The following is a 288,358-nucleotide window of genomic DNA, read 5'->3' as shown; positions in this document are numbered from 1 at the left end:
TTCTTGCTATGGTTCTGCACACAGTAATACTAAAGAATAATTTAGTTAATTTGATAAAAGCAATGTGAAACTAGTGTGTTCCCAGTAACATGTTCACGTGCAATATTCCTCCGGAAATTACAAATAGTAACCATAAATCAGAGTGGATACACAAAACTGTAGATAGCAATAAGGGAATTGGCTGCCAAATCTGTTCTCTGAAAATAGATCTCCTATTTATATTCATGAATGATGTCAAAAAAATGAACACTGAGTTTTCTTGTGTACCCCAATATTAAAATAGAATGTTATTAATGTTATCCTGCCTTTCAAAAAGCAATGTCTTTCATAAAAATAATGCACTTACATATTTGGTGAGGTTGCCAGAAGTAGAAAGTCTCTTTTCTTGCAGAGGTAGAGCAGGTGATCAGTCACTCTTCCTTTTTTTTTTTCTTTTAATTAGTTTATTTTCTTTTTAAGTACCGTTTTATTCTCTGAAACAATAGAGAATGTGTTCTCCAAACCTGTAGATTAAAAAAAAATTCTCTTAAATTAAGAAGAAGAAAAAGTATGAAAGCACTTTTTCAACACATACATCTTAAAAGTTTCCTACTTAACACGTATGCCCAAATCTCAGAAGCTTAGAAACCGATGATCTTTTTCTTTACTTCAAAGATTTTTGAAGAAGGTCATGTATTTATCATGAGACATTTGTTGGCAAAAGTCTTCAAGAACAGTAGCATTAGTCCTGAATTTCCTATTTCTTGACATTTAAGTTATATCATTTGGACGTTATTCAAAATCTCTTGACACAGCCATACCAGGTCCCATCCATTGAAATGAGATAGTTGAAAATTCAATGGCAGAAGACAAAGGCACTTAAAACTCTTGATTATTGTGATGTGTAGCTGCTTCAGTCATTACAATGTCACAGCAAGGTTATGAGACATTTCCATTTTTAAGAATTTTAATGGGTTCAGGTCCTGAAGTCCTTATTAAATGGCAGTCCAATTGATTGGTCAGTCTTAGACCTAGCCTATATTTCTGAGATGGAGGAATACATGGTGATGCAATCCATCTTAGGAGTTAAACTGGATGCTGCTACTAGTATCAGTACTAATAATATAAGTAGTATAACACATAAATATGTTCTTTATGTGGAGTTTTAAAGTGTAACATTGTCACTGGCTGAAAGTGTCTGAAGCAGTGAAACAGCTGTCAATAGCACTTAACTATCAACCATGATTAAGTGCCCAATTAAAACTTAAATATAGGAATCCAGAAAAATCATTCCATAAGACAGATATTGGTCTTAGTTTAAGGTAATTTTAGAAATAATTTATTTTAGACTGTTACAGAGTTTTCCAAAACCTTACCAGCTCTTACCAGAAACAAAATAATATAGCTAGGATTATCTTTATATGCAGCTACTTTAAGATTTTTGAAGACCAGATTGTATATATGTCCATATCTTTTAATTAGGATTGTTTTCATGCAGGTGCGTGAGCAAACAAATAACCCAATAAAAGTGAGAAGCAGGTGTTAGGGTCACCAGCGGAACTTAGGCATGGCAATAATGGCTGCTGTCACATCGAATCATGGGCATGGAAATGCCCACAGTAACTCACAAACAGGTTTTTTGGCATTTGACCTCCTAATAACGCAGAAGAGCGAAGAGATTCACAAGAGCCGATGTGCTGAAGTGAAAGATATCCTGAGGGAACAGCTGATGAAGAGGAATTTTGGTTTACGTTTCTATGTTTGGAGGACTTACATGTTTAATGCTCCACTGGACACAGATGCTTATTTTAATTTGGGTTTCATGGGCCTTAACTTCTAAATTTAGAACCAAAAATCTTATGGTGACAAATTAATTTTTACCACTCTGCCATTTCTACACTAATTCATAACTCTTACCTGTAGTACAACCTTTCTCATATTAGTTTTTGGAACAAAATTTCTGCTTCAGAAATGATCTGATCGTATGACAACTACAAGCTTCCTAAAGAAAAGAAACTTAGAAAATGCAAAAAAGTAGTGTTCAGTTTTCCCTGTAAGTATCACATGAATTTTATATACTGTTATTGCACACGATGGTTTTCCACTGAATATCTTATAATTACCTTCTTTGTGATCCTAGATTTTATTTTTATTTTCAGAATCTTTATAACTTGTTGCATGGCACCAACATACCAATTATTTACAAGAGGAATATATGAGCGAGGTCAAATGCAGATTTTTAGCTATCGCATGTTTCAGGTCTAAATTTCAGAACATTAACTGGTTTTAGGTAAAAAAAAAAAATAAAAATTGTGCATTTGTCTGAACATTACATAGCTAGCTGTCTCTGATTCTCACTCTATTTTTTTGTTGGTTTATACCTAATTAAATGCCATTTTATTTTAGGAATTTGGGGCAGTTTCCTTGCCAATGAATTACCTGTGATTTAATTTAGTTCCCATATAGCTCTTAGGACTGTGCTGATATGTGGGTATACATAGGTTTCACATATATATGTGGAATATTTGGCTTTAAAAGCTGCACAGTAAACAGAGGTCAAAGTTACATTACTCAGCATTACTGATGAGTAGTTAAAAAAAGCACTAGTTCAGCACCGAGTCACCCTATTTTCATAAAATTTGCAAGGTACACTGCAGAAATGTTTTACTGAAAAGACATTTGGATAACTGACCATTTAAACCTTTGTAGACATTTAAGCCATAATAGTTACGAAAAAAGAATGAGCAGTTGTTTTTTGGTTAATGAATTTAAGACTAAAAAGCCTAAAGGTCCCTGACAGTTGGGCAAATATTCAGTTTGTCTCACTCCTATCTTGTTGTCAGCAACAATTACCCTGCCCATGTAAAATTGCCTAAACTGAGAGGTGACTAATAGTTGACTATATGAAAACCAGAAGATTCCTAGAATTTGGGGATATAGTAAGTAACATCGGTCTCATCATAATAAAAATAGTTTAGAATTAAAGCTTAGAAAAATTTCCATAACTTTATGTTGTATTTCTTTATGCCTCAGGAAACCATTCCTTTCAAAAGAAATATTTCTATTAATATAAAAAGAAATTTATGTGATTTTTCATAATGATAAAGTATACACTTATCAATCTAAGGAAAGCTGTGGGTTTTTAGAAGTATAAACATAATATTAAATGACATAAGGTATTGTAATTATTTTTAATTATTATATCCACAGCAGGTAAATTTGTAGCTGCTACAACATCTGTGTTTTTAAGCTCCTTAAGTTAAAGAAATAAATGAAGTAAAATCCTCACCTGTCAGTTTGAAGTATCACGAGTCTGCTTTCAAATGGAACATTTGAACTGGGAATAATAGAAAAACAAGTGAGGAAAAAAGCCTATTAAAAACAACAATGAAAAACATTCCAAAATACTCTAGTGAGTGGATAAGGATTTTATCTATATGCCCAGGGTACATTTTCACTGTTCACATGCATAAGGTGTAGCACACCATTCTATTCATTTTCTATACCCGACATGCCCTAGCAACACCAAGCACTTAGGCATTGCCTCCTATTACTATACGTATGGTCTGTTTTTTTCTTGCAGAGATGACAATTACAGAAATGATGTTAAAAAGCACACCTTAAAAAAGATGAAGCACAAAATATACCCAGAGTGTTTACAGTCAGACATTGAAAAAAGCAGAAGTGAAGCTTATCTCATTTTCACATGCTGATTCACCTCATATGGATGATGAGAGGCAAATTGTACACTGGAGTGCGGGTACTACCATTTTTCTTTAGAAATGCTGATAAAGGTAACCTTGTATGGTGGCAGTAGTTTCTAGGAGTGGGTATAGCTCAATCTGAATGGCAGATACCTCATATACCATCACAGAGGCTCTAACTGAGATTAGACCTCAGAAATTAAAGAGGCATTCAGCATCTCTTCTTAAGCAACACGCCTGTATATGGGCTCATTCAGAGATGCTGTTTGGTGTGTGTTGGTCTCTCACTACTGCAATGTGATGCTTTTCTTCTTGCTAGAAGCTCTGAATTGTTAGTGCTGTGCTAGTACAGGCCACCAGAATCATCCAGACGTATCTAAATGCTCAAAATTTTACTTCATAAAGGCAACGTTTTATCCTGATGTCAGTTGTTTAATTGCCTTTTAAGAAATGGGAACTTAAAATTTAGAAAAGCCTTCCAGGGGAAAGCCTGCTTCCAGACCTCCCGGCCCTGAACCTAAGGACAGAGAGCGAGTGCTGGGACTTTGATGGTGTCCAGCAGATTCTGCTGGAAGCTTTATAATATTGCCTGCTGGCGTATTCCTGAGTGTGGCAGAATCAAGTCTCTTTCCACTAGATGTGACTGTGTCTGCGCCTGTTTGGCAAGCTATGCCTACAGAAAATTTAAACCTATTTTTTAACATCTCCATACATTTATTGAATTAGCAATGGATAATTTGTCTCCTGATGACCTTCCTGTTAAAGACTATTTTCACTTCAGCATTTTGTTGCTGCTTTTTTTTTTTTTTGAATACCTTTGGCTAAACACTTTGTCACTTCTTGCATCCCAAGACATTAGAAATGTCTGTAAGCATATAGATAGTAAGGACTAAGGGCTGAATGGAATTATCATACCAGGGCCTTCATTTTTCTACTCAGCCATTAACAAGAAAGAATGAAATGTGAAGTTGAAAAATTATAATCCCATTCTTTCAGACACACAACCTTCTTGCATAACATGACCTCTACTACAGTAACAGTTTCAAGCATTTAAGCATTTGGAATTATGGGAATATCTTTATTTCTAGCAAAATAAAAGAAACCAGCAGTACAAAACAAAATTGATGGCTTTTTAAAAAGAACGTTTCAAATGCCTTCTGCAAGGACTAAGCATTTATTTTCATTTACAAATAGCAGGCACTTTCGATTTAATTATTCACAGTTATTATAAAGGCTTTCTAAAATAAGACATAATAGTTTAGACTAGCAGTTTAAGGAGCTGCTTGATACATTGAAATGAAAAGTGAGAGTATGAAAAATACATTTCATTACTTCCTGCTGCCTCAGTGTCTTGGGGCACTATGTTTCCAGGGAGAAATATTGCAAATACAGTAACCCGCAGAGCAATTTTATGGTGGACATTTTCCCTTGGTGAATATAGCAATTTGACAACTTCTTCCACATATATGCATGCTGTACTGCATTACATTTGAATGTCATTTAGTGAAAGAAATGAAGAATTACAAGAAAGGGCTGAGTCTCAGTGGATGTTACAGTATCAGAGTGCAGAAGAGGAAGCAATTATTTACTTGCAATAAGCAGGGAGTGCAATCTGCAATAGACAGATTGGATTCCTGCCTTCATGGGAGACCAATAAGGTATTTCTGAGATGACATTGCCACAATTACAGCTCTGTCTCATTTGAACCATAATAAAGTTGGGAACTGAATAGCATAAAATGTATAAAAACTTCTGGTCCCCCTGGGCCTCTAGCTTTCTCTTGAATGTTGTGGGGGAATAGACCAAAATAAAAAATTGCTGTTTCTGCATTGTTTAGGGACTGCAGTTGCATCCTCAGCTGCAGAGTAACCTATGAGCTTTTAGGACTTAACTCCACACGGAATTGCCGTTTTTTCCCCCAAAACAGCACTGCAACCCTTGCTGCCTATTCCAGAGGGTAATTGTAGCAGTTCTTGGGAGGTGGGAACATTCCTTGCCACATTGTCTTGAATCACAAAGACATCAGTGAATTACAGCATTTTCCTCTGTACATTTCAAGGTGATACCAGTCACCACCAAGTCCCATAGGCAGGAAAAAAAAAAAAAATCTGCTTTAGTGCTGTCATCCCTTTAGTTCTTCTGCTCTGTCATCAAACCCAGCTCCTAGTGACTCCAGGTCATTGTGAGCCGCAGAAAGAGACCATAAGGAAATCAGGTCAACTTTTATTTTCAACCTGCTTTCCAGTATATACATGTTTGGTCTACAGCTTGGTCTCTAGGCATATTTGGTACAGTTCTTCTGTTGCTTAAAGACATCATGAGGCAAATGCTGTTTCATTAACACAAAACTGTTATCTCCAGCTGGCCCAAAATTGTTGCCTTGGTGGAAAAGTGCATGCTTATATAATTAAGGGCCATGTCTGTGACCTCCTCCTCCTTGCTCTCAGATCAATTGCAGACAAGGGGACAGATGCTAATGGAAACACTGGAAGGAAAATAATTGATAAAAATTGTGTTTCTGGCAACGTGGAGTAAACACAGAATGAAAAATTATTTCTGCTGTTGGAGGAGGTCACTTTGGGCTTACAGCTTGAAAGGAATACTTAGAAGAGAGCCTGAGAGTATGATCAAAGTGCCGGGTACCCCTGGAACCATGAGAGTACAGCACAACAAAACATTAAACAGAGTAGATGTAAGAACAACCGTACTAATTTGAAAAGAAACTTGTAGAAACCAACTACACAGCAATAGGAACAATATAAATAATGCCTGTTTCCAAGCCTAATTGATTTTTGAAAGGCAAAACTTTGCACCAGATTTGAGCACAGGAGTTAGAAAGCAACAATTCTAATAGTATTTTACTGCATAAATTTCTGTCCCATAGACTCCTTAACATTTTGTATCTGAATCATGGAAATAATATGTGGATAAAGTGTTTTATCTTCTTCTTTGATAAAGAGAAACAAAGCATAGTTCTTAACATCCACTCTGTCTTTTTTCACTGTTTGTATCATCTAGTGATGTCATAATTTAAATATCTTGTCTTTTTTTTTGCTCAGGAAAATGCTATTTCTTATAGTTTCAGATTTTTCTTGATGATTTTCCTTTCTTCAGAGATAGGGTAAGTCCATTTACACATTGAATGATGTCACTGAAACTACCATTTAAAAGCCTCTTAGAAGTTTTGTCAAAAACTTCATGTCGGAAATGGGTAAAATGACTGATATGAGATAAAAATAGTAAATTTGTGTCCTTGCTTTGCATTTTGCTATTTGTAGATTTTTAAAAGCAATCTTAAGAAGTTTTCATATCTCTTTATGCCCATGAATGAGCAAGCGTGCAATGTAGAAAGTCAACTTTGCATCATTTTTAACATATCTGAACCAGAAATTCATGAGGCTGTCTTTTTGACCTAATTTCAGAATTCCTTAGTTTATGGATTTAAACAGCTTTGGTATATACCTTAAATGAAATGTGACATGGATTCGTGCTGCCAAAGCAAAAAGGGCTGCAGTAATTCCCCATCATTTTTACTTCAGTTTTACTTAAACAAATCAAGTTTTCTGTTATTATTTATTATTTAAGAGTGCAGCAGATACTCTGGAAAAACCTCTTCTCATCTCCATGGGCAAATTTCATACAGTGTTCTATGATTTTGGCAGTTATTCTTTCCATAACTATTTTTGGGTTCTTGGTTATTTTCTTGTGAGAAGAGGTAAAAATTCCAGTGAATTATGACAGTTGTGAATTCACCCTTGTGAGTCTAGCTGAGAAGACTTTTGCTTCAAGCAGTATTAAAACAACCTACATTTTGTTAACTTTTTTTTTTTTTTCTCTCCCCTGAAAGGATATGAAGCTCAGATCTTAGATGTGTGCATAAAGATCTTTTAGGAATAATAGACCTCCTGTAGTGGTAAGAGTTAGTTAAATGATGGGGCACATATTCTAGGTCACCTTACAGACTGAGATGTACTCAAAAGAACCATATCCTGTCTTATATTAAATAAAATATAATTTTATAGTTTAAAGTGAACTGCCCAGAAAGAAATGTATACTATAGAATTTTATGGAAACCAAGCAAAATATTAAAACCTTTGTTAATTTATACCCTACCCTTATGCTTTTATAGTAACTGTTTGGCTTCCTTCCTATTTTGTAACAGGACCTCAGTCTCCTGATCACTTGTATTAAGTGAATGGCTCCCTTCTGCCTTCTTCAAGACCTTTCACTAGGATCTGCTCCAGAGAAACATTATGGATAAGTACAGCGTAAAATTGTTCAGGCTCCTTCTGTCTGGAATAGCCTTCCAGCAGTAAGTTCAACAAACCTCCATATTAACACATCTCCACAGCCTCCCTTACTACTACACACTCGTCTGCAGAAGTGAAGCAGGTACTTGCACGCTCAGGCTATAAAAGCACCAGGGTTCAAGCTGTGGCACAGCCTTCTCAACATTTGGCGACCTTTGAACTGAAAAAGGAAAAACTCCACTCTGAGAAAATGCAGTGTCCAAGAGCCAGAAAGGCCTCACAGATGTCCTAGTCCACGAATTATGAAATCTGGCTGGCAACAGTCTGCTCTCCCTGACCAGTGTGAACACACGCCAGTTGGCCTGAGGACTGCTATTCTCTCTCAAAAGCATTATCAAAGGATAATCACAGCATATTGCAATTCACCTTGAAAATGAATTAGTCACCCAAAGCAGTGTTTATCAGTTTGTGGCCTCTTTGCCAATCATGAATTGTAGATATGCGGCTGCTTAGACTATACTACCACTCCTCTATTCTTACAGATACTAAATCAGATTAAAAAAACGAAGGAAATACATCAAATATTTTTCTAAAGCTACACAAGGGGGCAAGAATTTTGCATGCACTCCCTGTGCACTCAGGCTAGGGAGAAAATTTGTGATCCCCAGTTTAAATGCCAGCACAGTTAAGTCCATAGCTGCTAAATGACCAAGTAGAATTCATCCATCAAATATGCTTGTTGATTGTGGATGGACAAAACGCAGCTTGAAGTACCACTGAATAGTCATTCCCTTAGATGCAGCTCCTGGGAGAGAGATGCACATTCAGACAAAAGCAGTCAAACCCCACTGCCACCCCCCCCAAAAACTGGGACATCTGGACGGAGTGTTTTGTTTTGGAAAAGAAAACACATTGCAGATGACTGGCATTACTTTAAAAAATGCAACTAAGTGAAGAACTATCTGAGTTTTTTTGTTTTTGAGATGAAGAGATGCAGTACAAAAATGAACATGCAATTTCTCTGTTGGTACCAAATAAACAGCCTTCAGATGCAGGGAAGTATTTCTGCAGGAAATTGAAATATATTGGTTCTCTATACATTTTGATAGACGATTTGTATAATTACAACAATTCATTCAGAATGCCAATGTCATTAATGTAGTATTCTCATGCTGAAGAGTGAACAACAGATATATCACATCTTTAGATGACTGAACGCCAGAAGGTGCTGTAAGAAAGGAGTGCGAGTAAAAGATGATGTAACTAGTCAGTAATAATGCAAATAGCAAAAAATTTTAATCTCTTTTAAAGTGTGCATTCCTCACCACAGTTATAAAAGGATACCTATTTAATTTAACATACTGTTATTACAAAGACATTGTATGTAGCCCAAGTATATAGAACTACAAAGATGAAGAAACAGCTGTTTTTCACAGTAGCGCTTTGAACATTTTCAATGTTAAAATAGTGTATTTTTCTGTTTTTCTATAAAAGGAAGCAGTTTACATAAAAGAGGTTCGCTAATGCTTTGCATGGAACCATTTTTAATACATACCTCTGTGTGATCTCTGTGTGTGTGTTGTTCAACTTAAGATGTGAAGAAGTATTTTTCATGTGGGGCAACCTGCTTGTTTTTCTCTGCAGTAGCAGAGCAATGATTGTGGAAAAAATTGATGCAGAGACTCGGGCAGGCTGTTATACAAACACAGTTCATTTATATAATAGCAGAGCTAACTAGAAAAGAAAAAGACAAGAGAAATCTTTGTTGAAGTAACATAGAAAAACAACCAACCAGTCCTTCCACTTATTACACTGATGCAACTCTTCCAAAAATCTGTGGGGTTCTACCAGTTTAATAAAAATGAAAATGTCATTCATTATAAGCAAAATCTGTTTAGATTTTGGCAGATCTTGGGGGGGAGAAAATTCCCTGTGGATTTTTATTATTCTTAGCAAAGATACTACACAGTATTGTCCAAAAAGAATAAAAAATACCCAGCATTTTTTTTTAAATAAAGTTTCACACTTAAATTAACAAAATGAAAATCTCACAAAATAACAGAAATAAAATAACATTACCGCTGCTGTCTATATAAGGCTTTCGATAGGGCATGTTGTGCAATAAGCCTACAATAGGTCATGAATATAGTACATAGCAAATGAAAATACATTATGAAATTAGGCAATTAAATAATTCGCTTGATATTAAGATAGAAATAAAGAAAAAACAAATGAGGTTTTTCTAAACCCAAGAAAAAAAATATCCAGAATATGCATCTACATTTATAAAGATACATATATAGATACAAGATTTATTTTTATTAGGTATCAAGATGTACCGGAAGAAAACATTTGGAATATTTACAGAACACCGAGAAAATGTCTAGCGGCCTAATGATTCCAATTTATTGAAAAGAGAAAGATGTTTTTGTCATATATTTTCTAGAGACTGAACCAAGTAAAATACTTGTACCATCTTGAAAACTGAGACTGCTTACTCCTTCTTAGCAGAATGCAAGGTACTGCCATGGGTGAGAAAGATGCACTTGAACATTTGGGTAACAGGTGGCATGGCAAAACTTCAGGAAGACAAATATCTAGGAGGCATCTAGCAAAAAAAAATTCAGAGCATAGTGTGCATAGTGTGCGTAGTAATTGCTTATACAGCAGGTGCATTTGATTTGTAGACTGGGGAGATGCAGATGCAACTGTGCCTTATCAAGGTTAAATGCTTTAATTCTCCTCTCCCTTACACACATTTTACATTTCCATGGTTCATTTTATTTCTGTGTAGTTTTTCAGTTTATGTTGATATAAAAAAAAAAAAATCAGACCTATTTTTTCTCTATAGTTGGATGTGGAGAAACTCAGTCTATACTTTGTCTTAAGGATACAGATTCTGTCATCAAGCTAAACAGAAAAATGGGCTAAAAATGGTTACTTTGAGCTTCATGTTCAGAGAATTTCAATGGGGGAGCACTTCCTGGGAATTACTTATTAGAGAGATCTGAGACATCATACTTGTCTACACAAACCATCTCATAGCTTCTCAATGTCACCTACCTCCTCAAATACAAAACGCATGGGGCTAGTTGTGAAAAAACTGCTGCAGTAAGGTTTGATCCTACTCCCACTTCAAAAACAGTGTGAAAAATAAGTAGGACTATTTTATTGTACAGTATTATGGTAGCTGGCAACCTGAGTTTGGCTATGATCTAGTGACACTTAATAGCCTTTCATACTCTGCAAGTATAGCTAATCCTGGAAACCACGTGAGATGTGACTACAAGGACTGAACAGCCTGTGCACTTGGCATTGCTTCTACCCTATTTTTTCACACTCTATTTCTCATTGAGAAAACAAACAAGAATTTTCAGTCCATAACATAATAGAAATTCTTGTACAAGCTCAAGCAGCAAGATAAGTTGATTATTTTGTTCAAGTGTCAGCTTGTTTTCAACTGCTATCAAACACTTTGTCACATCAGATGCACATTATATCTGTTACATGGTGAAATGTTTCAGTACATAAAAAACAAGGTGCGTGATTTTCTTTTATCTTTGAAATCACCAACAACCTTTTCATTTTAGCTGTGTTTGCTACACCTCCTGCATTTCGCTTTAAAGTTCCTCTTATAATCTTTTTTCTCATGCTCATGTATGTACTTTTCAAAGTTACCACATCTCTAAGAGTAACAAAAGCCATATTGTTTTCTATGCTCACTTTTTTTCTCCATTTTGCTAAATGAATCTACTCCAATGGCTAAAAAGTTGCAATGTATTTTATGTTGTACACTGATGACGCAAAGAAAACCTACTCCTTGTATTCACTTTTTGTGTATTTCATTACCTCTTAAGATGCCTGTCTCAAGGAGCTTGCTTAAATATAAGTACTGATTGCAAGTGTGCTGGTCACCTCAACAGCAACACTGTTTGCTTTACAAAGGACTCTTTTACTCTAGTTCATGGCAAAATCATTTTCTTCCAGAATCTCCTTCCTTTCCATCCCCTAACCTCCAATTTTTTTCTCCTCGTTTCCTTATGGCAACATGAAATATAACATAATGGCTCATGGCTTTTGCGGTCCATTATTCAGAGGCTGGTTTTAGACCAAGTCACTAAACTAACTCCTAGTTTTACTCTGTGGCACTGTAAATACTGTTGAAAGTCAATAAAATTTTATTTAGGCAAGTATGCAATATCGTGCCTGTACAGATTATCTCTTCCGTCAGCTGTAGAAACTTTTCATAAGCCTGTTTTAATAAAATATATCGTTTATATTGGATTTGAAAGGATTTCCAGATATGCAACTATGCTTTTCAAGCTACAGACTCAATATGGCTTTTTGTTTACCAGTACAAAGAAATGGCATCAAGCTGAGACAATTCCATGCCAGGCGGGAGTGTACATGGCTGAGCGAGCAGTATCATGCCCTCAGCTAGGCTGCTGTGGATGGAGGAGAAAAGAGAAGGTTTAACGCCTTCTGTTCTATCAGTGGAGTTTAATGGAAAATGTATGTCTCAGCCAGGGCCAAGCAAGCAGTCAAACATGATGTTGGCCACAGCCAGGACCAACCCGTTCATTTGGCTGCAGAAGAAAAGCTCTGCAGCGGAGAGCAGCACTTTGAAACAGCTGTGCCATGGCACAGCTTTTGGTGGATTGCTAAACACAGTAAAGGCCCTCACATATAAGAAAACTGAGACAAATCAAATAAATGCATATGCAATTAATATCCTTTGCTGTCCTTTATCTGTTTTCGCTTTGGCAGGTCTAAGCAGCGTGGAAGGGAGTCATCACTTGAAATCCCCTATTACAGACTGGAAAAGTGACTTATTTTTTTTTTCTTACTATGCAATTTAAAAGATATCTGATAGACATAAATATATCCATGAAGGAAGTTCATTCTAACATATGTAGGCAGCGGCATTCAGAAAAAATAAGCTGATATCCAATGAAGCAGCTGTTACTAGATATTGACAAACATGATTCACATGACCATTTTGGTCTGTTTTAACTTAACTAAATGCATATTTTACAGGACAGAAAATAGTATTCTGTTTTCATTTCATTTAGTTTGATCAATTATTTTAATCTGAAAAGAAAGTAAAAATCCTGAAATATAATCTTAAAAGAGTTCACCTGAGGCTTTTTTAGAAAAAAACCCCATATATATAGATATTCCACTTCTGAAGCATGAAGACAGCATAGAGTTTTTTCTCCAAGGTAAGATTAATATAGCGCAGAAGGTCAGAATAAACTCTTAATTCCATTTAAACAGTAGAGAGACCTTTGGCTGACTCTGCCTAGAGGTAAATTTTGTCCTAGGTGCAGACACTATTTACTTCATCGAATAGGGTATTGGGCCATTCTCCGAAGCCCCAAAGGCACGTTTAAACACAGGTAAATTCAGAAGAGAACCTTCATTATGAAAACTAACGGTCCATGGTTTCTTTCAGGCCAAAGGACAAGTCAAATAATTTCATTAAACCTACTTCTACAGATTTTTGCTGGAAGATTCATAAAATAAGAGTATTGGTTTGTGTTTGGTTTGGGTTGGTTTGTTTGTTTGCTTTGTTTTGTGGTTGTTTGTTTTGTTTTGTTTCTTTGGTTTTTTAGTGTTTTAACTTTAAAACAACTGAACTAATTCTTAAGAATTAAAAAAATTTTTACATTTGGTCATCAGTTATTAAAATTCAGAAGTTATCCATTATATGTTTGCATAGCTAAAGTGTTAATTGATGTGTGGTTGAAAAAATCCAACTCGGAAGGCTCTGACTTTCCCTCAGATTCAGACTATATGCTGCTTCAAACAATAAAGTTTATTCCGATCGTAACATGTAAACTGGGTAGAAGCAGGGCTTTTTTTGCAAGTTAAGTTCAGGCTTTCTGAGGGAATAGCATTCATGGGGTTTCTATTTCCTCTTTTGACCTTATACAGGACAATGGGCTCTTTTTATTTGGATGAAGTGTTTCTGAATTCTGAAATTTGAAATACCCACAGAAACGTTAGCTGAACAACTTTAACCTTGGACAGTAAGAAGGCAGAAACACGTCAAATAAATACTAACTGACATAAATATAAGAAGATGGCTGGGTCATAAATTTGACCTGACTGTATACTGTATCCTCTGGAAGAGAAATACAACTTGACTATAATAGAGTATAATATAATTCAGTTGCTATGTATTATAGTGATGAACTAGTTGCAACAATGCTAATTGCATGCAGAAATGTTGCTAATAAATTGAAAGCAGTTTCATTAAAATGTAATATGTGTTTTATTTTTCTTAGCAGGCAAAAATTAAACAGTAAAAAATGCACTTATTTTAATTTGAAGTAAAGAAGGCTTCATACTTCACCTTACTTAAAAATAATCAGTCTCTCTTTTGCTATTTGCTGCTAAAATAAGAAACAAGTATGAGCTAACTCAAATAGGCTTTCACCAAAGAAAATAAAAAGTACTATGTAAGAATTACTGACTTTATCTGTAGTTCCTATTTTACCCTATACTTGCAAAATTGCTCGTAATAATTTTGAAAAGTAAAAACTGAATTTTTCAAAACTCCTTTGTTCCTACAGAAGAAAGAGAAGAAAAAGATTTTTTGATATTTATCTCATGCTCAATCCCAAATCCATTAATTTTCCAAGTGCTCTGCAACATTTGGGCTTACTGGGATATCTACCTAATTACTATCAGTTACTATAAATATAAAGAAAATTCTACACAACTTCAGGGCATAGAGTTACATATTGTTATCCATCTTCCTTTGTACTGTCTTTTCTCCCAAATCTACCTTTAATCCATAGCATATATGAGGGTTCATAAAAAAGGATCAGTCTCTTCAGAGTTCCTTTACATGCCATATTCACAGTTGTTCTTAACTGTTTTCAAGGCTGTTTTGGGAACTGCAAATGGATGTTTCAAATGTCAATAAATGATGCAGTGCAATCGCGTGCAAGTTCTTGAGCTACAGGTAGAAGCAAGTGCCCAGATCCTGTACCCACGCAGCATATGGAGAGGTGGTGACAGCCAGTTTTGTGTGGACAGCACACAGCTGTTGTAACATTCACAGGTTGTGTAATGAGCCTTTTTCAAGCTTTGTTTGGAACACACATACTGAAAATCCATTTGCTCTGGAGATGCAGTTGCGGGATCAGACTGATCCCCAGTTACATCTTCAGCTGACGACCCCCTGAGTAACAGACATCAGGCCTCATGAGCCAACCAACTGCTAGTATTTCCTTTTCACTATCAGCTGGAAAACCAGTCTGCACTAAGCCAAATATAAAGTCTGATTTATTTGGCCAAAGCATACTTAATTCTTTGATATGTGGAATCAAACAGATATGGACATGCATAAACTCTTACCCGTGCTTGCCAGGTCTCTTAAGCTGCTGATAGGACCTCATTTAATACCTTTCCTGGTCTCCTGTGCATCTGACTCTGTGTTACTGAGTATATCCCCTGGGTTTTCTTCTGTCCTGTGGGACAGAAGCATAGCGATGCCTTCACATGCAAATTCTCTCTGTGCTATCTGAAAAAAAAAAAAAGACCAAAACACAAAACACCACCAGCACCAACAACAAAACTCCCCACATGGTTAAAAGTCTGCCTGCTCTGGCAATTTTTTGAGATGATTCTTACTCAGATCAGCTTGTTTCCTTTCAAGAGGGTTTGAAACAAGTAGGCTATAACAAAAAATCATATAGCAGTATGTAAAATGTTCTTAGCAATGAATGAAAACTTTTGCATCTTCCTATGAAGGAAACCTATTACAATTCTCATTACATGCTTAACAGTTTCTTTCACTTATGCAGACTTTCCATGCAGACTTTCTGGTCTTCCAAGTCCTATAGTTTATCCACTGATGGTATCTGATGCAGATACAGAAGGACAGAAAAAAAAAATAGACATTAAGTCTGCTGTGCTCAATAGTTGTATTTTAAACATAGTATCTACATGTTTGTTTGATGTGAGCAAAGGAGTCCAGTACTTGTACCAGGTGAGGTGTAAAGGTGAGGGCTATTCCGCTTTTTTGCCAGATCATCAGGCACTGCCTCTAGAACTTGGAAAGCAAACTTAGTACAACAGTGAGCCAACATAGTCCTCTGGCCCTAAACTGTATTTTAAAAGTCACTACTCCTTTTCCTTGCTTCTGAACAAAGCACAACCTCTGAAGGTTGTGACTGTCCCGGTGTGACCTGATAAATTGACGATGGTGCTGAAGAAATCTTTTAATGTTTGTTCTTACCTGTCTCCTGCAAACCCACAACAAATGATGGTCTTGCCAAGTGTCTTTCATCTTAGATATACCATATACAAGAATGGGGAGGGAAATCAGAAATTAATACTTTTATTTGCAGAGGCTTACTTGTATGAGGTTTGAAAGTTTTCCTTTGTAAAAAACCCCAATTTTTGGACATTTAATTCCAAAATTTGTATAGTTAGTCAAATTGATCTTGATAAGAACCTTCTCGTCTCTAAGAATTGATGCACTAACATTTCTTGTAACACTCAAATTTTGACTTATTCCTGTCAATAGATACAATAAGAGAAATGTACAAAGTGGTCTATAGTTCCCTGATAACAAACTAGTTGTTCTTGAGTTTTGTTTGGTTTTTTTAAAAACTTTTCATCTCAAAATACAGCATATTTTAATATCTGAATCTTTCTTACAGATGCTTGTTATTTGCAGTACTCTTCATTTCAAAAGGATAGGAAAGGACTTGTTTTATTCAAGTACTATATAAATTAAGTGGTTTGAACTACATAATTACTTCATATTCTAAGAATAAACTTCTAATTAATTAAATGTCACTAAAATTTGAAGTGATTTCAGTTGAAGTATGTAGCACTAGTACTGTTCTATGCAGTCCCATTTTTTAAGGTAAAATATTAAAAATATACTTGTCAGCATTATTAAGTTGTAGTGATATCACATTCATTAAGTCATTGAGGGTCACTGTATATTAGAAAAGGAGAATATTCAAAGTTTCAGATTTTGTTTAGAAACAGATAGTAGAGAGAAAAATTTTAAAATTGATGAGAATTATTCCAAGTGTCCAAGAAGTTAATTAGCTTTTTTTTTTTAAGTAAAACCATGTGTACTTTTTGCTATAAATTTTACTAATAGACTTCATGTATCTACCTTTATCACAAAAGTAAACACAAGATTTTAATTTGATCTCGTGTCAAATTTGAATACAGTGTATTATATAGTGGAAATACTCCCTAGAATATTTTTCAGTAACACCACTGTTTCAGAATCTTCAGTTTACAAGAAGATTTACAGGAGCAATAGAAACAAAATTCTCCTCCTTCAGAAACCAATATTTTATAGAACAGAAAAGACTGAATTTCTGTGGATCCATGAAGAACAAAAGCTCTCCTATGGTACTCTGCCGAGCTGTATATCAATAATTACATAGTAATTCAAAGATGAAGAAATGAAACTTGGAGTCAAGCAAGGTGCTCAGTGCTTGAAGTTCACATTATTGCATATTTTGGCTTTTCAGGTGCCTGGCAGTCACAGTCCAGTTTCTCAAACTAAATTACATTCCCTAGATTCCTGTATGGCTCAAAATGAGATCCCCATGGAAGGGATTTATAACTGGACAGAAGCAATTAGGAAATTATAAGCATAGTGATTTACCACAAAGTCTTACCCTGGGGTGTGAGGGAGACATATCCCCCCACGTCTAACATCCCATATCCAAATGTTGCAGATCTAAATTATTTGGAAAAAAACAAAACAAAACAAAACACAAAACAAACAGACAAAAACAAAAAAACAAACAAACAACAACAAAAAACAAAACCAAAAAACCAAAACAAAATAAAAAATAACAACAACAAAAACCTAAGGTATTTTCATTTCTGTCTCTCAAAACACAGTAGGAACATCTCAGTAACAGCTGAGCCTGGGATTTATTATAAATTCCATTGCAATGTATAAAACTTCTATGCAATTCTCACTCCAGCTTGAGTCCATATCTCACAGGTGTGTCCCACACATTATCTCAAAGGTCCAGGTTTGGTGTTTTAAAGCAAAACATTTACCATAAATGACTATATAAACATAAAGTCCTTTCAGGCTCTACAAAGTTTTGTTTATCAGGAAATAGTCACGAAGTTATTCGGTTCAGTCAAGAATGAAGATCTTCCTCAGCTTTCCAAGAAGCAGAATTGTAGGGAGAAGAGAACATTTCATTATGAAAAATCATGAATTGTGATAGACTGGTAAGTCTTGCACATGGCCCTTAATAGCTTCATCCCTAAATCTTATTATCTTCTTCTTCACTAAGCCATTAAATTTCTCACTAATTAGAATCTGTGGCAAAGGAGTCTGACAAGGGATTTGTCAAGAGATAACTACTTCAGAAAAGATCAACATAAAATCAGACAATTGATCTCAATGGCTGTCTCTGCACTGATGATATAATTTTGAAATCCAAAACCAAATTTCTTCTAACAATGCACTTCATGTGCAGTTATTGTTTTGCTCTCTTGCATATAGCAGGTATACATCTTTCATACTAAACACGTTTTGTGGTTTTTTGTTTTGCAGTTGTGCGTTTTTTTGGTTTGCAATTGCGCATTGCAAAGAGATAGTAAGACAATCCATTGGAGACAAGGTGAAAATGAGTGAACTTAAAAAAAAGGCAAGAGCTAAAAAAGTTTATTTGTAGATCCTCAAGTTCCTGTGACATCCTTCTACTGTAATCACAAAATTCACATGGTGATTGAATTATTTGATTGATTTTAGTGACTGATGTTTTCAAGGCTTTGGAATGAGCACTTGCAGCCCAGAAAACCAAACCCTCTCTACTCTGCTCTGGTGAGACACCACCTGGCGTGTCCAGATCTGGAGCCATTGGTACAGGAAAGACATGGACCTGTTGGAGAGGAAGGGCCAGAGGAGGTCACCAAGATGATCAGAGGGATGCAGCACCTCTCCTTTCAGGAATGGCTGAGCAAGTTGGGATTGTTCAGCCTGGAGAAGAGAAGGCTCTGGGGAGACCTTATAGAAGCCTTTCAGCAGCTAAAGGAGACCTACAGGAGAGCTGGAGAGGGACTTTTTACAAGGTCATGTTGTGATAGGACAAGGCGTAATGGCTTTAAACTGAAAGAGGGTAGATTTAGATTAGATATAGGGAAGAAATTCTTCAGCATGAGGGTGGTGAGTCACTGAAACAGGCTGCTCAGAGAAGCTCTGGATGCCTCATCCTTGTATGTGTTCAAGGCCAGGTTGGATGGGGCTTTGAGCAATCTGGTCTAGTGGAAAGTGTTTCTGCCTATGACAGGTAGGTTGGAACTAGATGATCTTTAACATCCCTTTCAATAAAAAGCATTCTACGATTCTGTGAAGGATTCAGTTCTTTCCAGGTAGCTCCTTTGTTCATACTAAAACTTTGTGATTGTGAAATGAGATTTTTACAGTTAGTGCTAGGGTTTTATGGTCACTTTTGCCTCATTTTAAGGTGTAGCTAAAACATCTCTACAATTCTTCAGCTGCTTGCCCTTAAATTACAGAGCCATAGTGATCAGAGACACTGTATTACTGCACCTCAGTAGTAGTGCATAGACTAGATGATGGCAGTATTATTTCTAACAGCTGGTGCAGTTCTCTAACGTAAAGTACAAATTAAAGTGAGGTTGGAAGTGCCATCTCAGTTAGCAAAAGCTGTGAAGTTGTGATATCAGTTTCAGAAGCCAAATAAATACAGTTATGCAGAAGCAACTCTATTTACAGTTTCACTGTTACTCAGCCTAGACCAAGACTAGCTTGGTTACCCGTGCATGTACTGTGTGTACATCATCATTCAAATTAGAGATGCAATCTGTTTCTCTAAATCTTCATGACTTAGATTATATACTAAGGAACTACATGCGTACAAGCCACGGGGACAACCTTGATAATTAGCTGCCTGATCAGGAAGTCATAACGTTGTACTTCTGAAAGGTTTCAGAAGCCATTGAAAGAAATAGTGTATCCAGTTCTGGGGTCTCTAATTTGATGAGGATGTCAGTAAATTTAAAAAGATTCAGAAGATTAGGTTGAGGTCTGCTGGGTGATATGTCCAATAAGTACTAATGGAGTTTCATTTGTTTAATTTACCATAAAACATTTAGGTGATTACTTAGTCACAGTGAACCAGTGCATACAAGGGAAAATAGCTGATGGAAGTTTAGTCTACTTAAACAAAGACACAGAATAGTAATAAATGTATAAATAGATCAAACAGAAGGAAGCTGAAGCTGGCATATTTAGGTTAGAATAAAATACAAACACTTAAACAGTCAACAGCAAAGGCAGTTAATCAATAGAACAACATAAATGGTAGACTGCCCATCAGTCTTAGATGTTAAGTCAAGACTAGCATTTTTTTCTTAGAATCACAGAATCACAGAATGTTAGGGATTGGAAGGGACCTCAAAAGATCATCTAGTCCAATCCCCCTGCCAGAGCAGGAACACCTAGGTGAGGTTACACAGGAAGGCGTCCAGGTGGATTTTGAATGTCTCCAGAGAAGAAGAATCCACAACCTCCCTGGGCAGCCTGTTCCAGTGTTCTGTTACCCTCACTGAGAAGAAGTTTCTTCTCAAATTTAAGTGGAACCTCTTTTGTTCCAGCTTGAACCTATTACCCCTTGTCTTACTGTTGGTTGTCACCGAGAAGAGCCTGGCTCCATCCTCGTGACACTCACCCTTTACATATTTATAAACATTAATGAGGTCACCCCTCAGTCTCCTCTTCTCCAAGCTAAAGAGACCCAGCTCCCTCAGCCTTTCCTCATAAGGGAGATGCTCCACACTCTTAATCATCTTCATTGCCCTACGCTGGACTCTCTCCAGCAGTTCCCTGTCCTTCTTGAACTGAGGGGCCCACAACTGGACACAATATTCCAGATGAGGTCTCATCAGGGCAGAGTAGAGGGGGAGGAGAACCTCTCTCGACCTACTAACCACCCCCCTTCTAATACACCCCAGGATGCCATTGGCCTTCTTGGCCACAAGGGCACAGTGCTGGCTCATGGTCATCCTGCTGTCCACCAGGACCCCCAGGTCCCTTTCCCCTACACTGCTCTCTAATAGGTCATTCCCCAAACTATACTGGAACCTGGGGTTGTTCCTGCCCAGATGCAAGACTCTACATTTTCCCTTGTTATATTTCATTACATTTTTCCCTGCCCAACTCTCCAGCCTGTCCAGATCTCGCTGGATGGCAGCACAGCCTTCTGGCGTGTCAGCCACTCCTCCCAGTTTGGTGTCATCAGCAAACTTGCTGATAGTACACTCAATTCCCTCATCCAAGTCGTTGATGAATATATTAAATAATACTGGTACCAGAACTGACCCTTGAGGCACTCCACTAGATACAGGCCTCTAAACAGACTTCCTCAGAGCATGAAAAAGTTGCAAGGCTGAACAGAGCCACAGTCTGGCCAGCGAAAAGGATGTGCAGCAGGCTTGACGAGAATGTCCACCATTGTGGGCAGACCTAACGGGAAGATGACAGCCTCCCTTTTCTCCATGACATGTTATTTAGGATTGTATCAGTTAAGATGTAGAGCAGAGGAAGCAGCTTCCCAGGCCCTTTTCCTGAGCAGTACAGCATTGAGATGCCTTTTACTAAAGACAAAGTGTTAATTTTAAAAGGTGATTGTATATGCTTAATATAAATGTGTGAGGAAGAGAGTCTAAGTTTCTTATTAGGCAGGTCATACCAACTGGTAGTTTTTGGATAAGCTATTGACAAGTCACCACATTTAGCACTGCTTCCTTGTCCAGTAGTAATTTTAGCTTTCTTGAAGTTATCAGTGTTTTGTAAACATAAGAAATTTTATATCCTAGTGTTCCTGTGCTGACAGAAACTTTCTATTACTCTCCCTTTGGTAACTAGTGTGAACTGCCATCATACCACTGCTAATCCTGATGTGTTAGAAGCAGCACAAAAAAGGGAGGAGGAAGGAGGGGGAAAGAAAGAGACATTTTCAGTCTCCTTTTTACGTGCTCAGGCATAGAGCTAAATATCATTTGCAAAAGCAGATGGCCTCTTCCATGAGACAACTGAATAAGGCATTCTAAAATCTACAAACATTAATAACTTTTTGTTTTCAAATAGCAAAAGAGCGTCACTGTTCTGTTTGAAGTATAAATTTTACCTTTACTGCAAACTAAATATACACTTTATTCTTTCATTCCACCAAACTTGCAGACATCTATTTGGAATTAGTAATATATGTAAATAGTGTACTTGGTTTTAGAGAGTATGAATGTTCCATTTAAAGATGTCACCAATACATATCTATCAAAAATCATGAAATCGAATAATAAACGTATTGCATTATATTTTAGAGCTCTTTCACCTAGATCCTACAGCAGTTCCTGAGTAGTACTGCATTTGCAGTCTTTACAGCTATGAAGACACTAGTTTTGTTTTTACGAGATTATTAACCAACTAATGAAGTAAGGCTTTAAAAAGAATATCCAGTACCACAAGAGTTTTGACAGAATATTGTGAAGGAAGTGCAAAATAAGTTGCGATACCTGTATGCAGTAGACAGGCTACTGCTCTGGGAATATCCTCAGCTGTGCAGTCTGTTACATATAGCCCAGATCACTTAGGACCTGTTTGGCATGAGCATGGGGCAGTGTTGTGACAAATAAGCTGTAGGAATGCAGCTCCTAATCCTTAGAGAAACTAAACACTCTGAGAGCTGAGAGACTTAAAGGCATATTTAGAAAACAAACAAAAAACAACAGCAAAACAAACAACAAAGAACCCCAAACCAGCAAACAAAAAAGCCCCACCACAACAACCTTGCTTGGCTTCAGCATACACAACACTTAAGATTCCTATGTACTAACAAACACATCTAATCAGGAAGTGGATTTTCAACGAGGTACTCGTTATTCTAGTTGTACTAGGTTCTTACGATCACTAAAGAAACCATCGATTTACTGAAAGGAATATACGTAGCTCTCACGCAATCTCTGTAGAGGTTACGAAGTTAATACTTCTAAGGCATTAGCCGCCCTTAGAACTCATGGGCCAGACTTCCAGACAACAGCAGAAGCAGAATCACACCTGGGTATAGGAAATAAGCACAACTTTTTAAATGGATCCTGTGTTTTGCAGATATGGATATGAGGATATCAGACAAGAATCCTAAACTGTTTTTTGACACATACCTTTAGTCCCACAAAGATTCCTGAGCCTTCTCTCATCACCATTTACTTCAACCACACACAAAATGAAGGAAGTCCACTGAGGCACTGGGATTCCTAATTCTGTTAGATGCAGAGGGCAAAGAGCATGTCAGAAACTTCATCTCCATTTAATCCGTTGTTTAGGAAGTCACCTTCTCCTTTCCGACTGCATGCAAAATGAGCAAAACAATGAAAATTACGTCCCCTACTCCTGATGAAGAATGAGAAGTATTTATTGGATTTCATTTCCTATTGCACAGCTGGTGAGGGCAGCCAGCCCTCAGACTGAATTGATTTATCACTGCCCCTTACTTTAGCTGATATCTTCAGTTTAGCTGTGTGCTTAATAATGCTCGTGTACATTTGTGTACATAGTGACATGTCAAATATTCCACGAGTGCTGGACTGTCTATTGAAAGACAACTGACTTGATGCAATAGTTGGCTTGTCTGACTGTGATTTGTGGAGGTACTGGTTATAATGGCTATGTTGTCATTGTTTGCAGGAGATAAGATTTAAGATTGTGTTCTGACCAGCAAGTAAGCAATATAACTCTCCCTAGAACTGAGAAAGTGAAACAATCCTCAACCAGGTGCTTAGCTCCTATTAGGAAAGCCTGGCAGATACTAGCACAACTCTCTGTACACTTCACTGAAGCATCTGTGACATTTATGCTGTCAGTGGCTTTTAGGAGAGAAATTATTCCCTAAAGGCCCCTTTCCACTGATTATTAAGAACCCCCAAACAGATTTCTTAAAAGCTGGGTCAGTTCTCCAGAGGGGGTCATTCCATGGGGCTCTCCAATCATTATGTTTATTATGTTGAAAGAGCCTTGTCAATTATGTGCAGCAAAATGATCATTCAATTAACATTCTGTGTCGTCTGAAAGTATTTAAAGATAACTTCAGGCTTTCTGTATCATGGCCTATTTTTCATACTGTTTCTAAACTGCAACCTTGGTGTTTTAGTCTGATATAGTTTATTTGCAGTTTGAAATGAGATGCTTATTAGCAATTACATTTGATTTTTAAATTCCATTTTAAGGCAATTTAGGATGAAATTCATGAAGAAGGGCTAAATTGAAAGCCAAGGACTCTAACTCTTCCTTTCACTATGAAGTTTTCTGTGACTTCTGACTCAATAACACTCAGCTTCCAGCTGTCCTATTTATAAACAACGTCTCTATTGACAAAACATTCTGTCACTAGCTATTTAATGCATTGTGATGATGATCTGTATGGTATTAAAAACATCAGTGTTCTGTACTCCTCTGGGAAAGTGACTGTTGTGAACTATAGTAAAGTCCTTGTTACGGAGTGGCTTCTCCCATGAAAATAGTGCTGTTGTTGAATAACAAGTACCATGCAGACCTTGCAAATAAGGTGGACTTCCTGTGGTTGGATCCTACCGAAGCAGGTATTTCCCTGTTAGGAAAACTTCAGAATATTTTGATTGTACATTTTTTCATAAACTTTCAGTATAACGTGTAGTGTTTGTTCCCTTGCAAAACAGGGGAAAAAAATGTTTTCACAAGACGGAAGACTCCCTTCTTCAACTGTAATACTAAATAAAGCCAGGGTTTTATAAAAAGGTGATTTTTTTTCCTAATCTCTGACATTTTCAAACAAATCTTTCATATGACTGTTCAATTAGCACATCTTAGAATAAAATCTGCTTTCTGTGCAATAATATTACACTGTTGGATAACGTTATTTATCTGTAAATATCACCATAATTTTCTCCTGCGGTATTACTGCCTCATTAGCTTGTCTTTCTGAGGTTGAGTTACATAATCTAAGCATTTAATTTTGCAAATCTTCCTCAGTCTCATCTTGTTATGAGGTCTAGGACATGATTCTCACAAAAAGATTCCTAATTGCTAAAATAGCTACATATTCTATTTTAGGCAGAGCCACTGGGGTATTGCCCTTGAGGTATCACCGTTCTTTGTCAGGGTGCTCTTGACAACTGATCTTTCAGTATGGTTGCTCAACAGTGTAGTGATTTTATGCCTGTGATTTTCTACTGTCATGGAGGAAAGTATCACAACCTTGTTGGAAGTCAGGGTATTTCACTCTGCTGTGCCTCATTATTCAAATCCCCACAACCCCAGGGAGTATTCTATTAAATGGAAATGTCCAATTCTCAGTCATTTTTTTGTTCTGATCAAATTATTGTCCTTTCTAATTCTTTTCCTACTCTGAGTTGTTTTGGTAAGAGTCATTTGCAGCAATTTAAATATCTAAAAATAATAGATACCTATTAGTGCAAAATATAACCTGTGGCAATCCCATAAAGCTCTCTACATAATACTTATGTTTTTCTGTCAACATACCAGAGATGTGCTGTTATCTATGGAAATCAAGTGTGTTTCAATAGCAGGAGTCTTAATGTGTGCAGAGCTGGAGGTGATGAACAGCCACCTTGTCCAAGCTTATGTAACCTATGTGAGACTGACAACTACTGTGGACCTCCTCTTATTGTGCTCCAAGGGAGGTATTTTTGACTGCTGTGAATATTGAGTATGAATTGCAATGTCCTAAGATAGGTCAGAGTCTAAACATATCCTCCATTTTTTTTTTTAGTCTCAGACTAAATGTTGACAGAAGTCTTACACTCTATCACTGAGAAAATTTAAGAATTCCATTAGTTTAAAAATAAATTAGACCAATACAACTACAAATACCTTTGTTACTCTAATGTTACACAATGGTCAGAGGTTAATTATGCTGGTTTTCTCTGCTAAATTGCTTTATTTGAACACAAGACCTGTGATACCAAATAGAGTCTGGTAGTGAAGAAAATTGTAAGACTATTAGTAGAGATTCTAACATAGACCTTGATGAAAATGGAAATAAATAATAGTTTACACAAAAAGTGGAGCATTAAGGTATGTTGTGAAATCCAGTAAATTTTATATATCACTTATGTGCAATAAAAAAGTATATTAAAAAATATATCTATATCGTCTAAAAAATGCAAATCTTAAGAACAGTAAGAACTCCAGACTTAACATATGTATTATACAAAGAAAAAAACCCAGACACAAAAAAACCCAACAAAACAAACAAAACAAAACAACAACCACCAAACAAACCAACAATGAAAACAAACAAAAACACATCAACTCCACTGTTTAAAGTTCCTTGGTTAAGGCACGGTAGACCAAGGTTTTAGATTCTAAAATGCATCTGATCTGCTGCTGTTATTTGTAATTTATTTGTATTTATAGCTCTGCCATGAGGCCTTTAGGATAAATTTTCCTGTATTTTGTTATATATCTTTATAGTTTTTGAATAGTTTCCTCTTGCAGCTTAAATCCCTTTCTTATTGCTTCCAGGAATGTCAGTAAAGTGTGTCCTCTGTGCAATTGTATGTGCATAAAGAGATGCATGGAATTTTAGTAGTGATTCATTTCTATACCACATTTCTAGTTCACTGCCAGAGAACCAAATCCCTTTTTTTTTTTTTTTCAGCTGCATTGGTTATACTTACAGTATACTTCATATCAAACACAATGCAATTCTAGATCAGCATCTTAACGTTCATACCTATTGAACAACTAAGGGTACGCAAGGTGTTGCCATGAGCCCTCCAAGAGTCGCACACTTGGAATTAGGAGTTAGCTTCAGAATTCCTGCTGTGAACAGACTGTATGTTCTTGAAATAAGCTGATGTAAAACACAACGGGAACACAGTTCTCCCATTTAGGAACTGAACCAGAAACTGGGAGACTTTAAAGTGTGTTTCTATTTCTACAACACATCCTTTTTAGCAAATGCCTTTAGTCCTCGAATGGTAATTCTGTCTGGTAGCTGAGAAAACTCATTAATCACTTCTGAACAGTTGAGATAGAAATGCATATATGAACACGTACATGCAAATGCATAGACACAGGAGAGCCTTAGCAGCCGACCTGCTCTTCAAGTTCTCAAACATTTCTCTCCATTTGCTCCCATGTGCCTTGGAAGGGGTCTAGCAGCTTCAGGTTTAGGACCATGTACTGCATATTTTGCAGGCAGGATGAGGAGGAAAAGTTTGTACGAGGAAAGTGATTCTAATGATTTATTTGAAATAACATCAAATTTCATGAGCTTTCAGGGACAACTAACCACCGTCTGCAGATGAAGTAGATGTTGTCTTCCAGCAGCTGGAACTTCTGAAGTTTCTATCTCATCAAACACAAATATACATACACAGTGCATGCACAGAAGTGATCTGAATTAAGGCTGCAGGGGCATTACAAAGCTTTTAGGTATTTGACACAGTTTTTAGTGTGGCAGAGGGAATGAGCAGAGCTTGTCTCTATTCAGCAAGGCCTCAGTGTGTCTGCTGGCCTAGTTACATTGTCTTCAGGGGAATCTGACTTACAGTGCTGCCTTTGTCTGTTCTCTTCATTAAAAACAACACAGAAAGCTCTCAGGGCAAAACAGCCTGTGATGTAAATACGAAACATTAGATCTGTGTGGCTCAAATGCTCCTGGGAGGTCCCTGAGACTCTCGGAGGCTTTCATTTTAGGAGCCAAAATTCTGAACAGATGCCCTTCTCACACATTTGCATAGATTTCCTCCTCACCACTGCACTATGTTCAATAGCAATAATAGGAGCACTTGGCACAGTAGGAGCTGAAAATGTACAGTGAGTCCTCAATTTCAATATACCACACACTTGTACTTCTTTTCTCTTTTGACCTGCACCCATCTCAACATCTTACTCTTTGCCTAAATGAAGAGACTGGTACCTTCTTTTGTTTCTTTATTGTACTCTAGTGCCACAGCCTTTGCCTGGGAGGCAGCTTTGTTGTAAACATTAATGTCGTTCACTGCTGTGAAACCACTGTCAAAGGTAGTGACCATTTTGCATAGTGTTCCCTATTTGAATGTGGTAATCATGGCAAACATTTTTGTCAGTCCTATTATTTAAGCTATTTTTTAAATAAGTTGAGTTAGCACAGTCAGGTGTTATTATGTATTCACTTGGTGTGGTTTAGATGTGTCTGAACAGGGGTGGGTGTATGCCAGAGCATATCCCAGGTTATTGGTTCACAGATTTGGGCATAAGGTTAAAATGCCCTGGCAATCTCCATTTACAGGACTAGAGGCTTTCTAAGTTTCCTTAAAATTCACTTGTGCCAGATGCAAATTCTGTCATAAATTTCATATTTAGATTACCATGTAGTGAATTTAAGCCTATTAATACGAATACCATATTTCTACCTGAAAAGGAAAGAAAAACCCCAGAAAATTAAATTTTATGAATTACAGGTTTTGTCCTTTAGGTCTAATTAAATCACGAAAACTAATTTTTAGTATGAGGCAGGTGAACTCTTTATAGGGTACTTCTTTCGTTTACATGGATAATTCATGTTTATTTTGATTGTAAACATGATCCTGAATGGATTGTTACAGCCCTATGTGCCTGGCCAGGCTGCTCTCTCTTTCCATGTTTAGCAAGTTCCTACATGAATTCCTGTTTCCTTCCACCATCATAGGATGATCTATAGAATCGCTGTGTCCTTAAACTGGAAACCAGAACTTCAGATGACTGCAAATGGCTTTGTCATTCCCCTTGCCCATTTCAGAGGTGTATTGGCTAAACTGACAACTGAGACCTATCAAGCATTCCCCTCTGTAGTCTTTTACATCAGACTGTTGAGTGTTCGCTCGTTTTAATCCACAAAACATCAAGGGGTCCAAATATGTCAAAGTTGTTTTATCTCACTGACAAATTCAGAGTTGAAACTTTTTGCTGAAGGCTACGGTTTTGTCACGTATATTGAAAGCCTTCTAATTTGAAGTCAGTAAATCACGAGAAAATATCAAGGATGTAAACGACTAGCAAGGTCTTCACTCATTTTCAGTGTGAAGCAACCAATAGGATAAACCAGAAAGTGTCAGCCTGCATGAAGATGTAAACTTGGCTGGTTGCTGAATAGCTGTGAAGAGTTCCAGTAACTTCACTGCTGAACTATACCTAGAGATACATACCACACTTTTCATGCTGAAAAGCACTTTCTTACCTGACAGTGCTTTCTGATGGAGGCTGAAATAGTCTTCATGGTATTTTACAAATGAGAAAAATAACACCAAAAAGTTTTTGTTTCCCTCAACATGCAACAACCAGGCAACTTCCAAGGCAAATCTTTGGGGAGACAGCGGTAGCTTAGGACTTCAGAAGAAAAGGCCTCTTTCACAAAATAGTGATTTTTTAAATTCTGCATCTGTGCCAGATCATAAAACAAAAGTAAAGACTGAGAAAACTGGACAGCTATGGAAGACACCACGAGGTTGAATTAGCACCTCTTTGCTAACTTTTCTTTAACCAGAGGAGTGCTCTTTCACTCTGTTTTGGAAAAATCTTCTGTGGAAACACATTCTTGACCTCACAAGGCATGAATGAATTTATGAGAAAAGAATAAAAGTTATACCAGGGTCAAGTTTTTAAAGTGACTAAAAGGAAAGAACCTAACCGATTAAAATAAAGAACGCTCATTCATTGAAAAGCTGTGAAAGGCCAACAGATGCACAAACCCATTTATAATCGTGTTATGTGATTCTTGTATCAATTACAAGCAAAAAAATAAATAAAGGATTGGATTTTCAAGTGGGCACAATGTTTGTATCTAATCAGCTGTTGTTATGGATTTCTGTCGCTTTAACAGGTTACTTTGTAGAAATGGCGCAACACCTACATAAGAAAGCAGCTTGCTATGTGTTAAGAACAGGTCTATTAAAGCAATAGTTTGCTGCAGATAAACGTTTTCTCTGTTGGAGTCTGAATTTACATAACGGAATAGTCTGGAGTCATTGTTAACCATGATGATCCAGAGTCATGCTTTAAACATTGCACTGAGTTAAAGAGAAAGTATCTAGCAAGGAAGCACACAGACTTCACACAAGGGAAAAATTGCCACTGTAATAGTTTTGAATATACAACAATTAAGCCCACCGATAAATTCTGTGATTGTCACTAAATGGAAAATTTCAAAATAATTATTAGCAATCATAGAAAACCCAAAGGTTTCTTCATTTGGAACTGGAACTAGAGAACTGCAGACAGCAATTCAGACTTAATGCATTCCTTCCTTAAAAGGGGGGTGAGGGAAAGGGTAGGAAAGCAGTGTCCATTTCAATCACAAAGCTGAACTACATTTTTTTAAGAACGCATGTAAAACATCCAGCACTGCGGAAGCAAGAGTTCGAGATCTACGAATATTCAACCAAAGAACAGGGAAAAGGTGCCCATATGTCAGTCATGTGGCATACAGAATCAGAGCATACCTTCAAAATGTACTGCTAGAAAAGTGTATCATGCATATAATGAAAAACTTCATTTGAATGCATTTCTTACTGAGAAACTACTTGCACACCAGGTTATCCAATGTCAAAATGCTTAAGGCAAGTCAGATTTCATATTTGTATTTCAAGCTAGACTCACTACTTGACGTTTTTGTATTTGAGCTATTTAGTACTTGGAATGCATTATAGAATACTGAGATTAAAAGCTTAGGGTTTGTTGTCAAAATTAATTGCTTCTGTGTATCTGCTTCTGCTTAATTGAAAATACGTAAAATTATCTATTCAATAACTTGTGGATACAATTTTATTCTGAAAATAATCTGAAGCTCACACATTTGTTTGGCCTAGGTGACTGTGCTGTTTTAGTGGGCAAGAGAATAGTTTCATGTAGGAAGCAAAGTGGGAGTTTCACATAGTAGTTTCAAAACTGTGATTCTAATTCCCCTGACATTTTAAAAAGTGGTACCTTTAGCACCTAGAATCCTAATGCGATAGTGCCATGTATGGTGAAAAGTAGTTCTCGGTTTATTTAAAAGCATATTCTGTAACACTACTTAAAACGTTTATGGTATTTCATCCATGCATTTAACTGGTTTTTGATGTGTGTTTGGTTTTCAGGTTTGTTTTGGTTTTCAAAAATAAACACATTTAAATAACTACCAGCCTGGTCCAGGCAACTCTACCTAGGTTACAGAACATAATTTTTCTTTGTCTGTCAACAAGGCATTTTGAAAACTTCTACACCATTTTAGCATTCAAAACAAAGCAAACACCTCTTTCAGAACCAGCATTCAAAGGACCCAAACCTAGGAATTATAAATTATTACTTACAGTTTATTTTGCAGAGCTTTTAAAATAGAAGAAAAGAGATATATTTTTTTTTTCCTGGTTTTGTGTTAAAACGTTGATGATTTACTTTGAAGTACGAAGTCTTAAGAAAGAGCTTTTTAAATTTTTTCTCAAAATGTTTGGCTCAACATTTGTTGAATAAATGTAAGAAGATTGCAGCAGTTTAGAGCTGTCTGAACTTGTGTTGTCCAGACAGCAAACTAAAATTCAAAGACAAAAACTGGGAAATGGTTAAACTCCAAATCTGCAAAGATTTACGCACGTGCCCAGTACCACTAATGGACAGTTCCACTGGTCTATTTTCATACACAAAGTTAAATACATGATTATTTCAATGAATTTGCCATAGGTCTATGATATTAGATGGCTATTTTGATTCATATTGTAACACCTCTGTGTGAATAATTTTCTACTGACAAACTAGATACCTTCAGTGCTAAAAAGTGAGATATCCTCAGTTCGTTTTATGAGTTAAAAAATAATATTTTTTCAACCTGATTAAAAATGTGGCAATTAAGTCTCCAACAAAACACGTGAGCTCCAAATTTCTCAGCTCTGTAAAGAACATGGAGAGACACACCAATATTTTAATATGTGCTTTTGGGAAAGGTATTGATAAAACATCAAATGTATTAAAAAGTATGATCTTCTATGATTTCTTCCTATCCTCTCCTCAGAGAGCATTTCAATTGGCCTTTAATACTACTTTCCAAAATGCTAACTGTGTCAAGATGCCAGGCCAGGACTAGAAGATGCTCCCGATTTCAGAGTGTACCTTGTGACTAAACTGTGCAGTGATTTAATTGATCAGTTATGAAATAACTCACGTAGCTGTTGTACAAAATGATAAACACTAGTTAATGTTCTACCAAGCATATTCCTCTAGATAGCACTCTCTGCAGCGAATAATTTCAGCTATTAATTAATTCAAAAACCTTTTAAATGCTGACTAGAAAGGTAACCCTTAAACATTTTTGATTTTCAGTTCATCTTTTTGTATATTTTCTAATTTTTACATCTGCTCAGACTTCCATCTTCATATCTTCTATTTCTTCCTCAGCCACTCCATTACCCATTATTTTTATCGGCTTCTTTTCCAACTCAGTGTTTTCTTTGCTTATATTCTTTGTTTCATATTATCCCTGGTTTAGCTGCTTTTGGAACATAGCGATGACTATGGGGTGGTTAACTTCTAAACTGTCCCTTCCTAATCTTTTTCCAGAGCCTAGAAAACACCAGCTCTGTCCTCCTATAACAAAAGGCAGCATAAAATAAGACACAGTCTTCTCCAACGGCTTTGCCCTCCAGAGCTAACCTGTCACCCTCCTCTTTGGGACCAGTTTGTCTTCATCTGCCTCTGTGATTTAATTTTAAGACACTAAAACTCTGGGGTCTGTCTGTACTTACACTAATTTGGTGTCATATTATCACACAACAACCTCCTGAGCTAAAAATCTAAGGATTTGTCCTAAAGGGCTTCTCGTTCCTCCTTGAAGTTGTGTGCCATCGTGTGGGAATGAGAGTCTCTGCTCCTGGCTAAGGGGTAGGTGAGACATTTCTGTTTGGATGCTTAGTTCAGTCATCAGGTCAACCCTGCATCAACAGTCAGGATCCAAGATAAAATGCCTAAAGAGAGAGATGATGTTTCTTTTGCTTTCAGTAGCTGTGCTTGGGCATGCCCTAGTGGCCCAAAGCCATGCATTACATGTGCTTGTGATTAAATTGGAGAAGCCTTCAGGTCTGTTGGGAGTTCATATACTGAGTCCTTGGCATACATGAACAGAAGGATACTCTCACCCTGGGTATTGTAAACTCATTTGCACTGCACATAGGCCCTCTTAGTTTGCACATAAGCTTCTAAAGTTCCCACCCCATGAAACTTACCCGTGTGACTTACCTTGTATACTTCATTTAAAGGTTTTTACTGGTGTGTTTTGGTGACAACTCCAACAAAACCGACAGATGCATTGCCTGTCGAGACTCATAAGGTAAGTACCCCCATGCCACCATCCATGGTCAAGAAGCAGGGAATCAGTCAAAGCTACAGTTCTTTCAAATGTTATGGTCTAACTTATTCACAATATATTCTGCCTCTCATGACTGGAGAAACAAACCTATGGTCCCCTAGAAGCTCCACATTATTATTCACCCTTTCAGACAACGGTGACTGCAAAACTGTCAGTGCCTTGAATGTACCAACAGAATCTAAATGTTCTGACCAGTTTATAACCTCCTTTGTCTGTAGTCCCCCCCTTAAACCTTTTCTCCCCTCTCCTAGGTGTTCACTACTTGTGTTCATGGTCTGCTTTGATATGACACAGCTGTATAAGTTAAGATCTGAGTGCTGTGAAAACAGTGAAGTTGTGAAATACAGCTGTGGGAAGCTTCATCTGGGACCTCCATGGATGCACCTTCCCTAAGAATTAGTTCAGGAGCTGCAATTACACTCAGGCCTTTGCTTTAGTCTGACATGGGTGTGCCGTGTCGTGCCTGGCGTTGCATTTTTCCTGGCCTTCTTGACTTCCTAGTCTGACCTCAGGCCTTCCTCGTCACTGCAAACTTGTCTGGCCAACACTGGGTTATCAGCTGAACTTGGCTCTTTTTTTTTTTTTTTTTTTTTCTGGCACTGTGGGATGAGCCAGCACTGTGCCCTTGTGGCCAAGAAGGCCAATGGCATCCTGGGGTGTATTAGAAGGGGGGTGGTTAGTAGGTTGAGAGAGGTTCTCCTTCCCCTCTACTCTGCCCTGGTGAGACCGCATCTGGAATATTGTGTCCAGTTCTGGGCCCCTCAGTTCAAGAAGGACAGGGAACTGCTGGAGAGAGTCCAGCGCAGGGCCACAAAGATGATGAAGGGAGTGGAGCATCTCCCTTATGAGGAAAGGCTGAGGGAGCTGGGGCTCTTTAGCTTGGAGAAGAGGAGACTGAGGGGTGACCTCATTAATGTTTATAAATATATAAAGGGTGGGTGTCACAAGGATGGAGCCAGGCTCTTCTCGGTGACAACCAACAGTAAGACAAGGGGTAATGGGTTCAAGCTGGAACACAAGAGGTTCCACTTAAATTTGAGAAGAAACTTCTTCTCAGTGAGGGTAACAGAACACTGGAACAGGCTGCCCGGGGAGGTTGTGGAGTCTCCTTCTCTGGAGACATTCAAAACCCGCCTGGACGCCTTCCTGTGTAACCTCACCTAGGTGTTCCTGCTCTGGCAGGGGGATTGGACTAGATGATCTTTTGAGGTCCCTTCCAATCCCTAACATTCTGTGATTCTGTGTGATTCTGTGATTGCAGCCTGAGGATGAGGGCACTGCCCTGCCAGCCTGGCTGTCACTTCTGGCTTCCAGCTTGGCCTCTGTGATGGAACAGCCCGCTCTGTTTTCTGACAAAATCCTTCAGGGTAAGAGACCCATCTTTGGTGCCCTGAGACTGGCATTATTTTGCCTGTACATGCAGTGGCATCCTACATCCTTCAATGTGTTCTGGCACCCACGTGCTCCATCCACCATTTGAAGCACAAGTGTTGAGCACAAGACAGAGATGGATTTACAAAGCCATCTACCATCCTGCCTGCTGTAACTAGAAGGCATTAGGCAGGTATTCCAGATCTCATATGTGTTCAAGATATCAGATTCTCATATATATCCAACACTTGCCATATGGGCCCCTGGTTGTACGCAGAAATGTTTTTTTCTCTCATATTGCAAGCTCAGACCACAGACTCTCGGTCCTGTTGCACATCCTTCACAGTGTTACCTGGACAGCTGCAGGGTCACTTCAGTCAGACTATGAACTCACTTCAAGTACCGAAATTTGTTGCTGTGTCTGGCCACGGGACGGCATTTTGTACCCCTGAATGACGGCTAACACCCCAGTGGTATCCTCAGCATCATGATCTACTGAAGTCCCTGGAAACCCAGGAGCTGCTGACTCTCTCTGAGGTCAGCAGGGACAGTTTCATCAGGACCAGATGCTGTAGGATGCTACTACATGCAATAACTATTTTTGCTCTGACCAGTACTGTTAGAGGAGGTAGGCCCAGGCCCCATAAGGAAAAAGCAGTCCACCTCTCAGATCATTCATTTTAGAGATGTGACATCAGAGATTCACCAATAATGGAGCTATGTCATATTTTTCAGTTCATACTCTTAAGGAAATTACTGTTTTAAAATTTCCTTCAATTTTGAACTTTATGACGTTGAAATTTGCAAATATATGAAAATACTGTACTTTAAAAGTCCTAAGGAATATTTTTCTACTTTCAGTTGTGCAGATTATTTTTAATACATTCTGATAAATCTTCAGTATTTTAAATTGAACTGGAGGTGAACTAAAAAAAAACCCCTATTACTTAGCTGCTATGATTAGCATATAAACTATTACATCTCAGTACTTCCCATGGATATATAAAATATAATTTCTGATACAGTTGAAACCTTTGATCCCTTGGCAGAGAATAGAACTATTATTTACATAAATACAACACTTCAGAAAGCAGGAGAAAATTGATTTATCTGCAATGTACCATGCACATTAGAACTATGAAGAAATTCAAGGAAAGAAAAGCTTTTTCACACTGTATTTCCACCTAGCAGGTTTGTATACAGATGTACATTTCAGAATTGCCTTACTGTATTCATATAGGAAAGGCAAAGCCTGCTGCTGGAAATAATGAACTCTTAAGAAAAGTACTTTCACTCTGCGCAGTTTTTGCAATTTGCTTTAAGTGAACAAATCTGGAACAAATAGTATTAACTTGGAATTTTTTTTTTTTCCATCTTTATGTTTGAGAGTATCATAATGAACTGAATGAAGAAATACAATCCATTTAAAACCAGTGATTATGAGAACTTGACACTGAATGTGATATTGCACGAGCTGTGATGATCTGCATCCTAGAGCTATATACACTTGACAATGGGGTACAACAGTCTTTAAAAGAGGTGTAAGGAAAGCTGGGTGTAGTGCTAAGAAAAGAAGTTAACAGTTGTGAACTGAGACATGCTCATAAGGACCAACAGCCCAGGAAATACCAAATTATGGACCTATGCCTGAAAATCCAAACACTGAAAATACAGCTGCCATGTATAAAGTATAGGAGCATCTCACTCAGACGTGAACTTCTATTGCAAAGCACATTTCCTTATGTCAAGTATTGGCTTAGATAACTTGCCTGATTAGAAATGTATTTAATTACTTTCTGAAATGGTACCAAAGAGAAATATAAAATTGCAGAGAAACCTTTGAAGAGCTGTAGAAATTAAGAAACTAATCATTTAATAAAGCAAATAGTTTATTCATAAATGTGCCATTTGTAACTGCAAATACATTTTAAAGCTTGTTTCTTTCTTGGGGTATTAGCCTTATTTTTTTTTTTTTCAGGCAACAGGCTTATTGTATCTGCTCTCAGGTATAAAAAAACCTACTTTTGGCTCAAAGCAAGGAGAATAACCTAATTAGCTTTATTTTGTTTTGTTGGTGGTTAAAAATGTAAAATTTGTTCACTTGAGATAGTACTAACTAGTATAAGAGGTTTGTTTATATTTCTTGAGTGATTAATACTTCACATGTAGCTATAAGATTACTTTGAGTGATATTCTGGTGTAGTAATGCATCTAGAGTTGAGAGGACTGGGAAATTATACAGACAGTATTAACTAACTATGTTATTTGCTGTGGGATCCAATGCTATATTTCAGCCAGAGACATCTTGCAGTCACTCTCTTACTCTACGGGTGAAAATTATTTACTTAATTGGAAAGATAAATACTAATTCTAAATTACATATATTTCCCTCATTTACATTCCAAAGTGCAAATCTAAGCATGATCCCCACAGCCCAGACTCCCAGAGTTAATTGTCCATGTCAAGGGAGAAGTAACACAAATCCTCTTTTTCCTTTTAGAAGTGATACTTTGACATTGCAAGGCCTAACTCTTTGAAGGTCCTTTCTTAAACATTCTGAAAACAGCTTCTAGACGAAAAACGTTTCTAGGGAATTTTAAGAGATGTTCAGAAAACTATTTCTTAATAGTATGCATTCATGAATCTTCCTTACGACACCTTGACAGTTCATAGTGGCTTGATTATCTCTGGTGAACTGTGCTGAACAGTATACTACAGATTTCTTCTGTAGATTAGAATCCGAAGTACAAACCTACTGTTGTGCTTGGAGAAGTGGCATTTCTTCCTTTCAAAAAAAAAGTGCTCCTACATTTAGTCCACCAAGGTTCTGAGGCATCTGTATTTTGTGGGTAGACAGGAACTTGATCTGCCAGTGGTCTGAACAGATGCAAACTTTCTTTAGTATACCAAGAAAAGACCAAAACCCTACTGAAAAGTAGGGTATATTGGCACAGGATCAATGTGAAAATATCTGCATTTGCATGGCTCCCTGCTGGCTTGGACTGTGAACAGAGTGACTGCAGCTTGGCTGTAAAATGCCAAGATGTGCTTTTCTGTTTGATTTAAAGAAAAATCCCAACCTCTATGGAAAAAAAAAAAAAAGGAAAAAAAAATTTCTCTCTGAAATATAAAGGCATAAAGCCAAACACCTTCAGCCTATATCAATGAAGTTCATATAGTGCATCAGGTGATTAATACGAGAAAAAGAAAGCTTTGTGTTTTAGAGAGGAAAAGTTCCACCAATATTCTTCCTAGACACCAAAAACATATAGCTTGTCCAAGGACGAATAAGAAATCCATAGCGATACCAGAAAAGTAGTCAAGATTTTATCTCAAGATTCTGGGCTTTAATAGCAGGCAGTCCTCCATGTCTCATTCAATGTGACCAAAGTATTATTTAAGAGCTTTCAAACTGGTATCTTTTGAAACGTTAAAAAAGTTAGTATTTTATTTGCCATAAATGAAGTGTGCTTCATACTGATTTTATTCAAACATCATCAAGAAATTGGTTAAGATGTAGTTTGGATGCAAGTCAGATTATATGGAGAGCAACAATATTCTCACTCATCATCTTTCTCCTCTGCCTAACTACCAAAAAACCAGCACAATGAGAAAAGCAGCATGACAGGAGTGAGTCCTTAACTCTGGCCTATATATAAGGGGTGAAAATGGCCAGAGAAATACTGGCCTGGGGATGAGTACTTTCTTTAGAGTGGGACACAGCAAGGAAGGCAGATTGTAAGTTCTCAATCTTTTCATGCTGTGGTTTTGTCTGGGGCAGCAAAGCAGTTCTTTGCTTGGGGCAGAGCCACAGTTGAGTCCAAAGCCATCAAAGTCCATCTGTCTTATGTACAACAGGCTGGCCAAGTTTGCAGTGCAGATTTACACCATGGGCTACAACTGCAAGGAAACACATAATTATTAGATAATGCTATTCACTGGTTTAAAATTGCAGATTTCTTAAATATAAACACAGCGTGGGAAATATAAATTCAGGTGTAATCAAGAACCATTGGACAACTTGCAAAAGTTGTCATAGATTGGAATATGGTTCACACCTTTAGCTACTTGGCTATAAAATCATGCTGATTCTTACTTTATTTCTGTCCTAGTAAATCTTGCCTTTTTTTTTTTTTCTTTTTCTTGAATAACACAACTTCAAAAGTAGAATAGGGATACTACCAGCTCCTCCTTCAGGACCGGCTTTAGAATAAGCAGTAGCACTCCACAGAGAAGTGCAATGGAGTTAAAATTTATATAAAAGGGCAACTGAAATAGGGCAGCTCACAGCAAGGAATACTTCAACATGGAATCAAAGGAGTTTGACTATTTCTCTTCCATTTCAGTTTCAAAAGGAAAGACGACTCCTGCCTCCCTGAAATAGTGGAGTTCTAGGAAAACCTCAGTGCAGTCTTTGAATCATGCCTCCACCCTAGAAAGTAACAATTTAAAGTCAGGTTCTTGTTGTTAGCAGTTCTTATTGACAAGCCAAAATGCTCTAAAAAAACCCCAAAGTGTGCTAATTTTAAGTAGCTCCTCTCAGTCTAAAGCACCTAACCTTCCTCATCACAAATGGCATCAACAAGAGGATTTTGAAATTAATCTTCATGTTCCAAAATCCGAGTGTGACAAAGTCCCTCTTTGGATCTACTCTAAGGCCTGAATTATGCTGGAATGATGAACATTTTCAACATTCTGCTGTGAAACTATTGAGGACAATATCTTTTATTATAATTATGACCAAATTCTGAAAGTGCTTTCTCCACTGCAATACACTTACATCAATTTATATTATTTATAATACCATATAGTAAAATTACTCTAATATTACTGTATATTAAAAATAATTAAGTCAGTAAATTATATCTCACCATTTTTTTTTTCAAAAGGGGAAAAGTTCATTATTTTATATTACAATTACTTATACCATTTCTGGATATTATTACTTTTTCTGACATCTTCCTCACATTTCTTACAATTTTTCACATCATTTGTGCCTACCTTGACTCAGGAGAAGTATTTCCATAATTGAACTCACTATCTACATGCAGTCCAAATCTCATATCCCACATGTTGTTTATCCCATTAGTCAAAATTCCACAGAGGGCCTTGAGTTATTTTATGTACTTTGATTCGTTCTCTTCTTTTTCAAAAACATACATCCACCTCAGTGCTTACCAGCATTTTTCTTAGCCTAATTTTGCTGTCTATTTTCACAGCACTTGAAATATCTTCCAAACATGTTACATTCCATCCCCAATCCATATAATTTTCAGTCCCCATTCCCCGAGTTCTTCCCCCCGAGTTCAGTCCTTGTGCTGGACAACATGGCTGTGAAATTTTCTGCTTAGGTCAGTTTTTTTCCCTTTTTGAGCAACAGGAACAATTAACCACCCATCAACTATGGTCAGAGATTTTCCTCAGCAACAAGCCCTCTGTCCTATCAGAAAATTCAGACCCTACAAACCCTAACCAAGCTCTGCCATCCTACAGACAGACATTTTACTTCCCTACAGGAAAAATGCAGCTCCATCCACATCTAGGACAAGATACCAAAATACTGTTTTTTTAAAGGTTGTTATTTTCCCCCCTCAAGTCAGACCTTTCACTTTATTCAGGCTATTGACTATCAGATCCCACCGGTCCATGATTAAAGCCAGAAATTCTGTTTACTGTCACATGAACTAGACTGGGCTTGACAGAGACTTTGTCAGAATCTGACAGGCTCTGCAAGGCGAAGTATTACATGCTGCAACCAGAAAAATCTAGCAAAGCACTAGGCAAGCAACGCTGAAAAACATACAAGGCTTTGTCTGAATTATATAAAACAGCCCACACTTACTGTTAGAATGCTTCGACTTTGATTCCAACGTGCATGGGGTTTGTGGGTAGTGCTAGGAGATAACTGTGCAGCTCAGCTCAGGTGACTTCAATCACTAAGCATGCTTCAGCTGATGGTTCATCTGCTGCAGAACGGCTGGCAGGTGAGCTGGCCACTTGAGATTATCTACTGCTGGGCTGAGTGTGTAACTGCTTTTTTTTCCATGTTTATAAATTTAATGTTTGTCAGTGCATGTGGCAGTTTCTGGTCTGAGAGTCCAGGGAGTAAGTGCTCTGTGACTGCAACTCCTCTGTATCTCATGGAAAGAATGGAAACAAAATGAAATCACAAAAACTATGTATTTCAAATTATAAGATTGAAGTTTCGACTTTTAGCTCCATGTCAGATGCTTCAGAGAAAAAAAAACCCTGCTTCCTAAAACTGTTCATACACATTTTCTTGATAGCTAATGCCATTATAAACACTAGTAAAAAGGCAGAAGCAACAAAATGAAGGTGATGTTTTTATTACTCTTAACACACTGTTGTAACAAGTCATTATTTTGTCTGCAAACCCTCAGTCAAGTGCAGGCTGTTAAAACTACTATAGTTCTGAAGAACTTATGTGGCCTCTAGTCTTTGAAATCAGCTGAAGTCATGAACGAGACTGTTGAAAAAGACATTACAATTGAAAATATGGAGTAAATTACATGGGGATACACCGGGTATGGTTCAGTGCATCAGCAGGTTCAGCAGCACTGGTAGGCTCTCTGTCTTACCCAGAGACTGTCTCAAGAACTACCCAACAACATGATGTAGGTTTGCACTGGTATAGCGTTGATGCTCTAAGTTAGGTGAAGTCAGAGCTGTATGTGATTAAAGCTTAGCCTTTCCTTTTATTGCATCTCCTGTAAAGACAGGGAAATGAATTCATGATCTGTGAGTTAGAATTAAGACTACAATTATTTGATTAAAATTACAATTATTTCCTAAGCATACCAATAATAATGCAAATTAACATAATGGAAAGTAGTTTAACACATGAAAATAATAACAAAAATTAAAACTGTACACATAAAGAGACAGATAGTAAAAATTGGTTATAATGAAAGTCAAATGAAAACATAATTGAGTTTCAGGAAGTCTGAATGCAACTTATTACAGGAAGTTGGTTGACATGGCAACATGTGTTTCCATTTAACACTCAGCATCCATAATGCACACAGCCATTTAAGTTCATATGAGTTTAGTTTAGAAAAGAATCACTCTCCTAATTTAAAATTAGCTAACCTATGTAGACAGCCTTCATTTTGCAGTTTTGCCTTCAGAACCAGCTGGGGGAAAAAAAAAAAAAGTTTCATGATTTCTGAAGATGTCTTTAGCTCCAGGGGATGCCTTTGAAAAATGTCAACTACTGAGAATACGGTAAACCTAAGTTAAGGACTTACATTAAGAAAAGGAGGATGTAATATTTGGAGACTGTTGATGGAAAAGTGAACAAGGGATATAGATGAAAAAAATTATATGTATCAGTGGTGAAGGATCTTTTCATTCACAATTATTTTCTTCATTTTTTTTTCTGACAGAAAAAAAATCCATACATATTTGATGGTCAGCAGTTTTTTTGTTTGTTTGTTTGCTTCGTTGGTTTTTTGTTTGGGGGTTTTTTATGTTACAAAGTAATAAAATATTTTTTAAAATATCAGGAATCAAAAAGGTACATTTTCAGTATTTAAAAGAAACATTGCATTCTCCCTTTTCCACAAGTTTTCCTACATCAGCAGTGCACAACTTTAAGATTACATATGTCTTTTCTTGTTCTTCAGGAGAAAATCTGTCAGGAAGAAGACGTGCTGTTGTCCTTCATATATAAAATTGATGCAATTTTGTAACTTACTGACAACACATCTGGCATAACAACCAAAACTACCTTCCCACAGACATCTGACCAGAGAGAGGCATACTAGCAGAGTGTAAAAAAAAAAAAGTGTGCAAAAACTTCCTTGCCAGAAAAGACGAAGAAATTGTATTTCTGCTGTGTGTAATTCAAAGTATGCCAATGTGCGCAGTGCCTTTAGAGGACATAATTCTGGATGCTAAATGTCATCACACATGAAATTAAAAAAAAAAAAAACAAAACAGAATTGCTATTTAAGTAGGTGAGTTAATCTGATATGAAAATGTCTTCTTGAAAAATAAGGTGTGCATGTAAAGATGTCTAAACTGACAGATTTAAGAAAAACAGATGTAATAAACAATGTTTTTTTCCAAGTTTTGTTAAAACATGAGCACTGGTGGAATTGGAATAAAAATGAAATTGGCTAGAAAGACATAAATTTGAGAAACTCAACAACTACAGTAACCTGTCAGCACAGAAATACATGAATATTCCTATCTATATCAAAATAATGAAATATGAGTTTCTTTACTGTAAACATTTCTCACAGGTAGTATTATAGCATTGTTACAGTAATAGCAATATCACCATGGAAGACTGAACTCAACCCAGAGCTATTAGCAATTTGATTTTATGCTACTTGGCAGAATAAAAGAGCGAGTATTACATAACAGATGCCTACCCTAATCTTCTCAGGTGCCAAAATGCAACGATGATGAAACTGAATAAAGAAAGCAGAAGGATGCTACACAGTTAATTTTAAAGCTTTTCTAGTCTGGAAGGTATCAGAACATAGAATTTTAAGAAAAAAAGTAGATTTTGTGATAAAAGTAACTGTCACGTGAACTATCTGAAGTATGGAATCTGACCTGACACAGAATTTCTGAGTAAAGAATGTGTTAGCTCTTGGGTGAAAACCTGCATTATTTTTCCTTTTTCCAGGTCAGGCCTTCATCTAAAAACTATTTAAAATCATGAGAATACAACAAGTCATATCCATAAAAGATATGTGCACAAGCATAATTCTGTTGTTCTCTAGAGACAATGAATACAATTACTTATGCACATTAGTACTTCCAAAATCTGTAATTCTGGATAGTTTGAGGGTATTTCCACCTTTCTGTCCTCTTAAATGATTTTCAAGTCCTGTTTAACCTGGGCCTTGGCTACCCAAATTCAAAACTAAATCTCAAACCCTTCAGGCATTAAACTCTGTGGTAAGGCAGTTTTTGCCACTTCAGATTGTCATACTTAGGCCTGGGCACTGGTCTCAAGTGCTGAGCAGCAAGGTATCTAGTTTTTGCACAAAAGTCAGAAGCCTCAGAGGAACACTACTTGCCTATATCTCTCCATCTGTTAAGAGTTTTCATGCAGCACAAGGAAGACTGGCATTTAGTTCTGTTTTCTGGATGGTAAAGTTCAAACCCATATTACTCATCTCTTGAAAAAGAGATTTAAATACTTCTCTCCAACAGGATATTGAAGCTCACACAGCACTTAGTCTAAATCCCGTTTGCCTCCTGCTATAGTATTTCAATACTTTTAGGTCTCTTCTAATGTATACTGAAGATCAAACTCTTCATTTTCTAATGTAGTGATGCATTGATATAAAGATTTTCATTTATTCCTATGAAGTCAGCTTGATTTCATAGTTGATATCAGTTCCTGATAAATAATATGACTGTCTTTTAAATAGATGCTTATACCTTGGTGCTATGTTTCAAGTTTGACTCACGTAACACAAAACCCCTTAGAGCATCCGCTGTGTAACTGCCACAAATAAGCAACTATTCAATGAGAAGTTCTTTCCAGTCAATAAGTTTGTCTTGAGCACATTTTGATTGCTTGATGAATAAAAGTGGTTCTCAGTGTGAGTAAATATTTTCAGTTTAGCTCTATGGCTTAATTTTGCTGTCCTCAATAGCACTAAGCAGTTCTTCATCCTACAAATATTCTCACTGAATGTTATTCATATCTTCATGTTCTCATCTAAAGGTAAAACTGACTCTACATAAACTCTACATAGGGGCTTATAAACAGAAAATGATCTATTTCCCCCATATCCTGAAAGATATATGAACCAGTTCAAAAATAGCTGCTATTAATCGAAAGTAAGAAGTAGATTGTTTTTTATGATCTTTACAGCCTTGGTGTTTTTAGATTTGAAACGCTTCTTCTACAAACATGTAAAGTAATACAAGTACCTGTCTGTCATTCTGTATTGCCAAGAACTACAGCAAGGTTATGGGAGATGCGATACTGCATCAAAGTTGATGGAAAACAAAATTCCTGAAAGCTTTTAAAAAAATTAAACCTAGAAAGCACATAAAATCTCAGTAGTAGAATCAAACTACCTAAATACATTGAAAACAACCTCATATTAGGATATGATCCAGCTTACTTAGCTAGCTATAATGCATCTATTATTTAATTGAAGATCTTAGTTTTTAATGAGATTGCTTTAGATAAAATAGTAATTCTTTAGGAAATGTTATTTTTATATTGGAACCAGTTTTAAATTATTAACTAAATAAAATAATGTCTTGATAAAAACTACTTTTTAAACTTAAGTCATTTTATATATTTATATATTTTAGAAAATAATTTAAACCCAAGAAATGAAAGTATGCAAAAGCAGTATTGAATGATTAAGTAAACAGGTTAATTTTTTACCAGAATCCAGCTAGATGATTCAAATCCTTGTACATTTGTTATTTTCTCATAATACGCTTCCCAGATTCCAGTCAGTTCCCATATGTATTCATAGAGTTTTGTTGTATTTGATATGCCAGTGATTCCTCCCTCACAGTGAAATGAAAAAAGAACTTTTTAACTTTTTGAATTTCATCATATCCTTCTTGTCAGAATTATATACCTGATACTTTCAAGCCTTTGAAATAATAGTTGTTCAGATTTAGCTCCTAGATACATAGGAAGTGAAACCTTTATCACAGCACTTCATCAACATCAAGATAGTACCTCTTTCAGACTGCCTCACAAAACATCACATTTAGAAGCATGAAAGATTTATAGGTTTGAAACTGGGAATATTTTCTTCCTCTCCTCCAAGGTGCACAGGGTTTTCAGTCAAGATTCAGCCCTTGTTTAAATAACTGTACAGCTATTTATCAGTACTCTATGGCTTCTACTATAGGAAAGACATGCACTTGTTCCTTGTTCCAATAGGGCTGGTAGAAATTTCTGCTCCAAACAAGCCTCATGAAAGCTCTGTTATGAAGCAAATCATGTTACCTCATACATCCTCCACAGCAATGGCAATTATCCACAAATTGGATCTCTGGCTGTGTCTTACAAGACTTTCGGTTTTGTTATACAACTTCTTAATTACATCCTCAGAGATAGGGCGTGTTACACAAAAGCCATATTATCTTCAGTTCCCCTGTCCTGCTCAAAATCAACATTTTCATGTGATACGTGGCTCCTATGCTGTCGAATGCTGATTTTTACACCTGGATTTGATAACCCTGTATTTTTCCCGTTTGCACAGCTCACCTCTTTGTGTAGAACTGTTGTGAAAACCGTGTCTCCTCATAGCAGTCATTACTAGGGGGGAAGGATTTGTCTTGTAACAGCTTTCTTTGCAGAACCTGAAAGCTTGGCTTGGTGGCTGGGACACTTTTCCATGGTATGAACCTGCATTTGACTATCACTGTGTGCTAGTCCCAGCTACTCCGGTCAACCAGGTGAGAGTTCATAATTCAGAAGCAGCAGCTTCTCAAACCACCTTTCAGGCATGATTATTGCTGTACCACCTTCAGCAGTCTGTTCAGATGTTCAGTTCAACATTGGCCCTGAAACACAGCAAAAATTTTGCACAATCAGGCACACACTTCAGTCGAGCACATGAAGCACATGGTCAGTTCCAATACAAATCTCTGATCGCCATCACCTGCACACTGTTTTGAGGCTTAACTTCAGCCTAAATCGGCAAGCATGTTTTCCCTGCAGATGGATAGTGTGCTGAAGTGTTGTTGTAGGCTGCAAACAATTACATGCTTTCAGGAAAAAAACAAAACAAAACCAAAACCACCCCACATAGTTTGCTCTTAGTATTATGAAATCACTTATTAGTTTCCTTAATTTTTGCTTAACTTTTAAATTAAATTGTAAGTTTGCTTTCTATTCATTTAGTTTGACTTGAAAACATTGCATGAAAATGTGCAACCTTCATATCTAGCTCTAAATAAAAATAAAATTTGGAATGTGACAACATCAGTGTCATTCTGATCAGTTAGGCACATCTTCAATAGGTGTCTCATGAGAGCAAACCCCTGCACTCATTCAGAAAATCCATAGATAAAGCATCTGCATGAGGTGAAAAATCCTGTGTTTGTGTTCAAGTCCTCCAGTAGGCACAATAGTGAATGGTAAAACAGCCTCTCAAAAGGCTATTTCATGCTATTAGTACTTTCTATAGTAATTATTTCCATGCATTAAAGAAACAAGACAGAACTACAGCATAGTAGCACTTCCCTTTATATGTTTTCATTAGTTTTGCTTTAGAATAAAAACTTCTTTGCTTGGGTCTCATTTTGGACAGACTCTGGATAAAACCATTTCCTTATCACATAAAAAATTCACTATATGACCATTCATTTACGGTGCAAAAAGGTTATGACTTTTAGTTTTCCAAGAAAAATACTTAAACTAATAGCGTGCTTGTTGTAATCAATGAAGACGGTTTCATTAAAATTAAATCTCTAACTCAGGTGAATGAGATGAAGTGTAATCGACAGAGGACATTCAGAAACGTGCTCTAGTTTAGCTACAGGTAAGTATACCAAAGTTCCTGTCTGCAGTTTGAGTATGAGGAAAAAGAAGTTGTATCATTTTCTTTTAACTAAATGTAGAGGATGGCTGTAATGTAGATTTTCATCCTGAAATCAATACAAATCCAGTTAGAGGTGAAATTATTAACAGCAGTAATGGGAGAGTTGAAGCAATGGAAATGTACCCTCAGCTGTTTTATGAATGTTTATTTTAAAAACAGTCCAGTTCTCTTGTTTGTTGACAGATAAATTATAGATATAACACATAGATGTCAGCTTTCTAAATTTAATCACAAGGGATTAGACTTCTTTTCTTATGTTGCTAAGGCCATAACTGCTTTGATATAATCTTTTTTCCAGTAAAAAATTATTGAAACTTGCATATTTTGTAGAAACACCTTGATGACGCTTGACAAAGACATGGCAGCTGGATAATTTCCTATGTCCATGTTCACACATATATATTGAGAAAAATACTGCACTGTTGCTAGCATCTGTTTTTGAGGTAAATAAATAATTTGAAATGTATTCTATGCCCCCTCTCCATTTGCTTGTCAGTGTATTCTTACTCTGAATGGCCTCTCTTAATGAACCCTATAAATGTTCTTGGCAGCTAACTGGGAAATGTTAATCAAGGGTTTCACTTAACAAGGAGCTGCAAATTATCCAACTTGTTAAGTTTTCTGATAGTCATCTTTCAGATTTAATTATTGGAACTGTTTTTACCCACCACGCAGAGACAATGCTTTGACTATTTTATAAATTTCATTATCAAGGATTTTTAATCACTGTAATAAATAATAATTCTGCTTAATTCCTATAGAACATCACTCTAGTGAGCTATTAACAAGTTCTTAATAGTTATCATTTCAACACATCTGATAAGTATTGTAAGTCTTACTACAGAAAAAATTATGCAAAGAGAGAAAAGGCCCATGGGCCTTGCTTCAGCCATGAGAGGATTATGTTGGTAACGCATGTGGAACCAGAAAATGTCAGATTTAGAGCTCTGGTTGTTGCAGTTCCTGTGCCTGGTTTGCAATCTGGGCTCCTTTAGGTGGCAGTCTCACTGTTTCCTCACTGGACTTCCCACTCTTCTAGTTGTTTAAGAGAGTACTGCCTGTATGATAGGTCATAATTATTATGTAAACACTTGGGATGATAGCATCTATTCTCTTGCTCATTTAAATTATATAAAGCATTTAAATCAGCAGAAAGAAGGGGCAAACCAGGAGGGCTTTCATTTTGACAAGCGCTTGGGACATGTTTTTGTATCCCAGACACAGTGCAATCTGGGATTAGACCTAAATGAAGGTAATTTCACCTATTTTAGCTCCTCTCTTCCTCTCATCAACAAAAGCCAATTTGGTCTTGTGCTGGTAAGACATGTCAATGGGCTTCAGCCATGCCGGCCTGACACTTGTATATCCTTCCCCACCCAGGGCAGAGCCCTTGCCTTCCTCCCAAGCAGCACAGACTGGATTCTGCCAGCTTTCCAAAAGCTTCGGAGACAGCAGGTCAGTCCAGATCCCAGTCCAGACCTCTTCTGGGTGGCTGTGGCCCTCAGAAGTTGTAATTCTTTCTCTTCCTTTGCATTCCCTTTTCTGTGTAATTCAGAACAGAACTGTGTGTTGTAGTTGTATATAGCATGAAATCAAGGGTTTGCTCCATTTAATGCCACAGGCGTGACACAAGGTACTTCTGTGGACATGTGTATGAGCCACAGGCCTGTTGAACTATCTTCAGAGACCTGTGAAGGTCAGAGAGAAAAAGGCCCTGCCACAGGCTGTTTGCCACATCCATCTCCTGTACCGAGAAAGATCTCTCGTGAACTGTCACTAGACCAACACCTGGATTTTTTCCTGAAGGAAACCATTTGCTTCAGTCCAAAAGCGAGCCCAGGAACAAAGTAACACTTGTCAAACAGAACTGAGATCCATCTATGAGCCAAGTTTTTGTAGACCTTCAGATTAACATTTCTTGGCTGTTTGACAGAGTTGGATGATGTTTTCAAAAACAAGATATGACGCTGTTGGTGATGCAGTGCTTTCAAAAATAAGTAGTTGTTGCCTTCAAATCGCTCAGTCTTCTAAAATAAGGATCAACTCTGGCTAACTTTTTTAGATGCTTTTAAAAAAATCCTGATCTAAATTTATTGCATCCGTAGTATTTGCACTAAATTATAATCTTCTATAAGAAAAAGTACTAATTCATATGAATTAAAAGAACACTAAATTCTAGTAGAACTTTTAAAATCTTATTAAAAAATATTTCTTACTGCTTCTATTGACATTCAAATATTCTCCTTCAATCCAAATTTATGGTTATTTTATGTTCCAGACCTGTTTCTATTCAAATTGTAGTACAAAATAGATTTTCTTGAAGAAATATTGCATTACCGAAACAATAGCCAAATTGTTTACCAATTTTGGCTGGAATCTTATTAATGGGGAAAAGGAGACCAAATAATATTTTCTTACAAGAGGTGATCCATTTCTCATGATTTGTTCATTTTTTTCCCCAATGCTGTACAAAGAATAAGTGTACTGAATTATGATCTAAAAATGACAATCCTAGTTATGCTTTTCAAAATCTGAAAGCCTCCATTTAAGGATCTAGTTATGGATTAATCTTTTATATAACAAAAGAAAGAAAATATGGAAAGTATTCATTGTCCATATGCGTGCCTCTATAAATTTTTTTGTGTTAACCAGACATCTGTCAAATTATTCAAATATGATGTTCACAAACCCCTTTAAGATTTAACCTAAGTGATTTTAAGTCAAAAGTTACAAGTGAGTTATAATTCAAAATGTAAATCTTACCTGGATTTTACAAGTGCATCTACAGGATCTAACTACGACAGACTGTACTCAGAACTTTTTTTCCAAACGTCTTTCTATATACATCTATAGACAAAAATAATAATAATAATAATAATAATAATATTGAAAATGTAAAAAAAGAGTCTTCCACTGTAGTTTTAACTCCAGTTGTAAAACACTGGCTTCTAGAAGTCCAGATTTTTGTAAATATTTATGCTAGAAAGGAAAACATGCAAAACACAAGTGAACTCATCTCCTCATTTTATATAGGATACATAACTAAAAATTACATTCCCTGAGTCTTGACATTATTTACACCTTTACTGAGTAGGTGTAAAACTCTACAGAAACAGGACTTTTTTTAAACTCCCATTCTACACAGGTGTAAAATGATTCCCAATGGAAGCTTGGTAGCATGCCGTGGACACTTTGGGCAGAATGAACACAGGAGAAGAATTTTTGAAAATGATTTGTCAAAAATAATTTAACCATCCAGTATGGACCAACTATAGGACCAGAAAGAGCTACCATTTCTTTACTTTTTTCAGTTGAATCACAACATCAGAAGCACTCTTCCATAGTCTCTACAAATGCTTTGAGTCTTGTTGAAATTCCAGTACATACACATTGTTAAGATTGTCTGTAGATGTATTATTCCTTTTGTTGCTAGAATGACAGTTTCAGGGTTTTGTTTGTTTTTTAATACTGGAGAGAGGTCCAAACTTTCAAATTTAGTTTTCAAAGAAAAGGTGTGGTTTGGAATAGATAAACTCCTACAGTACCCAAATCTGAATGCCTGCTCACTTGAAAGATAAGAATAGAATTCCTGGGGTGCAGGTGAGGTAGTGTATGCTGAAGAAAGGGGGATGTGCGGGTGGTACCTATCTCTGTGCCACTAACAGAAGTGAATCCATGGCAATCCCTGGGGAAGAGGCTGTGCATTCAGATCATCTCAGACAGAGGAGGAAAGTGAATCTAGCTCTCGCACAAGCTAGAGGCAGGTGTTGAAATTCTGGTACAAGCTGGGATTTGAGGCACTCTCTTGTCTTTACTGTTTTTCTTTAGCTAGCTTTTCTCCCTGACTGCTGTGATGTTTTCAGCATCATTTCGATGTCCTTTGGTATTACTGCATAGCTAGTGAGGTGTCTAACTTGGACGTTGTGAAATCTTCTGGGACCTGGTTCAAACGCCATGTCACCAGCATTGGGACACCTGATTCCTGTTTATAGATTAGTCTGAAAACTGACTAACCTTATGTTGAGTGTTGGGTGCATAGACAGTGGTTACTTAGGACTTCTCCTTGTCAGTAAAAAAAGACACTCTATATCTTTAGAAATTCCTATGAAACAAAACAAGTTACCCAGGAAAAGCCTGAAGAATCTACTTCTGCCATAGGATAGGGCAGTAATTTAGGGAAAACAGTAGCTTTAGTGAAGCAGAATCTACATACTATTTGAGACAAACACCTACTAAAATTGAACAGCCTTCAATTTTTTTGTTTGCATCTTAATACAGCTGCAATGAATTTAATTTCTTTTTCTTTCTTCCTAATCACTAGGAATATGATTATCCCTCAGAGAAAAGCTTTCAACTGAACCACATAAAAGCACTTCTGCTGCAACACTGGTGTCTATGAACCATTTTTTGAGTGTGTTACTGTGGTGCTGTAGCAATAGATAACAATTGTGTGGTCATAGAGGCCAGAGTTGTTTATAAAGACTCTTTGGGGACTAAGAAACAATCTATTCACTAATATAAATCATGAGCTGTTAAAGTAAAAAATAAAAACTCCTTCACAGGAATGAAGAAATCACCAGACATCAATGGAATTACATTTGGTGCACTTATGTATTATTCAGTAGACAACAGGGAATGTAGTAATTGATTTTGGAGAGGATAACATTTGTCCAGATGAATCTTTTAAAGACAGTTAAAGACTTTTTCACCCTTTTAGTATCCCCAGCAGCAAAACCATGGCCACAGGAAAGAACTGAAATGAAGACTATTTTAAAAACCTCAAACTCAGGGTGGTTTAAGACATTCATAGCAGTGCTAGTATAGTATTTTTAATGTTTTTCTATCAAAAATCAAACTTAATTACTATTTTAAAGTGTCTGTTTAATCACAATTGCCACAATCATTTCAGAAAATCCAATTTGTCTTGCCTTTTCTGGATGTTTAGAAGACACCTCTGCCCACAGATAGTGTCTTTGTAGCTTATTTGCCTTCTTTAGAAAAGCAGGGATTTCCAGAAGAAATCTTGATGTGCCTTTGCTTCTCTATAAAACTACATATTCTCTCTCTTAAAGGGAGTCTCTCTTCAGAAATACTCTGTATCGAAGAGATTAACCCTTGCCCTTGAAGTCCAATTTATCAGATCAAATATTTTTCTGTTGTAATGAAAGCTAATACAAGACTGAAATCCACTTTTAAAAAAAGTATAGAAAAAGAAAAATCTACAAAGAAATAGACACCAAAGCTGATAGATAAGTACTGTAGACTATTAGGGGTGAGCTGGGGCAAATTAATTTCTTAATCCACTACTAAGTCCTAGAGAAGCACTCCTTTTCTCCTATGATTTCTCCTTTTATTACCAAATATTTATTTCTCATTCCAAACATATTTATTGGGAAGAAGCTACCTTCAGGCATGGAAGGACTATGCATAATTGAAGCACTCATTACTCTTTACAGGGAAATATAGGCACTGAAGTCTGGAGTTTGCAAAGGTGTAGAACACTGTAAATGGGATGTTTAAGAAACGCTGAGGATGCTGGTGTTTCCTGTGCCTCATTTGTAAGAGGTATTTGAGAAAACATCTGTTTAGCTCTGCTTCTGATTCATAACCACAACCATATCTCATAATCTACTACTTTCCAAAGTTGTGGACCTCAAATAAGACTACTCTCCAATAATAATAATAATAATAATAATAATAATAATAATAATAATAAAAATTGCTCTTGTCCACTCAATAGGAAAATGGTTAGGAAATTCAACAGAGATACTAAGATTTAAGATATAATCCTTGCTATTTCTGAGGTCTGAACCAGTTTCTGTTGGACTATCTTCAAGCACCTCCATGCTATCTGTCACACACTGAGATTTACAGGAGAATAGCAAATACGCAGATCTTCTCTTTCAGGGAGGGACAAGCAAGCCGTCACTCTGACTTAGTGAATATGGACATATTAAATGTAAGTACAAAAAAATAAGACTCACATCTCAAGTAAACATGAATTAGGGAGTACAGGATGACGATAGTATGGGTTCAAGTCTGTTGTGCTAAAAAAAGGAGGATGTGGGTTGGTATCCCACAGTACAGATGAATTCTCTGAAAATGCCATCTTTATTCTTCTGTTTTGTGAGGTCTGATTAAGTAGGTATTTCCTTTTTACAAGATTGGCTTGAACTGTGAGATGAGCAGAAAAAGTGTGATTCAAACCTGGGATTATACATGAAAATACATTATTCGCCACTGCCAAGGATGATGTGTTGTTGTTTGTTTGTTTGTTTGTTTGTTTTTTAATTTTCATTGCCTTTTTTTCTGTCCTCAAGTCTCCTTCCAGATTTTTCTCCAGCATTCTTGCTCCTCAGAATCCAGCTTTTGAAAGTGCAGGTTTGAGGTTTTTGGCTCTCTTTCTGTGCCAAAAAGATCCACAAGTTTATGACACTTTTGACTTCATTTTCTCTAACTTTGTGAGATGAAAGATTGGCTTTTGTGAGGTTTCTGTGAGGTTAACCCTGTAATCACGAGGGCCAATTATCTTGCCCTCTTTGAGACTACATAACAGATAGTCTTGTGTATAGATGAATGTTTTGTAGATGAAACTGTAAGTCTTACAGGTTACAGCAGGAACAGACTGTTGTACTTTTAACTAAAGAATATTCAGTGCAATATTTGCTGATGGAACTGTATCTTCTGGTACAAGACAGCTCAGTTTCCAAACAAAGCATTACCTTCCTGGCCTTTCTCATGCACTTAGCTTAGTGATAAGGATTGTTTAGCCTTAGGTGATATTATGTAATATATTAATATTAATCAGTACATAAATTTTATAACTGAACTTTTTTTTTTTCACTGTTCTCATCGCATACCATTTGTTTTGTAAGCAATGGTGCACAGAAGATGTTGATCATAAAGCTGTGAGGTCAGATGACAAGGTTCTAGAAGAATCTGAGGAAAAGCAGTTTAAGAAAAAGAAGTTTGCTGTTAGCACTTTGAAAATTATTCTTTCCTGCTTGATGTGTGTTACTGTAAATTCTCTACACTAGAAACAAGACAGCATGGTAGGAAATATGTGATTTCACTGGTAAAAATAAAGATCACTTTGGAATGGAAACTATTAATATGTTAAATAACTCTTCCTATATTAAAACCAAGAATCAAATATCCCTGAATTATAATTCCAGAAGCATTTGGGAAAAAATAGTCAGTTAAATAATGTAGAAATATTGCAATCTGCAATGTAGAAAAAAATTTAAATAATCACACTTACACCTACATCTTTACCCAATGAGTTTGTCCACTGTGATGAAGCAATAGCTGTAGAGTCTTGCTTATTATGAAGTAAGTAGTGTTGTCTGTTGAACACCAACTATAATAAAAGAAGACTTAGCCTCAGGCTGGTACTGCACAATCATTATAGCTTTAACTTACAGTATACATGTACTTCTAATTATGCTAATATATTTATACTCTCCATTGTATGCATATATTAAATTCTGGTGCTTAATGTCATTATCATCTTAAATAAAAACAGACAAAACTATGAGATGAACATGAAGAAGTATAGAAAATAATGTTTTCTTTCCCAAATGTTGACCTGTAAACTGTATTAAAATTACTTTTTTTTTGCTTTTGATGTACAAATATAGCCCAAGCATTATACACATATTTAAATGTTCCAAGTTGTCTTGAATATTTGTAGAAGGACCCAAAATAATTTTCCTGTGAAGTTTCACATCTTAACTTAGAGTGTGTTTTTCTACCCTTTTTCTCTCAACTTCAGGATAACCTAATCTTAGGAGGGTGATGGATAATGCAAATGAAATGCCGTTCCCTGAAATCTCCATGATGTTTGCTACCTTAAACCAACACTCTCTTTGGACTTTATCTTCTGTTTCCCTGGCCTGAAAAAAGCTAGGGAACTCAGTCTGTACCAGTATGGACCTTCTCCTCTCCCCGGCTCCTTTGCAGATGGAGCTCCAGCATTGACTGCACTTGTCCCACAGCCAGACCTCAAGGCATAGAGACCGACACCCCTTCAGTGACCGTACAATTTCTCTGTGCAGCAGCTTGCCCCTATTCTGTTGTAGCATTCTCTTCAGTTCCCAGCAGACCTCCTACCACCCCTATCAATCTCCCTCTACCTTCACTAATTCATGAGGCAGGACCCTGCAATGTGCCAGCCTAGGCACTTGTTTGCTGAGTTCAGAAGCCTCCTAATTGGCTCAGCTCAGGTTTCACCTCTTTTTCATCCTGATGGTCACATCAGACATACTAGAAGTCAAAGCGCTTCCTGAAGTCATCCTCCCTGTTAGTTTTTAACAGTGACCCCTGGAAACTCTTACAAGAGATAAGAGACTTTGGGTGTATAAATATTTATACTATAGTCTGAGATACCTTAAAAATAACTTATTATTCTGTGCTCCTATAAATTACCTTAAACCTTATCTGATTTATAGATAGGAATGTAAACTATACTTTACTTTTGGCTAATAAAAAGTTCCAGCAACTGATTTTTTTTTTCATTACCCACTGTGATTATACAAGTTTGCAGTTTTACTTGAGGGAGAAAGGAAACATTACTAGCGAAAGATGAGATACTGATAAGATTCTTTTATGTGCTTACATATATGTAGTTAATTTGCACAGCAGCATGTACATAACACTTTTCAGACAAAATAACATCAACGAAACCAGAGAGGTTACTTCTACCGTGGGGCTTATAATCGAAGGTGCATATCCTGCATCCTTTAGTTACGTAAATGGTCCTCTTGTCTTAGCAGCACTACAGGGAGCAGTATGGCAGTGTCTGACTCAAAGCCATCAGATCCTCAGTTGACATAAATGACAAAGTTCCATCTGGTTCAAGGCAGGTCCTTCATATCAACTTGCAGCTAGTGAAGATCTGGTCTACAGAGGGTCACAGAGGGCCACTTAAAACTGCCTCAATTAAAGCAGGAAATAACTGTCACAGTTCAGTGAGGTCAATCAGAAAATAAGGACTTGGGCAACCAGAGTAGGAGAATGTAAAGAAACAGCCACAGCATCAGTCCTTTGAGTACTCCGAGTGAATTGTTCCCTGTTACCCTGGCAGATTTGAAGGTCTGATTCTGTCTTGTCACAAATTGTGTCTGCAAAATGATCAATTGCTTAACCAATACTTATTGATTTGCAGTGCTCTGGGACAGGTAAAACAACTCAGCAGGATGCAGGAATCAAAGGCAACGGAAAAGATCTAGGTCACTGGGACATGACAGCACCAGTCAAGTTTATTTGCACGTTCCCTGATTTCAAAAAAATTTATGATGTACAGAAACACATGAATAATGAGCCTGGGCAACCTCCTACCTTGTAACTCATGTGTATGTTCATTGTGCTGGCCCCGGGGCTACAAGCCAACTCCCTATTCTAGCTCTTCCCTATGAACATGACAAAAGAAGTCAGTTTACTCTCTTCATTCAATGTGTTATAATACTTCTGATTCTTTTTGCCTTTTTTCTCCCTTTTTCTTTCCCTGTTTTCCGTCTAGAATGCTGATTTGGCAGAGTTTGTGTCACCAAGCACAACAAAACTTACTGCATTTATTCTAAAGTTATTTCACTACTGTATCCTTTTGTACTGCATCATATACAGTCTACAGATTTTTATATATAGTACTATGCTCATCCAACTCAGGTATTTTTCCCAAGAAATGCTTTTTATTATCTACATAATTGGAAGTTAAAAAAAAAATATTTAAAAAAATCTGATGAAGACCAAAGAGAGAAAAGTAGAAATTATTCTATCCACCAAATGTTTCAATCAATCCAAAAACAAAGGTTTCACATCAGTTCTGAGGTTTGTTTTCATTTGTTAAATTTTTAAAACTGAAAACTGAAGTAAATTTTAAATGAAAAAAATCTCAAATTAAGGAAACAAACTCTAGGTTTTGAGTTTGCTGGATTTTTGGTTTTGTCACAGTAGTTTAGCTAGATATTGTAAATTAGCAAAATGTTTCAGTGAATCTGAATCATCTAAATGATTTTATAGCATTCTTTGACAATAGAATGCAAATGAAAGATTATGCCCTGATCTACAATCAAGCTTTATTTACTTCTTAGTTTTCTAGACACCGAGTTTATGGGTCATATGTTTCTTTCCATAGGCCTCAGATTTGAAAAAAATACATATGGAAAATGAACAAAGAAAACCTCTTTGATTTTCTATGTGCTTGTATTATTTTACTCTTCAAGCACATTTTTGTGAGGCTCATCTGAGCAGTGTAATGCTAGAAGTAAAGCAGAGATGGATCAGAGGGCACAGGGAAAGGGAGGAGGTCAAAACTGGGTGAATGCATGCAGTCACACATTGAGAGCTCCACAAAATAGGTGTTCATGTTGTACATCATGTGTGCGAGACAGTGACATGTACATATATTTTCACATGACTGTGTATATAGTCGTAGAATTGTTAAGGTTGAAAAAGACCTTTAAGGTCATCAAATCCAACCATTAACCTAACACTGCCAAGTGCACCACTAGGCCATGTTCCTAAGCGCCACATCTACATGTGTTTTAATTACTTCCAGGGATGTGTACTTAACCCACTCCCAATATAAGCTATTTTAAAATTGTCTTTACTGATATTTGTAATGGATTTTTCCACTTATACTGTTGTGTTTCAATGAAATACTCATCCATACTAAGTGCTGGGAACAGCTCATTTCTTAGTCTTGTGGTCACTGTGTGCGCGCAGGTGTTTGAATGTGTAAAATTTTACATTAAAGTTTTCATTTATTACTACTGAATAGGAAAACTGAGTCAGGAGTTTGGATATGGTAACGAAAGCCACTTTGGAAGGTTATTTAAATGAAATATAGTCTACTGAAATATTTGACTCTATTTATTTAACTCTGTACGAGGCTCCTCTAAGATCAGTAATGTTTGAGAAAGCTGCTTTCTGTTCTAGGTACTATTTGAATGTAAGTAGATGGCCATGTCAATTTTCTTTAAAACTGGTAGATTACTATTGTAGGAGAGAGAAAAATTTTACAATCTAGTCTTTTGGTACTGGGGGCAAGGAGGCTGCATTTTATTTTTTTGTCCTTCTAGAAACTGCTTTTACCTTCCTACTGTAAACAAGATGCAAGTAATCTACTTTGATAAATGCTTATCTTTCATTATTACAAACATTGACTGACCTTTCTGTACATGTCAGATGACAATAACCAGGCTTTTGCAATAAGCCTGTAAAAATGAAAACAACTTAAACACACCCCTGTCAAGACTAAGATAAGCTTTTATGGGAGTTGGGGAAGAGCTGAATTTCAGTGTATATATCAGTAACTTCAAAGTCATTACTGACCTTTCTGATGGTTAGAAAATCAGAATGATGTTGTACTTCACAGTCTGCAAACAGCGGCTATAGAAGTATTCAAATTTATTTCATTGATAGCAGTCCCAAGTCATGTCCTCTGAATTTTAATGCAGCTCGGGCTCTGGCAACAGGATCTGTAACAGTAATATAATTCTACTAATCAGGCTGTGTTTGGGTTGATAAATCTAAGTTTATAATTTGTCTATAAGCAGTCTGAGCTCTATATGGGGCCATTCAATTTTTCAGCTAAGTCAGGCTATGTGAGGAAAACAGTTGTTTCAAAGGCCAGACTGACAGGGAGTGAACAAGAACAAATAAAGCCTTTGTAGTCTCTTCACAGTTCCACAGAACCCCTCCTCACAACCAGGCTGCAGGAGGTCTGCTGGAGCCCACAGCCATACCTCTTGCTGGTTTGAGCCTTTCTCTGCTCCCAGACCTCTCATTCCCACTGCTGCTTATTTGGGATGGAGCTCCTCAGAAAGCTGAAAGGCATCCCAATATGTATTTTCTTTTCCTACTTTATAATTTTCTTAGGAATAAAGTTTACTTTTATTGTTCTGACCTGAGCCCCATGACTCATATCTGTACCATAGACCACAGATCATATATAGACTTTCCATTTTCAAGACCATAGAATTGGCAGACTGGCATCTAGATAAAGTTACAGATCTCAAGGACACTTCCAAGTTTGAAGATGTGAATCAACACCTAGTAGAAGGCGATAACAGATTATGAGGCAGAAAATCTAAGAATAATCATATTAGGATCCTCCTACACATTGCTTGACTGTTTTTTGTTTTGTCTTTTGCTTTTTCTTTTTTGTTGTTGTTTGGTTGGTTTTTTAAAAAAAACCCTTCAACTTCTACTTGTTTCCTTCCCCTTACTCAGAAACGAAAAGCATGATTTTAAAGCCAAGAAAGCAATTGGAAACTGCTCAAACTGTTAATATTTCATTTCTTGTTAGCGGAATGAGTGCCACAAAAAAGATTGCATTTTCAAATGACAATCTATGGACTTCAATATATTTATAATTAACTCTTATAGAACTCTAAAAGTAGAAAACAGAGTAAAATAATCGTTTTGTATCAGCAAGGATCGTCAGAAGATAACTGTTCTTTTCTGAAATACTTTTTTCTCTGACAAAGTAATGCACAATAGCAAAACAAATACATATCTACAGAAAATTTTGTCGCAGGGATATTGAGCTGAAGCATATTGACTCATAGACTGGTTTTGAGAGAAGCACATTATTCCTTCCTTTTTGGCAAAAAGATGAACGCACAACAGTCTTCACTTCTGATGAGTCTGCCATGAGCTGAATGCTCAGGCTCCTCACTTCCCTGCTGGCCTCACTGCCAGGTTTGGAAATGTCTGTAGAAACAAAGAGTTTCATTCATCAGCTACCCCAAAATCAGACAGCTTCACCCCACACACATCCTTCAGCAGGACTGGGGCTTTCTTCTGTAAGCCTAGAGGCAACCTACCTGCAAAGTTTGTTCAGGCCACCTAGGTTGGGGAACCCTTTACCCCCGAGCTCAGCCAAAGTTCCCACTGCCATTGTAGAAAACACTGATGAGTTGAATTCTGCTCCTACACAAGAAAATATTCTCGCAAGGTATTACAAAAATTTGCTGTCACTTCCTAGAATAAACTTGACAAACTCTATCTAACAGCTGTAAACAACACATACGTGAAAACACTAAGTAAAAAGTAAAAAAAAATCTTGATGTTGCCATGGCCTGTTGAAATAAGTAGCCATTTTGCCTAAACAAATGCAAAGAGTTTATCTGTGGTTATTGTTTCATGACAATTCTGTGATCCTTATCCAAGTGCTAAGTAACCCCAGAAGGAACTTGCCTGAAGTCCCTGTAGCAGCTGCCTCATGCAGAAAGAGGCCAGGACACAGCAGTGACACATCCAGTGTTCAGGCAACAGCGCTGCCTTCTGCACCATTGGACCCAAATTCCTCGTCCATACTCTGCTGCAGCTTTTGAGCATGTCCTGTGGCATCAGAGGAGAAGTTAATGTGGAACATCAAGGGAAAACGTCCTTGGGATTACTTTGCCCTACCCATGGGCTGCAGTCTACACCTCAGTCCTGCTGACTTCCCCCGGTTTCCCCAGCCAGCTAACACAAAGTGCAATTCACTGTCTTTGCACATAGTGCCCGATTTCATAAACTTCTTATTATTCAGGTGTCCACTTTAACATAGAAATAGCTTCTGCCAGCAAGGAGACTGGCTAAAACAGATAAATCCCTTTTAAGACTCCTAGTAGGGAACCATGATGTAAGAAGGTGCATCTAGAGCCAATCTTTGTTTATTCCACACAAGTAAATGTATGGAATAAGGCAAATAAGGAAAAGGTAAAAGCCAACTCACCTCTTGGCTTGTAGGCCTAGCTGCAGCAGATCAGTTCCCTGATTCCTTGGAGCAGTAAGATGCTGAACCAACATTTCTAATAAGGAGCAACTACCAAATATCAGATATTTATTTTCTGTTAAAAAATCCAGGATGTCAAATGAAAACTTACAAACACTAAAATAAAGACTTAGAAATAATAGGCTTTACATATGGCTTTACCTTAATTATTTGTCTTTATTATTGTACTTCAGTATGTGGCTATAATTTTTAACAAGAAGAGAGAATAACCCTGTAGAGAGCAGACAGGCCTCACCACAGTGGATCAAGTGTAGACTTGGGTGGTTAAAAATATAAGAACTGTTGTTTTTCCAGTGATATTCACTTTGAATATTTTTCCTGTGTCTTAACTAATGGGCCGTTTCAAGAAAAGCAAGTATTCTGTCTATGGTGGAAAGAAAGAGAAAAGCAAATGGACACATCAGAAAAAGAAGGTCACCCTTTTTTCTTGCCTGGTCAGCAAGCAGCCTCTTTGCTGTTGCAATCAGGTCAGGAGAAAGCCTGTTGCACAAGGTAGGTAGTCACCAAGCAGCCATTGATTCCCAGCGTTCCATTTGTGTTATCAGAAACTGAAGAAAGAAAATACATCATCATGTAACTTGCAGTGGGCAGGGTCATGCGGGGTTAGATGCGTGCAAGGCATGTAAGTGAATGGTACTTTCTGCAAAAAAATCATGACAAAACGGCTATTTAAAGCTGAGGATTTACTAGTGGTTTTCTTCACTTTGAAAGAATCAATGAACAAAGTGAAAGTTATATTGATTATAGGAAAAGGCATATGTACCTTTTAACAACATGAAGGAAATAAAGGAAGTAACAAAATGTGAGAAGATTTTCACATGGAAGGGCACGGGGATTTTTGACTATATCAAGTGTTTCTCTTACCCCTTAGGTACTTTTCCTTGTTATTTTATTAAATACATAAAGGCAAATGTTTTCTTCATCACCCACCAACTCATTAGTGGCTTATTGGATACATTACAATTAAGAGGTATTTTAAAATAGTTTTTCAGAAAGCAAGCAAGTGGCTTTATATTTTATTATCAAGATGGTCTCCCAGCGACAAAGAACAGCATAGGAGAATAAAAGTTTCTAGAGGGCAAGTAAAATAAGAATGATATTGTTAACTAGCAACTCAGTGAATATTGGGAGGACTGAGATAGAAAGGCAAGGAGAAAAGATGGCATTTGGTGTAGTAAAGGGAATTCAAAGGGAAGGAGTGACAAAATCAGAGGATGAAGCAATAAATTCTTTTGACAACTTCAAAGTGAGCAGAGTTGAGGGGAGGAGATATGTGCATGAGTTTTCATTTTACTGCACTGTATTAATTTTCACAGCCTTTTTCAGTTATGCCCTACTTATTTTCTGTCTGTAAATGTATTACCAGCCTGGAGATTCCAATTACTGTGGGAATTGTGAGGATCCCAATTACTAAGAAAAGTAATTTTAACACGTTGCCTATACACATTATCTATGATGCTGAGACACTTTATTCTCCAAGCAGAGTGGAAGCCTGAGGTTCAAAATAGTGCAGATCACAGTGTTTGCAGGATGCAGACCTTACAGGCACATCTATTATCATGTTTATATTGAATGCCAATTCACTTTACTATGTTGGAGAAACAAAAATACATGCATAAATTCTTCTAAGGTGTGGTGTTTGAGATAGAAAGTCAGTCAGAAAAAGAGATGATAGGTGCTTTTTTAACTCTGCCTTAAATGTGGAAGGAGGGGTTGGAAAAGATAGTGTCCTTGCCTTCCTTTCCCCCTCGGTTTTCCATGAAATTTGGAGAAAACCTATAAAAATATGTTCATATAATATGCTGGTTTCTGTACAGGTATTTACTTATGTTTTAAACAGTAGATGTTAAATGGATGCTTTCCTGGCAAGTATAAGAACAAAGACTATGTTCTACATTATTTAAATGTTGTTGAATAAAGAATGTATGATTTATTCTGAAATAGATAAAGTGATACAGGTCAGACTCCCTCGTGTGATGCTCCATGACTGCACAGGAACCCTTTCTTCCCTGCCTGATGCCTCAGATATATCTGTGCTGCTTCCTAGTTGTCTGGCAGAAATAGCCCAGGGGACGGAACTGGAGGAAGGGATCTGTAAGTCTCCTTTTTCGTATCAAATATTCGTAGATTTGTCTCTAAGAGCAGTAACAAAATAGAGTAGCTTGTTGATTAGCAAAATGGATAATGAAGAAACTGTAATGGGAGAAAACCAGAAACGAGTCATACGTTTGTCTCTAAAATTAATTATATATAGTTATATACATTATGTATACAGATACAGGTGTACATATATATATGCATATATTAAATATATACAATTAACTGGGTAGTTGCTTAGGATAAGATGCAATGAATGGTAGGATTTTAGGGGAGAATTCCTCTGTCGAATTCATGGAGGGACCTTGGATAACAAAAATACAACTAGTGGAACAATTTGCATTACTCTTACATTTTTTAAACCATATACAAGAAGAACACCTAAACATTCAGTATTAAAGGAGCTTGTGTAGTGAGTACAGAACAATAATCTTGGTGTAATTCTTATGATTTTGTTTACCTAGAGGTTATGGCTAACTTACTTTATGTGTCAGTGGTCTTTCCAAGTGAGTTTGGCATTGGGTAAACATGTGACTCAGCCTGAAAATAACAGTCTGACTCCTATGGACCAGGAAAACATGGTCATCCTTGTCTGATGAGATACAGAGAGCACTTTCTAATTTTTATCTTTGCTATGTTGGCAGAAATGTCCAAGTTGGCAAGCATTTGCGTGTAAGTCATACCATCTGATAAACACAACTACGGAGCAATAGGTCTGAACCGTTGTTGCTCTGAAGTTTTAAATCTTTTAAATCTGAAGATTTAATAGGATTTTTATAATGATTTTTTACCATAATAAGACTAAAATTACTTCAAGCTATTTCTCAGTGAAAATTGCAAAAGTAATTTTATTTCTATTCCTACCTTTCAGTGCTGAATCAATTAGGCTGTACTTCTATCTGTGCCATTCAAAGAAATAACTCAAAGAAAAATGGTGGAATTACAGCACATCTGTTTTGTTTTCTCATAGACAATATCATCTACATGAGTGAGTCTAGACTGAAGAGAAATGGGAAGTAGAAAACTTAAGGAATCAGTTTGTCAGTCTTTATGACTGATAGTCATAAAGTCTTTAAGATTCTGTCTGCATGACTGCAACATCTTTGGTTTTTGTCTAACGTGACAGTCTTACAGCAAATTAAGGACAGGCCTAGAAATTTTTCTTAGGACTGTGGATGAGTTAGCAGGGGCCTCATTAGCAACAAATGCATCTGAAAACCAAAAAGTGATCTTCAGTATAATGTTTGGTATCAGATCTTATCTTTTGGGGGAGGCTCATGGGCTCCTTGCTTAACCTTTCAAATATATATAAAGATATATTATCCCTTGTAAGTCAAGAATAAGTTTTGGGGGGGTGGGGTTGGCATAAAAAGAAATGTGGGAAAGTGAAGTTTTATCTTGGAAAAAATATATTGTTTGACAAATTTTACCCAGGATTGTTTCACAGTGTGTCAGTATAATGTAAAACTAAAGAAACACAGAACTGAGAGTCGTACTCTTGGCAGTGAAAGAACATCTAAGTACTGTGCATCAGCAACTGTGACTGTAACTTCCTTTTCTTTTTTTCCTATGCTTTTTTAAAGTTGTTGGTACTGAACATATAATATTAACATAAACTTTCCCAGGGACCCTAGTGAGACATATTATTAAACTTTGGCGTCTTCTAATCTCCTTGGAAAGCTCATATTTCTTACATATTTCACCTACCTAACGCTTTGAAGTGATAACTTAAGTAATGTGAGTTAGATCTCAGCTATGTTCATGAGATTTTCATGACTAGAAAAGAACTGCTTCCATGGCCAACAGGTATGTTTGGCAGCCTCACTTGAAAACCTGAGTTGAATCAGCATTGGAACTGAATTATCCACTGTGACATGGAAAAAAATGGCATTGCCTGTATATTGGCTACAATATATAGAGAAAAATAAATAGAGAAACTTAGTTTGAATACAGAAATTCAATTTTTAGTGTCAGCTGTAATAACATGGTCTATTGCCAGCATGCACTTTCGAACTCTGAGAAACATAACCATATGGAATCGTGCTAACTGAAGTACAAGAATTAAGTAAATAAGGAATCTAGGGACAGTATTGGAAACTTAGAATTCTGAAAATATGTCTGTATTGTAATGAAAGCATAGTTTCTTTTAAATGGACATGTCTCTGTAACTAAACACTGATAATTTATGTCAGTATATAATAATAACCCTGTCAAATCTCTCCTCTTTCATGATATAAATGTGACATATACAAATATCAATATATCAGAGATAGATCCACAAATCCTGTACACCATACCTCATTCTCCAGCTTTTGTGAAATTCTGATCTATCAATGATTAATAATGTTTTAGAACAGTAGCATAATCAAAATTTTCCAATATTGTACTCCAAGCTATTCAAGGGAGACTTGGACGTCCCTAAGAAGTTTAAAGTTTGAATTGTCTCTGTGATGACAGACTTTTTTGGAAAAGTGTAAACCATAGCTGCAAATCTTATTAAGAGTGTACTGTCATTTCTCAAAATGAGTGAAATTCTAAAGTGCCAAACCTGAAATACCTTTATTGCACAAAACTAAATGCAACAAACATACAATAAGGTATATCAGATGAGAGCAAAACATGAGATCTTTACATCTGTAAATCATTCCTAACATTTTTTGTTGTTGTTGCTATGACAGTTATTTTAATGGCTGGACTCCAGGAAAATTTGAAGAGAAGGAAAATAAATGGCAAAACCTTGAATTCTTATTTATGATTGTAATAATTTTTTAGGCAGGTCTGAGTAGAATGAAATACTTAGTTTGCTTAATTTGATTTTTTTGGTCCATAAATATGAATTAAATTTACCCTAATTTTCATGTAAATAATATTTTTAGACTTGTTTTTCCACTGGTGGAAACAGACTACGTATTAAGAAACACAGCTGCCTCATTGGCTTATTTTATGAGACAGCATGGCTAACTTTAATAATCAATTAAATCCAGTGTTACTGCTTTTCATCACAACTTACAAGTATAACAAATATTTCTGCCTCTAAAGCTTTGGTTGTCCTGGTGGAACATAAATTAAATACAACATGAACTTCCAGTCATTAGATTCTGACTTCTTTACTGGGAACAGAATATGCAACTCTTAAGAAACAAAAGCATAATTTAAGGGCAATGCATTCTGACTGGTTAAGAGGCTTGAAAAATATATCATTAATAGGGAAATATGTATGTATATATATATAAAAAATTTGTACTGACTTTATGAACATGACATGATGGATAAAAAGATAGCAGAATGTGATGACACATGAGTGTGTTAAATATGACAGGGCTACCATAAGCCTTTAATTCACTCTGTGAAGAGCTTTCCGTGATCTTACTTGATAAATGGCAATTAAAAAAAAAAATATATATATATATATGTATGTTGTGTAATTGCCAAAATATTTATATTATTTTTATTGGTGTTTCCAGTCAGTACTTCAGATTGCAGTCTGAAAATCACTTTATAAAGAAGGAGGATTAATTTTGAACAGAAGACTACACTACACAGCTAAATGAGACTCTTAAATAAAAACAGAGAAATAAGTTTTGGCAGTAACTATACAAGGGAAATGTACACATGACATCTTTTTTGTATTTTTCTTTTAAAAGCTGTGACAGCATGGCTTTTTCAGGTACACTAAGCAGATGCATTTATCTCTCCCAGATGCTTACAAGAACATAAGCCCATTTTCTTTTACATTTAGAGTGGAAAACATACTGAAATCAGTTTGAAAATCATGTTTAACCCACTGTTCTAATAATCCAATAACCTCATCGCAGACAGTATAAAATATGTTTGATTTGTCAGCCGTCACCAGTGGTAACTTACTGCATGTGGAGCAGCATGAGGATCCATATTCAGATGCTCCGAACTTCCCTTCAGTCTCCAAAGTTCATCTGAGAAGCAAGCTGGATCCTTCTGAAGATCACCAAAGGATGACCTATAAAGAGGCCAGGCACCCTGGTAAGGATTTCTTACCAGCTCTCACAGCTACTGCATTGCAGAAGCTACAATTATAGTGCATAAGTAGCAAAAGATATACAAAATATTTCACCATTATGAAAAAACAATACCAGCGGTTGGACCAAATAATCAAACCGGTCCTTTTCAAAAACTCCACAGGATAGTTTCTCAGATGTCCTTTATTCTTTCTGCAGCAAAATGCCTTTTCTCAGGTCATGTGGAAGTAAAGAGCTATTAGTACACTGCCATTGAGCAGCGATGCTGGGCAGCTGCACAAAGCTGACAGCCAGGCTTAGACTAATGGATCTGTAAATTGTTTCAAGATGAACTTTTATGTGAAATTAGGAATATCATTTAACCATATAAACACTTTTAAGGTGAGCCTGTTCTCTCTACAATATTATAGTACCTCTCTAAAAGGTAAAAAGAAAGCAGAGGTGGACTACAGCATCCCATTTAGGATCAGAGGGGTGTCTGCGTGAACCTCCATGGTGAGCGAACGGCAAGCTGCGTGACTTGCAACAAGCTTTTTCAGTGGCCTTGGTCAAGGTCTGGTCATCAATTTTCCTGCCAGTCAGAGGATACCTACATGGAGAATACACACACAATTTTACTATTGTACAATGGTACTTTGGAACAAATCTAATACAATTCTGTTATAGTTTTTGCTACCCAGAGGGAGAACTCAGTACCTCTGAAGAATTTCTAGAGCACTTAATTTGATGACAGTAGCTTGTTGCACATTTTCTTTCTAAGACTATAACTTCAGCCTTAAGAAGTTTTGGGTAAATGTATGTCTGTGGGAAAAATGCGTACCAAGAAAGCAGAGAGAGATTGATAAGCTGCAATCCGATAGTAGAGTTTTTGCTTATCACACAGAATCACAGAATGTTAGGGATTGGAAGTGACCTTGAAAGATCATCTAGTCCAATTCCCCTGCCGGAGCAGGAACACCCAGGTGAGGTTACACAGGAAGGCATCCAGGCGGGTTTTGAATGTCTCCAGAGAAGGAGAATCCACAACCTCCCTGGGCAGCCTGTTCCAGTGTTCTGTCACCCTCACTGTGAAGAAGTTTCTTCTCATATTTAAGTGGAACCTCCTATGTTCCAGTTTGTACCCCTTGCCCCTTGTCTTATCATTGGTTGTCACCGAGAAGAGCCTGGCTCCACCCTCATGACACTCACCCTTTACATATTTATAAACATTAATGAGGTCACCCCTCAGTCTCCTCTTCTCCAAGCTAAAGAAACTCAGCTCCCTCAGCCTTTCCTCATAAGGGAGATGCTCCACTCCGTTAATCTTCTTCGTGGCCCTGCGCTGGACTCTCTCGAGCAGTTTCTTTGTCCTTCTTGAACTGAACAAATTACAGAAACAGCACATGAAAAAAATGTCTATATAATTGAGGAATGGTATTCTACATTACTTCTATAGCTGTTCCTAATCTTCCTCACATCAATAGGTTTACTAATTCCCCTGTGTTAAAAAGTATCATAACATCCTAAGAAAAAAAAGAAAAAAGTGATGCAACTCTTTTTCTCTAGAAAGCTTGAAAAGAACTTTGCAATTGGTACCTTTGTTACGTTTCTTTTACATTGTGTTGGCTCAACATATTTGTGATCTCAGGTAAGGCACTATTTGAAATCTTCTGTTGGCTGTATGAAAACAACAAGCTGGAATGAGTTTCTGAATGTATCTTATTTGAAGTTAAGAGGGACGTCTGTCTTTCATTAAACAATTTATTCCTTTGGAGATCTGAAAGATGGGCTTGCTCTCTTTCTCTAGTAACACTAAACTTTTTACACTTATGAGTATGTAACTCAAAAGATATAGGAAATTTTTAAAGTAAACATAGAAGTTGCTTCACATTCTCAAAACTGTAAAAGTCCTATACATTCTCCAATGAAGTTGATTACTATTGAAATCTGTAAAAATCAGGTCATAGTGAATGAAGCAATTAACAAGGTCAGATGCTTCACTGAGAGGTGCAAATATCTAACCACAGTGCAAACATGCAGAGCAGTCTGCTGTCATTTAACTGCAAGTATGTTGTTTGATGGAAATTCTCTGTTAAGAAATGAAGCATTAGAACTCATTTCCCCACAGATGTGTGTTGGTTTATGACAAATTCTTTTCAGCATACATTTCTGACTGCTTTTATTCTGTTTAATTTTTATATTATCTTTAATGAAGGGATACACTAATAACTACGATTGCTCTTACAAAATTCTTTGTCAGTGGACAAATGTTTATTAGCTGTAATTGTACCTATTTGTATTAAAATCGACTAATAATTATGGTAAACATATAGGTAATCAAACTGTTATACATGTGTGATTAAATATATAGGTGAAGGGAAGGAAACATTTTCCAAGAGGAAAATCACGAGTATTAGCTCACTTGAAAACTCTTAGATAAATTCTCATTTCAAAAATACCACATTAAAATAAACACAGTACTTATTCTGTGATTATTTTATACCCCAAGTTACACAGCAGCAGGGAATATATTATCTTCCTACTTCAAATTGTGCTTTGGAGAAGGATCGTTTGTTTTCTCTCTCTATATATATCTGCTTATCTCTCTCCCCCATCTAGGAATCCCACAGAGCCCCATGTCTTAATGCAGGGACTCAGTCTGCACAACCATCCCTCTTTTGGCTCCCTCCAGTTAAATTTCACAGCATGTCCCATGCGGGATGCAGAGCCTGCTGGAGGCGGAGGGCCAATTATACCTCCTTCCTATCCTTCCACTTCTAAAATGGTTTGTTTGCATATGCATGTTCTATTTGCCCTAAAACTACCCTCCACTCTCCAGGGAGACGTACACTTATGATAATTATATCTGATTAAAAGGTGAGCAGGACTGTGCGTTACAGGAAATTTATCTAAAGTACACGGCTATTCTAAATAGTCACCACCAAGCAAGCACAAGACAACACCCTTTTGCCAGCTTCTTGACACCGTGAGCAAAAACACTTTCTCAACATAACACCTGCTGCTCTTACACTGTTCTCAGTCTATCTATAATTTATCAGCATGAGCCCCTCAAGCTGTGCACATTCCTCTTGGAGTCTCCAGCAATGTAGGAGAATCTGAGATACAGACTTGAATTCTGGTGAGATGTGTTGTCATGCATTTTTCTCTTATGAATAGTTTGGGAAAGCACTGTGGATTTTTACCCCCTTTTCTTATTTGTTGGTCTTAGTAGAGATAAATGAGCTCCAGGTAATGTCTTTGCTGGGCATACTGCATAAAATTTTAAGTACAGATCTGTAAAAAACTCCTTGTTTTCTAGGACTTCAAAAAGAAAATCTAGAGAATCTCTTGGGTTTAGGGAGTACAATGTGTAAACAACCTGCAGAAAGATATAAAGGAAGTGGACTGAAACAGATTTAAAATATATGCTCCTGAAAATGACTGAATTTCTTCATATAATGTACACAATTCCGCTAGATACAGATTAGCCCATTTAAGAGACTCAACAGCAACAATGAAAAGCATAAATACATAAAGTACAGAGAGAGAGATGGATAACCTCAAAGCTGTCTTCTACAGAAAGTGTATCACAACTGCCTCAATTATTTTGTAAAGACAGAAAACAACTCAAGAAACAGAAGCAGTCATGAAACATTTATCTCTGGAATAACTGAAGAAAGTAGAAATAAAAAATGAACTGAAGATCTTAAAATTGTTTATTTTTATGAAATATGGATGAAAGTTTTTAAAGGCTTAATGGTAAGAATATTCTACAAGAAGTCAAAATTGCTACTCTGTGGATAAAAAAGAAATGGAGGATAGTGGACTGGAGGAGAACAGCCTTTATGAATTAAAAAAAAAAAAAAGTTATTTAAGAAGTGCTCCGTTTGGGGGTGGTTTTGGTCAATAACAAATAGCTCCATATGTCCTGACGTGGTTGTGGATTATTGCCTCCATCTTATATACTCCACAATACTTGCCCCTCTAACAACTTATTTACTTAGTCATTAGTGAGAGCAGGCATTATGACTGACAGTTATTTTTCCCATGTGTTTCCACATTGCTTTCTCCAGTGCTTCCAAAGCCTTATTTTGTAGGAATCCGTGCCCAGATGAAGGTGAAATTTAGAATATTTCATACTTTTTGATGTGCTTAATCATTCAACATAGTAAATAGACACAGGGAAAGCTCTCTTTAAATACTTTTAATTTGTTCTAATGTAATCATATCAAGCCCATTTAGTTGTCTGAATGGGCCTCTGATAAATATGCCATAGGCTATTTAAACAGGTATGCAGAAAGTCACATCGATCTCCCATGAAATGCATTCATACTCCTGCTGTGCCTGTCAGATTACCTGAATTATGGAGAACTGCTATTTGTTTGTACTCTTTTCCTAACATCCTTCTCACATAACACACATCAATTAAGACAGCACGATTTTCCAACATTGCAGATTACTACATTGCATTTCTCCTTTTCCTCTTTCTACAGAACATCAGGTTGTGGTTGTTTTGTGGGGTTTTTTTTGTTTGTTTGGGGTTTTTTTGTTTGTTTGGGGGTTTTTTATTTGTTTGGGGTTAGATTGGTGTTTTTTGTTTTTGTTTGGTTTTTTTTCAAGAAAGGTAACACAGCACAGTCCTTTACACCCCAGTTTCATCCTCAGCTCTGTGTTTTAACTTGAATATTTCTCTTTTCTTTACACCTCAGCCTTGCATTGCAGAATTGTTTTCATACATCTGCTGAAAATGTATGCTGAACTGTACAAGGATGTCCCATTTCAAGAGCTCTGGGAGGTACGTTAGGAACCAAATTGTCCTAACATATCTTAATTGCTTTAGAGCACAGCTCTGCATTTTCCTGTCATTGTTGCAAACCGGCAGACTGTTCCTGGGAGGAAGGTGGAAGCCAAAGCAATGTCTGCCAACTGGTTCACAAAGATGCTGCAGTGTCAGCGCATTAGGGAACCAAAGGGCCAGATGGTGAGAGAGACCAGACCTTTGAGCAGATTCCCATTCTCATCGCTGCAACCACCTACAGCTGTAGTTGGGCCAAGCCAGCTTATTTCTGTCCATCTTTCCAAGTGCAATTGATCAGTGCTTTACTACCACTTGGAAGTATAAGGGAGTGAGAAACTACTCAAATTCATGACATGAAATCTCAGTATTTCTCCTTAGCATTGCTGGATCCAGCAGCCTCATGTATTGATCCCACACGAACAATATTTCAGCTTGTTGTTTATAACACTATTCTGTTTTTTTTCTCCATATCCTTTCCAAAGGAGCTGCATGCAGCCCCACTTCTAATGAGCTTGGTATCCACCTGCTTCTCATTGAAGTTGACAATAAAACCTTGCTCTGCATAAGAGGGTAAGGACAGATGCAATTATAGCCTTTCCCTATGTGAAACTTTTTTCCACACACACAATGGTCTGCATACTTACCATAACAGCAGATATGAATCACATCACCAGCTAGCTCCACCAAGAATAGAACTCTGAAAAGCAGTGTTAATAGAAAAAAAATTGAGACATCAAATATTTGAAATTGCAACCTACATACATGGAAAAACTTAATATTTTCCTTATACTAATATCTTTCCCTACTGCTGAGAACAATCCACAAGAAATATTTTTACTTTAAAACAATTTGCATTTGTTCTCCTGATACTGCAAGATCTCTTTAACTGCAGTGTCTGTTGCATAAGTGTTATTATAATATCCTTCTTTTCAAGGAGCACACAGCAGCCTGGAAAATTATGCAAACTTATTGCAACAGGACCAGAAGGCACCTCACTTGCACTGGGCACAGACAACTTCTGTCACAGGCAAGCACATCACATATTGTGTTTTGTAAGTTTGTTTAACTCCTCCTTAAAAACAAATAGCCTTTTTGGCCTTTGCTTCTCTTATTTGGAACTATAACTTCTCTCCTTCTGATGGTTAGAATCCTTCTGCGGTTTTCAACCTACACATGTTCACATGCGTGTTATGCTTATTTGCTTTAATTTGGTCTTTGTTCCTTACCTTGTATAGTTTTCTCTCCATGATGTATATCCATTAGTAGTAGCTATAGAAGCTGTGATACCTCTCTTAGAATTCTGCAAACTCAGCTCTCTGTCACCTTGAATTTCACTATATAATCCAGGCTGATTTTTTTTTCTTTCTTCTTAAGAAATGAATAGTACAGGGAAATTACAAATTTTCTTTTTAATGGGAGTGGTAGTCCCCAATCTCCAACAGAGATGCTTCGCATGCAATATATCTTATGGTCATATTTGATTTTTGTTAAGCTAGACCAAATTGCTGACTCGCAGTTACATTAGGAAAGTCAAGCTTCTTTCCTTGTTAATGAAGTTCCCCCTCTTAAATAAATTCTCATAGTTTATCTTATATTTAAGCTGTGAAATTTTATCCCATCAACATTCTTTTTCACATAATTCTCCTGCAGTATATTCAGGTACTCCCATATAGATAATATAAGAATACAATTACATACAGTATACATCAAAAAAAAAAAAAGAGAGAAAATAAAGGAGGCTCAAAAACCAAACCAAACAAACAAACAAAACCACAAAGGGAAGTTAAAACAAACAACTACACTGTTAGCGTAACCTATGGCTAACTCCTTAGATGCAGATCTTACACTCATCCCTTCCTCTTCCAAGTGAACTAAGAATTTTCCGAATGGAATGATATGAAATATTGTACTCTTTGAAAAGCCTTGCATCATTTTCTTGTTTGAAAAATTAAGAACTATCAGATAATTCTGGTATATTATTTTTTTCATACATGGGCAGTGCAACAATTTACAACAGGGGTGTCAAACTCATTTTCACCAGGGGCACATCAACCTCGCAGTTGTCTTCAAGGGGCCGAATGGATAAATGTAGGACTAGTTACATTTATACAGTCCTAAAATTAAATTCGGCCCCTTGAAGGCAGCTGTGAGGCTGATGTGGCTCCCAGTGAAATTAGTTTGATACCTCTGGTTTACAACATTTCCAATTTACTACTTCTCAGATTGACGAAGTAATCAGAAACCAATTACTTTAATTGTCAGTCTTTCAGTCTATCCATTAAGTGTCATTGTACGGATTGGACTTCAGTACACATGAGAAACTGGCTAAAAATTTATGTCATACTTTTGCAAAACACCATAGAAAATCTTCATTTATTACTTTCTAAAGCTGTCATACAGATTTTTGTTTTCAGAGATTTCTTAATTCCAAAATGACAACAAAAAGGTTAAAAGACACTGCAGATCTTTGCTGCTTGTTTTCTGTACTTAGGATGTGACATTTCTCCATCTAGTATTATGTACTCTAGTTTTTATCCAGCACACACAGGTGTTCCATTATGTTAGCATAAATTAAATCAGGTTTACTCTAGAGAAATGCAAAAGAGCTAACATTAAAGGAATGGTTTATATTCAGACAAGAATAAAGTCATTTGAAAAACCAACATTTGTTCCTAGAACTGTGTTCAAAACATTTACATTGACCTGTTTCCAGAAGAGAAAGTCCAGTGAAATACCATTTCCAATACCTTTTAAACACAGAAATCAATTTCAAAACACTGCAGACAGAAATAATGAGCCCCTCAAGTTACAGAAGGGCAAAGATCTCAAAACAAAAGGATCCTCACATGCTGATGCAAGAGATCTGGGAGGAGCATAAGGGAAAAACACAGGTTAGGAACATGTTATTGGAAAAAATAACCTGGGAACACTTTCTAAACTCTGCAGCACACCAAGTTTGTCCCAGAGTCCTTTGGCTACTCACTGCCAAGGTAACAGAAATGCAACTCTGAATATTTCTATGTAAGTATTAATGGCTGGAAAAAAGAGCAATTATTTTCTGACCTTTCAGAGTTAAAGCAGTAGCTTTAGATCAGAAATCCACTGATTTAGAACATATCAATTCTGCATGTCAGAGTGTGATCTCTGTTAATCTGACTCTGTTTGAAATACAGCACCCAAATAATTCCAATACATCATGCCAAAGAAAACTGTGGACATGAGGTTCTTCTGTCATGAGAATAATTTCTTACTATTGCTCAAACACAAATTTACCCCCAAGCTACCCAGCTCACTTACACAATATTACAGCACCCGAGTCTGATGTCATGGAAATGATTATTCTGTCAGAAACTCACACATCATGGAGATTTCCCTTCAGAGTTAAATAGCTATTAAGAGTTTAAAGAATTCTGTTACTTTAAAAGCTGCCAAGGATCAAAGGAATGAGTAGAAAAATTTAACCTTAGATGAGTGGATCAAGAATACTTATTTTAGTGTTTAAGGAAGTGTGCTCTGACTGAAAAGTTAAGGCAAAAATCAAGGAGCTGAATCTTTCTCACATAGCAGGAGTTTAGGAATAATTTTTATTAAGCTCTAAGAAATTAACTTACAAAAAACCCAACAGAGCTAAAAGGGTGATGTGATACGCCAGTTGGATGGGTAGGAGGGCAGGCCATCTAATATGCAAAAAATTCCATGCCTGAAAAGTCTGGTTTTAAAAAACAAAAACATAAACAAAAAACAAACCAAACCAGGCCTGGACAAAAGTGCTAATGTGCTAAACAAAAGTAGCAACAATCTCCCAAGGAGGCATGAGCCTGTAAGCATGGATTGAAATTGCTCCCCCAGAAAGTGGGAACTACCTGCCTCAGTGAAGGGACACAGGAGATTCCCATAGGCACCATTGTCCAGAGATGTGCACTTCTCAGGCAAGCTCCATATTTTTCTTCCACAGTCAGATCCGCCCTACACAAAATTTGGAATACCCCCTAATAACTCCTTGACACTGCTATCAAGTGCATCTACTTCGGTGGCATCCATTTACTATTTTGTTAGGTTATCTCTGAGTACATGGTGGCAGGACCATAACATTTCTGGCTTCTTGCCCCTCAAGGTATGCAACATAATTTCCCTTCAAAATTCAAAGTCTCTAAGATGCAGAAAGTGAGAGGTACTATAAATATTTTCTCCTGTTATTTCTTTACTCCTACCTTCCTAGATATGCTTGGAACTGGTATAAATGCATTTGAATCCTTACAATTTTTTTAAAAATGCAGATGTCAAAATTTTATCTATACAAATTTTACACAGAGAAATATTAAATAATCTACCAGTTCAGTTATCTTAAATAAATTATTTTTCTCAGAGGGAAAGAGGAGAGAATTGGCACAGAATCAGTGCCAATAGCCCCATAAAACTTTTCCTTTTCTCTTTTTCCATGGTGGAAATCTGGAACTTTCCTGGTCAAGGGAAGATCACTACAGTGAATTTTTTCTTTCAAGCATCACTAGTACGAATACCTGGGAGAGGGAAATCATGCTGCCTGTAACTTCGTGTTCAAACCATCTGAATTAAAAATTCTACTTGAACAGTAATGTTATCAGTTAAGAATAAGTAGGCTAAACAGTTAATGTAATGCATTGTGAGTTAATGAAAGGTGAGGGGGGAAGGCAAAAAAAGAAGAGAAATAAAATTTGTCCATACTTACTAGATGGTCAAATAATTAATCTATCAATCAACTTATTTAATTACCTAGTTACTACCTAGTTACAAATTTACAACCTGCTGGAAGTACAACACCTTAGAAATTAAAATCATATATCCAATAATAAAATCTGATTAATGTTCATTCATATTAAACCATACTTCTGCAGAACTATACAAAATCATTATTCTTGTGTCTGTGTTCTTTTGCTGTTGTGTACTATCATCTGTAATACCAATTTTACATTACTCTCCTATGGGTCCTGAGCCAAAACTCTTTGAAAGCAAAAATTCTTGAGAGATTTAGAGCTGCCATTTTTACCCCCTCAACATCTCCAACAGAACTGTTTCCATTTACCAAGCAACAACACAACCTATGATTTGCAGAGATGTAAACATGTTTTTAAAAAGCTAGAAGATGTACCTAGGGAGATGAAAAACAAAACAAAAAAACCACAAGGAGAAACAGTGCAAATTTAAAAGTAGAAGGATCAGCTAAACTTACACATCAGGAAAAAAAACCAAAACACAAACAAACAAAAAAACCCAAACCAAGACAAAAAAAATCCCCAAACAAACAAAAACGAACACACAAAGAAGCAAATGAAATGGAGCCAACCACAAACATTGTCCCTTCTGAACAAAGAAGGGAAAAGGCATACATCAAATAACAAGACCTGGGATGTCCTGCTGCAGAACTTCAATAATGTCATTCACGGTTCTTGGGATGAGAAAAGAACTCTAAAGCACTTATCCCAGACTGGTTCTGGATTTTCCATATCTCAGTGTTTCTTAAAAATTAAACTGGTTTGTGGGTATTTAGCAGGTTTTATGAGGCTTGCTTATTTTTCAGAAATTTTGCTACCAACTTATGTGTGTGGCAAATGAAGAGGAGGGGGAAAGAGAGGCAAGGAAATTAGCTGAACCTTTCCAAGCAATTAGTTATGCATCAGATAAGTTGTTTTCTACAGCTGCACAACTGAACTTTTTTTTTTTTTGATTGGGAATTCAATTTGACTCATAAATATTGAAATTACAAGCTTAAGGAAATGGTACTATTTGATGCATGGCTTATTTCTAAGAATTAGTTTAATGGAGAAATCACAGCTAAAGTGTCACCATTTTAGTATGGTGGTACTGCTATTCTACTAACACTTTGCTGAACTCTTAATAAGGCCCATGTCGTAATTGTGGTGCCACTGTGCACTGTTGCCTTCATCCTACACTTCCTAGCAGTTCATTAAGTTGCATTTTCATTCAGAATTGCTTTCCTTACAGTTAACTATCGCAGTACTAAAGCACCTAACATCAGTCTGTTTCATAGACCACTTATACAGAATCTGTAGCACTTGTTTCTACACCAGTTTATAGTATTTTAGGGTTTTTTACTATCCTGGATACGAAACTAGTTGTGTAATTCAGCCTTCCACCTATATTCTACTTTTCTTTTTACCTCTGCAGCTTCTTGGACACCCTTTTTCTGTACACCACAATTAACATTTCTCCGAGAGCAGGCTATCCCCAGGACACACCAAAGAGTTTCAGCAGCCACAGCTCACATCCAAGGCAGTGCAGAGACAAGTGAGATATACAGAAGCGAAACACAACAGACTTCTTCCAGCCCCAGACTAGGAGTTCTGGTGCTTTGGCTCCTCACACGTATGACTGCAGTAAGAAAACTAATCAAAATGATTACTCTATTTCCTGACAACTTGTGAAAATTTGAAATTCAGTTTTGTTTTGTTTCAGAACAAATTAACTTCAATAATTTTAATAAAATCAAAACCATAATTCATTTTTTTCCATTAAAGCAAGCTGGAATGCAGGCTTGACTAGCCTTCTTTAGGACACTGCTATCTAAGGGTCAAATCTCTTCTCCATCTCATTCCATGATACATAAAAAAGAACAAGGACTTGAATTTCCACCTGTCATTCAAAATCCCAAGCCAGCTGTCATGCTGTCAAATCTCTGCATACCCTTACAACTTCCTACCAAAAACTCCATTAACTAGTAATGTCACTGTCAAAATTCAGATAGAAACATTCTAACCTGTTTGTTGGTTGGTTGTTTTGTTGTCATTGTTTTGTTTGTTCTTGTTTGTTTGTTGGGGGGGGTGCGCGTGTGTGTTTTGTTGTCATTGTTTTTTCTAACAAGCAAGCATTCTCCACACTTCTGCTGGGCCTCTTTGCCAACCAGATTCACAGTTTTATGATATTCATATGTACTTCCCTATCTTCTATGCAGAGTCTTATTCAATGTGAATTATTTACACGCTTTTAAGCCACCAAGCTATCTCATAGCTAGTGTTCATATCATCATTACCTGTTGAAGAGCCCTTCACTAACATTTTGTTGAGCCTCTAGCGTTCTACAGCTCTGATCAATACCATACACTGAAGTGTGGGTCAGACTACCATATAGGAGTAGCTGTACTTTTCAATGACCAGCTTTTAAAAACTCTTGATTTTTTACTTCTTCCATGTCACATCATTTCTGCCTCTTGACCCTGAGAATGAAGGACTCTGGTAAGGTTTTTCTAAACAACTTTCTAGCACTGCTTCTATTAGCGGTTTACATATCTGCTTGGTTTGTTTGAGCTCATGAGTTTTTTGCCCACAGCATGCAAGTCTAATTGCCAGTGTTTCCTTCTAATGGACAAAGTGTCTCAGCTATCAAGGTTTTAAAACTCCTACCACTTTTGAGCATCTCATTGCTCTGATGCGACTGATTTTCCTCCCAATGTTAAATGTTATCTATTTCTTTGACTCCCCCTGTTGATTGCATCTGCTCTGTCGCGGTTGAGACGGACAAACGACATGGATCAAGTTCTTCCGGGATGAAAGTAGTATATGTCATTTATTGCTACAAGTGCATTTTTATATAGTTTTACCAGCTCATGTGTTTCTTCACTATTGGTTAAAAGTTACAGCAGTAACATCTCATTGGCTAATTTGCTATCATCAATGTTACTTTTCTACTCCCTTCTCTCTCACGGGTACACTTGAATATCTCCGGATACTCCTTTACTTCCATGTCTCTCACGGGTAAACCTTAACATCTTCAAGGCTGATGTCTGTTCCCATACCTTCGGTCAGGGAATACACGGGCCAGCCGTGGTTTCCCACACTGCTCCTTAGCAAGTGTTTTACTTTACCACTCTTGATAGCTCGTATCAACATTGCATTGCAGCAGTTGCAGGGCTTGTTAAAATACATGCTTCACAATGTTCCTGAAAAAATAACCTCTAGTATATTACAACTTGTAGTAAATATGACTGCTGCAAGAGTTGTAACTCACATAAAACTGCGTACATTCTTTCCCACTCAGAGAATATTAAACACCAACATCCTGTTAATCAACTTTAAAAAAAATTACTTTAATGACTTCTAAAACAGTCTCTGTGCTGGGAACAATACCTCTAGCTGTCATATGAGATCATAAAAGTCAGTTGCATTAAGGTATATAACCAAATGAATGCTTGTTCCCTGCAGTACTTTGTTGCAAGTTTGTTGGGAGTCTAATAATTACTGAGAAACTCTGGACTACCAAGAGTCTGATTATAACACTGAGGCACAGGTAACCAGCCAAGCACTCTAGCTTAAGTTCCTCCCCATGTTCAAATCACTTTCAGCAGTAGCATGTTTTCCTCAGTGATCTATTATATAAATCTAAATTAGGCATAGTCCCAGACTGACTGAATGCTGATGAGACTCAGACCTGCTAGTATTAGGAGGTCGTGTCGCATCACAATCCAACAAGGAAGGAATACGGTTTACATTGATATCAGCTATGTTAAAAGCATTAGTCTTCAGCAATTAATTTCAGTTTTAACTGTGCTGTTTTTTCCCTAATAGCTTGTGATACATTTTGAAAAACCACATTAGATCAGCATAAAGGAGAGAATTTGCAAAGACAAGCAAGAAAAGAGGCATGTCTAAAACCTGTCTTCACACTGCAGGGTCGTATTGTTAGATTTTGTACTCTGGAAGCTGGAACATTTTAGAAATCAATGTATAGTCAATCAGGCATGCATAAAATTCACAAACTAAAATGAACCAATGGGACATAGGAATTAGACACAAGGATACAAACAATTGAATGAAGACACAACTCTACAATCAAATACAGCCTTCTTGCTGAATTCCTCACCTCAGAACAAATTCTTAGTTACTGACTATAGTAAAAGCATTCCTGCTGCTAAAATATTTCCAAGAGATCTTAAGGATGAGAGGATACTTTAAACGAAAATAGTTCATATTTGCTATGGGTCAAAAATAGAGGAGAATTTTAAAGCAAGCTGGGTTCAGAATGACCTAGCAGTACCATTAGGGTTGAGCAAAAATAAAATGCATCTTGAAATGAGAAGATGTGAACATGGATTGAAATACAATTGCTGCACAGGCACAGTTTATATAATTGTAATCAACAAAGAGGAAGTAGGAAGAAAAAAATGCCCAGTACAAAAAATAAGTTGCATTCGAGAACACAAGGATGAATACATATTTTAAAACCTGTTTTTCAAACTTCTGAGGCTGAGGGCCTAAACACCAGAGCAGTTCAAACTAGTCTTCCCACTTCCAAGAAAACATGAACTGGTTTCAGAAAAATTGTCATGTTGTGTCTTACGTTAAGATTAACACTTTTTTTTTACATGTATTAAACGTTGGCTTAGTATTGTAAGAAATTAATCTTAAATATACTCTGATTACAGTTTTAGTCTAGCAATTGTCATGCTGGGTTTTTTTATTGTGAAATACTTCATAATAATGAGAGTGAATATGCACTTCTCTGAAAGACAGGAGGAAACTCTCCAAAACTAACCAGAACGTTTCTCCACAGAAATTATTCAGACTGGACCTATACAAGTTAGCTTATGCAGAGCTTAAAGACCAGATTGGCTGCACAGAATTTTTCTTTTGTTTCAACAGCCTTTTCTCCTGTATCCAAAAAAGATATCTTTGACAAATCTAAACTTAATGCGGCTTCTGTAATTTAGCAAATTCTTCAGAAATTTCATGCAGACTTCAGAGAAAGAAGAAAGCACTGTCTATTCTGGTAACGGTTACAGAAAAAAGTGCATTTAATATGCACTCATCATCCGCAAGCAAAAGGGTGAGGAAATGGCTTCTGCTAAAGTCTTCTGGCTGCCTGACAAATGCTTTATGCCCCAGGAAAAGAAGCAGGATCCTGAAATGGTCCTGCAAAGCCTTCCGAAAAGGATTACCATCCCTTTTCAAATCTGTTAGCAAAACAGGGGCAAGTGGACTCTATTTTCCTGGCCAAAGTGCCAGCTGACTCATGTCTATTCAAGTCTCAAAGCCTTGGAGTAGACATAGACACTGCCTGTGGCAAATTTCTCCATGTTTGGAGCACTTTTGCATCTGGACAGCAACATACATGAATCGGTCTATCTCATTTACCTAACATATAATCTGTGATCTTACCAGCATGTCTTTAGTGAGCTTTATAAGTCTTCAGGCGTAATAAAATTTCCTAAAGAAGGGAAAGGAACAGGGAAGAGTGGGATGCTCCGGAAAGTTTCCCCTATCTCAAGGCACTGGGTTCGGCTTGACTCCTGGCTGTATCAGCTCACATACTATACAGCCAACTTGTCTTTCTGCTTCACCTCCCCTTCTGTCCCTACCAATATGTGTATTCACACTAAGACAGAATCCTTGCAAGTGTTGATCAAAGCAGAGTATACTTTTCTGAGCAAATGTTTGAACTCCATAAGGGCGCATGCAAATGAAATATGTCATATATGAATATAGCATAGTGTGACATCTCTCATAATGAACTGAGAGCTTTGGGTCAGGGAAGAATATGAAAAGCCATGAGACTTTGTGAAATATCATCTGCATTGACTACATGGGCCAGAAAAGCCAGATACAGCATGAACCTTATTTATACTGCAAGCAGGGGTGAGAGCATATGCTTTAGCATTTAGTCCATGCCCAATTGCCCTTGGCTAATGACCTGCTCAGCTCCTCCCAGAAGGCACTCTAGTGTGAATCCATTATGGCTGATCAGGGACCATAGCATCCACCAGGAGATACATCAGCATAATCTTCCCAGTAGTGAGATTTTTGCTTGACATTCATCTTAGAACTGCTCTGGGTTTTTAAGCCAGGATAGATAGACTTTAGGAAAATGGGTGAATGGGTTTCTGTCTAGTTACTATGATGCTCCCACTTCCTTGTAACACGTGGAAAGGGAACAAGCATACAGAACATTAACAACCTCGGGTTAGAAAGAACATGAAATACTTCAGCAATTGTTTTGAAATGTAGGCTGGAAAGGATTAGGGCTTTTCAAAAGGCTGGTAATTCTAAAATATCTGAATATATTAATGTGAATCTGAGTGCTTTCAAGCCTGCATGTCTGCACCATAAACTTCTGAAAATGGTTCATAACAGCAATAATACCAGAGAGATTTACCATTTCTGCAGTTCCTTCTTGCTTTAGAAGAGTGTTTTCTACTCTCAGTTTTCCCTCAGGCCATTAAATAATAAACCAATAATTATCAGAAAATTCCTTAGAAATGGTTGTTTCATTATTAAAGCAGGATATGCCTAAAAAAAAAAAAAAAAGAAAAAAAAGTTGAAATGTTCAGAAATTACTTCACATAAAAAATAAACAAAAGCTGATTTCTTTCCCATGCAAATTTTGTTCTTGCAACTCAATTTGTGTACTACAAAGGTAAAATAACCTAAAACATAATGGGTGATATTAAAGCAAAGTTTGCATCCTCTTCCTGTGTAACCTCCTCTAGGTGTTCTTGCTCCGGCAGGGGGATTGGACTAGACGATCTTTAGAGGTCCCTTCCAATCCCTAACATTCCCTGATTCTGTGAAAGGAAATGTCAGTTGGAACCAGCTTTCTAAAGTCAGGGATTGCAGTAAGGATGATGCATACAGTGGGCAGCCTGCAAATGGAGGTCCACAGTTGCTAGGTTTTAGCTAAATACTGCCTTGCAGAGACTCTTCCATTTAGCTGCTCTTTTACTTGCCTTGCCACTAATCCTCTCTCTGTGCATTTCCCAAAGAGCTGAGGTATGGGATTCAGCTCTCCCCGGATAAGCAAGTGGAGTCACCTGCGGCACTGGGGTGTGCTCTGCTGGGCACTTCCAAAGGCAACTATTCTTCTTCTGCCTACCTGCCCTTGCAGATTTCTTGGCTATCCTGAGCATCCTAAATGGCATCAAATGTCTCTTTTTAGGCCTCTGAAGCCTGCCCAGGGTGTCCGATCCTCAGTTCCTTAGTGAGGCAAGAGGCCTCAGAGCAAATGAGACTGGCAGGTAGCTGAATAGTGGGCTGAACTGTACTGACACCAGGTGATGAAAAACAACACTACTGCTTCGAGATCCCTGTTCCCAATATTACAGGCAATCTCAGGAACACTCCTGAAATGGCTGTTTGACCTTTCCAAGCATAGCACAAGTGTGTGCATTTTTCTAAATTTCTTTTAACCACTCCTAATCAAATATTCTTAATTGTAGAAAACATCCAAAGACCTGGAAGATCAGTCGAAATACAATTTAAAAGCTGTGTGTATGAGCACTTTGACATAAAGAGAAGCCTGTTGTAGATAATAGTCTCAAGTGCAACTTTGCAAATTAGGTAAGCTCTTGAAGTTTAAGATACAAATTATGCACCGACTCTGAGTAAATGGAAAACAGCTAAAGGTAAATAAAGTTGGTTGGCCAAAAGTAGAACAGGAACATTTTCTTTTAAAGGCTGCAAGTGAAAAAAAAGAAAGATGAAAGATAAGATTTTCAACAGTGCTGCATAATGGCCTAGCTCTCTGCTGTCTTGAATTCTGCAAGAGTCTTACTGTTTATTTGGTGTAAACAGTGTGCTCAGAGCTATTAAGTTTTACAGGGATCTCACATTTGCTTCAAACTAAATGTAATGTGAAGCAAAATACTAACGATTTCTAATTGTATTACCGCATTAGGATTGTTCAGTAAAAAACTAAACCATTATTTTATTTCCTTCTCATTAGGTTCATAACTTAAAACACAGCATAAAGTGATGCCAGTATGATATTCTGGACATCACTGAGGATGACTACATTAAATGATCCATGATAGAATTACAAGGGCTAAACACCTACTGACACCATAGTCTATCACATGTTCTGAATGTCTATGCGTATTTATAAAGCAGTAAGGAAGGAAAAATGAAGGTACTAGAATCTTTTCAGTTTACATACAAAACCACCATTGGTCTGCTTCTCATACGTAACATGGTGAAAGTGCTCCTGAAAATATTGTAGCTAAAGAATATTGCCCCTGCATAAAAACTGCCCAGAAATAGCTTTTTACACTAATTACCATATTCAGCTGAGCTGTTTTCCCAGGAATACTCACCCGTGTAAGAAATTGTTCTAACATGTTCTATAATTTGTGAATGAGCTCTCTATATAACATTGCATTACACAATTAAAGCTATTGCTGTAAAATGCAGGAAATTGCATTCATGGTTAATTGCATAATTCATGAACTCAGGCGAAGTGTGAGGTGGTAAATATGTAAAACTTTTCAATCAACTCAAGTAGAATGAAAGAGGAGAGTACATTATTGCAGAAGCTTTATATAGCAAATAAATGTTGAGCGGAGGAATACATTTTGGTTTATGTTCTCATTTAATATCAGAGGAAAAAGTCATGAGTACTATAAAAACAAACTGGAATTACCTTTATATTTTTGTTTTTTTCTTAGAGTGGAGATAGAAAGATTCAAAGATTTCAACTAGTTATTCAACCTAGTCTTGATTATCTTGACTTAGAAAGCACCTAACTGAAAAAGTCGATAGCACTGTACGCTTATTTACATTTTTATTACTTTTGATAGGAGCAAAGAGTGAAATAGGAAGAGATAACTATCTCTGAGGTATGACTATCTTTGAAAGTTTAGTATGGAATATTAAATTTAATGTACAAGTCTGAGCCTCTAAATTGCAACAATCCCTGTTTCTTCTCAATTTAAAACCAGCTTAAATATAAACACAGAAAAAAAAAAACCCACAACTTTATTCAAAAGATCATTAATACATTGCTAAAATTAATTTTTATCTTTTGAATGAAGACTTATTTTAGCAATCTATTAGTGAATTCCTAGCTTGGCCATTCCAGCACTATGGTACAGGCATATGGATATTATTGTAGGACTTTACTGGAACTCTCTCTTTGACCATGCTTAAAATTTGTATCATATACAGTGTTCTCTTTTTTAACTTTCTAGAGGGGAACTGATTAGCACTACCATTCTTTAGAGCAGGCTTCTGAATCCAAGCTAAATGAAAACTTTCAGACTAAGCAAATGTTCTACCCTTATTCACATTTTGTTCACAGTTTTGCTTTACTTTCTCTTTCACATCTGGATTTATCAGGAATATGTTAGTAGCCAGTCAAAATAGAGCATGACCATGACTATTGTAAGGGGCTCACCTCATGCTAGTGCTGGAGATCAGCCAATATAGTACAGGTGTGAATGTCTGGAAATAACAGAACATCTGCAAGACAGCTAGGGGAAAGCTTTAGGGAAAGAGCTAGTGCTCATCCATCACTGTATAGCCACCTCCAATTCCTGTTCGGGGCTTATAGTTGTTGGTTGTTTTGATATGTCTTTATCTAGTCACATGAAATATGAAGAGACATCAAGATCCTAAGAGTAGTATACTAATCTTTGAAACAGAAAGATTTTTGCTTCAGATGAACTTGGAAAGGCTATAGGAATAACCTAAGAACCAAAGAAGTTGCCCTCAGGTTAGATATGTACATCAGCACTATTTCTATAAAAGTTGCTGGTGCCTATTGCCTTGAAATATCAGACTACGGACTGAGGTGATTAAATGTGGAGGCAAGACCTTACCTTGAGAACGGATCCCATAATCTCTGCAGAAAGTCATGATCTGGGAAAGGACATGAAAGCTAAATGCTGTGCAGCTGCTAGGAGATTTCAGCTTTCTCTTAGATGTTTTGAACAAGAGTGTAATTTGGAACATTGTTTTATAAACATTGTCACTAATGAGCATAGCTGTGCTTTGCAGCAGATTGTACTGTCAGTGCATTACACATAAAAGCATCCTACATGGAGTCACTGGTAACGTACAGTTTTAACAGATAAGAATCTGCCTTCTCTTGGTACAGTACGGCTAAGGAATTTACACAGAAAAACATGGACAGCTATGAATTAGTATGCCATAGTTAATAGGCACTTGTAGTACATTTACACAGAATCTGAAATGTTTACAGATTAGGAATCAAGAGTCAAAGACTGGGTTTTCCAGATCCATACATTTATTAGCCCCATGTTTGAAATTTAAAATGCAATTCAAACTCCACAGAAAAACATCGGATATTGTAGTAATCCACTGCTGAGCCACACAATAAATGTGAATTACAAGTCATGTTATCTGTGACAGAGCTGCCACATAAGGAACACAGTAGTGTTTTATACTGCTAATGGTTCCAAGAATGTGTTTTATGGATAGTGCAATATTTTGTAGCAGATATGAAGACTGCAGCACCAAAAAATTGGTCAAAGACTTACTTACCTAACAATTTCATAGTCTAGCAATATCAAATTCTGACTGATATCAGTATAGCACAGCAAATAGGAAATAGTTTGTTTTACCAGCTGTTCTGAACAACTTTTAGATTTCTAATTGCTTTGTAACTCTTAGCAGATCTCTCTCAGGAGCAGAAATCTGAGTACTTAGAATCATAGAATCATTTCAGTTGGAAAAGACCCTCAGGATCATCGAGCCCAACCATAACCTAACCTAACTCTAGCACTAAACCATGTCCCTAAGAACTTCGTCTAAATGCCTTTTAAACACCTCCAGGGATGGTGACTGCACCACTTCCCCGGCCAGCCTGTTCCAACACCTGACAACCCTTCCGTGAAGAACTTTTTCCTAATATCCAATCTAAACCTCCCCTGGCACAACTTGAGGCCATTTCCTCTTGTCCTATCACTTGTTACTGGGGAAAAGAGCCCAATACCCTCCTTGCTACAACCTCCTTTCAGGCAGTTGTAGACAGCAATAAGGTCTCCCCTCAGCCTCCTTTTCTCCAGGCTGAACAGCCCCAGTTCCCTCAACCACTCCTCATCAGACTTGTGGCTCCAGGCCCCTCACCAGCTTCATCACTCTCCTCTGATAAATATAGTAGCAGAATGTCTAGAACAATAAAATATAAATGCAAAATACTGAAAGCAGTAGAACAAGAACAACTTTTGCTATACAAATGACTATTCAGTCCAGGCCTTCCAACAACACCCTGACTCCCCTCATTCCTAGACTAAAGCAGGTTTGGTCATGGTTTATTAAAATGTAGAGCTAAAGAGCTTGCCAGGACATATGCAGAATGATATCAGTGAAAGAACTATTTGGCACACCAACTGATGATGTCACCCTCACGTGCATCAGAATATTCTCCTGTCCTTATGAAGAATCAGGTGATTTTGCTGCTTTGTTTACATCATTGCATAAAAGCAGAGCAAATTTACAGAGAGAGCTTTGAGACTCAAGATGTCTGAAAGAAATCATTCTAGATGTGGAGGTTTCTTACATTAAAAGCTGCTGCACTGAGGAAACAGGAAGAATAGAATCAACAACAGAATGGAGGAGAGGTGTGCATCTATCATGTAGGGCAATGCAGAAGCAGAGCAAAAAGTCACAGTGTGTTACCTTTAAGTCGTTAAGGTGTATGTTCTGTGAAGGAAAAAATTTCACTAAAAATATATGGATGTTACTCTTCTAGTACTCCAGAAAACTCTGTGTTTTCTGTGTCCAGCAAATGGAAAAAATATAAACTGGTTATTACTGATCTTCCAATTAGGAATCTTGCTCATTTAAGGGATTTTTTTTAGAATTAGCTTTCACCATTTTCTTCCCTAGATAAGAATTCCAAGTTAAAGCCCATAATTTCCTTTTGTAGGAACTATCCTTCTACAAAAATACTTTACTAGATTGCTTCTGGTTTTTTGAAATGGATAGAATTTTTTTAAAAATAAAACTCCAAGAAAATATAACAAGATTTTCATGTCTGCCATGAGAGTTATTTTTTTAAAAGCTAAAATATAATAAACAGAATTTTTCAATAATAAAATTAATGACTATGAAAAAGGAGCCTAGTAGTTTTGAATAACATCACAGCATCCATTAATAAATGACACACACTAAGGAATCTGGAAAACTGGGTAGAAAAGAAAAAACTTTAACTTCCAAATAAGTACCCATATAAAATGAATTATCTCAAATTTGCCTACTGACTGGCTCAACATGTTACAGAAATTGGGTCCGTCCTTCCTTCCTTCCTTTCTTCCTTCCATCCATCCATCCATCCCACAATATATTTGGCTGGATAAGAGGGAAAAAAAAAAAAAAAAAAGCAATTTACCCTACCTGGAAAAAACCAAACAAACAAAACCAAAAGCAAACAAACAAAAAACCTCCGCAATCTCACAAGGCAAGCTGAGAAGGACAGTTTTGAGTTTCTTGAAATTTTTTTACCTGGTGTCCTGGTTTTGTTAAAAACAAGACCAGTTTCTGTTTTAGTGAATTTTCTTTTCAGCTAAGTTCTTCTTAGTAACTGCACTTTTCTGAAGTTGGATACATGTTTTGGTAGACATAGCAACAGATTGCAAGGTCGCTGATAAGGATGCACGTCCCGTAAGTGAGAGGGGCAAGGAGGAGCGAACTGAGCAGGTGACTAAAACTGACCAACTAAGTATTCCATCCCATCCACATCATAACACCATATAAAATGGGAGATCACGAGGGTCTCGGCCCTTCTTCGACTATGGCCAGCATATGGGAAGGACCCCGCCTGCCGTACCTGCAAATCTGAGGCCTAATGACAGACCCTGCACCCTTGAATCCAGTTCCAGTTTGCTGCAGAGTCCAACCCAGGACTTCCGGGGGTTTGCCCTGCAGTTACTAGAGCAGTTCTGAGCTTTGCCAGAGAATTCAAGATTGGTTTTGTATATTTGTATTATTTTCTCTATTTTATTAGTAGCATTAGTAAAACATTTTTAACTTTTTCCAACTTGCAAGTCCTCTCTCTCTTTGCCTTTCTTTGCCCTCCTATTGCCTTTTCTTGGGGGATGCGGGAAGTGGAGGGGGTTAACAAAGCATCTGCCATGGTTTATTGTCGCCCTGCAATCAAACCTTGACACCTGGACTTCCACTGCTAAGGTTTAAAGTAATTTTGCTAGTTGATCTTTGACCACTGAAGTGGTTGTTATGTTCTTTTCCTAACAGCCATTGCAGCAGCTGCTCTTCATATGAAAAGATACTCAGCTCAGGTTACAACAAATGTTTTCTGTTTTCTTATGTATCATTATTTACTGAAATGACCACCTGTTCAGTGCTACTGACAACATGAATGAAAACTACCCTAATATAAAACTTTTCCACTCTAAAATTATCAGTGCAGTTCCAATACAGAATTTTTCTGTAAATAATGCAACAGCCTGGCAGGGGCCTCCAGCCATTCAATAAGCCCTAGGTATTCTACAAAAAATGTAATTAATTGTAGGCATTCTAATCAGAAGTTTAGAGTTGACACTGGCCTTTCTGCATAAATGTATTCTTCCAAAGAGAAAGGATTAACAGCCTTGGGCTTCACTGATTTGTAACGACGTAGAATAGAATAAGACACAATAGAAAAGAGATATCAGAAATACCATTTAACGTAAATGGAAGAGATGAGAACTTGGGAGGTGAGAGAGGAAACAGTAATAGCTTAGATGAAAACAACAAAAACTGACAGATGTAGCCAGGAAATTGTTGAACAACTTTTTAAATAATTGTGCTTAGAGAGAAAAGGCTTACAGGACTCTAAATGAAGGAGGACTGAATGAGATCAATAGCTGGAGGTGACTTCAGATTCAAGTATGCAGAATATTTGTTGCATTAAATACGTAGTCTAAAATACAGTCCATAGGTTTATATTGGTTTTAATGTTCCATTGTGTTATCAAACTTAAAAATTATTTTAAATCGTTTTTTATTTTATCATTCTCTCTAATCCGAATAGTGTGGTATAAAACCAACTAAAATCTGTATTTCAAAGCTTAAGGGACTTGGACTGCAGATGTCCTTACCCCACCTCACATAAAACAGAAATGTAAATAATCTAAATACAATCTACAGACAGATTTACATCTGAAACAAAGGTACTTGAAAGAGATCAACAGTTTTGGAACAGAACTGTCTCACCTACCAGGATATCAAATGTTCAGCTTTCAAATGAAATGCAAAGACATTGTTATTTCAAATGCATTTTATACAAAGGAAGCAAAGACTAAAGTTCACAGTGTTAATTGCTCAAATCCAGGAAACAATTGTGAAGCCAAAGTTCATCATATAAATGACAAGTCCTGCAATTTTTCTTTCACACATTTTAAAACTGTATATATTTTGATGTGAAAATTTATTATTCTTTATAGTAATTCTTATCCATTTAGTAAGCTTGAAACTAAATCAAAAGCATCTTTTTTTGTACTTGACATATTAGAAAACTCAGGATTCATGAAAACTTAATCCTTTTATTACGAAAGGATAGTAGAAACAAACAATGTGGGCAATATCCACATGCAGAAATAAACCTAAACAACATTCGAAGGTTTTAAATGAAGGGGCTATATGCAAAAACACGCATAAGATATATACTGAGACACCCCGCATATATACAGGTACAATGTAGTTGGAATATCTAAAAAATTCTGGGCTACAGTCTATCTTGTGAGGTTATTTTGAGACCCACTATGACATTATGGTCAATGATTCTTTATCTTTCAGTGGCATTTATGTGTGTGTATCAAAGACAGGATTTTGTCACTTATGAAAGCAAGGAAAATTCTTATACTGATGAATAATGCAGTCTCATTACAAATCCAATAAGGACTCTTTGTAGAATTCTTGTACAGGTGATTTGGGAAATATTTTTTTTCTTTTTTTGCCATTTATACTTCCACACAGCGTTAAGAATATTCCAAGGCTGCCTTCAGCTCAAAGCAACAGACCAACACCGAGCTGGCTGGTAAAGTACTTTTGAAACCCTGAAGCAAGGTCTTGGGAAAAACACACGAGTGAGAGAATGTGAAGTGTAAAGCATCTTGACAAAGGATTTAGAAAATAAAATACCTTCTTCACAGAGCAAACGTCCGCATTGGAAGTTGTTGCTGTAAGTTATAATAATGGGAACTATGAAATTCAGAATTCAGGCTAAATTAGTTATTGCCACTATTTCTGCGGAAATAGGAGAATACAGAATTGTTTAATTCCATCTAATGTTTAATTTCAGGCAAGACTCCTATAATGTGGAATGATCATGATTTTTTTTTCATTACAAAGTGAAAATTATGACCCTTGCCATCTTTTCGTTGTATTCTACACTATAAGATACTGTTTTTCACAAGTCATATTGTATATTCCAAATCATTAAAGAAATTGGCTTATTATTGTACTAGTGGACATCAGTGCACTTAGACCTATGCCAATGACATTGCTGTTTCCATAGAAACTAATGTAATTTAGATGGAAAACAGCAAAAGAAAACTGGAAAAGAACAAACTGAAAAACGATTAGAGTAAATCAACTTTCTACTGTTACGGTGTATTTCTGCAAAATATTCGTTATCTCCCTGGTTCAGCATAAAGCTGCTTCCCTTACCTGTGTAATTGCCTTGTGCAAAAACATTGTAGAGTGGAAAGCTACTGCAATATGGTCCTGCCTGTTTTCTAGAACATTGGCATGAGCAAAGTTTGCTGTTTAGTGTCTTCATGGCTCCATTTCCATATCAATATTTTGAGATAAGAAGCAGTTCACTACTCTATTGCAAAAGGTTTCATAGCAGACAGTTAAACTAGTTTACCTGGGTGCTGTAGTCCCACAGGAACAAGAAAGGGAAAGGGAAGGAAAGGGAAGGGGGCAGAGAGATGAGCATTGTGACACGCATTTGTATTAGTGCTGTGGACTGCAAAGATAATCTGCAGTAGGGATCACACCGAGTAGCCTGCTGATAGTGCATGTTAGTTTAGAGACACACTGCACTGCCAATAGTTTGTCAATCCTGAGCAGAAATCAATCTGGGGGAATTCAGGGCCAACGGAAAAAATGCCTGTTCAAGCATCTGGGCAAACATAGCACTAGGCTCCTGGATTCCTATCCGAGGTTGAAAAATCAAGGCTTTTAAAACCCTTATTTAATGTAGTCCTACATTCCCAACAGCATGTAGAGCTAAATGTCCCAGGCACATGCAGTGCTTGGCTGGCAGAAGGCAGGTAGGAGTCTACTGACAGAAATTTAAGCACTGAAACAGGATCTGAATATGAAGCCTAGCAGGTTCACAGAGATTATACAACTATCAGAAATAACTGAAAGGTGAAAGCAAACCTGCAGAGATCCAGTTAAAAGCCAAGTCCCCTTTCTAAATTTACCTTCAAAGCTGGTCTTAATTAGAGCTCATCTTAATGAGTTGGGTAGAGATTAACATATTTATGACATCAGAACTACATCCCTGTTAGAAGCTTTACCTCACAGTTTTTAAACCATGCAGTAATGGTGTCACAAAACCTAGGGCAGACCAAGCATTTACAGACTTTGACATTTCACCCAGTAATTTTAGAGACTTTTGATGAGGGCAAGATAATTTAAAGGTGATTAAAGCAATGTGATGAATAAATAAATAAATAAATGAATGAATAAATAAATAAATAAATAAGCAAGCCCAGGGAAGGAACTGGAAAAAGCAAAAAAGAAACTGGCTTAATTCACATAATTCACAGTAGAGAAAAACTTTAGGATCTTATATTTGGAACAGATTCATTCATGCCTAATTTTTAATCCAGAGAACTTTGATTAGATTTCATGCATGTTAAATGAAGACTAGAAGGGGAGCTAGCAAATACAGATGTTACCAAGGAGCTGTACAGATTTTTTTAATTTTTTTTTTACTTTCTCTTAACTAATTTCTATAAATCATGTCAACTTTTCTTAGCTAAAATAAACACTGTAAATATTTCCATTACCGCCATCAGAGTAATAACAATTTTTGTTCCCACACTCCAAGCTCAGACAACAGAGCGCAGTGGATTTACACATTCTTTATTACCTTTTTGTGGTATCCATTCAATAGCAAAATGAAACCCTGTGCTTACTGAGTTAAAAGTGCATGCAAATTACAATACAGATTTAAGGGAAAAGGAAAAAAAGTAGAATTGATACATAGTGTTATCTACTCTCCTGAATCTTGCTGGTACACTTCCAATGAAGATATATCTTTGATGCAAATAATGCTAACACAGTAACATTCTCTTTACCATCAATTTATGGCTTCTCTTATCTACAAGACGATGTTAGCTGAAAACTGTAATTCTATAAATCACACAAACAGCATAACAGTACTTGTATACAAATAATAAATACTAATGTTTAAGGACATATATCCTCAGTCTGCTTGTCCTGTGTGGTGAACACACCCATGTATTTCAAGGTACTTACACAGTGTTCTGTAGAGGTTCTGGTCTGGCTATACGTCATTGAACTTCCTTATCTAGTAGGCTGTTTTCATTTAATATGTTAGGAATGATTACAAAAGGATGACTAATTTCAGAAATATCTGTTTTCTTCTGTGTGATGAAATACATATGCATGGATATTTGTATGGTTTCATGTGCTGATCAGAGCCTGTTAATGTCTTACGCAGTATATACAATGACAGTGATTTCCTCCCATATATTTCTTTTTATGGCAACTCTTTCAAGGCTGGTAAGAAATAGCTTAACAATAACCTCTCTGCATTTTTTAGAGCATATTAACCACATCGAAGTAGCTACTTGGAGTCCAGAAAGATGCACATAAGAAGCCTACCTTGCCTGATGATTGCTACAGGGTTTCACTGAAATAAAATGGTGTTAAAAGCAAGCATCAGAGCTTGTCCAGAATGAGCACTGGGGCTGTTTATTAAATGTCAGTCTGCTATCAAGCAATAATGAGTACAGCTCTACTAAGTTATTTTTATTTTTTCTGCCTAGAACCAGATGAGGTAATCAAATACTGTGCATTGAAAATAATTTTCTAAAGCAGAAGAAATAATCTTTCAGGAAATGAGTATCAAGTGGAATACGGTAGTCGATAGAGACAGCTCATTTCCATGTCCAGTGACTCCAGTGAGTTTTACAAAAATGCTTTGGAGAATTCTGATACATGCATATTTCTCCAGCCATAAGATTATCATGGCTTAAGTCAATATCACTAAAATCAGGATTTGGTCTCTGTCATAGGTATTTTTGAGAAGCGTATTCACTGTTGCACCTAAGCACCAGGGTACCAGAGTATCACTATTAAGAGATGCAGTACTAAATCTTAAATAGGTTTCCTATCAAAGTTCAACTGTTGTATTAGTGTTTTCATTTGTTAGTTTTCTCTGTTTAGAGAACCATCCCTCCAAAAAAGGTTGACTTTCTGAAAGATACGTTACTATAGAAATTAACTTGCTATATATATATAAAGAGACAACGTGAATTATAGTTTCTCAGGTTCTTTCTGAGGGTATAATTAAACTGGTCCTTGATCAATTTATAGCTTTAATGTCAATAATGGAAACCTGCTTCACAGAGTAAAATTGGAAGTGAAAGACTGGCTGGTTCATGGTGAAAATGGTACTGTTACTTTCTGTGCTTCAACAGGTTGATAACTCATGAATGCTCTTCAAAAAAACAGATTAAACTGAGTATTAGCCTCGCCATTACTCCATTGTATACCTTGACTTTCAAGTACTTCCATTTGATCTCATAGGTCAGGACAACTGCTAAAAAACTAGAGAGGATTATATTTTGTCAACTCGTGCTCTAAAAGATTTTTCAAGAGTCAAAGAGAGACCTCATGGTTCAGCAAAATAAAAATTTCACTGAATAAGCATCAAACATAAGCATGCAAACCAGAAAGTCTGTTCCACATCAAGTACATAACTTACACAAGTTGATTCATAAACTTTTCCTTTTGTTTACACTATTGTATATTTTCCAGTATAAATGAAAAGTTCTAAAATATAAAGAACCAGGTTATAGAAAAGCACATTCAGAATGTTGACTGCAACTTCATTCCAGCAGCTAAAAACTGATGCAAATATTATTTTATAAGGTCCATGTGACTGCAAAGAAAAGTCATGAGAAGCAAGTTTCTTAAAGACAGCTCCCAGCTTTTCTGATATTTCTGTTAGGTTTGACTTCTAAATGTGCATATACTGTATAATTTATTCACCATTACTAGTAACTTAAACTTCCTTATCTTAATTATTAACTTGTTTCTTCTCTGAATGACATGTTAGTGTACCACTCCCAATTTACTTGCCCTTTCCTGTAGCAGCATAAATATGCATTTAGCAAATTGCTTCCTCCACCCCAGTACTCTGGATGATGGCCAGCACAAAACAATAAATCAGAAATATTATTGGAGTCCCCCCTCAGTCTTGAGAGGATTAATCTGAAAACCTAGTGTTATTTACAGGAACACAGCAGGGACATGATCCAGTTTGCCAGGAAAGAAAGAAAATACTTTGTTGAAAAATACATGTCCAGCTTTCCAGCTTCACTACAAAGCCAGATACTTTAGAATGAAATGCTAAGTACAACTCTAGCTGTATTTTCTGCATAACATAATGTAGACTTTAAGTCCAATTTGAAATTAAGATGTACTGGTACTTAAGGCTATTATATCTGGATTTAGCTGATTGTGTAACCTACTTCTGAAAGAGTTTTCATTGTTACTTGAATAGTTTGTTTTAGCACTACGCAGAACTCAAAACTTGCTGCATTCAGCACAATTACTGACTACATAGTGTACATTGCTGAGACATTAATCTGAAAAAGGGCATTTAAATATGTTCATTTTTCCCGCTTCTGTATTTCAACAGTAACTATACGATCCGCCAGCTTTTACAGTTTGTCTGTTTTATAGTAAAATGCAACGTTCTGGCACAAATACTGAAATAAATGGTCATCGTTTATTTTCTGTGTTAGGAACTGCACTTTCATTGTTCCTGTAGTTAACTACACAAATGTCAGAATTCAATGCCTCCATGATATTTCAGTTAGAATAATGATGAGTACTATAAGAAACTTAATGGGTCATGTTTTTTTAACCTACCCATGTGCAAGATGAGTAATGGAAAAATGTGCAAAGCAATGTTTCAAATAATAGGATTGCAGACAGAAACAAATATTGATGTGAGTGTGAAATTTCAGATTTATATCTGATCACCGAGGAAAGGCTGAAGTGTACTGCCAGTTAATGGTGGCTGCCATGCAATTTGCTAATGGCTTTGGATGGCAATTTGTGCCAAATATTAATTAAGCTGTACCATAAATTATCATGATTACTATGTGTTTAACATTATAGTAAGATATAACAGACCTTCACTCATTTATTTTACTATGCCAGTTTATTTCATGACTGTAATACTGGATTGTCTTTAACGCAAATGTGTCTGGACTAATTTTTAGAATGCGGCTTGCTAAATGTCTGAGACCTGGTCATATATATTCACTAACAGCAGTGGAGGCAGATTTAGGACCCAAAAGTCCACCAGACATGTAGACAAAACTGGGAACAGAAAATTTTTAAATAGTATCCATATTAAATAGTATCAATATTAAGTATGTGGAACAGCTCAGATGAGTAAGAAGTAGTTGTGCATCTTTGACCATCTCACTCAGATTTGCCTGCTAGAGAAAATCAGGAAAACCAGAGCGCAGTTGGAGCAGTAGGAAGAATCTGATAAAAGAAGCACAGACGACTTCTCTTTTTACAGAACAGCAAATTTTATTTGAGAATAAATTAACCCTTCAACAATCCTTTCTTCATCAAAATATTTCTTCCTTTTCTGTTTTTCATTATCTGCTGACTGGTGTACTGTTATAGACTGAAAACAAAAGTCTTTGTTCTAGAGAGATGAGATGTGATTAAATGCTTAACAAAAATGCCAGAATAATATAGTCTCTAACAAATCTTTGAAACAGTTTTCAGAGAAGTTTTGTCACAGATACATTACTTTTATTTCCAACTATTTTAATATTGTCAATTTATCGGCACAGACACATTACTTTCATTCTGAAAATTGATACAGAAATTATGTTAAGACAGACATATAATTTCTGCCTTAATAATAGAAAATTGGTATCTAATATGCAGAATATTTATGGTAATGATTTCTCACTAAAGATCTGCCTATGTATAGACTAAAACAGTCCATCATGTTTACAGATTATTTCCAGAACACTCATGGGTTGGAAATGCTGTTCTCGGGTGATGTGATTTACCAAGTTTTCCACAGAAATGGAAAGATTAAACCTTCTGAAAATCCTGCTTCCCTTATTTCAGCAAACAATTTATACCCATTAATTGGGACTCACAATAATAACAATATTTTCAATAGGCCTTCATAATAGAATCTGAGTTGGTCACAAATTAACTGCTGTGCCGAGTTTCATTTTGTGAACAATGAATACTTTCACCCCAGCCAATCATTTTTAAAATGCTCTTCCCACACAACTCTTTGCTTACTGAAGAGTAAATGTGGTTAGGATGTACATTCAGTTGTAAGCTGTGGTTACAAGTACATAATAGAGCTGAAAAAGTGTCAGGCTACAGAAGATCACTGGCCAAGGATAAAGAGGAGGAATTGACATTGAAAAGAAAATTAGAGCTGGCCAGATGGTCAAAGTTAGAAAATTATAGACATTATAAAAATATTAATCAATAACTCAATTATTTTCCATGGTTAAGCTTAATCTTATATTCTGTGACTCTAGACGTCTCCCAAAAAGTCATGGCATACGTAAAAAAAAAAAATTTAAAAAAAATTAAAAAATCCTACATCCATTAAAGCTCATGTAACCATTGTCCTGCATGTCAATGATACTGTAGAATAGAAGCCAACTGCATGCTTGCTCTCTGGAACTGGCATAACATGACTGACTAACCAAACATGTAGTATTTCTGTTTTCTCTGAAAAACAAAAAAATCTGCTTCCAGTATTAATATTACTCATACTTAAAACTCGTGACCATTTGTCCGATATTTCAAACAGATAGTTCCATCTACATTTCTAACTCCTGAATACAATTCCATAAACAAATACGCAGCAAGAATAGTGTTTATGCTTCCAGAAAGAAAAAAAATACAGCTTTTAATTTCTAAGGTTCTCTTCATTCAATTAAAAAACAGCAATGCATAGCACATTTTAGCAGTAACCTTTAAAGTTTTACACAGGGAAACAAATATCCTTTTAATATACTCTGCATATCTGCTTTGAAAGTATGGATAAGCACAAGAATAAAGTTTAAGTGTAGCTAAATGCCTACCTGAGATAAATATAAAAGAGGAGAACAGAGAGAGATACCTTTGTTAAGCTGTTCCTATGATTCTTCTTATCCTAGGCATAAAAACAGTTTTCAAAACTATCCGAAAGGAACAGAAAAAGTTAAGAAAACAGATTGCTTACAAAGAAAATATTACTGGGCAAAATGATGACAGGTTGCATAATATAAAGGAACAGTAAAATGCTCTAAGTTTCATTTCACCTTCCTGGGGTAGAAGACATTTGCTTCTTTCCTGACAGAAGAGTGACCAATAAATCAAACTAATCTTCAATATAAAACTGAGCACTGACCCTTTTAATCAATCTCACAGAAGAGCTGGACTGAAGATCAGTTATGGGTGCAGTGATCAAGTGAGATTATCAGAGAAAAGCTTGTCCTCTACTGATATGTCGTGCTGCTTTAGTCTATGTAATTGCCTTCCTAGATGACAGTAAGTACTTATTATTATGTACTTATGTAGACAGTAAGTACTTATTATTATTATTATGCCTGCATTTCAGAAAGGTATCTTTCCTTGGAGAGAATTGTTCTAGGTTGCTCAATGTAAAGATTTTTTTGTTAAAATACAAGACAATCCGTTAATGCAAATATTTGCAAAGATATTCTCAGTATCTTTAATTAGCACCAATGGTGAGTTGCCATTTAATAGATATTTCACCTTTTCTGTCAAAATGCTGGCAACTACAGTATTTTTTTAAATTTCCTTTTCCTGTTGCAGAATGAGACACTTTCTAGATCAAATTTTCCCAGATGGCAATTTCTAGGATGGGGAAGTCCTTAGCTGCAGAAAGGTCAGGTAAGGAGATTGGGGCATACCTTGTTCCACTTATTCAAGGCTGACAGACAGCTCTTTGGAAATATTATCTGTTACCATCTGCTTTAGAGCATGTTATCATCAGCTTTAGAGCAAGCATAAAGTGTATGTCTTTTCCCCCTCAGCCTCTGTACTATTGAGTTCACTTGAGTGCAACAGAAAATCCAGTTTTCAGGACATTTGAAGAAATATTCCAAAATGCCTGAAGTGTTAAAAATATTTTTTTTTTAAAGTGCAGAAAATATCCATTCTGGCATGTTAGTCACTTTTGATCACTACCCACAGGCAAATGCTAATGAAAAAAAGTGCCAGAGCTACTGGTTTCTACTCACATACCCTAAAGGACAATCCTCTTTACAATACACAGCAGACACCTTCATTTCCAAATGCTGAACTTGGACAATTCAACTTTATTGCTCAGGTGGAACCTAGCTGTATTTTTATGTAGGTAGGAGAGAATGAGTCCTGGCTTTTCCACACAGCAATGGCACCAAGGAAGGAAGTTACAGTGTGTTACTATTTGTTCATCCTTAGATTGAGTAAAGTGACAAAGGCTCTGTGTTGCACATTCTTTCTTGTCTCACCCACTGTAGCCCACTGAGGCTTATAGTCTCTGCCAGAGTTTTTGTATAGACATCATGGGTTAGTGATAGTTTTTCTCCTGATGTCAAAAGGAAATATGAACTCTTTGAGGAAGAAAATGCTCATATTTAATTTGATGATAATTGGGAATTCTGGTTGTTGCTCTAAGAGAAGCCATAAGCAATAACAGACAGCACCAAGAAACAAGGGGCTGATTCTAGGTTCAGACAGATGCAAATGATAACTCACTCAAAAATACACTAACATAAAACTGATCTAAGTATATACATTGTGTTCCAAAGGAACCTGCACATATTTTCTGAGAAGGATTTTACGATGATTGTTTGTTTGTTTGTTTGTTTTTTCTTGCCATTTGTACTTTTGCACTGCTCTTGTTCTTTGCACTGTGGCAACCCAGTGCTGCTGCAACCATGAATTTTTTTCCAAAGGCGAACAGATAACAGTCCTTCCAGCCATAATAATTCATGCCAGTTAATGATTTCCTTTTTTCCACCTCCTGAATTTTAAGGAAATTGTTTTAGAGGGAAAAGAGCTCTCAAACGCATTTTATATCTTTCTCTCCCCTTCACACAAACCTACAGAATTGGATACCCTCATACACGGTACAACTCCTTTCTGAAAGCTTGCAGGCCAGAGCCAGCTGCCAAACCATGAAGAGGGCAGAAAATCAGCATCAAGCACTGTTGAACATTTCATTCCTTGCCCCAGAGGCCAGTTGCATCTGAGCTGTGCTACTACATCCAAATACAAACATTATACTGGCCCATCATGAAAGTGTTCCTAAATGCAATAAACAACTCTAAACCACCCAAACTTGCCCCTACAGCCTAAAATATAAAATCAGACTTACACTTCAAAGCTCAGCATTCAAGTCAGACAGGAAAAAAAGAATCTATTACTCCCCGTTCTCAAACTGTTTCAGATCATTGTCCTAGAACAATACCAGACTTCAATTAAATTTAATCTGGTAGCTAACAAAAAACCACTGAAATGCTAAATAAAAGGTAAATGGCTGTTTTCTAAAAGGAGTATAAGGTGTAGGGGGCAGAAGCAGAAAACATACAACAAACCCTGGGAACTTCCCAGTTTGTAATTATAATGTCTCTTATAAGCATATAGGAGACACATTAGCCAAACTGATGCTCTGTATACTCTTTGCAACTGTTGAATAGGAGAATATCTTATGACCTAAATCACCATGGAAAAAAATAGACAAATGATACACTGAAACACTGCTGACTGTGAAACTGAGATATGATATAATGTTCAATTTATCACAGAAAAGGCTTTCAGGAAACCAGAGGTGGTAGGATATACCTTATATGTTGTAACACTACAAGGGAGTATCTCAAAATACTCTGCAGTGCAAAGAAAAGAACTAGATTAACACAAACCAGTGACAGATGTAGCAAAATACAACCACACATAGTTAATATCATACAGCACAAGACATTACAATCAGTTTCATGAGGGTGTCTTGACAATAGTTCAGAAGCTATCTTCTTTTAGTATACCGTAGTTCTCCCTGGACAATAAGCAGGAACAGAAGCAACTGAAGTTTAAGATTGTGACTAGAGATCAATGTTTCTAAAAAGTACAGAGCACATTCTAGCAGACCTTTCTGAAACCTATGTAAATTTGGGTTTCTAAATAAATTATATAGGGTATATGAAATATGAGCCATGTTTAAAGTGAGTTGCTTGCACTTCTTAGTGAATCACAGTCTTCAGTATAATGACTAGTTAATGTATTTGTTTATCACTGCCCCCTGCTAGATGGAATGTCAGATGTTTTCATACATGTTACTGGTAGGCATGGCAGAAGAAAATTTTTTTAATGTATAAAAGTAAAAGCATGCTATCAAAGAAGTAATGAATGACAGCTGGATGCTGAGCTAAAGCTATTCCTTCTCTTCAGCATTCCCTGTCCTTATGCTCCTGATGTCTCACTGCTCAACAGGTTGGTAGTTTGGGAATCATGTCCCAAGAGGCCCTGTACTCAGTGTGCTGTACTGCAACATATCTTCATACCAAACACAAGATTCTTGAAGATACTTCAAGGAGTAGGTGCCCAAGGAATTTTGGCCTAAACCACTCTCTTAAATTACAAATTTTCTCTTTCAAAATCATATTTAAATGAATTTTTAGTGTGCAGAGATGAAATTTCGCAGCACCACTGAAAATGAAGCCATACATATGTAGTACCCTGAAACCAGCAATTCAAATGGAACGTTTTAATCAACACCAGTTCCTGTGCAAAAAGGTGCTTTATGGATTACCAAAATGTAGATGAACTAAAGAAGGATGAAACAGAAGGGGGAACCTGTCACAAGACACAGGCTGAATTTGAAATAATGGTTTCTTATTGTTCCTTTTGCTGTTATGGGAATAGATGGTGTGATCTTTTTTTTCACCCACCTTCTGATGGATCACCCGTACTTCAGTGATCTATGGCATCTTTCTGTCTCACAATTAGCAACTCTATCTAGATTGCCTAAGCTGCTGACATGCCAGCAATATCCACGTCACGTTCATAGGAGTTGTAGCTCATCAGGTTTGGATCTGAAGAGCAAGAGAGATGGTGCTAATGATCTTTTCAGCTATGCACATTTGGGCTCTGGCTGGTGTTATAGATTGAGTGCTCGTTATCTCTCAGAGTGAGCTGGAGTTGCCCTACAAGAACTTCTGGTGTATTTTCCTCTGAAGGCATCTAATTTGTGCAGTTCACCACCTCTCCCTGGTGTGACAGCAATAGATGGGTTGTGGAGATGATCAGCAGACTAGCTTTAAAATCACAGCCCTAATCAAAACAAAACTGCTATAGCAGATACAATTAAGTGTTTCTTCATCGTCATTACAAAGTCAATTAGTCTAATAAGAGAGTAAGCTAAGTCACACCTAAAACTGTGCTTCAGTCAGTACTGTCCTACCAGATGATTAACATGGGGAGAATGAGAAAGCCATAGAAAATATCAACTAAAGCAACAATATCAATAAATCTGAGTAAAATCTTAGATGGGTAATATCAAATTTTCATTGTGGCCTCGCATGAATATGCTTCTTCTCAATAAGAAGTCAAACTGTTATGCAGACAGCAACAATTTCAACAGAAAAATTGCCTATATTTCAGTTAGAAAAAATTATATAAAATGTTTTCACTCGACATAGGAACGATGATTTAAAAAAAAGAAAAGGAACAGCTTTCTAGATGTCAAAGAAGGGACTCATAAGTCTGTATATCTAAAACCTGTTCCTGGAGTTTCTAGTACACAGCTCTATAAGCTTATATAGCCTCCCTTTGAATTGCAATTAATAAGTTCGTAAAATACAGGTCACACTATCCTTTCTATTGCTTAATATTCTAGGTTAATTGAGAAACACCTATACCCTTGAAAGAAACCCCTGTGAATCAAATCTCAAACTCTTTATTCACTCTGGCACTCTTGTAAGAGTTTAGCCTTAGTGAAATTACATAAAATTGAAGAACTTGGTACTTTTGCCTTAAGTAGTCAAATGTTACTGGGTTTGTATGCAGGCAGGTCTCAGAATTTCTTTGTGAAACTTGGAAGACAAGGAAAAGAAAACGTTCAGGATGATTAGGCCGTGATCAGATTGTAGCACCAGGCAAGGTGACGTTCCACGAAGCCTGGAAGTAAAAGAAGTGGGAACAGTATTTCCTCTCTTATTGCTGCAGTAACGAGGAAGCTTCTTCATTGTGTGCAGCACGAGGTGTTTCTACTTAATTTCTTTTAGGGAGGATGTGCAGGTCTCTGATAACCCATGGCATCTGGTTTAAATACATACCACTTGGTACCCAAGTAACTACTGGAAAAGATACTTCCTGTTAACAACTTGGATATCAGATTTCCAGTAAGAAAAGCTGTCAGGACAGGATTCTTAACCATCTAAGTGTACTAAATTAAAGAGTGGAGTAAATCAATATGTCTAAGAAAACAGCTTTTGTTAAAAGCATTTTTAACATAATTCTTTAACCTATCAGCTGTAACTAAACTATAGAGATTAATTCTCCTTAAACACTGGGGATTTTCCCTCTGGGGCACTATACTTTCATTTTCAGTGGGGTCTCTCTCTACTTTGGCATCACTGAGAGAGGCATGTAAGGGGAGAACCATATTTTTTTTCATTCTCAAAATAGAGTGAAGAAGTATACATGAGTGATTGCTATATTTTTCTAAGTAGAAATCCTTTTTATTATGCAATAAGGCAGTGGAACAAAGCGAAGACCTTAGGAGGAAGCTCACTCAAATCCATACTTCAGTTAGCATCAATATTAAATAGGGCTTAATGTGCAGCTGTTTCTTTCAGCTTTAATTTAATTTTATTTTGGTTTGAACAGACACTCCACAGTTGTAACCCCAAAATGCCATCTTTAATTATTCTCTAGTCGTATTTTTTCCATTGTGGATGCCCAATTTCATCTCAGCACCTTTGCATTTTCAGAGCAGCCGTGGCACCCCCCAAATCCCCCTCCCTTTTCTCTGTCTGTTTTCTCCAGTCTCAGAATTCAGGGCAGCTTTGGAATGAGCTGACATGCAAAAGAGTAATTATGTTTCAGGCACAGTCTGCATAAGGAATTAAGACATCCGTTGAAAACTGGAAATCCAGCACTAGCCTAACCATCAATTTGTGCCCAAGCACTTGACCCAGCTGCAGCGCATGAAGATTAGACATGATATCCATTAGTGTTTTAGTTGTGCTGGTTGACAGCCAGATCTTTTGTGCTTGAGTCAGTGTTTGGGTACGCAGATATAGAGAACAATTACTTTGACATTCTTATTAAATGATTTAATGTTACTTAAAATGTTAGTATGTAAAAAATAAAGGAAAGAAAGGAAGAAAAAAGGCAGAAGAGGTGGAAAATTCTCCTGTCTATTGTAAAATCTTTTGTGTGTCATTTGAAGTGACATATGTAGGGTGGTGGTTTTTTGTTTTGTTTTTTTTTTTTACTTTTTCTAATTACTCTATTCTTTCCTGAGTGACTGCATGATTAAACTTCCTTCAAAGAATTAAACCTTTTATTTTACCGTTCTTAAGTCTTTCTGGCTCATGGTTGCTGTTGAGAATTGCCTTGCTTGAGATCTTAGCCCCAAGACATAACAAGATACTGAGTGACACCACAGACAGCAGGAGGAGCACTTACTGCTCTCCAAACGGAAGTTGATTGATGATTGCAGGAAATAGTGCTCAACTATTCTAACAAGGTGCAAATAGCTCTGCTAAAAAAATTGTGCTTCATTTCAACAGCCTCCAACCTTACACAAAAACACAGTATCTTACATAACTATTATAATATATTGTCTGAACTGTTATTAGAATGGTGTACCCAGACTACTTGTGATAAGCCTCAGTGAAGAATTATAATCTGACATAGAAATCAGTCTTATTCAGGAGTTTCTTTTCTTCAACAAAAGAAACTTCAGTAAGACCTTTTTATGCTAAGTACAGACTGCTGTAGATGCTTAAGTACTGAGCGTTATAAAACAAAGGGAATTGTCAAATGAAAAGAAAAGCAAACCTGAGTCCTATCCACCAAAAAAGTGTATTTAACTGATGTCAGTGAAGTGAGGGTTTTATCCTAAATATTTTACCACTGAACAGGTGGACAAAATGTGTGACAGCAAGGACCCTTTCCATAGTAACAGGCATTGAATAAAAGCCATACAGACTACTTGAAACACAAACAATTCAGCCAAGAAATATTTAATTATACATGCTTTAACTAGCTATTCTAATTTAGTTGGTATTCAGTATGAGTAAACAATTTTCCTTGTGTCGAAAAAGCAACTAAAAGTAGCCTAGGCCTTGCAGTAATACTCAAGAGAAGATAGAATTTCATCCTTTCAGTCTGACAGCTGAAGAGGACAGTCACAAATATCTCTGAGTTTTCTGCTTTTTTTATCAGCCAGTATATCTTTATGCTACTTTGCTGGAAACTTCAAGTCTTTATACTTCTTTATACTTCTTGCAGTCTGGAGTTAACTACTTGTGAGAATACTTTTCTGGTTTTTTGAGGTTTTTGGTTGGTTGGTTGGTTTTTTTCTGTTTGATACTTCTGTTGCTTATTATCTTATTGCTGACTTCCTCACACATAAAGCTGCAGATTTTGCAGTTTGCTTGCTCTTTTTCATGTGTAGCATTACCTAAAACTGGGTATTAAAACAGTTTTGTTTGGATTGTTTCCTTTGTTTTAATTTTTCAGATAAGACCTGCTGATGCAGCATCATATTGTTTCACTACCAAATGCATATATTTGCCTTTTAGTTGAAATTTCATGAGCTCCTAAGAAAATTTTTAAAAAAATAAAAAAGAAAAGGGAGTTTCACATTATCTATTCAGCTGTCACACAGATACAGGCAAGCATTAATACATGGCTGTAGCACTCTACATATAGTAAAACCAAAAAAATACAGCAGTACAGATATAAAATACTTGCAGACAAGTTTTTTTCAAGTTTTTGAGGTTTATGCCATACAGTAAAGAAAAAGGCCATAGTAGTGAAAATGAAAGTGCTTACCCTGCAGCAGTCATAGAAAGAAGCAGTGTCTGAAGACACCTAATGCATTTTCAGGTATTTCCTTAGCAGTAGTAGGTAGAGGAAACACAATTATATAAAAGATTCAATACCTATTTGTCAGAAATTCAGCATTCAGCAAATCTGATTCCAAGTAAATCCTATATCTGCAGTCATAGTAAAAGATATGTGGTTTCCTACCGGGGAAATACTTAATCACATAGACGGCATATCATAAATATGGTAACAGTTCACAGCAGTTTCCAGAGAAGACTGAAAAAAACAGGCTTTAATAAATGCATGGCTTTGGTACTGTAGGACAATCAAAAGTCACTGTTCAGCCTAGGCCAGGACTTCTAATGACCTTCTGGTGTGCCGTTTGGCAGCAGAGACTGTTAACGAACTGAAGAGCCTCCGACACACAGAAAACTTCCCTCCCTAGTAATTATGACCTCACTGAGCAGCGTTTTATTCCTTACTGCAAAGTAACTTCTCCAAACTCTTAATGTGCAGAAAATTAATACCTTAAAACACTGTGTATTTGTATGAATGTGTATAAAACACGAGATGCCATAGTGATGTAAAGCATATAGATGGTATATATATTGCTGTATATCCTACATGTCCCAATAGTAAGCAATCCCTGTATTTTTCAAGACACAGAAAGCTCTATTTGCTGGTCACTGTGTGGTTAATGAACACCTATCAGCTAGATGTTTAGCAAATTCTACCTAATTGATGAAATTCCATTTCAACCTAAACTAACCAAAAGATTGGCAATTAAATGTACTACCCAAGTAGATTGATATCATCTAGCAATTGGTTAACACCTGAGGGCTTGGAAAAGACCTTGAAGGGCGCTGTGAGAAGAAAAAGAAAAGCCTAACCTAATATCTAGTTCATGGGCTGACTGGGACTTAAGGAGAGCTTCTCTTCTAAGAGATCCTTTACTATTTCCATGACTTCCTCTCTTTCACAAAGTGTCTTGTTTTCTCTTGTTTCCTAAAGGTTAAAACTAGAGTGTGATAAACAGCATGTAGCAAGAGCTAAAACCAACAGCAGAGCAGAAATGTCAAAGCAGTGGTTTCATCTAACTGAGAATATTAAAGCTTCCTGCTTGAGGGGAAAGGCCTTATTTTGGTGGGTGGGTCACGACTAGTGAACATACCAGACAGCACAGGGATGGCATATGGAGCATTTTAGTTCTGGGTCATTGAGTTCAAATCTGACCTAGCTTTTAGTAGCCAGTAGTAATTACCATCTGTTGACTATTAGTGGCTATATGAATTGGTCCTCTGTTTAAATCCTAGTAAAATTTTTCCCTTTCACAGATAAAGACAGTATCCTAGATTTTGTTAGTTGCCTCTCCAACCTTTTTGTCCCCCTGCAGGATGGGCACCTCTCAGAAAATCATCCTCTTTTCCACAGAACTGAGCCCTACGGGAAGATTCAGGCTTATTAGGGAGGATGTATGCACTGGTGTTTCTCATATGGTACCTGCTGTGCACATAAAGGGAAATGATCATGCTCCAGGGCTGCCAGTCTGGCCACCTTTTATAGAGTCAGAAATGTTAAAGCTAGAGAGGAGTAAGAAAACCATCTCATCAAACCCTCTGCATTTCACATGCTATACAACACAATAATCCAATAAGGTCTACGCTTTTCAATACTGTTTTGAGCTATAGCACTTCTGTTTTATGCTTTTCTACTCTTAGTGACCCAAGATAGTATTGATAAAATAGTCCTTTCCTAAGTAAACCAATAAATAAAATAGTGTTACCGTTAATAACATGCACCTTATTTGGAGTCTGAATTTCTCTAACTGCAGCTTTCAACTAGGTATTTGCTATCAAGAATCAAATATCATGAGAAATCTCTTCTTCAGGTATGAGTGCATACCTTGATCAACTCCACTGAGTTCTTAGCTTTTAAAGGAAAGCGTCTTTCAAATTTCAAATCATTCCTGAATGCTTTGTAAAACATTTTCATGAAACAAATAACATTTTCAACTTTCATTCTGAAGACAGCTGGGATTTATATTGCTATCATCAGAGAAAATGTCGTCTCCTTCCTTTATGTCTCCTGCTTTTCTTTTTAGAGCTATTATGTAAGTATTTTAGTAACATCAGTGCACTGGAAATTCATTTCACATAATTTTTAAAGCCTGCAAGATACTGTAATTCATATTGCAAGGTCATGTTACAGTCTTAATTTCTAGATACAATAATTTGCATTTGGCCTCTTTAATGTTCATCAGGTGAGGTCCCTATATGAAGAAATCCAAATGTATGGACTTTCTCCAGCACTTTTTGCCATTTCTTTGTCACCTGAAATCTTAGTAGGATTACAGTTTTTCAAAATATTCTTCCACTACAATGACTAAATTTCCATCCATGACAATATAGGAATCTTATGTTTCTCATTCTTTATGTTTTACTCTTAACATTTCAGTACCTTACACCATAATTATTTTCTGAGATATATTGTTTAACCAGCTTTTAATCCATTTAATGTGAGTTCCTTTAATTCTATATGGTTCTATCACAACACCTTCTGGGATTATAAGAGCTAACATTAAAAAGTATAATTCTTCTATATACAAGATAATCGTGACACAGTCAGAGTCCTCAATTTACATTGTGTTTCTGAGACTCCTATACTGAAATTTTTTCAGGAGTCATCAATTGTTATCAGAGCAACAATTGACACCTGTCACTTGATACAAGGAATCTGAACAATTCTTGCTCTTACCTACGGTAGTAGAACTGTATAGGAAGATTCTCTTGTGAGAAGGAAGGCATACCTTCTTGTATCAGCAAGTTTTAGTCTCGTTCGGCAGTAGACACATCTTGCTTTTCAATTCTCATGCAAAAGCTTGAAAGGTCCAGAATACACATAATGGTTGCTGCTCCTGAGGTCAGTAAACTGGTGTTTACATGGTTGTTGTTTTGGCCAGTATGGGAGGAGCCCCAGAAAGTAGACACAGCCCTACAGTAGCTGAGACAGGTGCCATGCATGAACCTTGTAGGTTCTTTTCTACCAATCAGTAGTAACTCAAGTAGTAATAGACAATTGGATGATTAGTCCTAGTCTCTTACTTTGCTCATTGTCTGTCTTCCTAGGAAAAAAAAAATATATACCCCTATTATTTAAAAGTGCTTATTTAAAAATACTGGGCATGAGAGTTATCCCACACAGTTTCAGCAAAAAAAGGTCTACAGATTTAGTTTCTGAAAGAAGTGTTTCTCATTCCTCTTATTTCTCCATCTCTAGGACTGGCAACTAAACAGCAGCAGACATTTTTACTATCTCCGTAAGTATTCTAATTCTTTCTGTTCAACCTTGTTATGGGCTACCTACAGGATACCCCACGGACACTCTTTTAAAACTCATATTACTCACACTTCTGGAAAACCTGACAACAGCCCAGAATCTTTTTATGCAGCCCAAAGTCAGACTTTTCCACTGTGATGGCTCTCAACAGAATCATCTGCTTTGTGGAGGCTGTGTTGGTGAAAGGTGTCCTCCAGTATTAGGGGAGTGGAGGAATTGAGGTGACCGGAGCTATCAGCTCTTCAGTGTAGAGAGCTCATACCCATATAGATCTACAACTAGCAGTTCCAGGTCCTTCTGACTGCCCTAGCCCATCCTACAGATGCACACTGAAGCAAGAAATACTTCTGTGTCTGTTCCAGGACCACCATACGATTAAAGTCAGTGCAGCTTGTGCTGGCCTGTCCTCTCCTTCCTGACATTTCATCCTTTACTGACCCTTCACTGAGCAAGTATCTGGGAATCTCTGACCTAGTGCATTGCCCAGAAGACAAGTTCCACCAGAACACACTTTTCTTCATCCCCACCCCTCTATCATCAAAGAGCACAACCATAGCTTTACACGAAATCTTTCTTCCTCTTTCCTAGATTAACATCTGTTTTTCCTACAGGCTTCTGGGACCAGAGACAGTGAGACCCCTGAGATTATCACTAGCATTTTCCTCTTCTTTCTCTCCCTTCTGAAGGCCTTGATGATCTCTGAATCAAGGTAATTTGTGCGAGGGCTTCTAGTCATCAACAAGACTTTCACCCTCCCATTCAGACTCCTATCAGCCCTCTCTGTGATGTATGTTTTCATTGCTTCAGGGAAACACTACACAGACTTTTCGTCCTTTTGCCCTCTGCTGAGTGTTTCATCTGCTGGTTTTTATGTCAGGAATGCTGAATTCATGAAAGAAAAAAAAAAGAAAAAAAATCCTATGCCCTATGAATGCTGTTGCTGAGCATTCCAGAAAAATGCTGATGTGCCCTTCTAACTGATACCTTTTAACTATCGAATATGTCTGTGCTTGCTTTCATGTTAGTTTGGAGACAGAATTGCTTTGAAGTATTTTAAAAGACATGCTTTTGTTTTTCCCAGTATTAAAAATGTCTTACCTTTAAAGGATGAGAACAATTTTCTGAAAACTGTCTGCGGGCCTTGGGGGTATTTGTGTTTATGGCAATTGTTCCTGTCAATGCATAATGACAGCTAAGTATTTTCCACAGTGACTTTCACAACCAGAATCAATCAGGTAGCGGCACGGATACACAGCAGTACATACTCAGCCATAAATTGATTTACAGGGTCATTACTTTTCTCACTAAGTTAAGGGAGCAGCTCCTGTTAGTGACATCAAGAGATGTTTGACATTCAACTGCTCATAAAATAATAAGACACAGAAACAAGACTGAATCTTTCAAACTGATCCTAGCAGCTAGCAGGAAATTACATTTAGAACTAAGCTCATATAACAGTTAAAGATTCCAGGGTCGCCCCGATAAAATAGCAGAAATAATCTCTCTGGAGCCTGTGTTATGGAATTAAACTTTCAATGGCCTGGAATTACCATGGAATTATTTCACATTTATGCATATCGGAAAAAATCTTTAGGAATAAAAAGCAATTTCTTATGGCAAACATCCTTACTAGGCATAGCTTGTATAAACAGCAAATTCCATTAAAGTTTGCAGACAGTTTTATAATAAAAAGACATCATTGTTTAATTGCTGTTTTATTTGTTTATAATTTTCAGGACAGACATCCTTCTGATAAATATAAATAAAGCTATGGATGTTATATCAACTCTGCATTTAAGACTTCTTTTAAGCCAAAATGTTTAAGTGATCTTTCACTGTTCAACAAGTTTCATGCTGCTTAATATCTGTCATTGCCGCCCTCAGACTGCTAGTTTTACATATTCTACCACCAAGTTTATGTTCTATACTTGCACTTGAAAGGTGAGTCTGTCTCCTGAACATCAAAGGCTGACACTTCAGAGCTTTTGTGATACCGCGTGTGCTCCTCCTGGCACAGCTGAATAAAGACATCTCACTCAGAACTTGCCTGAACCAGCTCTAACACTGCAACCCTGCAATAGCAATTTTCCTCTTTTTTGCTGGCCCAACCTCAGTATCTCTTCTCTCATCTTGCTATTGCTTTTAGTGTTCCTCCCTTAACTCCATTCAAGACTCTCCACTGTTAACAGAGTGGTACAATGGGAACTGTAGGGCCACATCAATGTGGCACATTCTCTCGTGCTGGTTTAACTTTTTGCTCGGTAATTTCTCATGGTAGCCTAGTAACTGGCATCATATAGTCTGAATGCTCAGCTGCCCTTCCTGTCAGCTCAGGAATATTTCAAAAATAAATTTTTGGAAAAAAAAAAATGTAGTCCTTTCCTTCTTCAGGAATGAGTTGATTCAGGTCTTGGAATGGATTTTCTGAACATGTTGTCATTTATGGTGCAAGCCATAAACCCTTAGTAAGATAAGGGGTCCTTCAGCTGGCATCTTTCTCACCACTGACACAGCACAAGTATGTTGGGAAAATCAGCAAGACAGTATGGTCTCCCCAATATTTACCTTCTTTAATTTTCTGGATAAGTCCAGGCTCTCTCTTAAAATCCTCATGGTAGTTTCTGTAAAAAAAAAAAAAAAAAAAAAAAGAAAAAGAAAAAAAAAGAAGTACAAAAGGTTGCACAACAGAATTTTTTTCTGTTTAGATTTTCCTCTAAAACGTCAAGTTTAAAGCAGGACCACATATCAAACTCTATATTAGTTCCGTTTCATCTCAATAGATGAGATTACTCAACTGAAGAAGTTGAAGTCTTCATGTTTTTACAGGTTTCTTCCATAGCTACTTTTGTGTCAGGACCATTTTGTTTGCCATTCTCTATCTTCAGCTCCTACCTTGCCCCAGCTCTTTATTCTCCATTTAGATAACATCTTTATAGCTTGTATTTTCTTTTCAAGAACAGGCATCTCCTTTACCTTGGTCACGTTAACTGATAGTTGTTTGTTTTTTTTTTTTATAATTCTGTAGGCATTAAAAATCACTGAGATTTAGCTGCCTGAAAAGTGAAATGAGTCTGTGTGAGCTTGTACTATGCATTTGAATAGCACTATGGTAGAAAGGTTAATGCAAAAAACTAGGAAAGCAGAATTTATGTCCCACATTTGTTATTATTTTGCTGAATATACACATGATTTTTTTCTCCCTGTTAGTCTCTAGTGGTAAAATAGGGGCAAAATATTTTCCAGGTTTTGGGAGTGCTTGAAAGGCACTGTGGAAAGTATTTAAAGACTGTCAAATTGTCTCAGTTAATAAAGAGAAAACAAGAGCTAACAATATAAAGAAACATTATTTCCTAATTCATCCCTTATATTTTCTTTATGAATACAATCCTTTGTGAAGGACCCACTCACTAATGTGCTAGATGCTGTGCAAAAACAAAATAGAAAAACATCTTCTGGCACAAAGACTCCATAACCTACGTACAAGACAAGAGACAGCAGGTGGATATTGACAATGAAAAAGAGTGGACATTTCGAAAAAGTTGAACTTTCAGTTTCCCAGCTAAATGTAGAAATGATTCCTGGATGAAACAGAAATGGAATTATACTGATCAAGATTAACAACAATGGACCTTCTCTATCAGTAATGTATTTTGCTCAAGTTTTTCAGTGAGTAAAACAGTAGAGAGGAATTTTAAAGAAAATAATGAAACAGCTTTGCAGCTATTTATGACACAATTCTCCAGTGTAGAAGGCACATCATAGGTCAAGGTAGAAGGGTACCTTTTGAAAACTTAACAAGTGGGCAGTGAAGGCTTTTGCCACAATGTAGTTGACACTGATGAAAGAGAAATCTCTTGTTTGCACTGAATGCTTCTCCTAAAAGAAAAATATTATTTTCTTTGGGACTCTATTGTATGTCACAAACCAGAAAGTTTCTGCTTGAGAAAAATCTCTCTCCATACTGTGTGTCATTCCTATTTTCACAAATAAACAAGAACATTTCTAACCCACCTAAGCATTCCTGCTACAAGATTACGTGTTCGTAACTGTGTGTGTTTCATGTTACCATTTCTTCAAAAACTACGCCCATCTTCAATGTGAGTCATTTTTAGAAAGCAGAATCTCCATGCAGCCCAAGATTTTACTGTTTTCAAATGTTTAGTTCCCTATTTCTCCTGCCTATTAAGGAAAATGCTGGCTCTCTTCTATGAGTCGACTCCTTCCCCTAACTCCTGCACAAGCTTAACAAGCAGCATATTTCCCCTGAGAATGCATTTTAATAGGCAAAATGTACACGGTGCCACTTTTGAGCCCCCCCACATGGACTGGATTGTGTTTAGACAATATTGCCACTATCAGTTAGCACTTTGACAATTAGCCAAGCACAGGAGCTGGGCCTCCTGCAGCAGGTGATGCAGAACTTTCAATTACATCTTCCTAATTCCCACAGCTCAGCACTGAATTAGTAATACGCTTAAGGAACTCTAGTTGTGGGCTGATTGAAATGAAGATATGGATTAGCGATAGTAATAAAAGAAGTAAGGAAAACTTTAGCCAAACATCAAAGGAGCCTTATAGATAGCTGTATATCCTGTGAGACAACATTACGGTATAGGTAGCCTTCATCAGACTAGAATACACTGGATCTTATTTACACATTTGCCTCACAAATTCTCATAGCTACACTTTCAGAGCTTTCGTGTAGCTTATGAATTCCTCCATGACTAGGTGTTGGTACATGCTCCAAGTAGGCACTAATTTTTCTAATTTAGCACACGGCTGCTTCTCTGAGCTTTCTTTGCCACAACATGATTCTCTGCTACCATGGTAGAGCCAGCCTTGATCCCTGAGCCTTCAAGGCCTTGTGAGCCTTCAAGACTTTTGCAATTTTACCCATAGGAAATATAAACAATTAATTGAGAAAAGGGCATTACTGAATTGTAGGGCTTAGATGTCACCTAGTTTGTGCACTCTATGGGGAATCCACACAACAGTTTTTCTTCTTACATATAAGAGACTGGAGGAGCCCCATGGGAAAAACTACATAGAAATGGCCAGTCTTAGCAGGACTCATCTGAGTTCATTCCTTTTGTCAGGGATCTCTCTTGGCACTGTTGGCAGCCATTGCACTGTAGCTGCACCTAAGAAAGGCAGAACTGCTGGGTGGAGAAACAGCAAGCTCAGGAAAACAATCCTCAAAACTTGTGTCACAATCTGCTTGTTAAAGTGTCATTTAAAGGCAGGTTTTGAAGGCAAGAAGGACGTTTGAGAAGGGACAGATGTGTGTTGTAATGGGCACACCTTCCTAAAGGTACTTGAAGAGACTGACAGGCAAAGGGAGAAAAAGAAAATAAAAAGATATAATTTAGTGTTTTGGATGGGAAAACAGAAAACAACAACTATTAGATATTTTCACTTCATTACCCTCTCCATAACTCAAAACATCTAGGTTTGCTGGGCTTTTATGGTTTTGACAGATGTAAGCACGACAGTGCATTTCATATCAACTGTAAGCTTGTGATCAGCCACTGGCACTGTTGAATGGGTCTAAATTTTCAGCTTGAAGAATCATTTTACGCCTTGTAAGATATTTATTCCTCTACCACAGCTGCTGTTAAGGAGCTAGAGAAGAGAGGAGAAGGCCAAAATAGGGACATGCTTTTTTGGTATGTCCTAAATTTAGCTGTCTTGCTGACATTTGCAGTGGCATCTTTTCCAAAATAGATAATATTAGGTTTAGATTATGCTCTAGGTAAGACTGAAGTAATACAGTCTACATCTATCTTGACCTCCTTATTTAAATCTGGAGCTCATCACCTTTCCTGCAACTCTTATATCTATTCGTGAAGTGTGGATGTTTCTTCCATCCTCATCTTCTTTTCTTTGTACAATCTGTATGACAGTGGGAAAACAGACTGTCTTTACTTATTCTTCTGTGATTCATTGTCCCATTAACAGTTATGCATCCGCAGCTGATTAACAATGAATTCATACCTCTCTTCTTACATGGTCTCACCTCTTTCACAAAATATGGGTTTCATTAAGGTAACCGCCCATCTTTGTCCTGTAATGTAAACCCCGAAGCAGCTGATGATGCATGTGAAATGGAAACAAGGGGTAGCTCAGTTAAAAACAAACAAACGAACCCAAAAGAAACAACAACAAAACTAATTCCTGTTTGGTCTGCTGTCTCCAGTATCTCCACAGCTACCTACTCCAGCTACAAACAGAAATGTGCTACTCTGTAACCTTGTCATTTTAGTTTTTCATACACTGTGCTTGCGTTCTGTAACTCTACATCCGTTTCTTTTCCTCAGTGTTCTGCTACAGGCATCAGTTTGTAACAAACTCCTGTATGAAAAACATGAAATAGAATGAAAAACAGTAAAAAAGGATCACTAAAGAGAAAACTGGGCACTGATGTTTTTCTAGGTCACATTTTCCTTTTCTTTTAAGGAAATTTTGGATCACCAACCAAACCTGACTAAAAGCTGTAGTCTTCTTTCCCGATGTTTATTGTGCTTGTTTCCTTCTCTGTGCAGATTGCTAGAAGCAATAAGTATCTGTTACTCAGATAACAAAGAACAAGCAAAAAAACCATAAATCATCAAGTGCCAACGAGGCAGCAGAAATAATAGGAAACAGCAATATCTGTTGCTGCAATTCTCCCATTTCTAAATGCTTTCTGGCAGACTGCTTGCTTAGGCAAACAGCTCTTTTCTCCAGAACAGAATGTAACTGTCCAGGCAAGAAAGTCAATCCTTCTCAGAGTTGGTAAATTCTCATAAAGCTACCCGCAAAATATTATGCATTCAGGAAGAGACCTCTCCCTTTCCAGACAAGTCTATGCAGTTCTCAGCAATGTGACAAGAGGTTCTTAATTCTTGTCTCTTGTAGCTAATCCTGGCTAGGATGCATTTAACATGAAACTGAAGTTAAACTCCATGACTGCTAAGGAGTGGCTGAGTTGTGCACTTCAGGACCTGGGGCATCCTCCTCCTCAACCTGCCAGAGCTAAATCCTGTGCACCTTCAGACCCAGGAGGCTTCTGCCACCCAGTCCAATGGATGCAGGTGCTGCTCTTCCCATCTGCAGGTCTGGCCAACAGCAACATGCAGAGGCACACACACGCAATACTAACATTGCCTCCCACAGACTAACGCAGACAGAGCAGTGTCTTTTCCAGCACCTGTAGAAAATCCCAGTCTTACTCAGATGTGAGCACAGATAGCTAAGGCTTGTTCCTCCTCTCTAGCTGATCAGGTTTGGAGCTCCCCTGTAAAAACGGACAAACTCCTCCTCACTCTCTAGATTCACAAACCATGTCACTTTTTCACAGATAGCGCAAGATTTAATTCCCTCTAATTTCCATGCCTAAACCCTGGGCCCCCTACCTGGTCACCAGCTCAGACCTTGGGTCTTTCCAGATGCAGGTGGCCTCTTACTCGTCAGCAAGAGCACGTGGAAGTTCACTAGAATATTACACAAAAGCATGCACCCACAGAGGACTGAAGTTCCCTGGGGAAACACACACAAATCCCCAGTCTTTCTGGTTGCTGGCTTCCAGACCTAAAGGCACCTGTGACCCCTTTTCCAGTTGCTGGCGCTTGGACCTCTTACATGCTTCTCACATGTGTGTGCACATGCGCAGTATAGAGAGTGAAATCACAGAGAAAATATTTAATAATAGAACTTAATAGTAAGAAGAAAAACCCACAGTGATCAGGCACTGGGCTCAGCCTGATTAGCGTACTGATCGTCAGCTCACTTGCAAGTAACGCGCCTCCTCTATCCTCCCTTCTCTCCATTTCTCCATGCTAGTTCTTCCCCCATTGACCTTAATCCCTCTCTAGGTCGCCTCAGCCTTGTATGGTATTACTGACAAGGTTACACCTAGGTGCTCTTGGCCTTGCAGGACTGCACTCCCCAAAATGTCGCCAATGCTTCTCTAAAATTGTGCATGAAGTGTGATTGTCTTACATCACTTCCACTTAACTAGTTGTGAAGTCCTGTCCTACCTCGAGGGGCTTTCGGATGTAACTTTGTGAGCCTCTTGCTCTGTTACTTACGTTCAGCAGTTTCTCACGTTGTGTTCAGCGGTTTCTTGTGGTCTGCTCCGCTAGCCAAACCTCAATCCAGGGCCTGCACACCTTAACAATGACTACTTGGCAAGGTACTTGCCTGTGTGCATAGGTTTAATTACATACCTAAGTTTCACTGCATTCCTCAGTGGCTATTTTCTATTTAAAAAAGAAAATTTGAATGGTATATGTGCATTAACCTACAGAGAAAAATTCGAAGATCACTGTAATTAATCGTAATGCCACAAAAAAATCCTACATTTCATTATTTCTGTCCATGTAGGAATATCACTATTTTATCAATGTTATGAAGAACATATTTTCTATAATGTTTACACACCTCTGATACAATGCAGACACAGCCTTTAATAAATATTAGTGTCTGCTGTACCTTCGTATCTGAAAACATCCAATCCAAGATCCCAGTAAGAAGGAATTTAAGTTGAGAACTAAGAAGGTCTCATACTTCTTATAGAAGTTCAAATTTACCTGAAGGCAAAACTTTATATATTATAGATTCATTTATGTTTGTATGTGTTTAGTTTAGGCAGCATCTGTGTATAGCAGACATCATTTTTCCCAAGAGTTATTTTAAACATTCTGTAAAAGCAACCCTGAACTACTTTAAAAGTATACTGTACGCTGACAGGAAGATACTATTATCTCCTTCTATAGAGGAATTTCAGTTGGGGTTTTGATAACTTACATTTTATATATTACATTTTGTGAGACTGTGCTTTGTACCACAATCTGGAAATAATTTTACTATAATGTGAAATACATTTAGTTCCCTTCATCAGCAATGTACAGCAGCATACTCTGTTTATTTTTGCTGTTGTCTTTGGTCTGTTCTAAATATGACCAAGATTACTGAACTCCTTCAATGGCTTGTTGCATGAGCCATCTGGTATTTGGGCATAAGGAAAGAACAAACACACACAGGGACATACACAGCCTACAGCAGCATGCGCAACTTCAAGTAACAGCCAACTTGTTTCCCTCAGCAGAACTGGGGCAAGACAGGACTTAATTAAGAAGGACATACAGTTTGTATGATATGTGGAGTGAAAACACACCTTCAAGTCTGCATAAATTTACACCGTTTGCAAGATTGGCATAGATTTAGCAGTCTATAAAAACAAAGTGTTAAGCGAGAAAATTAAAAGTCTGAACACAGAGACAAAGCCACCAACCAGAAAGGTTTTCTCTCTTACAGAGGAATACTGGAGCTAGAAACTTATGTCAGTTAATTATGGATTTTATACTGCTGGAGTAGCTTGGATTGAAATCTCTTACATGCCAATGAAGCTGGGAAATTTGTGAGTCATTTAAAAAATCCTCTTCCTTCTATAAACACTGCATATGGTAAAGAGGAAAGAAGTGACCTAGTCAAGTGAAAGTTTGCCCTCTGGCCCTGGTCTGTGCACTCAGCTGACTAATAAACTGTCTGCCTGGAAGAATTTGCCTTTTTTAAATGATTCAGACATGCAGCTCGGAATCCACATTCAGAGGAAACGGAGTTTAATTCTCTGCAGCCCATTACTGTTCGGGGTAATTGCTACAATGGCATAATACCTGTGGGAGAACTGCCTTTTTCTCGCTAGGAATGTAGTTACTCTGCTGCACATTGCACATAAAGATGGAAAATGCTCTTAAAAGACCACATTGTGAAACTTCAACAGTAGAAGTCACTCCAATTTAAAGAAAGTCAAGCACAATTAAGCATAATCTCTTCTATGATTTTGATCAATACACTTTTTATAACAATAATAAGTGGAGATTTTTAGCTGGAGAAGACCCCACTTTCCCTGGTGATAATGTTCAAGAATATTACTAATTCATTCATCCTACAGGTGGAACAGAGAGTGCATTTACATTTTCCTGGGGTTTTTTGGCCACAAGGAAAGAGCAAATCCAAAAATGTCCCTGCTTTTGTTAAGCTGAAAGCAAGGAAAGTTTCCCTGAACATTTAGACAAATAAATAAATGTTTCTCACATTATTAGTTTCTTCTATGTACAAACTGCTCTATAAATACTACAAACTGCTTTCTTTTCTTTAAAATGCAACAACTAAGTGAAATGAAATAATTTAGTGGGATTATGTCCTGGTTTTATACGTTGAGTTTGGATAACTACTTCATGTTGGTACTGAAGGGTGGTTTTCTCTGCATGCAAAATGTTGAATTGTAAAGGAAAAGGGAATTTCAAAGGAAAAGCCTAGTAATGCTTAATAATACAGTTCATTAATAAATGCTAATGAAGCAGCAGATGCAAAAGCTTCAGGTAAATTTGAAGCAGACATAAAAGATGATCAGAGATCCTCATGTAAGGTACATGTACAAAGACAATGAAAATCTTTGTATGCAGGATTTCAAGCATGTAAGAAATCTAAAAATATATTTTTGGGCTAATTTTGCTCCAAGTGGAATGTGAACTTCTTGTTCTCCCTGATTTTCTGACAGTGCAGAGTATGAACAGAAAAGGCAGAATGACCTGAAATACTACCTATTTCAGACCTTGCTGAAAAAAATTGATGTCTTATTTTCATTCAATCCTTTCTCTCTCATATGTACTACACACACAGAGATACTCAACTGTGTCTAAGCATAGGCAAGGTAGGCTGTTTTCTGGAAGTGTACCCTGAGAGGTGACAGAGTGCCTATGGCTTTCCATATAGAGTATACAACACTGCCAACACCAGAAATTTTGAGACAGCAAAAGCTGTCAGATATAGCTCCACTTGTAGCTCCAAAATTCAGCTTGCAACCTCTTTCCGTAGCAGCATCTATCTAGTCCTAGCATATCGTCCTTGACATGACAAAATTCATTGATGTCTACCTGTTGAGAAGTACAGGGGTGGTTGAGCACACACCTCCTAAACGGGTATAGTATTAGAACTACTTATCCAACAGGCTGTAAAGAAAGAGAGAAGGCTTTGTATTGGTTTTAAATGCTCATAAGTGGTGGGTGATGGAGGCTGTATGAGCAGATAAATAAAGAATGCCTGGAATGAGCAAGAGGTAAAAACCAAAGAGATACACTACTGACCGGAGGAGAAACAACCAGAAGGTAGATGAAAACAGAGGATTATTTCAGATACAAATAAATCTACTTGAACTTCTGAGGGATGAACAGTTTGCCATGGTGCCAGGTGTGTGTGGAGAAAGGCAAAGCTAGAACAGAGAAGCAGGTAAGCCTTAGCAATGGTATTTGTATCAGTCATAAGTCTGGCATTCACCTCCGGGTGAGGAGAACCCAAAGAGTGCACACATTGACCAAAGGCAGATCTGTTTATATCCTAGAAATTTCTCTTTCTTGGAACAAATCTTCAACTTTAAGACAAATCAATCTTATCAATCACTGTATATGATATGAATCTAATATTATTTCTCAGATACTGGAAGCAACTTTTATCCAGGATTGACATCTACCAGGTTTTATACCTTCAGCTAGAAGGTTAGCCAAAGAAGAAGCCCGATATGAGTGTTCACCTGCTTGTATAGTAGCAGTTTCCATAAAAATAATGGCTTTGCATTTCTTTTGGCTTATCTCTGTGCATTTAAAAAGCAGAGAGACAAAGCCAAGCTTCTACTTTGCATTAGCCAACTTGGCAACCGCTGTACTATTTCTCGGTGCCATTCACATGTACAAATCTTCTTTTGAGGACTATAAACCATTTGCACTGAAATTATTTGACAAGCATTCACATCTACAGTGATTAGGATGTCCTTGGCTCTGAATAGAAGAAATATTTTCCATTCTCTACAGAGGAGCGATGGCTTAGACACAAACCAAAACAAAAGAATAATTTCAGGCAGCACTATGCTATTAAAATACTCTTCTGGTTGCACCTTCTCATACATATGAGCCTTGTGTCTTAGAGCATGAGGTCGTACTGCAGTTAAGAAGGCCACCATACTTTAGGAAGTATAACAGTGACATCTAGTGCAACAAAATTGTATGGCAGGGCTTCGAAATGTCTGAGGCAAAAGTCATTGCTAACAAATTTCTGCAAACTAAACTTACTATATGAGCTTTGATTATACATTTTATCAGATAGGCATTAATTTCTTAAGTCTTGGTCAGACAAAACAAGATAAACATTTATGATGTGAGAGAGGAATAAACAGCAAATGAAGAAACACAACTTTTGTTTGGTTCTGACCTGTTCTTAAAGAAAGAGAGGCCACCCTGGCAGGGATTTTCATATTACCAGTTGGGTCACTGATTTCAGGTGCCTCTGAGACCTCTTATGCAAAGAAAATGGAGGAAGTTAAATGGAAATCTGTGTAGATTAAGGAGGCAATTAAAATATTGTGCCTAGAAATGAAAGGGAAAAAATGTTATCTGGAGAACAGTTCAGCAGAGAGAAAAAAAGAAAATCACAAAAGTAAGAAAGAAAGAGAGGAACAAATACAAGCCATCTGAAGACAATAAGAAAAATGAGAGAATGAAAATGTTATCTGACAAGGGAAAAAAACACACCAAAAAAAAAGTAGATCTAATATCTTGAGGGAAAATTTTAAAATAAATAATTATGAGAGACAAAGATAAAGAAATTGTGCTAATTCTGGTCATTTCATACCAAAAAATATGACCTTAAAATGTTCAAAATTCACACTTCTTATTGGTCTGCCCATTTGATGCTGCTTATAAGGGCTAAAGGGAAGTTACACGTATTTAAATTTCAGGTCCTGCAGAGATTCCAGAAGGTTGTCCCACCAAGCAGTGTAAAAACTAAAACTATGCTGTTGGATTCTGAATCTAAATAGGAAACATTTGCTCAAATGTATTTAGCCATTCTGTTAGAATGAGGAAAGCAGAGAAACGATGTCACTTTATTATTTATTACTGTGAAGAGTGGGAAGAGTGGAGTTGCAATAGTTGAGACATCGTAATCGCACTAGAGCAGAGGATTAAATGTTCTGAAAACATTTGTTCTATTCCTATTGACTAAATATCCTTAAAAAAAAAAAAAAAGCTGAACCCTTAGCCATTAAAAGTCTAGACAGTTCCCAACAGTACTAAAATATTACCTGCACTAAGTAAAATTCCTACTGAATTTTCTGACAAAAAAGCCCCCATGTGTTTTCTATCTTGGTACCAGAGACAAGGCACGTCAGTTTTACTTGAAGATGTAAAACAGATCTTGTCCTGTTACCCAGAAATAAATATTGTAGCTGTCTTTTCTCACTTTTGATTTTACAGTGTCTTAGTCACTTCATACTGTAGCCACTTTGTCAGGGAAGACAGTCCTACCCAAAGTGCCTTGCCTGTGCTGGAGAAATTTACATACGTTTGCAGTCTCCCAGGTTGTTTTCAACTGTTCTTATTGCTGAGGATCCTTTTGGATCCTTATGGTTCAAGGAAGGAGACAGCCTATCTTTTTAGAAAAAAAAAATGTTAAAGGTGCTCTATTTCTTTCAACGTATTCCCAGATGGAAAATATGAATACCTGCTGTGTTGCATATGTGCAGTAAATCCAAAGCCTTCAGGATATGCTGCATGAGTGAATATACTGTGCAATGTGTGTGCAGTAAACCTAACATTTTCCAGAAGTACAGTACTCAACCTCTGTGCAGGTGTGCCATGGAAACTTCTGGGCTTTCCAGACTCGAGTTTGCTCTGTCAGAGCTACTGTACAGCAAGTCTGACAGAGCTGAATGATGGCCAGGAATCCTGGTGAAGGGTGCACATTTTTCAATTCTGTTATGTTATTCAGTTCTGGGCTAAAATCCTTCCAACCTGGTAAATAAGACAAGCGGTGTTGCTTTAGCCCTTATTTGCCACTGTTCTGCTGACTGCCTTATACTTTAAAGCAAAGCAGCCTGTAAGACCTGTATGTAAACCATGGTGACTTTCTAAGGAGCAAAGGAGACAGACTTCCTCCTCCTGAGCTAGTCACCGGCAAGGATTCAGCACTCTGTTTCCAGAAATCAACCAATGCCAGGGAAATGTCGCAAAAACACATTCAAAGAGGAAGCAGGTACTCATCGTCTCAAAGTACAAAAGGACCATTATAAACACAAATGCATATTAACAAGAACAGCCTTTAAAAGTCCCAGCTAAATACAATCAAGCGGATATTCTGACTGAAAGGATCATATTGCACACTGACAAGTTTGCCACTCAAGTTATTAAAATCCTGTGGTGTCACAAGCCAAACCAAGAGCAGATGTCACATTTTCAATGGAGCAAATGGTAGTAAATCACAGGACAGCTACAAGAAGCGTGCGACACGTGTTCACTCCCATGGATGGGATGGCAAGTCCTGCCCACACATGGTTGCCAGCTGGGCAGCAACCTCACACCCCTGCCAGAACTTTCCCTCTCAGAATAAATTTTAAATTAAACCCTAAGTGTCCTCTCCCTGAATTCACCACCACAGCTGCCTTCCCCTGCTCGTGACTCATTAAAGCTCTGCTCAGCAGGAAGCAAGAAACCTTGCATGGGCCCCTCAATCTTTACTGTGTGCTTTCACTTTTGTGCTTTTATAATTGATTGTTTAAAGCTTTCACTTTTGAGTCCTGCTGCGCCTGAAATTCTTACGATTTTTAAAATTTATACACTCCCATAAAGGATGGTGTTTGTTAATTGTTAAGGCTACATACTTGACTGCTTTAAAAGCAGAAAAAGCTGCTGCTCTCATCATTCTTTTCCAGTCTCTAACGTGGTCCTGCAATGTAGCCACAATCTCTGCACTCCACTTCTATGGTCTTACTACATACAATTTGAATTGCCAGCCAACTGAGAGAGATTTCTCTGCCTGGCACAAATCTATTCTCTGTATCTTCCTCATCTCCTGCCACAGTTACAGCCTCCTTAAATCCTGTCATCAACTCGTGTCGGACTTAGGGGCAAGTAACTATATCTGGACGACTCCTTTATCATCCTGGTATTGCCAGTATCTTCATGGACTCACCTTCTAATTAAAACAAAACATTACCCTCAAGTGCCTGAAGATCTGAAGAGCTGCTTTTTCCTTTAACTACACTTATAGACATTTCTATTTTCTTCATTTCTTATACACCTCTCATCCTCACATACTCTTTAAAAAGTTATCTTCCATTGTTGAATAGTTTTCATCTTCTAAGATACCCACTGACCTCCCTCTTCCCATCCAGTCTTTTCTTATAAAAGCTACTTGTTTCACTACATCTTCAAAGGCTTGTGGAAAATGTGTTATACAAGGTTTCCTGTGCCCAGAAGCCACACAGGGCCTCTCTAAGAGTCTCCGCACTTGCAATAGAAAAATGGCTGGCATGATCAAGAAGGGGATTTAAGCCCACTTGATCAAGAAGCTTCTGCCATATTTCTGAGACAGTCAGGAAAAAAAAGCTTTTGAGGGAATTGGTTCTTAACACAAAACTGTAGATCTTTTTATGGGATTTACTGCAACAGCAGCTCCACCTCTAACAAACTCCCACATGAACTCTGCTCTCTGTCAAGAAGCTGAGAAGTTGATAATAGCACCGGCCCTGGGTGAGTTGTCAATATGATTTTTGCTTGTCTAAGCCATAAAATGTTTTTCAAAGAACTCAAATTTTGCCCATGGTTCTCCTGCAAAACACTGGGCAATCTGCACCAAGCTTTATGTGCGTTATTCAAGGGCAATGTGAAAGGTGGTTTGCATATGAGATAGCAGTGTACTTTCTCTGGCCGACCTGGAACTGTTTTCACAGGGAAAAATATTTCTTGCACATGGAGGGGCAACTTCATTTTGTGGTTCTTGTTCCATGTGTGATCTTCACCTTGACGAGCTGGGGCTCAAAATACTGTACCAAGTCTCAGAGATTGTTTTGGCTTCTCTATCCTTACACGAGGGTTGCGTGTCTTCCAATGCTTCAGATGCCTGTTCTTCCATCTGCAGTCTGTTTCTGAAACAGTGTCATTTTTTCATGTCTGTTTTACAGACCATTAACTTAAAATAAGGAATTGCCTCTAAATTCAACTAAGCTGTCATTTAAAAATTGTTGGCTGTGTAGTCTCACCACTATGAACTCTAACAAAGTCTTTTAAAGGTTTTTCAGTACAGGGGGTTCTGCTGAGGCCTTTGATTTGCAGGAGATGAGTACATAGGATATGCAGCACAACACATTCACCTTCTTTTCCAGCCTCTCAGCACATAGAAGTCACAGGAATAGCAGATTTAAATTTTATACTATCCAATGGGACATGGAATACAGATACAGATCATTGTAGTAAACCCAGCTGTTATATGTAAATGATAAAAATGAACTCTGTATGAACAGCTTGGACCTAAAAGTAATAGGTAGGTAGGTCTGCATTCATAGCATTGCTGCACCGTAACTAATAAACACAGATTATTTAGTTTTCTTGACACTGATTTTCTAATACTTCTGGTTCTAAGAAATGACTTCAGCACATCAGCACCAGCATGATTTTAGAGGTACAGTCATAACATTCAAGGATATTATGTACAGATATTTACTGATTTCTGGGGCTGCAATGAAGGAACCAGCTTTATGTAAAGGGTACTTAACAACAGCAATCTGGTAGTATGGAAGTCATTTTACATTGCTCGAAACAGGCTAAGTAAGGTCTCTTTGTCATACTGAGCTGGTACGCTTAAATTTTCATTCTGTCATTTTAGACTCTAATTTTAATAGAGTTTTTAACGAGAAAGCCCCATGGGAGATGTTTAATTTGTGAATATATTCCAGATAACTTACATTCAGGTGTTCTTGGAAGTTCAAAAAATGTGATCTCTCTTCCAGTACAAAAGCTGTAAAAATAAATTATTCACTTTCTACAGAAGTGCTCACACTTACCAGGTCCAGTGAAGAAGCATCCTCATTAGCTCTTCGCCAAGTGAAGTGAGCTGAGGTGACTGTTCGAAGTTTGTGCTTTCACTCCCACCTCTATGGCACTTTACGGGCCAGTGGAAAACTCTTGCTCATTTGAGGCAATTCCCACTCTAGCACATTAAAAAAAAAAGAAAAAATCTGTTTTTTTGCAGAGCACAACACTGAAAAGACATGGGGAGGTAGGGAAAGAAATGAAGAATAACACAATTTTTCATCAACAATTTTGCATAGATTTTCACACCAGACTACTCCTTGACATTGCACTGTATGTACGAAGCACCAAACAATGCTGTGAAATATGTCAATGTGCAATCATGAAAAATTTAAGAACACAGCTTAAATGTTGGTTTAAGACCTCAGTCAAGGTTTACCTGAAAAATGCATTGAAAGTGTACCTATACCACATTAATAACAAGCCATATACGCTCCTGTTTTCAGACTTTTTGTGATTTTACACTGATGGTAGGAGTATAAATCTAAATTTTCTGGTCCAGGAACTAAAGTTTCTTTGATCAGAAATCTAACAGTAGTTACAAGTGATAAATATTATATGACACGCAGATGAGCAACCTTATTCAACAGTGGAGAGAGGTACCAAAACCACATTAATAATTTTATTATTTTAGATCTATGCTGATATTCCTTAAACAGCAAACCATCTTGGAAGCTTTCTTAAATTATTTTTCTCTTTCCATGGTTTACATTTGAAGCGATATCAAAAGTGATATCAAGGAACAGGGTTTTTTTAAAAGATGCTCTAAATGACTGGGAAAAGCCTGTGGGAATTTGTCTCGGGGCTATCTTAAATGATACGTTCATGGTTGCAGTGTTTAGGAGTTGGGATGTGGTATACAGCAAGCCTGAAAAGAATGAAGATGGGGAAGAAAAAAGAAGATGGAATGATCTGAATAATGCCTTTGGTAACCTGTAATTCTGACGTGTGCTTATGTGTTCTGTTGTCATCTAACGATTAGAAACTGGAGTACATCTCATTTCACCTAATTGGAGCAGATGGATGCAGTACTGTTGAGCATCATCTAGAAGCAATTGTATTGCCACCTTATTGACATACAGTCTGCATCACTTTTATTTTGTTTGGCACGCACATATTTTACAAAAATCCCCCAAAGATGCAGCAGTGGCATATTAAGAGCTACTACAGGGAAAGATCAGGCATTCCCACCTGTTCCATCTTTTATGGTTATTCTCAATCTTGCAAAGCCTTTGGGCTGCCTTCCCGAAGCCCTGCAGAACAAACAGATGCTTCAGTGTGGCAAAGCTGAGAACATGCTTGGGTGCCTCAGTAATTTGCTTTGCTCCATTTGTTTTTAAATCAAATCGGGAAGGTCACTAGCAACATGAAAAATGTGAGCAAACCGTTACTTCCCAAACAAACAAATAACAAGCAACAAAACCCAGAAAGAATCATAATGTGCATCAGCTTTCTAACATATCGTTTAGTTCAGTATTCACAGAAGTAACACTTGTAAAAGGTGTCTTTTTGTTTCATTAAATACTCTGTGCTTACTGGATTTTATTGTAAGATGATCTAAAGTAACCCTGGTCGTGAGAAAAACACACAGGTCTCAAAACTATGAATTCATTCTGAGCTGGAAACGTGGGATCAATGTTTTGCTCCACTAAGGCCAAAGAAAAAGGGAGCAGTTGTCTTAAAGACAGCTAGGAATTCAGCCCTGAGTTCTACATGGCATCACAAGTCATGGGAATTGCAACGGGCTGAAAGGGAAGGTCTTGAATGTACTCAGTGCAGGCTGCTAAAACCATGAAGTGACCTGATGGCCTCTTCCCTCCCTTGAAAAGCAGAACACCTCTTTCACAGTTTTTCCTGCTTCTCATCATAACCACCTGCTCATCTGGCCAGGAAGAACAGAAATAGAGTGTAATTGCTTCCCCTGCTTGATTAGACCTGCCGAAGGACTGCTGGTTACCTTTAATCACTAACAGAAGTGCAATTCTTTGAGACGAGAGCGTGTGACACACACACCATGATTTCTCACTTCTGCGGCTAAATTTTTTTTTCCTGTCAAAGGAAAACGTTCTAAGGCAGATGTACCCAAAAGAAAGTCATCCTTATACAAGTCCATCCAAACAGAAAAATGATGAAATGGGAAAAAAATAGATTATGAAGAAATGTGTTAAATCTTTTCAGAGAAAACTGAACAGCAAATAAGTGTTGGGCTGCACAGGGGAAATAAAATAGTCACACACATGGTGTGAGGACTTTCTGTTCTTTGCGCTGAATAGGAAGGGGTCTGTAATAATGATAATTACAGGATTTAACAAAAACTATATGGAGGTGAAGGGGGGAAAGTGACAATTCAATACTATTGAATCAAATGTTAAGTTTGATGTTTTCTAACTTTCCATTACTCTTTCCTGCTACAATCTTAATAGCATTCTTTTGATGTATGCACTGGAACATATATACATGCAGAGAGTATAAATATTTAGAATTATCTGGACACTTTAGAAAACTCTGTTAAATTTTTTAATTACCTTTCTATCTCCAAAATCAGATTCAGATCATGTCTCAAGTATTTAGCCAGCCATATAGTCAACCACCAATAAAATTAATGTGTTACCAATGCGAGAGCTTCTTTACTATTTGCCCAATTACACAATTTTCTGATGAACAGATATTATCAGTCCTGTCTTTTCAGCTGAGATTTAGAAGTATATGGAGGAAGCTTTTAATAGACTTGTATATGATTTATGTATTAAGTGCATGTATATGCTTGGATGACCACTTGTGGTGTAAAACGTACATCCAAAAAAGACCCATTTTACAGTGGTGTGCGCTGTTGCTCTACACAGAGCTGTCAAATGTCTATTAAGTGCTTTTTAAAAACAAACTGATGGCACTGCTTTTTAAACCTGATATATATTATTTGTCATGGCAATATGCATAATGGATAAGGATGCTCTCTTTGTACAAAATAAAGAACTTTAAAGAGATCAGTTTCATTCTATTTTTTAAGAAAAAAAAAGGTATACCAATTACCATGTAGATACCATTATTTTTCACCACCGATTAAATTAAAATTACACCACCTTAAATTACTACAACACTCATTTTGGGGTACACTTCTGTATAACAGGTATCAGTTTCACTGGAGTATAGCTCAGATCATACACTGCTCAAATAAAAGCTTTGCTTAAGTGTCAACCAAAAAGGACTTCATATAGCTGTCACCAATAGATGAACTGTTTACATAAGATGAAAGTGCTAACAAGGTCAAGAAACTGTTAAGAGATACACAGTCCTGTCGAAGTAAGAAATTGAGACAATTTTATTAAGCACAGGACAGTGCGTGGCCAAGGATAAGGAAGGAATCACAGAATCACAGAATCACAGAATGTTAGGGATTGGAAGGGACCTCAAAAGATCATCTAGTCCAATCCCCCTGCCAGAGCAGGAAAACTTAGGTGAGGTTACACAGGAAGGCGTCCAGGCGGGTTTTGAATGTCTCCAGAGAAGGAGAATCCACAACCCCCCTGGGCAGCCTGTTCCAGTGCTCTGTCACCCTCACTGAGAAGAAGTTTCTTCTCACATTTAAGTGGAACCTCTTGTGTTCCAGCTTGAACCCATTACCCCTTGTCTTACTGTTGGTTGTCACTGAGAAGAGCCTAGCTCCATCCTCGTGACACCCACCCTTTATATATTTATAAACATTAATGAGGTCACCCCTCAGTCTCCTCTTCTGCAAGCTAAAGAGACCCAGCTCCCTCAGCCTTTCCTCATAAGGGAGATGCTCCACTCCCTTAATCATCTTTGTGGCCCTGCGCTGGACTCTCTCCAGCAGTTCCCTGTCCTTCTTGAACTGAGGGGCCCAGAACTGGACACAATATTCCAGATGAGGTCTCACCAGGGCAGAGTAGAGGGGAAGGAGAACCTCTCTGGACCTACTAACCACCCCCCTTCTAATACACCCCAGGATGCCATTGGCCTTCTTGGCCACAAGGGCACAGTGCTGGCTCATGGTCATCCTGCTGTCCACCAGGACCCCCAGGTCTCTTTCCCCTACACTGCTCTCTAATAGGTCATTCCCCAACCTGTACTGGAACCTGGGGTTGTTCCTGCCCAGATGCAAGACTCTACATTTCCCCTTGTTATATTTCATTAAATTTTTCCCCGCCCAACTCTCTAGCCTGTCCAGATCTCGCTGGATGGCAGCACAGCCTTCTGGCGTGTCAGCCACTCCTCCCAGCTTGGTGTCATCAGCAAACTTGCTGATAGTACACTCAATTCCCTCATCCAAGTCATTGATGAATATATTGAACAGTATTGAACAGTATTGGTCCCAGAATGTGAATATGCAGATCACAGGACAGGACAGGGACAACACTTGGGGAGGGCTGGGGTACAGGTGGAGTCTCCTGCACAGGTTTAGGTCAGTGTACACTCTTCTAATCACAGAAGAAAAAGTCACGTTGCTTTGTACCAACCAAAAGAGCACTGCTTTCTGCCAGGCATACATACATTAGCACCTTTGCAAAACAACCATCCAAGGACCATCCTTATGATAATAAACCTTGCTAGGTCTCAATCAAACTTGTGGTCATTCCCTACAAAAGAAGAGCAAGACTGAAGCCTTCTGGCTAAAGAGACGCTAGCACCTATGTCCCGTCAGACCACACAGCACTAACAAAAATAGTACCAACAATGTACAAAACCAGCTATTACAATGCTTAAAAGTAAACAAGCTATAAAACAAAAGAAACAAAAGATAGACCTTTTAATGCATGTATTTTCCATATAAAAGACAACATTAATAAAGAACTTAGAGCAAATCTTATAAAGTTCCAAGTTTGCTAACGTGTTAAAAAACATCCATGTGTGCGACATTGCACTGCTACTGCTCTGAGGGCAACAGAGACAGTCAGCTGGAGGAAGTCACTGGCTAATCATCTTAAAGCAGAATTTGTTGAAGTGTTAAACTAGCTTTTGTCCCCAGTAATTCCTTCTGCTATCTGGTTATTTCAGTTCAGTAATTCATTTGCTCAAAGTTGAAGACCAAGTGGGAGGTAAAAAAAAGAGCAAGGGTTGTTTTCTTCATACAATCTGTAGAGTAAAAATAATGTGATAGCTGGTAAGGTCTCCAATTTCTGAAATGTTGGGTATGTACTAATCAGAAATAATCATCCTAGTTTATTAATTGCAGACAGCATTGCATTTTATATACATTTTAAATTCTTCTCAAGTATCAGGCATGTTTAACGTAGATTTAATACAATAAAAACACCATCTAATTTGTGAGCACTTTCATCTCAGTTTTAAGTTTTGTACAAATGTTGTCTCAAGTGAAATGCCAAAAACAAGCTTTAAATAAAGGACATTCTTTACTTTCTAATAAATAAGAGACAAAAGGCAAAGCAAGATCGAAGTCACAACTGAAATAGTTGATGTATATCAATCCATTTCAGTAGACATGCTCACTGCTTTATCTCTAATCCATCAGTCATATTTTAGAAGTCAAAAAACTCTAGCAAAATGCATGAGAAGCCTTTTTTTTTTTTTAAATCAGAGATACTATTTTTGCCTTTTTCTCAAAATCCTTCCAATCCCTTCCATGCCTGCAGCAGCTGACTGCAGTATTTCGTATTTCTTAACCCAGCCAACACTGTTAGCTCATCTACACACCATGTACTGAAAAACTCATTGAGTCAGTGGCTCCTGGCTTCCCTTCCCTGAAATGCCCTCAGTAAACCGCTTTCCTCACAGAAAACAATTAGACGTGAACAGCAGGACATCCAGGCCATTTGGAGCTCATTCAATACAACCTCCCATGTAGAAGTGCGAAGTTGCTATATTCATTTTAATGCTGGCTACTCCAGAGATTATAATAAAACACTTATTATCTGAAAGCTGTCAGTATACATGTTGAAGAGAAATGGGAAGCTTCAGCTCTGTGTGTGTTTTGTAAGCCACAGTCACTGTTGGGCAAATAACGTATTCCTAAATTATTTAAACAGTGCATGCAGCTTAAGGCTGAAGTATTTATTTATGTATTTGTAATAGCATTACACACAGGATTATGAGTTAAGTGGTTAACAGATGGAAATACAGAAATTTTCAAGTCCTTTTGTTAAAAATACCTAGGCTATCCCTTCTTCAGTAGCCAAAGAGGCATTTGTAAAAAGAAAATTATATACCTCAGGCCAAGGTTTATAAACTTGCACTTCAGTCGGCTACCCTGTTTACAAGATAAATGAGAGAAATATTAGGACACTGCAGTTATCTGAGGACTGCCTGTAATGTATTCTCAGTTATGTTTATTGAGCACCTTAGGTTTAATCTTTTGCACTGATTCAATGGAAAAATTCATATTGCTTCCATTAAGAACAAGAAGGAGAGAAGTATTACTACCTGTTGAGGCCTAAATTCCACCTAAGGCTTCCATACTAAATACAGTGCATTTATCTATTCTAGAATGAATCATTTTAAGAAGGGTTTTCCTCTGACTTCATAGATGATCTCTTGGAGTGACTCGCAAATCTGATTCGTGCCTACAGAACTAATAGTAAAGTTGCTTCATTGTCTAGTTTAGACTTAACACACAAAACTCACAACACTACAGAATATTTTATGCAAGATCAGTGACCTCTTTAACCAACTCAATTGTATAAAACAATAAATATCTGCTTAGCAAAATAATGTCTAAAAGTAAGTGTTTAGAAGATGTAAATATTATTTCATGGAATCTGACTGTAAAGTTAATAGTGGGTCTTTCTTGATCCATTTGACTGGAATTAAGGCTCATTAGATGGCACTGTCCAGATGCCATCCATGTCGCTGGCTATCGTTTGGATCACCTGGTCAAGAAACATGCAATGATATTACCTGCCACTGTGTTGCAGAATGTGAAGGTGATATGAACACTTGTATTTGCTTTCAGGGGCGACATGTCAAAGGAGCAATTCTTGTTAGCAGAGTGCACTGGTAAGGGGAAGATTTACAAAGTCTGTCTTACAGAAGTTACTTGGCTTCTTTGTAAAGGTAAAAAGTGACAAGTTTTTATACTCTGAGAGCAATTTGCAGCTGAAACAAGAGCAACAGCTATTGAAGTATTAATATTTGCTCTTTATGGCAGGTCTGTAATTGCGGTCATCAATCCCATCCAGAGGAAAATAACTTTAATTAGATCTTGATCATTCTGTTTACCAGTCTGATCAGTAAAATACCTCTCTTCTGCATTTTCACCTCGTCTAGTAGAAGGCCAGAAAACAAAAGCAGTTTCTGAAAGGGATTTCATTTAATGGGTGGTAGTGGAGGGTGCTTTGAGGCATCGAAGGAGGGAAGATTCTAGAAAGAGTTGGAGAGTGATTCACTAGGATGGCAAGAGCAATTTGTGCAAGGAGGCAGCAACAGTACAGGAAGGTTTACCTGCACTGAAGTTCTTGATTCTTTCAGAATGAGGAACACTCTTGAACAGCTTAATCTTTGTTTTATATCACTACTTTTTTACTGGCAAGACTTTTACCCTCTCTCCCCCCTGCCTCCAAACAGAACATCACAACAGAACATTAGTTGTGTGTGTTTGTTCATCTCATGCTCCAGGAGAAAATCATCACCTGTCTTCCCACTCTGACCCTATATGAACATGAGTCAAGGTTGCTGCTTTGTGTGTAGGTGTAAACAGATGTTTGACTCAGTAACTTGTGTCCTTGAGTCTTGTAATTGATTTGCCTTTTCCTGTGGGGATGTGATTCATGACAGACTCTCTTTCATATTCATCCAAATACATCAGAGCAGAAGCAGCCCCACAGGCCACTGGCCAGCAGAGTTGAAGGCTCCCTTTCTGCAGTCATTAGAGTCCAAAGGACAAGGTGGAAATAACACTAAAATGAAGGTTAATCCATTGAAGGTCTCACCATCTTCCTCACCAGAGGACAAGGGAGCCATTTCTCTCAAGCAGGAATGTAGGGACAAAATTTCCTCTTTCAATACTGGGCACCAAACCCACAATGTAATCTTAAAGAGAAAAGAGTGTATTTATACACTGGACTAACAATACCTGGAAATCAGCAGACAACTCGCTCCACTTACTACTTTAAATGATAGTAAATCACAATTCATTAGTACAAATTCATTATCGCAGCACATTAAAGCAAATATAGTTGTGATACCGCCATAAATCCCTCTAGACATTAAAATTTCTTACCTTGGAACATAATGCCCACATCAGTGGCCTGGATCAAAAAAGCAAAAAGCTTTTCTTTTCGTAACGGCTTTTGAATGAAGTTGCTAGTTCCCTACAAATAATAAGATACACAGCTAATAACCCAGATGAAAGGTGGATGCAATCTCCCTCAAAGAGTTTTCACTTGTGAGAAAAAACCCTCTGGGTCCTTACCGTATGGTAATTCAAATCCCTTCTGTCACTGGGACATGACATTCTCCTCCTTACTTCCAAATCCATTGCTGTAGGTGTTGATTTAAGAGACAGGGAAGGGGGCTGTATCTTCTACTTCCTTCCCTGATATATTGCTGAGACTCAAAGGTGGCTATAGTATAGGAGTATATGATATGTATATGTGCCAGATGCAGAAAGGCAGCAAGAAACCGAGGCAATGCTCCATAGCCAAAACACATGAAGTGTCTCTTCATTTTCGACTTTGTGTGGCCCAATCCCAGTGCAGTAGGAAGCGAAGGGGAACTCAGGGCTGTATCAACTCCATTCACTTCTTGCATCCAGCATAATACAGGCACTGGTCCACTTCTCGCAAAAAAAAATAATTATAGGATAGCCGGTAAACCTGGGCAACATTTGAACAAGAAAGAAGTCCAACTCACTGCAACTCTGTGATGACAGCTTCTCATTTTCCCATTAAGAATGGCAAACTTTAAACAACCCTTCCCACCTCAGTCTTATTCTTCCGCGTCACTGACGCTTCAAGATCGCTTCAGCACACTTTTCGCATGTGGCCAATAGCACTAGTTTAAACACTTATTTAAGGAATCATAGGGGAATCGGACAGAGGAGGTGAAGAGTTCCTTTGAACAAAAGAAAAAAGATCGTTTTACTTTGAGTCTACTAATGCATTTATAAGTGTTTCCTGCAAATGACTTGCCATTTTTTTTCCTTTAGGACTTAAAGGTTATACTAAATTTCAGAGATGTCTTATATTGGCTTTGATCCAGGTGTTAAAAATAAGTAGATAAATGGTGTTAAAATTTTTTAATTCCGGAAGGATGTTGAGTGACAAACTCCAAGGGTCAGATTCTGACCTGCACAACCCCGGAGCAGAACTTCATTACTTCAGCTGTACAGAGAACTAAAAAGACCCAATTTTTTAGGGTCTCAAGAGACACAATGATTGACAGGCAGATAAATAAGGAACTAGAGTTCTAAGAAATATGGACTATCTTTGAATTTAGAGGAAACGAGAAAAACAGAAAGGCCTTTTGGAGTCCAAGTGAAGTGCAGGCTTAAGAATAAAAGGAATAATAGTAATAAATCTTCAGATTAAATAAATACTTAAGACAGGGAAAAGGAAATTACTAAATCATAATGTGCTCCACATTTTGATTAGAAAAGACTGTTCTTCAGATAAAAATATATGTCTTCCTTGAAAATTGAATTTAAGTAAAATTGGAGAAAAGACAGATTGACTGCCACTAAGAGGAATATTTCTTTTTTGCTTCTGATGATACAAATGGACAAACTGCATTTTGTGTAAAAGAAAAAGTGAACTGATAGGCTTAAACATAGAAAATCAAAGGAAAAATTCCTGGAACTAAAGTAAATAAATACCCACCCCATCCCCGCCCTCCCCAATAGCAGGTTTAAAGACGGTGTGGAGTGGTAAAAAAAGTGCATAAAGCAGTTTCTTGTTAGGTATTTCCCAACACAAATTCCAAAGGAAAGCTCCCATCGATTTACTTCATGATAGATATGACAAATATGGAAATCCAATGAAAGTTATTGTTGCATTTCTTAGTACCATAGATGTCCCAATGATTGTGTTGTCCCATTTGTATGTGTGTCTATTTATTTTTAGACAAGATTTGACTTCCAAAGGAATGGCAAAAAAATTCGAAATTCCACGTGATCTTTGGGTTAATTCTACCACATAAATAAGTAAAAGCTAATAGTATTTCATGACAAAATGATGTATCTTTGTTATTTACATATTTGCAGCACAGAGTAACAAACTAAAGTAACAGTGACTTTACTTGTGGGAACAGTTCTTTCCCAGTTTTAATTAATTGCTTAATATTATCTCTTTTTTTGAGTTTTGTCACATTACAGGTATCTTGGATAGGGTTGTAGGATGAAAAAGAGACGTCTGAAAAACAGAGATTGACTGTGGATATGGCCATTAGGCCCTGCTACGGTATACAGTAATAAAATTGCTATAGAAATCCCATGCTCATTAATAGCAATCAGCAGCTCTATAAATCAGACTATAGCTTAACCATGTTGATCACGTGATCTTAAATGAATGACACATGGTGCTGGCACAGATCATGAAAGACTGCAGAAGTCTGTAGACTTCAGAAAATAAGGTAGAAAGAACTAAATCTGTTCTGTACAGAACAAAAGTATGATTATAAAGTTTGTTTTAAATCTGGCAGGCTTTGTCATTCATCCACCAATCTAAGCCAAAAGCAGATAGAGAAAGGGGATATGCGATGATCATCTTGTCAGAAACATGGGGAAAAGAATAGAATTCCTGCCATTTAAAGAAACCTCAATGAAATGCTTTTCCCACTACAAATGTCACTGCGACTTTGTGGAGTGCCTAGCTGCAATCAACATTTCCATCTCCAGTTTCCCTGGAATGCTCCCTTGGTGCAGAATTTCATAATTCTTCCTCAGGACCTGACTTCATCAGTCCTCTGGCGCTGGACTTCTTCCAGACTAGGGCAAAAGTCAGCCTCTTCTGCAGAGCCACAGAGGTACATAGCATTGAAGATGATGCACTCTGCTGTGTTTGTGGTCATGATTTAACTGTTCTGGTTCTTTGGTTGCATGTAGATTCAGACAAAGAAATAAACCATCTTCATGCTTTTCTCAGCCTCAGATATCCTACCATTCACATACTCTTTACAACTGAAAAGTGCCAGATTAAGAAATTATAGGTCCTTTTTTTGTGTTTCCTTCTAGAATTACTAGATTTCTCTCACTCCTGTAATTAATTTTCTGTTTCTAGGTTTGGTCTGATTCTATTTTTCTCCCCGACCTCCCTTTTTTTTTTTTTTTTTTTCTCTTTCAGAAACGATATGAAAGATCCACTTTAGAATCCTGTTCTTTATTTCCTTTTTCTGCTTTCTGGTCACTGTCTGGTGATCAAAGACTCTGCGCATCAAAATATATTGTTTGATTCATCAGTTTGCCCAGAAGAATGTCTCAGTGGAGACTCACTTTGGCCCAAGCATGCTCTGTTTAACTGGGAAAAGTTCAATATATACCCATTTTCTATCACTAATTTAGAGGCAGGAAATCCTCCTGACCAAAGAGCATCAAAGCAGTAGAGAAAGTGGACAATCTCCATGTTCAAAATACAGTCTATGTTGGCAGAAAGAGTGAAAGAGTTCTCAGAATTAAAATATGAAAGAGTTCTCAGAATTAAAATGAAGTCAACTGACAAGGTCCAAAGTTGCCCCACAAACATGTCTTTCTTTTTAAAAATAAAATTCTGAGCTAGGCATAAGTGCATATTGAAAGTGTGTGTCTAATTATATTAATATAATTTTAGCCAGGTTAAACCACACATTAAATTCCACAGGGGATAGGCTGACATATTTACAATGTTGCACTAGTTGAATGAGTCTGAAATAATATTATTTCTTTTTTTATATCTATTACCTTTAAGTAGATTTGAAACAGCAACTAATATAACTTCATCCATTTTAGCATTTAAAATAAAATATGTTTCCCCATAAGAAATGTTCTTTTTCTTCCCAATATCAACTATTAGAAAAAGTCAAGCTAAGCAGACAAGGTTTTGTGTTATGATCCAAATCTAAACAAGTTCGAGCTCTTGAACTGCAAGGTCTAGCAAAAATTGCCCTCCCCCATCTTCAAGAAAGACCACAATCTCAGTCAATCTTGACCCTCAAGGCAAGGAATTATGAAAATGAAGAAGAAAGCATTTAAAGTACATTGAGACATCATAAAATGGTGCTCAAGCATCTTCAAATTATCTATCTGACCCTTTATTCTACAAATAAGCTCATGGGATTGCCTGTTTGCAACCTGTACTGCTGTGTTTGCAAGGGCAGGGACACACTAGAAAATTAAGTTTTAGTTGGTGAGGTATCCTTGCACTGAAATGTATTTCAGACATGTAGGAATAGGACAGATATGTCTACACATTAATGAAATAAGAGAAGTCAGCTAGCCAGGATAAAACTCACTCATATTCAGTCAATCCAACATATCCTCTTCAAAGCACTCACAATTTATTTCGGAGTCCATAAGGGAATAATCAAAGGAAACAATGTCAAAACCCATGCCATGCTACCCACTAAAATTTAGCAGAAATTAGTATAAACAAGGTCTCTCTGTTCCTCATGTCTACTTAAGAGCAGTTAATTACAACTGTCTAGAAGAGATCATTTTGCTAAAAAAAAAAAAAAATCCAGTGGGAAAGATGAAACCAAGTTTAAAAAAAGTTGTGATAGATGATTTCCTGGGTGGGGATTTAATTCAGTGAAAAAACACGACAAAATACAGAGCAAGTAAGATGTGAATGTAGATCGGGGTAACTGTAGCTGTCTTTCAGAGCTCTGCTATTCATGTCAGAGATCTGTTTCACTAAGCAGTCCTGATGGTATTTTGCTATGAACTCAGGTCTGATTTTCTACTGTATTTCTTATACATTTGAATAAATTAAGTAGGAAACAGAACAATAAATTCTGAAGTATTCTTCAGGTGACTTGTATCAGACAAAGTATTTAATTAAGTGCCATAACAGGCAAATATAACCCTTGTTTTTGGAGAGACATCGAGCACTGAGGATGTTGGCAATGTGTACATTTTCATTTTTTCACTTGAATGGTTCGTCTCAGGATGCAAACAGCTGTTCTTCATTCAACAGCCTCACCCAGAAGAAGAGATTTTAAAGGACACATTTGGGATATCTTCTGCAGTCTTATAGCCATGAAGATCATGATCACAAGTGAAAATAAAAAACAAAGGTTTCCTCTTGTCTGCAGAAGCAATAATACCACCATATTTAATCATAAACTTTCTCTTTTTCTATTCTCCCTCAGTGGTTCTACTCTACAGTTTGAAATCCTATTTAGACATTTTCAGACTCAGGAATTCCTTATGAAGACACATCATGACAATCCCAAATAATTTTCAGCAGTGGAAGGTTAGAGATTCAAAAACTGTTTTTCTCCAACTCACTCTTGCAAGGTCATTTGTTTTCAGATTTTAGATAAAAGCAGTGAATATGTGGCTTCCCATAAAGGACGAAATATACGTTGTGCTCAAGAAAAGGAAGAGAGCTGATTTCACATACATAATCTTACTTCAGACAAATCTCTTTCTTATCAGTTGACTTTGGTTCAGTAGTCCTCAGTATAAAGTCAATATAAAGCTTAATCCAACTTCCATTTCTAAATATTTTCTTTATTGTTGTCAGCAATACCCATCGAATACACCAACCAATCCAAGTTCCTTGGGTAAAAACCAGCACAAGAGGAGAACTAATGATATTGCCTGCCTAAGAGTCCATTCAAGAAGGGAGACCCTAAGGCCAAGGACCTTCCAATACAAGGCATGGAGGAGAAGGTGCCTGGATGGCTTAATGCATGCTGCGCATCCAAGGCCCTCTGCATACTGGTCTGGCCCTCTGGCTCCCAGAGGGTGTTGCAGCTGTCTGCCATGGTACATCTGACTCATCCTCCTTTTGTACCCAGATCCCTACATCCTGTAGCCACCATGGGCACAGTGTAGATCACAGCATCCACCACGGGGAGCAGAGACCTGTATTCTTACTCTGTTATTCTTAACTCTAGACCCAGAGCCCCTTTAGGGGCATGTGCTCATGGTCTGGACAAGTGCAACCTGGGATTTTTATGGATAAATAACCCTTATAAATACTATATAGCATTTCAATGGAGTATTCTCTTCTCTTTTCCTGTTAACTTGAGGAAAGGGACACCTATAACACTACTTAATACATACTCTGCATTTGTTTTTTGGTGAATTCTGAACAGCTGTACTAATACGGATGAATTCCAGGGTGAAATAAGTCTATGGACAAATTATTGATTGACCATTCAACCGCTAAATTCCCATTTTGTACAAAATCTACAAGCTATAACTAGGAAGTCCTTGTAACTTCCCTAATGTGGAGAAGAGGAGCCTGGAGAAAAGGAAACTAAGAGGAGACCTCATCACAGTTACAGCTTCCTCAAAAGGGGAGGAGGAGGGGGAGGTGCTGATTTCTTTTCCCTGGTGACCAATGAGAGAACCCAAGGGAATGGCAGGAAGATGTGCCAGGGGAGGTTCAGGTTGGACATGAGGAAAAGGTTCTTCACCCAGAGGGTGGTGGAGCACTGGAACAGGCTCCCCAGGGAGGTGTCACGGCCCCAAGCCTGACAGTGTTCAAGAAGAGACTGGACAACACCCTCAGACACATGGTGTGAACTGTGGGATTCTCATATGCAGGGACAGGATCCGAACTCGATGATCTTTGTGGGTCCCTTCCAACTCAGGACATTCTATGATTCTGTGATAATGTATATTCCAATTATATTTGCCCATATATTTAACATTCTGCACTTACCATGACATTCATTTTGCTAATGTGTTTATTTCTGTCAATAACAATACGACACCAGAACTTTTTTAGTATTGGTTTGCCGGAACTAGCAATGAGAGACTATTGCGTTTGCCTTACAAAATTATTTAAAGCAAAAATAATATTTCTCCTAAAATACGACAAAATCAAAGTCAGTCTGTTTTTCATTCACAATGCTCTTCTAATTAAAATAAATATTTTCACTAGGTTTCCTTAAAGTTTCCTCCCGGTATTTTTGCATACCAAAAACTACCTTACCTGAAAAATGCCTTGGAGATCTGACATTTAACATTACTCCCTGCACTCAAGAATCTAGCATTCCCTCAGTTCTATTTGCATTTCTCATATACATTCTTCATTTTAATTAAAGATAACCCTAAACATAAGTATGGAAAATTACCTTCACTTCCAAACAGCATGAGATCCCAATAAAGGCTTGCAGCTTGAAACCATTTTGTTTAATGTCTGATATCATGTGTACCTTGAAGTCTTTGCCATCTGTTTTATTAAGTTAAAGCTAGCATCACAACCATCTTCAGGCGTGAAATACTGATTGTGTAGAAAAGTCTGCAATACCTAAGTGCAAAATTTTATAGGCAGTAAAATTAGCAAAATCTAAGTTTAATGGTACAGTAAAAATACAAATAAAATTGTTAAAAGAGAAAGGCATCAATAATTTTAAAAGATCTTTTAAGATAAAACTGCTGTGGAAAATTTTGTGTTCAATTGAAGAACAGCATATTCTTAACGGACGTTTTGAATTGTGCCTAGATAAAAGTTTTTGATACCTTATGGCACTTAATTTGTGTCATTCATCTCAAAGATTTCATCAAGCTAACTGCATATTTCACAGGCAAATTCAGAGGATGAGAAAGTATTGTGAGACATTCTCTGCAAAACTTTGCCTATACATAAACATAATAAAAACATGTCCTCTGCAAAACAGAATTTATGGGCCAGATTTTCTGTAAACAACATTAAGAGTTGCCTCCATCCCTCCTCCATCATTAATAGGTATTATGGTACATTACCACACAAAGTTCATCTAGCACTCAATTTCCCATATGATGAGATCCTCCTTTATAGCATTAAAAACCCCACTAAATAAATTTTTTAGAAAATCCTTTCAACAATATAACTGAACAGCCATTCTTTAAACAGTTTTAAACTCAGATTAGCAATAAAATATTTCTATACTCCTACAAGTCAAACTTACCTTGAAAACTCAGGATTTGTCTTTCTAAATTGCACCTTTTAAAAAAATACTGTGTCGATGCAGGAATCTCAAGGGAAGATTCACACTGAAAGGTCAAAAACTGACTTACTATTGTGATTATCTAGAAATATTCAAAAGATGTTTTATTCAGTGTCTTTGCTATATCACTCCCTTTGCTGACACCATAACAATGAGAATTTTTAAGTAACAATAGATAATATTCTCACCTCCGTATGGTCTTCCTCTATAGCAGAGCCAAGGATTTTACTGATGAAAATTCTTTCTATTGTGATCATACAAAGAGATAGCAACAATATTTAAAAAGGCAAGCATATTAATATGCCAAGATGTTTCAAAGAAATCAGCTTTTGGCCATGCCAATCTTCAAAACATCAGTGTAGTAAAGGCATCTTAATAACTGTCAGCACCAGCTATATATTAAGATTCTACAGCAGAATTTTCACTAGAAATATCCAAGTTGCAGATGTAAGTCATTATTGTTTTCTATCTATTGTAATAAAAGTGCTTTTGTCTTCACTAACTTCAGGTCTTTTAATTACAGAAGTGTATTGTTATTACTATTACATTCAATGATCAGATAGCAAATGTTTTGCACAGATTTGAACACAGAGCTTCATAATTGACAAGCACCTTTGAGTATTGCTCCTGCTCCTTTAGACAACACTGCACAATATAGTTCCTCATACTTGAGAGATGGGACTATCATCCCTGGGAAACTATTCCATCTCCAACACAGAAAAGGTCTCCTCACACTCAGCTTATATATCGTATTGTTCAAATTCATTCTTTTACTCCTACATATATTCTTGTAACATGCTCTAAACAATTTCAGCCACCTCTGTGGGAATCACATGCTGTGTGAGAGCCAAAATGTCCTTTTTCCATCATAACTTCATTGCATTTCATTGTGTGGCCACTTACTCGACATGTGCCTAGAAAGCATCGATTCTAGCATTACCATGGAGGGAGAGAAAGGTCACTGAGCATTCCCTAAAAGACTATACATCCCTAAAGATTGTTAGTATTATTTGTATTTCAGAAGTTACTGTCACATGGTAAACACTAACATATATCCATAGAGTCACTGATCAGGTGTCACAATACTGGAAGAATCACTACACTGAAGAAAAAAAAAAAACTTACCTTTATCTCTACATGTCATATCACTTAATCTTGGATTAGGATGGGATCTGACAGATTACAAGTAAAAAACATGAGAGAAAACAATTGCAGAGGTGGAATCAAAATAGAGGGACCCAAGCCTTCCTAATGTTTCCTCTCCCTATTCACTCAATACCACTATACCCTAAATATTTTTTTGCAACTGCAACAGCTTGCTTCCTTTTTGAACTCAGAATTTTTGAACTTTGAACTAAGGAGAAATGAGAACATTTACTAATCAGGAATAACTTGCAAAATGCGTTTTCCTTTGTTCTTGTTGTTTTAATCAGGCTCCATTCACTCTGAGTCCATGAAACAACTGTATCAAGTAGCTGTGTATTATTTTGATTAGTTGAATTAGATCATGAAGAATAAGGTAAACTGTTGCCCCAAGTATGCATCTTAGAGCAGCAAAACTTGAGAATGTTAGAGGAGAAAAAAATAACCTGTAAGAGCTATAGCCTGGTGACTCCCTCTCACAAAGGGGTAGTTACTCAAGATATGCATCATTAGCAACCAAAAGGAAGTAATTCCTTGGGTGTCTTCAGTTCTCTGCTTGAAAAATTCAGTAACTGATGTATTTAATCATCTAAGTCTTCCTTCAGGTAAGTGAAAGCAATACAGTTAACGGTGTTGAATTTGGAGATTACATCTATGACTTTTTTTGTAATGTAGTTTTACATGTGGTATCTTTAGATTTTCCTTTTCCAGGCATTTAGTTTGTTCTTGCTGCCCTTTTTTTTTGACTGATCAATTAATAATCAAATCATAATAATCAATGATAAAATCAAAATAAGAGCCAGTCCTTAGATAAAGTTGTGGCAATCTGCATGATCACATATGTTATTGTGATAAAACCCATCTCCTCCTATTATTCATCTGGACTCAATTTAAGACCTGAAGTCAAAGGAAAATTCCCCTCTGGTTACTGGTCAGGTCTATTTTAAGACTGGATACTTTCCTGAAATTACATACCCATACCAGGTCCCTAAACTCTGAGATCTGTAAATTTTGGCAGAACAGAACCACTTAATTATAAAAGAAAGGTTCCAGTGTGCCTCAGCAGTGACCACACTCTATGGTGGTGCAGCACACAGCTAGAATTAGCCCAGCACACAGCCTGTGAGGTCAACAATAATTTCCTCCGTTATAACAAATTAGGTGTGCCACTTGCAATTTTACTACGTTGCCAGGGGTGCAAAACTGATTCCCCAGGTGGATAAAGCTTCCACCCAACTAATCTAATTTTTTACAGTGGTTCAAAAGCAATCTGCTTTAAATGTAAAAGTAACGCTGCAATACTATGTTAAGGATCTGATCTGGCTCTCATCCATGCTGAGGTCAACCTGCTGTTTCATGGCTCTCAGAGTAAGGCAAGATTACTCAAATATTAACATGTCGCAGATTATAACAAAGGACCAGGAAAGAACAGAATATCTGCTGTGTGTACACCTGTCTTACTTCATTCACTTCAGATAGTCCTTCACAGCTCTTATGTAATGTAGACATTCTAATTGACTTTCACCGATGATTTTTATACTTTTTTTTTTCCCCAAGGATGGAAGAAATGCCTTTCACAAACATACCTTCCTTCTTATCTGAGCATGGTATTGATCACAGAATTTGCTCTGCTAAAGATTTAAATTCTTCAAGAGCCAGTCAGCCACACAGATCCAGCATATTCTATCAACTTAACACTTTGTGCTGAATTTAACAACACTAAAGAATAACACTCAGAACACGTCAGAAGCTCTTTATGTATCTGAGAAGAAAACTTCATGTCATGTTACAGTGAAATTAATTTGAATCCAGTAACTTACCCACAGTCAAGAAAGTTTATGTCAAATAGGGAGCAGAATAAGTATCATCTTCATCTTGCTGGAAGTGTTGCCAGTAAATGCATTTTAACCAGGTCTCAAAGCTGGATCTCTAGTGCATTGGATTTTTTGTCTTGTTTTGTTGACTACTCAACAGGAAAGATCTTCACTCAATATGTTGTGAACAAATTTCTCCATTTCAAAGATTTTTTGGGATAACTCACATTGCTTTTCACAATTTCATCAGCATGTTTTTTCATTGTTTTCTTATTGTTAAGCTACTTATAAAGCATACGTCCAGAGTTCGCTGAATATGTGACATCTGTTATGTCAGGATAAACTTCATAGGATTTGGAAATAACTATGTTTTTAATAGCACCTGACAGCACCATGAGGCATTGACTAAGATCATGGCCAATGCAAAGATATGATTCATATGTCCCATTTATCGTCAAGGTAATCATTAGGAACACCTTCTTCATTTTCGCCACTCTTAAGCATATGGGATTTACAAAGGAATAAGTAATTAGAGAAATAAAATTAAACTTTGTATTCAAAGTTATGGCAACTCTCTTCCAACTTCTACGTATTCCACATGAAATAATCCCAGACACATTGTGCTCAAAAGCAATACTTTGATATGACAGCAAAGAATCACCTTCCACAGGGTCTTGGAAATACACTGTATAGTATTCTTGCCCTCAGTTTGTCCAGTCTAACCTTCTTTCCTGACTATTCTAGTTGCACTATTTAACATGGAACAGTAGGACTTATACAGGGACCTGCAGGAATCAACAACAACAACTAACCCTTCCAAAAAATAATAACCTTGGCTCAACCCTGTTGTTGTTATAGTAACCCTGAGAGGAATAAAAAAGCCAGATTTAGAGAAAAGGAAGATTTAAAATATTTTGTTTAGTAAATGGAAAGGAGATAATATTAAGAGGAGAATGGAACAGAAAAGTGGAAAAAAGATAACATGGAAACTTGCTCTTGCTCCCAGCCTCAGACTTCCCAACTCCTGTTGACTACCCATGCCAGGAAGACACTGCTTCTGCTGCTGCTTGCTTTTCCTCTCAGAAATTCGAGCACTGGAATTCCACCCAGCTGATAAATTATATATCAAGGTTAAGAATACATTTTTTTCTTTAAGTATAGTAATATTTCTGCCTGAATTTTGTAGTAAAAGACCTTGGGGAAAATATTCGCAGTTAACTTCTTGTGAAAACACCCTGAAAAAAAAACAAGCCAAACAAAAGAACAGTGGAGCAGCGTTATAAAAACACAGAAGTTACTCAGTTTTTGAACTTCACGCACATAAACTGTCTGGAAAGGAGAATGGTAATATATTAGCAGCAATAGTGCTGTTAAAACAACCGAAGACACCTATACAGACATTTGGTTTTTATTTTTATAAAAAAAAGATCAGATTTATTAGTGCCAATGTATGTTCATAGTAAGGTAACAGAAACTAAGCTAATCTGAGTAGCAACTTACATCAAAGGATATCAAAATAATATTTCTTTTAAGTGAAACATAATACTTCATTTAATCTTGATTCTTGCCAACCAGAAGTCCTCATTATCTGTCTATGAAGCCTTTAAAGAAAAGTTGCTACAGTCAAACAGGGTCCTGATAGAACTTGGCACATAAAGAAACAATTCAATTTTCCATCCATACAATACCTCTCACTCCCCTGGAGCACTCATTCATACAATACTTACATAATGCATATACATTATGACTAAAGCCATGTTTGGCCTAAAGCACATACAATATCTCAGTTCTAAACGTAACATATCTCTACATCAAAAGCAAGTCACTGTATTTACAGCAGATGATCTCACTCTGCCGATGGGGCTTTCGCTTGAAGATCCTTTTGTTAGCGTACGCTAAGATGTCCGAGTCATCGAATTATTTATCAAATTAGAGGTGTATCTACAGGAAGATCTGTCTGACCGTGTGCGAGGATTCTAAGGCAATAATAGTAGTTGTTCCACAGGACTAGCGCTGCTGTTGCAACCCACTCTCCCTCGGAGCAGTAAAGCCTTCCTTCTCCAGATGCAGCCAGGCGTAGTGAGACATTCATGATCTGCAAGCTATTGGCTCAAAAGTCTAAAACTTCTTAGTTTGTTTTTAATGTTCACGGAATAGCACCATAGGAATTCACTTCCGATAACAAACAAATCCTGGGTCTGTTTTGGTTTGGTTTTTTTTTTCACCATCACAGATACTCTAACACCCAGATAAAAAACCTCTTTGTGAAACCTCCCTCCTGGATACTACTGCAGCTTCATTTCTGAGTAGCCAAGCCAGACAACTAGCTCATTCACAAAAGGATCCAAAGAAATTAAGCTTAGTAGTTGTTCCAAAGGTACTGCTGAAAATAAAGTCAGTTGGAGGAGTTTCAGGTGATTCTTGACTATTTCTGTTTCTCATGGATACAGATTTTGATTCGGGACACGTTTTCATCTCATTCTCTTTCTATGTTCAGTGCAAAATAAGAGCACATCATCAGAGATAGCTTACTTAACCAGTAAAACAAACATTTTCAGATGCTTACACTGTTCAAATTCAGTCAACTAGTAACTGGTCAACCAGTGATGAGCAATGTAACAGTTCAGACTTCTCAGTCATTAGTAAAACAAAATACTCTAAAGATCAGTTATGTTTCAGAAGTAGGATTTTCCAGTTTGAAAACACTGATAACCTGACAGACTAATTGTAAAAAATACAGAACAATGCAGGAAGACCTTCCCATTTCATATCTTCTTCCAAGTCCTTGTACACACCGTATGCAGGATGCGAACTCAAAGCAACTAGATATAAGGACAGTATTTTGAGTGTGTGACCTGAAAGAGCTTTTTTTTTCCCTCCTGAACAGGATACAATTGTCAGAGGAAAAATGGTCTGCAGGGTCACTTCCCCTGAATCCAACTGATTGAATCTGCACGCATCTATGACAAATGTCAAACCATTAATAAAAGCTACTATATTCTCCCTGCACGCAAAGTCCTTTGCACATTGCACAGATAGTCAAGTGTGGAGCCTGCACATCATCATCTTGACTATTCCACTGGGATAGGTGATTTTTTTTAATTTTATTTCAGTCTCTGGTCTTATAAGTCTTCATTTCAACTGAACTGATAGAAAACATTTGTGCTAATAACTTCAGTTTAAAAAAAAAAAGACACGTCTTCCTTCCTTTCCACTGTGCGTCCTTTCTTTCTCACTCTCCTTTTCTGCCATAGAGGTTCTTGTGTTATTTTTTGGTGTGCACACTATCTGGATATTTTATACTTCTGTATCGTATATGAAATCCTTTCTTGTTGATTGTATCATCGGTGTGAAAGTGAAGTAAGAGAGCTTCCCCTGCTGAATAAATTTCTTCTGGTGGCTAAAAGAAATGAATAAACAAATAAATTATCTGTCCACTCTGTGTATTTATCCCCTTCATTCATATTTTCATATGGATTTTTCTCTTTTCCTGTTACACCTTGTCATGTCATTCCACTGGGTCTCACATGGTGCCATCTGACATCATCAGACAGAATACTTCTATCTCATTCAGCTCTCAACTATAGGCTAGGAATTTTTGAGGCAGATTGAGGACATGACAATCTAAACTCATTAAAGCTGGAGGTCAGCTTAAATCATGATGTTTGAATTTTTATCTGCTGGCAGAAGTTTTTAAATTATCTGTTATAACTTTTTGCTTTTGATTAATGTGCACTCTTTCAGTCTTGAGCTCTGGGCCTGAAAGGCATCTTTTCACACAATATAAATCAATGTGGCATCATACTTTCTGAATATGATTTAACTTCTACAATTAGTACGGAGCATCTCTGCAATCTTTTCTTATGAGACAAAGAAAACAAAGCTCCTAGTTCTTTGTTCATCCCAGATGCCTTCTATAGTTCTGCTGGAGTCATACAAGTGACTGAAGCCATTCATCTATATTTTACCAAAACCAAAACAAAACAATAAAACCCAGCACCACCTCCTCCCCCCGCAAAAAAAAAAAAAAAAAAAAAAATCAGTCCAAGGTTGGACCATTCTCCAGTTTGCTGCCCTCCAACTTCTAAAATAGGGCAACTTGCAAAGAAAAGTACTGTTTTGTGTAAATTAGTAGACGCTGGGCTCATTTGTAGCATTTCTCTACAGTTCAGTGGTAGCACCTTTCCTGCAACTTCAACTGTTCAAAAATGCCCTAAAAGCATTTAAGCCATCTCACAGGTAACTCATCTGAATGACTGAAATGTTTGATCCAGCACTGTGGCTGAATCAAAAGTGTCACATGCTTAATTAAAAGACCCTATAATCTCACGCAGAGTCTTTCAAACATCTTTTCTAGGCAAAGATGTATTCATGAAAGTAAGTGCGCTTCCATTTGCACACATATAAAGAATTGATGAGGACTTGTGGAATCATTGCACCAGCTTTCACAAGGCAGGTCGCCAACAGAACAATGCAAGTCTAAAAGGAGAAATAGAATACATCCTTTTCAGGTTGTCACCTGGGTAATTTCCTCCATGCCTCACAGTTTAAATGTGTCTGAGTTGCGTATGGGATGACAGAGTTTTCTTAAGATCCATATTGATCACACAATTTAAGAGCACTTTTTTTCCTAAAATCAGATTTAAGTAATAGATGAGCATATTATAAATGCTTCTCAAGAGCCCTTCTCCCTGTAAAATGTGACTTCTTCATTCAAATTGAAAGAATTGTAATGTGATAATTTTCAACACCAGTGCATTTCTCTCTGTAAGGTAAAAAATCTGCTAACTTTTTTTTTGGATGCTGATAAAACACTCCACTGTCAGCTACCTAAAGCTTACCATAACATTACAACAGTTTGGTCAAAACCTAGATAAGAATATTCATTTTTGAAAATATTTCAAGGGAACGCTTGTGCTACAAGCCTGCAAATTTCTATTAAAAAAAAAATCTGAGGCAGATAATCAACTACCTTCATTACAGGGTGTAGTAAGTGAACTTCATTACTTCTTGACCTTTTCCTTCCTCTGCCCTGTCTTTCTTATTCTTTTTGTTGTACCTGGTTACTTACCCCAGATCCACAAAATCGACCAAGCCTCACAGCTGTCTTATCATGGCCATCAAAGAGCTCCACGTAATCATAACCACAGTCTGCCTCTTCCTCGACCTCGAAAGTCTGAAACATTATCTCGACTCGATAGCCGCGCTCTGCCACCAGGAGCCAGTCACAATCCGCCTGGACCGGATAGTTGTTATCACCAAACTGAGCATGTGAATACAGATCTTTGGGCTTGGTTTCAGCTTTCAGCCGACCACCACACTCTAAATGGAGGCAGGAAAAAAAAAAAAGGATGAAGATTATTCAGTGCCAATTAGCATTTTCTTTTCAGAATTGCCTGGCCTTATTCAGCTGAGTGCATTTTTATGCCACAAGCGGGTCACTCAAACAAGGTGTAGAGTGAAGTACTACCCAGTATGAATACAAATTCATCATTCTGAGTTTTTCTTATATAAACTATGTTTTATAACTACAGGTACATTTTCTAATTTTCAAGTGAAAGACAAGAAGACAGGGAACACCAAAGCTATAAGGAATGTCCTTTGGGCAGGCACTTGACAGGTGCCTATGGCCATCAAGGCAAGCACTGTAAGTGGGGCATCCACATTTCAGTGGTGACAACATTTCCAGGTGGGTTAACACCACCGTTTGCAATTGGCAAGGGAGGATCAGCTCTAGTACATATGTAGCCAGCGATCAAGTGCAAAAGACTTATGTTTCACAGGAGTGCCAGCTTTAACCCCATGCGGTGCCCGGATACCCAGCTCAATACTCAACACCATTGTCAAGCCCATTGGCTTGTTGCTGCATAGTTCATGGATGTGATCAGGTCCTTCTCTGCAAAAGGTTGTGGCCAGGAGAAAGCTGCTACTTCCAGAGGAAGTCCTGTAGCTTAAAGCCTGCTCTTGAGGCAAGTCCTGAGCAGGAGATCCCTGCCTTATTCCAAACCCATTATTTCAGTATAAATTTCTATTTGTGCACAGTAGCAAAATGCATGTGGTGCTTTAGAGTTTTTTTATAACTGCTCAAAAAGTTTATAATTTAATTATGAATTAACTTCATTATATAGTTGAATAAGCTGTTCTTTAGCTAGTTAGCTGGAGAACAGAAATTGCTGGAAATGCACTGAACAAAATATATATATATATATATATATATATATGGTAGCTAGTACTTTACCCTTCCTAAATATTTTCAGCAGCTATAATTAAAACTAGCATTCTATCCTAAATAGCCACTGAATTTAGCTTCTACAGTAACTTAAATATATAGATGCTATGCATTTGCCAATTAAAAGTGCTATTACAATGCAACCAACAACAGATGGAAAACCGTACTTAAAAGAAAAAAATGCATTGTCTGTTATGTGTCAAAGAGATGGGTGGAGGCTTTTTTGCTTTACAGGAACAAATATTTCACTGAAAACAGCATAATTAATTTTGTTTTCTCATCAGAAACAAACCATCCCTTATAGCACTCATAAAAGCATCAAGTGCAAATGAGCTTGAACCAAAACCTGGGATTCACAAGTGTAGGTCCAATTTTTATAAATAAATGATCAGATAAATCTATCTGCATTTTCATCAAATGTAGATATTATAAATTGATCATTTTACAATAACCTGAAACAAATTGCAAGATGCAAACATTTCTAAGTTTCGGTGAAGGGATACTTTGAATTTTGCTTCATTGTCATGGACTCCACCCACACTAAACATGAGCAATTGCAAGGTTATATTGTGAGGAGTCACATTTCAGCTGGGAATTGAAGATAGTAATGAGCAAATCCTTGTTTTTTAAAAACACATTGTTTTTTCTTAATAAGGAAATGAGGGAATCAAAACAGGAAATACAAATTATGTAAGTAGAGTAATCCATTATGTGTGATCTGTTGTTTAATCTGAAATTTCAAAACTTTTTTGCTTTTAAACAACAGATAGATGCACATGATAAAGAAAATTTATCAAATGAGATAGGTCAAACAATTCTTTCTCATTGGTATTCTAATATACTGATTTATTTTTCTTTGTGGTTTTGTTTTGTATTGTATTGTTTTGGTTTTCCTATTCTTGATTTCATTTACTTCCTTTTTTTTTTTTTTGAGTGGACTGTTGCCAACATCGCCCTGCTTCAGACAGCGTACAGCTGGTAAGGAGAAAATGTTTAATGAACTGTCTGCACTTTTTTTTCTCTGCTTGCTACAGTGGACAGGAGCTTAAAGGAGAGTTATAGCCACACTAACGACACAGAAAATGGCAATTTCCTTTCCCCTGCCCTTCTCCCATGGATTACAGCCTTATATTTTAGTATAAAGTCTCATTTTCAGAAATTACAAGTCAAATTTTCAATTTCTTAAGGACTAAGTTGTAGTTTCAAAAGTCTACATCCAGCCTGCATGATACAGCGCTGCATTAGGATGTGTGGGACAGGCTGTGATGGGGCTGCACAGACCAGAGCAGCGCCACGCAGCACTGCTTGCTCAGGCTTGATACCAGAACTAACCCAGCTGTACCACCCATCACGCTTTCCCTTGAGCAGCTACGTCTGCTCCGTTGTAGGTGCAAGCAAATCAAGCAGAAGTCTCTTGATTGCTTAACAAGCTGGACAGATGGGAAAAGCTTAAATGTGCAGTACGTGAACTAGTAAAACAATATCATAAATTTGATTCAGCATTGCCATACTGAATTATTACAGTCATTTTGGAAGTAATACAGAATCTTAAACTGAGTGATATCTGAGATGTCCAAATTCATCACAGACATCCTCCCAGGGCTGACAGATCGGAACTGGACCTACAGCATTCAGCAGACCGGCAACCTCCTGCAGCAGTGGCTGGAGGCCAGGTACCATAAACGAGTCCCTCCAGAAGGGAACTAGGTGCCTGTGTTAGGGCAACCAAATCACTCCCTCAACAATGATGTTTAAGGTTCTATCAGAAGCATTTTTATAAATTCCTTCTGGATGGGTTATGCCTTTTCCAAGAGGGGAAAATATAACAGGATCTCTTTCTAAATCTGTGTTCCACTCTAAACCCAGCATTTTATAAGTTTTGCTCCACCCAGAGCCTTTCTATCCAATCTATTTTTTGAAAGTTTACTGCCTCTGATGCCACAGTTCTATCCTGTTTTCTGAAATATTCAATGGAAATTTGGAATTCAGAAAGTATTTCATGCCAAAAAGTGTCACAGAAGGGAAACCAAATCAGGATCTAATAGAATAAGAGGCCATTAAATCATGAATATGCCAGGAATACAGTAGAACAGACACCTTTGTGCATAGCACCCAGTTACTCTTTCACTGCTGCTATATTACACAAGTCCTTCTCCTGAGCGAATTCTGTCAACAGGGCATAAGCGAAGGGAGCAGCTTCCTCAGCTGTCTGCACAGCTATGCAGGACTGAGCGCAACATTGCCTACTTCTGTTGCGCACTGTCAATTATTGTTCGCTCGAAAGAGTAAAATAGGGAAATACAATCCACTGTCTATACACTTGTTAGATATCTATTCATTTACATGTGTTCAAAGCACAAAGCTAAAATTCCCACGGAGCATCTGTGTTTGGCTCAAGACTGCTGCAAAAGGCTGCAAGATCTGAGCTGTCTCTCATCCTAATGCTACCTCAAAGCACACGCTGGTGATGCGCTGGTCAACTTAGTGGGAAGTTTGTGTAACAGCAGTTGACAGAAATAAATGTCCTCTCTTAAGAAGGCAAACTTCATAATTTCTACAACATTGTCGAAAACTGGGCAGATTTTATTCTTCGGAGTTTCTCAGAAAAGCCCTATTGTGCATGTAAAGAAAGTTTTTACAGTTAAGGCACATAAAACCCAGCAGATAAATCCAATAAGTCATAACATAATTAGTAATCTTTAAAAGTTAGGGAATATACATTTGAACTTCCTTCACATAGTGACTGCTCCAATTCTGCAAATTGAAAGTGAGAAGAATAAATGAGATGGTAGTTTTACACCTGTTTCTAACAAGAGTTCTGACCTTCACCTATTTACCCTGAGGGAATTTAAAAATGAGTAATTATTACCATTGTTATCTAATTTTCCATCTAAGGGAAGGGATTACTGCGGCAGGGAAGGCAAACAATAGCATGCTTGTAAAATAGGATTTGCCACAAGAAAAACAAATTTAATTACAGCTAGCTAAAATTTTACTTTCCAGGCCCAGATCATAAAAAGTGAATAGTTCACATACTGTGGCCTACTGTCTTTTTCTGAAAGGGAAATTAAATTAATAAAGCTTTAGAATCATTCTTAACAAAGCAGAAGGGGAAAAAAAGAGAAAATGCTAACGCTGATATATGAGGATTTGTTTGTTCATCAACTTGATGAATACTCTGGCTAATGTCAAATGATGTTAAGAGTGAATAATCTTCTTTACTATCTTCTATTAATAACTGTTACTTGTCAGTAAAACTTATCTACTAGAACAGATATTTATAAATATTTTTTGCATTAATATTTATTGCCAAATACAGGATGAATAAGAATGAACTCTGGAAAGTACAGACAGACATGGCTTAAGAAGAAAACAACCAAAAAAACCCACTCAAAACCCCTCGTCTTACAGCAGGCACTGGAAGTTTAGAGATTTGGCACTAGGGGCCACTGCAAGCCAAGCAACATCGGGGACATAATGTACACGCTATGAAAATGGTCCAAGAAATCTAACAATGCAATTGCAAAACACTATTTGCAATTTCAGTGATTTCTGCCAAAGAACAAAATTAAATGGTAAATATGAAGGGGATTATATTCCTAAAGTCCTAAGAAAGTCTTCAGCATTGTTTTTTTCTTATTCTTCTTCGGCTTGTCTCTACTTTTTAGCTCTACAGGAAAGTAATAGCTGTTTACACAAAAGCCAGGCTTTTGTTTAGATTAGAACAGGAAAGTAATGGAAGTGCATCATATGCCCCAGTGAAGCATTGCCATTACAAATACAATGACAAGCTATTGAATCTTTTGCAAACTAGTGGAATGAATGCTAATATCTCTTTGATTGTCTATGCCAATATCTTCTTTTTATCAGATTTTCTTTCAAAATCTTTTACTTGCTTACCTATGAGGGAGAGAGAGAAGGAGAAAGAAATGTCTAAAATATTAGAAAATACTTTCTGCAATCTCAGACTTTTCCTACTGTTCTTAAGGTTTCATTAGATTTAGTTGTAACATTGTCTAATCTGCTGGCTCATCCCATTCTTATAAAAGAATTTTCCACTAAAGAACAAAGGAGAAGTTATTAGTAGAGTACACCCTGATTTTCTGACCTGTAGAGTGCATTGCTTGGAAGCCTTTTCTTTGAACTGATGCATCAGAAATAAAGCGGAGAAACATTTTGTTTCCAGTAGCAGTAAGAGGATCTGGTATCTTATTGCCACATAAGCGTCCCAGAATTGGTGATTTTTCACTTTCACCATCAAATACTTCCAAGTGGTCATAAGCACATTCTTGATGTTGTTCTATCTCGAATTCATTGAAGGTCTGGGGGGGAAAAAAGAAGGCAAAATGACTCGATGTAGTACTGTGCTTACCGTACTTCTATGGTACATATGTACTGTTAGTGTGTTTCAGAATACATAGTAGATGTAGTTACACCGACAGATTTAACATTACTGCCCCTACAAGCCCGTAGCTTTGAATAACATACTGGTTTTGAGGAAGTGGAATAACAATTAAGACAGTGAACTTTAAGATCTCCCTTCATATAGAAAGGGACTAGAATACTTATAGCCAACAAATACCCATAAGAGAATATTAAATCTAGAATACAGTCACTTTTCTTTTGAATTTGTACTGTTTGTAGGATTATTCCAAATTTCACAGAACATTCAAAACAGCAAAAAGCCGGAAACTACCGGTTCCTCAGATAGTTGAGGATTGATTGAAACATCTGCAAAACATAATGCACCCCCCTCTTGTTTTTCCAGACTTACACCACAACTAAAGCCTTTGAAAATAACATTTCTACATGAATGGCTATGCATGAAGGCTATATTTTCTAATTAATATCTAGAGATCTATTTTGTATTATTACAACACTAACAATATTTCAGGCTGTACCCTTCATGCTACGATCACATTTTTGCTAGTGAAATAATTGTGAAAAATAACAATATTATGTTGATTGTTCATTACAAAACCTCACTCTTTTGCTGTCCTCAGCTCTCCCAAGAAAATTCAAATTGCTGGTATAGTTTGAACACAAACTGGGGCTCACAAACTCTACTTCATTTCAAACCTGTGATGTTTCTTCTACACCTCAAAACATTTATCATAGCTTCTGAGCTCCTAGGGATTCTCAGTCTCTCTCATTGCTTATGGTAGTTTGCAAGGACAGATTCGGGTCTATTAAAAATAGTAAACTGCAAGTTCTTTGGAGCAGAGTCTGGCCAACTTACTATTAAAAACTTTTGGAATTTACATTTCTCAAACTCAGTGTCCAACCAAAGGCATTTCTGAAAAGTGTATGCCATACCCTACAGAAACGGTTTAAACACATACAACTAATACCTGCTTCTCAAATATGGAATAGTGTCTTCCAAGACTGGACTGGTATCAACAAATTCATTTCAAGGGAACATCTAAGAGACTTCAGATAAGACTTTTTGACTGGGGCTAAATTTCATCAAGAAACCTAAAGCTTAATATCTGGTAATTTCTTCTCATGTCAACACTGAGAAGGCAATATGCATATGTGTCAATTATGTATTCTATCTGGTACATGAAAGCAAATCTGACCTACTGAATCCCTTGTGGAACCCAGTCAGTGTGAAATGTAATGGTAATTTATATAAACAGTTGACCTAAAGGAAGTATAAAGTGCCAACACAAAGTCTTTTGCCCAAAGAACCGGAATATTCAGAATAACACTTCTGTTTTGCGAAAAGTGAAGAGTTGCATGATGCTCTGGATGTAGGTTCATTTCACTGGAAAGTTTGGGGGTTTTATATTAAGGGATTGAAACTGCAGAAGCCGTGAAACCAGCTGTACAGCAGTCCCTCCTCCTGCTCTTAATTGTAGTCAGCCATCCTACTTTTATGACGCCAAGTACGTGTTGTCATTTATATCCAAATAAAATCTGAAGTATTAAAAAAAAGAAAACAGAAAGCTGAGAGACTAACTGTCAGGGAGTTAGTTAAATATAGAATTGAATCAAGCCAACTTGGAATCAGTGGGAGCACTAGATATGATCCAGGAGCAGCCTGCAGAAGTTCATTTTATTTTAGAGGAAAATGATATCCATTTTGTTCACTCTCATCAGTTCAAAAAAATCACTCTCTAGGAAGCACTTCACACCATGAACTGAAAGACACACCTATTATTTTTAATATTTGAATTATCACTGGGATTCCTAAGCCTTCAGGGGGACAGTACATGTTATATTTGGTCCCACAAAGAAGAAAAGAAAAAAATCCTGAATCTGTTGTGATTCTAGCAATTGATTCTGGCAATTACAAAGAGAATCAAAGAAATTTGGTTTTTTAAAGGAAAAGCAGATCTTAAGTCTTTCATAAGCTCAAAATGCCTGATATTTCAAAAGACACGGAGATGATTTCAATTTTTTTAAAAGCTTTCCGTTCCCAGCAGTGGACTAAGAACAGACTTGAAAGAGGAGAACTGACACAAACTTTCCTTAGAGTTAAACATAACTGAATAGTTGCTGCCAACAGTGTTCACAGATGATTTCACCAAGTTAGAAATATAATTAAATCACACTCCACCTTCCTGGGACAAATACTTTTGAATATCTACCCCACCATGACTACAGCCCCCATTTTGATTGTCTCATTAGTGGGAATGGTATTCAGAAACGTTACATATAGCTTTCGAACATCCAGCCCTTTCTATCTATAGCACTCAACTGAGTAGATATGCTGGTGGCACTTACGGGTAGCTGCCTGAATGGGACACTTGAGTCTGTCTCTTATAAACATCCGGCTGATTAGCTTATGAAAATTGCTCTCTCTGTTACATACATTTTCAAAGCAATCTTTATCTACACATTTCATTTTTTCATAGCCTTCCCAATTACAAAAAATGCTTAACTTTAGCCTTTTCAGGAAGAGACTTTTCAATGATCGTCAGAGTGAGAGCAATCACAACAAAAGTTTCGTTTCGGTACACACACCCTTCTCAAAAAATCAAGCACAGTCTCACAATTCATGTGGTTTGTTACCATGAAGAAATCGATTCTCTCCTTGTTCAATTTGACCAAGTAAAATGTGAGGAGCAAACTTAAATATGGTGTGAAAGTCCAAGAAAAAAATATTTATCCGTAGTGGAGGCATGATATTAATATTATTAATATTATTGATACGGCATCTTGCTGTCCTAGACAGACTTTGAAGAAATTATACACACAGAATTTAGTAGATTGACCCTACTGGCTTGCATAGAAAAGTAGATTTCAGACTCTAAAACCTTTTCTTTTAAAATAGACCATGTGATATTTCACTGAAGAAATCTGAATGCTGGAATTTTTGGTTTATTCAGCCAGGATGAAGAACACTTGCTCAGAAGTGGCAGTAGGAAGGCCACCTGAATCAAAAACCTGGTTTGCACCCTTTGAATAGATAGAGCATGCACACCACTCAATATCCACCACCCCCATACCCTTCAGAACAGTTTGACCATTTTACTTCTGGTAAATAGGAATCAATACATGATCCCACATCAGCACCAGTAACAGGGCTATGGTTTTGATTAAGCTCAACAGTTATGAGATTACAACATCCCTTTCATCCCTGCATCAATATTGGCTTTGCTTCTACCTCTCTGAAGTAGAAACATCTCTCTTCTTAAGTTTATTTGCTCCAAAACATTTGTGAAATCTATTTATCAGATTTAAAAATATGTAAGGCCAGCTTTTGTTGTGGCTGTCCTCTGAGTACTCTGGCTGAAGGAACACTGGGGCTGAGCTCAAAGCAGAAAAGCCCCTGGGGCAGGTCCGTGACTTTGGCTTCATATGGAGGCTATGTAACCTCAGTAGACTGGCAAAGCTCCCCAAGCTCTGCTAGCCTGTCTTCAGCCACCAGCACTGTCTTCAGCCAGCTGAATCCAAAGGTCACATAAGTCTGCTTAGGCTGCTCTTCTACTTATGTTAAAATCTGGAGCCACTTTTAAATAAGAAGTCCAGATTCCTGGGTTTTGTATCTTCTTTTCCTCCTTGAAAAGTACAGAACAGAAACGCCAAAGGTGTGTCGAGAAAGGTGTGTTTATAACTTCTAACTTCGTTTGTGTAAATTGCCTCTGCCGTATTTGTCAAAAATTTGTGCAAATTTTATGAATTGCAACAATGATATAGTAAAGTCTGACAGGAGGAAAGTATTCATCCTGCCCTTTGCTGTCCAGAGTATTTACAATCACCACAAATTCAAATTCACAGCTCCATGTTACTGAGTAGCCCCAGCTGGCCAGGAATGGGCAGGAGTCAACAGGTTTTTAAAACAGTTTACATCTGGGCTGCAAACCGATAGTAAAGTTTAGTAACAGGTTCTTATCATTAAATTATCATTTGAGAAGCAGGTTTGGTGGAAGGAAAAAAAGTAAGAGTAGGAAGAAACTCACCAATTTGACCCTCTGCCCGGGGGTGGCACTGATTTCCCACGTGCACTCCTTTCTGCTGGGATACTTGTCGGGCCAGTTGGGACTCGTGATGATGCCATTAGGACTGTGGATCTTCTGTTCACATTCAGCTGTGCCAACAGTGAAAGCATCAGTTAGTCCGGGGATCTGCATTCCCAGGTAGCCAGAAAAGTACTCTTTTTTTTTGTCAGGGGACCTCCTGAATGGAAAGGATGTTTAGGAAGACAGCTAAGCATGCTCTTCAGTGTGCACGATCATGTTCTTCCCCTTTGGCACACACTTTATGGCAATTAACCCAGCATGCTTGTTTATTGATTGTTGTATAACATAAACTGTTGTTTACTATGAATGGGGTTTTTTTGAAAACAAATATTATAATGGAATATACGTAATTATTAAAATTTAATCAAATATTTTGCTATTCCCCCTATTCTACATACAAATAAGTATGAAAACCCATATCACAAAATGACAGAATGTTAGGGATTGGAAGGGACCTCATCATCTAGTTCAATCTCCCTGCCAGAGCAGGAACATCTAGATGAGGTTACACAGGAAGGCGTCCAGGTGGGTTTTGAATGTCTCCAGAGAAGGAGACTCCACAACCTCCCTGGGCAGCCTGTTCCAGTGCCCTGTCACCCTCACTGTGAAGAAGTTTCTTCTCATATTTAAGTGGAACCTCCTGTGTTCCAGTTTGTATCCATTGCCCCTTGTCCTATCATCGGTTGTCACAGAAGAGCCTGGCTCCATCCTCGTGACACTCACCCTTTACATATTTATAAACATTAATGAGAAATCGTGTTACTCCAACTTCAAATTATATTTCTTGAACAATTTATTTATCTCTCTTCTCACTAATTTTCATATTGCAGCTACAGACCAATCATTTTGATGTTGTCGTGGTTTGATTACAGGGTGTCAATAAGACCGTGGCAGATGTATTGTTAACCCCCTGTCCCCCGCGAAGTCCTGGACTGGACTCTGCAGCCAACCGGAACTGGATTCAGTCTGCCACTAGGCCTCAGCTCGCAGAGACAACTCGCAAGGTCCTCTCCCAATGTCGGCCATAAGGAAAAAGGGACGAGATCCTCGTGATCCCCCACTTTTACATGAAGTATGACGTGAATGGGATGGAATATTTAGTTGGGCAGTTTTTTGGTCACCTGTTTCAGTTCACCGCTCTTGCGAGACGTGCATCCATCCTTATCAATGACCTCGCATTCCATTTCTATGTCTACCAAAACATGTATCTAGCTTTCAGGAAAACTGCAGTTATTTAGAAGGCTTTAGCTGACAGGGAAATTCACTAAAAGAGAAACTTGTTTTTTAACAAAACCACGTCATATGTCTAGACCACAGCTTCTAGGGGCATATACACAACTAGAGAACAGCTAAGACTAAACTGTGACTATGTACCAAGAACAGCTTAGTCATTCACATTGTAACTGAATCAGTGGAAGTGCATCTCTGTGAATAAATGCAGAGAACTAATACTTAAAGAAGGAAAGAAACTAGTTTCATTTTTATATCTTTTTTAACAATCTCAAAATGCTTTACTAATATCAGAGAATTATTCAACAATAATCTTTTAGAGCAGGCAAGTATCATTCCAATACCAGTGAAAATGCAAATGATTCACAAAGGGCACATCTTCACTCGCAAATTAAATCCATGCTAGAATACGGCCTTGAGAAATTACAGTAGCTCACATGACATTGCATGCTTGAGGTTCATTTGCAGATAATATAAATTCTACTTAAGCCCCCCAAAGCCTACTGTTTTCTTGTAGGTAGCCACACCTTGAGCGGCAAATAGGAAGATGCATAGGGACTTGATTGGAATTTAGATTATCTGAATATGTCCAATATGTCCCCTAAAATAAAACCAGAAAGGGCAGATGCAGGTTCAACCTGACTGCAAGGCAACTAACTGATGCTGATAGGAGCAACTTTACCAGGCTTCTCTCCAGAGACTCTATCTCTGTCTTTAATACAGCATTTGATAAATACTCTATCACAGGCTTAAATGTTCTACACTTCACATAACTGTTAAACTTAGCACTCTGTGACAATGATCCCAAGTTTTCCAAACTGCATTCCTGTGGATCTCAAACTCAGCCACACACAAATTCTGGGGATAGAGGTGACAGGAAAGGGGGGTGGGAAAGTGTTTAAGCCCAAGTGTCTAAGCCCCCATAACCTAGATCTTTTTCTTTCCTTACTTTTATTTGGAAGGAGAGCTGTAGAGAGCTTTCTGCAAGATAGTTGTATAATCAATCATTTAAATCCCTAACTACTTACCCTCCTTGCAGTCATGTTTGTTTTCATGTAGCACAAATCCATTTCGGCACTGGCAAACGTAGCTTCCTACCGTGTTGATGCACTCGTGCTGGCAGCCACCATTGTCCTTTGAACACTCATCCTTGTCTAAGAAATACACAACAAGTTTGGGTGAGCATCACAGCTAGCGGTGGTCCTCATTATCAAAACAAAAAAGGTTTAGCACATTGTTTGAGTCCAGAGGGCACAGTCACTCTTCTCAGTGTGGCAGTTTTGTGGTACCTTAGTTCTAGCTACTCATTGCTCAGCCTACAACCCTGCACCATGGCACAAATAGTCTGTCTCATCTTTCTAGGAAATGAACGGTAGTTCCTAAGGGAGAGGAACACTGGTAAAACAAACAAGCTAAATCAAAGGAGATAAGACAGTTACCAGCATTTACTCTTTCAAGTGGTCTAGCTGGTAAAAATTTCATAAACGTCCCATTCAAAGCTTAATTTCAGTAAAAAACCAGGAGTATAATTTATGGACAACACGTAAAGTATTCAACTTTATGCAACTTCCACAACTTTATGGTGGTATGTTGAAAGGAACATGTAGGCCAAACAAGGTTTCAAGCTCTGCACACTAAACATGCAAAAAAGAAGAAGGATTTAACATAAACCTCTTTAATAAGTTGATTTTTTTCTTCCCCAGCAGAGTGACAGTGTGCTTCACTTTTATCAAATCTGGACATTACAGAACATCACAAAAGAAAAACATTTCATGAAAAACACACAAAAGAAATTGGCATTAGTTATTCCAAGGAGGTCTACAATGTAACATGCAGTTCTGTTTATTAACATGTAATCCTTTGAAAGAGCTTTTAGTGTGTTAGAAGTAAAGCAGAGAGTAGGAGAGGAAATATGACCTGCATTAAACAGCTACAAATTCATCACATGGACAAAAGCCAAACTAGATTAACAGGCTGTCATTCTAGCAAGAGGCCTCAGCTGTCACCCTTCTATGTCATTCAGCTGCTGTCATTTATGGTGAGGCTGGTCCATTTAAAAGAGGTAGACTGCTCTTGACATGTACATACATTTGCACACACATATATGTATGTATGCACATGTATATACCTGTATTTATATATAGACGCACATATATAAATCCTGAGATATAAAAATACATGCCTATATAAATACATATAAACACACACGCATCTTAAAAAAAATCTCTTACAAAATGTGTCATTTCAACATGCAAAAGAGAGGAGGAAAAAGAGTGAAGGAATTGCGATCATCCCAGAGGTCCAGTTGTTGCAGGGCTGGAATGCAGAGCGTTCACCTCCTTCAGCCTCATGTACCTCACAAAGCAGCAATGAGCATTATCTCCAAAAAAGGTAACACACGATGTTTCAGACTTTAGTAGGCACAGCAAGGATTTCTATAGATTACAAGCCACCACGGATAATTTAAGTATCTCTTCATTGTTTTAATCATGCATTTACTACCTTTACTGTCGCTCATATTCAGTAACACAACGAAGGAAGTTTGCATTATGATTGCATACACAAAATGTATGCAACACTAGATCTGTTGCCTTGCAGGTCTTTCCATAAAAATCAGTTTGTACTTATGTACATGGTGATAATGTACATTTATGGATAAATTCTGCAAGTCAAATCCAGTATCCACTACATTGTGTCCTGTAAATCCCAAATCTGTTTTCATTGAAAGTTTTTGGAAGCTTTTTGCAGATGTGAACAGATTTGAAGGTTAAGAAACAGTAGAAAACATAGGTAGCTCCCAGAATCATACATCCAGAGACTTACACTAGTTGTCATTTTGATGGTGAAAGAAGCATAAAAGCTCCACAATACAGCTTATGCACCTTGCAATGCAAGTCCAAAATTGATGTAGTAAATCCACTTAATTTCAAACAAAAGTTATAATCTTCCATCTTTGCAAAAGCAAGCACTACCATAAATTAATTCCATATTGCAAATGAAGAATAGTAACAAGAAAAACTAGATATAATGTGAACAAAACTCTTCAATATTTCCCTTCCTAAGCACTAGTTTGTAATTTTCTACCAAAATAACAAAATAAATGGAAGGCAAGCTCAAAATGTATTCAAGTTAGGCTTTTAAGTACAGAGTAGGCACACAAATTCTAAATAAAAGCCCTGTCCATCTTCACCTTCCACAAAACTGTGTGAAAATACTGAGAAGTATTTCAACATTAAATAAAGTTATATTCTGTGAAATAATCTCTTAAGAGACAAGCACATAAGCAAGCAGTCCCACGTTGGGCCTCCTTGGAGAGAAAATAATAGACAGAAGGTAGAAAGGAAAAGCTTTGGAACACATTTGAACTACAATAATTACTTTCATGGTTAATCAAGGATGCAACCGTTGAACGAGCCTTCCTCACACTTCACAATTTGGAACAGATTTTCTGTCAAATTGATTGCCCAGTTTCAAAATCCATGAAAAAAACAATTAGTCTGTATTAGTTATAGGAACAAATGTTTTGCCATGTAAAAACAAAGCCATTTGTTATGCTGACAGATGGAAACGAGTCTCTGAGTTTTGAATGGATACTTTCTTTTCTCACTTCAGTACTCAGAACAGGGAAAGATCCATTCTCAACAAAATGTTAGACTGAATCATTCAGAGGACAAATGGTCGTACCTCTGAGACCCTCAGAGGCCACCAGTCTGTGAATAATACGTACTCGGCCTGAAGGGACCTGTATCAAGTCCTTGCAAGATTCAAAAACAAAAATTCTCTCTTTGCAGGCAGCTTTCTTGTCTGTGGAAAAAAATGTACCAGGATGGCACCAGAGATGAGTTTCTGCTCCAAAACAATTTTGTTCAAGGATAGAAACATTCTAGCTTTCTCTTTTTAACTGTTCAATGAACCATCATCCAAGCAAAAATGTCCCAATAAATCTCATTTCTATATGACATCAAGCACCATGTATGTTTTAAATGAACATGCAAAGAATCATATGTATCATATTTATTTAAAACACTGAAGGAACTCTAAAACTTATGACAAATGGAAGCAGTTTAATGACATATTATCGCTGGGTACTAATCATACCGCTACACAAAGATTGATTTAAAGAAATCAATAGGCTACCTTCTTGGAAACATCACAGAAATATATATATATATATATAATGGTTATATTTTTTCCTCCCTAGTGTAAATTCATGGAGTTATTTTACACTTCTTTAGTCTTATGGGCCCAGTAGACTGCCATAGGTCACTGACTTGTAACAAGAGCAGAAGAGAGAGAGGAGAACAGAAGAAAGACAGAGAAAGAGGGAGAAAGAATAAAAATCTAATTACCGGAAGCTTTTAGTTTAGAAGCCTAATATCCAATTCCAAAAAGTTGTATTAAAGGTTTTAAAAAAGTAATATAACATGATGCCCTAGATTCTTCTCTTTATCCAAGAAACTTGATTATAAATATACAAGAGTGTCTCTGGAGATAAGCTAGATCACTGCAACAGCTCCCAACCAAGCTTTCTTCAGAACTATCCCATCAAATGTAAATTTTCCGGAATGTTGAAAAAAAAAGTTTTTCTCACTTTCCAGTAGCACCTGTCTGGCTGTTAACACCATTTTACAGCCAAAAATTGTAATTACATGTTGTCTTATATAAACATAAATACCTTCCTAATGCAAGTCATCTGTTGCCCTGTGCCACTGTTTGCTTTCACAGTTTATCACAGCGGGTTCCAACCACCCAAAAGTGCTTTCTCTCATCTGAGCTGGAGCTGGGCCATGCTTTCTCAACTGTAGCCGTGGCTGCAGAATTCACCACCGAAAGAGTTGCAAAAAAAAAAAAAAGTTATTCAGCTGTGCTTGAGGAAGATGTTACAGTTCCTCATCTTCAAACCAATCTGACTTATACACCTGTCTCTCTTCCTGATTATTGCGTATGCCCCTTACTGGTGAACAGACTGCAAGATGCAGTGTTTTACTTAATTACTGATTTTTTTCATTATGTATGTCTTTGTAACTAAATGCTTACACATATTTCTGTTGTGATTTAATTAATAAAACTATTAAATGCCTTCCAGCAAGTATCTTAGGACACTAGCACTAAGTATTTCTCCACAGATATCATTGTAAAAGTATTGTATTCCGAAGACAAGTATGTAAATAGGCAAAAACCCCACTTCATCAGCTGAACAGTGATCAGATATCAAGTCCCAAAAGTCAAAATACTTGAAGTCTGAAGTCCACTCTTCATTGACAGAGCAAGAGCATATTACGTCCATATTAAGGAATTCAGGGATAACAAAGTTATAGTGTTTTCTGACAAGCATGAGTGTTTTGTCTGACGAATTATTCAGAGACGACAACCTCTTTTTTAGATACGATGTTCAGAAGTTTGATTTGTCTCAAGCATTACAAAGTTTCTGTTTTAATCAGGAAATATTGTCAAAAGGGGAAAGCAAGATAACATAGAAGAATAGAATCTGCTAGAATGATAACAACTGGAAAAGAATTGAGAAAGAATAAAAAGAAAACACAAAGTATCTGAACTCATATGAAATGAGAGAAGAGATTATGGCAGAAATGCATTATAAAGCATTCAGTAAGTTTATATACTTAAAGACTCAAACCATGTTTATATCAAACTATCTTTCTTTGAAGGGGATTATATATATACACACTATATCCAGGACATATCACACCTTTCTATTCAGTAAAAAAAATCCCACATTAGTTCAGACTTGTCCCTGCCTAATGAATTTATTCTAGTGATCAATGGTGTCATTTAAAACATACTTTTTAAATTACCAGGAAAAAACTGTTTTCACCTAGGGAGGAAAGGGAAAAAACTTTTCATTAGGAACTGAAAAAGACAAAGGAAATAATGGTTTTGAAGGATTACAACCTGATGCTTTGAACTTCATGAATTATAGTCTAGTCTTTCCCCAACACACAGCACTGGCCTGATTTCTTCCTAGAACTGACTCACGATATTAATAGATCATTTAAACAATAAATATATCTGTAAAAAAGGAACCATCACTTTAAAGAAAATGGAAAGGTAGCTGACTACAAATGTATAAATGTTCAGCATGTTGAAAAAACACAACTTCTGTACGACAGAGCTTACACAAATTACAAAGCTATCATTGCCAGTCTTGTCTGGCACAGCTATATAGATCCTGAACATATGTAACAAAATTAATTTGCAGGCCATTTTTAGGACTAGAACATGTCAATGCTTATTCTTTTAAAAAGTCTAAATACGTGATGATTCCTGCTGGCACTACTAGGCCTACATGAAATGACTAGTGTGTTTCTAGGAGTAAACTCTGTTTTGTGCATATATGTATTTACTACAAATACTACGTAGACCTTGAAAGCTTCTTCCTAATGTAAAATACAAATTTAAAAGTAAAAAATTTTACTATGTGTACAGATGGATCAGAAAGACTTTGACCAGAGAAACGACTACTAGAAAAAAATAATATGCTTTAAAGGAGGTAATTTCTCTGTGTGAGATGAAACACTTTTTTTCGTCTTTCATGATTGCTTAAAAAAACCCCATCAAAGTAGTACTAATGAGAAAACATCAGAAGTCTAAACTGTTTATCTTGACAGCTATTCTCCTCACTTTCCAAACTACATCACTTATACAATATACTGATTCTTATTACTTGGTCATCGTTATCAGTTATTAAAGCTAACCAATGAAATACTATTTCATTTTGGTTTTGATAACATATTTTAACAAATAAATGTTAATAACAGTGCCTGGTAATAAATTTTTCTACATGCTAAGCATAATCAGGATTCAGGTTTTTAGCTGCTCTAAAAAACAAAACTGTGGCAGAATTCAAATCTCAAATGCTGCTGGTTGACTTTCAATTTGGGGAGGTGCGTAGACACGACTGTTTCGTTGTGTAGTTTTACGCAAGACAACATAGCCATGCAGATGTGTGTGTATAAACACAGAAGAAAAACACTAAGCAAAATTTCACTACTAACACCATGTGGTATCCTGCCACAGACAGATTATTATAGTCTAGTCCCAATGGGTAATCGCAGAGACCACTGTTATGCAAATATTTCCTCACAACCTCAGCTTCATTCATGTCTAACTGTACTCAGTGACACATGTCCTCAGATGATATAAACCTCTATCACTCCAATCTGCCTCAGTGAAATTACATTCATAACTAAAAAGATGCACATTTTTGCAAGAGCAAGGCCTAAAATTCTGTTCTTCTGCAAAACATTAAGAAGTGCAAAGTTTGGCAAGAAAGTACACATAATGTTAAACAAATGTTGTAGTACAAAGTGGGAATTTCATAGCTAATGCGTTATATTAAGAGATCTGAGTAAAAAAAAAATACTAGTGTACACAGTATGTAATTCACGTCACATTACAACTGGGATTTGAAAAAAAAAAAACCTGGCATAAACTAGATCTAATTCAAATTTAGTAACACTTAGTAAATTTGGGGGTTTTTTCCCCCACATCTCACAAAGTTTCTTTGCCTCTGCTGTTATTTAAATATATATATGCATTCCACATATTTTCTACAGACATTACAATTCAGAACAGTATTTTAAGACAGGAGAGCAGTTTATGCTTACATAAATAAATTCAAAGCTTCCAGGAAAACGCCACTGACTTTCATACTGCAATATAGTATTCACTCTACCTACTTGATGTATACTCAAAGTCATTCACAGGTACAAAGGTGTGATTTTCTATACCTGAGAAGAAGTGTGCTTTGAAGCCTTTTTTTGACACAGTGTTGTCAGATCTGAACTCAATTCGCATGTTGTTGTACTGAGAGGTGATAACTTCAGGCACTTCTGTACCACAGAATTTACCATGTAGTTTAGAATCAGAAGAAAGGCCACTACGAACCTCCACATAATCGTATTTACAAACCTGAGGAAAGAAATATTTTTTTTTTTTTGGCTAACTGAAAGAAAATCATAAAGTTGTTTACAAATACAAGAACTCAGATTGGTATATACTGCTTAATAATAGCTTAATAATATATTTTTTTTCCACTTTTCTCCGACTCTGAAAACATTTGTAAATGCTTACAAACATTCACTGATTTTGTGTAAGAATATTTTAAGGTCACTAAGGCATAGCTATACTATGCATTACATTCAAAACTATATTTTGATAGATACTACTCTGTGTTTAGTATCTAAATTTCAACATGCTTAGTAATGGTTTCATTTAATTTAAAAGGTAAAAAATTTCCAGTCACATTAAACTTAAATCTAGAAATATTCGCCCTAAGAATTATACCTATCTTTGCACTATAAATCACATACCCAGAACCTACAAAACTTCTACTGCTTGCATCTCATAGATTTTTTTTAATATTAATTTTCACTTAGAAACTTAAAAGTTTTTACCGTAATGTATTTAAAGATATTTTATTTACAAACATATGAATCCGCCCTATTAAAACTATACATCTTTTTTAACAGTAGCATACCTATAATTTGGGGGGCCAATGCATGTCATTTTCATTAAAGGTTCAAAATTATAATAAAATAATGTAATAAAAAAGCCTTATGCAAGGCCTGCTACTCATGATAATACTTTCAATGCATAATCCTTTGGGCAACCTAAAGCTTTCTACCTAAAAACTTCTAAGCTTCTTAGGCTCAACTATCAATCATTTAATCAAAAATGTCCCAGTTGTCTGCAATTAAGAGAAAAGAGTGGCCAGGGGGACTCAAACAGAGCTTAGATCATCCATTAAATCCAAGATGTATTTGATAAATCACAATTTGTAGTCAAAAAAGAAATGTCAGGAGAGTTGGAGAGGAACTACACAAAAGGATGTTTTGGTCTTTTTTGCTTTCTCTCCCTATGAAACATTAAATGATTGTCAACATTTCCAGGATTTTTTCATACAATACATTCTAGACGTAGATTAAATTTTCATTGTCACTAGAACAATTTCCATATGTTGCAGAGTGGATAAGTGACTAATTCAGTTGAAACCACTTTTATACACTATAAATAACAGAAATATTTCTAAAACTTGAGTTACTGCTGCATGCTGATTTATCTTAATTGTAAGATAAATTCATATTAATGCACATGATTTTCAAATATAGCTCACAATGTTAATGAACCCCAGCAATTTCAGCAATATATCAGTGGTCGGTTTTGATAATTTCATAGCTTTAGAATGGAAATGAGATGTAATTTCAGATAGGTCTAATACCCTTCATACTACACTATATTTAAAAAAAAAATTACAAGTTAAATGCAAAATTAAAATTGTAAAATGTAAACGTAAAATATTAAAAGTGTAGTATTGGAAAAGACTTATTAAACTTGTTCCTAAATGGAGTTCCTGTAAAAATAAATTAGATCATTTGCTAAGTGAATACATTTTATGTCTGCACTCTGACAATATATTAGAATGTTCTAGATATTATGTGTTTCTTCTGATTTTCAGAGGTACCATTCTTAGTACTACTATTTAATAATATAAAGCTGAAGCTGATTTAGTAGCACAAGAGAGGATCAAAGCAAAGTTCTGAATGTTGAAAAACATTATGTATGTATTTTTTCATATCTTGCATGATCTTAGAAAACTCATTTTACTTCATTACACCTCAGGTGTCTTCCTTACAAATCTGGCTTAAGCACCAAGAAACTGCAGGAAAAATATTTTATAATTTGTTTAAATGGCAATTCAGTTTAAATTCTTTGGGATTTGTAAGACTTTTATCATACCTTTTGCAGTTCTTGTAGGGATGATAACATGACATGAACGTAACATACTATAAATCATTAAAAGTAAGCTGGAATTTCATGGACTTTGGTAATGACCTCAAGTTATTTAAAAAAAGAAATAAAATCTCACATTGCTGCCTCTGCAAATAAATTTGAGATATTTTGGAGATGCCACGGCTGGGTATTTTCTTAGTTATAAATGGAACTCCAGCTTTTGCCACTTCAAATCTCATGCCCAAAACATGGCACATCTTCACATCAAATATAATCCTACAAATTTGTTTAATCAGAAATAATGTCATGGGATTTGAGTTCTTAATGTCATATGAAGAATATCTAGATAAACTCAATGGCTATAGCACATTACAGCTGGAGTGTTGCAAGGAAACTCAATGGTATGACTGGTGTCTAGGAAGCAGAACAGAGGCTGAAAATTTGATTTTGAAACCAATATTTTGCCAATTTGCACCCAAAAATCACTGCAACCCCCACCACTTTGTTTAATTCTATAGGGAGCAGCCCTTACCCCACGGCAGACTCTGCCCTGCCCCTTTCCCCACCTGGGGATGAGATCCTACATGCCTCCGGGGCTGCCCAGCTCAAACACTGCTACAAAGTTCTGTTGTGCCTTATTTCCAATACTGCTCTTTTTAAGATTTTCCCATCGAGATACTTGTAAGTGATTTAAATGCTCCGTCACTAACCACGGTTTATGTGTATTCTTTGTAGTCATAGTCTGTAAAGATGATTTGGTTTCTCCAGAATTTCTTCTCTTGAATTCTTTCCAATATGCCTCAGCCATTTGCTCTGTTTTACTTTGTTGATAAAAAAAGTCAGCTGAGACTCAGCAGAGAACATTTCTTTTAAATTTCTTGTAATACATATACATTTAGATGATATGTAAAGGAGAGCTGTTCTCTCCATGTTTGTTTTGAAAGAATCCAGAAACAGTCCCAAAACGAAAACAAGAATATCTATGGTTATTGTCATCGTATGAACAGTCAGCAAGGGTTTTATAAAACAATATCTATTTTTCAGCATTCGTGAAACTGTTTATTGTGTAACAGATTGCACAGCTCTTTGTTCACAGTTACTCACCTCATTCCCTTCTAACTCAAAAAACTCAAACTTCATTGAAATTCGGTATTGTGTGGGGGCAACCACCTGCCACACACAGTTTTTGTTTGGAGGATACTCTTTGGGCCACCCTGGTGTGGTTATAGTCCCATTTAGCTTTGTCAGGAGTCCTCCACAAGCGGCTGCAAAATTAAAAGGGAGAGCATCATTTCTTGACTGCAACCGTGTTTTACTATAAACAGAAGCATGCTGAGAAGATTCAGTCCTCTCATTAAGTATACTGCTGTAATGCCCAGACAGACTAATCAGAATTTTGTTTTATCATGCTTGGTGCAAACAAAGAGAAAGAGACAGCCCCTATCTTGAACAGCTTGCAGGTTTGTGGACAGAGATAAGTTTCAAGACTACACAAGGCGTTATCATATCCATTCTTTTCCCTTCCCTCCAGAGACTCTGGTTATTCTCTCACAGTCTTTCCCATGCAAGTTCTCTGACCTCACTGCCCTCCCCAGGACCTTGACCACCCCTCTTCTGACAGACTACTTAAGATGCACTTGGCATTTCCCCAGCTTCTCTTCTTGATTATTGATCTAGAATCAGCCCTACCTGTCTCAGCTTATATAGCTGGGTATGTCTCCTGTAACCTACTAGATAGGGTCACTTCTTAGGGGTAGCAGTCACATACTCTTCAGACACAATAACTTTTGCTGAAGTATGGATGTTGAAGGAACAGAGAAAATACCTATTCAGCATATATTTGGAAATAATAGTAACCTCCATACAACAGAACAGTACTGTATTATGCTTGTGAACGCAGTTCAGATAGCTACGGATAAACACATCAACCTTTTCCATATGTGAAAAAAGAAAAAAAAAAAAGGCAAAAAAAAAGAAAAAAAAAGAAAAAAAAAAGAAGGAAAGTAATGGGATTTGCAGGGTTTCTTGATCACACTCTGCTCCATTCATACCATTACAGCACTGTGACAGCACTGGAAATCATCCACAAATCTAAAGAGCTGGCTGGGGGGAGCTCCACCTTCTTCCAGCTGCTCTGTGCCAATGCTAAATGCTTTAAAAACTGGCTATTCCTGCTAGCTGAAGGTCTTGCACACTACATCTACTTCAGGCAACACAACTGGGAGAACTCTCTCCAGTTTCTGTGTCAGAGCTCATTTGAGCAATCCAGACACATACCAGTCTTCCTCCTGGCACCTGGCTTTCCAAGCAGAAGACACATACAGGTAATCTGAGTGGGGTGGGGGGGCTAAGAACGTGGGTCACACATCAATGTGTCAAAAAAAAAAAAACAAACCCCAAACAGGCACAGGTTTAGAGACTGCACTCAGATGACATAACGTATATTCCCAAAGGATCCAGTCTGTGTCAGGACAACTACTGCTAGTTTTCAGCTTTTGCTTTTCAATGTCACTCTGTTGTTCCTTGAGGCAATGGTAGAAAACATGGAAATACTGAAAAAAAACCTTAAAGCTTTCCAATATGCTGCAGCGGGGTAGATTTGGATTAGACCAGCATGAAGCAATTTTCTGTACATGTCAACACTGCAATGAAGCATTGGGCAGAGTTTGAGTTAGAGGCTTCTACTCTGGCATCGTGCGAATTAATTCATCTCCTCAAATTCCCAGACTATAACATGGACATAATGTTCACCGTGACTACACAGTGACTTTAATTCAGCAGTAGTATCTACATACAGTGAGCGCTACATCATATGGAACAACTGCATATGCACTTTAAGGGATAGCTCAGGGCTTTTGCTTCATGCTGCACTGTACTGATTCCTCTTTTTGCCAGACTTGCTTTTCTGTTTGAGTGCTGGGGAAGCATTGCTTCTTTACTTTTGAAGGCAGAGGGAAGAGTCTTGTGAAAGACTGGTATTCTTCCCTAACATTCTGACTCAGGTCAGCAGGCAGACTGAACCAGATTCCTTCCATAAATTTGGACTGATGATCAAAGGCCCAGAGATTAAACCTCTGTCTTCATGGATCCCTTAGTTTAACCTTACTTTCTGCATACTGCCTAATATGCAGGCATCTAAATAAATTACCTTTCCAATGTGTTCACTATTTAAGGGGCAGGGAGGGAGGAGGGAGCGGGAAGAAACAAATGAAAAACCAACCAGGTTGATTATAGCTAGAATCCAAAACCTGAAGCCTAGGACTCTCGCTGCCTCACACAAACGCACATGGCCCAAACTAACAAAACCGACTTCTCAGAACCAAAAGCAAAAGAACAAAAAGTGCAAAGAAACTAAGCAAAACTACCCCAAATTGTGACAAATTGTGAATTAAAGCTAGGAAACTGGAAAAGAGAGCCAGTGAATCGCATCAGAAGAAAACTGTAATTCCAAGCACTCCAATTGTCAAACTCCATTCAATATTGAAATAAACAGATGAACTGAGATAAGAATGATCTGTGCTATCCCTGAGTTTGGTGATATTTATGAATAAAAATCAAACAATAATTGGCACATAATGATTAAGAGCTTTTGCTTCTTTCCTTTGATATGAAATATGTATGGAATGCAAAATCTTATCTCAGTCCAATCCCATGTTTACACAGACTTCCACTTATCAGGTTTTTATTTCTCCAAATGATTATTTGAACAAGCTTTGCTCACCCTGAAATGTAGAATTTGTTTCCAGCAAGAAAAGCCCACAATCTGACTGGGAGCGGGGAGGATTTCTCTGAGCCTTGAGCTAGAATAAAGGATTCTGCTCTTCAAATCAGCCAGCTTCCTAGTCACACCCCTGTCAGAGGTGGTCAGAGGGATCATTTAATACTCTGATTCTGAGACAGTGGCACATTACTCTGCTGATAATTGTCTCCTTACACGTGGTGGAAGACTGCTTTAATGAGCATGAATGATGTAATGAGTGGTTTGGGAAGGTATGAAGTCCTGCTTTGCATTGTTCCCAATCGACTAACAGCACCACCTGTAAAGCTAAATTAGTGACAGACATCGGATGAAGATGACTGCTGGCGACCAACATTACTCTTGGCACCACTGCTAAAAGGGAGCACTGGTTTTCCAGGCTGGGTTCCACAGGTCTCACATTGCTAGGACAGAGCATACAAAAGGTGTAGCGTTTCAGTCATGGCACTCTGTGAGCTTTAAGAGCCCATAACACAGCAACGCACTGTACCTTCACAACTCTTTTTGTCAGGACCAAGTTCATAGCCAGGATCACAGGCGCACTGGTAACTGCCCAGAGTATTTACACAGCGCTGCTCACAGCCACCATTGTCAGGTTTGGCACATTCATCTTCCTCTGCCAAGACAGGGAAGAATGCAAAAATGTGTTAAATAATTACCTTCCTCAGCTGTAATTGCTGGATCAATATTAACCCAGAAAGCTGCACACATGCCTTTTTAAGGTGCACTACATAACACACTGTGGTTGCTGACTAGAGCATTTTCAAATGCTAAGGAGACCTGCAATGAAGAAAATAAAAATTTGTCCTTTGTGGGATTTGGGTGGGTTTTTTTATAACAGTATCTACTGACAGCTGCAGACCTAATTTATAAGCACTTTGTGGGCAGCATACAATAATTCAGGCAGCAGTAATCTAAAGGTTTTATAAAGTATTGAAAGAAAGATTGAAAATCCACAGCAGGGTCACTTGAAGGGCACTTTATCTCCCACAGAATCAATTTGTGCATTATCCTGAATTCATACTCAAAACCAGATTAACAGAATCCTCAAATCCCAGGTTCTCATTCTACCCATATTAAAGGGAACAAGATGCATCAGTGATGGGGGAGAGAAAGGAATAATGTATTATCTGTAGTAGCTCTGAAGTATACTCATGAGATTCATTGTTAAAATATTCCTCAGTCATTAATATATTGTTTCTTTATACCAGGACAAGTAATTTATTCAGAATAAAACAGAGCTCCCACTCAGGCTTACAGCCTTCAAGGTTATGATTGCCCACATGGAAAACTAGTAGTTAGGGTAAGAAAAGTCTCAGCTTGTGGCTTTTCAAAAAAGCAAAAAGGTTCTCCTGGTGGCATGACCTGTATTTCAGGTGTCACCATGGCCACACCACTGCTAGTGGCTTTTACTGTGCCAGAGGCAGCACAGGGTAGGAATTACAACCTCCTCATGCACCAACTGCTGCAGGTATATCTGCAATTGCATTACACCTGCCCCACCTCCCTTATCCCCCCGCCAGAATGGAGGAAGACTGTGAGGCCTTTGGTCACTGTATCATTTCTCAGCTGTGTTTTTTTTTCTTGCTCACAGAAAGTAATAAATTGATAAAGCAGCCTAATGCAGCAAAAGGATTAGAAAAATACCACAACATTTAGACAAAACACCCATTTGCCTCTATTGCGATTATATAATTTAAATTTATATTTGATAACACAAATATAAATAAAATTAAAACAAAACCTAAACAAACAAACAAAAAACACACCACAAACATTTTTTACAGGATTAGGTATGTTTCAAAGGTGTTTCACAACTAAGCTGATTATTTGAGCCTGAAGAATCTAGGAGATTGCACTGAATACGTTCCTTCATTCTTTGGACATTTTACAAGGAGATAGAAATACCTCAACTGTTTTGATTTGATACAATCTCATGCCCAGGTAAAAAATACGCTGGAGACAGCACAGAATTGATATTAGAGAAAGTAGGTTGAAAAATATTTTTCATATCCTATAATTTTTCTAGTGCCAAAAGAAGTGATAAGCAACTCACAGCTCCCAAAATATGCTTTAACATTTACCTTTAAAAAAGTTAGCTGCAAACCCTGCTTTGTTAACGGTTCCATCAGAAACAAACTTCATCCACAGGGTATTAGAGGTAGATCTAATGTCTTCTGGCTTGTCATAGCCACAAAAGTGACCAATTAAAGGACTGTTCTCATTCGTTCCGTCTCGAATTTCCAAGTAGTCATATGCACAGTTATCATGTCTTTCAATCTGTAAAAAAATATTTTCTGAAGTGACCTATTTGAACTTGACCATAAATATCAAATATCAATCGGCTAATAGACAGAATAGAATTTTTTCAAAGTTAAGGTTAGGGTTCTCCGTTTAGGGTTCAAACACCAGGAAGACAAGAAAAAGAACAAGTATCACTGAACTGTTTTTCATATACTTGTTTTCTACAAGAATAAATAATTTTGAGATTATTACACTGAACACAACAGTCTAACTGGAAAAATGTAACTAAAAAATACACCCGCTCACCTCTAAGCTTCCCCATGTTCTGTCAAATTCCTACTCTTAGTTCAAGTAAAGTCATCTTTTCTCATGTACACTCAAGTAGACAAAATTAATGATTCAACAACTAACCAGGTCAGAAATATTAATTGGTTTTGAAATATTAAAAAAATAAATTTTAATACCAGAGCATTTTTAGACATTATCAACCTGTACTGTTTCAGTTGATGATCAATATTTTATTTTCTTCCTTCTTCTTCACCACAGTGCACCTCTCATTTAAACACCCTGCCAGATGACATCCAAACATAGACCAGCACATGAGTGGACACGTACATTTCTATTTGGGTAGCAAGTCTTGTGCTCTTTACATAATAGTATTTGCAGAGTTAGTCAGAGTAGGAATTGCAACAAAGAAAGCAGCAGCAGCCCGAATATAATCCTATCTGAAACATAGATAATTTATGACGCTTGTCTTTATTGAGAGAGTATCTTTCCCAACAGAATTAAAAGCTCTTTTTTACTACAGGATTGCTGCAAGTTACTCAAGTAATATAGCATTTTAGCTATAAAAGAATTAACTAAATCAAATCATTCAAAAATAAACCCTCTAAGAAAACTGTTGTTCAACTAAGTGGGGGGGGTGGACAGGACCATAGTCAGGGAGAAAGCGTTGCAGAAGCCTCAAATTTAATTCAACACATCCAAATGCTATTAAAATGACTAAGAAGTCAAAACTAAACCAAACCAAACCCAGAAGAATCCACATCTTATCTCAAGACAGAGGTTTTCTTCCAAGTAAGCTGCACAGTTAGTACAAGTGGCTGCTGATACTCTGCTCTAATTGTGCATTATGACGAAGACTAAGCCCAGTAACCACCACAGACTAAGGAGATTTCATTTAGCACATTATGATTTCTGCTTCTTTTGTGTAAGAGGGAAAATTGGGGGAAGGGGTTGTTTGATTTTATTTCATTTTAATGGCATCAAAATATGGCACTTACACACAGAATTTGTCTGTCTTCTTTCCAACCTTCCAATTCTTCAAGATTTACATATGTAATTTTCTCTCACTCACTTCTCTGGCACAATCCATACTGCCATTCACTCTGACTTCTTAGCTGTTTGCTCAGGAATTGCTTTGGGCCAGAGTTTGGGAAATGACTGAGAAAAGTCAAGAAGATCTGGGATGCAACTACCCATTGCTGACTTCAATGGCAATTGTACGTTTCCCACTAATTTTATCAGGCACGTGCCTACCTGAGCGCTGATAAGTTTTTGACACTGTAATACCAATTTCAAATTTTCTTTAAGTAACTAACTTTAAACATATGACACCGTATTCCGATTTGAAACAATGCCTGCCTTGTTATCTCCATAAAAATCATTGGCACTCCGATGCAGAAAGAAGTAAGCTGGTCCAAAGACCACTATTATCAATGAAGGAATTGTGTATTTTCCCCACGTGTCTGTGGTCATTCAACTACTCAAGACTTTTAATTAACATCTGCCTTTTTCCATGTTTCCATGTTTTCCATGTTCTATGGGGTAATATGGAAAATCTGATTTTTCACAAGCCAAGTGCAGCTCTAAGTTACATGTACCAAATTCCCAATGAGGTGAATTGTTAATTTCTTTTCTAAGAATCACTCTATTTTTGGCAGAAGACAACAGCTAAAAATACGTTTTGTATGGCAGTAAATCACTAAAGTTCCTAAGATTATAAAAATCAACCAACAGAGAAAGTGCTCTTGATTTTCAACAAAACAATTAGAAAGGTGGCCATTCTACCATATTCATTTATTTTTAGTGTACTACTACTGCAAGTGATGTTATTATAATTATCAATATGATTATATTAAGAGATTAAATTGTTACACCTATATATAAACTAACAGATAAGTATTGCATTTTTGAGAAATGAAAACTGAGGGTAGAGGCACTTGGTAACCATTGAAAAAGAACTAGTATAAAACATACTTTGCTTATCTGTACCTCAGGTTTTAAGATGTGGTACTGTCGTCTGGCAACACTGCCATACAAAGATCTATTACACTTGAAATATCCCCATTTTCTTCCTACTACAAGGGCAGAAAATCTCCTCAAGTTAATGAAAGGACTCCCGGTTGTAAGTGAACTGATCCTGTAAACCTTATTTACTGGAGCATTAAAATTTCACAAGATTGATAATACATGCGGATGAGAAGGAATATGCAAAATGTTAGCAAATGCAAAAAAGCATAAATAAATAAGTTTTACAGAAAAATGCATTGCATATAGGAAAATGAAAGATACCATCAGGTCCTCAAGGCCTCAAAGGATACCCAGGATGTGAATGGCATTAGAGAACTAAGTTGAGAAAATGCCAGAAAAATTCCTAAGACCAGAGCATAAGCACAAGAAAACACTAAGAAATCTCCTGGTCAAATGGAAAGCCAGATATGTTCTCAACATTCGTTCTAAAAAGAAAAGAAAATTCCTTGCACATAGTTTTAGTTTTGAAAAAAAAAAAAAAAACAAAACCAAACAAAAAAACACCACAAACAAACAAAACAAACAAAACAAAACCAGAAACAACAATGACTTTACACTCAAATGTACTTGGTCAAAAATTCTAGACTACCTTTGTTTTGTAGTCCTCCCCCAGTAGAAAAAGTAAATAGGAAAAAAAAAAAGAAGAAAAAAAAAAAGAAGAAAAAAAAAAAGAAGAAAAAAAAAAAGAGTAGAGGATTTGAAGAGCAAATTTGGTAGTAATCATATTTCAGGAAAAATCTTCCAATTATTTTTTGTCATTGCTAATTTATTTGTTGACAGTCAAATTCCAGTACTGGAAAGCATACCTGAGTCAGGTCATAGACATTAAAGTCAGAAAAGCTGGGATATATCCCTAGTGGAATCAGAATATCAGATAAATTTTATTCCCTGACTTATGTAAGAATAACTTAAATGAACTCTATCTGCACTAAGATTAACAGGGCCACTCAAATGAGGAAGATTAATATGGCTCAGCTCTACAAACCCTCTGGATTGCCTTAGCTTACGAGACTGTGTGCCAACAAAAGTTCTTTAAAAAAAAAATATATATATATATATGTATATATATTTGGGGCACTAATTTTCAAAGAACAAGTCAATAAAGGTGACTATAACAAAGAAGTAAAAAGATGGAGTTACCACTCCCAACATCTCTGCTGTCATCTAGATACTGGGAAGTGTAGCTGCCCATCAGGCAGCCAAATAAGAAAGAGTAATACCACACTCAGTGGAAAATGCGTTGCCCACAGCAGGCAAAACAGGATGACTCATTGATACAGTTTGAAATTCTCAGCTTCCCTAGTGCTTTCATTTCAGAGTGAAGGTTATTTATATAGTTATTTTTTCTAGCCTTACATATGGATAATGAGAATTCCTCTTACTTAACTGTACCTTTCAAAGGCCAGAGAAGTAATTTTCTCACAAACACGCTGCAATAACTCTTTGGCCTGACATTTACTTTTTTTGATCTCAGCTGGCATGAAGAACTGTGATTTTTAAACAACTTTTTGTTTTACTGGGCAGTGCACCAAGGATTCTGTCCAGAGAGGGACTTAGTACCAAAAAACAGAACACCTACGTTCAGGCACTTGGACCTGAAATGGAAATCAGACCCAGCGGTGAACGTCTAGGCGAGGCACCGCAGAGCAGTTTCCAAAGCAACTCTCACTCTCAGCAAGGAGCCTTGTGGACAACACAATAAGAAACACCACAAAGACAGATCTAACAGAAGTCTTGTGCCTTTCTGAGGCACCTCATTTGGTGCCCAAGGGTCTCTTGCCACTCTGGAATCACAACACAGACTCTCCCTGGAAAAGTATGTGCCTTTCAAGTCCCTACTGTTGGAATTTTTTTTTTTTTCTTTTTGAAAATACATCAAGAAGAGGCACTAACTTGAAACTACCACTCAACTACACTTCTGCTCAATTTTCTTTCTCGTTATGAGGTGTCAGTCCACATGGTTCACCTCTAGAGTGCCATAATACTAAATAGCCTGGGGGAAAACCGTACAATTCTTATAGCCTTAACCACTAGCCTACTAAATTGTGCTCTCATTTGCTGGTCCTATTTTCTGTATGTTGAGGCATGAACATGCCAGCTTCACACTTGCAAATAATCCATCATTTGGTGATATTGAACTGAGGTTCAAGCAATAATGTACCATGCATGTAGACCAATGCTGAGCATCTGCGTGGAGATCAAATACTGCACCAAGTTTCTTATGCAGAGGCACAGTGACATTTCTCTTGGGCTCACATAAAAAAATACTGAGCACCAATGGCAGACTAGAAAAGCTCCATATCTAGTCAGTAAACTACGTAAAGTTACTGAAAACATTTTTCATTTTCAACGGTGCTTAAAAAGAGAGACTGACATGCTACGTTAAGCAATTTTGAGCCAGGTCATGCAGAGGCTGAATGGCATTTGGGCAGGGAGAGCTGATCTTGTCTGCACTGGATCCAACATTAATTCAGGATACAAAAAAAAAGGAAAATTATGTAGAACCTGTGAAACTATTAAATTTTCCATTGTTTATATTTGTAATTACTGAAGAAGTCTCAAACCCTTGTTATCTCATGCTCAGACCTTTTATCAGTTATAGCAAAAACGTGCCATACCCCTGAAGTCTGTTTGAAAGACTAAAATTACAGGTTGAAAATTATAACTATATTTACAATATATGTGTTTATATCTATGTGCACCATAAAGCCAACAAATTTTAGATTAAAAAAAAAAGCATTCTTCATGTCATTACTGCTGAGGCATATTCAAATTAAACAAGTGAACTTAAAGTATGTTACTAAATTTATCTACAAACTTCAAACCAGTGTATTGTGCATGTATAAAAAAGACACATGAATTATTACTTTTCCTTGTTATACAACAGTTTATCACTGTTTAGCAATGTTATACACAGAGAGATGTACACTGAAGACACATAAGTATGACTCATCATGGCTTTTTTCTTCCCTCTCTAAATATAGGTTTGGAAACTGAATTTAAGTAGGCTTTTTTTTTTCTTTCTTCTCAAAACATGAGCCAAAAACCAGTAGTTTCTTTCCAAATAGACATTCCATTTAACAGTAAGATTTAGCAAAGATTAAAAAGTCTGTATTATTTAACAGAATATTAAAACATCCTTGCTGAACTGGATTATGTATTTGTTAAACTGTGACTATTGTCAATAAACATTCCAATTCCAATAGCACAGAAAAACCCTTAGTCTTGAAAATTTTTGCAGAAAGGAAAGTTTCATGGAGAGTAGAATTGGATTCTGGAGATTATTTTTCATAGAGGATTCTTAAATTCATTCACAGGTTTAATGAGGATTCCCTTAAATGTCATTGTCACTTATCCACTAGATGCTTTTCTGAGATCAGTTAAAAGGCTTTACCTCAAATGCTTGAAAGGTTAATCCTACGTTGTAGTTTTCTGACACTGTTATTTTCCACACACATTCCTTCATTGGTCTGTAGTCATCAGGATAATTTGGAGACTGGATCTGGCCTTCATTTTTGTGGATTTCACCTCCACAAATAGCTGATAAAAGCATAAAATTCTTATTGTAAATGATGCCATTTTCTGTTCCCCGTGCCCAAACTGACACTTTATGCTCCACTTTTTAAAACTAATTATAAGATTATTCTGAAGAAGATTTTAAAAGTCTACCAAGGACAAATTCTTGAAAACACAATTCATTTAAACCACTATACGTATTTCAGTTAGCAAATACAATCCTGCATTTCCAATAGCTCTAAACATGTCTACAATTTTCAGGAAGACTTTGGAATCATGGATAATCTGAATCTATACATTTTACAGAGTATATTTAAAAGGTCAAAATAATTACATTTTACTTTTTGTTCACCTTCAAAATATATTCATTGAAATATACTGATGAAACATAAACATTCTTCATTAATATTTACTAACCTCTGGAAAGAGACAAATGAGATAGAAATCTCATTTTATAATGATCTTTACATTTTAACCTACAGTTTATCGCTTCAAACTTACACTGAATTTGAAGAAACAGATAATATAAATAAAAAATTTTTCATGAAAAGTAGACGCACTTTTCAAGGTCCATACTGATAACCATGTAAAAGTCTGTGAATATCAACTAAATCACAAGTTTACTACCATACATTCAATATTTAAGAAAACAGGTTCTATTTTAAACAGGTGAATGTTGAGTTGCTAATAGACTCAGTGTGTGGGAGTGTCTCTATAAGTAATCCCAGAGCATATGGAAAACTTAAGTCAAATTTTTCTGAAGAATAAACAGAAAGTACTCAAAGAAAGCTTCCCACGCACTAAGCACAAGAACATTCACATTTAGTTAATTAAATGACTGGTAAAAAATGGTTATGATTATCAGCAGTGGTGTCTGTAGAAACAAGGTCACTTGAAATCTGATCACAGGAAGAGTTTCAAAATGTCCTGTCTACTAAGTTATCACCTACTGTCTCTTTTAGTAATAAAATACCAATTCCATATTAGGTTATTTCTGGCTTTTTTTTTAATATCCAAAGGTATACGGTTAATATTTTTCCTCCATAATCAAGTCATTTTTAATGCTGTAAGAGGCTTACCTTCATAAACTGCTGCGAAACCTTTCCCAACCCAGTTGCTGCTGCTGCGGAACTCAATCCACATCCTGCTGTCAGAGGATGCGAGGACTTCTGGCAGTTTGTCACCACAAAACCTGCCTAAAAACATGCAACCAGTAACTGCATTTTCTGCCACTTCTGAAGACAAACGCTGCAAACATTTATACAAGTGTTTAACATTATAAGCAGAAGTAGCATAACCAACTCAGTGGAACTATTCACATGCTTTTGATTAAGCACATTTATTTCTACAGATCAGGACCTAATACACAAGGATTTTATTATAAAGCTTTCAGTACTTCTTTTCATTGCAGTCAGGCTCACAAGTAAAAAACTAAAGTAGAAGAATCATTGTTATAGATTGTTTCTATACATTCAAAGCCAGGCATTTTGGAAGTGGAAAGTGAGTACTAAACTTAAGAGAGGAACATAATCTAGGTCACAGTAATACCACACATTGTGTCTAAGGACCAAAGAGATTTAAAAACTAACATCCAAATGACCCTAGACTACATTATCCTCTTAAATTCAGCCTGTGTAGGTGAAATTTCTGCTTATCTAGGTGATAGAGAAGACAACAGGAAGAAAGGGCAATTACTGTGTGGTCTCAATTGTTTTTTCTTTTCTTTTTAAGGCTAAGAAAATAGGCACTAGCGTTAAAAAGTTGTCCTATGTATCTACTGCCCTCTTTCTTTCTTGCTGTTTTTAAATTGTGGTTCTTAAGATGCTAACAAATAGTGTTAGTCTTCATTCTAAAAACAACAAAGCTGACCCAAGAACGTGGAGACATTCATGTTTCCTATGGTGTGAAATCCCCAGCTTCAATCACAGAAGATCACAGGGTGTCAAACTGGGCTTCTGGATTGGGCAGTGCCATTAAAGGGCATGAAATCTCCCCACCAGCCCTCTGAATTAGGAATGGCTGCAGCTTCCTGCACATTAATGGCAACTTTAAGACTTAACTCATCATTACTTTGCACATCTTTCCTCTGCAAGAGCAGGGAAGGACGTGCAAAGAGGAAATAGAAGTAATTTTCTATTCATAATTTTAAAAGTACAGGAACAGAGCTGATAAGTACAACTCTACATCGGGTGCCGTCAGTCACAGTGCAGGTGCTCATCATGTGCTCTATGGATTTCCCACTACATGCTCTACAGATTTATCTCTATACTATTTCCCCATTTCTGTGAACAAAACTATGGTAACTTCATATTTTAGCAACCATAAGCAAAAGGTTGCACATTTTATAGTTTTCACCTTTCCACATAGGAAGCTGAATAACAGCTAGCTGCAATGAAAGGAAGGCTTGAGGCTTGAAGTCAAATAAACTATTTATTTGAAGCCATTTAGAGTTTTTCCCATCCCCAAGTTTACATACATTCTAGACACCTAAAACCCAAGAGGTTTGTTGTGAGTTCAACAGCAAGCAAGTCCACTGAACCGAGTGACTGTGGTAACTGGACAGTGCGGCATTCAACAGTTGCATACCAAGCAGAGGCGATTTTCTCCAGTAGCCATCTCTTACTTCAATATAGTCGTACCAACAGAGACTGCTCTTGTAAAGGTCCATGGTGGTGAAGTTTAAAACAATCTGCAGAGGAGAACACCTAATTAAATCACTTGTGGTTAATAAAAGAAGATGATCTCAACTACATTTTGTAGAACTGAAGCCACAGTGGTCACCCGTAACAGGATTCCAACTGCCTAGACGCTTCATTAGCCTCTCCTCAACTATTTATTATAGTAAGCAGAAGTTGTTTGGGAACATTAAAGGTTTTTTACTTAATCTTAAGTATTTGAGCAGATTCAAGACAGACTACTCACATTTAATTCTTCCAGGGAGCTTTTCACTGAGAAATAAAGTTTGAGAATGCTAATAAGGTAAAATAATGTGCTAATATAATTTTAAGTATGTTATTTGATAATTCTCTTGCCAATTCCTCTTCCATTCCATTGTGTCTATAATCAGTACTGACAGCTGTAAAAAGAAAACTATTGTTTTATTTTGGTTATTGTTTCCTTCCACTACTGTTTTGATAATTTACTTTCAGACAAGTCAAATATTGACAAAAGTGGACTGTAATGCTGAAAGCAATATCACTAAAACAAACGGTACACAGTCCCTTAATGACTCTTAATTAAATTGAAACAAAGCTTTTTATATAGAAATCTGAGAACTTTTGAACTTGGACTCTCACTTTTACTGATCACATCTGTAAACAGGCATATTTTCGATACATAATATCAGGCCTACCCTAGGCCACTACATTAGCCCACTTTGGTTTAGAAATACTAATACTAAACTGCCATAAAGTTACACTTTTAACAAAGGAGTAGGATTTGTCCTGGACCACAGGATGACAAAATAGCTACAATTTGGGCCCTGACTGACTGGGACAGTCTTAGCAACATGGCCTGCAATTTCAGGGATTAGTCCAAACAAGAAGATTAAAAATCATTCATATTTTGTATTATCAAATAATTTCCAATTCATACCCTTTCATTAGATTTTGGTGTATTTGGAAAAAGAATTGATCTTTTCCCAAATCACTTCCTCAGTGTAAATTAATAAATGTTTAACCTAACTAAAAATCTTTATTCACATATTAACATAGAAGTGGTTTTATTTTCAGCTGTGATCTTGGGAACTCGCAATCGAAACCTGCTATTATAAAGCAAACATGAATTGCTGCACAGTAGCAAATACCTCACACTGCAAAAATAAATCTCCATGGCAGCCTATGAAGCAGCTGTGAGTGTCAGTTGAAAGGAGAGGAATTTACCCTCAGTCCAGCTGCAGGAATGAAATATAACACCATAACTGAAACAACAGGCCCAAATAGTCAGACAAGGTGGTTTACTTCTATCTCCTCCAAAGGCACTATGTGTCTCTCCAACCACAACGTAGTACAATATTAAACCAGAAAGGCAGAACTTTTTCCAGCTGTTTAATTTTAAGATGATAAAAACTATTAGCTATTGGATGAAGCTAATCTGAAGATAATACAAAGCTTAATGGTTTGGGTGTGTAAGTTAGTTGGTAGAGAGTCATGATAAGGCTCTTCTCCAAACAACGCAAACTGGAGACATTCTTTCATAGCAAAACACTACGTGTCTTAATATTAGGCTAGCAATGGTTTTGCTTTCACTTACTTTCCACAAAAAATAACTAAATACATCCATATGAGCAACTATATTCTCAAAAATCTCTTTTGTTTTAATGGAACATGGGAAACTTTCTGATTTAATCTTAAATGTTGTATCTTCTCTCAACCCTTAGTGGTAACACCACTGACTGGTTGGAAGATCAAGCTCACAAGTGATTCTATTCAGCTTTCGCCTTCACTGCCATGATGCTGTAGGAAACAGAAAAAATCTGTAAGGCTACACATAAAAACCAACAGCCAGGAGTCCTGTACAGTGAAGCACATTCTGCTGGCAGCCACAGCCTTGTGGAATGAAGGTATGGGACACGAAGCATGCCAAGGACCATCAGGACAATGCTGACAAAATGCATACTGGTTCTGATGGTTGAGTATGGCCAAACATATACATCCACAAGCTGCTACCACATCCACAAAGCCTGCAAAAGGGTTTCTTAAACAGCAGTCTGCCTCTAGCACTGTGTTCTCCATGGGAACACCCCACAAACAGCTTTGGTACGATTTTAACGTAGCAGAGGCAACAAATATAGTCTGCCCTCTCTCTTTTGGCTCCTTCCTTTTGTCATTTTAGAGCCACAAAGGGAGACAATAATTTAGTCTCAGATCTATATGTAAAGAAAGTCTGCTTCAACATTAGTTTGATGCTTTGGAAATATATTTAGATAATATTAACTCATGTCCAGGCTGCCATTGACACTCTGAGTCATAAAGAGATATAACAACAAAAATGGTCATCAAATTATATTGTAGGCTTCCTTCCTGAGCTCAGAGATGAAAACAGACTAATCTGAAATCAGGCACAATTGCTGTGCAATCTCTTTGTTGCAATAGAAATTACAGTAGAAATGAATATATTTAAGGAAAACATGTTCCTTATACTGAAAGATAGGCAGTAGTAGTTATAATACCTTGAATTATTTTTCAGTATAGATATGCTTACCCTTAACTTTGAAAAACAAAGCAAATCAAGTCCTAATAAAAAAACCAGTTTCAATTAATATCTTCTATTATGTACATAGGGGATGTGTTCATAAGCATGGAATTTAAAAAGATAATGAAATGTTCACCCACTTAATCATTCAGTGAATTAGAATAAAGGGGTTTTATACAGAAAATACACCAAATAAGTGCTTTTAAAGGCAGACCAGGCAGGGAATCGAGGGGGTGGGGGGAAGGAGAGACTGTTGTTTGTGTCTTTTGATTGGGTTTTTTGGTGAAAGCCAGTAAGCAAATCATCCAGACAGTCCACTGTTGAACTCCAAAGAACTGAACTTCCAACTTTGAGACATCCAAGATTTGATTCTACATCTCATATATCTCTCCAGGTTCTGTGAGCTAGACTTTAAGACTCCTTTCCCATTTCAGATGTGGCCAGTCAGGTCAAGTAGAACAAAATTCACCAGCAAAGGGACAACTGGAATGATGGAGGTAAGCACAGCACACACTTTGGATGCACTCTCAGCAGAGCAAGGACTATAATGCAGGTTTCTACCAAACGACTTCTATCTTCAATCCAACTATTGAGCTGCATTTCTCTTCAGATGGCTCTCATTTTCCACTTGCCAATTTTTCACTCGGGCCTTGGTGGAGAACAATTTTTTTTTTTTTAATTTTGCAAAATAGGAAGAATATTTTCTTTCGAGTGTTATTGAGAAAATTGTCAGAAATCCTTCAATGCCATACTACTCAGTTTCCAGACTATTGCACTGTTTACCTAAAAACGGCATGCATCAAACCGTTAGTTGATCCTCTCAGCTGACATTCACTGGGTTACTGGGGTTGTGTCCATCCACATGCTCTCGTGCATTTTTCAGACGAACTGCAGCACCTGCTGTTTTGTCTTCCCTGTCTTTTTTTTCTGGATGCAGATTTCCCGTGCCATTCCTTCCCAGAAAGGGAACCTCACAACTCGCCTCTTTGTTTTTGCCTACTGCTACACCGCTCAAACTTCTAGTTTACATGGACCCTTTCCCAGACATCTAATCCGCAGGGCATTTTGCCTTTACTATTCAGGCACTCCTTCAGGGACATGTACTGAAGAAATAAATGTACAAATATTATCAGAATTCCAAAACCACCTACCTACCATGTTATTCTCCACAAGAAATATGCAGATCTGGCTAAAAGTACGATCATTCATATGCTTTCCTCTGCTTTAATTTTTATTAACTTTCCAAATGCCATTTGAATCTACCTCTGAGGATGGCAGAGAGGTCCTGTATATTGTCTCATTCACACAGCAATTCTGTTTGTCCTTTGCAGACTGTTTCTTCTTCAACCTGTCCTTCAAATAAAGAGGCCTCACTAACTACAACATTTTTGTTCTTCTCCTCAGCTCGTCCATTTTGCATTTCAGATTCCTTCTAAACCCCAACCATTTTCTCCTGAGTTTCTCAGACCATAGATAGGTATCTCTGTACCCAGCCACACTACTTAAAAACCCTACTGTCCTCAGCAGTCTCCTTGTCCTTTTCCACCCATGCCCACTTCACCCCAGCTGTGCAGGGGTTCACAAGAGGGAGCTTTTTTCTCTCCCCAGATGAGATGCAGACAGCTGGGTTAAGGTCAGGCTACCTTCCACAGCTGCTTAAACTAACCCAGCTGGCTCTGTTGGAAGCAAGTTATGGAAGCCACATCCTTTACCTCCTCCATTGGCTGAGCTGTGTAGAGCCTGGAGGTCTCTCACCAGTATAGCCGCAAGTTTTCCATTTTCCATGACACAGCTGAAACATCAGATTTCTCTCTTTTCCCTTTGAAAATTTGCCTTTTTCCAAACCTTAGTTGCCAGAATAGAGCTGGGAAAAGGATAGTTTTACTTAAATGTGATCGTGTTATTGTCTCAAAGTGCTGCTATCTGAATGGAAATGATTATAATTTAATGACTGTCCTTAATGGTCCCCTCCTTTGAAACTATATTAAATAACCTTCACAGCCTTTTCTTGCTTTGACATGCCAAGGTATTCGATGATACAGCAATTCCTTAATATTGACCAGAGTTCATTAGCTGTACATAGGCAGAACCCTCAATCTGTCACAGCAGGATTTCTGGTCAGGAACCAAACAAGTACAAATATATTTAAAATCCTGATTTCCAGTTCTGTAAGGTATTAAACAGAGCTACAGACAAGGCAGAGCTTGTTCAAGGGGACGGGATGTCTGAGTCTTCGTAAGAAAAACAATCAATGGGTGTTCGTCAGCATAACTAAGGAATCATTGATTACACAGTAGATTCAAGTGTGGTACTGCAGCTTCAGAGAGAATATATCATACCTCCTACTACCTGGGATAAGAAAGCACAAAATATACAGCAAACACCACATAGCACTAACTAAGTTTTCTGTAAGTTGCATTTTTCCCCATACCAACCAAGGATTTATCTGTCCTATTTTATCATTCAGGTTAAATAAAACATTAAGGAAAACTGGAAAGTAACATAACCTATTGAAAAAGGCAGTTTCGAAAAAAAACACTGGCATAGTTGCAACTCCCTAAGCCAACAAAATTTCTACATACCAGAGGGCAGGATTCACCCTGGCAGAGGGCATACGGTATTATTAACACCGTCCTCCTCTAGTGATTTTACTGTGTATAGATATACTGCGTAAATATGTTTACCATAGAGTCTTAAATCTTGAGAGAAAATAAAAGATTAATGAACTACCTTTTTTTAGTAATAGCGTTGCACACATTTTAAGTTGGGCTGGCAATTTACGTCTACCAATAAAAGGAATGCTGCAGCTAGTGCATACCACTGAAGTCCTGTCCTTCATTGAGTTTCCTGCTATCAAAGATCAGAAGTGTCTGTATTTGCAGAAAGCAGCATGGATAGAACAGAAGTCCTCTAAACTATGCTCAAACAGTACAACGTTAAATATCAATAAATAAGAGATGAGAACTAGACAATCTGGACCGATGCTTTTTCAGTTTATTTTTAGGTGACTGAAGTGCTCACTGATGTTTCAGAACATGGTGTGATGTACTCAGACACACTCTAACCTCCGCACAACATTCCTGAGATCTATCAGGGTCAAAGCAGCAAACAAAACAATAAAAATTTAAATATGTTTTCATTTTCCCTTCATAACATGAGTATGTTATCATCATTTACTAAGAAAATTTGGGATTGAGCATAATGTGCCCAAGGTACCTCAATATATGCATTAGTTAAGATTTAGACCTCATTTCTGCTATCTGCTATTCACATTAAGTACTTGCTGCAAATAGGGTCCTTCATCTCAAGACAGACAATATCCTGTGGGAACAGCACTGACGAAAACATATACTGAAGTATATGGAGACCATGAGAGCTGGAGGTTAGAACAGTGCCCTATAGACGTGACTTGGCACATCAAATTTCAATTAGAAAATTGTGTTTAGTCTTTTGTCCCATTTGGTATGGGAGGTAGGATGAGAAGAGAGCTGGTTACAATCTCAAGACATAGTAAGTCTTACAAATATATCACAATTACACTAACAGCCAGAGATAAACTTACACAAGGTTGGAATATGCTATGAATATCGAAGCCCAGCCATCTTCCAACCCATATATTGTTTTTAAAAGCCAATAATAATTGTAGTTGAACACTACATTTTTAATTTTTTTAACTAAGGAATAGTTAAAAAAATGGCTGAGGGCTAAGCTATTTTTGTTGTTTTCACAATAGTGTCTAAGAAGCAACAAAAATAATGGAGACATTACCTATCTAGATTAATTTGCATCTTTTGCGCAAACCTTTTCATTTGTTTTTCCCTGCCAACCTGCAGAGCCACCCACACCCTCCCAGCACAGAGTGTGTTTATTTTTCCTCCTGTCTTTGGCTCTTGCCCAGAGAAGGGCAAATGCTTTCCAAGTGACTTTGCTTTCCTCTCCCACAGTGGCAAATGCTCTTAGAGCTCCTCAGGATCTTTTAGCATATCAAGAATATATATTCTTGGTGTCTACCAGGACCCTGACCTGAAAGAAACATAGAACAAAGTAATCCAATCAGGAGAAAACTATGTCCAGAATGGACTGGGAGACAAATGACAAAACTGACTGAAATATCTAGAGGAAAATGCTGGGTTTTCCTCTTTGGACTGTGCAGTACTGAGGCTCGTGCTGGGTTCTACATTTCAGTCCTTATGTTATATTTGCTTAATATTGGCCACCACTTGTAAAAAAACTCTTTTTTTTTTTGTCATGTATGTTTCGTCTCAGGTGAAACTTCCCATCACTCCCTCTATCCTTGTTTATTTTGAGGTAGGCTAATATTTGAGCCAATAATTCAAAACAAGATTCAGCTAGCATGTTTTGAAAATGTACACAAGAAGAACAGGTTTTGCCTTCACTAGGATGGCACACTTCTCTCCCTGAATTGGTCTCACCAAGCCAATATTTTTCTTTCCACTTTTTCCCCTAAAATTGATGCCCAGAAAGTAAAATATATGCACTAAAATGATACCGAGGAATAACTAAAATGACTTTTTCTTTACCCTGTTATATTACTGTTTTGCTTAAGGAAGAAAAAACCTCATTCAGCATACTAAGAGCTTCCTTAGGCAGAGCCTGGCTATCAGCTCCCCACAGCTCAGTCAGCTCACCTGAGCCCAGGCTGGAGAAAACACCATCCAGGAGCCTGCACTCTCTCTTCCACCTTTACACCCAGCTAACAACTGAATTGGAAGCCAGTTTTGAAGAGATTTCATGATGCAAACATGTAGCAGATTGAAATAATGACTTCATTTCACACGAAGACCCACTCAATAGATGTAGTTTTAATGCCACAGACCAAAATCAAGTAAATGGCACATAGTTCATGGTCTAATTTAAGAGACTTTTCTATGGCATACCACTGTTTTCAGTTACTGTGGAAGCTTTAAACTTAAATGAAGAGCTAAAGAAACACAACGCTTTACTTTAAAAATTGTATATGAGTTTATCTGACGGAATGTCAAAATACCTTCTCCCCAGGGGTCACAGAGATCCTCCATATGCAGTGTGTGTAGGAAGGATAACCATTTGGAAATCCTGGAGAAGAAAAGTTGCCGGTAGATTCCTGCAGTGTTTCTCCACAGGCTGAAAGAAATAAAATAGAGTAAAAATATAAAATTGAATGCACCTAAGAGAAAAATGTATCTTTCAATATCTACTCAGAATACATTTAACTCACTGCAGATGCAGAATGGAAAACAGACTAGCTATTTTATGATTTATTCAAAACAATGATTTTAAGACAGTCTGAGATTCATTCCATTTTACAAAGGATGTTTATATTCCGTTAACTATTTCAATTGTGTGCTGTCTGCTGACATAACCCAAATTACAACAGTCTTCAAAATGTCTTTGCTGTCAATCAACTGCAACATTAAGCATAAAACTTTGGTAAAAAAAAAAAAAGTTAGCCACACCCTCAGACACATCCTTTGAGAACTAAAAAGTAAAACAAAAGCTGGCACGGCATGATTAGCACCATGCTGGAATTTCATCAGTGGTTTCATTTAATTTAGTACTTTGCCCACGAGAGACTGATCTGACCTAAAGCCATTCATTTACATTGCTATAGAAAACTAAATTCTACATTCAACAAAATCTCTTGTAACAGTGATTTGTAGAGACACGAGTAATAACGCAAAGCAAATGTAAAGTCCTAAAATACCAAAGGCTTTTATTTTCTTTATTATTGATGATTTTAGCACCCATATCTGACCTGTCAATCATGCTACTAGCTGCTGGCAGACTGGTTAATAATTCCTTTTCACACTAAAATATAGCATTGGAAGCTCCTGACATTCTGCACCACTAAAACTGATTCTGGTTGGGTGTCGTATCTCAGTCATCTTTTTGACCTTAATCAAGTTGTTTCACCCACCCATTTTGCAGGTGTGATACACGAGATGTGAATTTGAGAATATTATCCCATGACTGACAGTGTAATCAGATCTGCAGTGCTTTCAAATTACAGTGCTACCACTGCCAGCAGGTGAACTACTGTATCATCAAAACCTCAATGAATTATAAATGATCTGGAAGATCTTTAAATAGAAGGGGACAAAGGAACAGATTGTTTATGACAAAGACAGACAACACAGCTGTAAAGGCTGTCTTGTTAAAATGCATATAAAATGTAATCTGACAACTACACTGTAATATCAGACATAAGCTACATTCAAGGCATTAAGTATGCTCTCTGACACTGAAACGGTTCTGGTGATGAGGAGAGAAAAGAAAGATTGGTGCAGCTCCCCCCCACCAAAAAAAAAAAAATAATGGCTAAAGTCACCGTCACCATGTCCTTTAAATGAAAAAAAAAAAAAAATTCTCCCTTCATTTAAAAAAATGTAGTTTTATCCTTAAAAAATTGCAGGCAGCCACAGTAAATGACACATGCACAAAAGGTATTCAGTGCTAAATAATTATTTCTGTAAAAAGCCTTTTCAGTGAAAAGGCTATGCCCATAATTAACTACAATTTATTTTTAACACAGCACTGAATGCAAACTTAAATAAATTGCAGAGTACTGTACTGGGTTCCCCGAGCACATATGTAAAACACCTAAGAGAAGGCCAGGAGTAAAACTGTAATTTTGTACAGGAGTAAAGGAAAGCTGAGCCCAAAGAGGAGATGTCCTGTGCAGCAGATGCACACAAGACTTTGGAGATCTGTGAGGGTCCAAGTGTTTGCTCACCACTTCCCCCCATGCGTGGCTTCATTGAGACTACACTGCATCTGTACTCTCACGAGGCATACAACCATATTTCAAGCTTTAGTACATCTTCTGTTTGTTCTAGCTATAACTATTTCAACAGCACTACCATTACTAAACAAGCCTTGAGATGATGACGTGAGGAGAGATGGGGAATGCCTTTGTCCAATCTTTTCTGCTCACATTGTATTTTCTCAACTAACTTTGACTCACAAAAGTTGATTATGAAGTCATGCAATACGCATGCCCACATAATGTGAAGTACGTAAGCAAATAAAATGCTATGAAGTATGTGGGACATACGAGATATCAGTTCAAATGCAGCCCTGCAATTAGTAAAAGGAGAGGAGGAAGACTCTGGCATTACTACCCCTTACTGTATTAAGTCCCTAAATTAGCCCATTATAAAAGTAAGCACTAATGAATTAAGCATAAGAGCTTTACATTTTTGAAAATATTTCAGAATTTTTCTCTCTCATACAAAGTGCAGGATTATTTTCTTCAGAGTATTAATAACACTCCATGCTCTATAGTCAGAAGTTGTATGCAGCCATAAAACTATGAATTTTAAGTTGCAAAAAGCTGCCACAGAACATGTTATTTCTCTAGGACTTACAGAACAAAGCTATATAGTGTAAAGCTGGTAAGCCCAACAATTTAACTTATATCTATATTAAATGCCTGAGAGCTCTGTAACAAATCAAAATTTTCATAAGTATTTCGGAACTCAAGGGAAACATAAGAAAAAAATGTAATTGGATAACTTCTACTAAGATTTAACATAACTAGAATTTATAAAATACGTTTGGGTTTTATGTATTTCACCATATTTACAATTTAATTTAAAATTCCTGGTTACTCAAGGGAAATGTAACAAGAAGAGCTTATACCAATCGATAGCTGAATTGATTTTCTATGGGATGAATTCCAAGCTGGCTTCCAGAGCTGCTGTAGACAGGGTGATATTTTGGCATTTCTTGTTTAAAAGCATATTCCTCTGCAATGGGTCAACAATAGTTGAAACAATTAAAACTCCATCACTAGACAATTTAAGGGTGTTCTCTGTAATTGAACTGTGGCAACTACATTATTTGCGATTAGGCTTATAAAATGTCATATTATAAACATTTTAGCTTGTGACAGTCCATTAGTAATAGGCTCCACTTTGAGAAAGAAATGTAGAAGTAAAATGATAGTATGGGATATGTATTTAATTTCCTAAGAATTAATCTTACTGTATTTCACGTCAGAAGAAATTAATTAAACTTCAATCTTAAACACTTCTGCTTTATAAACCGTTTGTACATTTTTATTCCATTTTTAATCATTAACATTGCCAATGTTTTCTCTGATGTTTTTGTTTCCCCTTTCCCAAATGTCATGCCTTATTGCAGTTTTACTAGGCTAGACTACTTGCAGAAATGTCACTTTAGCTCTACCCCCCACACCCTCCAATGAAAACCCAGTCTCCTGTCTGTTTTACATCTTGAGAAGGTTAGACTTCTGGTAAGACTTTCTGTGCTTCTCCTTGTGAAGATTAGCAATTGTTGCAAACAGCAGCTACATTATAGGCTTATACAAAGCAATTTCTACTAGTGAACCCTGTGGCAGTGTTTAATTACACAGCCTATGAAGAACACCTCTCTGGGCTGGCCTACACACACAGTCAAGTTCAATTAAGGATTATAGTGAAACCTGCAAATGATGAAGCTCAGATTCTCCAGGAAACTTAGCAAACCAACTCTCATTCCTTTGACCATAGCACTAGCAAATACATTCTGTCATATACAGCTAATTTAAGCTTACCCTTTTCCAAAGAGAGTTCTTTAATACTTTTTACTTGGACCCAAGTCTGTACAACTATTCATATACGGCTTATAAAGCTGCACAGAGCCCAAAAAATATCTGGTGCTGATAAAGAACTTGTTAAACCAAAACTTAAATCAGTTTACTACAACTCGGTGTCTTACTGTTGATTTGATTCCCCTTTATAGTTATAGGGAGATGATCTTAATCGAGAAACCTTAATCCTCCATAAGTAGTGAATAAAGGCTGACTTTTGAAGGTGAACACTCTTTTCTAATAAAATAGAGATTGCAGCAAGTTAAGCCTGAGGAACAGTGAGAACAGCACAAAACCCAAGCCAAGCTAGGTATCCTTCATCTGCTCTCTTCCACATTGTCGCAGACCCTGGCAATTTATAAATTTGCTGAAATTCTTCCATCTACCTTCACTTTCTCTGAACAGCCTTCTCCTGCCAGTCTGAGCCTTCTTTCCCATCTGTTATTCAGTTCCCCTCTACTAATTTATTCCTTGTCCTCTCTTTCTGCCTGAGAGTATCCTTCTCCATCATTTCCATTTCTTATTCTCTTTGTCCTGTAAAACTACAAATGAATTTTAAATCAACTACAATTCCTAGATAAAACTATAAAGATAGACCTGTCTTGAAATTTCAGTAGCTACGCCAGGAGAACACATATTCTATTACTCCATTAGACAGTCTGAAAACCATTGTAATACATCTAGCCTTGAAGTTCAAGATCTGTTCTCAAATGCCAAGACAACTCAAAGTTCAGAATAAGACTGGCAAAGGAAGGACCCTTAACTTAGTTGCTTGTTTTCTCCTTATTACTCCACTGTGTAGCAATGTAACTCAGTATCGAAATGTAACAGATCCCTATCAGCAACTGTGCTTTCCTTTGACAAAAATCCTAAGAAAAAGTTAAACCCAAATTCCTGTCGCTTGGTTGGGTCCCAGCACTTAGCTGATGAAAGACAGGTTATCAAATCTCATGCCTTGGCTTCACCAAGCTCAAAATTGGTTCTTACTCACTAAGCCCTTTCCTGAATAATGACCCTGAATATCCTCACAAGCTAAAACAATCCAGGAGGCTGCTCCTCAGCTGCCCCACTGCTGTGAGGATCAGCTGTATTGCCGAGCACTCCCAAGCTCAACTTCATTTTCACAGGCCCCAGAAAATGCAGCCGGCTTCTTGGAGCACAAGCTGCTTGTGGGAATAACTAGAAGTCGAGAGGAAACATGCACAATACCACAGAATACTTTATCAAAGATGTGCGCGTCTCTGGAAAATACTGATTTAACTTATTGTTTTCTGTATTTTTATTATATTATATTTAAGGCAGCACAAATAAACACATGAAACAATGCAATTGTGAACAAACAATGTTTGAAATATTCACTGTTGTTTTATCATAAGCAGACACCATGATTAGCATCTTTTGTCCAAAATAGGAAATATAGCACACCTCTCAAAACAACACGATGTCAGATATTTTATTGCTGTACACTATGATGATCACGCGATTCTTTTCACAAATCCAAAAGCCTAATGTCTGAATTTGCAGTGTTGCTATTTGCTGGAAAATTTATTAGATCACAAGTACCATGCAATTTTCAGAGAGCTGCTTTCTGTATTGGATGTCAGAGTTCACATTGTGTTATTCAGTTATTCAGCTTCTATTAAAAATCTTAACTGAAAAAATAGTGTATAAAATAGTATGCTATTTAAAATTTGTAGCAAAACCTTCTGCCTTTTTCTCTCTCTTAAAACGCTCTTTTATGGACTGGTTATCTAAGTAAGGGTAGAAAACAAACGTCTTCTGTCTCAAAGTTTGCCAAAGCAAAGTGCCAGAAAAGGAGCACAATCCTGCAACCACCATTCATTTTTATTATCCTGCTAACCTGTGTTCACCAGTGCTGCGAAAAATAGCTTACTTTTAAAGTGCACACTCCTGCTGAACAAACATGGGATTACAGTACTGTGAAACTAACTTTCAACAAGACTCTCAAGACTTTGAAAGAAATGATAACTCGTCATTACACATTTTCATAAATTACATAAAAAGGACATTTCCTCTGAACAACTATTTGAACACTAGCTCAAAAATCACATTGCATCTTTTTCAGTTCACTGAAAGTGCATGTTAGAGTATTATAGATACAGTAAAAAGCCAGATAGTAATTTTAAATTTTTTTAAGTCAATGTGATAAGATACTAGCTACTTTCACAGTGGTTTTGATTCTATAGACTATTTTCATCTCCAAAATTCGTCTTTTATGAAAATATAAATGTATTCTATGTTTATGAAATCATTGCTCTCTGTGTACTCTTGTTAGAAATACTGCTGTCAAGAAGAATGTAATTGTTCCAGTACTTTCTGTACCAAAAGAAAATAGCAAAAATTACTCCAAAAGGAACAGTTATTAAAGAAAATACGTTAAAGTGGTTTCTCCTCTGGTAGGCTCAGAAGCACTGTGTATGTTCTTGGTATATAGGACATTATGATTCAGTGTACTTACAGCACAAAGGAAAAGCATATTTCAGCTGTACAGTGTACATCAAACGCGCATCGGATGCCCCAGATCTTCAGTAGGTCCCACTGCTGCTGATACAAATTTGAAGCAGCTCCATCACTTCAGTCCTGATCCCTCTTTTTAGTCTTTCTGTACTGATTAGGTGGTAAAAAGTAGCTATATATCCGACTTAAAACAGTTACTAAGACTTCATTCCCGTGAGGAGCAAGAGGGCTGTAAAAGCTATGTGGCACAGAGCTGGTACTTCTCACCTCGCACAAGGACCGTGCTGGCAAATTCTTGCTGAGAGATGTCACTTCTGAACTGCTTCAGTTGACACCAAAAGTTAAAACTGGCATTAGCCATAACTACAGCAAGGAAAGTAAACCCTTTTGCTTTCAGATTTCCACCACTTTGCTAGCACTGAGCGAAGAAGCAGCAACAGAGAACAAGAACCACAGGGTTGACTCTGGGTTACTCCAGACTTGCCACTTCTGTCTCTGAGACAGACAGCAACTCTACCCCAACATTATTTTGAGATAAAAACATTAATATGCATTGAAATTATAGGACGCTAGAATCAGGCAGAAAATATTCAAATACTAAATGTATCTGTTAAAACCATAGAAATTTTGTAATAAGTTCTAACCAGTTCATCCACAAGAGTTTACAACTTAGTTGTCCTGGCTTGTTATTTGTCAAATTTTCCAAAAATGTAATGTTTTCAGAGCTGATTGCAATAATTCAATGTGCTCCTTATGCACTCTACTTGAATTCAAATAAAAAAGGCCTCCAGTCAATACGCAAACCAGAAGTGATACTAAACATCCTGTTTCTTTTCCTTGTTATTGGACAGCTAAGAAAAACAAAGACTGAAATGTCAGGGAACTAAGTGTTGTTTCATAAAGTTTTTCTGTCCTTAAGTGCTTTGCATTCCAGAGACCTTACCTATAAGGTTTTTTTATTATTTAATTCTTGAACTGCCTACGTCAGTTGCCAACAAAGAAATAGACTGCTGAGCAGCTGATTCAAAAAATTTATCATTCCTCTTGAACAATGAGTCAAACAGTTGCTAGTATGTGGTTTTTGTTTGTGGTGAAATACCTGGACATCTATACAGCTTTCTTGCCTGTGCAATATCTCCTTTACTTAGACGAGTACGCTGGCCAATGGCAGGTCGTATACCATTATCATCACGGGAAGGGAGAATGGTATCCAGAAACATGCCCCTAAAAAAAATAAAAATAAAAATAGACCCCAAAAACCCTATCAGGTTTCTGCCATAAAACTGTCTGAGTTTTATGAATGTATACTGTTATTTTGTAAATCTAGAATTTACATTTGGCATCCTAAATAAGAGGGTAAAATGTAGAACTTTAAATACAGAAAACACGTCATAAATATTTCCCAGGTTGGCAAACTTTAGACAAAGTTATCGAAAATAATCTTCTTTCAGTACATCAATTAACATATCAGCTTTTTATTTCTGTTAGACAGCAGCAGGTAAATCTCTTACTACTACTAAAACTACACAGGAAAAAAGGCATTGCTGTTAAGCTCTCGCTAGACTGAAAAAAAATATATACATACATATAAGATTATATAAAAATATATAAATGAGGCTCCATCACCAAATTCTTAATCACAAAGTTCTTATTTCTAACAAAGTTTTTAAGGGAAGTCTTAAAGTCTAACTTAAATGTGTAGGAGCAGGTAAAGTCAGGCACTCTTGCCAATCATTCTGTCAGGCATTATAACAGATCTAGCTCTACTCTAGCTGCTGCTTTTGAAACATAAATCCTTACTTGCAACCCTCTGCTTGCTTACAATAAAACATATCAATTTACCACATGTGACTCTAATAACATTTGCCCTAAATGACTGGATGAAATAGAGAAGCATACTTGTTCCAAATGTGCAGTTTCATTCAAAATTCCCCAAATTTTAAACATGATGCAAAATATATTGGTAGTCCCAAATAAATTTTGAAAAAGGTACAAAACCAAATTCTATTATCATGTTATAGTATTTGAAAATACCTCAAATCCCATAAAATAGCATTTAACAGATGAATATGTTTCTCTATTCCTTTTTTTTTTTTTTTAAACTCTATCGTATAGTGGTAGGGCTCTTATTGAAAAGTAAAATTGGCGTTTTCAGGCATAATGTAGGTCCAAAACCAGATGAACAGTAAAGATTTTTGTAGTTAGGAATACTGCTTATAAATACAGATTTTTTTTAATTTTAATTTATAATAAATGAAAAATTTTGAGTATTGCAGGTACATACTACTCTCTTTACCCAGTCAGATTTCTTGTGGTATCACTAGGAACTTTGCAAAAACGATGTTACCCTAATCTAAACAGTGAGATAAACTTCTTACGGCATTATTCGGTTTCTAGAATAAGGTACATTACTATTTTAAAAAGTGTTTGTATCTATAAATTATCATTTTAGTTTCCTCTGATTTTTAATACAACCAGAAACTGATGCTATTCATCTTTCGAAAAATGTGAAAGCAATCTTTTCTTAAATGCCTTAGCATTTTAATATGGGAACAACTGGTAACAGTTTTAATACAGCATGAACATCATTGTGTGTGACTAGAACTTGATGACATTTTGTGATTTCTACTACTTATTCAAGTGAGTAATGTCTAACAACAAACAGCTGGCAATATGCCACACTAAGCATGACTCATGATTTCAAGATAAATCAGTACAAATCAATACACAACCTCAAGGGTTTGCTGGTTGTTTTTAAACAGTATGAAGTAACAACCTCTTGTACCTTGGGGCAGGGCATGCCTACTCATGGCACTATCAGTTTTTGCCAACTTGGAAAGCGGTGAGAACAGAGTCCTTGAATCAAATTATCTTGATGTTGTCATTGCCCTAGGACTCAAGGGGGTTCCAGCTTGTTAAACTATTTTATATAGGTTCTTATAATCTCTTCCTTAAGGTAATGGTATCTGTAACTGGATTAAGTGGTGTGACTCATACCTACCTCATGTGGCTCATTCCCATGCTCTACCAGGGGTGAATTATGTGTATGCTGAATAAATACTTTGGTAGGATTTTTTTTCTAATAATAATATCATTTATGTTGAGGAGAACAAGCTTAAGAAATTGGCAAAGGCTGGTGATGTTTCTGGTGTTATTCAGCCTATTTCAGAGACTCTGATTGTCTAGCATTTTTGCCTTAAAATGCATGAATTGGATTTAAAAAAAAAAGCTAAGCGTATAACTTTTTAAACTAGCACTTTTTGTTGCCATTTTTAAAATGTTTCTTTTAATTTACATTACTCTGGTATTTTTAGAGAGTAATTAGTTGAACTGCATCTTGGTATGAAACATAACAGGAGACCAGGGACTCCTTCTTCACTTATTCTCCAGAGAAGGACTAACCCACGGGAACAGCTCTTTGTCCAGCTCCCCACAACCATGCAGAGTTTCAGAACGAGCCCCACATGAGTTATTATGGAGTTTGGAATGGATCAGCCTACAAGAGGCCAGAGCACGATCGACAGAAATCTTTGTTATATGGTTTTGATGACAGTAACGATCCGTACAAACAATACAGAAGAGGCTACAGCCTCTGTTATAAACGGACAACTGCAGTCCTTAGCAAAGCCTGTGGCTTGTATAGTAGATGCCTTAATACCATAACATGTTCTACCTACATAATCCACAGTTACTCAGACATTATGCATCAAAGAAGATTTCTCTTTAAGAGAACAGATCATGTTACACATAAAATTCCTAACCATTTCACTCACTCATTTTTTTCTAAATTCAGATTTTTGTGGAGACAAAAAGAAAGCGAGTACTATGTGAACTGATATTTCTAGATTATCTTGTTTTACGATCTAAAGAACTGAAGTAAGATCAAAGGCTGCCTTGAAACTGAACAGAAACAAATTGTGTTTAAAAAATAATTTAATTATTCAGACTTTAACAAGCTGTGCTTTGACTGCTGTAAGAATACTCTATCGCAAGGGATATTTTAAGTGATTTTGGAATACTTAAAAAAGCATAATTCTTAGCATTCACAGAGAGGAATAGAATTAAAAGTCAAAAGGTATAACCTGAGACTCCAACCTTGAGAAGGTGTTCCTGGCATAGTGCATAATGCTGTCAAAGTCATATGGTTCCCCTAGGGAGTTCACCTCTCCAGGCTCCATCTTCAAGAAGTTGTACTCCTGACCTACAAATTATTCACAATTAGAGTTTCTTTAATATCTCAAGAGAGTTGTGCAGATAAAGAAAACACCAAAAATAAACGGATCTTTTTTTCATTTCCAAAATACTTATCAGAATATCTCACCAGGCTGGATGTTTTCTCTAATGATGGTGACATGGTCATCACGGTCTGGTCGTGTATGTTCATGCCAAAAACCTATCACATGACCCAACTCATGGACAACTATACCAAATTTATCACAGTTCTTGCCAATAGATATAGCCTGAGGACCATTTCCCCTTCGACCTACATAAGAACAGCACCTATAATTAAAACAAACACAGATGAAAGTTTTCATGCATATGTCTACAAATCATATACAAAATTCAATTAAAATATGAGAAAATATTATATAACAAAAATCAGCACAACAGTACACTATGCATTTTCTGCAGTCTCACAAACACTAGATCTAGTGCAAGAACAACTTATTATTCAGAATACCTAATAAAGGACACATGAATATTGTTGTTTTGTTTGTTTTTATTTTTCCCAAGGTCTTCTTAAAAGATGCTAGCTATGATCAACAGAATCGCCACTTGTGGGCTTGTATCTCGAAATGACATGGAAAGTTCTTTTCACCCAAAGAATCAATAAAGTTGACTGGAAGTACCATCTCACCTATGCACATCATTGCTTTCTTGCCCGTGCACGCTCAAGAGGCATGCAGAAGGAAGCAGAAAGAACAAGTAAAAACCAGGTTTCTTCTGTGCCATACTTCTGCTGCACATCTTGACAGCACTGACCAGACTCTCGGTCATTCAATTCTGATAAGTTTGCTTTATTTTGATCTGAAAAGTCACCCTACTTCATTGTTTCCACCTACAAAGTGTGCAGAAATGATGCAAGTGAAACAGTAGTCCTTTAAAAGATTCACTTAGCATGCTGCTGAAAATATAGGAGGAAGATATCCTGAATGAGATGCGGAATCCTGTGAGGCCACCGTGCCATCCCCCCTCATTTTTTGTTTCTTTGGCTGTGGGTAATACACAATGTCATTTGTGAAAACAGTATATTAGAAGGTTGAATGCTCTGCATATTTGTGAACCATTTTTTTTTTTCCTCAGAGTCCTGTTTTCTTGCAATAGGAATCTTAGTACCGGAAAGTCATATTTTCGCAAGAAAAAATGCAACACAAACAACCCCAAAAAAGCCCTGCTTCGCAACTGCTCTCATGTTTCATTTCTGTTCCACTGTACTTCCATGATTCCAATGTAAACTTAAGGAACAGAGACACCCCTTTCAGCATTCATACTGTCAGCATTTATGTCTGCTTTTTGGTTTGAAAAAAAGTCTGCTGACTATGCTAGCAAAAGGAGAGTACAGCAAATCCTACCAAAATGGAAGACAATTTCAAATCCTACCAAAATGGAAGACAATTTCAGGTTTCATAAGCTGTTTCTCTGTCACCTCTGAATATCTTAAATATTTCAAGCCATCATTATATTCCCTAATAAAAGCCTGATTTCCCATCTCCACTCTGTAAATTCTGCAGTCTGTCAGATGGAACAGAATTGTACTGAGCGGATCACCTCCACCTCCACCCTCTCTCCTCCACTTTTCTTTTTAAAAAAACAAAACAAAACAACAAACAAACACCACAAGAAAAACCCAAAACAAAACAACAACAAAACCCAATATGTATTCTGAAGCAACAATTACACAGCAGAATATATTTGGTCCTTGAGGAGGTTAGTGCTAGTGTGGAGAATTATCCTATCCTTCATACGCCTCTGTGGGCAATAAAGGAAGAGGAGCCATAGCAGCAACACCAATAGTGGATTAAATTCTACAGAAAACATTTGCTGGTTTCTCCTCTTCAGGTTTTGTGGTGACAAAGAGACTTTTCACTTTGGTTAGTTGGCTGATCAGTCTTGGTTGGTCTTTTTCATTTACTTTTGTATCTAATACAACTAGAATTTTAAAATACAAATATTAGGGAAGTGCAGTTATGACATTTTAGCTCACAATCCTTGTTCTTAGTAAGCATATACTGATTTTGCACTAATGGTTCAAATCAAGGACACATATACCAAACATGACAGTAATACCTTAATATTATAAAGGCTATACAAGTTACTTTATAGAGGAAAATATTACTAGAACAGCCTAGGAGGGTTACACCATGAATTTTGAAACTATCTTGAAAAGAGACCCCTGAACCGAGGCGATGCAGGCAGAGACGTGTTCTGGCAAGCAAAGCGAGGACTCTTTGGGCCTGCGCAGTCAAGCCTGGATTGCGCAACAAAGGCGGAGATTGCCCTCGATCTATGGGAGTGAGGCGGGGTGAAGAAGCACAAAAGACAATTCCCAATGGGACATCATCGAGATCTCCCCACCGAAGGATCCTGGATCACGACGGAGGACCGACAGGACTCTTTTCTAATGGGACCTGAGACCAGAGAGGCGCCTTTGGAACTCATAGTGGTAGCTATAATCCTATTCCCCCCCTCCTTTTTCTTTCCTTTTCTCTCCATCTCTCTCTCTCTATCGCGTGCCACTTTATGTGCAAATTAATAAAGTAACACTGTTTGACTGAATTATAACCCCTTGGCATTTTGGTTGCCTTAATTTTGCGCTTCGAGATCAAGGTAAATGAACCATTGTGAGTCCATCACCGAATGGACCGTGACAGGGTTACTGAAAAAGATGTTAAAAAGGACAGGTCCCAGGATACGCCTCTGCAATACGGCACTTTCAGTCACAGTCTGAGTCCAAGCCATTAACCACAACCCTCTAAGCCCAACCACACAATCAGTTTTAACCTATCTAGTTTTCCATTAATTTACAGTCCTGCAAAATACACTTCGGAGACTGAAGACATTTAAAACACATTTGTTTAAAACCTGGAATTTAATTTGTAATTCAAAACCTCTATGATCTGAATAGAACACATGATGGCAGTCCTAGAGATTGATGAAAGCAAAGTTAGGATAACCACATATAATTATGGAAAGGCAGAACAAATCCTTTAGTTTAAAACAGTTTAAACGCTTCTGCTGCATCTTCATGTTTACCAATGTGTGGAAACCCTATAGAGAAAAATTGCAATGCAGAACTAAAGAACATTAATAATCATTTACAGCTTAAAGCAAGTCAATAGTTTATTAAGAATATAGGTTGCGGAATAGTTAACACTATTTCAATAGTTTTAACATGCTTGTGTTATTGACTTCATGTATATTACATGCTTCAACTAGAAAAGACGTATTTGATGGCTAAAAATTTCCATAGATACTTTGAAGACAAATAGAGAAAAACAAAAAACTGAAAAAATAATTATTATTCCAAATAGTGCCCTCTATGACGTCTCCAGCTCTGCTTTTATTGACACTATTTGCAACAAGGGCAAAATAATAAAGCAAGAATTTAACTACACTCTATCTCTTTCCATCATTTTTATTTCATTTGAACCAAAAGAGGGTTTAACCTTTCAAGACTGTGCACTGTATCTTGGAAAAGATCAGGCTATAGCTGTGCAATAATAGCAGAACAACAGAATGGCTAATATGATGCATTAAGACAATTTGCTTTTACAGGAAAATGTTAAATATTTAATCAACCAATTTACCAAACAGAATTAACAATACCAAAAAGTTGATTGTTTCTCAAAACAGAGGTGCTTAAGATCACCTCTGAAATTTTTTAGTGCTGTTTCAAAAATCAGATAGATTTTTAGGTGTTTGCAAAAATAATTTGATATTTTACTGTTCTAAAAAAAAAAAAACAACCCAAAACAAAACCAAAAAACAAAAAAAAAAAAACACAAAAAAACCCCACCAAGATAATTTGGGCATTATCAAATGTGTGTAGTGACTTTGGGTACCTCATCTGACACATTTGAAAGATGTTTTATTTTCGAAAGAACAAAAATTAACTGGAATCTTTTACATAGTATTACTCCAAGTTGTCTAACACTGACTACCTATAACCCAGCATATTGGGAATCATGTTTTTAAAACTGGCCTGCTCCTAAAAACAAGCAGCCAGATGAGTACAGTTAATTCCCTTACACTGATTACTTAACAGATTTCAAGTACCTCCCAGAAATTAAAAGTAAATTTATTTTTTCTTTACATGCCAAAGAAAATTATAGTTAACACCAAGTCTTAAAATAACAGCAGCAATGCACACTTAGAGAGTCTTTGGGATTTGCTAGGTTGAGTGTGATGTCAAGCACACCAGATTCATCCAATTAAGCTACAAGATTCTGATCACTTCAAGAATCACACTTAGTCAAAGGGTAAGGAAAATTAAAATAAATAATTAAATAAATGCATTAATTTGCAATATCACGGGATTGACCCCAGGTGTGTTTGGCAAAAGACCAAGACCTTTCTGCGATGTATGAGCACTTGTCATGCCCCCTAAATTGAGTCAACTGGAAGCTTTTTAAGCTCCTCATCTCTTTAATCTTTATTGCACCAGACAGCAGTTGGAGACAGTAACTATTTATGAATCTCTAATTCCCTTTAATCAGTCTAGCTGATCAATGATGGCAAGCAAAGAGAAACATATGACAGAGAGAAAGTGAAATGACTGGAACAATACACTCATTCTTTTAAGTAATACTATTTTACAGTTACTGTCAAAAATGCTCTTAAATTAATATGAAGAGAGAATCAGGTAGGGTCAATGCTGCACATGTTATTTTTAACTCTTCAGAATGTGATAATATAAAAATCATCCAAGACCACAACATCAGCTTGCCATTGCACTGACTTTGTGGAGTTGTAGATGAAAAATGGCAGAACTTCATAAGCATTCGAGGACTGCATATCATCACCTACATGTTACACAAAGCAAGATAAAGAAGTTCACAGAATTAATGAACAAAATCTCACTAAAGCAGAGATTTTTTTCTAGGTAAAAAACCACCTCTTTGAATCACAAATATAAGTCATTCTGTACAAAGGAGATATTGGCTATGACCTGGCTCAATGAATTTGCTTATCGTCAGGGATCAATACAGTCATGGTTACTAAATGCTCCGATTCACTGCCCTAAGAGGACCTATTGAGATGCCAGAAGTGACTACTGCTTCTTCACCTGCTCAGTGGAGATGACTACCCCAATATTATAAAGAACAGCCAACTGAGTCCATTCCTCAGTTAACAGCTGCCTCTCCCAGCGTATTAACATAGATCACCCCTCATTCAGTTTATGTTAAAGCACTGTGGTTTAGACTAGGGCAACTGGTCACTTACACCTTGGTCACAGCCATCCTGCAGGCCACACCACAACCGGCAGAGAAGATGTGTCAGCTGCTGTGGGCAGGACAAGGCCCAGCTGCTGGAGCTAATTACCACCTGAGACCACGAGTCAGCCCTAATGCCACAGATTATTTAGTACAACTCTGAATTTCTTCTCATTCCTTAGAAGTGATTGAGCACCTTTTATAACTTGTAATCCTTCTTAAAGCTGAAGAATTCTGCAAAAGTTTACCTCAGGCAATGAGTTTATCCGTTTCACCAACTTCAGGAACTTGCCTATTTAATACACTAGCAAGTTAAAAAAACATTAAAACATTCAGAAGCTCTTCCTTCTGCAGTGTTCGGGGAAGCCCATGAAAGAGATCTGATTTTCCTGTATCTCAGACAGTTTTGTCAAATATCCATACAAGAGGATAGAGTAGTGATTATAATAAGTCATCTGAATCTTGTCATTAAAAAGTACCTAAAAGTTTTTTAGTGGAGAACAAAAAATGCCACAAAGTCAGACCAAAGGCATGATGCGATGCCAGAACAATATGACTAATTGTTCTTTTTTGTCTCATTGTATAAAAGAAGCTTCATCTTGTACTCAGTAATATTTATTAAGAGCATGTGACTAGAAGCCATCCCAGTTTGCTGACCCCTTTTTTGGCTGTGCATATAGAGCATAGTTACTGCGTCCTCAGGCACTTCCTATCTGATAGCAAGTAACAAAAGGATAGAGAAGCAGTAGTTTTGAACCTGTTTACAGATTAGAGTTTTACTTGCCCTAATCAACTAGCTGCATAAATATTTGCTGTAATAGATACTAATGTCAATGTACACTATTTTGGTAGAAGAATGATAAACACTAGCATCTTAATACTATATTCTTATTCTCACATCCGCAGGTAATGGGCACAAATGACTACCAGTAATTACAAAATTTCAAACTACTAAGTTAGCACTTCAGCTGTACTAAGAAACAATAAGTCAATAATTAACTGTTCTCAAAATCAGGTTAAATAAACAAGACATGATGACAAATAATCATAGTTTAAGACTGCAACAGATGAAATCATTCTGATGGGAGGGAGAGATCCAGCTGTAAAGCTTTTGACATTTCTCCACACAAGCTGCCCATAAGCAAACTAGAGAACCCTGATATAAACTGGGGTATAAAGCTGATTGGAATATTATATGAAATGAAGGTAGAGAAGATGCTCTTAAAACTCGCAGTCTGAGAAAAGACTGTTAAATATAATGAAAACAAGCCTGGACTTTATAGCAATTTTAACAGATTAGAGATCTGAAAAAGGAAATATAGAATTGTTTTGTGTCCCAAGATGCATAAAAGACATCAGACACTGGAACCAGTGACAAGAGTTATCAGTGCTGCGGAAAGAACTCTGGCCTTTATTCAGAGCCACAACCCAACTGACCATGAGTCAAATGTGGCAACTGTTGAGAAACAGCAAGGCATCATGCTTGGGTAACTTAAGTGGAAGGAGAGACTGCAAGATATATGAATTAGCTCTAGCACTGGCTCAGCAGAAGTAATGATTCATCTGGATAAACACAGCCTAGTTTGGGGGTCCTCAATTTCAGGGAAGATTGGATTAGTTGAAATGAAACTCAAAGAGAATAACAGTGTGATCAAAGGCCTGGAAAACACAACTTACCAGGAAAGACTAAATGAATTAGGGTTTTCTAGCCTAAAAGAAAATAGAACAGAGGGTGAACATAATAATAGTCTCCAAGCATGTTATAGATTCCTTCAAAAAAGAAAGAAGAATAATTTATTTTCTATATCCATGATGAGCAAGAAAAAAGTTAATGTACTTTAATTGCAGCAAGAAATATCTGGTTTAGCCATGACCAAAAATGCTGCCCCAACTTCCTACATTTCTTATATTAAGGATGCTGAAGCAATACATTTCCTAGCAGACTGTAAAGTATTTATTTTTTTCAGGATTTTAGAAACAGGTTAGACAAGCATATATCAGCAATGACTTAGATACAGCTGTTTCTGTCTTAAGAATACATTAGACATCTTTCTGAGATCTGTTGAAGACCTATGGGTCTATGATAATCAAAACTTATTTCTCATTCACTGCTGATACATAAACTCTCAACTTTAGAAAGGTTATATATTTCTGATAAACAGCTGCTATATTTCAAATATTGTTTTTTCATCACTGCCCGTCTGGGATGAGTTTCCCATGAAGTAATGCATTACGCTCCTTCAAAATATCCTTAATGTTTACAAAGGCTCAATAACACTCCACTTGCTAGTGTGCTAATGCTGTCATCTGAGACCTTCGTAGATATTGCCACCTGAATTTCCACATGTATGTATCCACTTTCTGTCTCATTAACCGTGTTACGTTTTGACTGTGTGCTCTTCGGGGCAGGGTTTATCATTTAGTTTTCAGTTTGAACAGTGCTAACTACAATAAAGTCTCCCTCATCTGTAAATGTTAGCTGCCACGGTACTGCAAATAATAATGACACAATGTGCTAGCAAACCAACGCAGCAGGGTGCTATGGGAAAGAACTGAGATTAATTTCAATGTGACTGACCATGTAGTAGAAAGGGTTTGCATATGGTTTGGTGTCACTTTTGCCTGGGCTCTTTCCACGGTAAATCCTGCATCAGCACTGTATGCCGATGGCTGGCACACAGTAGTTCCTATTCACCCAGAGAAGATGTGCTCTTCTTTATCTGGCTCTTCTTGAAATGGCATATGGACTCAGGACCCCCAAAAAAGTCATTCAACAGCCCCTTCTGTTTAGCTTGTTATTTTCATCACTGGTGGACTGTTCATAGCCACACTCTTCCTTGGTTTTATTTTAAACTTGTTAGAGCCTTTGTAAATTATTCGTAATTTGTAAAGTACCCACCAATAAAACAGCATTAACTGTAAAGGATAATGCTGACTTTGTAGGTAGGTACTGAGTGTATTCCAACCTTCTGGTTTGAATTGGTTATAATCCAGCCGTCACCCTAAGGTGATTTGATCTCATGAAGCACCAGCCCACCTAAGGAACTGGAGTGATTTTGGCTGGAGTGATTTTCTGTCATTTATCTTTCAGCACTTTGAAGTTGCAGAATTTACTTTTCACAAAACCAAACCTCTGTAGATATCCCCATACTTCTCTTTCTAAAGCATATGAGACCACTTCTATCTTTCACAGTCTTCTGTTTAAATTCACAATGCTTTTTACCTCTGTGAGTGCAAGGAACAATTAGGATTATTCTCTGCTTTGCATTTCTCTTCCAGCTGTATGTCAGAATCCCTGAATCCTATCTTACAGGCTGCATCAATAACTAAAACAACAACCATGCTGGGTCAGAACAAAAGTCCATTTCATTCGGCACCATTTCTAACGAGGGTCTACCACAGCAGACCTCTGGGAGCACAAGAACGTGACAGGCAAGTTCACAGGCACTCCCATAGAATAGGCTCCTCAATTGCAAGGATCTGTGGCTCAGAAACTTTCCAAAGCAAAGGTGATGCCTTTCTTAAAATAGCCTAAGTGTTGGTGTTTTTACATTGTTCTATGCCTTAAGAAGAATGTCAGGGGTAATTTAAATGGAAAAGTCTACCTGCAATTTTATGAGCTATAGTTAGGCACATTCAGGATCATTCCTACCATGCAAGGAGGTCCCAAAACTTCTTTTCACAACCCTATCCCATAAAAATTCAAAAGTAGCCCTGCAATGTGTTCATCGATCAAGAAGTCAGCAAGACAGAGCGCTGTTCACTGTGGAGCCCACAACTCAAACAGAAGGTGACTACCAGAAGTATAATATTTCCACAGGTAGAGAGTGCCCTTCTTGGAAAATGAACATAGTGCACTCAGGAAGTTCACTGACCACTATACGAAATTAAGAATTCTGAGTGGAATAAATAACAAACATAGCTGACTGAGGCATTCGGAGTAGAAATATCTGAAGATGGAACACTATGATTAGAGGAAAGCTTGCATAATGAGTAATAAAACCTGTTTTGTTCACTTTTACACATCAGTGACCTGGAAGAAGGAATTTACAAAATGGTCATGAATATGGTGGTTAAATGCATCTCGGCAAGGACAGTCTAACAACAGAAGGGTTAAACTTACAATTAACGACAATTAAACTGGAAAAGGAATATAGATAGATGACCATACATAATTCAGCAGTAAACATGTGGCACACAGAAAGCTAAGAATAAACAAAGGATAAGCCTGAAATACCTTTGGAACAATACATATAAATATTAAAAGCATGACAGAAAGCCAAATATAAAAGTCTCATAGCTACGTATATATAGCAACATCATTTTATCTAGAAATAAACAAAAGAAGCATAACATCAAAAAGTTACTATACATACTGCTTTCACTGAACTTAAAGCCAAGCAGAACACACATATCATTTAAAGGCAGTGACTGTCTATTCATTTTTCTGTGAAGTATATATTCACTTAGAACTACAAAGCTGGCAAACATGGCCAGACACTGAAAGCTCAAGTATCTGTTACCATACATACACACTTACCCACACGGTCTGTATGTAAATACAATATAACTTTCTTCATCACTTCGTTCAATAAATGTAACGCACGTGTACTTTTCCCAATGCCGCATTGCCTGTTTGAACATGGCGCGTTGGGTGCCTGGAAGAATAATTATATGAGGTGAAATAAGAGATTTTTCTAACTGTCTCTTCTTCCTGAAAATCAGATTTCAATATTAGGAATTATAGGCCTGGAGGAGTCACTAGATCATGAAGTACTGTGTCCCAGCAGTCCCATGTACTGCCCGATTCCAATTAAAACATACTCAGACTATCAGCTCGTCATAACATATCTGCCTGCAGGGGGACCAACTGTGCCTGACACGCTTTAGCAAACATAAAACCTGCAATAAAAAGCATAGCTATGTTACACCAGAGAAAGACAGCAGAAGAAATATAGTGTTGCTTATGTGCCTGCATTAACGTAATATTTACTAAGCAATTTCCCAGATGAAATTATCAAGTGGAAGAGGAATTATCAGGGGGAATCAGGGGGAAGAGGAATTTTGGATCCAAGCTATCTAGCCAGAAGGGGGGAAAAAAAAAAAAAAATCCTACAGCCTTCAAATCTGGAGACCAATTTAACCTAAGCCATGTAAACAGGCACACCACTCAAGGAATTTGAATGCTGTCTTGAATGGGAACCAGTCTCCACTTCTTTGCATCAAAATATTTCAGAAATCAAATGATCCACCAAAAGCAGAAAATTCTTGATTCGGTACAACACTAAGCATACGTACATATTTGTTTTAAAAACAAGAAACACGCTAAGAAACAGTCAAAACTGTACTCTAGATGCAGAAGCAGCCAGGCCAGCCTTCACCACAGAACAGCAAGCCAGCTACTACAGAGTACTTCAGATAATATAGCAATGTGATTTCATTGCCTGACAAAAGACAAGGGTTATTAACTTGGAGGCCACACCTGAGAATATTGCTGTATTGCTTCTGAGCTGGAAATCCACAAAGAACGGTACTGTTTGGCATGAATTTGCTATCAGAAATGCATCCACCTTGCAGACTTTTGCAAAGATGTTACAGGATAGGATAATTAAAAAAAATTTAAAAAGCAAATTCAAATCATGTCAGATCCTAAAAATTAAAGGTTACTTCATCCTGTCTTGCTCTTTTATTTTATCTCTAGCAATATTTTCCTAGGTTTAGAATTTATCTTTCATTAAAAAAAAGGTAAAATATTTAACATTATATGCTTTCATTTAGTTTTCTACCATATTTCAGAAGATGGTAATCCTAAAGCAAAGGTCACATTTGGTATAGTACTATGTAAATAGCCAACCTAAAAGTTTGACTGCAGTTAGCAGTTTGAAAGGCATGACTCTTGTTTCTCTATATACGTATGCATACAATGTGTGAGCATTTGCATATTTCTTTTGATTCCTTGTATTATTGTGCACAACAAATATTACTACATATATTTTCCCATCCATGTTGCTTTTCTCCCTCCCTGTTTTAAATTACCTCTTAAATCCACGCTAATGTTGATCCATTTACATTTTTCAGATAAAAAATGTTTTAAACCTTTTTTTACAGTTTTCTGCTATGAATTCTATATATTTTTAAGTCAGTCTTTCTTCTTGTCATATATAATGTCTGTGTGTACCCATCTGAAAACCAAACTGAGGAATTAAAAAACACATTTGAGTCAGTTCGTTGAGTGAAATCATTTTAGCAGAATACATCACACCAGTTAAATTAGTTATATTCTTGTGCTAAATAGCCTGCATTTCTTTAAAAAGACAGATTTCACAACCTTGTGCTACTTAGGCTCTTGAAACAACCATGCAACAAGAAATATCAGGCAAAGAAAGAGAGTCATCCCTTTCTAAAACATAGTTATACGTTTTTATTATGTAGCTTGCCTTTGGGAACAATTTTTTCAAGTATGACTAATATTTTCAGAACAGATGTACTTCAGCCTGATGCAACAGAAACTCTTCTACTGAATTCCATAGTATGACTTTACCTTTTTTTTTTTTAAAAAAAAAAAAGCAATTAAAAAAATTCTTATTTCTTCTCCCCATTCAAAGCAGAAAGCTTACCAGTGAAATTTCCACCTATTACATATGGAATGACACCCCCTGGCCATATTCTTTCTGTTCGTGATGTAGCAGCTCTGGGAAATCGGTTTTTCTCATTTTTCCCTGAGAATTTTACAGTAGTTCTTCCTTTAGATGTATTATTTTGCTCAAAGCCTGTAATGATAATTAAAACACTGAATGAGAACACACACACAAAAAAGAGAACAATTATTTTCCAGCAGGTCAAAGTCAGATTATTTCTTTATGCCCTTTAAAAGTAGGACATTGCTGTTATGCAACAGTTTATCATTACTTAGTTTTCTGAGAAATGTTTGAAATGAACAGTCTTAATTTTTTTAATATATCTACAGTAACAATTTGCACATATATTTGTCAACTTGAAGGCACATTACATAATTTCATCTAAATTTTCTCATTTAATAATAATAATTTTAAAAATCACACTCCCTGTGTATTTTTCTTTAATAAATTAGGATTTTTCCAGTAAAGAAGGGAAGACTTCGGACAGACCCAAAGTAATCAAGGCATTGTCTCTTTCATTTCTATTGCAAAATCTAGAAAAAAGCAAGTGCGTGACCATCCTTAAAACACTGGACAGAAAGAATTCCTTAAAGTATTAGATTGGCTGTTATTTTCGGAATTACAAGGAAAAAGCAGATAAATTATTTGCAAAGTTGTATACACATGGAAAAAGTTAGAGGGGATCATTTCTCCCTCCAATCTCTATTACCCGTAGCAATCACCAGTAGATACATTTTCAGATGAAAACGTGAGTTTCATTTTCGTAGTAACCCTACAGCTCCTCAGGATGCAAATGTCCATTTTTAATAAACAAGCTTTTGGAACCCTATGGATAAGTATTACTCATGGCTGGAATTTCTCTAGAAGACAAATGTCTACTATTTTCAGATATATTATTACCACCATTCATCCCATTATAGGCAAGTCTTTCCCAAATCAGCTGAAACTTACTGTGACAACAGAAGAGGATACGGATAGTTAGACAAGGACTTGCACACCATACCAGGTGCTTCTTCCGAAGCAATTTATAAGTTAGTAAGATTCCTCATTGAAGGGTACACCTTCCCTCTGTGAGCATCCCCTGTGATACCAGTTCCACCTAAGTGTTAATGGCTGTGTCAGAATCAGGGAGGATTCCGGGGCAGGATCATGTCTACAGAATCTCGGCAAAGCCCCAGGGCTGGGAGAGCAGCAGAAGCAAGAAAGGGAAGAAGCTACGGCACAAAGCAGGGAGAAAGCTCTCGATGCACAGGAAGAAAAGCCAAGTCTGCCTTTGTAAAAACTAACAGGCATGATGGAGAAAGTATAAGTAAAAACTTATATCAGGCACGATGGAGAAAATTTCAGGGTTAAAAAAAACCACTCAGGTAAAGCAAATAACTTATCCTTGTAAGTAAATAAATGAGAATTACACAAAAGTCTAAAATGCAGGTAGAAACCTCAGAAAAAAACTATTGTTATGCGTAAAATGCAGTCATTACTGAATGACATCACATGTTGATAAAGATGTTTTACCATTCAAAATTATTTTTATCAACTTACTTTTGAACTAGAAGTATGAAATTTATGCCAAATTGTATGCAAAAGATGACAAACATTTATGCAAAAATTCTAATTCTCTTACAAAGGATCAAGACGGTATACCAGAGCACATTTGCAAAGGCAGTTACTGTGCTCTGGTTAATCTCACAAGATATGCATTGATGCCTTCAGACATAATGTGGTGTGATTACAATGAGTTTCACATATTTTCCTTGTTGAGGTGGAGGTTTCATGATTTTAAAGTGACATCTTGTATCAAATACGGTGAGTAAGCTCCACCACTATTAATGGGGATTCCACTTACATAGCCTGCTGAATTCAATTATGTTCATACTGACGGAAGAATGATTAGTAAAAAAATGTGGGTTTTCAGTGTAACACACCATAAACACTTCAAACATAGTATGAATCATAAGAGTGCCCCAACCGGATCCAGAAAAAGAACAAAACCAAACAAAATAAACAAACAAAAAAACCCCAAATGCACACCATAAAATTAGCAGCTATGTAGCATAGCCTACCTGTACTGAAAAGACATTGTATTGACATCAGTTGATAACTGTGAACACAGCCATATGAAAAAGCTAAGGAATTTTTAATATGAGATTCAAAACTACATATTTTAGCTTCCAGATTTGATGCTGGAAATAGACCTCTAAGAAAATGCAACAAAGAGCAAATACTTCATTGCTATTCTTGTACTATTTATTTTACAGTTTGCTTATGCCAGTAGTAATACAGAAAGGCTTTAAAGTGTTAAAGTACTATCATCATTAATGTTCATGATACATTATCACATTAGGCAACCTGCTAATGTAAACAGTGAAAATACCAGAGCCAAATCTTCTTATCCTGTCTATAAGCTGATAGAGGGCACCTCGTTTTTTCGACATTCCATGCTCTCCAAAGCCACCTTTAAAAAGGAGAAAAAAAAAAAAAAGCAATTAAGGAATTTTACAAAAGTTAAAAACATAGAATCTTATACCTACAGCAACTATATAACTATATAACCTAAATATCCTGTGAAAACTGCAATGCATCTTAAAGGAAATTTAACATTCTTTGATGACTCATATACAAATCCTTCAAGTATTCTTGACAATCAAATAAAAACACATTTTAGCTGAAAACATTTCTAATATGCATTCCAGAATGTAAGCCAACATGTCTTTGTTATTCAGACAAGTCAGGACAATTACATCATCTAATTATTATTCGGAACTTTTTTCCTTCCTGGTGACCTCGACATCCTCAGAGCCATATTGAGTGACAGCTAAAAGCCTTACTTTCACAGAAATTTCCTGTGAAAGAAAATACCCAAAGTTTCATCAGGAGAAAGAAAACAAACAAACAAACACAAAAAAAACCCAAACAAACACACACACACACCCCCCCCAACACAAAACCAACACTCACCTGACCCACTTGATACAAACTTAATTTGGCTGATTTTATCATAAAAGATTTGGTTTTCTTTGTCAGCATGCAAATAGATGCCAATGCACTCCAAACGCTTTGAAATATCATATACTGGTGCATATTGCAGTAAGACCTCACAAGCATATATACGTGTTTCATTTCAGCAACCAATGAGCAAGAAAAACTATGTTATTAAGTAGTTGATTTTAACATTTACCATGCCATTTACAAAAATGCAACACATTTCTAGGTTTACTGCACACATTTGGTGCATTTGCCACATACTCTCTTCATGTATAATCCTTCTGTGGCTGCAAGTGCCTTTGCAAACACCAGTACACCAGAAGAAAGAATATTTATAATACTGCACTAGTCAAAAAAATGATTCAGAATTGTTCAGAAAGTTTTGTGATTTTCAGAAGTTTGTAGTAGGCTGTATTTTAAAATTCAATACTGTTATGGGACAAGAGAGTTTTCAAACTACTTTTACAGCAGCAAAAGTAAAAAGATAGAAATAAAAGGACCATCAAAACCTCCAACTGCCACTAAAAAGACCTTTCCCAACTTCCTATAAAAATTTTCAATACATATGTGGAAAACATATTTATTAAAGAGCACTTAAAATCATATTACAGATAAGAAAATTCCATATAAGGCAAGTGAGTATGTGTGAATACTCAGTGAATAACAATGTGCCTAATTATTTGGATTACACTGTCACATAGTTGCTGGCTCCCTTGAGAAAAATTTTCCAAATTTTTTAAAACATTTTAGATAGATGAGGTAATAGTTCAACACATTCCTTTCCATCAAGTTACATGGTAACTATAATATACACTAGAGAATATAACAATTCCATTCCCTGTATTGATCATCATTAATGCAATTGCCTCTTATGTTAACATTCATCTTATAAAAAAAGGCATATAGCTGAAGATTCTAAAAAAAATATTATAAAATCCTTAAAAGCATCAACTGTCACAGACATAACAGAAAAAATACCATTATTTACATAAAGAAACTATTTCGCTATCATTATTTCTAGAAAAATATTAAATTATAATTTCTCTGTCAACACAGCACGCATCTTCCACTTAGTGAAAAACTGAAGTAGTGTGTCACATAACAAATCTGTCTTACATTAACAATATACAGTTTTGCCAGACCACAGTCTAAGAAAGTTTAAAAAAAAAAAAAAAAAAAAAAAATCGTATTTGCTACATGTTCTCACACTTCAGGCAGGAGAAGGAGGCTACTTGTGGCAGTTGGGATTCATAATAATATGTATATAACATCTTTACCAGCTTTAACTGTTGTTGCCATTTACAATAATTATGCATATTGCTTGGACAAAATGACAAATAAAATGACAGAGCCATACTCTGAGATGCTCACAGATTAAGTATCTGACCCTGCAAATCCAGGCAGATAATCCTCATCAAAAGGAGTAGTCAACATAATGTGAATCAGAGCCTCTGAGCCTCAGGATTTTTAATTATTAGTTGCAAAGAAAAATGCTACTCCGCAACTCCATCTTGGTGATTTACACCCAATTATCTAACCATTTTACCTGACGTCACCTTTACTTTGTGAAGGTCAACAAAAGAAAGTGCTCAGAAATCGACCTTGTAATTAATTGTCATTGTGTCTGTAACCAAGGTGAAATATTAGTTTTCTATTTTACAGATGTTTAAAATTCTTTTTCTAGTTGCTACTTAACATCAACTAGTTATTTGTTGGCAATTTACCCATTTGTAAATTAGAGCACACCAGGTTGTGCAGTTTGCAAAAACAGGCTAAACTTCTAGTTTCTGCATCAAAATGCTGTAAATTTAGAAAAATAATTACATATGTAAAGCGTAAAATTGAGTTCTACAACTCTGTTTTCAGAAAAAATGAGAATGTTAAGGATTCACTGAGAACCATTACAGTTAACTTCAGCAGAGTTTGTTCTCCAAAGTTTAGTCCCACTGACAATTGCAGCCGCATAGATTTGTCTTGTGCAATAAATGCAGAAAAATCTGACCCAAATGCATTGGTAATCCTTAATAGGATGACTCAATATCCTAAACGGGACACTGTCCACAGGAAAAGATAATGCACGAATCTCAAGATAGGTAAGGAAAGAAAATTAAGTAGAATATTAAATATTATTAAAATTAGCTTAGAAATGTATATTCCTTCTGTGGCAATTGACAAAAAAACCATCTGTGCAGTTAAAAAGAAAACAATAGAAAAGCAAGAAGAAAAAGGAAAGTCAGCAGGCCAAGGAAATCACTTGACTGCATCCACTTTAAGTGGAAATGACCGACCTCGCTCTCTACATTTTCTCAGCACAAGTAGTGCCTGAAATACCTTCAAAGCCAATTAAAGCAATTTGTTTGGGAGAAAAGGGGGCAGGGAAACTGCTGAGTCTATTAACATTTTAAAATCCAGTCTTGATCTAGAAATGACCAAAGGTGTTCCTGCCTTGAAAAAACAAGTGGCTTTAAGAGGAAACAAAATAAATTTTTAAGTTTCCATAAAAATAGTCTAATCATGACACCTAACTAGGAAAACTAAAAATATTTTAAATATGTCAATACTGGAAGGTTAAATAGAAAATTGATTCTTTGGTCTGAAAAATTCCTTTCTGATCATTCCTCAAAGCGATCCTTATTTCCATATATCAGGAATCATCAAGGTAATAGTAGCTAGGTTCAAGAACATAAAGAACATGCTTAACAGAAAATAAATTTAAATTATGCATTTATACATTTCCTAATAACATTTTTCCCATACTCTTCCTAAGTAACTTACCTTTTTTGGTACTACAGCCTGAAAGTTTACAAATTCTCATTATGAATTTACAAATCAGAACCTGAAAACATAGCTAGTTTTAGACATTAGATAGACATCCATTGAAGATATAAATTATGTTTTCTCTCACGCACACGTACATATATATTTACACATAAATAATCTCTCTTTATCTGTCTGTCTGAATATCCAACTGCCTGCGCTAATCAGATTGCAGCTTCTGGCACTCATGTACTGTATGTTAACAACAGTAAATAAACATGTATTAAAATGTCAGATAAATAGTTGCTTTTTAGACATGGCAAATTCTAGCAAGGATGACATGGTCTTGTGATGTTTCTATATCTGAGTACTGATGTGGAAAGAACTGAAAACAGAGCAAAAGGAGGGGTTATAACCCAAGACTCCTAGCCTCGCCTCCAGGATTCCACCAATGTTCTCCATAGGACATTTGGGGTCTGCTATCAGGAAATTTTAGCAACAAAAGAAAAGCTTTGTACAATTTCCTTTCCCACATGACCATCTGCAGAGTGGACTTACAGTTCCTACCAGTTTCTGCTCTTCTGTTCAGCAAGATATTTTTAATCAGAAACACCAGAAAAAAATTAAAATTTTAGGTTTTGTCTTTCTTTCTTTAAAGCAATTTTATACTCATTGTTTAATAACATTTTTAAAGTGTGAACTAAGATTACCCAAAACATTATACTGAATTTCTACATTTAAAACAGAGATCACCTTCTATGAAGAAGTAAATAACAGGAAAAATAAGTTAAAAAAACCTTGAAATATCATACCTGTGTTATGGCCAAGTCTTTCATTGGAGTGCTGCGTAAGGTCAATTGTCCTGTCAATTTGAAAGATTTTTAAGTCTTCATCATCTAAGGCAATATCTCCCCAAAAGACAGCTTTAAATAAAAAAGAGCTCAATTTAATTAAAGGATTTATTTAATTTAAGAATTTATTTAATTTAAGAATTTATTGAGACATTAAAACCAATCTGAAGACTGTAACGTCATGTTACAACCCTTGGGAAAATACATGACAAATATTTATTTATATCAAATGTATTTGCTTACTGATCTGTATTTTTATACAAAGAAACTACCTAGCAAAAGACAAATACTTTGTTTAAGTATTCCCTTAAACTCCTACAATCTTTTTAATTTCTTTGCACATTGCCTAAACACAATCATTTAAAAGTAATATCAGTCTACTAAGAAATTTTCAGCATCTGTGCTAGTTTCTCAAAGTAAATACAACAAAGCATAAAGGACACTGAAACAAGTTAGCATTTGAACTATGAACTCAAACATACAGTACTGAGAAAATACAACCTTTACATTTGCTCACATCTTCCTGAAAATGAGAATTTAAAGTAATTTCTATTATGTTCCACATTCCATATTACGTTTGCCTCAGAGAATTATATATGTTTATCTATTTTCTGTTAAACTGAGTGAAAAAAATATTTTTCATTTTCCTCTTGGTTAATTTGTATGCTTGCCATTTATAATCTCTATTATTAGGATTCTTTCAAATACTTTGCTTTTCAAAGCTTCAGCCTCTCTCTCTTCTTTTTAACCTTTCTTTGACCTCTTTGGCGGGTTTCTTCTTCTCCATTTTCCTGTTATCTTTCTGGCTTTCTTGGTTTTTTTCTGTTTGACTTTTGCATAGCTAGGTCATCTTCCCTAAGCTGCCATCACAATTCAATGAACCAAGACATAGGCCCACCTGCAAGAATTTGGGATCTATAACCTCAGTCTTTCATCTCTGCCTACTTTTGCTGAGATTTTATCCTGAGACCTCCCTGCCAACTCGAACTTATCGTTAAAGCTGAACTCAACAGGCCATATCCTCTGCTGCTGTGAATGAAGTCAACAGAGCATATATCAATTAACCTGAGCTGAAGTGGCTGTTTATTATCTTGATACCAATTCTTCCTTTCCCCTCTCTTCACTGCCTCCATCAATAGCTCTATTATTTGTCCCCTCAGACTCACAAAAACCCTGGGTTCAATCTTGGTGTCATCTTCAACTCTTTCCCTTCTTTCCCCCATCCAGGAAGACAGCACTAACTTTGCCTGGTTGTTCGTTATACAGTTCCACAGCAAATTGCTTTCCTTGCTTCCATACAACTAAAACGTTGTCCAAAGTCCAACTGTTACCAAATCATTCTCTCTGGTCTACTTGTTTTTCTCTGTCTGTTCTTTATATACTGTTGTAGAGACCATTCATCAGACAATATTCTCAGTAGTTTCATGTTGCTGCAAAAGTTACTGTTTTCTTACTTATTGATGCTCACATGTGTTACTATTGAATCGAATCCATATCAAAAAAACTCTTTACTTAAGCAAAAAGATCTGTATTTCTAAAGAACTCCCAGATACTACATTACTTCCTCCTATCTCCGTTATTTTTCTTGAATGCAAGGCAACTAGGAGAAAATGCATTAAATATGCCTCTGGTCTGCCACGTAAAACACCTTAAAAAAATAGATCACCTTCAAAGAGTTCAAAAATGAAAATGAAACTTTTCAGTTAAAAACATAACCAACATCTTACGTCTTCCTCAAATATGGATATTTCCACGTATATAATTTTACACAAAAAATATAATGTCTCTTAGAAAGCACAAGTATTTAAGACCATTTCTGAAACTGTTCAGTCACTTGCAACACATTTCTGAACACTCTTCTTTCAAGGGTCACTATTTCTTTATGTTCACATTGAGCACGCTGGGGACACCTTTCCTCTGGCTAGGTTGCTCTCACCAGTGATGGTTTTTACCACCAGGCCAAGAGGCAAAGCTAGTGGCAGCTCCGGATGTGTTTTGTTTGGTTGGTTGTTGGGTTTTTTTTTGTTTTGGTTTTGGCTTTGTTTTCTTTTTGTTTTGGTTTGGGTTTTGTTTGTTTAGTTTTGTTTTTCCTTTAAGCTTATAGGAAAAAAAAGTCTCCAAAAAAAATTGTCAGAGTTTTGAACAGTGAGGGAAAGAAAGTTAGTAGTCTCCATCTGACTAGAGTTAAATATCAATACTAGGATAAACAACTTCTAGAGATCTCTCTTGGATGTCATTCATAACAGGGGCCACTGTATAGGCACAATGACAGACTGCAAACTTTAATAAAAAGAACAAATAATGGTAAGAAGAAGAAACTGTTAACATTTTGGTCTATAAAGACATGATGTGCCCCAGCAGAAGTCACATGCATTGTCCACACCAGACTCAAGGAAATGCTAAAGCTTAAGAACAAGCCCATTTTTCTTTCCTGGTAATATTGAGAGTTAACAAAAGGAAGGTTCTGATTTGACAACAGATTATGCAAAAAACAACTCTTGGACAGAAATGCATTAGTAAAAATCCCTTTGTTTTCAGTGTGTACTGATATACAAATATGAAAACCCAAGGCAAATCAAACTTCAGAAAAATAATAAAGTAGAATAAAAAATGGTGGAAAATATCTTCCCTAGTCTTGATGATGCATCTTTATCAGTTTGCTGTGGTAACATTTACTTTGCCATGAAAACACAAATAGCAAAGTCTAAACCCTATGAATTCGTTTGACAGAAAAATTTGTGTGCACACCTATAAAATACACCTCAGTGTTCAGGCAAGGTATAGTAACTTTGTCTGTTGGGTTAGAAAGGAAAACAAAGCTATGCTATTTTAATTAATCATCTGGACTGCTAGATAGGTTTTTATTAGCAAGCAGGTGCAAGGTTAAGTTTAACAATAATATAACCATGGTAATATAACAGTAAGTGCTGACGCAAGTTTGAGGTAATCGTAAACAAGTAATCTGCATGACCAACAGGAGCTGGGTTCTCTAATGTATTAACTAAATATGAGTTAACACTGAAGAAATATATATGATTGCTTATTTTAAAGTATAATGGAAAGTTCACAGCTTTCTTCAGACCACTGGTTTTTTGACACAAGGCAATTCTGTTTTACAGAAAAAGAAAAACATGTAATAGACATACATGATGAAAGGCAGAAACCTTGATAGAACTCATTTGACTCCAGCAACAATTTAATAATTGCCACTTTTAGTTAAATAAACCTGTGGTTTTCTGAATTAATTTCAGTGAAACTAGGAAGATATATACCTAGCAGAAGAAACCACTGGTAACTGGATGCTGTTTAATTTCAATATAGTCAAAACAATCAGCAACGGAGACAAAAAGGAAAGAGATATCTGCTCTTTAAAAAAAAACATCTATTTTGCCAGTGAAAGGTCAGCACTGAATATAAATTCTGCCCTTCAAATCCTGAAGCACAATCCCACCTGAATTATCAAAAAAAAAAAAATCCAGGTGTCTCCCACAACTGTTAAAATTATCCTTTAATTTTCTGGAATGCCTGTGTAAGTGTAAAACTACTTTGTAACAAGAGAAGACCTTATTTTTATCTCCTGCCTTAAAATTTTTATGGCCTGAAACTATCTGAAGAAGTCACTCTGTATACTTCGTCATGTTACACATCAACCTTAAACTACAGAAAGCAAGCAGAGGATTGTTTGGGTATGCAAGGCATGATGTTAAAGACTTTGCTAAGAGCATGTTAGGATTAAGAGCTTTATTAGCTCCCTCTAAGGAACTTCTGACAGAATTGACCTCCACCTCCCTCATTTTTCACAGATATTTAATTCATAAGTATCATCTAGAAAATTAACAAGAATCTGATAACCAATTCAGTTAGTGTGGAAAAAAATAAAAGGATGGAAGAACTTTCAAAATTATCCAAACAGAACTTTAATGTACCTCCATTTATTTCAGGTTGCTTCATATTATCTCTTGTCCTACCCATCTATTCAGTGATCAGGAAAACTTGATGTTTACAGGCAGCTTTTTCATTTAATTTGAAAATGCAAGATCAACAATAAACTTAATAAAAATCTGTTGAAAATCTGAGACACTATTAATTACAGGAGGAAAGTATTTCAATTATCTTTTATTACAGATAGGTTCTTAACAAAAAAGAAAATGGATCTTTTTGTCCAATACTTGATAAAGGGGTACATACTCTGTTATGCCAAATATCATGCAACTTTGTTTTTATTGGGGGGAGTTATCTTTTATATGGCCACTACATTATGCATTTACACAAATTAAACCGAGACAATACATGCATCAATTTCTGAAAGATGGACACAAAGTGATTACGCAGTAGAAGTAAGTTTTTCTGTAAGAGTGGAGAAGGATTTACGTGGAGCTTTTAAAACAGAAAATACTCTTCACCAGCAGACTGAGTTCTGCTTCATACAACTCAAAACCCTCAGCCAATCATCATCTTCAAAAAGATCTTATTTTATTAAAAGACAAAACACGGCCATATAAAGCAGCGAACTGTGCTACATGTAAACAATCAGCTCACAAGCATGAAAATAAATGGGAAAATAAGTGGGTTCTAAAATATATCTGCCATCCACAGAAATACACCTTGATATTACCACACAAGTACTGTGATTAGAAAGGAAAAATAAGATGATCTATAAAATACAGACCATGCATGGGAACTACAGCTACATTCTACTACTTGTAACAGGAACTATTATTTTACCATAAATAATTAAGATTCACCCCCAAAACTCCCTCTGCTAATCTACTCTCCGCCAGCAAGGCCATTACCACATCAAATATCCAGTATTCCAAAGGAATAAAATATGCTGCTAGAGATAAGAAATATCTTTTTTAAAGAGATGAAAACTCTTAAGTATATGGATGTACACACATGATATTAATCAATTACCATACACAGGACAAAAAAGGCTTTTATTACTTTCTAGAAGATGCTTGGAAGTCCATGGAACAAGAGAGAAATCATGTGCTTAAATCCATGGGGCTGCACTATGTGGTAGGATGGCTCATTCTGGGATTTGAAATATCTATTAGCATGTGAGTCTGCAAAACACATACAGGAGTATATTCCTTATAATTGTAATAACAAAATTATCTACATCAAACTTCCTTCACCATTTTTTCTAGAATTATTAGTGCTTAAAACTCAAATCATAAACAGACATTTTTTAATAAAATATATTCCTGATGGTGTTCCCAATGATATTAGCACCAAAAAAACAGTTCTGCCTTGGGGTCAGCCCAGCAGAGCAGCTACCAAGGACAGCTCTGGGAGCCGGGCGCAGGCAGAGCCCACCACTGTCTGCAAATGGTTTTCATCACAGGATTTGTTCTGATTGACTGAGCAGGCTAGAAAAATGTTCAGCTTTCCCACATTGGGAAAGCTTGTGGAAAATAAGATAACAAAAATTCTTTCTTAGACTTTCTCAAACTGAGATGTAAACTGTGATTGGCGACACAGGTGTTCTCTTGTTCTGTGAGCAGATGATGAATTGTGACAGGGAAATTACTCCTGTACCAAAAAGATACCAACAAAAGGATTAAGGCAATATTAGAGGACATTTTAAAAGCAAAGCCTCAGATTTTAGTATGCTACTGGGAGTGAAAAGCACAAGAAGTTTATACTTCATCCCCTTCATAGATGCTGCCAAGAATAGACAATGAAAACATTAGAGTTAACTGCATGCAAAATTGAAATCTGAAGAGGTCCTTTAATATCCTTCAATGGGAGGTGGGACACCCAGCACTTTTTAAAGTCTGACCAGTAATTCAGGCAGCAAGAGGTGCCAAAAAGTGCAGTGACCCAGGTTCAGGGTAGATATTAATCTAAACCCACAGGTGCAGCAGTGCCAATTAGTATGCTCTTCTATAGCTGACTCATTGAGTACTTCCCTGTAAAAACACAGCTATGTGCATTATAGTCTATCTTGGTGAGTCATTTTGTTCCATACAATCCAAACGCTTACATAACTGCCTCTAACTCTGAATAGGAAAATTTAGAGCTAAATAAGTAAAAACAAATTCACCACATTACAGGGAAGACAACATACACTACTATAATTAACCTGATTTTGTATTCCCACTGCCTTCAAATCTCTTTAGCCTTTCCAAGATTTTCAGGTGCAACACATTTTTCTTAGAAATCATTACAATGAGAACAAGACAGTGCAAGTGAACAGCAGCCACAAGTATAAGACTGCATGCCATACTCTAAACTCTTTCTATCATTATTCATCGTGAGTGCTACCTTCAGTCACAACTGTGTAATAAGTTTCTGTGTTACCATATAGAGCTCACAGGACTTTCAAAAGAAATTCATGAATTGAAATTGAAGTTAATTTAATCAAATGTTTGATAATTATCCAAATCAGTTTGACTTTACAATGAAGAAAAATATGATGGGGGAAAAAAAAAAAAGAGAAAAAAAAAGAAAGCTTTAACAAAATTAAACAGAAGACCGAGGCAGCCTATTTTCACAGGCACACCTAAAGAAGAAGTTAGCTACTTCATTAATTTCACCATGCATCATTTTCAAATCTGTGCGTGACTATGAGCAACTGTTAGTAAAACCTCTTGATTTACTTGAAAAAGCTCACACAGACACACCTGAAGAGGGATATAACACCTCTGATTGTCTCCTTCCATGTTCCTACTTATTGTAAAAGTAAATTAAGTAAAATAGTAAGCTCATCAACACTCATAACAGTTCTATTTTTCAAGGCTCCTGCTTCAAACTTCTAACCAGAAAGCTACTATTTTCCCTAAGGAATGTTTCATTTCCACATCTATCAGAAAAGAAAATAATTATGGTAGAATACTTCCAACATCTCCAGACTGCATACCAGTAAGAAATACACTACCCCATTTTTTCAATGTGGCATCTCTTGACAACACATAAAGTCATCCTTAATCAGTTAGCTTGTGTATGGCAGCAATGTGGCCTTAGAAGCACAAATGCAATTTACTCACATCTTAAATGACACAGTTTCCCTGTTGACATCACTACCTGCAACTCACCACTGTCTCATGTCACCCACTCTTAGAAAGTTCCCCTATGTTCCCCACGCACGATGCTTTTAGCTTCCTTCCTTCGTTTCACTATGCATTCACATTTATAGGTAGGGTGCTGGAAAGGCAACAACCTCGTTGGGGCCAAATTACACTTGTGGAGCCCCATCTGTTGTACATAGCATTTCACTGCAGCTCCTTTACACTGTTCTCCAAACTCTGCATGTAGTACCAAACTGATCCAACCATGACAAAAACAACCGGGTATGACCAGACTGTGGACACAAAAAACACCTGTAGAGCCAAAGACGGAACAAGAGAAATAATTGCTGGTGAGGCATCCCCCACCCTACAGACCCAGCAGGTTCCAGACACCCCTCCCAGGCACACATCAATCAGATCGTAGCACAGATGGGCTATGGGTTAAGGGCATGCAGCACTGGGGCATATTCAAAGCAGAAAACATCTCCAATGCAAAACAATACTCTCAAGGAAAAGAGAGTATTTGTACACTCTTTATGAAGGTAAAAATCTTCACTTACCAACAGAGGCATTTGTAGAGTTTGATCTTTGTGAAAGGGGATACTAATTTGAAAGAGATGTTTCCCCATGACACAGCATGAATCTTGATTTATAGATACCCATTTCCTCTGAGCTAAGTAAAGCTTTTACTTTGTTCTTAATTTGAAAGAAGCAACTTTTTCAATTCCATTTTTTCTATTTCCTTTTTAGAGGGACAGTTTTCATATTCCTTTAAAATTAGTACAAAATGAAAAAAATATCTTCAAGAAAGCAAGGACTACTTTCACAGAAGCTGCAATCTTAGGTAAAAGGACAAGTTCCACTCCTAAACATACTGAAAGGTATTTTGAGGACAAGCTTTTTAACAATGGGACAGCTCCTCCATGAAATATTTGGTTCTTGGTGAAACTGTTCAACCTGGCAAGCTTCCTGACTTTCAGCGATTATTGTCTTTTCTTTTATGGAAGACCATCATCAACACCACACAGACTTTGTAACTAGTAAAATCATTCCTCATGTAATGGGTTAACTGCTGAACTGAATGCAGAGGACACTGCTGAGCAGTAAAGGTGTCTGCACAGTAAAGGTGTCTGCACACTATGGCAGGAAGGAAGAAGCTACTCTAAGAATTTTTTTCATCACTGATCACTGGCTCAGGCCAGATATTGGCAAAACAAACCTACAGAAAAACACTCTTGAAAAGATCCATCTACCCATCCTGCTATTAACTTTTTTATTATAATTTTCTACTATTTCTAGTTTTTAGAAGAAGGAGTAAAAAAAACAAAAACAAACAAAAAAACAAAAACCAAACACGCACCACACACACACAAAAAAACAAACCAAATCAAACAAAACCCAACCAAACATGATCCTTGCTTAAGAGCAGTTATCAACTACTCTGAAAGGAAAGCCACACCAAGAAACTAGTGGCTCTCAGAAAGATCAGGGCTAATTTTTCTCACAACAAATGCTGAGCTGCTTTATATGAAACCACATGCAAGAGGTACCATCATTTCCTGGGTCTGTCACTCCTTCTGCCATGGGGGTAACACAGGCAATGCAGGAAATATTGATCCCTCTTCCTGGGAAGGGTGCATGTCACTCCCAGCAGAAGCCACAGCCTCAGTATTTGCTGATCTTTCATTTAGTGGTAACAGGCTGTGGATTCTGGCATGGGAAAAGAGGGCTCACAGGTCATGGGGGTTTTTTTGCTGTCGCCAGTTACCTGCAAATGCTGACTTCTTCTGCTATAGCTGGCTTTATTAAGCTAGGCTAGAAAAATACATCGGGGGGAAATTCAGTTCTATAATATCACAACAGTCATAATTGCCCCAGTTAGCCCTATATGACCACTATAATGCTATAACAGTCATCTTCACTTTACTTTGAAACTCCATTATCCTGCGAATAGCCTTAGGGTCTAGACCTACAAAGTTAATTATGTGGCTAAGCTTTCTTACCGTAGAAAGAACAGTCTCTGTGAGACAAAATTATCACTCAAAGTGAAATCTTTAAAAAATATAGGAAATACATAAATATCTAGAACTAGAAAGAACAAAACTCATTGTTTTAAAACTAAGAATAAAAATTAAGAACAGAATTGAATACTGTTCCTTAAAGAATGAGAAAACGGATAATATTAAAAATAATCTACATATAGAAGAATGGAGAAAATCACTTGTTGGAAAGAAAGTTGTCAGTCTGAGCATGTCACCTACATGAAACAGCTGTTAGGGCTGAGACAGACACAGCAGCCACAACAAGGCCTCCCCAAAGATGCGAGCCTTAGACATTTTCATTTCAACACCAAGAAAACAGAATAGCACCACCAAACAAAGTGAATTACCAAGCTAACTGATTATGCATGGCACAAGCCAAAGGATTAAACAAACTAGCTTATGGTTTGCCAATACACCCTTATTTATCAATTGTATCTATTTCATAAAGAATTTTCTATAACACAGCTGATGTTTTTACAGCTTTTTATTTTCCTCATATTGTGTAAACTTCAGGTCAAAATAGCTTCTCTAGGTTCACAAAATAAATTACATTTTATAAATGAAGTACCATACCTTTCACAACTTTTCCACATGATTAACAACATTTTTCACTCAGAGCAGACTTAGGCATTTTTAAATTAAAATAATACTTTCATCACCATGAAAAAACTGTGCATTACTTGAGCACAGTACTAGTTTCTTTGTCCCAGAAACTGAATTTAATCAGTTCAGCATGGTTATTAAAGGAAAAAATAATTTTCTTGTTTTACTTGCCAGTTTTGAAATGTTATTTTCCTTCTAACCAGAAAGTAAAAAGGGACCTAGAAGCTTACATGTATAGATTCACCCACATGAATTCATTTGGTGACAGAGTGTTATTGTGCAGTACTCTCTGCTCAAAACACAAATCAATTTCTAGCTTGACAACGTTGATGCTTCAATCTTGAAGCCTCAGAAGAGAAGGAAGGTAACAGCACTCTTTGAAGACAAGAAACTGCAGCATAATTATCAAACAAACCATCGGGCAGTGGAAATAAAGTTAATTTTGTTTTCCAGAGAACAGCTCTTGTGGTCTTCAACCCAATGCATACTAATGTAACTCAGGAAGATACAGTGGGGTTTCAATGCTACTAGCAAAGCTCACTTCAGAAGAAAACAAAACAAAACAAAAACACAACAAACATGCGACCCAGGGAAGACACAGGCACTTTACAGGTTATTTAGCTGCAAACTAAAAAATTTAAAGGAATCTGGATTTAGGCATCTGCACCCGGACCACTCAACAGGTACAGAAACTTGCACCACATGACTGTCATACAGAAAGGGTACCAAGGGAACACTCCAACATCAAGTGGAAGCTGTGAGATACACATTCTAGAGCAAATACCATCAGGACTACAAATCTGGTCCATGTTCCCTCTCCCATCGTTAAGAAAAGGCACGTGGGTTCAAGCAACATAGGCTGAATGAAGCAAGGAAATCAAATCAAATGAAGCACAGTGGAAGAGAGCTACAAAGTGGAAAAAACGAAAGTGAAAAAGTGTGGCTTTTTCAATGAGAGAGAAAATTTTAGTGAGGTGGAAGAGCTGGAGAGACCAAGATAATTTCAGACTTTGCCTAAATGTTTGTATTTCAGAAGACAGAGATAAAATCCTTCATATTGTTTTCCACTTTCAAGATCTTAAAAGAAAAAAAAAGTTAAGTTCCAATCCATTAAATGGAATGGAGATATTATTGAATAGTAAGGATTTCAGAGAAAAAAATCATTTTCAAAGATGAAGAAAAAAATAATAAAACACTCAGAATTCACCCACATAGATTACTGAGCATGTGGGGCAAGCCAGTTTTGGTCACAACTTCAATTTAACATCCTAGCCTTTCGGTCACAGAGTAAGTCACAGGGTGAAAAATTATTGTTTCTGATAAGCTGAAGGAATAAATTTATATACATTACAAGAGAAGGAGTATTTTAGATGAGTGGTTCCCAGGTCTTCAGCCTTTGCAAGCATATTTTCCTGAGGGTTTGCTGCTTCCAAAGACACTCAGGCAAGTCAGATATGAATGGTGCTCCTGGAAGAGTCCTGGTGCAAGGACTAGAGAGACCGAGCTCAGCCCAAGGATGGCAGGAACCAGCAGAGCAAAACACTGCAGAGCAGCCCTGAGAAGGCAGAATTAGCCCAGAAGAAGGCTAATTTAAAAAAAAAAAAAAAAAAAAAAAAAAAGGGAATTACTGTTTAGCTAAATATCTCACTTTAGAAATACCAGTCTTCAAGAAATTTCACAACCATAATGTTTTTCCTCTAGTGCTACAGGTTGCTACAGGTTGTTACTAAAGTGGACAAGGAACTCAGTAATAAACAACTCCCTTAGTAATTTTTTCTGCTATAACAATAGAAGGCCACATATTTATACAGCAACACCTTCTTTAAAACTTGGCCTTAGAACATATTAAACATGTTACATTAATGTTATGGTGTAGCAGCATGGATCTATGTGGAAATCGTCTCTTCCTGTACCTTTTCCTCATCTTTAGGAAATGAAAAAATGCATTTCATTTTCTCACAGACATAAAATTCCAAGTAGGCTAAAGTAGCACCTCTAAAACAGAAAATCCCTGAATAATCATTAAATGCAACCAAAGATTTATACAGAAAGCCAAATGGCACAGAAAGGAAAGTGCATATCTGAGGGATTATCTGGCGTTCAGGATCAAGATTCTCATCATACCACATGAAATAAATGTTGCTCTATTTGCACTGTCTTATATTTAAACATGGAGAATTATTAAACTGTATATAAATAAACCTTTATTCAGGCTTCAGGAGTAATTTCCATTATCAGCTGCAGTTTCCTGTTTGAGTCACTTTTGTTATGAACCTCACTTAAGTCACTCCATCTCGTTTTTTAGCACATCATTCTGTGATCTGGCTCTGCGGAAGAGACAAGGAAAAGGACTAAAGAGCTCCTAATGCTGCTTTTCTTGGCAATGATCCTGTGCTTAATACAGTAAGGTCTGGGTGTTAGATCAACGTAATTCTATATTCCTGTCCACACATTCAATAGATGTCTTCTACCACATTTTTTTATTACCAGTGTACAAATTCTAGTCAATACAGCTAAAAAGTTGAAGCATGATTGTTTTACTCTGTATCATCCAATTCACGTCATGATTTGAAACAGAAATGATGAGCCCAAACTATTCGTCACAACTATTTTACTTGCTTGTTACTGAATACCGATTTTTTTTTCAGCGTTTGTAATTTAAGGGGTTGGGTTGCATTTTTTGTTGTTGGGGTTTTTTTTGCTTTTTTCCCCTTGGAGACTCTGCACAGCTGCCTATTATTTTTTGGACGCAACAAGTAAAACAGAAATTGAAAAAATATCCTCAGAGTTAGTGAGGCGACAGTAAATGTACAACGGAAAATCATGGATGCTATCTAATGCCCAATATCAAGTTATTATTTAGAATTTAATGCTCCATGCATCTGAATCTTACACGGATTAATGTTCTGAGCAATTTTAGCCATGATAGTACTTGAGACAAAATTTAAACAATCATTCTAATATTTTGCCTCTTGATTGCTACAATGAAACCTCATCTCAGTTTTGCGTTTTTTCCCTCTTGACAAAAACTGTTCTGCTATAGAAAACCACTGCTGCATACCTGCTGAAAGCTTTTTTAAGTCCTTGTTTTTAAACAATAGAGAGTATTAGCCTTTTGTGAGTATGCTGCTGTAAGCCAACAGAATCTCCACCCCATTCTGAAGAAAATTATACATGTTGCAGTCCAAACTTACTCACTTCCTAGGTTTTGGCACTGTTGGTAATTTGAGTATTAATACCATCAACACAACTTAAGCGGGGGAGGTGGGGGAGAGGGAGATAAAAAGAAAATACATGGCTGCTTCTTTCTCCTGTCCCTACAGTTTCTTTGCAAGACTGCCTTTGTCGCCAAACTTGTGAGGCTACAACCACTATTGCCACCCTAAGCTGTCACAAAATTGATTAAGTTAAATTGTGCATATTTACAGTGGTATTTTACATAAGGACTAAGAGTTTGCTACCTGTTCGCAGCTGATTATCAGACTAACGTACCAACAGCAAATTCAGAAAAAAGCGATCCAATAATGAAAAACACTTACAAGCCGTGTGGATTTTATTACAGACAATCTTGTGGTGTAAAATGGCAGCTATGTAAAAGTTCAAGAATTTCACTAATCTTAAAAGAAAGCAAACAGTTACACCTTGGTTAAGCTTCTTATTTCCAGAAAGTCAGTCTCATGCTGATCCTCATTCGAAAAGGCATTTTACTTTGTCAAACAGAAACACTAAAGAGCCAACCCAAATAACAGACCCTGACTTTTTCTCCACGCCTATTATTCTTCTTTACTTGCCTACATTAAGCCACTGCAGCTCCTTATGTACTGCTTACCACCAGATTTCTTAAACTGCGTTGTAATAGCGGCCCATATGTTAGCAGGAACAGCGTACCATGGGTGCCATCCCACTCACAGACATCGCTTCTCCCATCACAACTGCAACAGTCTTAATTACAGCTGTTGTTTGCATGAACACAGAGAAGACAGATACTAAGTATTTAATGGTTTTTAATGTCTTTGATTTTTAATTAATAAAGATGCTACTGCCTAAATTAGTCTCAGAGTATTTTTAGATGTCTTTTAATACAATTCAGCAGTTGGAACAAAGGACGTGAGCCAAACACGATATTTCTAGCCAGCTCACCCTGGGCTAGCACGGTCTGCTGGCCATGAGGGGTGTGTCTTTTGACAGCAACACAGGGGTGGCCTTAAATAACCTCTTAATATGTCTCTGGAAATAGGAATTACACAAGATACTGCAAATACTAAGCTTACTTCAAGCTCAGAGAAAAATACAAATATTTAATATAGCTAACATTCAGAACAAATATGCCAAATTAAATATTACCCTTTTCTGAGGACTGCTATTTAGTCTATGGAATCTAGGCTCTAGTATTTAAAAATTCCTTGGCTATTAAGATTTTAGGCAACAGAAAATATAATAGGAGCCTTAACTCCTAGATTACCTTTATTCTTTTTTAAATTCTTTTATTCTTTCAAAGCAAACCATTCATAAATAGACATGAATATGTAGAAAGTGGAGAACTCATTCAAATGTCATATAAAAAATAAACTGTAAAAGTGGCGGTTAGAAGCATCTTCATGGATGTGAAAATCACAGACATAAATTAATCTTGCAGCTGTCTAGTTCTGAAAGTACGTTTCTTTCTATCCCTGAAGAGGAAAAAAGCCCAATATTTTAGAGATGTTCAACATTTTAATACCATCAGTAGAAACAGATCAGCAGAATCTTTTAAAATTTCATAGTCGTTTTCAACTGCAGAGCTGACATATAAATCTTAGAACTAATGAAGATCTGAAGAGATAGAAGGCAGAATAGAGACAAACAGAAAACTGTCATGTAATCTGCAAGACATAATGTGAAAGAGAAAACATCCTGTACTACAGGACTTAAGATTTTTTTTCATGGCAGACAAAAAGAAGAAACCTAGCTCTAGATTGTGAATATACCAGAAGACTGTCTTCGTGGCATCCTAAAAACTCTTTGATTTTGACGAATGTCTTAGAAATTCATGAAAGCACAAGGGACACTTAGAGAGCAGTAAATGACCTAACCCAAAGTTTAAGAACAGAAGACATCTTCATGTGCTAAAATGACTTCATTTGTTTTCATAAAACATGGGAGGAACATCTGGCAGGACAGGAAAGGATGCTGGAGCTTTTTAAGGAATCAGAGCTGAAGTTAGCAGAAGGGATTTGGGGACTAGGTTTTTTTTCTGATGTATTGTTTGGCTTTGGCAAAGGGGTACATCACATTTCTGGGACTTAGAGAAAATGAGCTAGAACCACAGAGTCCAAAACCGGATGGAAAGGATTGCAAGGTTCCTACAAATCTTGAGAAAGTACAGTAGATTAAAGTTCTGTTTAGTGTGGATTTTAAGAGATTAAAACAAAAACCTGCAAACAAGCATCAGTATTATACCACCTGCAACAACTCCATTCATTTGGAAGAAAATGCCAAAAAGCTTCTGAGTCACTAAACCAAATGCTTCTGTTCCCAGCCCTATGCCTGAGTGACTGGACCGATCCAATTTATTTGTGGCAATTTGTGATGCCTCAAAGGTTATTTATTGGATTTGCACCAAAAAAAAAGAAAAAAAAAATCCTGATAAAATGGACAAACGGCTAACTCCACAGGGATACTTTCAGTACTAACAAAAATCCTGAAAAGCAAAATGCAGCTGCCATTGCTCTCATTCCACAGGCTGTACTGAACAAGGAGTATTGCTAACTACTGGTTAACTAATGGTGGTAACCAGCCATACTCTGCCTTCCAGGACCCAGCAGAGAGTTAGAGTGTATTACAGAGCATCTCACACCACCCGTCAGAGAGCTGCCCCAGGGGATTTCTCAGGCGGCATTGCCTGGAAAGAAAACCTCTAGCCCCCAGTCTCAGCAAAGCTTCATGCGGGAACACAAAACCACTAATATGCTAGACTATTGTCACTAGATCAACAAATGTGTTTTCTTCAAGTATAGAATCAAATATTATTAGTTCCATCACGGGAGTATGAACATAACCTTTCTTCCTAATGATTACACAGTTTTCCATTTGGTAAATGGATTTTTCCTGTTCTCCATGCGTCAAAAATAGAAGTAAAATTAAAGTTGCTGATTTTGGTTAATTTATCTTATTGGGTTTTCCTGTTATTTCGCTCCCAAAACATAAACACTAAGTGGTTGAAAGCAGAAATTACAAAACATGATAACATAATTTATGAACTAACATACCTGCCATTTTTTTTCCACATTAGTCTCCAGTTTCTCTGTCCAATACTATCCAAATAAAAAGTCCAGTCATATCCAAATAAAAAGTCCGATCATATATCCATTTAAAATTATCATTAAATACCCAGAAGTTCATGTGTTTAACAACACAGCACTTAGTAATGCAATAAAAAGTTTTTCACTCTGAAGTTTTGTTAATATAGAAACATGTAAGTGGTCGAGCTACCGAATTCAGAACCCTACTGGCACCATCAACTTCATCATATGCAACTTCCCCTAATTTACCAATAAGAATTTTAAAAAAACAGCGCATTCCCTTCACTATTCGTACTGAAAGCTTTTTCTGTGATACTTCCAACTTGAAGCTGACCATGCTGACTTCACTCAGGCCTTGTATTTTTTGAAAAGCACATTAACACTACCACTCAATTTTCATAAACTAATACCACAAAAGTAAATGTAGAGGCCATTCCTACTATATGAGTTTAAAATATATCAAGTCACGGAGTACGATTTTCTGACAGTATTACTGGAATTCCTACCATGCAATAATTCTGTAAGAGCATTTAACTGATAGCATACGTCATGTTAGCAAATAATAATAATGTTAAATCAAAATGATTGAAGTCCTACTGCACAGCGAGATACAGATAGCTATGGCTTAAAATTACTAGCAAAGTCATGAAGATAAGTGGATTCTTAAAGAAAGGCATAATGACAGCAGGAGTTAACTTATCATACAAACTTTACACTCAGAGATAAAAACAATTACTTTAAGACATACACAATGGAAGCAATTATCTCTATATTACTAGCATTAGACAAAATTGGTCATATTAAATTAATAAAAATGGCCTTTGACAAAAGAAGGCATAATGAACTACAAGAACTGTCATTCAGCTGCATCTTTTTTCTTGCAAGAATTACATCTTAGCTTAAGCTATACAACTATTTTTCAACTAGAAGAATATATAGAAACATTTCTGAAAAATCAGCAAATGGCATTGGGCTCCTGTAAATCTCTCGATGAGAAAGACAGGTCATAAATGCAGAGTGACCTGGACTTACTGCTAAATTGAATCCACAACAGTCCAAACCCACAGTTAACATCTAATTCAGGTGGATGTTAGAATATCTGCACAAACATGCATGTACCTGGGAAGAATGTAGTTCACGTTACGGGAAGCCAGACAGTATCCTAGAAAACAGACTCCCCGAAAGGACTTCGGGCCTGCATTATATACAACCTCCAAACCAATGGTTTGGTCCAACAGCAGCCAAGAAGCAGCACACATCTTTTGGCGTGACTGGCAACGGGGAGGCAGTTCTTGGCCACCTTGTCAGCCTGTGCATACCTCTGGCCACCGCATCAGAGAAGCATTAGGCACAATGACCAAACAGAACCTGCTTGGTGTCTTATCAAGCTGGCAAGCCATGGAAAAGAATGTGGGAGAGAGCTGGGGAAAAGCCCCGGGTACACTGAGGATGCAGCTGGAGAAAAACAATAGAAATTGCTACTGATCCACTTACCAGCTGGACATGGAATTAGCAGAATGGTGAATAACCAGGTAAACATGATTTTTCAGTGCAATATTATGGACTAAAAAGTGTAAGCTATTTTAACAGAGGGATGGTGTATAAGTGCAGTAAGTATTTTACCTGGCAAACCAACTTAGCAGGCCATTGGCAGAACAGTTGACCTTTGAGATATGCTCTCTCAGCAGAATGCTCACAGACTGGAATAGGTTCTGAAAGGATTCGTGCAAATGAATTTCAGGAGTGCAATAAGAGATCTGAGGAAGTCAGTATACATAGCTTAACAGAAACAATGTTAAATTATTTGATCACCAATAGTAATGAGAAAAAGTTTGTTCAATGTGTGAATTTTCTTAGTCCAGCTGACAAAATACGAAGCAAACAGATAGAAATGGATAACAGGAAAATTCAAACTAGATATAACACACCATTATGGAAAAATGCATAATGGAGCTAGGAAGGCATTCACAAAACACCAATAAGAGCATAACTAAATATTCTTTATTACATTTTGTGTTTAGAAAGGAAGCTCACTGCCAAGTCACTATATTTTTTCAGCAGAAGGGTACAGATACTGAGCTATCCTGGATTTTTACCATTTTTCTTAATTTACATATTAACTACATGATTCCTAAAGTGCTCCAAGAATGAGACTGTATTGTGCACTCTAGAAAAAAAAAATGAATTGCAAGTAGACCTTGTGCCATCTTAAGACAATAGAAAGCAAGGAAATTGATAGAATTTTAGTAGGCAGTTCGAAGGAGGGATAAATGTTTAATGTGACAGTCACAAAAGAGAATTACCAATTGAAAATAGCCCTTTTATGGCCTACTTAACTACAGTCCCAAACGTTTGAAACAAACTCAGTCCCTAGATACAAAAGGAAGAGAAACAACTGTCATCGCTCTACAGACCCCACAGAAGAGCAAAGCCTCTCCTTGGAGGCAGTACAAAGGAGACAGTATCTGGAAAAGAGACCATGAAAAAAGAAAGTTACTCTTACACACGTTTATCAGAAGTAGCAGCCAGCAAAAGTTAAAGTAGTTCCTTGATCAAAGAAAATAGTAACATTATTAATGTTCTGGAAGAGAAAAATCATCTCCATTTCAAGAAAACTAGAGATAAAACATGCACCTAGCATGAGCAACTGGAATAACAGACTGCTCTAATAATCTTCATCTCTGAAGATTATCATATGGAACCTCTGTCGTCTCTTTCAGAGGATAAATTTGGCAAAATCAATAGTTTTTTTTTTAAGCTCAAATATACACATTCCAGTGCTTTCAGAAAACCTGCTCTTTACTGTCCATAGCACTTAAACAAAATTCTTGTTGTAAAACATTCTATGATGTTTAACAATTGTAGAAAATAAATCCCAGCAGTCACACAAGACAGTTTCATAGGATGATTTAATTGGCACACACAAATTGACAGAGCATTTTCATTCTCACGGCTTAGTGAGAGGTCAGGATAAACACATCAAAGAGACAGCCTACATTTCACAGATCTGGCTTCTGTTGGCTGTCCTTGATGCCTGACATTTTGCAGAAGAGCTTAGCTTCACCTAAAAACTTGTGAAGGTATTTGTGGCTATCAACTAGTCAGCGACCAAGCTACAGCTGACAACAAAAGCTGCTGTCACAAGATGCGGCCATTCCACTCCTGACCAGGTTTGGTACCAGCTGGAATGACTTTTCTATGTTAAGACCAACACCACTTTCTACTTTAGACCTTCAAAGTACCCCCAAAAACCTGTATAAATCCTGAATGGAAAAGACAGGGCAAATTCTTTGCACCTGGTTTCAGCTGGTTCAGATGCCTTGACAGAAATATGACTTATTTTTCTGAATGGCACAGGAAATGACAGTAAAGATTCACAGTAATCTCATGATCCTTGAGTTTAGAGTAATCACAAAAAAGACACGCATAACAAGACTTGACTTGCAGTCAAGTTATCTGAAAAGCAAAAATCTCTTGGCTACACATGATGGACAGATAAATGAACAGTTTTGATCTGCTCACTTGTGTTTTTCCTGTCAAACTATTTGATCTGGCACAGTCATCTGTCAGTGAAGCAAAAGCAGCTTTCGGGAATGGCATCTTTGGTATTTTCCACTGGGGCAGAACTAAACTTCTGAAGTAATTCTGTATTATGATAATCAATGAGGTGAAATTTAACATGGAGCACTGTACAAATGGTATTAATAACACACCACTGAAGAAGGTATTTACTGAAAATGCAACTCTCAGAAGCACCCTCGGCTTCAACAGAGAAATACTACAACAAAGCAAAAATCCCATGTCAGCATTCAGCAGGAAAAAGAGAAAGCACATGACTGGGCCTTCGGTCCAATTTGTTTGGAAGACAAGGTAGCTTGCATTTGGGAGAAAAAGAAAAGGAAAGAAAACAAAATCCTTAACAGAAGTCGTGTCACCATAAAAAAGGCTCAAGAAAAAATGTTGACTAAGTTTTAAAACATAACAAATACTTATCACTAAGTAGCTACCCAAGATAAATGTTTAGTTTCCTACCAGCAAGTATTAGCTAGAGTACACTAGTGTACACTTGTAGTGTACAGCTATGTACACTTCTTTTCCAACACGTGGATCTCACACTCGTTGCTTCTTTAGCAGTCAACAGTAGATTGTTATCAAATGTAGGTACACTATGCTATTGAATATTATGGATTTTACATTGTTCAGAATAATGTAAAGAGAGTTGGCTTTCCTTCCGAGTGCCTGGAATTTCTTCCCTGCTACAGAAGCAGTTTAAAAATTGTCTTTCAGTTGGTGTGGAAAAAAATATTTTTTTTTTCTAATCTTACATAATGTATTCTGCAAGGATATATATCAAGATTTTACTTGCAGTAAAACACTTTAAAAAGCAAAACTCTCTTGGAGATGTATAGTAAAATATTATTCAGAAATAGCACGTAGGTCGTTTAATGGTGCATTTGACACTATAGTTTTAATCTGTCAGCAGTTCACCTTATCAGATACTTGAAAAAACATATCCTGCGACCAGTTAAATGGTAACAATTTTTGGCATTTCATATACTGACTTGTGTTCCATTTATATTATTTCTGTAGTGCCTTTTTAATTAAAACAGAAAGGGTCAGATTACATCTGAAAAACTAACGCCTGCAGGTAAAATATGAAAGCTAAATTCAGATACATGTTACGCAAATACACCTGGGAAAAACCTAGTCCACAGTGAAATGTGCTTTAAGGTATTAGACTAATATCTTAGATCCTCTAGATCCTGACATTTCTTATGCATCTTTTCCTATTTTTCCGCTCACCAGACAGCATACAAGCATCAAGAATGCTTTTTCTTTCCCTATGACAGTCTTTCAACAGTATCTATACCAAGAATAAATTTAATTACTTTTTCTCCTGCACACTTGCATCTTTCTGTATACAATTTCAATAAAAATCAGTCTTCATAGGGAGCATGAATGAAGAAGAGCATGTGACATTTAGAGCTAAGAGGCAGGATACAGACTACCAGGAAAAGGTAACTGAAGTCAATGGCGAGCACTTGCAACACGTAAGCCAGTTTGGCAGAACCTGATACTGTACCGCGGTCGGGAAGCTAGATAACAAAAGGTTGGCAATGTGCATTCTGCTCTTTAATAGAAAAGATGATATCAGATAAGCTAACAGCTAAATAGTCACATCGTGTCTTTCCTCACAATAACACAGACAGGAATATCTGGCAGTACTAAAATTTAATGGTATTTTGTTTGGAAGAAAAACTAATCTGAATTGTATGCTAAGATGACCTTTCATTTAGATAATATTGAATTTTAAAAGTTCTTCTTCTGAAAAGAAAGAGACAGCATAATTCATTAAGACAATTTTCTGTAAAGCTGATAAGTATCTAGCCATTGTTAGACATTTCATCGCTATAAAATGTAAGACTAACCCACTAGTAAAACTCCTATGGTTTTCTGTACAAGGTCTGCCAACAGACCCTAACTAATGAATTCAAGAAACCGATATAACTCTAAGGTTGTTTTGCAAATACAGCAATGTTCTTGATAACATTCAGTTTTCCTTTTACCTAAACTTCATTTGCAGCGTACATTTGAAACAAACCCTTTGGAGGAACTGAAGCTCTTCAGACTCTCCCATGATATTTCACACAAGTTTATATCTTAAAGGAAAGTTTTCCCACAAAATAAAGTACTGCACATTGCTTCTTATTTTGGTCGTTGTATTATGATGTACTATGATTAGGACAAAACTATTTTTCTATTAGTAACATGTGAACAAGCAGTAAAAGTACCTAAATTCAGAAATAACAGCTATACAGCCACTTTAAATCTTTACTGTTATAGTACTATTTTTAAAGACAAAATAATTTGCTACATCATTGAGAAATGTGACATAATCTGCTTTCACTACCTACTGTTACAAAACAGGTAAAAGCTATTTTAAAGTGATTTCCTTTAAAAAGTGAAAATAAAGGTCAGTTTCTAATATGGACAGCAACAAGGACAAGGCATCCATCATCAGGGTCTGTAGCCTCAAATTATGGCACAGACTTCTGTCAGATGAGATGCAGGACGCTAACTGGCAATAGAGGAAAGCTTTTACCCCAGAGAGGCCCCTGGAGCTAAGTGTTAACTCCAGCAGCAGCCAGGGGAGACCTGGCCCAACTTATCCCTCTCTTTTCTCCCACCCTGGAGGTGGGATCCATGCCACATATTTCTGCCCCCAAAGGAGGGAGAAGGGTTGCCGAGACTATGGTTTTATGGAGTAAGCCTGGCCAGGCTGTCTGCCTCTCCAAGGTTCCCAGGAATTGTGAGAACTTTTTCTCCCAAGAGGGATTCTGAGAGGCTGTGGGGATGTAGTTAAGGATAGGAGGTAGGACTTCACTCACTTGCTTCCCTCCAACTCACATTGCTCTATTTGCTCTGTCAACTCCCAGTGTAACGCAGACTAATGCTTCAGCGGCAGGCTGGGACCCCCTCCCTGGAACAGCTATGTTCAGGCATTGATTTGGCAGGTTGACACAATTTTCCTGAGAAAAATAAGCAAGCAAAGGGAAGTGGTGTGTCCGAACAGTTTAAACTCAACTAAATCTGAATAAAATTGGATCGGATTAAGAAAAGGTGTTTTTTCTAGCTCTAGGGCCTTTTCTCCTCTAAATTTCAAAGATTTGCAATGTAATAGCTTTTCTCTATCCCGCCCTCCCCTAAAAGTCAAAGGAATCTTAAAATACCAAATTCAATATACATTCTACATACAGGTGTAGTAATCCACTCTAATTATAAAATTACAGATGGTGTATTTGCAGGAATTTGCATTCGAGGATTGTGATCCTCATTCATTAAGTCTACAATAAGACACAGAGGGCAAAACAGACAAATGCTGTAACACAGACCAGGGACGCCTCTTCAGCAGCAAAGCCAAATTTTGTTCTGAAATCAGTAGCTGAAATCCAGTCTAGAACCTGTCATGATTGGCTGACATTACTATTTAACTATGAGAAAGCCTATGCGAAGTGTGTTCGTGAAGCTCAGCCCACTATCCAGCAGACATGCTAGTGCTATAAATAAATGACAACTTTATTGGCAGGTTCATCAAAGCCTTCATCAGAACATGACTGCAACAGCCTAAAGTTGCCATGTAAGGCACTTAATACTCTGCATCACTTCCGAACACCTATAATAATAATAAAAAAATTTCAAAGCTACAGTCAGAAAATTTTTTGTCCGTATATTTTGTGTAAATAGCCTGGAAATACAGTGTAGTTAATATTTTATCAGTGAGAAATTTTGTACAAAAATGCTGAGGTAATGGGGTGGGTTCATTCATACTTATGTGATTATAGGTACTTGAAAACAGGAAAAACTTTGCAAACAAACTCACAAATATTTGCCATTTACTTAAACTACAAATGACAATGGAAGGGTAATTCCTCTCCTTGGCTTGCTCTCTTCTAAATACTAACTACAAAGTACAGTTGGTGATTTACTGTGTCTGTAAATTCACACAGAGTTTACAGATTTGTCTTTGTTGCCCAAAGTGATTCTTGTGTTCCAGGTAAGTAGTAGATGGATGGACAGATAGACATGTGGCTATGAATGCTCAGAGAAGACTGAAAGCAATAACATGCAAAGCCAAATTGGGACTGCAATTGGCATGTAGTCTTTCCCCAACTTCCATTATGTCCTAAACTTTGTTTTGTTTTTCTATACAATTTTGATTTTATGCCTCAGTTCTGTGCTTCCATCCACTCTTTATTCTGGACTCTAGAAGTGAAATCTAAGTTTCTTGAATGATTTGAAAATATATAAATACTCACATATTTGATTCATTATCAAAATAAACATCTTTCTTGAATCCAAAACAAATTGGAAATAAAACAGTAGTTACTGGCTGTTGAATAAAAATAGCATTAAGTGCAGATCAAAAACTAACTTCCAGGAAGTACACAATGACACTATAGAAATGCAGAGTTCATAGGAAAAAATAATGTCAAAGTTATCTAAGGTTTCCACAGAAACATTGAGGAAGCCTTTTTTGAAAACTTAACATTATTTTGTATACATACGAAACCTGAGCACTCACCAGCAAAAAAAGAATAATATACAGTTTCACCTGTCACATGCTTTCTACAGTTTAGTAAGGCTTTGGAACTACCATACTCATTCATAAAATCTGTCACTTCCACTGCACTGAATAAAAACAGGGTTACCCCACAGTCCCACCTTGACAACCACATCACCAAACACCTTGGAGACTACAGAGGGCTACCAGCTGTTTCAAAGAGCTCTTTTTCTTCCCAGCTGCTTTTCAGGATGAGGAGGTAAACACTATTTTTTTTGGAAAGTCATGAGTTTTCTCATTTGGCAGAAAATGTTGACTATTTTTATGAAAAACAGCTCTTGTTTTTCAGCCATCCTTTCTTTGGAAGGAAGGAGAAGAATTTAGCTCTTGCCAGAGCATGTTTACTTCTGCTAAGAGGATAAAGTTAATAATAGATCCCAGAAGAAATATGGAATACAAAGGAGAATCATTGAGGAATATACTTGTAATGCCTTTTTTTTTTTAAACAGCATTACCTGCTTCTAAAAAGAAATATATTTATTTTTCATAAGTGAATGTGACTGCAGAGCACAAGAGCCAGGTCTTCCCCCCACTGAATTAAGAACATCTTTCAAAAGTTTCTAGATCTAGTGCTAGAGCTGTGCTGAGTTACTGAAAGGGGAACAGATAAAGGAAAGAAAAGACCTTTAGGTATGCCTCAGTAGCTCTATTTGAAGATCTCTCTGTTTGTGTAGATCCCAGTAATTGAATAAACTTCAGAGTACCTGTCCAGTTATGCAATAGTTTATCTCAGCCATTGATGAAGGACATGACTCTCAAAACAGACATTTTACAGACCAGGAAATCTTTGGAAACAGTGCCTCAACACCAATTTATTTCTGGTAACCCATTATTAAATGTGAAAATATCAAGACCTACCAAACATCCAAACCCAGGGAAAACTGAAAACCAAAAAAAGGGTCACCAAGCTTCCAATGGTGAAGAAACATCCAGCACACAGAAACTGTGCTTCCAACAGGCTGTCCTTTACAAGGAAGACTCAGAAAAATTGTATCTGTCTGCATAGTGTTAAATCAAACAGCCGCTATGCAAATTAACATGGTAAACACGCATTTGCACGGACAGTTTTAATGTAATAGAACACCTGATTACTTAATTGGGAAGTCTAGATATTTTCTCGGAACTCAATAGTATCCAAAGTGCATCTTATTTGATCCAAGGCATCTATCCAAGGGTGAATACACCCTTCCAGCAAGAAGAAACAGAAAAACAGGCATCTCATGCACCCCTGTCTAACATAGATATCTAAAATAGGCAGATCTAGTGACTGACTGATAATGCCACCTCTCTCTTTCTACTCATTATAGCAGGATGAGAGATGACCAGCTGAAACTAAACAGCTGTCTTCTAGAAGGCTAAACTTAAGGGAGATAAATGCTACCTTAAGTGTTTCTAATGCTTTTACATATCACCTGCCCAGTATTTTTCAGATGCAATACAGAAAATGGATATGAAACTTTGTGCCTTCTTTGTTGCAGTATAATTACATTCTTCAGTGAGAGCACAAGAGGCAGTAGCAATGTAACTGATCTTCCATACATCAGGCAGGCGTGGTGTGTGTGCAATTCAGAAAATACAGGACTATAAATACGTACACGAGTAGGTGATTAAAAAAAAAAAGTTTGAGATAATAGAATAACACTGCATTAAGTTCCTATTTAAGAATTCTGCACATTTTAAGATACAATAGTTACCTCTGTTTCCTCTTTTTAGGCATTTCTAGGATTTGAAATGTTAGCCTAACAGTGAACTGAAACTTCATATGCTTTTCTCCTTTTTTTTTTTTTTTTTTGGTATAATGTGTCTCAATAATTACTGTTACTACTAAGCAACGTGAATATCTAAAGGTGCTTGCCAAAATTATGTCTCAATCTTTGTCAAAAATTGCACAGTCCCCTGAAATAACTCTTGCTGGTAATTAGTAATTTTGGCAACAAAGTTCCACATTGGACATGGGACAGAATTTTTCCTGTTTTTAGACTAATTACCTAAGGAGTAAAAGACCAAAAAATTACAAACTTGAAAAAATATCTGGTCTAAAAAAAGCACGGTTAACTTCAGAACTAACTCGAACTGAGAATCAAGATATGAGCTTAAAATAAAAACGATACTAAACTATTTTAAAACAATTACAGAAAAAAAGAAAAAGTAATTGAAGTAATTAAGCCATACATAAAGCTCTGTACTTTAGACAAGTTTGTCCTAAGGCCCTATCAAAAACTTTAGCACTTGCCCCAGTAGGTTCAGAGATATTTAAAAAATAGCACTCTCGTGCACTTCCTGGTCTCACACTGCTGAACGAAAAGGGGACCAGAGCAAGCGAATTTGAGCTCAGGGCATGTGATTATCCATACTCCCTAACTGTTAGTTCACTACATCACTCTGTTTCAAATTGTTCCTGCTTGCTGTTTTCCAAGACAAAATTTAAGCTTGGTCTTAAACATAGGTCACTCCAGGGACCATTTCCCAACAAACTTCAAGCGTTCACATCCCACCAGCTCAGCTCCCAAGAGGCTCACCTCCCCTCTCCTGACATGCTGCGGAGCAGGCACCGTATACCCACTACAACCTTCATCTTAGGCTATAAAAACCAGCACTTCAGTGGACCACAGGACAGCCCTTGCACTATTTAGATACTTTGAACCAACAAGAACACACACAATCATCAATTTGTCCTAAAAGCACAATGTTGGGACTCACTGTGAAGCTGAAAGATGATGAAAGTTACATGTTCTTCAGTCGTTAAAGTTCATGAAAAGGGGTCTGAATGGCAACATTTCCTCAAAGTTTAAGCAGGGCTTAAGATTCAAGAGTATATCTTACTAGTCTTAAAAGCGTCATTTGACTTGTTTGAGTACTAGTTTATGTTTCAGAGAAACACCGTACAGCCCAATTAACATCTAGAAAATGTTTGAAGGTCCTTGGACGGAAAACAAGATCTCATGTAAATTATGATATCACACAAAGTCTTAATTGGCAAAACTTCAGTGACTTCAATTTAGAGAATAACTTAACCTACCCACTAAATTACTGATTTGCCTAAATACAAGGAAGACTCATTCACTCTCCCACTAATGAAAGACTGCTTTTCAAATGACACACTCTTGTATGTAAGAGCTGTTTAGTTTACCTGGAAACTATCCCCAGAATTGCAGTACTTCAAAGCAAAGCATGAAACACCGGCATATCAGGGGGGGGGGTTTTGGCTATATAAGGCTATTCTGTAATTAACTGTAAAGACCAGAAGCTAAAATGCTTAATCTTCTCACAATTTATTAATCTATTTTATGAAGAACGATGAGAGTACCACTATTTTTTTTTCTTAAGCATATCAAGTAAGAAAAACCTAGTGCTTGACAAATAAAAATCAAGTTCATTAAAACTACATTTTCTACAACAAGAAGGAAAATTAAGGCCCTGTAAACATTTCCTTAAGGCAATAGACTTGGAAACATTTACTTAATCAGCACACTTAAGCAAACTTACTTAACAGTATTTCACCATTACCATCTACTGTGAGAATCCTTAACTCAACAATATTGTAAATCCCTGAAAAGAAACAGTCAAGATGAAAGGCAAATAGACTAATGCATAATAGACAAAAGGACTAATGTTTAAAGAACCAGTAACACCAAAATCAGGAAAGCTAGGTATAACCTCTAACACCTTAAAGCAACAAAGCATCCTTGCTGCTTCAGGAATAAGAGAATTCAAAATAAAAACAATGGCCAAAACCAAAATAAACAAAGAAAAAATATCAAACAAAACCAAACAAACCAGAAAACCACCACCCCAAGGAATTTACAAAATCAGATGCATATAGATTGTAGCTAGTTGAAATTAAGAAAGCACAAGACATGGCCACGAAGCTCAGCATATAAAGGATCAACACCCCCTCGATATTTTAATAGCAAAACTGACACCAAGTTCCTTTTCTGCGCAGAAGGGCAGGCATTCAGGGGCAACCTACGCAACGCTGTGCCAATCAGGTACATTGGGGAAGCGGTGACCCAGGCTCTGGGTGGTTTATTTCCCCTTCGATAGGAGTGATTAAGTCCCATTAGCGTCAGTGGGAGGCAGGCATGCATGGCGAGGGCACGGGCGCTCCCTCAAAGGCGACTGCCGTGGCACCCAAGCTGCCCAGCAATTAATGCACAACGTGGTGATGGAGACGGCAGCTGCGGGAGAGAAAAGAGCTGGGAAAAAATAATACATATATCGGAGAGAAATGACAGTTTCAAGCACAAGGAAAGCTCGTTGGGTCTTTGGGATTTAATCATGCGTTTTAAAGGGAGACAGAAAGGAGCAGAGGGGAAAAGATGGGCTCTAATGCAAACAGTATCATGAGCGATAAACAAAAGCGATTGGAAATCAGAAACTCTTCCAAAGCGGGCAACAAGGTCTGCAAGTTTCCATCATTTCAGACTCAGTGTTGATAGGAGTCAAGAGGAAAATCCTTACTTTTAGAAATGTTTGCTGTAGTCTGTTCCTTGAAAAATGACAACTATGGAATGAATCAAGTAACTGCTGTGAAAAATCATCTGTTCTGCAAAAGGCAACTGGCAACTTCGCTGCCAGCTGGTATTTAAGAGAGTATTTTATGTGAAGAAAAACAAAACAATTTACAGAATACTTTCATCCAAATTCACCAAAAGGTAAAATGCATTTATCTTCTTGATTTTAAATTATTAATAATTTCTCCTTTTAGATGTGCAAGAGCATCGGTATCACAGCTGATGGGCGATTTCTAAATCTGAAAAATATTCTTAGCAATCACGTGTGCAGATTATCAGTGCCAAAATCCATTATGTGGATCCAAGAGAAAAAAATCATCCACTAGCCTGTTCACCAGTAATCCTTTCAAGTTTATCCCTCGGTGAATACCTAATCAGAAGAGCATACAGGAAGAGACACAGAAAGGACCAAATTCTCCTAAGACAGATCCTCAAGGAAATTTGAGAGATAAGTACATACAATTTTAGGACCGTTTTTCACTTCGTATTTTAATTTAGTAGTTACCTTCCAATCCATTTAAGAATAGCAATTTTGTCTACTTTGTTCTAAGTATTGCAAGCTATATTTTATAAATCAGTCACATATCTTTCATAAATCAGTTGCATCTACCTGGAGAGTTATTTACAGTACATAATTGCTGATACTACAAATCATTGTTTAATTCCAAGTTAAATGAAAAACAAATGAACAAAAAAATTATAATAGTGAAATTTGCACATATTAAAATAAAGTCACGGTACTTTTATCCTCTAAATATGAAGAGTGATCTCTAGATACACCTACAAACTGCAAATTAAAAATGCGATCACATAAATATTTATTTTACAGTTCCACTAACTACAGAAGTTTATTCCACAAGTTGTTAATCAGAGGTTGTGAAACAAAGATAACTTCAAGCTTGAACTCAGAGGCATAATGCAGAGAGTGACGCATAATCTCTATTTGAATCAAACACTGCGCATCCAAATAATGTACTGAGATAAATTCTGATCCTGCAAATATTTAGTGGCAAGAACATTCAACAGAACCGGCCAAGGATATCAACAGAAGCTCTATTTATTGACTTATGCTAAGTGCCCACAAGACAAAAATCTGCTTATCTTCACTGATAACACGCTTGGAAATTCAGAGGAACTGGACCATGCCTACCACTTCTATTCAATGGCACTCACCAAGTCCACCTTAGCTACTCAGACGATTTTACTACAGCTGCAGGGCAAGCAGAAGAATAGTTCAAGTCACAAGCACAACCTATTGTCTTTCTGGTTTAGGAAGCATATAAAAATTTAACTTCATTTAAAATGGTTAGCAATGGGACTTTTTGAAACATCTTATCACACCAGGCCCTTATTCACAGCAAAAAGACTTCTGTTTTGTCACCTAAAATGGATAAAATAATGTTTGACAAATAAGAGTCTTCACTGTAAAAATTTAGTGGCTTACTGAGAGCACCCATGTAATTTAAGAAATTAGGCTTGTTTCTAATACCTATGGAATAACAGATTCAACTTAAAGCATGTGCTTACTGTGTTTATAATGTAAGAGGCTTTCATAATTAAAAAAAATACTTCAGCTGCTTTTTGCAATATTTCTCTGAATTTGTATAACCAATTCAGCCTCATTAACATTTCACACGCTCTACCTTATTCAGGTTTCCTCTTATTCTGAACACAGAAACACTGCTGATGGAAATCAGACACCTAGACAGAAGCTCAGATCAGTGTTTAGTAAGCATGCTTTCAAAATATCCCCATTTGGAGAAGCACTCTTTATAAGGCAGACTTTAATTCCATCTAAAACCAAACTAATTTAAATTTCAGCAGAATTACTATCTCTGTTAGCGTGTTCCCTACTCTGTCAATTCAGGTCACCTCAATGGTAGCATTCAGTCAGTCTTTCTCTTGGCTTTTCCTCAAAAAAACTTGATTTGTGCCAATGGTAGGTAGGTATACTCTCAAATATTTTAAAGCTCACCCAAGAACTGTAACTCACAAATCACACCAATAGATGTTTAATATGCATTTTACTGTTCACATGTTGTAAAATCAAAAAAGTCATAAAACTAAATGCTTATAGTAAAATAGGTATAAAGAAATGCAATTACTCATCCATACTTGGTAAGAGTTACTTTTTACTCAACTGGGTAGACAAAAATGAACGTGTTTTTCCATAAATGCTATTTCAGAAAAATCCTCCCTATCAGAAAATATAGCACATATTAAGTCTCTCATTTCACTACATTGACCTCATATTTCAAGAGTACAAAGACATAAATTTCCAAACCAAACAAGCTAAAATCAAATTTGATTACATATTTCTTCATCTCTCAGTTTAAGCTATTAAGTGGTAATGAGTTTGCCATCAATATTCCTACTAACTTTTAAGATGCTTTGTCTTCCCAACATCCTACACAGAGCCCCTTAGAACATAAAAGCATAAAGATTTATTCAGCATTTTGCACCAATGACAGGTGAGGGGGAGATGGGTAAGCAAACTTTTTTCTCATGCCAAATCTTGATAGTTGTACTATCAAGGTAAAACTAACAACCCTATCTTAATCTATAATCTTCTTGTGTCTACAATAAAGCATTAAGGAGAAGTAACTTCATATACAACATTCAATTGTCCCTGAGAGGGTTGTTTTAACAACTGATTTGACTAATTAACACTGTTTACACACCAAGTTTGCTGAAGTTTTTTGTTTTAAGAATGTTTTATGTTGATTTAACTTTGAAACATTAGCATAAGGTGCTCTTAAACTGGAGCAAGAATGCCTAAAGAAGGCAATGCCTCATTTAACTAAACTGATCCCTAAGCCTACTTAATTTAATCACTACACCTTTCTTGTATACACAAGGCCTTTGTGTTACCACAGCCTCTTCAAAAGGTGTAGGCTACAAGGATACTGAGAGAAGAACGTTTGATGGACCACGCACCCAAAATGAACTGCAGTTCAGGTACACAAGGTTTTGTTTGATTACTTCCCACTAACCAGCTTGCCCTAAACTAACAGTTATTAGGACAGTTATATTTGCATGACAAGGAAGCAGAGATTTTTAACCATTCTGTGTGTAGGATGAGAAGAAACGGATGCCCATTTTGCCACCACACTGAACTAAAACATCATAATTTAGGCAAGCCACAGCTTGCTAGACTAATATTTTTTTCCAAAATCTACACAGGCACCGCATGAACACATACACACAAAGAAAAAAAAAAAACCACCAAACAACATTACTCAGCAAAAAAATTACACTTAGCAAAAGGGATTTCATTTGCCACAGTCTATGCCTAAGTAAAACGAACAAAAGAATATCTTTGTGAAAGCAAATTTCACATACAAGCAATCTGCATAATGAGCTTTTCTCCAGCACTTGCCTTTTTCTGTATAAAAAAAGCCTGTGTGGATGACAGTGCACACGCTCCTGTTCTAATGCCTTGGGAGAAAACCACAATTCTGCGAGGCTGAGCCCCACCTCACTTCCTTCACTGACAGGTGCCCAACAGTCCCTGTGCCAGGGCATGGAGCTGCGGCTTCCCGCTCCTCCTGGGAGACTTAACACTGTCCCCGCCAGCCACTGCACAACCCATATGGCCTGTAAAGGACTCTATACACCTCCGTGTCGTGTCGTTTGTCTCTTGGAAGGTCTTTAGTTTCTTAGCCTTTTGAATCTCACAGTGTTTTTCTTCCAGGCTGCTCTACGGTCTCCTTTCCAATCTCTTCTATAGCTTCTTCAGATTTTTATATTCGCGTAAAATGTGAGAGATGGCTTCATTCATCTACTGGTTTCTCCCTTACTGTTCTATTCCCTTACTTCTATTTGCATATCCAGATCAATAAACGTCAGAGATTTTTCTCTCCTTTCTTCTTATTTTACAACTCCCATCCCTGTGTCTATTTTCTCACAGATTTTTCTCTCCTGCCTTTGATTCTTCCCCTTTCATCTCATCTTCCTTGCTTGGTAATCAACAACAACCATCTAGATTCCCTAAGAGCAGAGGGGAATCTCCTTTCTTCATTCAGGAAACAGGACACTGATTTAAGTGCAAGGAGATGCATAAAATACAGTTGAGCACCTGCACAAGGTAGATATGGGCACAAATCCCAATTCTTTTTGCTATACCAGATAACACCATTTATTAACAAAGGACATTCCTGCCTTATATGCCTTTTTCACTTTCCAACAAAGATTTTCAGAGGTAAGACACAATTTCCCCTAGTATACACCAGCGCTTTACTTGGCTCTACAAGAAAACCAACACCCGAAACACTAAGCAAAACTGTTACTGAGAGAGCCCAGAGATTTCATGCTGGCTACACCTTCCTGGTGTGGCTGGGAAATCTCCTTGCTCTTTGGACTATCCCTTACAGGTGAGACATCCAACAAACTTCTAAAAAAGATGAAAAGCTAGCAGAAGTTTCATTACCTCCTGTGTGATTTCATTTATAAAGCACATATGTAAAATACAGTCCTTTTGCTAGAGGGAAAAATCCCAGTTCGCTTTTGGCTCTCTCTGAACTCCACACCCGTCTCTGGTGTCAGCTGTGGTCGTGGGCGTTCAGTTTGATCCAGAGTTTGGCATCAACCTTCTATAGCTCTTCAGTACTAGTGTATTTGGATAAAGTATTTTCCATCGTCTTATTATTGCTCTGACATACTCGTTTAGCTTTTTACATAAGCAAACGCTCATTTACTTTAATTTACTGCCAGAGTAAAGAACTCAAGAGTTTCGGCTATTTATTTATTTATTTGACCTGATCTCTCACCATACATGGGCAAGGCACTCTACAGATAAGCACATCATGCCCTGAATGGGCCAAGGGGTTAGGCAGTAACAGCTTTTCTTGTGTTTGCACTTGATTTCACACATGTGGCATGTTGTTTTCTTTTGTGACAGTATTTTGTGTCTACGTGTAGCCAGAAGGGGGTTTGTTGTTGCGCAAAACTGGTTCCCAAGCAAAGTTCAGAGCTGAGGAAGACTGGGAGGAGGAGGTTCTGAGAAACTAGGAGGAGGACAAGGAAGCTCTGAGCCACTCAGGAAGTAATTTCAAGAATATTGGATAAATACCACACTTATGGAAAGACTAAAAAGAGAAATAAAAAGGAAACAAAGAAATTCAAACCCTGCTCTGTAACTTGCATAACACATCTTGCTAAAGAGACAAGCATATAAAAGCAGAAAACCACACTTGGATGTGAGCTCCATTTACTTCATGAAGCCAACTGAAAAGCTATTAACATCAATTTTACAGAAACATATCATTTTCTTACCGAGTAACTTGTTAGTCTTTCTCTTTTTTTTTTTTTTTCAGCTAATATACCTGCCCATATGTCCAACATAACTTGTAATACAGTTCTGCTCCATATCAGAGACCTAAGTATCTGAGTAAGCATCATGGTATATGCTGTATTTTGAGACAGTAGTGGAAGTGAAGATTTTTGGAATAAAGTATACAACAGAGACAATTTTCATAGAAGCGTGGTTTCCCACCTAGAACCAGTGCTAGAATACTGCCACAAGAACTGTAAACATCCTTTGTGCTGATAGGGCCAGATCTCCTAAAGCAGCTCCTAACACGATCCCTGAATAAATATTTTGTGTGCACCAGAATTTCCATTTTTGTCAATGGCAACATATCGGCATATGTACTGAGTCACCGCAGATGATCTCCCAGGCCAGACATCTACCCACACAACTACAGAATTTATCTGGGCAAAGTTTGCAAGATATCCTTTTTTTCAGATGGATTGCAACATACATTTCATTTGAAGCCCTCAGGTACTTTAGAAACAAAATAATTTTAAAGAGCTCCTATTTTTATCCCTCTACTGGCATGAATAGGGTAGAACAAATAACTAGGATGGGATTATACACGATGTACTTCATAGCAAAAACAGAGCCCATGGGAAGGCTGTTTTTCTCCCTTTAAGCCTTCAAATCTTATCCAAGCAAGCACCTTCTCTGAATATTATTCTTTTACTACACTGAATTTCTTGGACTCAAGGCAGATATAACTGCAAAGCTATAAATAGTTGCTATCAAACCACAAAGTTAGCTAAAAATCACAGAAAAAAAAACCAACAACAAAACACCAAAAAAACCCCAAAACCAAAACAAACAAATCCAAAAACAAACACAACCAAAACCACCAAACAAACAAAAAACCGCAAAAAACACACACACACACACACACAAAAAAACCAAAAACAAAAACAATGCAACTCCACTGATACACTTTGACACCTGCCTATTAAAAACACTGATGCTGAGCACCATAAATTTTTATATTGAGTCAGGACAAAAGTATTTAGGACAACGATTCATTAGTTATAAGTAAAACAAAACAAAAGAGTCAAAGGACAAATTCTGGCTGTATAGAAGCCAACAGCAAAATTTCTCCATGCTTTTAACCAAAGAGTAAAAGTGAAGTAGTAAATAGACCTCTGACCAGAGCTTCTGCTTCATCAGCCTGTTCTTACAGTTTTACCATATTAGGCTGTACTACAAAGCCAGTCAGTTTTTACGTGAGTGCCTTCCTCAAAAACATCTTCCTCACTTGGAAATAGTTCTTGTCCTTAGGAACTGAAACAAAAAAAAGTAATTTCCACACTTTCTCCAAAAAAGAGAGGAAACAAATCTTTTCATTTCACCCCTTCTTCCCTGCCACCAGTGTGGGAAAGCTCTCCTCGTGTTGGCTTCCCTACCGCTACCAGCTCCTCCTCGCAATGCGAGCAACAGATCATCCACCAGCCTTCACTGCCCATGACATTGGCAGGCAGTGGTCCTTCAGGACTCACTGGTGGCAGCAATGGGAAGCACCTGTCCCCAATATCCTGTTTATGGCATGACCAACTGAGTGGAAACTGGGTCACCTCTCAATACAGAAGATGACGCAGTAGGGGTATGCAACTGATTCTTGTTACAAAAGGTTCACCAAATGTTGCCAAGTTTAATTTAAACCCTCAGGGCTTAAATCTGGGAACAAATTTCCCCTCTGATAAAGGAAGAATCTTTTTTCCCCCTTCTGTTTGTGGAAAATATGACAGGCAGTATCCCAGACAGCCTCCATGTAACAGGTACTTTCTTACAGTCTAAAATGGATAGAAAGAGGAAGGTCTATTTAGGCAGCAAGGTACAGAGAGAGGGAAGAGATTGCACTGGCAGTGCCGGCAGGTCTGCAAGCCCTGTTGGGCACTGATGCGGTGCCCCTACCTGCACTCCTGCTCAGTCTGCCAGGACTTACAGGGTGAGAATCTTCTTCCAGCAGCTGCCTCAGGCACACTGGGCACAGGTACCTGGGAGAGCAATAACCACCTGCGTTCAACTCTCAGAGTCGGTGGGAAACATTAAAAGCTGACTTCGGCAGATTTGAGGGTTAAGGAATGAAAGGTGAATCAGCGAAACATTTCTCTTCCCCAGATTGTGTCTGCCGTGATCAAATCACTATGCCCAGAAACACCCTGAATAGCTGATTTGCTAATACATGCCAATAAATTTAGGTTTTTAAAGCTCAAAATATTTTTTAAGCTCCCTACACTTTCTCTCCAGTAGAGATTTTTATTTTTCAGTATTCAATCACTTTTTTTGTTCATTAATCTTTTTCACTACGAAAGTTATTAAAAAGCTTTTACATTATATGTTGTCAGCATTCTATACAGAAGAAAAACCAAAACAAAACAAAAAACAAAACTGCTAACTCAATGGGAGGCTGTCATAAATGTCAGTGCTAGACAGAAAGAAACTGGACTCTTTTTTTTGTACAGTTAAGTAAATTCTCAGTATGTCAAAATGTACATTACAAAAGCAGGTGAAAAAAACTGTGAGAAAAATGGTGAACGAATCAATTCATTATGCATCTGTTCACTACTGAGTTCTTCCTTCTTCTGTTACTTCACCTTCTAAACCTCCCGGTTAAGCTTTACATTTAGACAAGCCGTCTCCTACAAGTAACGAGTATACGGTTTTCACTATGATGTAATGCCTTTCAATACACAAGCACTACACACCTACAATTGCATTTTCACTAGCAAGATGATAAGGGAAACTTTGATTGCGCTTTCTATAAATAAAAAAAAATAAAGGATAAGAAGTGAGAAAAAAAGTGAAATGAAAGCACATTTGAAAGCAAAATACAGAAGTAAGCAGACAGTCATGTATATGGGGGGGGGGGATTCTATACAATGCAGTGTGCTAGTTAGCAGCTTAATCAGCTGAGACCAAATGATTATTCAGCATCAATAACCCTAATTATGAGTTGTGATTTTTTTTTTCATTAACAGTGCTTAAATAACAGGACAAGTATGAAATTACTGAAGAAAAATTAGCAAGAGGTTTTTTTTAATAAATCTATTTTCACATGTGCTCACAAGCATTTCACAAGCTTTGTTCTGGAACTAAAAGGACTTTAATTTGAAAGACCATCAGATAAAAAATATTTTCCTTAGCCCTTGTGACATATTTTATTTTATAGATCTGTTGGTTTGTTTTTTTTAAAGTAATGTATACAGCACTTGGTTAAATCATTGGACACCTGTGAGGGAGGAAGAACAAAGGAACACTCAAAGCCGCGGGGAATTGCCATATTCTCCATTTCAGCAATGAGATAAACTACTGAAAGATTCTGACCGAGATGCAGAATAGCACCTGCATCCAACCCATACCCTCAGAAAATCAGTGAGTTTTTCACTTACTTGTTGGTGCTGAACTGGGCCCTAAAGAAGAAACTGCAGAATAAAAGAGCAGATGGAAACCCCAGAAGAGCAGATGAAGAACTGCCAAAAGCGACTGAGGTGAAACAGAGCCAAATATTTTTATCAACTCCTAAAACAAGACATTCTTGGTAGTGAGATCAGAAGCTGAGCAATCACACCAAATTATGCTTCAACCTGAGATGAAAATTTTAATTTTGTTCTTCCAGCCAGTATAAACAAGAAAATAAAAGAAAAGCATAATAGGAACTTTCTAAATATACCCAAGAAAACCAGAGACAACCTTATAACTTACAAGCTCTGGAAGGGAAGTCCATTTGAAAAAAAGAAAATAATACTGTATATAAAAGGGAGATGCTAACAGCAATTTTGTTTCATGGAGATAAGTGTGGCTTGTAAGATGGAAGTTACTTACCTGTTATTGTTTTATGGAGCATTTGTTGTGCTGATGGAAGGCAAGGGTCAGACCTATGCTAAAGCAACTTCGGCTGATTATTCAGAAGTCAGGGTTCAAGCTTTTATGGCTCGGGTTTCTATTACCAAGCCTGCATATCAAGCAAACTGAAAGGTGATGCCCAGTTCCAGACTACTGGTGCTCAACAGCTTTGACGCCATGAGGTGCACTCCTGGGAAAGACGTCTGTGATGTGCTGAGAGGGCAATAAAAGCTTTCAGGAACTGTTCAGAAATGAGACTGCCTGATCAAATTAAAAAAAAAAAAAAAAAAAAAAAAAAAAGTCTGTCCAGATTTCCATTCACCAAATGCAAAATAAAAGGTTGAGCTCTGGCACTCTCCCCCTAAAAGAGGAGGGGACAGAAATCCCAGGATTTGTTAAAGAGCTCTGCTGAGCATTTTAACACAGAGATCTAAAAAGGGTCTGTACACAGACAAAGGGTATTTTTTAGTAAAACAAAAAAAATTTTTAAAAAAAGCCAACAACAAACCTACACATTGTCCTGAATGGGAAACAAGGAGGACCAGTGTGAAAGACAAGATATGCATCTTTGAAAGTGAGGAACTGTAACACTCCCTTTTGAACTAAAACTGTCTGGAAAAGGGATCAAACCATCAGGAAGGACCTGTATGTTTTAGAATATGGCATTTGTATCAAAACCTGTCCCTAACACACAAAAAGAATGACCGTGTGGGGAACCATTTAACTGGGTTATAATGATTTTTAGCTTCTTTAGGAATTATACAACAACTGCACAGCAAAGGCATAATTTCTTTTTCTTCCCTTCCATCCAGCTCCTCATCATCCTGCTGGTTGTCCCAACATGTTGCCCAGTCCTCACAACCCTTTCCATGCCCAAGCGTTGAGAGGCTGAACAACAGGAATTATCTTCCCACAGCACCAAACCTTCAGAGTCCTCCACAAGTCTCAGCTTTACAGTGCTTCCCTCTTAGTCCGTCTTCACCACCATTTATCAGAGAATCGGAGTCCCCAGAGCACGAGCATTTGCACTGGGTGCTGGCAACACACAGTGCAGGCATTTTGCTTGCTGCTGCTGAAAGCTAAGAACCATGTAGCCAGATCAGAGAGTAAGACTCTAGATGACAGACATGACGCAGAAACAAACAGCTGTTTCACTGTTTCACATTGCATGACATAAAGCTACCAGAGATGGTTTTCAGCCATAAACAGAAGGCCCAACTGGTGAGGACGATTTTGGGACAGTCCAAAGTGAATATTCAACACTTAGGAGCACACAAGGGTTTGCTGAAAGTGACCTTGATAATGTGGTTGTCTGATGCTTTAAAGCAGAAGTGAAAAATGTATAAAGTGGGGACAATATATGTAAGTAAAGAGGTTGTCCTTTATGATGTGTGCATAACTTAAGCAGTGTGCTTTGGAAAAATCAAAACAAATACACTTCAAGCGCCTGCAAAATCTGAACTGGTGATTACAATTTTGAGCAGACAATTTGGCACAGACACATTCCTACGGATAAATAAAAATGTGGTTTTGAAGGCAGCTGTATATTGCACTTCACTGGAGAATTTGCTTTCATTCTCCCACAAAATACTCCATCAATGCATTAGCTCAATACTACCCATCTTTTTTATTACTAGATAAAGATGTTTTATGTTTGGATGAGATATGGCTGACAGCTCATTTTTCCCTTGCAGTCAACTCAATCTCATCCAAACTATTAATGTAACAGAGTTCCAAGACAGATTTGCCAGTGGATGTTAAGTCAATTCCCACTGACTTAACTGAGGACAAAACTCAGCCCTTAAGCAACAGAAGAAACGTTAACTGGTACTGCTACTGAGTACAGAGAGTTTATTTTCTCTTAATGAGAAATAGGCCTGAAGCAATATCTTCAGGAGACCAAGCAATTTCTGTAATGTCCTTATTACCTTTATCAACATTTTTACTGTGTACTTGCAAGTTCACTTTGTCATAGCTTGTTTTGTTATAAAATGAGCTCCTACACCACAAACATATTTCTGCGAGTAACTGGATAGAAATACATACTTTGTTTCCAGGAAAAAATATGCATGCTATATAGAACAGTAAGCTTTTAAAGCAAGTCACCTATAAACACAAAAGTGTCCCCCAGGCAGATTTTACTTATTTTAATATTAGCCTGTTTGGTAAACCAGTGAAGCAGCTGGCAAACGCTTCCACAAGATTTTATCTAGAACAAATAATGACAGCAATTTCCTATTTTTCATTTATATTACCAAAATCTTCACAATTAAAACTCAAGCTCATGCACTTCTTCAGGTTACAATTTATCTATCAAACTGTTTCTGTGTCAACATACTAATGTCCCAGCACCCTCAGTTTTAATTGACCTTGTAGAGATCATTGAGAGTAAAGTCTCACTTTGTAACCATGTATGTTCATTTCAATAGCATAAAAGAAGCAGACATTTTATAATCAAAATGTTTTAGTACTGCAACTGTCTTAAGTCTAAGCTGATAATGTAAAAAGAATTCAAACTGCCACAGCTACCCATATATGTAAGAATTAAAATACAATGTCATTTATATAAGCAACAACTGAAATAATATTTTTAGAATTACCCAGTTACTTACTACTCTGTTAAGTCTGCTGTTGAACAGGAACTTGACAGCTCCAGTCAGGGCAAACTTCAACCATCTCCCTCAGATAGTCCTCCTTAGGAATATTTTTATCTCAATTACACTTCTACCAGCCTGTGATGCACTGACGAGCTTTCCTCACAGACATGTCACTGGGTGCATCAATAAGTATCACATCTGATTACTACCTATATTCAAAAAAATCAAAACCAATCAATCCATAGGCGAGTCTACATACAGATGCACTACTCTCTCTCATGAACTTGCAGTACTGTGTGTCTACTAAAGATCTACTTCCTCCTGCATGACTGTAAGAAAACTGACATGAAGATACCCTGTGCAAGATTCATTTCACAGTGAATTAGCAACTTCTCTGGGAGGGGAGAAGAGAAAAAAAAAAAACAAAAAACAAACACAAAACCAACAAAAACAACAACAACAAACACCAAAAAAACAACCCTCAGGAAAGCAAACCCCTCTGAGGTAGACTATAGATGCAATGTAATATCATAAGATAAATATGACACATTGAATACAGATTAAACAGCTAAATAACATGACGATGTGCAATATTGGTAAAACATAATAGACCAAAGATTACTCGCCTTGCTGAAAGCTAAATATCCAATAAGGGACCCAAATCCTTGCATCGAAAGTCAAGATGAAGACAATGTAAATAGTTGAGAAAATTTTGGCCTGCTCGTTCATGCAATGGCAGAATTTTTCTTGTACTTTTCTTCTAGAAAGAACACCTACATTGAACTGCAGGCATAACTTTAGATCACAAGTGGTGAGAATAGCCTCTCTTACATAAAAATAAAACTATGGCGGGGAGGAAAACCCTACAACATGGAAGCAAAATAGTACTTGCTACAAGAAAATATTATCAAGCTTCCAATTCTCTATCAGTTATAATTTAACATAAAAATTGGCTACACAGAAAATTATTAGAACCGCTGACAATATATTACGTTTGTTAACTAAAGTTAAAGCAGGGGCAGATTTCAATTGAAGACAACAGAAATTGCCTGGCCTTAAGCTGATTTTGACTCTTCCCGTAACAGTTAGACTTGCTTCTGCAAGAAGTAAAGTGTGAATAACATAGGTATTTTGACTTTGTAGACCTGTACTTTATGTACTTCATAGAATCATAGAATGTCCTGAGTTGGAGGGGAACCACAAGGATCATCAAGTCCAACTCCTGTCCCTGCATGTGACAACCCCACAGTTCACACCATGTGTCTGAGGGCGTCGTCCAGTCTCTTCTTGAACACTGTCAGGCTTGGAGCTGTGACTGCCTCCCTGGGGAGCCTGTTCCAGTGCTCCACCACCCTCTGGGGGAAGAACCTTTTCCTAATGTCCAACCTAAACCTCCCCTGGCACATCTACCTGCCATTCTCTCAGGTTCTACCTTTGGCCACCAGAGAGATTGGCGCCTGCCCCTCCTCCTCCCATTGTGAGGAACCTGTAGACCATGACGAGATCTCCTCTTAGTCTCCTCTTCTCCAGGCTGAACAAACCAAGTGATTTTAGCCACTCCTCATACAGCTTCCCCTCCAAACCCTTCACCAACTTCATAGCCCCCTTCTGGACACTCTCCAGTAGCTTTAGATCTTTTTTATCCTGTGGCGCCCAGAACTGCACACAGTGTTCCAGGTGAGGCCGCACCAGTGCAGAGCAGAGTGGGACAATCGTCTCCATCGCCTGGCTGGCAATGCTGGGCTTGATGCACCCAGGACATGGTTGGCCCTTTTGGCTCCCAGGGCACACTGCTGGCTCATGTTCAACTTGCCATCAACCAGAACCCCCAGATCCCTCTCTGCAGAGCTGCTTTCCAGCATCTCGTCCCCCCGTCTGTATGTACAGCCAAAGTTGCCGTGTCCCAGGTGCAAAATCCAGCACTTGCTCTTGTTGAACTTCATGTGGTTGGTGATTGCCCAGTCCTCCAAATTGTCCACATCCCTCTGTAGGGCCTCTCTGCCCTCAAGTGTGTCAACAGCTCCTCACAATTTCGTGTCACTGGCGAACTTAGTATTCCAACAAGTTCTGTGTCCAAGGCAACATTTTGTGTGCTATCCCATCAATTGTTTTATATTTGGCATAAACATATTTCCATGTCTATTAACAATATTTTTTTTATTCCTCCCTGAGCAGCAGTTTTAACTAAATCGTGTCCTAGCTTTTAATATTATTTTGTTGTGATTGATATAGGAAAATTGAACTGAACTTGAATATTTGAATTTGTTATGTTTAATTAATGATCAGATTTACTGTCCAATTATACAAGGATTCCTAAAATTCAGTTGCCATGTATCTCATTCTCACACACACTTTTAGAACAACATACATACATTTCTTATATGCAAATGCACGTTCACATCGCACTCTGCACCTTTTAGTGTTCCCTCTCCTTGGAGCTCAAAAGAAGTCTTACAAAAGTAGTGCTTTTTTTCATTTATTATGTGGAACTATATGACATGTTTTTACAACAACCAGAAATTCTTAACTGCGGACACCAACAATGTAACCACATTAACACTACACATCAACATTTCTCCAATATGCTAGATAAAAATCTCACATTCTGTGCAACGCACACAAGGGATGAGGAGCAGTCATTGGCGTCACGTTGGTGTCCCCTGGGAACAGCAGACAGGCACAGGAGCCTTTTCTCCCTGTTCCTCTGAATCAGGAGGAAATATGGGAAAGGATGACTGGGAGAGAACCGACCCTCAGGGGCAACAGAAAGGGCAAAGTGGTATTTCTGGGGTGGGGGGCAGGGGGGAAGAACAATGGGAATAAATGAGATCTCCCCAGTTTCAACTTTCAAAATCAGGACCTTGATATCAAAAAACTGCCGTAAAAATGGCAGTCTCCACCTTCCTCCTGTAGCCAACTCTCAGAAAATGCCATTCACTCTGCCTCCCCTTGTGCCAAGTCTCAAAATACACAGGTATCGACACAGGGAGCACTGCTTGTCAGCCAAGGAGACCTCCTGTCAGAAAGCACTTTGCCACCTTTACAAAGGAGGCTGAAGACAGACCAAAGGACCAGTTGACAAGATGTGCATAACCCAGCAGCCCTGCTTCCCTGAAAGCAACAGTGACCCCGACGTCAAGCCTGGATGGCACAATTGCATCCATACAGGTGAAAAAGCTGACAACTCTTTCAGTAGAAGTGTTGTTTCACACCACACTCTGAAGGTTCTTCAGGAAAGTCATACCAATTAAGTTTACATTAAAATTCCAGAAAGTCTGATTGAGGGATATACAGTAAAAATTAAGAGACAAACTAGCACGAAAAAACCCCGCAAGCTGTTAAGTCTTTTCCGTACTCTTTTCCATGTATCCCCAAAATTTCCAGCTGGACAGCTGCTTGAGAATGAGCCCTTTGAAAGTTGACACATACCAAGTGCTAACTATGGTGAGCGTTTCCTGTCTCCAGTGAATCAAGACCAATTTTCCTCCTGGATACATATGGAAAAACAAGCCAAAAATTATTAAACGCTGTTCCAGTATCTCTTCTATTATAGAGAAAGGCTACTGGGAAATGGTGTACATTTCGCCAAGTTTCCTTTGAGTCAGCTGTGAGCTTCTTACATGCCAAATGTCGTTAAAATAGGAAGTATAAAAGTTGACAGTAACAACTGAACAAAAATTTTGGTGGTTTTGTGGCTTTAATTTAAATCAGAGCTAGGATAGGATTCTGAGTGTCTTGGGTTTTAATATGAGTGTTACAGAAAATGTACGAAAGACAACAAACAAAAGAGACAAAAATTATTTAAAAATCCTCTGTAGATAGAGGAGGACAGATGCATCATATATGGAGACAACACTTAATAGGATGTCTACGACTTACATTATGTTCTTTCTGAAGAGGCATACAAAAAAATCTTTATTACACTATTTTTATACTTTATAATAAAAATGTATTTAGAACTTTTGTATGTATTACTGATTCCTGTGGTAAAATTACTTATTGAACTGAATAAGTATTTTTATTTTAAACATGTCTTTCACACTTTTCGTAAGGCACACTATAGTATTTTCATTGTAGTAGAATCATTTACCCAATATCAAAACCCTAACATACTTCACTTCTTTAACACTCCTTAATTCTCATGCCAGTTTACATTAACAAATGTCAATGCATCTACTGCTCTTTATCACAAAAAAATGTTTTAGAATGCACAAGAGGACACCTAAGGGATTATGGCATTCATGGGAAGGCTGGGTCTGTCTTGCTAGCCCAGGCTTTCTAAAACTCCCTTCACCAGTCCCTAGAAGCTGCAGCAAGTGCCCTCCAGACTCAGGGGGGAGCTGCAGGACTTATTCCCGAGCGCAGCGTGGCGCGCAGCCAAAGGAGTCATTTAGTGGAGTTTTTGGCCAAGCAGGAAAGTGTTCCATTTCTTCTGCCATTCATTGAGACCCACGAGGAAACTGAGACAGGAAGTCAGGCTCCCAGATAATAGGAGTGTTCCTAATGATGTCCTTTGGCTCGCAGCGCAGAACAGTTCCTCTATGCTCGCCCTCGCTACAACATCTTCTCTATATATAATTTCCCCCTGTAGAGGGGGAACAACAACAAAAGCATTTTAAATGAGTTTTCCTTCGCATCCAGTTCAAAGGGCCCAGTTAAATTGCATGGATAATTGGTTTCTGTATGGTGTATGAACAACAACTAATTGTTTCTTAAAAACAGCTATTTACGCTGAAAAATTAGTCTAGTGTAATGCCACTTCGAAAAGAAACCTCCACTGCAACAACTACACATATATTTAAAACCTCACAAAACACCAAAAAGCTAATTACCCACCAATTACCTGGTTACCTCATTGTAATGCATACCTTCAGTAAGTCTCAGTAAAGTGGCCCAAAGTATAATTTTTTCTCACATTGAAATTCTGACCTTATTAAGGTGAACACCATTCATCTCATCAGAAGTAACAAGAGATCCTGAGAGGTACTGCAGCCTGGGTGAAGAACTCAGCCTTATAAGTTGCAGTACATAGACATCATGCATTTAGTATTCCTGCACAAACATGCCAGGAAACACAAATCAGATGAAAAATGAAGACACTACTTTATGATAAACGAAAGGGAAAAAAAAAAAAAAAAACACAAAACAACCTTTCATTGGCTTCTGTGGGTCCCTGCCCTGGGCATGGTTCCCTACTGGACAGTCCATACCATGGCCCATGTAACACAACACAGGACCCGTAACACATTATTCACTCGGGCTCTTCCACATCTCACCTACAGGATCTGCTGTACCCCATGGCAGGATACAAGGCAGTGCTACTGTAGCTATGATGGTCCAAAGAGATGACACTCAAAGTTCGCGAGGAAAGTAACTACCTCTTCTTAGACCAACCTTACAGAACAAAAAACTCTAACAAACTTTCAGACATGCAATCTTTACAAGCCATGGCATTTCACCAGGTGGAAGAGGCACTGAACAACCACAGCAGTGTACGAGAGCAAAACCAAAAGATCTGTGCAAGAACAATTCATCCATATTTAACATGTTGGAACAAAATACCACTAGGAATTTTGATATATGCATCATGTGCAACTTTTAATTAAAAGTTACTACCTTAGCAGCAGCTAAATGCAGAGAGTGGTTTGATCTGCAGTCAAAATGCACTCATATAAGCTTCTACTGGAAATCATCTATCTACAGATGCAGAGGGCTCAGCAGAGGGCTCAGCACAGGGTAATTCACCTCTTGTTTGCATCTTAGTTTTTCCCTCGGTACCTGGCTTCCCCTAGCAGATAACCCATGCAGCACTTAGTGATGTCAATTTATTCCTTCTGATCTATCCAATTTAAACACCAATATTTGTGACACTTCAGACAACAAACAGGAAGGAAAACTAAATCCAAAACTGATTATGAAGAGGGGAGGAAGGAAAGGTGAAGCATGTGTTCGGCAGTGCCCTGGGGCACAAGGGGTCCCTGCAGCCCCATCAGTGCAGGAGCAAGTCTCGTGTGTGCTCCTTTCCAGTGGGCAGCCGGCTCCAGAAAGGGTTTTATCTTGATAGCAGAACAGCCATAAAGAACTAAAAGGAATCAGAATTGATAAGCATGTAAGAATGGGGATGTTAACTTGTTTCTTCAGCACATGCAAGTGGATTCAAAATCTTATCTACATGTTTGCTGATTTCTGTGATACATCATCTGCTTGTTGGAAGGAGAAGAGAGAATTTCTCTACTGATAAGACCTAGGACATAAGAGGTTAATGAAGCCAAGACACAGTATGTGAGCAGAAATCAAGGGTCAAATAATTCTTCTTGTTCTATAAAATTGTGTAATTAGAACTGAGCTATTACTATTTACGTTAAATTTTGTTGATTCTTTTCCTTAGAGTCATTCTTTAGTCTGAGCTTGTTCATAATTAGGAAAGACAAACGAAAGGTCTACACATCTATGATCAAGTCTCTCTAAATAATTCAGAAAACCTTTGACTTCCTATACAACCTAGGGCCTAGAATGATTAGATCGATGAATCAGCAAAAATACCTTATATGTGATGGAATGCTGTACCATACTCTAAACAAATTTAAAAGATACTTTTTAAAAATATAAGTAAACAGCCAAGAAAAATTAGTTTTGCCCAAGTTGAAAAAATTGTCATGACTTTAATTGGTTCTACACATTGTTGACTTAAATCATCATAGAATAGTGTGCATTTCTCTCCAACATATTAGTTTTAGCCCCCTCAAGATCTGCATATCTCCGTAAACACAGTTACCGATCAAGGAAGCATCACTGTATTTGACTCTCTTCCATAAAGCAAAAGGGAACCTATGTTATATATTCTCTTTACCCAAGTTTCACTTCTACAGATATACCAACTGTGATCCATCAGCACTATAATTCATATTTAATTCAGCTTCTTATAGTGTTAAGGTATTATGAATGAAAATATCCAAAAGACCTGAAGAACTGGGTTTCTGTATTTTTACCTGTACTTCCTGTGTGAAAGGGTTTCATCCTCAAGGATGCAGATAAAGAACTGGAGAGGAAAAACAAAACAACAACAACAACAACGCCCATACCACTCTCCACCACACCTTCAATTCAGGGATCAAAGGATTTAGAAACTGTAAACATGTAAACAGACAATATTTTCATGATGGGTAAAGATTTTTCTTCTTCCTTTCCTGGCCAGATAACTCCAGAGAACTGCATCACTAAAGCGAAGGACTTTCTTCAAACAAGAATCCTCAGTCAAATCTAGACGCATTTATCACCTGCAGTTCTCACTCAGGCTATGATTAAAATTCAACACACTGAAGAAAAAACATCAGAAAGAAAACAGCCTTTGGGAAACACAAAAGTAACAAACTATGTGGTTAAACACACAATTTACACAGAGGCTATGTCATAAGGATACTTAGGTCTACGCTGCAATCTAGAGTCTTTGCAATCCATCCAAAATATACATAGCTTTGAAAAAAAACACTTCCTGCTCGGTTTTTATTTTACCATTTAACTAATTCTTAAACTTATTAAATAAATGGGGATATTAGTACACCTGTTTCTCCTAGTTTTCCAAGATCTCTAAAGAGATCTAAAGAAGCTAAAGTTTCTAGCAGCCTCTGGGGTCGGAAATGTTTTAATTTGGGGATATTGTAAGTTACTGAAAAGACTTTCAGTGCTTGTCAAACTCTAGCTAATGGTACATGATTTTGCTGATGTTATTACAAACTACATTGACACCAGTTTCGCATGCCTGATGTATCTTCTAACAAATGAGTTATTATCTTTGACTTTACGATTTTTAAAACTACACAGATAAGGAACTGTATATGCGACTGCAACTATCATGTTCGTCAGCACATTTAGCAATTCATGAGCTTGAACAATTAATAAAGTATTCAGCAGTGACAAGAAGAAATCTATCTCTAAAGGCTGAGAAATTATTTCAGTAATCTAAATCCAGTCTTATCCTGAGGCTTGTTATGAGGGGGGAGAGGAAAAAAAGAAAAAAAAAAAAAAAAAAATCAGATGCTCTCACAAGCTGCTGGATTTTTTTCACACCCCCGTCCAGCAAGAAAGAACCTGCAATCACAAGGTCACTGAATGTACGATTTCATGATACTCTTGTGTTAGTGATGACAACTACAGAAACTGGGGCAAAAATCCAACTGCCTTCATTAATGTGCCTGCAAAGCATGTGAGCACATGAATACAAGCAAGCCATAGCCCAAGTGCACAGGAGTAAATTAATCAGCTCTGCACTTCATTACTTATTCATCTATAAATATTATCTCTAAAATAAGTGGAAGCATTCCCACTGAGTTCAAGAGCCTCTAGATCAGGTTTAAAACACAGATTAATGTGACGTTTCTCAGTGTAGGAAAAAAAAAAAAAGGCACCCACACAATCTGTACACGCAACCTTAAAGATCCTACAAACATACTCCTACAGGCATCTATGCTTCAATGATACTTCCTTAGGTAATCAGGTGAACATGTGCATACAGGCGTTTAAAGATAAGCATGTATACAAGTGCTCCAGTGGACCCATAAGAATCTATATACATTAGGAAAATGCAGTTTTCTTCTTGTATGCTTGCATATATTCCTTTTCATCAAATACAGTTGGTCAATGCATTTACAGTCACACTGAGCTTTGAAATTCACTCACTTCCCAAAATAGCCAAATTGCATTTATCTTTCAGGCGTGCTACAAGACATGAGTTTTTGAAATAGCATTTAGAGAGGGCTGAGGAACAAAGAAACTGCAACACTGGACCATATCCAAGGTCCTGTCTCTGACAGCAGTCACCACCAGCTGCTTCTCAGAAAGAAACAAGAATCTGCAGTAGGTAGACGAGGATAATCTGCCACACATTCGGGTTCATCCCTGTTTCCAGCTAGTAAAGACTGACTTGAACTCTGAAGCCTGAGGTCTAATATCCACTTGAAAATGTTATCGTTTTCATTATTAATTATCAGAGCTCCAGATACCCCTGCTATCTATGGAAATGTCATCTCGTATATGTGAATACTGCCTCAGTGGAATCCTTTAGCAGACTTCTATCTAAAAAAAGGTTGCATAAAAAACCCACATATCTCCTTGTCTCAGTTCTGATTTTGCCACTTCAGAATTTAACAGACTAATAGGAGTAGAAACAAAAATTTTCTCTTTTGTCTTCTGGGATAATTTCTGAAGTTGTACATGCTTATAACGTCCCTTCTCTTTCCTTTTCTCTTTTTTAAACTTGAACATCTTTTTACCCTGTTTTCATTAACAGTTTTTCCAATAATCTAACCTTTGTGGAATAAAACACTTAGCCACATTAATCTGATTCCTTAGCTATTTATAGGCTTGATTATTGTTTTGTTTTGTCTGAGGGCTTGTTTTGAGTTTGTGGGGTTTTTTTCTAATAATTTGTTTTCCAGACATGAAAGATTAATCTATATTAGTTTTCAGAACACAATGCCATTATGGCATATCATAAACAACAGAATAAGGATTCCAGAATTTAGTCCTGAATCAATTGTCTTGAATAGCTGCATAGGTAGAGAAAGACTGAGCGGTTTATATGAAGACAAGAGGATGGGCTGAGGGACAGATCTAAGATACTGGTACTAAAATTAAGATCACAAAAAGATGGGTAATGTGCCTGCACCGTAACCCTAGCAGTTTTGCATGGAAGCACACTATGTTTTTAGTCAGAAAAGGGCTAAGCAGATTGCCTGAACACAAAATACCTAATTTATCAATTTGCCTATATGCATACACAACTTTACACAGGATGAAATAGACAAGTGTAAGTATGGAAAAAGTTGTCAAGTAGTACAGTTTAACCCACCTGCAAATAAAACGGTAGGAAAAGCACAATTGTAAGAGTAATGTTGAGTAAAGGGGAAAAAAGCAAGTACAAGTAAAAATGAAGATGTATGCAAATTCGTTATAAATATAAGGACATTTTACCAGATGGAGAAATTGGGCAGTTCATCATCATGTTCTCACACCCGCAGAGTTGTTCTAAAACTACTCTTCATGAAAGCAAATATAATTGGCTGTGCAAATAAACTGTTTAAATAAATCTTGATATTATATAAGAACCATCTGAAATTATTTTCTTTACTTATTTGAGTGCATCATCTGGAAACATAGAGAAGCTCTGCCTCTTGGCCACTCTTTCTACAATCACTACGCCCTATTCAAAATTCTTTCCACTTTATTAGGGAAGTGGGAAAATTTTGAAGGTCTTTGGCAATACAATACCCACAACAGCAAGAATGTACCTAACTAGCACCCATTAAAATGTCAGACACCAGTAAAAGAGATTCATTTTTGTTTAATAACAAATAGAATTACTACTGGGAATATGTTTAACTGCTGCTACCAGCATGAGAATAATATAACCCATCTGCACTGCTCTTTAGATATTATACATCTCTCTCAGCTGATGTCCATGCTCCCTCACTTCTTCCAAGAGCTGGTATTTAAACTCCACTATAGAGTTTACAACATCCAAGTAGCACAATTTGGCTGGAGAGATATTGGCACTTTTCGAAGGCACAGTGTATCTCTGTCATTCCATATTTGTAGGAAAAGGGATGAAACTCATCAGGACAGCAAGACAGATAATTTATAAATTCAGATTTAAATGCACTGAAAATAAGGTTTAAAATAAATATCTTTCATTTGTATTTTTGTGTCGTGATGTTGTTCATTATTTCCTGATGAGACAGAGTTCCAATACTTACTATTCCTTAATATAATATTTTAAAAATTGATATTTTGTCAATGAGATATGATAATACCAACCTAGAAACCCCTGGAAGTTTGAGTCCTGATAAGATTTGCCATTAGACTGACAGTGAGAGTCCTGGAACAGCTGAATTTATTTTGCTGGGTGGCACCAATTTTTAAAGCATGGGTTATGCCTATTTTAAAACTAAAACTCCCAAATAATTTACACAACATTTAAACAAAATTATAATTTTAAGTGTTTCATGTAGCAGAAATTGTTGCTGAGAATATTCATATGGTTTAAATTACTGAAAGGATACCTCAGACCAAGCATGTTGTTCTGCAATATAATTGATGACCATCAACAGGAATAAAAGAAATTCAAAATCAATTCCTAGTCAGTTATTGATAGACTTTATCTCAATAAAGTATATATAGCAAAGAAGCTAGTTAAATACACACTGCATATCCTATTAGGTATCATATTTCACACACTTCAAGAAATAAATTATGAGTTATTTTAGAATACAATTGATTTTCTGGTGTTTTGATCTTGACAATCTCTGTTTTTAAATATTGATGGGAAAACCCACAAACCTACATTTTGGCACCTTATTGCTCTGTAAGAGCTATCTGATTGTACTCAAATATTCTCAGACATTTGATGCTCACAGATTTATAGTCACTCAAAATTTGTACTTGCAGACCATTACTCAGGCAAAAATCCAAATAAAAGTCACCTGAGAGTATCTGTATGGGTAGGAACTGGCCCCAAAGCAGTCTGCAAGAACAACCACTCGCATGGGTTGCACACCTGTTCAGTGTCACACACAGACCCTCTACATCTGTCCATGGCACAGCCTCCGCTTTCACACTCCCCAGCTCAACCTGTGCTGGTGCATTACTACTTATGCAAGTTTTACACTTCAAGTACTTCTAGTACTCTTATTTCTATTGTTCAGCAAGGACAGTCTTCACATCAGATCTTGATATTTAGGTGTGTGAGTCCAACAGAGACAGAACGTTCCTGTGTGTGTTCTGAACAGATATTTAGAGCTGGATATTTCAGGGTTTGACGTACAGTGTTTAACAGATCACTGGCAGCCCACTAAGCACTCCAGCGCGAGGCCTCTGAGAACAGGCTAGACATGAGAAAAAAAAACTATTTCCAATGAGAGTGGTGAAACACTGGCACAGGTTGCCCAGAGAGATGGAAGATGCCCCATCCCTGGAGACATTCAAGGCCAGGCTGGACGGGGCTCTGAGCAACCTGATCTAGCTGCAGATGTCCCTGCTCATTGCAGGGGGGTCGGACTGGATGACCTTTGAAGGTCCCTTCCAACCCAAACCATTCTATGATTCTATAACATGCTAGTGGTTATACACAGCCCACCCATCCTTCTCCTTTTCTTCATTTCCAGCCGTGAGTGTAGGAGCCCACTTGCTTTGCTACAAAGCTACCAAAGCACTAGAGGACAATCTTGCAGAAAGCCTGATGACAAGGTATAGGTTATATTTGGAGAGAATAACTGCTAATTGTAAGCAAGAGAAGAATATGTCAAGGGGTGAGGGGGGGTGGAGGGAAAGAAAGAAGAGAACTGGGTGACTGGTTAGGCAGCACAGGGAAAAGCTGAAAATCAAGTAGGAAGTGCATTCATTGGAGGGAAATCCAGAAGCAAGGAAACTTGTCATAGGAACAATGAAAGAGATGACAGGGAAACAAGTAAATGAGCAGCAAACAAAAAATGAATATGCATTAAAACACATTAAGAGATTAGCCATTAGCTCCTTCTTAGCCAAGAAAAATATCCTGAGAAAAGAGAACTAAAAATACCCAAAGATTTCCCTAGTCACACTTTCAGTTGCTATAGCTCTGAAGGGATGTAGCAGGGAGGTGGATAGAGGTTGTTTGTGGTCAAGAATGGAAGGAATGGACTGCATTCAATAATGACTGGAACAAACAGATTAGAAAATTCCTAAGGAGGCTGAGAAAAGTCTGAAAAATGCTATGAAATGCTGCCCATCCTACTGAAAGCTTTGAAAACCCAAAGCTTAGTTTTGCTCTGGAATAATCTTTGAATCGTGTTTCCTTCAGGTATATTAAAAAGAAAAATAAAAATTAAGAAAAAAAAAAAAAGAGATAATGTTGTACAACCATAACTTGTTTAATGAGTCTAAAGCTAGACCATATAAACCTATTTCAGTTTAAGGATAAACACAGATCGCTTAAACAAAGAACAGAGATTTCTCCCCTTGTTTAGTTTATTCACTGTTATAAAATTTAGAGTACTGTAATGCATCCAGGAAGAAAAAAAAAAAAAAAAAAAAAAGGTCTGTTTTCCTCCACAAGGTCCCCTGCGCCTGTAAAATCCAGAAGTTGACTCTTCCATTTTACAGCCCTTCTGTCAATACCACGCACCACAGACATGACTGTTTTTCTCCAAAAAGTAGTGAATGGAATTATGCCATAAGCCTATCAACCCTGTTTTCCAGAGGGGCAATAAGAACGACATAAGGCAGACATCCAGGTGTGGTGAATGTTTCCGAGCTTGCCTGAGGGACCTGATTCCAAGCTCAATTAGATTTGTCAATTAGGCTTGTTTTGCAGTGATGTAATACTGCTCCTTGCAGGTCACTTGTTTGACACACCGGAAATATATTCAGAAACAGATCCCTATGGAAAGTGGTCTGGACATGAAACTGAGCCTTTGGTATGGAAGAATATTCACAAAGTTAGAACGTCAAATATATTCATTTAATATACTTTTCCCAGAGTTTCATTACTGAATTAATCTTTTCAATGAAGCTGAGGAGAAAAAGAGCTTTATGTTCACACAAATCTCTTTCAAAGTTGTCAAGATACCACATTAAAGGGCACCATGGATAAAGTAATGGTGGAGAATTCTGAAAAAGAAATGCAACTTAAAAACTAAATTTTTCAGTAGTCTGATTTACCATATAATTTTATCCACAGCAGGATGAAGGCCATTTGGGACCAACTATTCAGAAAAGCTTGTTTCTGTTTCAGCTGCCTACACTATGCATTTACTATATGAATAGTCACAGTTCTGTCAATCTGGCAAGTGATATTAGCACTACAACCTCTATATTAGTACAAACGGCACAATGTAACTTTCAGAATTTATTGCATGACTGCAATATAAAGATGAAAGATCTCAATTATCTAGACCATGCAACAGATTCAAAATGTACACCCAGAGGTTTTAAGAATTTTCATATTACCAGACTACACAATTAGCACGCTTATAGCTGAAAACACGCATGCCAGAATACAAGACAAACTAAAAAAAAAAAACCAACCTAACAGTATAGAAGGCTGCTACTACAACACTAATAAGCAAGTTAGATTGCACTTACAGACAACACATATAATAATTATACTTAACATCTACTATTAGCTTTTTCATGTTCAGATACTTTAAAAACAAAATATAAGTAGGTTTCACATCTGACTGAGGTGGCAAATACTAATGCCACTATTACAGACAATCCAAACTTTTTTTTTTAATTATTTATAAAGGTGCAAAGGAACCAAATGAGTTCCTTAGATTCTCACAGGAGTAAGAAATAGACACAATGAGGAAAGTCTGTCTTAGTTTTTTCCTATTTTCAAGAAGGCACACATAGATACAGAATTTGTTCTTAGTCAAACAGCAAGCTAACCAACTTCCAAGTTAAGAAGCTGTAAATCTAATTGTTCATATTCATTATTATATTTTTCAAGTTTGTATCTAGCTTCACTCAGTAAAAAATGAAAAGCTTCTGTTCCAGGGTAAGCAACTCATGCACAATTTGAAATAAAGAAAAAAATCCCAACAAAGTGTTTTGTGTAGAAAAAAAAAAAAAGTGCCATCCAAACTAACTACAGTGAGAATGTGAAAGTTTCAATGACGTTTTCCTTGCAAAAAGTTTCCCAGTGCAAGACAGAAATTCTGGTGCAAAAACAACTAAGGCACACAACATGTGGAGGCAGGAGGGAGAAGGACAGGGACTATATATATAAAAGATCAAGGAATTTGACTTCTAGCCTATTCCCCAAACCTTTAACATTTTTTAAGAAGTGAAACACCTCACAGAATAAATGCTACAAGAGACTTATCTGACTTATCTGAGGATACCCAGCTGTTCAGAGGCTGGAACAGTCCTCAGTGATGTGGATATGCAACAAAACTAAGACTTACTGCCTCATCTCTCATGGTTCACAGCATTTTAGTTGGAAGATCACACCAGAGTATCTCTCTCTGTTTTGTTTTGGGGAAACAAAACAAAAGCCTTCAAAAAACCTTTAATATCAATTAAGTGCAGACTATGAACAAGTATTACAGGATGGGAAATTATTTCCTACCCATCTCACTCTTTATGTTTTCCAACAAATATCCTTAATATGTTATAAGCTGTGGTAAGAATGGAAAGAACAAAACTTCAGGAATCCACAAATAAACATAGACGCATGCTATAATTCAAAAAGCTTGACAGTGCCCATTTAAATCTTACTATGTGTTTTATTTTTTAGAGTAATACCTGATTTATACAAATGTTGATTATGTTCTTAGTTTCTTTAAAGCCCAACATTGCACTGAGTACGGCATTCCTGTTTCACATCTTCTAGCAAATTAGATGTTGAAGATGAACTACGAATGCCTTACACTTGAACTTCACAATGGTAAACACTGAGGGCAATATCCTGCAGAGAGACACGAGGAAACATCCGAGACATCAGAAGCACAGAAACTGTGTTACATCACATCCCGCTGTTACAGCATGCCAGGATACTTGTTATAAGGAGACATACCATGACCCAAAATTCATACATAGGTCAAAGGTCTGCAGACAAACGCACAGGAAACCACACAGCTCAAGTTCATCTGTGCAATGTCAATAGCTTCTTTACCAACACTTGTCTCCTCAACACCGTCACAATTTTTTCTCCAGGCTCTTCTCTTCCCTGGAACTCTTACTCCAGGGTTCCCAAGGTTCTGGTTTTACTGCTGAGACTGAGTTTTGGGGCTGTTGTATAAAATATCTGCTGTTTTAGATGCAATTGGAAATATCAGTTCCAGAAAGAAATCCTAACTCTACTGCACATCTGTCAGACTCCTGTTATCTGCAGATTTTTCACACAGCTGGAATCGTTGTAAGAAAATGTACTTTTCAGCCTCTATGGCATCCTGCACTACACTGCTCCTGTAAGTCAAAGGAACAGTGTGATGCTAAAATTATTAGTTCCTTATGAAAATGTTAAAATACACAAGCAATACCCATAAATAATCCCACAGAATTCCTATAAATAACATCTCAGCAGCTGTCTCATTCTGTTCCTGGTAAACTTCTCCAGCTCTTCTACAAAAGGGAAAAATGGGGAAAAAAGGACCTACCAAAAGAAGATTGATTCAAGATTGATCAACTTAGGACTGTATCTATAAAGAGTTATCTATATAGAATTATAACTATATCTAACTACAGCTCTGAGGCCTCATGTACTGTGCTTTCTGTCACAAGACCACAAATGTTTTCTCATATGATCTATGGAATAAAAACTAAGTATCAAAAACTTATCACTGGAGGAAAACAGAATGCAAATAACTTAAAAGACAGAGGAATCCATATTGCATCAGCATAGTTGGGGGATGTTAGTTATGGCCAGTTTCAAAGCATTTTATTTGCTCACAAATTGCGGTATGTCAAATTATTCTAGCACTTCCGTAAAATCAGCATGGAGGTCACTGGAATTTTTGAAGCACGTCACTAGGCGACATACCCTAATTGACTTTGGGCATCCCCCTATTTTGCTAAGCTGTAGAAATTCACTTATATCTGGGATCTAAGTCCTGAGTCCTAAGGACCTGTTACGAGCCTGAACAGTTAAAAGAAGAGCAGTTTTACAGCCTCAGCTGTAGGCCCTCAAGATGCAGTAAAAGCAGGTGTTAATTATATCTAAGATAGAAAGTTTGCATACTCTGAACACAACCTCAACAAGGATTATCTTGTTTCATCCTGTTATCTCACACACAGAGCGACCACATAAATTTGAGTGTGAACACCTCGCACGCCTAAGCGTGAAGCCTGGCTTTGTCCTTCTTTAGGGCCTCACTGTGGAAAGCATCCTAAAGGCAGATATCAGTAAAATTACTCATAAGAGTCCAAAACCCATCCCAGATGGTAAGACTTGACGTAGGGAGAACACACATTTGGATTATGCTGCTAAGAGAGGCGGAGCACCCACTATCCCCATCACCTTTGATCAGGTATTAGTACTTCACAGGCTAAGAGTAATGGAGCCTTTAGGGAAGGTTTAGCCAGAAAAGTAACTGGGAAATACTCTCAGAGGCTATTTACTGAATAGAAAAACCTCAAAGTGATTTCTTTTGAGACTAATGGGAACTACATACAACTAGCTCTTCATGCATCTACCTGTCTCTCCTCACAGTAGTATCCAAGCACCTCGTGAAGAAGCAGCAGCGGTGAGAGCTTCTATAAAATATTTCAAAGGGTCAAACTTTGCAAACAAATGTTTCTTTCTCCAAACAAAACAAAACGAAATGATGGCCAGGAATTGTCAACACTGATCATATTGCAGAGTCTCTTACTGTTGCCTTTCTCTCTTGCATAACCTTAAAATACTTAAGTGTCATGGATTATAATTTTTAATTATTCCTACTATTAAACAAGAAGTACTAAAAAAATTGCACAGCTGACTAACTACACATTTCTCATTATATGAAATGATGCACATAAATCCTCCGAAAGAATTACAGACCAGAGGACTTCAAGTTAACTATGACTACTTATTTATATATATTTGTGAGTGTTAATTATGAAAAATTAATGTTTTGTTTGCAGTTGCTTCTGCTCTTTTTGAACTTGAGCATTCCTCAGTTGTAAGCAAGACCTAACAATTCACACTTAGGAACAAAATATTTTTGTGATTAGAAAAACATCGTGTCTGCATATTTGGCATATATGTTCACCACATTCTCCTCAATAAATTAAACAAAACCACACAGACATAGCGAACACAACCTTTGGCTGAACTAGTTTTCAGAATATGAAATAACTAATTAATGCAAAGAAGGCTGCTGGAAAATTTGAGTACTTAGTTAACAATAGAGCTGTTGGGACTGGACCACCACTGTTATTCATCACACATTTTGGGTGGAAAAAAGCATCATCACCATACACTTGTCTAGTGAAATACCAGTGAACTCCGTTCCTGAGGTCAGTGTGAAGGGTGCTTTAACAGATGAAGAACTGTGCTTGGTATTAAGGAGGCTGAAGTCCTGAATCAGTAAGGTAAACGTTCTAGAAACGTACTAATTTGCTCTGCGAGGCGAGAAGAGACTGTAACTCAACTCTTCCCACAGTTTAGAAAGGGGTCGGTCAGGCAAAGAGCGCGCAGGGGGCACCGCAGCGGCCCCACAGCACAGACTGGAAAAGACCAAACGGCACCACGTACTGCTCGGGTTATAAGATACACACGCGTGGACTCGCAGGGCTGAAAGCCCAGCAGTTAGTTAGCCCCCGCGCCTTGTCCTCCCCTCCACTCCCCCTCCATCCTCCTCTCCCGCTCGGCCTGTGCACTTATCATATACATACTCATAGGGCGCCCAGAGCCGAGAGCCCGCCCCAGGTCCGCCCCGAGGAGTGGGGGTGCCCGGCCGGGGGCGACAGGTTGAGCCGGAGGAAGGCGAGAGGGAGCCCACGGGAGGAGGCACCCGGTCCCGCCGCGGGGACGGGCAGGACCCCGGCGGGAGCCGCCACCCTCCAGACCGCCTGCGGGGTTCGGCCCAGCCGCTCCGCGCTACGGGGCACGGTCCCGCCTCGAAACCTTTGAGCTCCACCGAAATGCTCTCTGAAACTTCCACGTCTCCGGTGGCCCTCCAGGCTCCGCGGCTGGCACGACGCCGCCAGGGACGTGGAACGGAGGCGGCCGGTCCAGCCCTGCCCGCCGCCGCGCCCCAACCCCAGCTAAGCCGGAGGCTCTGGGGAAGTGGGAAGTCCCAGAAAAGCAGGTCCCGGGTACCTTCCCCAGGTGAGGGAGTCGGGCGCAGGACTCCGGCTCCCGCTTATCGCTGCTGCCCCGGGAGGGAGCAGGTGAGCCCGGGACTCCCCCCCCTCACGCACACCGCCGTAAATAAAGCCGAGACAAAGTCACCAGCTGGGTAGGGGGTGGGGAGCTGTATTAGACGTGGAAGTCACTTACCGGCTTTGCAAGGATCCTTATAATCTATCGCCTCAGTTTTATCCTCTTCAGTGAAATCGTAAGTGTAGTCATAATCAAGGCCAGAGCAGGAGGAAGGCTTCCCACAGACAGTCCACCCGGCCAGCCACAGTGCCATCCTCCAGCAAAGCATTTTCATCCTCCCTCGGGCCGAGAGGTGGTGGGCAGGGTGCAGATGAACTAGGCGGCCGGTTCAGCTGTCCACGCCGGCTTGGGAAAGGAGGGTAAAGGACAGAGGAACCACAGGTTTTGGGGGGGTTAGGGTTTGGTTTGTTTGTTTTTCTTTTTTTTTTTTTTTTTTTGCCTTTCCCACCTGGAGGCTTCTCCGAGAGACGCTGCTCTCTAGGTAGCCCCAGTCAGACGAGTGCAACACAGAGTGAGGAGCATGAGCGCCACTACCCCTCCTGCCCCCAGCCCGCCACCTCGCCGGGGAGAAATCGCTGGGTGTGTGGGTGGGCGCAGGGGGTGGACTCAGGCCGGGAGATCCTGTCTGTCAGGGCGTCCCCTCGCCTCTGTCAAACCCCAGCCAAACTTCCCGCGGAGGAGGAGTAGGCGGCGGCGGCCGCTGCCCGCGTCCCGCTCCGCGCCCGGCCCACGCCCCGCCGACCCCGGTCCCGCTGCTGCTTCCAGAAGATGGATCCGGGCTGCACATCAGCAAACTACCACGGGGAGAAGGAGAAAGAGAAAGAAAGGAGGAGGAAAGAAAAGGGAGCGCGGGGGGGGGGGGGGGGGGCAGGGGGGATTGTGCACTAAAGCAAGCCGCGGAGCCCAAGTGATGAGAGGCAGCAGCTATACTGGAGGGCGCAGAGAAAAGTGTCAGTGCTTCCTCCTCCTCTGCACAAACACTCTAAGGTCTGTCTCTGGTCTGTCACTCGCCCCCCCACCCCCCTCCTCCGTCCCCCTTTAACTTACGAAAACCTTACAGGCAACTAACACACAGTCGTCAGCATCCTGCTTACTTATTCATACAGTCAGGGTCAGGATCCGGGCTGCTTCTGATCTGCTCCCTTGATAGTCTTATTGAAACACACGCGCATTCACTATATGCCTCTATCTCCATATAGCTTTCTCTATAGATAAGCAGTGCATGGCATTTAAGCAACAACAAAAGAATCGAGATCAGATAAAACGACGCACAGGTCGACACCCGGCAGCCAAAAAAGCTCGAAAGAATGGGTGATGAGGAGGACGGTGAGAAGAATTAACTGCAATTTAAGAGACGGGAAAATAAATCAGTGGCTGTGTATTTCTCCCTCTGCTGCGGCTGCTTTGCAGTGTTAGCCCCATGAGCTGACGGGTGGGGGTTAAGGAGCGAGGGGGAGGGGGAAAGAGAAAAGTTTAAGCGTCCATAGTTTGTTTAAAACAGAGGAAGGCAATATAAAGAGGTCCATTGGTCTCCAGAAGTTCAGCCAAGCAGCTGGGAACCGGTTCCAAAATGAAAGTAAGAACAAACAAACAAACCGAAAAAAAAATAATCAAGGCAAACAAAAAGTAAAATTGCAGCAGCGCTGAGATCTTGCAGTCGGGCTTTCCTGCTCTCACGTGGATCTCCAGGAAAGTGGTGGAGGTTTCTTTTCCAAGCGAAGTTTCCGCGGGAGCCGCCGCCCCGCTCCGCGGTATCCTGCTGCGCCCCGCCGCGCTTCAGCGCCGAAGCGCCCCGAGCCGCTGCCGCCTGCGCGGGGCCGGGTTTTGTTTTAAAGCCCGAGAAGGGATCAGCGCGCAAAGCCTCATTTCAGCCGATAAACCTGGAGAGGGAGGGGGGAGGAGGGATGAGGGGTGGAGATACGTACTGCTGGAATAAAATAAGATCAAGCCGGGAAAAAAAAGAAAAAATACATATATATATATATATATATATAGGTAGGTAGCTAAAGATCTCCCTCCCTCCCTGCTTGCCTCCTCCCCTCCCCCGAGAGGGGCAGCTCCGATCCTGCAGAAACGCCTGAAACTGTTTCAGACCAAGGTGAGACTTTTCCGTAGCAAACTCTACTCCTCCTCCTTTTACGAGTTTCCATGGAAAAGGGCGATGGGGGGACGAGGGGTGGGTAGCGGGGAGTTTCTCCTGCTCCCATTTCGCCGGAGTGTCACATTTAACACGGACTTTTGAAAGGGCTGCCGCGAAGAAGTGGCTGCGTCTTTCTCTCACGTCCGAGCCCGCACAGGCTCGCTCTCGCCGCAGCACTTCCCGGCCGCCTTCCCCCTGTCGCAGGGGTGGAAATCCGGAGATAGTCCCTTCCCCCGCCTGTGCCAGGAGCGCAGGCAAAGCCGGCGGCGCGGCGGGCCGGGAAGCGCTGCCTCGGGGCGCGGCGCCTCCCGGGCAGCCGCCCTGCGCTCCCCTGCGCTCCGCGGGCCGCCCGCGCAGCCCCAGGTGCCGCGGAGCGGGGAGGCGGGGGGGGCTGGGGCAGCGCCGGCGGCGAAAGGCAGTCACGCAAACTCCGGGTTGGCACAGCTTGCTGTCGCCGCTATCGAAGCGGAGCTGCTCCCAAAAACGGGGTGGGGAAAGGCAAGACAAAAACTATACTGCCCGCCGGAAGTCGTTCCATCTACCCCTGCCCTCCTGCGAATGAAGGGTTAGCATTGCTATGGATAGGTGCTCTCAGAGTTCATACCATTAAAACTGGAAAGGTCGGTTAAGACAGAGCTAATAACAGCTCCATAACAGCATATTAAGAAGTCTAGCACTGAGTAACATCAGTGCCTTTGAAGCATCCATGTGTTGTGCTGCCTTACATTTTCGGCATCCAGGTTGTGTCCACATTACTCCCGACTCAATCTCATTGCTTCAAAGTTGAAAGCCCAGGAATGAGTAGCTGCCACTGAAAGGCAGCAGCCTTCAGTAAGGAATAACTGTTCTATGTCCCAGCAGTGGTTTCTTGTGTGTTACAAGGCCTGCAAAAAGCACCATGCACCAGATCACAGAAGAGCCTGAGAAACTTCTGGCCTGTTCCTTTCCTCTTTTCCTCAATGTCATTTCTGTGACCATCCACCCCAAACACTTGGAACCGACTCCAAGGAAGTTATCAGAGATTCTTCCTGTCAATCCATCAAAGCAATGTCAGGGCTGATGACTGCCTTTACTTGCACAGTGTCATGGTTTGGTGGGCTGTGTTTTGCTACCGAAAACCATTTGATTAAATCCAAAATCTAGTTTCTGTTATTTTTTTATGTCCACAAAGGAGTTAGTTTATCTTACAGTGTTTTTAATTACATGCTCATTTCACACATCACACCTCCCTTACCTGGTTTTGTTATTCTGCTCAGTCTTGTGTCATGCATGCACACCTTTAAAAAGTTAATTTTCTTTCATGAACCTATGCACCTCAACCCCAAAAGAAACAACCTCTAACAAGCACACATATTTGTCAATAGAGCTTTGGAAACAATGACTTTGCTGATTGCTTTACAGCTCCAGAAGAGGAATGTGCAACATGAAATCCTTAACACACCAGTCTCCCCAGTGAGGAGATTATTAGAGTCTCTTTCCAGCGGGAGATTAACTCTCCGCACAAGGTAGGCACTGACGTCAGCCTCAGCCTCCAGCCAGCAATCTGCTCCCGACCTCAGCATCACCAGCACAAGCAGAGCAGCACCAGCCACCCACAGCCTTGAGGACAGCTGGCCTTGCAGAGCTCTGCCTAAGACAGGAAACAAACTCCGAAATGCTAGATGGGAATCATGCAGAAATCTGGGCAAATAAGTGCTGTAACAAATAAATGTGTGTATAGGTCAGGGTAAAAGCTGTTTTCTGCTTGTGATCCAGAACAGCTACACATTAGAATTACTGTTTAAAATAGAGTTGCAGCTCTGCAAAAAACTATTCTAAATTGCTTAGGTGCTAATATTTTGATCAGTCACATTAGTAAAAACCTTTCCTCATATTTAGATAATTTTTTTCCTAGTAAACAAACAAGTTGACATTTAAAAAAAAAACCCAACATTTTTACCTTAAGTAAACTGTTAAATATTCAATCTAGATTCTTTCATGATGCAAAATTTGGAAACATTTTAAGTACAAAATATTTTTTTCTTATCACACATTCATGTCTACCATTCCAAAAAGCTCACAACTCTGATAATCCATCTGACAACACAGTCAATCAAAAATCCATCCTACAGCCGTTTCCAAAGAAACGAACACATAGCCAGGAAGACAGAATGCTTAAGCTGGAAGGAAACCAACCAAAGGAACACAACAACAAAACTCCAAGCATTTTCCCTTTTCCTTTAAATTTCCTGGTTTAGGGTATATTACAGGGACACAGATAATAGTGAATGCAGTTATGTTAAAAGTGGTGGTGGTATTTTTATATATATATATATATATATATATATATAAATCCAGAAAGCTGGAGGCTTTTCTGCTCTTCCCACACACACACACAAAAAGAGCTTTAAAAAAAGGACAAGTATGTAAGAAAGACAGACACAATCACAGAACTAAAAAAATACATCTGAAACATCGTTGCTCACACCTCCTCCTCATTCTTTGGCTATCTGTCTCCTGCTTAGGCCTCCATCTCGTGTGGAGCTTTAGGTGGGTGGACACAATGGGCTTATTCACAGACATCAAGCTCAGCACATGCCTAAGGCTTTGAAGGCTAAAGACCATGGCTGGTCAGCTCCTTGGGGCTGGAACTCGTGGGATTTTTCAGAAGGCAAACACAGTGAAGTTCAGCGGGAGCTGGTTACCTTCTTGCTTTTTTCTCCCGATAAACCCATTCCTTGTCTCTGAGGTACCCAGAGCACTTCCAAAACAGCTGAAACTATGTTTAAGTAGTTCCCAGTTCCCCAAATTGTTATTGTGTTGGGAAATACTGAAGCTGAAAGTGCATTGTAGCAAATAGACTGTCTACACTAACAAACTGGTATATATACAATCATAAATATATACTGAATAAACTATATAAACTAAAATCAAACTTTTCAAGGTAAAAATCAAGCCCTCGTGATCTTAACAGCAATGAGCTCACCTGTGAACCTTATTTCTCCATTTTCTCCCACATCTACTCATCTATTATGAAGGTTGTTCATTGCATGTTCACATAAAATTTTTTTCTACAGATCTCTCTGCTTAATTAACAAGGAGTCCTTCAATGTCATGTTTTCTGTTTTATTTTTGAAAACATGCCCCATGCTTTATTCATTACACACTTATTCAGATCCTACTCTGCATACAGAGTTATTAATTTCCTCATGGGCTTTTTATAGAGCTTGTTGCTACAGTATTCATGTGCTTCAAAAATATTAATTGCTTTAGTTTCATAATACACCCCTCAGACGAGGGGATATGAATACTACATATAGGAAGCAGTTACAGATTGCCTGGTTTGATGTCTTGTAAGTCTGTCAAGACTTGGCACTATAGAAAAACTTATTTCTTCAAGGCCTGGCTCCCACTGGTTTTACTTGCAATAATTTTACTCACTGAGTATCCAGAACTACTTCTAATCAAACCCTGGAGTTTTCAGGCATCTGAAAATGAGAAGCGAATAACAAGAAGTGTGATTTAAAAGCCTCGAACCAGCTTTATCAAGGAACTCTGCAGCAGAGGCAAGCGCTAAGACTCAAATTTCAAGCCATTCAGCTCTCTGAAGACCTTAGACACCATTTCGCTTCCCGTAAGTCCTTCAATACTTCCCTCAGTTTCTAGAATAAACATGACTAGACTCCTGCCAACAACAGCCCCATCCTTATTGACACCCACATAATTCATCTACTGCTGTGAAACTTCTGCTCCTCCATGCAGTACCTGTTAGCACGGGTAGGTAGTTCCATGTTTGGCCCAGCATTTGAAAAAATGTGTCTCTCTTCACCACTGGATTTCACAGTTATTACTGGCAGGAGAATGACAGCAAATCTTGGGATCTCTTCCAAGCTCTGGAAGAGGGTGTTTTTTAATAGCACACTCCCATCTACTTGCTTCCCATGTCCATGTTTTGCCTTATCTTGGCTTGTTATTTCTAACCTGCTTTCATTCTCCCTTCAGTCTTGGCTGTTCACCCCAGTTTTGTTTTCCTTACCTACTTAATGCTAGTGTTTGATTTTATTCCCAGTTCCAGCTGTCCTAGTTGTATTTTTCTTTAATCTTATTCTGGGACCCCTCACTCTCAGATTCACCTTCAGCTGTGCAGGGTTGATTTTTTTTGTTGATTTGTTTTCACTAGTTGATCCTTTTCTTATGCCTTCTCACCTGATTTAACTTCTAGTTGTGTTGACGTTCACCTTCCTTGTCTGTTCTTTACTCCAGGTATGTGCCACAAAGTTGGTCTTGCTTATTTCCTTATTTCCCAGTTACAGAGTTATCCTAGCTCCAGCCCTTGTATTGCTGTTCAGGCAGTTTTGCTTGTCTGCAATCCTCCATCTACCTCTTTCCTTTCACTCTGTTACTTCTCAGGCCCAGTTTCTTTATCCGAGCAATTTTATTG

The 288,358-nt window shown here is 37.3% G+C and overlaps 1 protein-coding gene across 2 annotated transcripts; it reads right to left on the bottom strand.

Moving 5' to 3' along the window:
- Window positions 1-147,650: 147,650 nt before the first annotated feature.
- TLL1 (tolloid like 1) lies at window positions 147,651-282,560 on the bottom strand. Of its 2 annotated transcripts, XM_065633325.1 has the most exons (21): window positions 281,916-282,560; window positions 222,599-222,709; window positions 218,419-218,499; window positions 216,024-216,176; window positions 213,947-214,064; window positions 204,294-204,472; window positions 204,068-204,173; window positions 201,072-201,196; window positions 193,910-194,025; window positions 186,295-186,397; window positions 184,788-184,904; window positions 183,587-183,732; window positions 177,720-177,915; window positions 176,126-176,251; window positions 172,983-173,143; window positions 169,877-170,057; window positions 163,157-163,282; window positions 160,839-160,966; window positions 156,539-156,752; window positions 151,273-151,523; window positions 147,651-149,601 (listed from the first exon to the last, which is right to left on the bottom strand). In XM_065633325.1, the coding sequence occupies exons 1-21, from the start codon at window positions 282,070-282,072 to the stop codon at window positions 149,467-149,469; spliced, it is 3,030 nt and encodes a 1,009-aa protein (XP_065489397.1). In that variant the 5' UTR covers window positions 282,073-282,560; the 3' UTR covers window positions 147,651-149,466. The 2 variants fall into 2 exon arrangements, with proteins under 2 accessions (XP_065489397.1, XP_065489398.1); XM_065633326.1 differs by lacking the exons at window positions 213,947-214,064; window positions 216,024-216,176; window positions 218,419-218,499; window positions 222,599-222,709; window positions 281,916-282,560 and having other exon boundaries at window positions 204,055-204,173; window positions 204,294-204,373.
- Between the last annotated feature and the right edge of the window lie 5,798 nt (window positions 282,561-288,358).

The sequence above is a fragment of the Caloenas nicobarica genome, chromosome 4 (genome assembly GCF_036013445.1).
Source record: "Caloenas nicobarica isolate bCalNic1 chromosome 4, bCalNic1.hap1, whole genome shotgun sequence".
NCBI lineage: Eukaryota > Metazoa > Chordata > Aves > Columbiformes > Columbidae > Caloenas > Caloenas nicobarica.
Note: the sequence above shows the minus strand (reverse complement) of the source record. Positions and strands in the feature narration are given on the sequence as shown.

What these genes read in the sequence shown, in the direction of transcription:
- TLL1 (XM_065633325.1), bottom strand. Translation starts at nt 282,072, where the DNA reads ATGAAAATGCTTTGCTGGAGGATGGCACTGTGGCTGGCCGGGTGGACT. An exon ending in TAAGGATCCTTGCAAAGCCG is followed by an intron (nt 222,710 to 281,915) that starts GTAAGTGACTTC and finishes TTTTATTTAAAG; the next exon opens with CTGTCTTTTGGGGAGATATT. An exon ending in TAGAGAAAACATCCAGCCTG is followed by an intron (nt 204,174 to 204,293) that starts GTGAGATATTCT and finishes AATAATTTGTAG; the next exon opens with GTCAGGAGTACAACTTCTTG.